Genomic DNA, 214,879 nt, shown 5'->3' with positions numbered 1-214,879 from the left:
TAAAGATTAAAAGTAAACACTGTTTAAATGTCTTTACTGTCAAGTTCATTTTGAATCTGGTGATCCTTTTCTGGAAATATTATCTGCACAAATTTCAATTTGGTAAAGATCAACCCTTTTTAGCAACAAAAAAGTTGTGTCCACTATAAAGTATATGAAGGAGTTAAATTTTTTAGCTGAAGAATGAGTGTTGTCAACATGAATAATTTGTTTAGTTTGTTTTAATTCATCTTGGATGCCCTTGTTGGTATTGTGTTGTTAATCGTTCAGCGCTTCCCAGGCCGCAGGGGCGGGGATAAAAAAGGTGGATTTAGTTTTGGGGTGGGGCTTTACTACTACACCCCACCCATACCCGGGCTTTTTTTTGTGGTGGTTTGTAGTGCTTAGTTCCTGTTTCGTACAGCTCATATCTGGAGAGAAATTGGTGCAGCCCTCGGTTACAGCACACCGCATCTCTCTCGAGGTAAGAATCCGCAGTTTTCTCGTGTAAAAGTCACGCTGAGCTGTGTGTTCGAGGAAGCGGCGTGCTTCCTGTATCTATTATCCAGCGAGGGTTAGCCCGTGCACGCGCCTCTTCCTCCCTGTGGCTGGAGATGCACATGGCTGGAGATGTCTGAGCTGATGCAACACACGCCTGGGGATCACACGCCCTTAGTAGACTCGTTTCATTCATTCATCTTTAAAAATCATTTTTAGCGACTGGATAATAATTAAAATAAGACGATGTGTGTATTTACGCGCTATTCTTTAAGTAGATTACTTAGCTAGAACCTGTCTAAACGTTCAAATACAACAACAGAAATAACTAATCTATGCAGGCAGTTAACGTTACACGTCTAGGATATAAAGCGACAGTAGTCAAAAGGGAAGTTTCTTTTGTCCGCCTGTTTGAGGGCCTGTAAGCCGCACGTGGCGGGATCTCCGACCCGCTCTTTATGTGGGTTTATATTGTAGAGACTCGTCACTTCCTTCCTGGATTGGGGTTAGAGGAGGGCATGGTGTGGGGTCGTTTTGAGGGATAGTGAGACTCCACCCTATTGATTTAGTTACAGGAGGTTCAGGGAGAATCTAAATCTCAATACAAATTAATTATACTCTTAAGAAACTCTTAAGGACAGCACAAGCTGGTTAAGCTGGTTAAACTGGTTAACCATGTGTAGATTTTTACCAGCACAGTTTTTTTATTATTATGAGTTTAATATATTTTCAGATGACCTACTTATCCTGTGTTAATTACAAAATGTTGATTATTTGGATAATTATATTGCTCGGATATTATTATAAGAGTAATAAAATTAAGGGTGCTACAGACTACAGCTGGACATATACATCAATATTATAAAAGTATTGTCAATAAGCATATTGAGGACATTATCAGTATTTAAAGTACACTGTACATTTAATTACAAAGAGTGTATAAAAGCCTGTTTAGTTGAATGCCACTGCTGATGCAATTTGTGTCAATATATAATAAACACTGTGTACCGTGAATATTGTCATAAAATATTTTTTTTTCTCTTAATCGATTATTAGGATAAAAATAAATAAAGAAAACCTATAACTTTTTTAAAGCATACATAGATAAATTTTTTTTTGTTATAACTACTGATCTAAAATTCAGCCAAGGACAAAATTAAATGATGTTAGTAAATGGACATTGTAATGCTGCTTTGTGCTGAGAATAAATGGCAAATGCAATTAATGTATATTTGACCAGATATTGTTTGGATATGACAGATTTTAGAGTGACACTGAGTAAGAAAGAAAAAAAAGAATAGAAAAAAATAACTTTTCACTAATGTTAGCTTTACTAAATCTAGGGTTGTTTTGGATCTGCTGGTTGAGCTGCCATATTTAAAGTGGAATTTAAGTTGGAAGGGAGAACTCTGTGGGAAATTCTAAATGGCTAACTTGTAATTAAAAGTGAGTAAGCAATAAGAGACCTCCACTCTAGCAGGCTCTAGGAACATTAAGTAAGAGAAAAAATAGGATTAACTTACTACGATTGTACTTACCGTGAATCTACTTGCCATGAGTTTGGATAAGCTTACTGTGCCATATTAGGGGCCTACTAGTCGATTATTAAATTTGTTGCCAGATATTTTAATAATCGATTTAGTTTGAATAGATTTGATCAATTAGTTGTTGCAGTTGTAGTTGTTTTACCATTTCATCCAGCTCTATCAGTGCATAATTACATAGACCAGCAGTGGTAGTTTTTTACTGTTCATATTAATATCAGAATTGTATTGTATCGACCAAAATTAAGAAACTTATTGTGATATAGATTTTTCCCGCATCGTCCAGTGCTACAGACCATCTTTGTATAAACACAATCACTTCTTAAGACATTTAGCATTTGTTCCATTTATACTCCCTTCACTGTGTCTGCGTGTATTAACTTGCAGGTTTGTGATACAGTTTATACAGTAGTTTTATTACTCATCTAAATTAAGCATGTGTCCATGGAGGTCCATCCCTTGAGGTTCTAGAATACCCAGTTGAGCATGTTGTCATCAGAGACAAAGAAGGGCTGATACAGGCCAGTTTACGGTGTGTTTTAATGTTTTGCAAGCAAAAACAATATATACGGATATTTTGTAGGTACTATATACACTAGTCTTAATGGAGAAAGTTTGGGAGGTTAGTATTTAAAATATAAATATACTTACGTGATTTGTAATAATAGGAAGTTACATTTCTTTAATTCCGCTCCAATACTGAGAGAGCCAACACAGTTATTTTCTTTTTCTGTTCGGATCGAACACCCCTAATTAGCAAGTAGTTGGGGCTCACACTTTGTCACATTTCAGTGGAATCAGTATTAAAAATACTGTGTAATCTGAAACACTGGCCCAGAAGTTATGACATAAACAGTCTAAGGTGAGCCTGACCTTAACTTTGTTGTCAACAGATTGGAAATGGAACATTTTAATCTGTAATCTTTAACTGAAGGCAAAACAGTGAGGAGAGCAAAACATATTTGTGGATTTTGGTCTGCCTGTCTATCTTCTTAAACAGACACAGCGTCTCCGATGTTCCAAAGCATTGACTTTCTCTCCAAGCAGGCCAAGTCACTCGTCCAGAGATGAGCTAGCTGTAATCATCAATCGACTGCTCTTGGGCTAATATCATGGTGTTTGCTTTTCATGGCATGGGGTTCTGTTGTTTGGGTGTCATGACATTTTTCGCCCATGGCCAGGAGTTCATGTTTGAAAAGGTCAGAACTTTGTCACGTCTAAATAATAGCCACGTTGAGATCAGACTCCTCTCGGGAGCTCCGTATTGGTCCTTTAAGTAAGTCACCTCAGATGACTCTCTGACTCTCTTTCTGGAGACTTTTCATGAAGCTTGAGGCCGCTGGCTTTGTGTCAGTGTGCTTTTTGCATTACATCAGTGGCAAGAACCCTTTATGTTTGACTGAGTGCATGCTCTTAGAGACAGTATGGGCTGGTGTTTTCAGGCTGTTGTAGCAGTTATTGCTGGTCTTGTTGTTCTCACAACCTCACCATTGTTGCACTGTTTTTTTTTTAATTAGATGTTAAATATACTCAGTGTAAGTGGCCGTGTCTGATCATATCTAGATATTTTCATTGCTCTGTTTCACATACAGGGTAAGTCAAAGGTTAGGAGCCACCCACAATCTGTCAGATACAGAATGTTGGGTTGATCTCATAATTACTGTTAGTGTTTTATGTATAGCTATCTGATGCTTTCTTCCATGCTTTTTTTTCTCCAAATAGTCATATAAAACAGAAAAATAAGAAACAGCTGTTGAAAATAGGATCGTAATAAAGCAAGAAAGTTCAGCGTTCAGAAGCTGGGGGACCTCAGACCCATGCCTATATTTGGTCTGAAGAATTTGTCAGATCATTGGTTTCAAATGTAGCTTCACCACAGCATCAGTAATTGGCATAAAGTTGAAGACATCTCAACTTAGTTATTTTGTCGCTCTGTCACTGTGACTCATACTGATACTAAGTATTGGATGGATGCACCCCTGAAACAGATGGTGAACAGAGTTTTTCGTAGTGTTTCGTAAGAATATCCAGTGATTATTTAAGTAAAACTGTGTGATGAGGGTGAATATTAGTGTTTAGAACACTTTTTGCTTACTTAAGTATCTGGTGGTGTTGATTTAAAAACAAATGACTTGCATTTTTCTTATAAAAAACATACTTTTGTTGGCTCAGCATTTCTAAAATGGGTAAAAAACCTACTAGAGAGTGATGGTGTCACTGCAGACCTGTTTACTGCACATGCACACATGTTTAAACTGCAGAGCGACATGGAAGAGCAGAAACGCAATGCATTGAGATTCGGTCATAGGTTGCCAGGTCTGTAAAGAAACCTTAGTGGGGTTGCCAGTTAAATATAGAACCCTAACTGGGGAGATTCTGACAATAGCTCTGAGGTCTGAAGGGACTAATTGGAGATAATATAGGAGAGGAGTTGTTGGTTTTATGGTAAAATTGGCTGCAGTACTTGCATACTGTTCTGTATTTTACTGCATATTATAAATCATACATAATTTGTAATCAGTGAATATTGATTGACATTCATTACAAGTTGATTACTTGAAATATTTATAAATTCACCTGCAGTTTTGCATTTTAAGCTTTAGTCAAATTAAATATTTTCATATAATTGTATATGGAAATGTATTTTCAATAATCATATATATAGTTCAAATCGTGTCTTGCCTTGCTGTTGTGAATATCGTGTCTCATTTTGTGAGATGAATGTCTCTCCACACCCCTAGTATTCTACAATACTTTAATTAAATCAGAGGTACAAAATGACAAGTGGTGTTTTAATGACTGGAAAAGTATTTCTTTCAGTATCGGTAGATTTTTTTTTTTTTTTATAAGGCCAAAAGAATTTAATGATTTATAACTCTATTATTAATTGTTGTTGTTGTCAGATGCTGTTGTACTATTCAGGTGCCGTTCATGTGACTGCCTGCCTGCCTGCCATCCCAAAATTATCTCAAGTTCCTGGTGTGCCCCCACGATTTGATTGGTGGAAAAGAGGGCTGGGTTCAGTCCCTGCCCACGCTTTTAATTTAACTTCTACTGAAAGAGGCATGAGTTACTGTCTGTTGACAGTTCCTCCCTATCGCTATACGTTTGTTATAACAGGCTGTTCTCGTCCTTTATCCTTCAGGCGTGCATGTGCCGAGCGTTCCAGTGTGTTTCACAACTCTCACACTCGCGGCTCCTTTTTTCCCCCTCCTGAACTTTGTTTTCCACTGACGTCCATTTGAAGCCCTGATGAATGTTAAGTTGGTGTTAACATGATCTCTTTACGTATCTGAACTGCTGCCAAAAGCCACGTGTACATGCTTTCTCAGTTTACAACTTTATTAATAATGTTTTTCAAACAACAAATATAGATTTTAATTGGGCAGATACTGGACTAAATGGCTGGAGTGTTGCTGTAAAAGGTTTAATTTAGGCAGATGTGGCTTTTATCATAAAACAAATAGTTTCTGAGATCATTATGGACACGTCTTTATTGCTTGCGTATACTCTCACTTCCGACTCAGCCAGAGAGGGTGTTGCACTCATGCATGGCAGGTTCAGCCTTACTTGGCTTGCTGTTGTAAAAACGCTTGGAGTGGAGTCCTCTGAAAGCACATGTTCCTCACAGCTTGCAAACCAGCATGTCTGTTTTTCTGCATTAGGATGTAGAACACCACAATCCTAGCATTGGATGGAGGCAATCAAATTAAAATGTATTAAAAATTATGTATAAGAGCATAAACTAGGCTTTACACCTCTTAATCGTTTACTTTAGGTTAAATCTATAAAAGCAAAGGCTTTTATGGTTAGTTGACCTCGTCATGCTCTTTGCCCACAAAACCATTTACTTTTACCAAATGTTGATGTTGGATAAGCTCCAAACAGTGACAAAAAATCCAATTTAATCTGGTAATGTCAAACTCAATTTTATACAAGGCCTGTATACCATGTTTGTTGTGTCTAAATTTATCTGTATAATCTTTGTTTAGTTAACAATGAAGCAGCAATATAAAATACTGGATTATGAGCTGCAATCTGTTGTAGCTGATTAAAACTAAACATGCTGGCAGTGACTGCAGAGAATTTGTTATGGTACGGTTATAACAGTTTTAATTTCAGTATGTTGTATGTAAGTTTTTGACCAGAATTGAATTAAGTAATTATTATGCATAACTTGTTTAACAGCAATTATTTATCTTTTTTTTATGTAAACCAAACGGAGAACCTTGTTTACTTTGCTGTTGGTCTTTTCCACCCACCTTTTGTGTTCCCCCACAAACTTTCATGTGTGGGCAGAGCATTTGCCTTTACTGTCCTAAGTACACTAGAAATCTAAACATCACAGTTCAACCACATATATTGGCATACTGAAACTTAATGATATCTAAACTGCAGTAAAATGAATAAAATGTGTAGCTTGATGGGGGCAAATTCAAAACAGCAAACATGACTAAGGCCAATTTGCCTACATGCTACATTACCATCTGTGATAAGCACCAGTGATATTAAAAAGAACTTATTAAACTAACTAAATTAAACTAAATATTTGGCAAAGCATGAAAACAAAGCAACATTTGCAGAGCTTAATTTGTCTGCACCTTATTTTAGAGTCACAACAAGTTTTATATATAGTTTAGATTTATGCCTAGTGTAGCTCATTATTTCCTCATATTCTTCCCTTTTTATTAATGCACTTGTCTGGTTTGTATGACAAGAAAAATAATCTATTATTTTGTCTATAAAAAATTGCTCAAATTCAGCAGGTTTTAGCCATTTGCTTATTTCTGTATGAATTGCATCTTTAAAAAAATTATATAATATAATATAAAATAATATTTCAGTTTCATTGTATCGTTTTATTATTATAATTGAGTATCTCCCAATGTCCATAAAGGCTTGTCACATTGACTAGCTATTTGTTTTGATGAATAAGAGTGTCGCAGAACTAGTTGTGTTATATGCTGCTGTTGGGCAATATTGCGGTCCAATCCATGTGATGCATGTTAATTCGATTGTGATGCAACATAATTCATGTGACAGGCCTATGCCCTGAAGAACGCTTTTTTGTGAATGTCTACAGCTTCTTGTCTTTTATTGATTTAATCTGTCTTTAAATGAGTAGTTTTCTTAAGAACATTACATTGCTAAACTCTTGCTTTGGTGTCATGGAAGTGTATGTGTTTGATTGTGTTTGTTGAGGGGGGGTGGTATTCACAGGCTTGGGAAGCAGATAGTGAAGCTAGGTGACGGACAGACGAGTAGGTGGTGGCCACGGTCACCGCAGCTGCTGGAGTCACCCCGTCACGTGACCCAACACAGTGCTATTTGTGGGCCTCTAGCCTGAAAGGGTTGGTTGCCACAAAGACCTCTGACGTGTGCCTGGATCACTGACCAACACAGACACATGTATAAAAGCCCCTCCATACATGTATTTATGTACAGGAGGGGGAAACCCACTTGAATGGTTTGGTTTAGTGATTATTCATTTTCAGATTGTTAGTTTTAGTGTGTGTTGAGGCACAGTTGTGGTTTTGACTAGGAGTTTTTTCTGAGGAGGTTGTGGGGGTTGCTCTGTGGTCTGTGGTTTTGATTGGAGTTCTGCAAATTGGTAAGTGAAAGTTTTGGTTCATCTTTTGAAGTGCTCTTTTGCTTTAGAAGAGTGTTCCATATCTTAGTTTGATCTCGGCTTGTCAGTAGAAATTTTGCTCAGTGGTGTGGTCCTTCTTAATTTCTTTTAAATGTAGGGATCTAGGGGTCAAAGGAGCTTAAATATTTAATCCGGTGCACTAACATCAGCACTGATGCATTTTTATGCAGTAGTGCTTTACAATAGTTATTAAAACTTCAGTTAACTCTGTGTCTTTTGTTCTAGTATGCAATAGCACATCAGTGTGGCATCATCCGAACCTGATCCTACTTCACCACACTACATTAGCTCAGTGACGCAGGCAGCCTGCCCATGTGTTTCAATGAGCGAGTAGCATTACTATAAAAAGGCCTTACTGTAAAGTGGAGTTGATGCCTCTTAACTTACCCCAGGACCGCTAGCTGGCAGCTTGTACTGCAACACTGAGCTAGCCATAAATCAGTCTACTTTTGGCTAAAGGGCCAGGCTCTAAACTAGCTACACGTGCTAACGTGGTATTTAGCTGCTGTGCTGATGGAATGAGAACACTCATGCTGCAAACACACTCATTGTTTTTAGTGGCTGTGCAGTGAAGTTTCTGTATAATCAGAGAAAGAATCTGGAGGGTGTAAACATTCCTAAAATGTAGGGCCTAACCTTACCTAAAGCATCTAAACAAATGTCAGTCAAATGAAGGTTTAGGCTGAGGTATTGTGCTTAATATCCCACGGTGCATGCTCCAAGAAAAGTTGTTCTTTTAAGATTTTTTAGTAAGGCAGTCGTTCTGTACAAGAATATGACAACTAGGGCTGTACCGATTTGTTGATATAATCAACAATGTTGATTTATTTAAAATTGTCCACTACAAATTTCGTTGTCAACTAATTGTTCATTTGTAAGAGTACCGCATTTACACAAAGTGCTGGGGACAGAAGCGCAATGGGAGATGGGTAAATGGCTCACTTACAAAGTTACACTCAACCTTTGTGTCTCTAAATGTGCCCAAAAACAACATATTAAATATTTACTAAATAAATAATCTCTACCTTTCACATTTAAACGACATGTAGACATTTAAATGCGTTTTACGTCTCATGTTCAGCTGTTTCTGTTGTTTTTAGAGGTGGAGGACATGGCAGAAAAATTCGTTGACTAATCAAAAAAATAATCAGCAGATTAATCGACTACCAAAATAACCATTGGTTTCAGCCCTAATGGAAAAAAAAACATTTTTGACTAAAATGTTCCTTTCCTGGTTAAAGAGTTCTCCAAAACAAGGAAAACTAAATGACTAGAATCTGTCATGCACCAGGTGGTTTTGCCCTTTTCACATGTTGGCCTGTCAAAACAATTACATTAGCGGCATTGTACAATATATGTGTACAAGCTTAATGATTTTTCATATTGAGGAGAAGCCATTAACCTAAACGAGCTGTGTTATTCATTTATGATATTTAAACATTTTTATATTTTATTTCCGTTGTCTGAGGATTAGGAGTGGGTGATATGGCTCTAAAATATTATCACAATATTTTAGGGTTTTTTAGGGTATTTTTGGTGATATGATATAACATTGAATTGAAAAAGAAATGAATATTTCAATTTTATTTGTCGATATTATCAAATACAATATGATATGCACGATATGCACACCACTAACTGGCTTCTTTTACAATCTGATGCAAGTCTCAATGATCCAATATGTCGTGATATACTAATAATTCTCTTCACATATCCAAAAATGAAGTAAAATAAATTATACTGGACAGATATAATATGTCTCTAGTGGATACTTAATGGGAAATGAGGACAGTGTCAATCTTCTGTTCTGTTCTACAAACAGCAAAAATTGTGTAAAAAAAAACAAAAAAAAAAAACAATGATATGTGGTAGGTGAAGACAAAAATGTGCAACTTCCAAACTATGATTATGTAAAAGTCCCGGGTCTTTTTTTTTTTTTTGGCGTGACTGCTTTATTATGCCATTTTTATCATGTCGGGGCCATGAATTGGTCTTAATAGGACAATAATATTGTTTATTGCAGTTATTTCTGTGACAGTATATCACCTGGTTAAAAAAATGGTAAAATTGTAAATGTGAGGGGCCTACCAGTTTTAGAAGTTGTACAGGTGTGTGCGTGTGCGTGTGCGTGCGCGTGCGTCTGATTTAATGAGGCAGAGATAGACTGAAGTGCTAATAAACTGTGTAATACCACAGCTTTAATTGCTGTTGCAGTTAAAGGGGTGCAGCCATCTTGAATTCTAAAGGGCTGAGAAGGCTGTCTGTCTGTCTGTCTCAAAGTGTGTATGTGTATTTTATTAGATTTAGAAAAAATTACAAGAATTACAAAAATGCGTTAGTAATGATATTTAAAATTACATTTCACAGTGGTTTATATCATAAAAATGTGGCAACATCTTTGCATACTTTCATCTCCGCTATTTAAATATATCTTTATTAATACATTTTGTCTGTGTTTGTTTGTTTGTTTCCTCTCCAGGACCCTGAGCCAGCTGTGTGCTTGTGTGGGTGTGTGTCGGAGCTGCTCCTCATCATCATCATGGTCCTAGCCCATCTGAAAGGGTTTGGTGAGCAGCTGCTGAGAGTGAAGGCGGTGGACTGCAGTACGGAGGAGTCCCGGCTGTCTCGCTGTTTGAACACGTTTGATCTGGTGGCTCTGGGCGTGGGCAGCACACTCGGTGCTGGTGTGTATGTGCTTGCTGGAGCAGTGGCGCGGGAAAATGCTGGACCGGCCATCGTCCTCTCTTTCCTCATCGCCGCTCTGGCTTCAGTCATGGCTGGACTGTGTTATGCAGAGTTTGGAGCGCGGGTCCCCAAGACGGGTTCAGCGTACCTGTACAGCTACGTAACTGTGGGAGAACTGTGGGCGTTCATCACCGGCTGGAACCTCATCCTCTCTTACATCATAGGTAAGGAAATGGAATGCCATGTTAAAAGCAATTATTTATATTAAGCACAGTCATAAAAATGTTATATCAGGGTTTTTTTTTTTTTTTGCATCAGAAAAAAGACAAATGTGAGACTTTTATGTTGACATTCGTTATGATTAAACTTTTGTAATTAATCCACAGTTCATGTGCTTCCCAGACCGTGCTGTGTGACAAATTATGTGACCCTTTACATCACTAGTCCTGACTAATAATTAACAAATTAGATTTCATTCATATATATATATATATATTTTTAATGGTGCTTAAATACATGCTTTTACATCATTTTATTGTATAAATAAAAATGCATATGTAAATATATATTTTTTTGTACAAATTTTTGAAAAATTATTTTTATAGTAGTTTATGTATTGTCAAAAATCATAAAAAAATATATATTTCTATGAAATCACAATGTCTAAATTGGTACAATCTTGTTTTATTTGTTCTTTACTTATTTATGATTTAAAATAAGAATACTAGAAAACCAAAAAAAAAGCTTGATCACCCAAATTTTATTTTATTTCATGATGATTATAAATGTCCTGATGTTTTGGAAATTTGTATGTATAGCACAAACATTCTGGTCATGCCTGCTTTTGGATCCTGATCAACTTGGAATAATTAGCTTTTTGGTAATTATTAGTTTGATTGTGGTGTATAATTAATAAACAGAGATTAATACTGTACATTAATAAACAATAACAAACGTTACAGACTTTTTTCAATGTGAGCTTACGACTGTTTCTTTTTTTAGGGACCTCCAGTGTTGCTCGAGCCTGGAGCGCCACATTCGACGAGCTCATAAAGAAGCAAATCGAGCTATTCTGCAGGACACACATGAGAATGAATGCTCCTGGAATTTTAGCTGAATACCCAGACATGTTTGCGGTTCTCATCATCCTCATACTTACTGGTAAGGTCCATGAACAGCTCATGCAAATCACTTTGTGTGCTTAATTCCAATAATGTAATATCCTTAATGCTGTTGTTTTTTTAGGATTGCTGGCATTTGGTGTGAAGGAGTCTGCAATGGTGAACAAGGTGTTCACTTGTGTGAATGTGCTGGTATTGATGTTCGTGGTGGTCTCAGGCCTGATCAAAGGAACCTTCAAGAACTGGAACATCGATCCAGATGATGTCCTTAATGGCACTAGTGTAAAGTGAGTGGAGAATCAGTCTTATTTATTTATTTATTTATTTTTATAACCAGTTATTTGATTATGGTTATAAATAGATTCCAGTAATTTTGCTCTGTCAACTGTTTGATCATATCTTGATGGTTGTTTTTGCAGTGATTCGGGGCCATTGCCTTCAAAAGAGATTCTGGGTGAAGGAGGGTTTATGCCGTTTGGCTTCACTGGAGTGCTGTCAGGCGCTGCTACCTGCTTTTATGCCTTTGTTGGATTTGACTGTATTGCTACTACAGGTGAGCGTTTCAGCTTGGGGAACACTTGTACCCTGACATGACACATTTCCTGATACGGAAACTTCTATCCAGTCCCATGACTTTTGCCATGTACCATGGAAACTAATTAACACTGCACAGGTCTGTGGGATATGATTGTGAGGCCTCTTGCATCAAATGTGGATGTAATTTCTGGCAGAATTACCCACTGCACTGTCCACTGTACGTGGTAATATATCTGGGGCCTGTTCCTGGTACAAACACAATAATTTGCATTAAGAAATAAAAAAAAAATTAAATGAGAGCACTTTCAGCTTTATCTCACTTTAAAACTTTAACTCACTTGAACTCTGATAATTCGCATCATGTTGCCTTGAGCATTATGGCTAGTATTCAGCCTTATTCACAAGATAACACCTCTCAGTTTATACAGGTGTGGGCATTCTCAAAGCATCCCATCCTAAAGAAACACACTATGATCAGTTTGCATAGCTGCCATCCAATGACTTTGGCATGTCAGTGTGTACAGTCATATTTCCATAATTTAGATTTTTGTTACAATCTTCCAGATGTTATTCGGTATTGCTGTTTTGATTCTACACAGCTGGCCAAAATGGTAACCTAACTGCAATCTTTACTCTAGGCGAAGAAGTAAAGAACCCACAGAGGGCCATCCCCATTGGCATAGTGGCCTCCCTCCTCATCTGCTTCGTGGCCTACTTTGGTGTATCGGCAGCTCTCACCATGATGATGCCCTACTACTTGCTGGATCAAAACAGTCCTCTGCCTGCGGCGTTTAAATACGTGGGCTGGGACGGGGCGAAATATGCTGTGGCAGTTGGGTCACTGTGTGCCCTCTCCACCAGGTAGAGCACCTCACTACTGTACTTAAAAATCATATTTAGCTCATGGATGTTAAGATGTTTAGAAGAATACCATTTTTTGGGCCATGTTGCCTCTAAGGACATGTTCACACAGTAGGTAAAGGTGGCCAAAATCTTATTTTCTCACCAAATCTGATGTTTATTTTTAACATAGGATATGATATGACCTATATCCTACAATTAGATGAACAGTTTGCACTGGTACACTGATGTGCAGCAATCATTTACTTGACGTTTTGGTATATTCTTCCCAGCACCATACTATGGCCCAATCCCATTTCACCCCTTGGCCCTACCAACTACACCTACCCTTCTTTTCAAGTGGAAGCTTGGAACAAAGTTTCAAAGGGAAGGAGTGAAATTTCAGTAACCTAGCTGCTTGTTAACTAGTTAACTTGAGGGCATTTTATGTATTGTAATATATATTTTTTTCATTTACACTGCCACAGAAATTTTGAATTTGGGTCAGATTTACCTGCTGTGTGAACATGGCTTAAGAGGAAAGTGTGTTGATTTAACTGTAATGCTATGCTAATGTGTAATTCCAGTGATTGAGTTTGCCATTGCACTAACTCTTACGTCTGGTAGTTTATGATGGAACACCTCTGGTTGATCAGGTTTACCATTCTAGAGTACTAGATAAAGCCACGCTGTAGACTCTGGGCATATGTTCGAATTTTGTAGTGGATTATACAATGCCCATGAATGAGGAATTCTGGGTCTGAGGCATTTTTCTAAATGCCAGTGAATGAATGCAGTAAATGACTTTTGCCACCTCACACTTTTGCTAGTGGTAAAACTGAAATGTTTTGAAGCTGAAAAATTATATGGACTTCTGTACCTCATCCCAAATTCCCCAGCTCATCCTAAAAGTACTGTTATTGGAATAAGCACCGTCATTCCAGAGAACACTGTTTTACTGCTCCACAGTTTAGTTGAGGGGCTTTATATGCCAATAGGATTGTACCTAAAATGAGACGAGAGAAGCTGTATCTGCACATCTATTGTCGTAAATAAAGGTGCAGTTAGACGACTTTAGCCTGATTTTAGCCATAATTTTCAGTTCTTTGATAGAATCTGCAGACTCTGGTTCAGTCAGAGCTGACGGTCGGAGTGAAAGTCGTGTAATGTATGTTGGGCTGCCACGATTAGTCGACTAGTCACGATTATGTCGACTATTAAAATAGTCGACGACTAATTTAATAGTCGATTAGTCGTTTTTTTTTTTTCTTTGTTTTTCTCTCCAAACTGCTGCGACTGCCTTTCTGTCCTGGACGCACATGCGCAGTAGTGGAAACCGGGGTAGGTAGTGGACATCTCAGGACATTATACAGACAGGCTCTGGTTTCATGGCTACCCCGCTACAGAACTCAAAAGTGTGGGACCACCAAGAAAATAAAAGTGAAACGCGTGCAATGCAATATCTGCAATGAAGAACTTGCCTTCCTCGGCAGCACAACCGCGATGCACGAGCACCTGAAAAGGAGGCATGTTGTGGCTGATTAAATGACGAAGAAGCTAAATTGCTATTTAGCTGCTAAAATTAGCGTAAACAGAGCGTTAACTTAGTACTTAACTTACTCATCTTGATAGCTTTAAAACAGAGGTCACTAATAGGCGGACCGCGATCCGGATCCAGACCCAGACGTTGTCACAAATGCCGTCCCAAACCGATAAACTACAGAGAAGGATTTCATTCTGACAGTGGCTTCTGTTTTCAGTGCTTTTCGGTGCAGTAAACTCACAGATCAGTCATGTGTGGTGTAAAATCACCAAACGCTCTCCTCTGCCAATCAGATCTGTGCAGACCGCTGCCCTGGCTAGTGAATTGGGACGCGGACGGGGAAAAACGCCTTTATAAAGAGATAGGGAGCCCAAGAACTGGCAGAAAAACAAGATCGGGCAGAAACTAAAGACACACTGAGTGCGACAGAGAGACGGTAATGTACACAATATCTGGACAGAGAGGCATTTTTTATTAATATACTTTTTTTTCATAATAGTTCAAACAACCTCACAGTTGAGATGTTTCATAAATGCCAGTGCCTTATCCTTATTTTACACAGTTGTTTACACTTTATGCTAAACAGTAAAATAATTGTCTGTTACAACAAGCTGCATATTTCATTAAAGGTTTAATGAACTATGATTTTAATTGTTTTTATTTTTAGTTAGCATATAGCTGAAATCTAATGATGGTTGTATAATAGCAGCTGCATTCTATTGTGATAAACTGTGTTTTATATTCAATTAACGTATGATCCGATTAGTCGACTAATCATAAAAAATAATCGGTGATTAGTCGACTATAAAAATAATCGTTTGTGGCAGCCCTAAATGTATGATGGGCTAAGACTCGATTTTTAGCCTCAAAATTGCATCCGACTTCAGTCACAGAAAATAAAACTTTTTTTCCCCCACTCTATTTTGGGCAGAATCTAATTTTCAGTTCCCTCATATAACTTTTGCACTGTTGCTGCAGCTGGAGTCCACTACTGCTGCATCATTGGTAGCCGTCAAGTGTTTTTGTTTTTCCGTACCCCCCAGCTCTTAATGTAATTTGTACAGAGTACAGAAATCAGTATTTGGTGGAATAACCCTGTTTTTTTTAATCACAGTTTTTAGGCATCTTAGCATGTTCTCCTCCACCAGTTTTGCACACTGTTTTTGGATAACTTTGCCACACCTAGTGCACAAATTCAAGCATTTCAGCCTGATTTGATGGCTTGTCAATCATCAATCTTCCTCTTGATTACATTCCAGAGGTTTTCAATTTGGTGAAATCAAAGAAACTCATTATTTTAAGTGGCCTCTTTTTTTTTTTTGGGAACTGTATATAACATAAGGTAACTCAATTCGTGGAGTGTCCTCAAACATACTAACCTATTGTGTAGGCCATGCAAATTAATTCAAACCCAAAACCGCCTTAGTCCCAGAGTTCCTCATTTAGTCGTGCTGCAAAATACAAAATTAGGCCTGACCTCAGAGGTCTGTTACTTTTGCACCAGCTAACCATGCTGAGTTGTGTTTGAGGAAGTGCTTACTTGGGTGTTGTAACTGTGTCACAGTCTTACTACATTGCATGGCTTTGTTTTTCTTCCTGAACTAGTCTACTAGGTTCCATGTTTCCAATGCCCAGAATTATCTGGGCCATGGCTGAGGATGGGCTGCTCTTCAAGTTTTTGGCCAAAATCAACACTAAATCCAAAACCCCTGTATTGGCCACAATAACATCAGGCATTGTAGCAGGTGAGAATAACCTATATTAATTAAAACCACTAACAGGCTGATTTCCTTCACAGATCTCAATACGATGGTGTGCAGCTGCAGGCAGTGTGAATGTGTGCTTATGTCCTACTCATATTGACTAAACTTCCACACTGGGCCCAGTAAACAGGAATAAACATTCTTAAGAAGTGACCAGGTGTCCTTTTCTCAAGTCTTCTCTGGACCTGGCTTTGTTTTTTAGTTAGTAGGGTGAGGTATGAACATCATTCACCCCCTCCACCCCATTTTCCACACCTTTCTTCTTTGTGTGCCTCAGTCTGCTGGGCTCCATGTTTCCTCTGCCACGCATTATCTTTGCCATGGCACACGACGGCCTGCTCTTCTCCTTCCTGTCCCGCCTCAGTGAACAGAAGACGCCCGTTTTCTCCACCATGGTTGCTGGTTTATTGTCTGGTAAGCTCAGGGAAGGAAGAGAGCAGTAGCATAAGAGATAGTTGTGAGCCCACAGCACAGTGAGCTTGTGGCCAGTGATCCCAGAGTAGAAAGAGTTGCTTACATTGGTTAAGCACGTGCTGGTGTTCTATCTGGGGCTGTATATTGCCAGTCTAGAATCTGGCAATATGATGCACATTACAACACTGCAGATATGATTCAGTATATTGCAATACTGAAAGCAGAACCTTTTTAATTTTGTAATATAAAAGCACACTATTAGGAAAAGTGTTGTTTCTAATCCAATCTGACATATGACATAGTGGTCCTCTTTAAACACAACACTAAATGAAAGATAAAAACTTCAAAAACAAAACAGTTTTTGAGAATTGGTACATTATTAATGAAAAAAAACAATTATCACAATACTTCCATAGATTGATCCTTTTATACACCCCTGTGGGGTGCTAAATCAAATTCTCATGTACAGTACCAGTCAAAAGTTTGGACATATTAAAACATCAAAACTATGAAGTTTAAACTATGAACACATATGTTATTATGTAGTAAACAAAAAATGCTAAATAAGACAATGTTTTATACTTTTAGATATTCAAAGTAGCACCATTTGCTTTGATGCCAACTTTTCCCACTCCTGGCGTTATTCTCTCAGTTGGCTTTAACTGTGTTAAAGGAGTTGTAGAGGTGCTGAGCTCCTGCTAACTGCTTTATCACTTTCACTCTGCACTGTAATCACCCCCTGGTTGGGTTTTTATATCAGGTGTTTGTGAAGGCCAAACACTTAAATATGTAATAATTAGTATTAATATTAATCTAAAATGTAGCAAATAATACAAAGTAACAAACAAAAATGAATGAGAATGTATCCAAACTTGTGACTGGTACTGTAGGTCATGCTGGAAGCTTAATGCTTAAAGAATGTGTTGAATGCCAGTGGGCCTCATTCATAAAACATGAACATGACCATTTTGTACCTAAATCTAAATGCTTTTTTTTATTTTTTTTATGTAGCCCATATTTAAAGTGTTTATGGTGGGGCTGTGGTCATTTGAAAGAATTGTGCATGCATATCAAATATGTGAACTATTAGTGTTGATTACTGTATGTTTACTAAAAAGTCTAGGGTTTAATGCAGCATTTGTGTGTCTGGTGAAATGGTTTAATTTTACTTTGGATTTACTGACAGATTTTAAGTTGGATGTTTTAGGTTAGATTTTTTTAAATGACATGTTTAGCCATGGACAAGGTACTAAAATGTTCTAGCTAGTACAATTTACTGAGAGTCAGAACAGATACTATACGAGTTTTTGAGACTTAAAAATAAAGTATTTTTGCACTGTAAGGCGCACTTAAAATTCTTTAATTTTCCCAAAAATCGTCAGTGTGGATTTGAATTTCAGTGTGCCTTTTGTCTAAATTTTACCAGTCAGGTTGTAAGGATCAGTAAAGCCACGCCGCTGTAGTACAGCCTTATACAGGAGTTTTAGTTTAGTTCCCCAGGCTGGAGCAAAATTAGCATTAGCTGCTAACTGCAGCGCTAGTTCCATCGCCGTTCAAAGGTGAGTATATCACACTATAGTCTGCGTTTTTCTGTGTTAAAACAAGCTACGTGGGACAAACCTCTAGCTGGTATCGCTCTGGCTTAACGGAACACTGAGTTCCTCAGTGTAGCTCTGTCGAGTGACGTTTACTAGAGCTAACCGCAGCTAGCGTGGCTGCTGTCTGCAGCTAGCGCTGCTGCTCACTGCATTGTTGAAAATATTGGGAATCTAAGCTTGCTGTAAATAAACTGCTTAAAGTGCTTTAATTACCAAAAGAAACACTTTTTCTGAGAGAAATTTGTGTAGATTAATATCAAGATTTTTTTTAATTTTTTTTTTATATATTTATATATTTTATTTTAAGAAATACAGTTTAGTTAACAGAATCACACCCTGTCCTGTAATGATGCTCTCAGGATGCTCAGTATATGTCACTTAGGAATTTAGCAACATGGGTTAAAATGAAGGACTGAGTGCTGTAAGGAATTTTACACATCTTTTTAAGGGTCTGTGACTCATCACTATGGGCACTTTCGAGTTAAAGTTAATTTCAGCAAGTCAGCTGCTGGATAGGTTGGTCTTAAAATAGAAAATGAATACTAATCTAGTAATGTATGTTTTTATTTTTTTTATTGAGTTTAGTGTCTTGGTGTGCTTGTTCTTATTTTATTTGAAATGCTGCTAATGCAGAGTGGCAGTCAGTATGTTTATGTTCATAAGGGGAAACATGATTTAAATGTTTTTTACCCCTCTTTGCAGCTGTGATGGCTTTCCTGTTTGACCTGAAAGATTTGGTGGATCTTATGTCGATTGGGACACTGCTGGCATACACCCTAGTGGCGGCCTGCGTCTTGGTTTTAAGGTATTCCTTTACATTTTCCAGGCCCATCTGGTTTAAAAAAAGTATTTATATGGACAAATAAATGAATACAGCAGGTATTTGATTGACTGACTTATTTTAATTTCTTGTCCTCCCTCCTGTGCTCATGCTCAGGTACCAGCCGGAGCAGCCCAGTGTGACTCCGCAGTATCAGAGTGCAAACTGTCAGGAGGATGCTGAGCCAGACTCTGTCAGTGAGGGCAGCTCACGGTATCTGTCTGGACCTCCAGAAACCTGCACCCTCAGCAACCTGCTCTTCCCCAAAAATACTGAACCTTCTCGCCTCTCCGGCTTTACCGTCAACATCTGCACCAGTCTCATAGGTAACAAATCCATGTAAACACTACACACCAGTTTAGAGTGTATTTGACTGATGGAAATAAAATAAAAAAACTATACAGATATGAGATGAAGCTGTAGGTGCAGTCAGGATGGGAATAAACACATCTGGACATTGTATTGTAATTTATATTGACCCCTATTCCTAATGATTGGGTAGGATTGCTGTTGTAATGTCATTGGAGATGCAAGGTTTTTGCATTTAAGTATCAAGAGACTACATGAAAAACTATAAATAGAAAACGTATTTATTTATTTTTATATTTACTAATCTGCATATCTATTAGGTGCACACACAAACACACACTATTTAATCTGTGTACAAAGGTATTTCCTATAGAATTGCATTGTATAGTAGAATAACTGTAGAACTGTGTTTTCTGGAATGATTGCCCTTTTTGGATTAGTGCATGTATTTATAAATACATACCCTCTATCAGTAGATGCTCACTCTGTCTTGTTTTTTCTCTCTGTGTGCAGGTGTGCTGGTGTGTGTTTTCTGCATTGTAGCTGTACAGGGGGGTTTACAGGTGTGGTCCCTCACTGTGCTGAGTATTCTCGGGGGACTGTGTTTCATTATTACTATGATAATCTGGCGGCAGCCTGAGAGCAAGACCAAGCTTTCCTTCAAGGTAAGACACAGGTGGTCAAAACACAACATGTCATTTGTAAGAATTCTAGTTCTGTTATATCGTATTATATTCTGAGTAACAGAGCACTGAGTGATTTGGTGAATGCTTATATGTTTCATTTCAGGTTCCTCTCCTTCCCTTTTTACCTGTGCTCAGCATGTTCATCAATGTCTACCTGATGATGCAGCTGGACAGAGGCACTTGGTGGCGTTTCTTGATCTGGATGATTATTGGTAAGCCATAAAAATCTGTATTCCTTTAGACGCTGCAATCATGCTCACATAGAACTGCATGGGAGTCAAACCACAATCTCACAGAAACAAGAAATGTGGTAGCCCTAAATTCTTCAAGACTGTTTGCCAGAAATAATTTAAGACTAATCTTGGACTACAAAGCTTTTTTTTATGGATTAAAAGCAAAATACAATCTATGACTAGGCTTAATCCCTGTCTGGGAAAGTGCCCTTAAATTGGACTACAGCACTGCCTAGCTTGGCCCAGTACCAGACACTCCTGTACTAATATGTAGTGTGGCTACTGTGGTCAATAATTCTACCTTGTGTTGGACCAAACCACAGGAGCTGGACTGGACAGCTAGTTTAACCAGATTAAAAAGTATGTGTTATGCTCGGTAGATCGCTGGTTTGAATCCCTGTCATGTATATTGCCATCAGTGCCTGAGCCCTGAGAGAGCACAATAGGCCTTGCTGTCTCTGGGTGGGTAGATGGCGCTCTTTCCTCTCATCACTTCTGTGAGCTGATGTATCAAACAAGTCGCTGCGCTTTCTTTCGAGCTCGCTGTGATGCTACTCTGCAGTGCTACATCAGCAGCATTTTAAAAAGAGGCAGTGGCTGACTTCATGTGTCGGAGAAGGCATGTGCTAGTCTTCACCCTTCTTGTGTTGTTGCATCACCTGTAATTGGGGATATACAGCTGAGTAGCAGCTGAATGGGTGAAAAATTGGCCTAGCTAAATTGGGAGAAAACAATGAGGAAAAAACAGAAATAAAATTAAGAAAAAAGTATGTGAAAAATTAGGCTGTGCTGTAGTCTGTATTCCTTGCACTGCTGAGATTTGGGGCTACTCTGCATGCCTCAAGGGCAGAAATGCTACCATGGAAGCCATGTGCCTGGGCTCAGGATGTTCTCTCTAGACATTCACTATTACTCCCGATTGCCTTGATTTTCGCTTTTTAACAATAAACCTGAACCTAATTATCAGCATGTAAAAAAACAGGGGGCCTGAGTGGTCCAGTCAAAGTGCTGCCACTACGATCAGGAGATTGCCGGTTCGAATCCTGTTCATGTAGCTTGCCATTGGCTACCGGAGCCCTGAGAGAGCACAATTAGCCTTGCTTTTTCTGGGTGGCTAGATGGTACTCTCTCCCCTCATTACACCAAAGGGTGATGTCTGCTGTGAGCTGATGTATCGGAACAGAGTCTGCGTTTTCCTCTGAGTGCGCTGTGATGCTACTCGGCAATGCTGTTCGAAAAGACGCGGTGGCTGACTTCACATGTGTCTGAGGAGGCATGTGCTAGTCTTTACCCTTCTGGTGTTGGGGCATCACTAGTGATGGGGGGAGTCCTAATGAGTGGGTTGGGTCATCGGTCTTGTAAATTGGAGAGAAAATAGGGGAAAAATGGAAATAAAATGTATAAAAAAAAGAAAAAAAAAGCATGTAAAAAAACACAGAGTGTGGTTTGTGGAACCTTCATAAACGCATTTGATTTGCCATTGGCTCCTGGGACCATCTCTTTGCATATGGTGTGCATTATTTGTACATTGTTTGTATGCTATTTAATCTCAGTTGATTTAAGTTATTAAAATTATTATTAAAGTTAAGTTATTAAAGTTATTTACATTGAAATAAATCAGGCTAATTACAACCTGTATTGTTTTTACCCTTTCAGGGTTCGTCATCTACTTTGGCTATGGGATCAGAAACAGTGTGGAGTCTGCTTTGGCCAGAAGTAATATTGAAGAGGCACCATCAGACTGCAAGATAAATGGTCTGACCCCCCCGGAGAAACAGGCCTTTCTGAATAACCATGATAATGCTGCTGTAGCTGAGGAAGACAGTGACACCTAAAAGTGTACCCATACCTCCAACACTTAGCTTTGTCTCAATTTGAAAAATCAAAGGGGAACATAGCCTTCTACACTTGATCTGTCCAAACCCCCTGCGACCACGGGTACAGCATTAACAGCTTTAGTGCTATATTCATGTTACTTTTTTATTAATTTGTCTGTTATCACCATCATCAGTGTGGCCATTTAGGCAAGTTCTTGCCGTGTCATCACAAAATACAAAAGGCTGTGGGGATATATCAGTACTCTTGCTTGCAGATGTACTGAGTGCACTATGGCAGACAGCCAGGTACATGTTGCTTTTTAAATGTAATGCCAAAGAGTGTCTTGTTTGAGTTGTGCTATGTGATGTGTGGGGTGTATATGTGTATATACTTGGGATTTCTGAGAGTTGTTTACAGGCACCGTGTATGTGTGTGCACAAGGGTGTGTGTGAGTGTACACAAGTATGAATGTACGCATGTAATATGTATGTATTATAATTGCACTCAGAAAAGCCATTCTGTGATGTGGATTACAGAAGGCTTTGATTTGCTTCAGTACATTTACCATTGGCTATAAATGCTCATTTAACCTCCTTTTAACATACAAAAATGAATGCGACCGATTCAAACATTGTAACCCTCACTGTCCACAAATCTCTGTGGATATGAATATACTGCAGGTAAATCAGAACTGATGAGATAATTGTTCACATAGTAATTTTATAAGTGATCAGATCAGATTTGCATGTTGGGACATCACAAACATATGTGCATGGAAACAAGGTTGGCATCAGAAAATAACTTTTGGTGCCTTTTTTGAACCGCTGCACTGGTTTTGACGAGGTTGTTTTTGCAGAGTTGTGAGTGATGAATATTGAAACTGATTTGAATGTCTAGACAGACGCATTTGATTCTATCCGCATTTCTGCTTTGTTGTCTCTGTAAGGCAGTATTCGTGTTTTGCTTGAACTATTTGCGATTTCCTACGATTTCCAGTCATTCTACTAAATTCTGTTTGTATCTGTAAGGTTTCTGTGAATGTGCACAAATATGGAAGAAATGAAAGCAGAGTACAGTCAGGAGGATCTGTCTAGATCCATATACTTGTTACATTAAGTTAAGTAAGTGAGCCTTTGGAATTAGTGGACATCCTCGTATCTTAATGTGTTCTTGGTGTAACTGATTCACTCAGCCTGCTTCAGAGTACTGTACAAATGTGTGAGCTTGCATTCTCTCCAACGCAGCTATGCAGTCTCGAATGAGGGAATTCCTCAATTTTGTGCAGTGTATTTATTGGCATCTGTAAAAAAAAAAAAAACAATGTATTTATCAAAATTTCAAAAAAGGTTTCTGTGAAGACTCTTGAGTGGTATTGTTCTATGTATATATTTTTAACGGTGGAAATGAATTGCAGTGCCTTTTCTTAGGTCAAATTCTATAATGGTGTGCATGATGTGTTCTGGCAGCATTTTTTGTTTGTTTTTTTGTATTCTGGCAATTTTTTGGGGAACATTTTGTCATTGTTTGTTTTATACATTTTGAGCTGAGCTCAGGTCTGCTTTTGTCTCCCTGATTTGCAGCCTGCTTCATGGTAAATGTTTGCCTGGTGAAACAAACCCAAGCTCTTTCACAAAATAACGACTTGCATTCTTAAATGGTACACGTTTCAAATATTACCCGATATGATATCCACAAATTCATGCAGCTCTGTATGTATTGTAGAATTTATCTTCAGATTTGTACTATGCCACAGACTCCTCAACAACACTAAAGAGAAAAGTAATTGGTTTAAATAATTTAACTGGAAAGTGTAAAATAAATTTGTTAAATGAACAATGAGACGTGTACATTTACCTGTATTTGTATATATTACTGTTTCCTTCAATAAATTATTTTTTTTGTTAAAAAAAATGTGTTGCCTATCTTGTGAAGAGCTACAGGAGATTAAGTGCTGTCTTGTTGGCAAAAGGAGGTTGTACAAAGTACTAACACCAGGGGTGCCAATAATTGTGGTACACATGATTTTCTTTTAAAATATAAATTTCTGGGCGGCGCAGTGGGTAGCACTTCCGCCTCACAGCAAGACGGCCTGGGTTCAATTCCCGGCTGGGGCAACCCGGGTCTTTCTGTGTGGAGTAGAGGTGGGCGATACCGGGAATTTGGTATCGATCCGATACCAAGTAAACGCAGGGCCAGTATTGCTGATACTGATACCGATACTTTTTAATATTTAAGCTTTATAGATCCAAATGATCCAAAAACCTAGGATATAATTTCACCACAATCAACATTTTTGTTTAGAAACAATGGAACAGTAACAAAACAAAGTTTAAATATAAAGTAAAAAAATATTAAAAAATAAAATAAAAATTCTCCCCTCACTAGACATCTTTTCTAGTTCTTTGTTTCTTTGTGTCTTTTTTTTAATAGAATTGTCATTTGGAAAAACAATAAAAAATAAGGAATTGTCTTCCTTTCAGTGCAATTCAAATGCAAGTTTTTCTTAAATAAACAGAGTGTAAAAAATATCACTCAACACTAATCTCCTGAGGTAGAGGCCTGTCGACTCGAGGAGAGCGCTGAGTGGGCGGGGCCAGGCTGAGCCTACCTGCATGGCGGTTTGGCTGGCTTTGCTGAGCCATGTGACGCATGTGCAACAACAAGAGACCAGAGAGTAGACTGTGGTGAATCCTCGTGCGCAGCAGTCAGTGCGTGCGGCAGAGAAAAAAGCTTGAATATCGATATTTTTACACGAGTATTGCTCAATACCAATACCAGCGTTGGTATCGATATTATCGATATTTGGATCGATCCGCCCACCTCTAGTGTGGAGTTTGCACTTTCTCCCTGTTTCCTCCGGGTTCCTCCGGTTTCCTCCCACAGTCCAAAGACGGCACGTTCAGGCTAATTGGAACTTGATTGAAATTGCCCCTTAGGTGTGAATGTGTCTGTTTGTCTGTCTGTGTCCGTCTGCCCTGCGTGAGAATGGGTAGATGCACCGAGCGTGCGGAAGAGTCATATTAACTGGGCGGGTGTGATGCAGTCTCCTTCAGAGCGGATGAATCTGATTCCAGGTTACTTCAGACAGAGAGAGCGCACTTAGAAACTTCACTCCTTCGTTTCTTTGTTTTTACAATGAGTTAATGAGCTGCTGAGGTCTGAGTTAACCCTTCTGAAATCTGCATTGCTCCACCAGCTGCTCGCGCTCAGTTAAACAGAGCTGTATCCTCTTTTAGAAGCTGTACGTGTAACGTAAGTACGTAAGGACGCGTGACGTGGCCAGTGGAAGAAATTTTTAGAATGAATATATTTGCTAGGATGGTCGTTTTAGCACACTGGAACCATTAAACACAGTGTTTTGTCCCTTCTCCACTCAGAAAGGCTTCTGCTTTCAGTTTAGAAATAAAATAATACAGACTGCCAATTTAATGTGTGATATTTTTCCACCAGATAAAGACACTTTAGTTAAAGCTTGCATTTTTCTTTTTTCTTTTTTTTGTTGCATTTTTGTCTTATATTATATATATATATATATATATTAAAGTATTTATTAGAAGCTAAATAACGCATTTAACCAGGGGTGCCAATAATTATGAAGGGCGCTGTATTTATTTGTAATATCAGCCCTGACATTACCTGGCAGTGTAGTCTGTGCCTAACAGCGCTCAGTCCGCCACCAGAGGACGCTGCTAGCACATCTTACGTAAAGTTAAAAACTCCATTAGACTCCAGCGTTCAGCCTCCGTGCTGTGCCATACGTTAGCGTGCCTGCTATCCTCACTCCCCCAATCCCTCCCTTCCTCCCTCCACCTCTCCCTCCATCCCTTCCTCCATCCCTCCCTCCATCTCTGCTCGGTGATGCTGAGGGAGGCAGCGCGCGGCGGCTGTGTGGATTAGTGCTGGTCAGTGTGAGGAGGTAAGAGGTTTTTACACTGGTAAATTTAGAGCGGAGTGTTGCTGTAATACAGAGAGCAGGGCTGTGTTCTGTCAGATTCAGCCTCCTGCAGGATCCTGTACACTGATAAACACGGCTGTTAGCTGCTGCCAGTGTTGCGCTGCTGGATGCTGCTGCTGCTGCTTCACTGCAGTGCTACAGAGGAGCTGCTGTTTATAGAGCTCAGGGGGACATTTCTCACTGGAAGCCTGAACTGGATCAATCTGCTTTAATGAGGTTACATTTGTACAGTGTGTTCTACTATTTTAGTGGATATTTTTGTGTAGTGTATCCTATATCTGTATGCATGTGATATATATATATATATATATATATATATATATATATATATATATATATATATATATATATATATATATATATATATTTATTTATTTATATATTTTTTAACTCTCAAAGAAATGGCTGAAATAACAAAAAAGAATGCAGACCTTTTAGATCTCAAATAATGAAAAGAAAACAAGCTCATATTCATAAAGCTTTAAGAGTTTAGAAATCAATATTATATTTGGTGGAATAACCCTGGTTTTTAATCACAGTTTTCATGCCTGTTAGCATGCTCCTCCATCAGTCTTACACACTGCTTTTGAATAACTTTATGCTACTCCTGGTGCAGAAATTCAAGTAGTTCAGTTTGGTTTGATGGTGTGTGATCATCCATCTTACACTTGTTATATTCCAGATGTTTTCAATTTGGAAAATTCGGTGAGCTGCTTGTGAATCAGAGAAATCCTGGGACCTATGTTCCCAGGTTGCCACTAGGACCAGGTTTGAGAAACACTGCAGTGCATCTGTATTTTATTAACATATCATTATATTTATTGACATTTATGACTTTCTTAATTTGCGCGTATTCATGTTTATTTTTATTTAAACACAACACTATCTAGCGTTTTATACCTATACATAACAGCTGCAAAACCTGGAGAAAGCCCCCCTATCATTACTGCCTAATGCAGTATGGAACTCTGGTGAAGCAGGGAGGACAACAATTACATAATACTGCTCTAAATAGTGTAACACTTTCATTGATGGTTATTTATGTCGCAGCCTGTCCAGAAATGCATGTTTAAAATGTGTCCTTAAATGGTTGCTCAAAAGGGTGTAGGGTGAAATCCAAAGTGCAAGAAATATGAATTGTAACAAAGATGTAATTTTGACGTAGTAATATAGCAAAGTTGGCTACAAATGTTAGATTCACTCTAACCTTTAGAAGCTTTCTGCAATGATGACATGGTTGTAGAATCTTTAGCAAAAAAAAAAAAATGACAGCCACATGTCTGCTTTCCTATTTAATGACAAGCTGTGTTACTTTAGCGATTCTGATTTGACTTTGCATCCATTTAATGGGAGCCAGCATAATTGAACCCAAAATTAATGGACGTGTGCCTGCTCTAACAACCCTGCCACACTGTCCTACACACGCCAAATACCAAATTGAATTCTTATTTTGCAGATGCTTTAATTTGCATACAGCTGCCGTTTTGCTGGCAGCAGGGGCAGTAATTTTTCCACACACAAGCTGAAGTATTTATGATTAAAGTTCTGAGCTTTGGCCTGTGTGTTTTGTTGGTAGCTGTTGGTGTAATAGGGAGAAATACGGTGCTGTTTACCAAAGAGAGCAGCAGAGAGGAAGTAACACTGACAAAAAAAGAACTCTTAAAGGGCCCATATCTGACGTTTCCTTTTTTAAATAAGATATACTTATTATTCACATATATGTTAATTTTTATCTCTAAGTTTGTAGGGTGTTTCACAAAAACAAGTGAATAGAAAAATGTGTTTTGCATGACGTACGTCCTTTACACAGTGCTACACAACTAGACTAGACTGATACTGAACATTTCTTTGGATTTGAAGTTGATGAAAATTGTGCAGGTATCATTTAAGATATTGCCATTTATTATATTTATTATATTTAATTATTTCTATATTGTTATTTCTATTGATTTATTTTATAGTAATTCTGATTGAAGGTTATAATTGTATAGTTTTTATAGCCAAATAATCTTATACAAGCTAGTTTTCTTGTAAACAAAATACAATAAGGTTTAAGTAACATGTTATGTATGACCTACATATAAAAATATGAGACATTTTGAAATCTAATTATTACGGGTTTACTGCATCTGCGTTCTGGCATTGTCATGTAGAAAGGACCTGCTGGATATTATGGCTTCTGAAGCTGTTTTCATGGCGAGGGTTGACTCTAGAGGAATTGGGGGCGACCTGTATTTTCCTGTGTTAATATTTCATGAGAACAGCAGTTCAGAGAGCTGAGTGCACTGGAACATCTCTCACTCTCAGTGCACAAGCTGAGATATTATATACAGACTAGTGATACAAACAGACATTAGTGCTTCTATTAGTCTATAGGTGGTAATGCAGTGCAGTGATTTGGGAATTAAATAACTGATTATGGCCAATAAAAATGTATTGAAGTATTTAAAATATAATATCTTATAATAATCAGCTGCAAAGTGTATAGTCAGATTGTGACCAAACAAAATTGACTACAAAGAATTAATTTACATTATATACAGTATATACATTATATAGAATTTTCTATTCAAAATAAACTTGAATTTAAATTTAAAATTGAATTTAACAATTCTATGGTCTTCTAAATAATGGTAAGCGCAAATAATTTTTGTTAATTTTACCACCTTTTTTTGTCGGTTTTTAAGTTTAATTCTATAGTTTTCTAAGTAATTATCAGTGCATCAAATCAAATCACTGTGATATAACAAATTCAGAAATTTACACTGATTCGATGATGCTGATGTGAATAAAGCGCAGGATTGCAGTGCAGGTAAACATATACAGTACGCCCACTTCACTGTATACTATAGATCAATGCAAATGTGATAGTAAATGAATGTGCAGGTGTATACCTGAATATTCAAACACAGATGTAGCATGACGCTCTTATCCAGGTCTCCTATATGTTATCTGCTGCGAGTAGGGAACAGGTGCATTAGGCACGCTCTGAATATGTGATGGTGGATGAGGTGATTTTTAGCATCTTAATGACTAGAGCAGTAATTCCCTGTTCACACGTCATCCCTCCGGCAGCATTAGCGGCTTTAAGAGTAGTGGGAATGTCCAGCGTTTTAAAGAGAAGTGAAAGAAGCAAAACCAAAGAGGAAGTACCCACATGGACTATGACTGACTGACTCACTGGGTGCAGCTACATATAGAGCATGCTATGAGAAATCTACTAAAAACAACCATACTAGAACTACTGTTTAACTACAGTGAGTGTTTTAGTGATATATATATATATATTCTCTCTCTCTCTCTCTCTCTCTCTCGTTCTTCGTTTTCTCTCTCTCTCTGTCTCTGGTCAGTAGGAGGCTCATATATAAGTGAGACAGGAAGCCACTAAAAGCTCAGAGAGCATGACTGGATGGAATGCACTGAAAGGTAAGTCAGCCATTTGAGCACAGGTTTATTATGAGAGCTGCATGAGATTTCATTAAAAAAAACTATAATTGCTATTGTTATATCCTTTGGGAAATCTGATCTGATCTTAAAGATCTGAGATTAGCCCTTGCTGCTAACCAGATCCAGGCGATTCCTGTAGAAATATGGCAGTTATTCCCTTTTCCATTTGGGCCAAGTCTCAGAATCCCCCATATCCCCCCTCCAGCACACTGAGATTTGGCAAGATTTGTCTGGCTCCTCAAACACTGGGTTAAGGCCTTCAAAACGGAGCCAGTTACAGAACATTACAGTAAACCATAGTTTGTTATTTAACCTTGGGGATTTGATTTTTAAACTATATTGTTGTTGGAAAGCTGACACACTAGATTTGTGTGCTTTGTGTTACAACCGAAATTTGGACTGCTGGCATTTCTTTCATTAAAAACGATTCCACATTTGATTTCTTTAACCATTTATTGTTCTGCACAACCTTTTGATAGAGCAATACATGATTCACTAGATGCTATTTATAAAAATATGTTTAAATTAAACAGTGATTATGCCTGTAACAATTGGCAAAAAATCAACTATAGATCACTGTGTTTCAAAATATGTCTTGTCTTGTTGATTTCATATTTATAAATGATTGCACACATAATTTTTGGTGGAATTGTCAGATTTGTTTTGTATTGGTTAGTTTTGATTTTACCACTGTTGTGTCAAAGCCTTTTTTTTACTATTAGCTACTACATACTACATACTTTGAACGCACAAACTGTCCTCTACACTGTGTCAACATATCTAGATGAATGGACGAATAGAAATGAATGAAATGATAATGAAAGTTCAGAAGTTTTTATTTTTGTCCTGTAAACGTGCTGTTTCGGAGGTACATGTTTTTCACTGGGCAGCGATGCTATGTCAAAAAGGTGATAAAAAAAATCTTATATATTTTTATTATTTATTATTGTCAAAAACAATTTTATGACAAATTGTACACAGTGTACTTTGTTATGACCACAACCCCTGTTTGAGTCCACCCAATTAGGCTCCACATGTAGCATCATTGTATCATTGTAGGCTTGGTCTTGAAAATTGTATTAAAATAAAGTTTAAAAATCCACCTGTCAATAGATTTATAGTGATGTTATAATTCAGCACAATTGTGCTTATATTGTCTGTTTTTTAGCCGATTAGCTGAAAGAATATGGCTGTTGTGAGTGAGACACTCTGTTGTTCCCTATCTGCAAGGGTTCATTTCTTTTTTTGGTCTGAATGCTGTTATTGTTTGGAATTTGAAGCTCCTGTGGTTCTCTCGTTTTAAATGAGGATTCCCCCTGTGGCACACTATGCTAGATCCTCTTGTGTTTTATTGATCTAAATGGATGACTGGAGCTGTTGGTGTTTTCCTGCTGGCTTGAACAAATGTGTGATGGCTTGCAGTACATAATTGTCACTCTAACATTGTCTGTATTTTGGTGGAGTTTGGGCTTTCCGGACTCTAAATTCTGGGAAAGTAGGTCACTGTTGATGTTTTGCTCAAAGGACTAAGACAGCTTAATAAGGCTGACCTTAAAGCAGTTGTCAGCATCATTCCTAAAGGAGTTTAATATACAGCACAGTTTTGATACTGTTCATAAAGATTCAGAATTACTGTAAGTAATGAAGGGATGATTTTATGTAGGTGGCTATTGTCTACTTACTTAAGTCATATTTCAGCATGTCCTCTAATGTTAGGATTGCTTTAAGTGGCAGCGGCAGGTTCACACTCCTTGCTCCTCCTTGCCCTTGACTGCGTGTCTGAGTGCTGCTATGAATAAAGCAGCTGAAGTGTGGGAGAGAGCCAGCAGGGCGAGCCAACAAACGACAGGTTTAAGTTCATTTTTATACTCTACTTGGATAAACAAAATAAAAACAAAGTTCTTAGTACTCACTTATCGGGCTTGATATCTGTTTACTATCTTTTCACAAACTGGCTGTTTTCCAGCTGAAAGATTCGAGCTGTACAGAGCTAGGATTGATAGTAACGTTAGCTGACCTAACTTAGCCTTAGCTTCTGTTTAATGAAAGAGACTGCCTTTCTCTTTGTAAATTCCAGATTAGCTAGCTACTTTGAGTAACACTGCTGAGGTACATTTGTGACTAAAATTGCTCTGCTTAAGTAAAGTTGGCAACAAAAAAAGGGATTAAATGAAATGTAAAAAAAAAAAACACTGCTGGGTAAATATATGTGCAGGCAAATGACGAGATTGAAGGGACAGGACACTGGCAGGCTTGGCTCGCCCTGCTGAGCACTAGGAGCTAAGCAGAATGGGAAAGGGTGGGGGCCATCACTGAGCCAGATTCCTCTTCAGCCCACAAGAGTAAAGCTGTGTCTGAGGGCTAAAGCCTAACAAACGGGCTATTGCTCTAAGGGTCTGTACCTCTGTGCTTTAGCAGAGGCTGTACGGGCCACCACATGCTCAGGCACACTTGAAGCTGTGCCTGGGGGCTCAATCATGGCTGGATCTGAGATCCATCCTTAACCTGCAAGTCCTTTGCGATGATACAACTGCAGCAGAAATCAAAGATGCACATGTGCAGATGCGGTGATGGTGCCTCGCATTCAGGTACCATTCACATGAATCTATAATATCAAATCAGACAAAAAATGAATATTAACACTACTGTTAAATACAGCCAAATCCAGTCAAGCTAAGCATGCAAGTGTACACTCTTGTAAGACCAGGCTCCCCATGCTGTAGAAGTATGATATTAACTAGCTAGTTAGCTAAGCAGGCTACTGTAAAGAGCGCTATGACTTGACTAGCATTACCACCCACTCGTTTTAACATCAAACTGAGAAAATAACCAGTTCAGGGTTAATTAAATCATAGCCGGAGAACCGGGTTTAGCTAGCTTGCTCTCTCTCTCTCTCAGCTAGCTAGGTAGCACAGTAACATACATCTTAAATTCAAATGGCGACCAGGCTCTGTTATAATTTTTTGAATCAATTCAGGGTAAAGTACAGGATCTATGGGGAAACTATGGAAGGTTTGACCTTTATAAAATTTCTTTCTTTTCTTACTTCTGTCCCCCACAGCCTAGTTTTGGTAGACGATAGTGACATAAGTAAATGAAGCATGTTAGATAATTGCATCCCTAAAAAGTTCTCAGTAAGTGCATTTTACTGAAAGCAATACATGTTACACACAGAGATTAACACAGACTGCAGAATCACATTCAGCTTCAAGTGCTTAAAAAATGTTTTGTTGTCGAACGTTTGAGTGGCATGCTTTCAGGGTGCTTAGCAATCGGCTGTGTTTTGTGCTAGACTGTTGTCTAAACTGATCAGACAGTTACATTATTTGAACTGGTATTGAACCTCGCAAGTGAAAGAGAATCACCACAACCAATTTTCAGAATGTAATCAAATTCCTTGTCAGAATCGTGTAGACTATTACTGCAGCAAAAAGGGGAAAAAAACTTTACATTAATTAGGAGGGCAAAATTGGAATTGGACAAATTTTCTCTAAACAAGAAAACAACTGGCAATCAGCCAGTTGAACAGATATGTGTTGTTCAGTTGTACATGTTTTTCATCATTCATGTAACTGTATTAGATGTTATCCTGATGTAAAATTTTGTCATCTGAGATCATGGCTAACATTCAACCTAAAATTAACATCTATTGACGTTGGTAGCAAGCTGGGTTATTAATAGGCTGTTTTTTGTTTAAGAAAAGAACAATATATTATTTTAGTTGGGCATTTGACTTCCGGAAAGTACTAGAAATAGGCTTATGTGTTTCATGTGTGTTCAGTTTATCTAGTCAATACAGCAGATTGAAGAATAATACAGTAAAAACAGCTATGAGCCAATAGGAAGCTAAAAGGAAGCTTCCATAAAAAAGGGTATGTTAGTATCTGCAGATCCGTAAAGTCTTAAAAAGCATTAAATCTGTTTATTCATGTTGAAATGGCGATCTTTCTAGGCTGGATGAATCTCAGTTAAGGCTTTGAGCATTTTACTGTAGGACCACTGAACCTTTGTAGTAAAAGTAGGTCAAGTACAAAGTTGCCCATGTGGATGGGTGTTAGATTGGAAAATTTAGGGCTGGTAAAAATGGTGCAGAACACACACTCCAATTTTTCTTTGTTACATTATGTATCTTAAAAAAAAAACTATGACATTAATGCTTTGTAAAACTGGGGTAAAAAACTTGTTGTAAATTGCAGTCAGTATTTAGTTTTTACACATTTTGCCATATCTTTACATGGAAACAAACAGATGACCAACTCATGGTTCACTGAAGTATAGATGTCTGATCCTGTCCTCCATGTCAAGCAGTATACATAATTCTAAGACATGCTGTGTGGCAGCGCCTCCTTCAAGCCATGTGCTTCTAGATGTCTGCTGCTGACCTGATAATGACAATATCTGACATGTGTGACTGACAGCATAGTTAGTCTTCAGGCAGTTAGTCTTCAAATGCTTGACATTTTATCCTTGATAATCATTTCAGTACAATCATGCCCTTAAACATGACTCCATGACACGAACCACATTATTGAACAGTGACTTATAATAATAATTTATTAATAATTTTCATTGATCATTTTTATTGCATATTTTTTAATATTTCCTTGAGAACATTTATATTTGTCCTGTCACTGCATATATTTAAAGATGCACTACTGTTTGTAGGAATAGCTAAGCTATGAGTGATTTTTGGCACAATCCAAAACCCTTGACCATCTGGTCAGTGCATTCATGAAATTAGTGGCAATATGGATACCACAAGCATGTTGTAGCATTTTAATAAATCTGACAAAAAACAAGCCAGTGACGTACCAGAAAATATCAGTGGTTTAGTTTGATGATTTACTTATTTTAAGGATGCACTAATTATTTGGCAAAAGTATTCAAAAACAAAATTATAGAGCAGAAAATGGCAAAAATAATTTAATTGTTTGGCTCAAAAAGTAAAAAAATATTCTAAAAGAAAAATGACTATTATTTTATTTACATTTCTGACAGCAGGTATAGGTTTTTTATTATGCTCTACTCTCATAAATCAACAGAAATATAAGCACAATGATCAGCATCAATTTTCATGCCTAGTATGAATTAACCATCTCTTTACATACTGTATCTGTGTCTCCTGCTGAAACATAGAGCTGTACAGGACTAGGATAATTACATTAGTCAACACTGAGTCAACTTACCCCTGGCATCTGTTTGTTTACCAAAAAAACTGCCTTTGGTTCCCTTTCTTTGTGTGAATTTCCTTAACTTGTAACTTGAGTAGCATCGCTGATGTAAATGTAGGACTATAATTGCACTGCTTAAGTAAAATTATGATTAGAAAAGCACTACTGGGGTACATTTAGACAACCTAAACTGCTTCTACAGCTGAATAAATTCATGATTATAATAGCACTTCTGAAGTAAATATATTGTGCTTTGTTGGTTTGTCTGCTGGGATGTGAAAATGTCAAGTGTTCAATATGTATTTGTAAATTGTAGTTTTTGTTATAATATTTAAGTTATAAAATTTATTCAGAGGTGAACAAGTGGCAACAATAGTCTTTTCAGGTTTTTGGTTCCAGCCATACATCTTCATTTTGCTGCATCCCCATTTATTTTTCTTGCTTCATTTAGCAGCATGTAATGGTACTGCAGTAATGCTACAGTAATAGCCCCATTGTACTAATGTCTCATAGATAGAGTAGAGTTTATATTTACTGCATGGACAAATACAAGCCCATAATGGCATTTTATATCTGTATAGAGACCTAAATTCAGACATAAAACTGAAGAGAAATTATTGCAACTGCAGTGCCAAATTAGAGTAAAGTAAGTAGGTTAAATGTTATAGAGGGAATAGGCAGATAAAAGTAGAACAAACCTAATTGGAAAACAAAAATAATTTGTAATGCTTTCTGTGGATTTGCTCAAACAATCATTGTTATGGTTTTACCATTAGAACTTGTATATGCATTGTATATGGACAAAGGTATTGAGACACCTCATTCATTCTTTCTTCTAAGATCAAAAGATATTAAAAAAAGTTTATCCTGTGTGTGTGTGTTATCCTCCTTTGTTGGAGCAACCGTATCTATTGTCCAGATAAATGTTTTTACTAGATTGTGAAGCATTGCTGTGAGCATTTGATTGCATTCAATGACAAGAGCATTGGTGAGGCTGAAATATTGTATGATCACCACCCCAACTCATCCCAAAAGTATCAGATGGAGCACCATCATTCCAGAGAACACAATTTTGCTGTTTTGAATTGGCCCATGCATGGTGCTGGGCATAATTTCAATAAGCTCATATTTATATACTTCAGTTTGTACATTTCAATTGGCAGCAGTAGTTAAATGCCTTTGAAGGGGTGTCTACAAACATTTAAACATACAATGGATGTGCTGTGTACAGTATTAATGTACCCAATATTATTTTTATGCAGACTGAACTCTGGTTTTCTTGGTAAATAAAAATATAGAAAAAAAATTGTACATCTTACCTAGACAACTTTAGTGCATTGTCTATCTACTATACGTTGTCTGGACATTTGCTTTCTAAAAATATTGTCTTACCTAGAGCAGAAACTATGAATCAAGTTGGGCTGCACACCTGTTTTTCCCGGAAAGTCTGTACCTACCCAGAACATTTGTGCCTTTACCTCAGGGAACAACCTCCTACTGGTGTGGTACTGGTGCCAGCCTTGTTGCTGGGGAAAATGGGAAGCAAAGCTTCTGTTCTGTGGTTTGTGGACAATGTAACTGATGATTGGACACTTTACAGTATGTCTATTGTTAAACAAGAATGGGACAATTTCTAAAAGATTCAGTAACTAAATAAATAAATAAAATGTTGGAGTCTAACTTGTGCCTATAAGTTAGTTTGCTGGTTGAATATTCCCTTTAGAAAAAATACCATGCCAACGCCTAATGGAAGCTACAGTCTATATTAAGCTCATAACATGTGCTATCTGTATTATTTGTCGCAGACAGAAAGCTGTAGATCACAGCATTGCCAATATTAGGGTATAGCACCTTGAGTGTATAATTGTTAACCAGCACAGAAAAAACGTTTGGTCCATTTAATAGTCTGCTGCTAAAACACAAGACTATAACAGCCGAGGAACATCATTGCATTGTAATTAATACAGAGGTAAATATATACAGAACTATTGATAAAGTTATTAAAAGTAAAGTAACTAAATGATTTATATTGTACTGTATATAGTAAACAGGGCCGCTGCTAAGGTTTTGGAGGCCCTAAGCATAACTTGTCAAAATCTATAGAGCTGTCTGATCCTGCTGTCATACAGACCATTTGGATAGTGCACTGACGGCATTAGTCAATAGGTAGGCTACTCTGTTTATTAATTTTTTGTTAAAGTCACTAAAAATCTTCAAACTACACTACTACTATTTGCAAACGTGCCACGTGCCTTGCAATACCCAGATTAGTTTCTAGTTAAGCGTTTAAAGCTACCAAATCAGCAAAGCCAACGTAACTAGCTCAGGCAACACCACTGAACATGAAGTAATCAAAACTATTTAAACCTTTATCATCGAAGTTACTCACCAGAAAGGGATGCATGGGCCTCATCTTTCTGCTTCTTCTTCTTCTCAGCTCCAGACTCAAACCGTCGCTTCATAGTTGAATTACCATTTAGTAGCAACTTCGCGCGGTGAACTTGTCTCCTGCCAAACTCAAGTAGCGTTGCTACTTTAGTTAGGACTAAGGTTGCCAGATAAGTTACGATTTTTCATCCTATTTGTTTATTTTATTTTAAGTTTTTAACTTACACAAATATTGCACTGGACAAGTTTTTGTATAGAATGGCCACATACACTTTAAAAATGGTTAAACATGCGCAAGATTTAGCGCCTCCATGCATTTTTTGATTATTTATTTGACTGGAAAATGTCACATCTGGCAACAACCAACAGAGCAAACCGAGCCATGCCATTTCAGGCAATAGGGGTGGGGGCATTATATTATGCACAAAAATAATAACGTGCCGCTTTTAAGTAGTAGAGTAGGTGCCCCATGCAATGTTTAAAGACAAAAAAGATGAGCGTATCATAAATAATTCACATTGGGTTTTAAATTTAATAATGTCATAATTTCAACACATTTCATTCTCAGTCAATTTGGCTCCCTGCAACTGCAAAATGGCTGGCTGCGTTGTCTGCGTATGCAGAGCGGCGGCCCTGATAGTAAAAGTACAATAAAACAACTGATGATTTCGGATTTATTTAACAGTAAAGTAAAAGGAAAACATAAGTAAAATTGTATGCCAACTATAGTTTATTTACTAAAAAAAATAGACTATTAAGAAAACTCTTCAACCAACAAAAGTGAATTTATGAGAAATTTTGGTGTTATTGAAAACACTGTTGCATCTTATAATTGTTTCTTTTATTTGGCTAATGGTTATGTACATTTATATGCACGCTTCCCATTGTTAATTTTTTTTGGAGTTGAAAATAGTGAATTAAACTTTTTGAGATTTAATAAACTCGTAATTTATTTGACAGAAGATACTGCTCTATTTGTAGCTGTTAACATCATTGCTAGGTTACTTGTATCATTGAGGTTGTTCACGATAATGTAATTATTGTGACAGGCCTACAGTGGATAAAGTAAGTGTGTCCATATTCCATTTTATCATCATTATTTTTAATTATACGACAGCTTCTATAACCACAATGTCTGACCTGTGGTTGTTGTGTAAGTTAAAGATACTGTTATGCTGCTGAAGCTGTCTTGTCCATGTTTTACTCAGTGGATTGCAACTTTACACCTGGTCACTTCTAATTCATCTTGGATATTAGGATTATATGTGGATAAGGTCAAGCCTATGCCTGTGGCTTAATGTGATTTCCTTCTCTCTCTGGTCAGCAGGTTGGGAATATGAGCCTCTGACGACTTTCTGAGTGCAGCAAGCCCTTCCTCTTCATGAAAGATGCACATATATGTTCCTGGTTTGAGTTGGTAAAGCTGCAAAAGCTATTATCCCAAGAGGAAAATGAAGCTAAATTGGATGCGACAACCATGAAAGCAAAGAGCTACAGAATCCTAATGAAACATGAGCATAAACGACAAGCTTGTTGCACCTCTGGAATCAAACTTTCAGGAAAGCTGTGAGGATCTGACACGAAATAACAACAGGTGTGCTGACGATACCCTGGATGGAGATGCAAATGCCAATCAGATCCAAAACAGAGAAGGTAGAACTTTAGAGGAGGTCGGCACTGAGTCCTCTTTTGTATCTCATGGTGAAGAACAGGACAAAATCATCATCTGGGGCACAGACTCGCAGTATGATGACCTAGAGCTGGCAGAGTTTGAGATGCTTGAATGCCAGGAACTGGAGGCGTACCTTGTGGAATCGGAGGGAAATTATGTTAAAGATGGAAGAGCTGTTCTAGGGACGTGTTCCAGTAACCTTGCTGAGACTGAAGTTGAGCTCCCTAAGGACCCTGGTAAGAGTGATGTTTCTCAATCTGACACAAAAGAGCAAGAAAATGTTTCCCACAGGTCCCTCAGCAAGCATGCTGAGACATGCGGAGCTAGAGCTGAGATTAGCTCTGACAATGATGTATTTGTCTCATGTTACTCCACAATGTCCAGTCTTGGAGGAAGTCTCGCAAGTGCCCAAACAGCTGAATCATGGCCTGTTCAAACTACAGAACCTTACAGAACTCTCTCAGAGGACCTCACAGTTGCCTCACAGTCTTGTTTGACTGTGTCAGACAGGAGCAAAGGTTCTCCACACACTGACAGTACTCACCCTGATCTCAATCGTAACACTACAATCCTTCCTGAGGTAGCTCTTTTAGAAGCACAAGAAATACAACCAGCTCAAAATGTAGTAACACACAAGACGACCTCAGGTCATCTTAAAAATGGCATAAATGAATGTAACCCAAGCATTGAAGCAAATGCTACAAATGAGCACAATGATGTAAGAAGTGCCAGCGAGAATAATGTTGGGCATCATGAAGATCCCATTACAGAACACCAAGCTAATATTAAGGAAGAAACCAAACACACAGATGCAAAAATCATTACAGTCCATCAAAAATCTTCAACAATTCAAACATCTCAGAAGTCAGAAGACACGCAATCTTTTGCAGTGACCAAGAATCCTCATAATTCAAACCACGAACAAAAACATAAGCCATCACAAAGTGAAGAAAACTCAACAAGATTGCTCACTCAAAATGTGATGGCTGAACCCATATTGTACAAAAAACAGCCCTCTTTTGAAAGAACTCGCAGTGCCAGTCCATCCAGCCTAGAAAGGCGAAAGCCATGGTGCAATTCATCAAACCCTGCAGCTCCGCCATCTCCCAAAAATACTGGCTCTCCAAGAAGACAGCCACCGTCTTCACCAGCTAAGACATACAGAGCAAGAGCATCAAACCAAGAACCTCCTGGATCTCCGCAAAGAGGCACCACCAGTGGTTTGAAGCCACCGAATAAAAGCTATCTCTCTACTGGAATCCCAAAACCCATCCCCCCTCAACCTCCAGCTAAAGCAGAATCTCCCCAGAAGTCATCCCCAAAGCCAAAAAATGTCCGTCCAAAAATCATCACCTATGTTCGTAAGAGCCCTCAGGCCAAACCTCATTCTGCAGATGGTCCATACGAAACATCCACTCTGCCCTCGAGGTTTACAGCCTACTCCAGCTCACCATCCGCTAAAGAGCAGAAAGTTGGAGGGCCTAAAGGCTCACCAGTGCTCAGTTCCTGCAATATCCTGTACGATAAGTATCGCCAGGAGCTACAGAAAGCAGGATACTACTCCCCGCCCGGCCTGACGGTGTCTGGGATCAGACCTCCCAGCCACACCGTGCCTCACAAACTGGTGGGAAAGTCAGACAGTTTTCATGGAGAACTACCAGACAGATATGTGCATGAGGTGAGAATTCATGAGCAACAGTCATTAAATAAATAAGTCAATATCAAGATAACTTGCCTTTTGTGTCCACAGCACAGAATAACAATATAGGTTCAAGATTGACTCTGAATTGTAACACATTATTACAAATGTATAGGAATGTTAATCTTTAATTTAAAGTAGGTTAGTTTCTGTACATTTTATACAGTTTTCTTTTAGTAATTTTTTTGCCATGCCCGTAGTGATGCAAGGTGAAGTTGAATAATTCTTTAAAAAATTTAAATAAAAGATACAAAAATACATTTAAAAAAATAAAGCAAGAAAGAAAAATAATCCAGGAACAAAGGCTGCCTAGCAGATCCAAGAGAACCACCTTGCTTACAGGGACAGTTTACAAGTAAAATAGTGAGTTACATCATGTTGCACAGTGCTAATTACTTCAAAGTGCTAGTTTCACCAATAGGAAAGGTTAAGGTCCATTTATCCCAGTATTTTATAAAATCACTCAATCTTAACTGCAACATAAACGGAAGTCAATCTGACATAGACAGAAGAAGTCATGGACAGCATCAATGCTTTGTTATAGTTACTATAGTTTTTACTTGCTATCAACAACATTTTAAGCAAGTATTTGTCGTTCTTTCCTACTAGTTGCAGCAACCTGTAAAGATTCACCCATTAAACATTTTAAATTACGATACCCATCATGATAATTTAGATATATTTTAGAAAATTACAATGTATCTTTGAAACAAAACCTAGTCCTACAGTAGGAAAAGGTGTAAAAGAAGAAAGGTCCTTTTGTCTGTCTATTTGAATCACTATGTTGTTTTCAGGTGGGCAGAGGTGTGCAGCTCAGTGGGCATGAAGTAGCTGGTGTCCATCATTCACCCAGGGCTCTCAGACCTCAGCTGGGCCTTGGGGCTGTAACCAGGCAACCTACAACCAGGACTAGGATGATGATGCCAGGTCAAAGATCAGCTTCACCCCTCAGTCACGCAGCTCCCCCTGGCCAGACCACTTACTGCAGCCCAGATACCACAGGTGAGTTAAAACTTAGGGGTTTTAGTGAATCATGTTGGATAAATGTTTTTTACTTTTCAAGACAAAGTTAAGATATTACTGTATACATTTATATCCACAATAAATGTTATAAAAACATTTATTGACCAGGTTTTCAAACTGAATACCACTTTACAGTAAGGGTCAGAAATAACATTACTTATGGTTTTGGTTAAATAATGTGTTTTGTTTGTGTGCAAGATTTAGGAAACTATAAGATATTAGAGGTTCTGTATAAAACTTACTGAGTTAATATCCAGATATCCATATATATGAAAGAAGCATGTTAATAGTGCATGCTAAGCCACATAGACATACTGTAGAAAGACAATCATTGAATAGATTTTCTGCAGTAGAGTAAAAAAAGACTCTCACGCAGTCTTGCAAGCTTGTTCACTCTTTATTTATACAACCTAAGGAAAAAGACTCCTCTCCAGCTGGGAGGCAAGGCACTCTAATCATTTGCATGAAGCATCTGACACCTCTCTGCCTTTGAAGCCATATTGAGGAGTTCTGAGGTTCTACCTGCTGAATCTGTTTACTAGGCTTTACTACTTCTGTAATCTGCTGCTTTCAATTTTGTTTACACACTGTGAATTACATGCATTATAGATAATAATATTTTATTTACCCTAGCATCGTATTTATGTATTAAAACCAATAAATATATATATTAAAAGATTTATTTAAATCACTATTCATAAGGCCGATCAAGAAGCTGAAAAAAGTGCTTTTATCAATAGTCTCTGATAAGAGACAATATTTAATCATCTGCCCTGAAGAATGAGTGCTTGTGAGGAAGTGAACATTATATTGAGTATAGCTGGATCAGCTATGACATTAATGTGTTACTTGATTTATTATTTTAATACTTAATAGTGTTTATTTTATACTATGTGTGTATTTATGGCATTTCATTCTAATGTTTTCAGCAGGTGATGTAAAGAAACCTCTGTTAGAGGTTGCTCCCAAGTCTCTTCTTCCCAAACCAGGCCAGTCTGGGCTGCGGCCCCCTGGCTTTTCCCACCTGCCTGCAGCCCGCCTCGCTGCTTTTGGCTTCGTCCGCAGTGCCAGCGTGTCCTCCGTGTCCAGTAATCAATCCAACGAGAGCACTCACAGTGACCCCTGCCGATCCAGCAGCCGTGAGTGCTTTTTTTTTCCAATTACTGATATGCCCAGAATAATAAAGGAAGCTGCTGAGCCATTATGGAAGAAATGCTCACTTAAACTGATTGCAATGAGGAATTTAGAGCAGTTCAGTACCTGTGCTGTATTATTTGCAGATTTTGCTCTTTCAGTTTTCTAATAATAGCAATACTATGCTTTACTTTTTACTCCTGCCTGACTGTAGATAATATTATTGCAGTGGAAATATAGCTTGGTAAACAAAACACAAACAACTCCATTAAAGCCAGAAATGAGCTATGCTTCAGAATTCTCATTATAGATAATGAGCCATAACAGTGCAAATTATAGTATTTCTTCATCAGTTCCAAATGGCACATGCAGTGTTGCCAGGGCCAATGTGTTACACAACTGCCTGCTTTTTTATCTGACTGTTAGTGATGGGGGGGGGGGAGTTGAAGCCTCCAGTGTATCCTCATTAGGGAGGATAGAGGGGAGAAGAGATGAAATGGGGAATATGGAGTGATGGGTAGGGAGGAAAGAACACTGACTTATTTAATTGTACATCTGTATTTGTTTTTCTTTATTCATTTGATAGTCAAACTAGAATAGCCAATGTGCAGTTGAATTGAACATATAATTACATGAGAAAATTGTGACAGATATTGTAATGGCTCAATTACCCGGCCCTGCTAAGTGCAAAATGGAGATAAGGTGAATTAGTTACTATATATTGCCCTTGTATGCATGTATTGTGCATTATGTTTTTCCGCATTCAAACACCATAAAACAGAGAGACGTTGACGCAAAATAGATATAAGTGATAATAATCTGTATAATACTATTGCTTTACTACTGCGTTCAGATTGAATGTGGCATTATACATCTCTAATATAGTGAGAAGAGGAAACAGTAATTAATGTCTTAGTGAAATTTTGTGAGTGAGATCTGTGTCTCATATTGAGATTTGGGAATTGATTCCACTTCTCTCTCTTTTTTCTTCTCTATATACAGTAGCTGTTGCTAGGGAAGAATGCTGATCATTAATTTTTAAGTGTGTTATATTTTTCTTGGTGCTTTAACACCACAGGCAAAAGCTGAAGCACTTCAAAGCAGCTTATTCTGTCTGTTCTGATGAATATAGCAGTGGAGAAAGTCCTACTGGAGAACAGATAAGAGGGTTCATTCACACAAACCGAAAGAGCTGCAGGCCATTTCTACACAGGATATGGATCATTCTACATGTAATATATTCAAATAGTATGGTGTATTAGCACAAACTCTTATCTGTAGGTGTAAATCATCATGGTTAACAATGTCTCTATTTATCATTACATTGATTGACATTCATTGGCATATAATGGTGCCTAAAATCTGTTTTGTTTCTCTAAATAACTTTCCATTGTACTGAATTATTCAGAGAATCAATTTTCCCAAAAAGAGACATTGATAACCGTTTTATGTTTTCAGGAACTTGTACATAATGGAATTCCCAGACCAATTACAAACTATTTATGGCTTATCTTTATTATTTGGAATGTAGAAGCCAATACTAGCAGTGTTAGCACAAATGGATGCACTCATACATGAATTTGCAGCATGTTTTGTTGAAGCTGACTCATAATGTGAAACTGTGGAGTAGACTGCATCTATTCAGGTCCACCACCCACTCTAAATGAAGCTGTATTACATGTTTGTTATAAGCTAAGGTTCCAAAAGCTGTCATTAACCTCCTCCTCTTATTATAATAGAAGGCGATCTTATTCTTATCATCATATTCCTGTCACAATAAATATTTTTATTTGGATGATATATTGACACTTGGAAATCTTTCTCAGACTAAAAATAACATTTTGTTTACTGCTGTGATCAAAAATCACATCCAGATTAGCCTTCCTTTTACAAAATATTATACATATATATAATATGTATAATAATGTATAATTTGTTTACAGCTGGTCACTACGTGTATCTTGAGTATCAGGTTTATATCCGAATAAGAAAATGTAAAAATGTAGTGTAAACACACCAAAAGCCCTATCAAAGCGGGATTAGTTTCCCAGGGGGTCCTGGGGTGATTTTCTCTTTTATGGGGGGCCCTATGTGATTTTATTCCCGTCCGGAGCACCATGTATGTGTTTTTCTGAGACGTCTTCTGAAAAAATTACAGGCTGATTTACCTACTGTTTTTCGCAGAACTCCGTGGTCCTCCAGTAATTTTAGTCCCGTCTGAATGGACATCTCTGAGTTTCATCACCTGTTTGTCCACTGCCACGCACCGTAATTACACTTTGGGCGCGTTTCCACGGATATCCATGTAAACACAACAGCGAGTGGAAATGGAGGAGCTACTGAACGCGATGTCATGTGACCGAGAAAGTAAAAAAACATCTCTGGTCCTGGTCCTTGCAGCCTGGATGCAAGAGTTTTATTACCAAATAGAAGTGTGGAATATTTTTCACAGACACCCCCCTGAGAAACTAATCCTATCCGGAAAGGGCTAAAGACACATTTAATACTAAAACCAATACTGCTTCCTCAAACCACTTCATCAATGTATAGTTAAAATAAAAACATTTATTGTGACAGGCCTGCATGAGGTGGTTAAATATTAATATATAATAGAACTTTATGTGAGCTGTCTGCCCAGCCAGAGCGTCTCCTCCTAACCTTCTCTGACTGCATTCACTGCATACATCCACTCCCCACCCTCCCATTCCCTACTGCAGGCCAGTGCTGAGTCAATATCTGCAGTTTCAGAAAACTGCTGACAGTAGCTTCTCTCTCTTTATCTCTGTTGCTCTTGTACTCTCTCTCTCTCTGCCTCCGTCCTTTCTATTTCATTTGTTCTTTCTCTACATATATTCTTTTAATTGCTCTGTTGATAGGAATCACTGCAGTGAGACATTTGTAAATGAAGTTAGGGGTATTGTTACTGATGGTCCTGAGCACTGCATTAGTGTTGTCTGTTTGTTTCGCAGTAGGCGGTTAAGTCTGTGACAGCTTGTACAGCTAAATGAACTGATTTTTTCTATTCACCCAGTGCCAAATGGTATGTTGTATATCATGTTGTCATTTGAAAAGGTTATATGTTTCCTATACATTCTTGGACCATTTTTGACGGTAATGACGTATACCACAGTATTTTCAAACGAGGACGATATTTCATAAATATGATGTGTCTGACAGATTTCTGCTCAGTGTCTTGTTTATACAGGCCAAAAAAGCTCATTCATTCATGTTCGTTCATGCGCATTTAAACTGGCCACTGGATGTGGTGCTCACTGCATTTAACGTGGCTCTCAAGTCTGAAAACGAGTGGGGGAAAACCCTGGCCCACCTTAGTTATACGTTCATGCAAATGAGTCTGCAAAACTCTCCAGACATCATTCACCTGACTGCGTCCGCAGGTGTGAAGCTTTATCTTCTAAAAGAGTGTGATATGAGCCTTTTTTAGCTGAAACATAGCCTGCTAGCTTACGCTATCGGACTGTCCTGTTAGGTTGTTAGCTAACGTTATCAGCCTGTGCTAAGCTATTAGCGGTTAGCCTTTTAGCTAACGTTATCGGTCTGTGGTGGTAGCGGTTAACTTATTAGCTTTTTGCTAACCTTAGCACTCTGTGCTGTTAGTGGTTAGCTTGTTAAATATTGTTACCACATATTAATGTTATTGGTCTGTGCTGTGCTTTTAGCGGTTAGCTTGTTAGCTAATGTTAGGTCTGTGGTGTTAGCGGTTAGCTTATTAGCCTGTTAGCTAAAGTTATCGGGCTGTTTTGTTAGCTTGTTATATAACGTTATCAGCCTGTACCGTGCTATTAGCGATTAGCCTGTTAGCTAACGTTACCGGTCTGTGCTGTTCACAGTTAGTTTGTTATCTAACATTATCTGTCTGTGGTGTTGACGGTTAGCTTGTTAACTATTGTCAACACCTATTAGGTTATGTTTGGTCTGTGCTGTGCTTTTAGCATGTTAGCCTGTTAGCTAATGTTATTGTATGTGTGGTGGTAGCGGTTAATTTCTTAGCTCTCAGCTAATGTTAGTGGTCTGTACTGTTAGCAGTTAGTTTGTTAGCTAAATTATCTGTCTGTGGTGTTAGCGCTTAGCTTGTTAACTATTGTCAACACCTATTATTTAATTGTTACTGGTCTGTGCTGTGCTTTTAGCGTGTTATCCTGTTAGGTAATGTTGTTGGTTTGTGCTTTTAGTGATTATCTATATATTAGGTTAAACATGTGTGCAGTGTTTACTTAGTCTGAGTTCACAAACTGAACTCTGTATTTGATTATTTTTCTGTTAAAAATAACCCAGCAATATGAATCCATTTTTTCATTCCTGGGCATCTTTAATAGTTGAGTTTAATCATGAAAACCCTAATGAAGACTTGGTTACGCATGGTACCTCTGTGAGAATAATATATAATGTCCTGCAAAATTAATCTGTAAAAAAAAAGCGAACACCTGATTTATGTCATAAGACATAAATACATGTTATTAAGCCCTTCATGAGCTGAGTCTGATTTAGAATGTGAAAACTAAGCTGAGCAATGTTGTCAGCCTCCAAGTGTAGAGGAGAATGTCATGTGTCATGAGGAGAAGTTCAAGCTTGTCTGAATCTATAGTAAGGACACATTTGTCTCCTTAACAGCTGAACGGTCAGTAGCGGCACCCTTCCAGCACTTCTGACTTTTACAACCCCCCCGGCATTTCTGCAGCTCGGCTGCTTGTTATTTAGGTGTGTGCCAGTAGCATTTTTCTTAGATGCTGGGGCCAGCAGCCACAAATGGAAGCCTGAAGTAAGAAATAAAGAGCAGCTGTCATCCACACCCGAGTTCATCCATATTTTTACGACCACTTTTACTCTCTGGCACAGACGTGTTTAGAGAGAGACACCGTCTAGTTAGCCTGTTGTGCACTAAAGCTGGTACTAGATTCATCTCGCATGGACCTTGCTGACCCTGCCAACAGTTCATAATTTTTTGTTATAAATACTGCTGTTATTGTGGTTGACAACAATGCTGAGAGTGTATTAGTACGCTGCTTTGAAGAACAGCTCCAAAGTGAATAATGTTCTTTGTTAGAAGAGATCTGAAGCAAGAAAGCACCTTTTCAGTGGAAGAAAGTCAAGTTTGATGCTGAAATGTTCACTTTTTTGGGATACTTTGTTCCTCTTTTTACTTTTGTTTTTCAAAGGGATTCTTCAAAAGAAGACTTGACTCAGTGTAAGTGCGTGTTTTGATTGTCATTGCTACCTGAAAGTACATGGATAACAAGGGCTTACAGATTAACTGATCTCAATTTTTTTTCCTACATTCTACAGCTCAAGCTACACTCTATGGCCAAAGTTATTATGACGCCTGCTTATTCATTGCTTTATCCAAAATTTGGGGATTTTATAGATTTAACCGTGCTTTTGTTGGAGGAACTGTCTCTATGGTCTATACAGGGAAGGCTTTCTGCTAAAATTTGTAGCATTGTTGTGAGGATTTGACTGTTATGAGTGACAAGGATTACTATGGTTTATGATTAAAAAAAGGATGTTGCATGATCATCAGCCCACTTTATCCCCGACTGTGTACTATTCTATTGGCAGCGACAAGATAAGTTGTGTGTACCTTTGCTCATCTGTGTCGGCAATGGGTGCAATTTAAATTAGATGAATGCATTGATTAGAAAGGATGTTCACATGCATTTGGAAGTATATTGTTAGGGTTGTAAGAAAATGTTGATATATTGTAATATTGTGGTATTTTGTTTGCAATACTGCATTGATTTTCAGAAACACATTATTGAATTTTGTTTATTAATGTATATGTAAAGATTGGTGGCAGACGACATGCTTACAGTATCACACTATTTTTTTAATATATTGAATCGTAACACCTAACTAAATAATACCTACAAAGGTATTAAGATAAAGTTTGCTATTAGTAGGATGGTGTTATTAATTATTATCTTGTTAAGAAACACACATGCTCTGTGATTAATTGCCTAGAGAACTTTGAGACAAATTACATAGTTTATTTACATTAAAGGTGGCCCTATTTTAGTGTATTATCACTGTGTCCTGTAAAACAGTGGTTCTTAAACTGTGATACGGTTACTGCTGGTGGTACATTTTAAAGTGGTACACTAGATTACCTCAGCAAAAGAATCTGAAAATGGAAAGTTTCCAACTGTAATTTTTATTACATTTATTTTTGTTTAGCGCTTCACCTGTTAAAATATGTAAAGCCAACACTTCAGTCCTTCACTCTTAGAACTACAGTTTTATAATGATTAATATCAGTTTCATTGGCCCTAGAGTAAAACCCAGTGGAACAAACGGTTCACAACAGTTTCTGCATTAGTAGCTAAATAAGGTAGTAAACATTGTAGTTCACTGCTTGGCCCTCTTGTAATTTTCTTCTGTCTAAATCCTTTTGAGATGTCTGAGTAGAAAAACTTTATTACCCAGAGACAGTAATCAAAAAACTCAACACCCATAATACCAACTTACAGACTCCAAAAGCTGACAAGCTCCACTAAACAGGTGAAGAACAAATGGCAAAAGATATAACGACCTATATGTGTGGATAACACGTCTAGTTTAAGCATGTGTGTGGTACATGGTGTTGGTAGTACTTGGACATTATAGTTTGGTTATTGGTGGAACGTGATCTAAAAAGTTTGAGATCCACTGTTGTAAAACATGATGTAGTCATCATTGTACTTCAGTGATGTGCATTTCATATATGTCTTTTGGTTCATGTGACAGTTCATATTGGCCTATATACCTCTTTGGCTGCATGTCAGGGATCTTTGGGATCCTCAGTCTTCACACCGAGAACCAAAATTTGTTCTTTATGGCATTTTACAAAGAACCCTTTTATTAGTAATAGCAGTACATTCATAGTTCATTGTCCTGAAATTCCACCAGATAATCTAAGCCAATGTTGCTTTTCTGACCTTATCATCCTCTCGGCCTCTCCCCATGGTCAAATTCAAGGCTTTCTATAGAATGCACTGATAAACTGTAGAGTCATGGCTTCTCTCTCCCTCTGTTATTCACATGCTGATAAAAGTGTTTGGCTGCCAGATGTGTGAATAGCATAAGAAGATGAGTCAGGGTTTCTGATCTTGGCACCAATTCACAGAGCAATAAGTCTGTAGCTAGTCTGAGATGATGGGTGTCCTTAGTGGCTCAGAGAGGGCTGCTGGACCACTGCAGTTAAAACACAGTAGTTTTATGATTCTATACAGCACTTATGTGTAAAGAAAAAAATCTAAAACTTATCATGAAATGTACCTTTATGAGACTAATTGGGAATGCCTACACTTTGACATTCTTGCAATTTCTGAGGCTGTGCAGGTATATAACATTCCTCAATCAACAGTATTACATGTACATCATAGAAGGCAATGCCACTCACACTGGACAGTGCAGTGCGTTGTAATGATCATGACTAGCGGCTTATGGTAAGAATTTTCAGTGCACTAAGACAAGCAAATCTGGCAGAAATTACATATGCCTATCCCACATCTCAGTGCAGTGTTCTTTGCTTCCATGGCACATTGCTAAAGTTCCAAGACACAATACTGTTTCTTGTCCAATGATTTTGTCTTGTTAGAGTAAAGTTGCACAATTTCTCCCTTCAAATCTTATTGGCTGTTACACACTACAGACAAGACATGTTGTGACAAGTTTTATTTATTAGTGTTGTGGTTGTACTGTTCAGTTGGTGTTAATAAATAAGTTTGGAGTTATGAATAATTATATCACAGTTATTTACGACCCTGAACTGTGGTATAATCGCAATAATACAATAGAGGTTTGTGCTGTAATGTGTAATATTGGCACTGTTGTTCAGCACAGCAGTGCCAATATAACACGCTATAGCACTCCTTCTTGTGTATTTTTGCTTAAATATACAAAAAAAAATTCAAGTGATGCTGCCAGCTTAATGATGGTAATATTATCAGGAGATTCCTGGGACTGCCACACCCTGTTAGCTAACATAATATATTTAAGTGTGTTCATTGTTTTACTGGCAGTTTAAAAAAAAAAAAAGTCAGCTGGCTTTCTGTGACTCAGTGGAAGAACATATTAGCCTTGATCCTCGTTGAGCTGGTGTCATTGTGTAATAGGGTGACTAAATTAGAAATAAAAAAGACCCACATTATGGAGACAAAGCATGTGTCAAATGGCTTCAGGTACTGTTTTGTCTATTTTTTATGACATTTTCTTACATATAGGATAAGAGCCTGCTTTAAATGACTTCAGCACACTTACTCTAGCATTGTTTAAGGTACATTACATTTGTGATAAGAATAAGACAAATCACCACAAGTTACAGAGCAACATTACGGACTGCATGTTTCTTCTGCACAGGTCCAAGCAGTGGAAGTGAGGAGACCTTCCTGCCTCGTTCTTGCTGTGGCAGCAGCAGTGACAGTGGCGGCAGCAGACCACCCAGCTGCAGCAGTCCCCAACCCTCCAGTGGCAATACCCCCACACGCCGTTCTCTGCTGCCTCCTCCCCACAGCTCTCCTGTGGGTGAGTGTTCACACCAATGCTGTTAATGAAGACCCTCTACTATGTGACTAAATTATTATTAGGATTAGAATAACTGTGTTTGATGACACAACCTAGATGATACAACCTTGTGGATAAGTGAAGTGCCTTCTAAACGTGAGTAAGGAATTGAGTATGTGAACTACAAGCCATTACCTCAAGGTGCTTCACATATATTAAAAAAAATAAAATAAATAATAATAATAATAATAATAATAATAATAAAATTTTACCAATCTCAACTCATGCTCACCTGGAAACACATAGTGCATCCAAAAAGAATGAAAGCATTGTACATCTCTTACACAGCAATACCAGTCAATTCCAGCAGAATGGCCACCTGTGTATGGTAAATTCTTTAAAATGCAACAGTAAAATGGCTTGTTGGTTCAACAAGCATTTTAACTGTTTTGAATCAATGTAGTTTATTATTTTAAAAGAATAAATAATGATTTATGTTTTTTGGTTTCTTTTTATAGTGCAATACATACAGTACATTACCTTTCCTAATAATTGCATTATATCGTCTTAGATCCACAAAAATGTATAGAAACTAAAGCACTTTTTTCCTTTTTCTTACACTATTTCTTTATAGATATTTGTTTCCTTCATTTTAATCTATTGTTTGTTAAAGCAAGTAATGCAATTCTGTGAAAGTGCAGATTCTAAACTTTCAATTCATACCACATTGGACTTTGTAATTATTAGGAAAGATATTTTCTAAGAAATTGATTAAAACTTACTATTGTGTGTACAGTATTAATTGAACACTTTGCCACATTTTTTTTTTATCGTTTACATTTCTTTCAGTACAAACAAAATGTATCAATCAATAATATTCTTCTTCTCATGGAGGAAAGGTCTATACCCAAGTTCTTCTTCCCACAGTAACTTTTGACTATAGAAATGTTTATACTATTTATGGTATGTATGACTTTACAAACTTCTGTAACCAAAGACATGCCATGCCCCAAACATGCCATAGTTTGTTAATATCAAATCCAGAAATCATTGTGGAGGAACTCTTGGCAGTTGCTATAGAATTGTCATGCAGTCAGAAAAACCCAGAAATGGAACCATACAGTATCTCCTGTTTTTTCCTCTTGCTGACAGACTGTAGACTGCTGTATACTGGGTGAGCACATGACTGTGTGGGAGTCTTGTGTCAGATGAAGTTTGATGACAGGAATACGCCACTGTCATTGTCCCTATGTCACCTGGCGTACTGGGTGCTCTGAAATAGCCTTCTGTGTGATGTCTTGGTCATCACTGCTATTTATAACCTAATACCACATCTACAGTATAGTGAACTGCTTTGTAATCATGCTCGTAATATCCAGCACCTTTGTGTAAAAGCATTTGTTTATTCAGTGTATCAGGCAGTAGCTGAAGTACAGGTGTCATGCCTCCAGAGTGTAATGCTACCTAATGTTCTGCAATGCAAAGAATATGGGCTATGCAGACGTATTGACTTTCAGCCACAGTTGCATATGCAAAACACACACTCTCTGCTTGCCTGCGTGTTGTAGTGTTAGATCTTATAGATTAAATCAGCAGTACAGGGAAGAATTTTTTTTTATTGACTTTTGAAACTTCTGAATTTGAATCAGAATTTGAATCAGTTTTGACTTAACTTTGTCTATTATTTATTGTATGAGTTACAAAGAGACCAGAGAGATGTTATCTTATTGACATATACAGCTTTGGGGGAAAAAAAATAAGACTATTTCAAAATTATGAGTTTCTTTGATTATATCAAATTGAAAACCCTTGGAATATAATCTAGAGAAAGATGGATCACCACAAGCCATCAAACCAAACTGAACTGTGATTTTTTTGCACCAGGAGTGGCATAAAGTTATCCAAAAGCAGTGTGTAAGACTGGTGGAGGAGAACATGCACAAGATTCATGATAACTGAGTAAAAAACAGGGTTATTCCACCAAATATTGATTTCTGAACACTTAAAACTATATAATATGAACTTTTCTTTGCATTATTTGAGATCTAAAAAGCTCTGCATCTTGTTATTTTTGCCATTTTTCATTTTCTGCAAATAAATGCTGTAAATGAAAATATTTTTATTTGGAATTTGGGAGAAATGTTGTCTATAGTTATAGAATATAGAATAAAACAGCAATGTTCATTTTACTTAAACATATACCTATAAATAGCAAATGCAAAGAAACTGATTCAGATACTGAAGTGGTCTTATTTCCAAGTCCAAGACTAGGCTCAATCCCTGTCTGGGAAACTGCCCAGTGTTAGTGATAAATGGCAATTTTTGCAGCAGTCTGATGTTCAATAATTGTAAGAGGCAAAAAAATTGTAATAGTAAATTGAAGCATAACATAAAAAGATACTACAATAGGTTGTGTCAGGGATCGGCTTAAGCCTTGAAGGTCACAAGCAGTTCATCAGCATATTTTATTTTATGACATGTCCTTTCTACTCATTACTCTATCAGAACTGTATCTTATTGCACTTCACATTCATTTACAACCTCCTCTCCTTTACATATCAGCCCTCCCCAAAATAGTTAAGCTCTATTGCTCTTTAATATTGCTCCATCAGTATTCTGTGATGACTCAAATGAATCAGTGACATGCTTTGATAACAGACAGCATCTACCTGCTGGCAGAACATGGCCAACTGGGAACAAACTGTTCCACATGGATGGTGAATGAAGGCACAGCCAGTCAGCACTTTCCATTAATGTGACGTAGGGAGATGAAATGTGTTGCGGGTGTCTGCATGGCTGCTTTAACACATCACTGATGCAGTGTGAAGAGCTTTGAGAGCCCTCTGGTGCTGGAAAAGTGGATGACATTTAATGACAGGCCTCCTAGAGTTCTTACCTCATGTTTGCAGATCTCACTGTGGGAAAGGCTGTGTGACTGTTGTGTGGGAGAAGAGCTCCATCTAGTGGACACTCTGATGTGAGAAAATATATTTTTAACGAGTAGTGTGATGGTGAATGTTGGTTAGTGAGAGTGAGCTGTATTTCTGTATGGGTAGCCAAAATAACGCAAAGAAAACAAGTTCATATTATAAAGTTAAGAGTTCAGAAATCAATATTTGGTTGAATAACCCTGTTTTTTATCACAGTTTTCATACACCAGTCTTACATACTGCTTTTGGATAACTATGCCACTCCTGGTGCAAAAATTCAAGTAGTTCAGCTTGGTTTGATGTCTTGTCATCAATCTTTGCCTTGATTATATTCGAGGTTTTTAATTTGGTCAAATCAGTTAAAATAATTTTAAGTGGTCTAATTTTTTCCATAGTGCTGCATCCACTACTAGTCTTGTAGTTCTGTAATCATCAGATTTTCTTTAAATTGCCTACAGTGTTGAAACCTCATACACTATACAAAATTAATGCTAATTTGATGCGTTTTACATAATGTAATTTTACATATAACCCTAAAACCATTTGAAACTCAGTTTCTTAAGTTGATATAATGACTATGTAATTTATATGTATTATTATCTGGTAGCTTAATAATCTGTGTGACTATTTAGTGATTGCAGATAAATCAATATAAACTGGTTTAGTTATTCCTGTTGAGCCCTGATACTGTCAGAATTGAGACACCAAACACCATTCTGTTTTGTGTTATTTTAACGACTACAACAGAATTTATCAGAATAATATAAAATCAACTATTAAGCTGTTATCTTGTAACTCTGATACCCTTACACATTATCATCAGGTTAACCTGTAATGTCTATACTTCCCTGTAATGTTCATGCTTACCTGTGCAATTCTAAAAGAGCACCAGTGGTTTAGCTCTTGGCTTATATGTACCTGGGTGAGTTCATCCTTGGTAGAAGAGGAGGGGTGTATAGAACCTGAAAGAAAGAGGAATATGTGTATTATTAATTGTGGCTATTTTATAATGTTCTAATGAGGTTTCATAGAAGATTTGGAATTTGTTAAATTTTACCTTTGCCCGTAACCATTGTTAATTATATCTCTTTTGTGTTTATTCTGATTATGTAACTTACCTGTTATCAGAAATGGTAAATTCAGGGGAGGGGCTTAGAGTATAAATACGTTCCTAAAGGAGCTGTTGCAGGAGTGCTGTGGAGTAGAAAAGTAGTGTGTGCTTGTCCTTAGAAGGTAGCGGCTGATGCTGACCTTAAATTTATTTTATTTTTTTATTTTTTAATGTGGGAAAGCTTAAGGTTGTTTTTGACTTGATATTTAAGACATTTATAGTTGTATATCTCTGATGAGAGACTTGTTGTGTGTGTGTGTGTGTTTATGTATTCTTGTTTTGCATGCTTGTAAATATTAACACTGCTGGTGAAAAATAAATTTGAACTTAAAAGGATTTCCCTGCCTTTATGCATTTTTCTATTTTTTTCAGTTGTCCATGTTTTTTTTTTTAGATATCTTTCTGGTTGTTTGTGAGGGGCACTTTCACATATCCCTTTATCCTTTGCTTAAGTTTAGCGTTTTTCTAGAAAGCATAAATAAGTGGTTTTCTCATGTGAAGTTTCTGCATGGGCTTGCTTAGACTAATATAACAGCCTTGCCTCCACTCCTCTGTGTGCTGGCTTTATTAACACAATTGCGTTGCAATTCAACCTTTCCAAATCTAAAATACCTCCAAACAAACAAAATTATACTCAATAAGCCTTCTTTGCCTGTTATTCGATATATTAATTATGTCAATATCAGACTGGATATCAATATTGGTTCAGATCGTGTCCTATCTCTAGCCAGTTTAGATTAAGGCTGAAATACAGTTAAAAGAAAAAATAACTTAATATACTAATATGTACCAATCTCCATTCAGAATAGTCTGTATTCCAAGACTAGGCTTAATCCCTATCTGACTTATATTTGGGTCAGGATAATGATCAATAATAGTATGTAAAAGTAAGAGTTACTGTTTTGTACAAAATGACAAAATGTTTCAATAGTTTAAGGATATTGTGTCTTTTTTTATTTCCTGTCATGATTATTGATTATACCATAATGAATCAAATACTGGAAATCATCCATCATAAAAATTGTTATAGAGTGCTGTATAAACATTGAGTGTGGTTGCACCTTTAAAGAAAAGCTTGGGATCAATATACTGTACTGGCTTATGTTTTAGATTGTAATATTAATCTCTTAATGTTCTGTTTGTCTCTTTTTGTTGTAAATCAGCAGCTAGAAAGGAATTCCAGAGAGATGAAGTCCCTCATCCTGTATTCTCCCCAAAGAGGTTTGCAGTGGTCTCTCCCAAACCTCAGTTCCCTGGTGAGTGCTGTATTCCATCTTACACATTTGTGTGTGTTTGTGTGTTTTGCCACTCCAAGACTCATTCTTTCTATCTAATTAAGCAGGGCATGGTTGCCCAGGGTTGCCACAGCAACATCAGCGTAAACATTAGCAGAGAGGCTAGCGTATTAGTCTGTCCACCTTCTAGTGCTGTTCATGGGCACATACAGCAGAATGCGTCTGGGCAGGTTAAGAATGAGTGGTTTTACTTTAGTTTTATTATAATAGTAATAGTAGATATTTTTTAGCTAGCTTGTACTGGCACTCAAGCTACACTTTACGGCCATAGTCTTTACTGGATCGTTTTTTTGCTGCAAGTGGACGTGATCTGCATTAGCTTGCTCACGATTTGGGCAAACAGGGTTCGATTTCTGCTCATTAATGCAAATGCAAATCATTTTCTGCTCTGCATTACTTTGTCTGCTACTTTCAGCACAGATTATCTGACTCATCAGAGCCCATTGGTGTGTTTCAGGGGGTAGTAGCACTTGGTCTGGTCATGTCTGTTTGACTTGAAAAAATAGACCCATGTACAACAATTAAAAAGTATGGATATGTTTGCATTGGCTGTCTTTAGACATTAAATTGTGCTTCTCCAAACTGGTAACTTCTCAGGAAAATGGATAACTAGGGTGTAAGATATAAATTATATTGCACAATATCAACATTGTGTTTCTAAAATACTGTATTGATTCTTAAAAATAGTTTTTGTAGATTTGTAGGTTCATTTTGTGTCATGCTTAAACAAGGACAAACAGACAGCAGTATTTTAGAGATTATATATATAAAAAAAAAAAAACAATCTTTTTCCTGAACATTGTCTTGGTGGCTCAGTGTTGTGCTACGAGTAAAAAACCCAGGTCAACTAAGCAGCCACTGTTTGGCTTTTACAACCCCTGTGACTCCAGCTAAAATATAGTGTATAGATAAATATACACTAGATAAATACACAGCACCAGTCAAAAGTTTGGATACACCTTCTCATTCAATGATTTTATTTATTTTACATTTGTAGATTAACATTAAAGACATGAAAACAAGGACACATATGAAATTACTTAGTAAACAAACAAAAAAAGTTTAGTCTCCACAATCCCTTGACCTAAACCAAACTTCATTCAGTCACAGTGGCTTAGTAACACGTTGAATCCAGCAGTAGCATTTTGTACCAGATAGCCACTATTAGCTGGTGTAAAACAGTACTCAGTCAGTGATTTCATGAGTGAATAATAGAGAGATTAATCATTCATTATTAATCAAACTCATTACCCTGATCCACATTTTACTCAGTCTTTTAAATACTCTCCTTGTTTAGTAGATCATGAGTTTAACATGTTTTCTTACCAAAAAACAGTTCTAAAACACTAGCCTCATAAAAGACTTAAGTATTCTGTCAAATAAAGAAACATAACACACATCAGTAGTTAGATAGTTTAACTTTTATTCAGTTTTAACTTAAAAAACAAACAAAAAAACCCATTGAAACATGTACTTACAGCAGCCGTGTAACACTCACAAACAGAAGTAACTCTACCAATCAGCCCAGTTATAGTGGAGTTTCCCGCCTGTAGGACTGGGACATACCATTTCTTAAGTTGGGGCAGGGGGGTATTATAGTGTAACCGTATGTTTCTGCCATATGTGTGATAGAAACATTTATTTATTTATGCTAGGGTGTTTATCTGAAGCTTTAGTGTTAAACTATTTGGGATTATAGCCTTCATTTGATAATATGTTTGATAATTTAGTTAATTGAAGCTACTTCAGTTGGCTTGGCCTGGAGGGAGGGGATAAGGGTTTATAAAGAGGAGACACAGGGTGAGCAGGTTGAGGGAGTGTTTGCACCTGAGGGAAGCTATGAAGCTATGAAGCTATGAAGCTATGAAGCTATGAAGCTATGAAGCTATGAAGCTATGAAGCTATGAAGCTCTCCATTCAAGTGTTTCAAAAAGATTTGTTTTTGACACTTTCTGTGCACACAAGCCACTCTGCTGATGAAAACCTTTGTCGTTTCTACTATTTGTAATGACCTTGGCTGTTTTAAAACAGTGTCTGCAAAGGAGTAATTACTGCCACCTTGATTTTGTTGTGTGATTTGTTCATACATTCATCTAATCTTATCTGTTTCTGTTTTATGGGTAATGGAAGTAAAGGTCTGTTAATGCCTGAAATCTTGTCAGTGTGATTTCATTCAATTTTAAAATAAATCCAAAAGGACATGAAATGCTTGTGTTAAAACTTTTGCAAAGATGCTAGTACCAGACAAGCTAGTTCTAATGTAATTGCTCACAATTCTGCTATCAACAATATTAAAACTCTAGCTAACCAACTAGCTTGACTAGCTAGCATATAACTCTCATATATAATCTCCTAGATCAAACTTACAGTGTAGGAGTACTATTTAAAAATAACCCTAACAATAATCCATCCCTCCACCCCCAATCCCTAGCTCTGCACCCCCTACTCAAAATACCTTCCTGTGGTTATGGGAAATATGTCCACAGGTATATATATATCCACAGGTATGCAGTAGTATGTCTGTCATAAGCAACACTGTAGAATATGATTTGCAAGCAGTTCTGATAACTAGTTTAGCTCAGTCCAAATAATGCTTGTGTTGTGGCAGCGAGGCACAGACTACATGGGCACAGTCCAGTCTAACAGTTTGATACTGATCTAACAAGGTCTGGGTATGGAAACTTCCACACAAAATACATTTTTATTTAATATCAAAAATAATAATTTGATTGAGGAATAAGGTGAGATTGCTTGCCTTATATGCTTTGGGCAGAAATTAAAAAATAGGGGTCAAAATCAAGCTGTATTTATTCTTGCTATTTATACTGCGTTTTTTTCAGAGACTTAAGACACCCTTAAAATGATTGTAGAGAGCAGTTTTTTTCCATGCTTAGGGTTAGAAAACTTATCACACCACTGTCTCTTCGATTCACCCTTTAAAGTTATAAATCTCTCTGTAAACTGGGTGATTTGAGGTGAGCTGGAGCTTCACAGTGTGAATAAAAAGCAGCAAGAAACTATTCCAGGTGACTCTACCTCATGAAGCCATTGAGAAAATACCAAGAGTGTGCAGATCTATTCTCACATATAAATGTGTTATTTAAAAAAATCTAATATTCTGGTTTTGTTAACAAAAGAGTTCTGCATTGTTCCTGTATAACTTTAATGTCTTCAATATTAAGTTTACAATGTAAAAAAAATTAAAAGAAAGAGAACACATGGAATTGGAAGAGTTTAAAAGTTGGCAGTAAAGGCACAATAATATTAAAGGTAAAGTAGAAAAAATATTGATGAGCTATAAACTGGTGACAGTGTATCTGCCACCCAAAGCTTACTGATGTGCAAGAGTGACTGACAAAGCCCACCTCATCGGATCCAAACAGAGAAAAAAATCAAAGTGCACACTCCACAGAGTTTGGACTGGTGGTTACAGGAGGAATATGCTAAAACAAACCGTGACCAACACACAGGTAGCTGCAGACTGGTCAAAATGTCCATGGGCGTGCATTGTATTAGGTCACGTTTTGGGTCATTCTCAAATACTATAAAAGCTTTCATTATACATATACTGTACATGTGCGCAGTACTTTTTTAAGCCATTTTCATTTGGCTTCACCAAGTTAGTTGATAACTCTTTGCTCTAATAAAGAACTTGAACTGCTAAAAAGTTTTTCTTTTCATGTCTTCTATTAATGTCCATTAGGGGTGGGGGATATTAGAGGTGACCCAAAAATTGTATTACAATATTTTATGGTATTTTTGCAATAACTATACTCTTGGCGATATGACAAAACTGATAAAAAAAAAACACACATATATATATATATATATATATATATATATATATATATATATATATATATATATATATATATATATATATATATATATATATATGTTTTTTTTTTTTTCAAGAATACTGCAACAAATGAAATTTGTTTATGAAATTTAATTATTGCATATGATATGATATGGCACACCCCTAACTGAGATATCTAAAAATAAGAATTTTATCAGATTTGTAGCAGAAGAACAGAAATGTTCTAGAATTTTATGATACTAATAATTCACTTCAAATATACGACATACTCCATATATACAGGATTAAAGTAAAATAAATGTTACTGGACAGATATAATCTGTCTCTAGTAGATATATAATAGAAAATAAGAACCGTGTGAATTTTTATTTTGCTAAACACAACAAAAAAGGTACCCTGTTGTAATAAATAGGGGTGGGTGATATGGCACAATATTTCAGGGTATAATATCGTTCACAATATTTTTAAAGGTTGGCGATATTATGGCGGATGATGCGATATGGCACACCCCTAATGTCCATTGTATCTATGTGTTTTCAGGGCGTCAGAAGTCGTGTGTGGGGCGTCTGGGTGGCCGGGTGGATGGAGTGGACGCTGAGCGGGAGCGTCTGCTGGTGCAGGGTTTGAGAGAACGCTGTGAGATACAGGCCAGACAGATCATCTCCTTGCAGGAGAAACTTCGGAAAACCTCTCTCTGCATGGATATCCTCGCCATCACCACTCAGCACTTCTGTAATACGGTAATACGTCTTTAAAATACATCTAGTGTTTTAAACCTTAGTGTTTATGCTTTAGGCTGCGTGGTGATGGAATTTGAAATGGCATTTGAATTGACAATCTTATACCCCACAAACAGGCTATTTTCATGCCTCTCTACTAGCAGTGACTGAGCTTTCGCATATATCTATGTCTTTAGAGTGGTGGTCTTGAAGTGTGTTCAGGTTATTTCTCACGTATTGCTATCTTGGCAACCAAAAACACAGGTGCTTCACCTACTGAAATGAACCTAGACAACAGCCTACAGTCAATTCATTGTTATCTGAGCAAAGCAGGTGTGCTGCATGCTCAGTGTGTATCAGAGGCGATTGCTCTAAGACTGCAAGGGAAGTCTTAGAGCAAGTCATTGACTAAATATGCGCTACAACGCGCTAAACTTTTGTTCAGATTCAGCTTCTTATCACTGATAACGACGCGACTTTCCTCTCGCTCATTCCTGCAGCTTGACAATGTTTAAAACAGTGTGGATGCTGAGCCATGCCTCTTGATAAAAGCATCTCAGGGAGGGTGGAATTTAATTAATAAATAAATTGGAGAATAAATATTCTGTATAGCCCCTCCTACAAGATGAACGATTGTGGTGAACTACTGTAAATACTGCAATGTTAAAAATACAGGGATTTCCCCAGATATCAGTTATTCGACATGTTGCTATATTAATAATGCACTCAGTTTATCCAATAGACATGGAGTAAATTAAATTATGTTAGTCAGATGATTTGCCTCTGGCAGAAATTTAAAAACATTTCATTTGACATTGCAAAAGACACATTACATGTTCTGGGACATGACTACTGTGGCTGTGCACATTTGGATGATGATTATGGAAACAGTATATTATGCAGCCCTGATTAACACAAAAAGTTACAGAATGAGGAAGAAATATATCAAATATACAGCTCTGGAAAAAAAATAAGAGACTACTTTATTTTCACTTCAGTTTATCTGATTTTGCTGTTTATAGGTAAATATGAACATTGTTGTTTTATTCTATAAACTACGAACACCGTTTCTCCCAAATTAAAAAAATATATATTGCAGATGCAGGATGACTTAAAAATTATATCTTAATATTTCATGGTATTTTTGCAATAACTATACTCTTCGTGATTTGACAAAACACAGATTTAAAAAATATATATATATTTCAAGAATACTGCAATAAAAGAGTTCAGAAATCAATATTTGGTGGAATGACCCTGGTTATTAATCACAGTTTTCATCCATCTTGGCATGTTCTCCTCCACCAGTCTTACACACTGCTTTTGGATAACTTTGTGACTCCTGGTGCAAAAATTCAAGCAGTTCAGCTTGGTTTGATGGTTGTGATCATCCATCTTCCTCTTGTTTATGTTTCAGAGGTTTTTTATTTCGGAAAATTAAAGAAACTCCTAAGTTTTTAAGTGGTCTCTTATTTTCAGAGCTGTACATTACAAGCAATTTTGGAGCATTTCTATTGATCTGTTTATAATGAGATTTTGACTTTATGAAAAGGTCATCAGATTCAAATTCTACCAAAATATAAAAACAGAGAAAGACTAAATAAGGAAAAAAGAGGTGAATTATAAAGCTAGATGCTTAATACTGTTATTTAATAACTATGATTTTCTGTTTTAAGATAATACTGTCACTAGTACTTCTGTTCCAAATGCTTAACGTCTGTATCTCCTGCATCTCCCGGGTTAGAATGGGAAGGGCTGTAAATTAAGGCTGGATTAAGTGTTTGTCTCTGCTGTTTTGTATTGTAAGGCCTGCTTTGACGTTCTTCAGCTGTGTGTAATTGGGTGGGTTGCATGTGTCTCAGTTCCCTGTAGACCCTGTTGAATCAGGCGGAGCGTTCCGCTAATCCAGCCCTTTATCGATCGCATCATCATTCTCCATCCCACCCCTTTATTCCCCCACTTCCGCTCTTCAGTCTTCAGTTGTTGGCGGATGAGACCTCATGTATGTCTGTAGATGAAAGACAGAGAGAAGGCAGGAGTGAGGGAGGGAGGGAGGGAGAGAGAGAGACCCGAGGTGGAGAAAGAGAGTGAGAGTGAGCGAGAGGACAGGAGGAATAAAGGGAGGAGGAAAGAGGAATATTGGGGGTGTTTGCAGAAGCGGATGCTGCAGCTATAGTGCTGTGATGCTTCATTTGGCAGGGATGAGGTAAGGCACTTTAAAGGTGGGGAGGGGGTTGTCTGTTTCTTGCAAGCTGTCCCCATCCCCCACCCTCTCTCTAAATGTCTCTCTCTCTCTCTCTCTCTCTCTCTCTCTCAGTCTCTCTCTCTCTCTAAAATTATGGTATTCCCCAGGCATACTGTGTCCAGCACTAGCATGGGCCAGCTCTGCTGCTCACGCTCTCTCTCTCCTCTGTCTCTCCACCCTTTCTGCTGCCAGGATGCTCACTGGATACGGGTAAAGGAGGCGCAGCCTCAGCTGCACTCTCAGGGAGGGTGTGTGTAATGATATGTAGTGTGTATGTGTGTGTGTAAAGTGATTGACAGCGACTATGATCTTTTGCTGTTGCTTTTAGAGTTGTCAGCTGAATCTGGAACTGAAATCCATTGAAATCTATAAGTATATTGTGAAATTATGTCAGTATAGACTTTTGTCATTCTGTCTTTAGTATTTTATGTGTGATAAAAAAAAGCTTAGACTGAATTGAGGAGTGTGTAGCTACATGTGTAAGGAGTGTGTGTGTGTAAATGTGTGTGGCTCCAGGACATGTGTCTTCTGCTAGATAACACACGCCATATTAACCCTCAAAACACTGATATTAGAAAGATACTTTTCAATGTGCTAATCGTTTGTTATCAGTTATTAGAGATGCTGTATGCATGCATATATGCATTAATGCACATCATTAGTAGTCTTGATTTCTAAATTTACTGAATGCTTATATCATAACCTTTTCTTTTTGTTTAGGCACTGTACTTTTGGCCCTTTGACCTAAAAAAGTGCCAGGCTTTCAATAGAAGCAATGCACAATAGTCAACTGCAGGATGTCAAATTGCATTTTTAATTTTTTTTATTTTTTTTTTACTGTTTAGCACAAGAGGAAAGTTCTACAGGCAAATCTAAGTTTTCATGACATATCTAAAAGTGGCACATACATTCTGATTAATACCTTGCTTATTTTGCATATATTAGTCCTACATCAGATGCACAGATATACAGGTCATATTAATTGTATGGCATGTTGGATAACTGACTTCAAATAAAATCTGTTAAAAAATTCTCTATTTGTCAATATACAACTCTGGTGAAAAAGAGACCACTTAAAAATCATGAGTTTCTTTGATTTTACCAAATTGAAAACCTCTGCAATATAATCAAGAGGAAGATGGGTGCCAAGCCATCAAACTAAGCTGAACTGCTTACATTTTTGCACCAGGGGTGGCATAAAGTTATCCAAAAGCAGTGTGCAAGACTGGTGAGGAGAACATGCCGATATTTTTTTTGTTATTTTAGGCATGCTTTTTTTTTGGCAAATAAATGCTCTAAATGAAAATATTTTTATTTGGAATTTGGGAGAAATGTTGTCCGTAGTTTATAGAATAAAACAACAATGTTCATTTTACTCAAACACATATCTATAAATAGCAAAAAAAAAAAAAAGCAGCAACTGAAGAGGTCTCTTATTTATTTCCAGAGCTGTATATCACAGAAAAGATTATTGTTTTCCCTCTAATTTGAAACTGTAAATCAGAGAGACTACATTATAATTATATATTACATTCTATATTTCTTTCTGCAATGTGAAGATAGTTGGCAGGGAATGTGTGGGGGTCTAGTCCAGTTAAAGAAGTAGATTTATGGGCCTATTCAGTGCTAGGTGGGGACAGTGCCCTTGAGACCACCCTTCCCATGACAAATACAGATTTTCTCCTGTAGCAAATGAAACTAGATTAGGTTGCCTTGGTGAGGAAGAAGGTGAACTGAGATTTATATTCACAAAAAGGCTCTCCTGAGACCTCACCAGCCTCAGTGTGAGGGTGAGAGACCTCACCTCCCAGATGTGTTGCTGTCTTAATTTGGCTTGGGTATGTTTACTAGGACCATCAGAGTAAAAGGTTAAAACTAAAGAGATTTGTTTTTTTATGGAATGTTTACCACAAGTATGCCCTGTATTAGTGAATTCCCTTATTTAGTAAGTGCTGGCTCAATGGTGGGGCAGTGGTGAGTCTGCGATTATAGCTCTGGGTTATTGATTATAGGGTTGTGGGTTCTATACCAAGCTTAAGCCTTCCGGGTGAACGGCTGATCCTGCAGGTAATTAAGTTGCTGACTGAATTAGAGTGGAAGGCAGTGGGTTACAGAAATGCTGACTCATAATATACAGCTACACTATGATGACACACAGCGCCAGTATTGAATATATACATGAGTGATAAAGCTGAGTCACTGATTATTCAGATCTAATCGTTTAAGTGATTTTTAAAGTTTAAAAAAAAAAGAAGAACTTATTTAAACTAACCACAAATGCCAAGTAATAATTAATCGATTTATTCAAATAATTAGCTTTATCTGACAGCCTAAGATACATTAATATTCAATGTATTAATACTTTCAAATATATTAATAATTTCAAATATACACTCTATAGACAAAAGTATTGGGACACCTGTTAGTGCATCTTTAATTAATGCATTCTTCTGAAATCAAACTAAGAACTAAGATTTTTCAAATTGATGTTTAATGTCATGATGTCTCTTAATATTAAACTCCTTAATTACGGCAACTTTTAGACTCTTTTTACCCCGTTTTTCTGCGCTAGAAATGCGCACCCTCTCCGCTTTTAGACTCTTTGGCCCATTTCTGACACCTAGCGTTCAAACTTTGAATCTCACATTATAAAATGACCTCAAATAATGCAAAGAAAACAAGATCATATTCATAAAGTTTTAGGAGTTCAGAAATAAATATTTAGTGGAATAACCCTGTTTTTTTATCAGTTTTTATGCATATTGGCATGTTTCCCTGCACCAGTCTTACACACTGTGTTTGGATAACTTAATATCACTCCTGGTGCAAATATTCAAGCAGTTCAGCTTGGTTTGATGGCTTGTGATCATCCATCTTCCTCTTGATTATATTCCAGAGGTTTTCAATTTGGTAAAATCAAAGAAACTCATAATTTTTAAGTGGTCTCTTGTTTTTTTCAGAGCTATATATATATATGAATGTATATATCACTATTCTCAGTACAGCAACTGGAACTGCTATCATTTGTCCTCCCTGTTTTCTCAGTATGTCAGTGATTAGTTACATGGCTATTGTGCGGCTAGACATGAACTATGAGGACAGAAATGAGAAAATCAATAGTGTTAGATCATGGCGTGTTACTGGCTGTTGCTTTGAGTATTTGTGTTCAGAGTGTAGTGGGGATCTCGCTAAATAGGATCCCCTGAGTGTCCTATTGAAATCCCACTCAGTGAGTTCGATCAGCCCTGAATGTATGGGCTCAGTTATCACATTGATTGTAGATGACATCCCCATCAGGCTTCTTCGATGTGGTGTGATACTGTAACTGATTTTAGTCCTGCTGTTTTGTGTGTCTGTTGTGTGCAGAGTGAGAATGCGGAGGTGAAGGAGAGGGAGCTGTCCCTGGAGCTTGCTCGGATCAGGGATGAAGTGGGTAAGTGGCACTAAGGCTGCTCTGATTTACCCTGGACACACCCACATGAGGTGAGGTGGCGCACTGGAAATGGTAGCATGATGTCATGATGTATGCTGACCACCTTTATGAAAAATGCAAACTTCCAGTCTTTCAGACCTTCACGCTGGCCACCTTCCCCTGTGTTCACTTGAAACATACACCTCTGAAAAGATTAAGAGACCACTTCAGTTTCTGAATAGGTTTCTCTGATTTTGCTATTTATATGTATATGTTAAAGTAAAATGACCTTGGTTGTTTTATTCTATAAACTATGGACAACATTTCTCCCAAATAAAAAAAAAATATATATTGTCATTTAGAGCATTTATTTGCAGAAAATGAGAAATGGCTGAAATAACAAAAAAGATGCGGAGATTTCAGACCTCAAATAATGCAAAGAAAAAAAGTTCATAATGTTTTAAGGGTTCAGAAATCAATACTTATTGGTATAACCCTGGTTTTTTATCACAGTTTTCATGCATCTTAGTATGTTCTCCTCCACCAGTCTTACACACTGCTTTTGGATCACTTTATGTCACTCCTGGTGCAAAAATTCCAGAGGTTTTTAATCAAAGAAACACAGACCACTGTCTAAGTAATGTCAAGTTACCAGTAATATAAAGTACAGTTCACATCATTTACTTAACAAGGGCATTGTTTGAGTTAATTTATGATTTTACAGTGTAACTATATATATCTCCCCCTCTTTGTGTTCAGTGGTCAGTGTGGGCAGGTGGGAGCGCTTGCAGGGGGAGAAGGCTGAGCTGGAGCGCAGTTTCGAGCAGGAGCTGAGAGAGCTGAAGGAGGAGCAGAAGAAGGAGCAGCAGGCTCTGCAGGAGAGGCTCAGAGAAGAGCAGCAGAGAGAGAAGGAGCTTCTGCAGAAACAGCAGAACAGCCAGCTACAGCAGCTCCGCTCCCAGCACCAGCAGCAGGTGACAGACATACTTACCTGCATTTCATGGGTTTTCATCATAGTCAAGGCCTTTGCATTATTGAATTTGTTCAAAATTGTTTGGATGATAAGGAGGTGTGGAAAAATTCTGTTATAAAGGTAAAACCCTTTAAATTATGAAACATTTAATATTATATTTAACTGTCAATCTCTTTTTTTTTTTTACAAAACTAGGCTAGATCCTGTCAGAATGGACCAGAACAGGTCCAGCCTTACCGGACCTTTGGTTTATTGTGCATGGTCTGTGTGCTTTATTAGGTGGAGGAGATGAGTGAGAGCCATGAGACGAACCTGCAGGAGATGGAGACGTCCCATAATGCCACTCTGGCCACCTTACAGGAAGAACACGCCAGGACAATCAAGAGTGAGTTCTTTTCTAAACCCACCCGCACAATTTTGGTATTAAATAATAATAATGGATCAATGCTGTTATGCTAAGTTATGCTAATTGTATCACAGTACCACACAGTATTGTGTGTGTTCTTGTGGATGGGCTTACAGTATTTTTGTGTTTCAATCAAAATATCTAATCATATTTCCTGTAATTCTTGTTAAAAGGTACTATATAGTTAAAACATTCTTTTTATTATATACTTTTTTTTTATTATATTGTTTGTTCTGGCAGATCTAAAGATGGCACATGAACAGCAGAAGAAGTCCCTGGAGGAAGAGTTTGAGAAACTCAGATTGTCACTGCAGGTAGAACATCATTTTAGTGATCAGTGTACACATACAGCATCTTTCCTGGATGTCCAGTATAACAGGAGATGTGTGTTGTGTTCAGGATCAGGTGGACACACTGACGTTTCAGAACCGCAGTCTGAGAGACAGAGCGAAGCGATTTGAGGAAGCACTGCGCAGGAGCACTGATGAGCAGATTGTGGTACTGCACTTAACCTTAATCACATTATAGTGCTTAAGTGACTATTTCTGACTGTATCTCTTTATAACTGAACGTACTGACTTAAATTTAACCTCACAGAGATTCATTGTTTTCAGCCCAAGTTAGATTCATTGGCATTTGCAGTATAATATTGTTCAGAAGTCAGAGATCACCCCATTTATTTAATGTAATTTATTTAATTTAATCTTTTCATTTTTTTGGTATACTCTGCAAGGTTTTTCCACAAAAGTTTTACAAGTCTTACAAGTATTTTTTTGTTCTCACTATTCTGGTCACCACAAACACATTCAAAGATGTTGAGCCCTGGTCTCTGGGTGATCCTCTTTCTTACAACATCTGAGAACTTGCTTGCTTGATTTTGTTGTTTTACTTTTCTTACTCAGAACACATTCTTTCAGATGCACTTTTGAGTCATATTCTTACAGTCTAGGGATGCTCTTTTTCTATTTTTTTGTTTTGCCTCTCCTGTTCATAACAAAGAATTATCTTATATCTGTGTCATGGTGGTCAAACACATGACAGACACACGCGGATACCAAACGCACTGTTTTATTAAGTAAAAGGCTAAACTAATAGCAATGGTCAGGGACAGGCAAGGTCAGTAACAAAAGGGCATCAGAGACAAGCAACTTACCATAGTGAGCAGGCAAGGAGGTCATACACAGGATACCCAATAAAAAGTAGCAATAATAACAAAAATAAGTCGGCAACTAGAAAACTAACAAACAACAAAGGCCTAAGCAAAAGAGTGGTCAGAAATACAGGAATGGGTCGGTAAACAAAGAAGCACAAAACACAAGAAACGAAGGGTAGAAGAGCTATAAAAATAGATTAAATACCGGGCTGTTTATAATAGGACAGGTGGGAAGGATTAGAAGGCTGGCGAGTTAGAAAGCCAAAGCATCATGTTATCCGGCATGTCCGGGAGGTTGGGTGCAGGTGAATTCTGGAAAGTGGAGTCTTTGGTTTACGAACTAGAGCCCGTGGCAGGCAGGCAGACAGACAGACAGCGACAAGATTGACAATCTGATTTCCTGAGAAATTACTTCTGAAAATGAGCAACTTGTACTAAATAGCTTTTTTGCTGCATGTAAACTAAAATAATTAAGAGTAATTGTGTGTGCAGTATTGCATATTTAGTACATATTGCTTGTAAAATATAATATAAAATAGAAAAAATAAATAATAAAGTAGCATACACCTAAGTGAAGTCTAAAATAGAAAGATTAAATAGACATTTTATTTAGTAATTTACAGATATTTTTGTCTGTGTATCAACATTTATTTTTACTTGTGTAAATGATGAGTAGCATTGTACATTCTCACCTGCTCTGTGTGTATGTGCCTATGTGTGTGTGTGTTTGTACCAAGGATGCTTTGGCACCATACCAGCACATAGAGGAGGACCTAAAGAGTCTGAAGCAGGTTCTGGAGATGAAGAACCAGCAGATTCACCAACAAGAACTCAAAATATCTGAGCTGGAGAAACTGGTGGGTGCCAATACTGAACAAGAATAAAAAAAAGAAATGTGTTTATGTTGCTTGTTTGCAGAATATACTTGTTGATAACAGGTTTAATAAAATGGCTTATCTTTTTATAGAAAATACTGAGGCCAAACTCAAGCTTTTACACACACAAAAAATGGTGGATCTAATTATGCAGTTAATGTATCCTTATTCCACTAATCCATAACCCTAATTGAAACTTTGAGTGAAACTCTGATTGACTGGTCAGTTCTAATTAGCATCCTTGTGCACTGACAACAGTAAAAATGGGCCTTTGGCTGAAATGTTATCCATTAAGGCGAGTACTAAATTTACGGCACTATGGTAACATCCCAAAAATGCCCCTGAACCTTGTAATTACCTAAACCTTAGACACTCAATGACTGATGCACCTAATGAACTAACTGTGGTGAAATAAGGGACATTAGGAAAATTTGTGATAGATTGCCTTCTTTAAAAATGTAGATGAGTCCTTTGCTCTAACACAGTTTACACTCACACACTGGATGAAATGAAATATGTCTGTGTGTTGTGTATTTAAACAGGCCCAGAAGAATGTGCTTTTGGAGGAGCGTGTTCAGGTTCTACAGCAGCAGAATGAGGACCTGAAAGCAAGAATAGACCTCAACGTCGCTGCATCCAGGTCTCTATACTTCAGTTTTGTCATTGACAGATCATGCACGTGCTTGAGAAAACCTTATTTCAGCTAAGGGCTCTATATTAAAGGGGGGTTTCACACCTAACATGTTTGGTCCAAACCAAAACAGAAGGTGTTAAAGTGGCCATAAACCAAAATTTGGTCTGCCAAAAAAGCTGTTTTTCCACCCAAATCAACGTTTGCAGTGTGAAAGCACTTTTTAGATGGCTCAGACTTTCAGTCTAATTGCAGGAATTGAGGCAGGCTTTTATCACCTTTAAACAGCAGAATAAGAAAAAAAAAACGATGTTGTACTGAAATCCGACCCCCTTTCACATGCACGCACCTCATGCTGCAAAACAGCTGTAAATGCTTATGCCTGCATCTTCTGTATCTACTGTAACTGTAGATTATTCCTTATTTATAATCAGAAATAAAAGGAATCTGAGGTGGGGGGTATCGCCCCTGATTTCCTAGTTCGATTTGATTCAGATTCTTAAGGTCCCAATTCGATTCAAAAGGCGCTGTCACTCGTGCTTCAGCTATGCGTAACTGATCACCTCAGCCAGAGGGCGGTGCTCAAAAAGAGGATGGTCTAGCTAAAATGCAAGATGTTAAAACTGTACGCATATACGGGGAAAAGTTTTTGTATTAGTGTTTTGGATAAAGTATGTTTAAACACTTATCTCTCTTATTCTCAGACAACTGTCGGAGGAGAATGCTAACCTGCAGGAGTACGTGGAGAAAGAGAGTAATGAGAAGAAGCGACTGAGTCGCACCAATGAGGAGTTGCTGTGGCGTTTGCAAACGGGAGAGTTGAGCCCACGAATGTCCCCCAACCAGTCACCCCTCCACCGGCCCGCTTCAGGACCTGCCTCACCCTCACATCCTCCATTTCCCAGATAAGCTCTCTTTCTTTCTCTTCCTTTCTCTCTCTCTATCCATCTCTCTCTCTTTCTTTCTTTCTTACACACAACTGCACCCTATTTCCCCTCTAAATCTATGCCCCTCCCTGCAGGCAGACACAGTATTCTGTATCGTCACAGACTGTATCAGTTTGGACTGAGCTGAGTGTGTGTGTGTATCAGTTTGTATTATACTAAGGTGCTGATATTCCAGGATTTCAGTGGCTCAGGAGGAGTGTGTGTCTGAATACATCACCTAAGCCCTAATGTAAATGTGTATCTTATACATTTGAACAAATGAAGGAAATCCTTCAGTTTAACAGAAGAGTATTTATTTCCAGTAAGAATGTACAGATAAATCTTTTGATTTTGTTTTATTTCATTGAGTCTCATGCCTACCACGAAGTTGACATTAATGCTCTGCAAGAAGCTTTGAAACAATTTAAACAATAAATGTAAGACATTTATGCCCTGCGTAATGTATTTATATGTCATAACGTATATGATATATGTACAGATTGTCTTGCCTATATTTACCTATGTATGTCCTTCAGATCTCATGGTGCCTGTTATACAACCTTTTACTTCGAATAGCATTTACAACTTTCCCAGGATAACAGGACAACAGGATAATGGATTACACAATGCAGAAACATGTATATAAGAATTAATCTCCATTCAAAGTCTTCAAAGGATGCACATCCACCAGCAGCCTGTTCTCTATGCCTGGACTTTACTGTATTATACCCACATATTCTGTAATATGGGCACATCTCTGTCTGTCTTCAAATGAGGTAAACAGGCCCTTTCAAATAAGCCCTGTTTAGACATTTCAGGACATTATTTATGAACTCACGTGCAATCGAATGAGGATATACTGTACTGACATGTATGTATGTATTTTTGTTGGTTTTGACAATGGAAATGAAAAAAAAAAAAACATCATGGATAACACTGAAAAAGTAACTGTCACTACACGACCAAAGTGTTTCTTCATATTGCCATGCATGGGGAATTTCAAGAGCTTTTACTTTGTAATCATTTCAGGCAATCCAGGCATTGTGCAAGTGGATGTTGAGCATAGGTTGGACATGGATGTTGCCTACAAAAAGGATATCCATCATCGTGTGACCTTATTTTGGTGTTTTCTGTACCAGGATGTCCTCAAGACTCCTGCCATTGGCATGACTAGTTGGCTTCGGCCTGTCTCACAAAGCATTTTGTAAGGCTGGGTTCCTTACTACAACAATTCTAACAAAACACCTTGTCTGGTGTAATTAAAGGACCAATAATGATTATATTTTCAGTTGTAAATGATGTATGAAATATTTGGACTGTGCAGTCCGACACAGGTATCTGTGTTTGTTTTGGCCTCTGACTGTTGAAAATGTTTTGCAGTAATATAAAATTGTCTTAATAGTTAACTGAAATGCAGACAGTCGAGTGTGAGGTCATTCCCAACTCTGACATCCAACTTCTGTCTGGAGACAGCAAAAATAAACAAAGAAGATAATATTTCAAAAAAATATACAAACAAAGAACAGCCAGTAAAAAGATCTTGTTTTTGTTTGTTCGGGCCATGTAAAAGAATTTACTATGCTGTTAATTAATACAAAAAATCCAGGATTAAAACAGTTTGAGTTCAAATTTAGCTGGCTAAAAAAGGAACACTGCTTGGTGAGACAGGCCCCCAGTAGGCAAAGTTTACACTCCATATTTTTCAGTGAAAATTGTGAAAGCAGCCCTTGGGGATTTTTGTTTTTGTTTGTCCTGGGTTAACATTATTCATATGCTGATTTTCTCCTGCTACCAAAAGTCTTCCAGTTTTTCATTCTGTTTACCACTTTGTGGCACAGTTGGAAAGTAATTGCCATAGACCTGAAGGACAAAGGCTTGGTTTTGTTTTACACTCATTAAAAAATTGTTGCACCCGGAAGGAAGTGTGGGATTGCAATGCTAAACAATTACAGTCATATGAAAAAGTTTGGGCACCCCTATTAATCTTAATCATTTTAGTTGTAAATATTTGGGTGTTTGCAACAGCCATTTCAGTTTGATATATTTAATAACTGATGGACACAGTAATATTTCAGGATTGAAATGAGGTTTATTGTACTAACAGAAAATTTGCAATATGCATTAAACCAAAATTTGACCAGTGCAAAAGTATGGGCACCCTTATCATTTTATTGATTTTAATACTCCTAACTACTTTTTACTGACTTACTTAAGCACAAAATTGGTTTGGTGACCTCATTGAGCTTTGAACTTCATAGCCAGGTGTATCCAATCATGAGAAAAGGTATTTAAGGTGGCCAATTGCAAGTTGTTCTCCTATTTAAATCTCCTCTGAAGAGTGGCATCATGGGCTCATCAAAACAACTCTCAAATGATCTAAAAAAAAAGATTGTTCAACATAGTTGTTCAGGGGAAGGATACAAAAAGTTGTCTCAGAGATTTAAACTGTCAGTTTCCACTGTGAGGAACATAGTAAGGAAATATTTCAATCCTGAAATATTACTGTGTCCATCAGTTATTAGATATATCAAACTGAAATGGCTGTTGCAAACACCCAAATATTTAGAACTAAACATTATTAAGATTAATAGGGGTGCCCAAACTTTTTCATATAACTGTAAATAAATGATTGCATTTACACCTGTGTGGAGGCATCTTGGTCAGCAGGTTAGTTGTTACATGTCCACAAGTCCTGGAGACATGGTGTGTTGTACAATTTAAAACGATGCAAGATTAGCTTTGGTCTTCATTACAGGCACCTTGACAGCCCACTGTTGCGTTAATAAGGCCCTGCAACCATTTGAGGATGCTGTTTAATGAACTATTGCATGGGTTATCGCAGGAAGCTTGCAATTACATGCTACTTCTGTATGTGTACCTCTTATTTATTTATTTTATTTTATCATTTATTGTTCCTAGTAACCATTTACTTCCTTAAGAATAGCATTGCAATCCCTTTCTTCAATCTCTGTGTAACTTAACTAGATTGTTGATCATGAGTGTACTATGTTGCACAACAGTGCTGTCTTATCTCAGTCAAAGACATGTACATTACTAATGTCAACAAATTCAGTCCTGCCAGTGGCACAAAATAATTGTATGTGGTGTAACATTACATTTTAATATAAAATTACAATAATTCAGGACCTTTTCTCAGCATGGCAGGTTTTGGTGTAGATTAGCACTGGATTACCTCACTAGTTAAAATGGATTTGCAAAAATAAGCCTTTTCGGATCACCTACAACTTTCAGGGTCTGTAACAAAGCCATGCGAAAACATACATTTTTATACAAGGGAAGTCTGCTCGTTATTGGGATTTCTAATAGATGACCGTAGATTTTACAAAGACAAAGGTTTCCATTTCCAAACAACTGCACATTTTTTGTTTTCCTTGCTCTAACACCTAAAGTTAGATGTGTTGCATTAGATAGAATTCAAAAAATATATATGACAAGATTCTTTATGACTGAGACTGGAAACCTCTGCAATAAGAACAGAGTGAGTTACAAAGAAATAAAAACATCACAGACTCCACAGCTCCAGTGAAATAATTACTGAAATGATTGAAATGAGTGACTGGTCCACAATTAGGTGCCAGGATAAGTTTCTAACTGATGCACTGACACGATAACAAAAGAGACAATGAGAAGGTAAAATCATTATTCTTGTGAATGTTTTTTCAATATGTAATTTTGTTTCAGTCGTGGATTGTATACTTGATTTTCTTTTTTTGCGGGTATTTGTTTACAGTAAGTGTACTTATTTGTTGCAGCTATAATTTAGACTGAAGAACAGTGTGATATGGTACCGTTTATCCTATAGGCAATACCTCTTGTCTATGTTTACTCATTTTTCTCAGTCTTGCAAACTTCCTCAGCAGAATCAACGTTAATGCCTACGTTAGTGTTACAATATTTTGTTTGCGTTCATTTAGATACCATTACCTCCCGTCTCAGTCAGAGATCTATCTCAGGTTCTGAAGGTACTTGTGACGGATCATAAGAGGTCAGGAAGTTTACAGGGGTTGAAGTCATTGTTCTTGAATTCCAGATTTTTTTTTATGTATAAATAAATCACTTTTTTTTCAGAGCCTGAAGAATGTTTTGGAAAAAATGTCAGTTTTCAAAACGTGTGCATTTATTAGTTGTAAAATTACCAACAACCCAGCTATCGGAGGACATTATAAGAATGTTTAACAATGAAGTAATTTTCCAGGAACGTTCTGAAAATGTTTGACGTAATAATAGTTTGCCTCACAATGTTATTCGAACGTTTCTCACATTACATTCCCAGCTAATCAAATGCTAACATTATGGAAACATTAAAAGCATCATTTCCAAAACTAAAAATTAAAACATTGACACTGTAAGTGACATTGCAGCAACGTTATCAGAACGTTTAAAATGTTAAATAAAAATGTTGTAAGAACATCCAGAAAGCTTTACAGATTGAACATTTTAAGAATGTTAACTGTAACATTCAGAAAATTTTCTTGTACCAACGGTTCTTAATAAGGAAGTTCTTTTTAAACCCACTTTCATTGTTTTCAAGATGATTCTAACATTCATCAATGTTTTCTTACTTAGGCTGTTTTTAATTTATAAGGATGATGAATTGATTATTATTATTAGAGCAGAGCTGTGAACAATTCATAGCTTATAACAGAATGAGCTTTAATGAACCAACCTTATGAATACACAAATACAGAAGTCTCACATTATGTTCATTTATTGTTTTTCCTTTTGTGCATTTAAATGTAAGTATTGTATGACATTTGAAATGTTAATATCACTTTTGAAAACCCTTATTGGGTTCAGATTTACAAAAGCACTCTAATAATAAGATTCTTAAGGAATTTTAGAAAACAAGTGATTTAAAAAAAGATTGAGTGGTTGTTTATCTTTAGAGTGTGTTTACAGGCACTTAATAATCTGATTACAACCAGAATTTTGGTATTATACTTTTTACTACATCAGATTTAGGCCTAAAATCCAAAGAAGAAAAAACATAAGAATAAGGCAAAACCAGTGAGGACAAATGCATATTAAAGGAGAACTCTGGTGTGAAATTGACTTTTTGTGTAGTAAAACATGATAAAGAGTACTAACCTTTGTTGAGCTACTTTGAGCCTGGATAACAGTGTAAAATGCAATGTATCTGCAGGGGCAAAATATGCCCCATTTAAACTTATTCTGGCCTGTTTGGACAAACTGCACAAAAATGCTGGATCTCGGAAAGCTGCAGGAGAGCAAAGGTGCTATTTAACAAAGGTTAGTGCTCTTTATCATGTTTTACTACACCCAACGTCAATTTAACACCAGAGTTTTCCTTTAACAAAGATTCTTGTCTCCATTTTTGTAGCTTATATCATATAGAGAAAGTTGTAAGAGGCCACTGTTATATAGTATTAGTAATCATCAATAATCAAGATGCATAATTGCCAGTAAAAATGATCCATATTTACGAAGCTTAACGTTTACGTCACTTAGGTCTATGAGATTTACCCAAGTAACATAAATCAGATTGCTTCCAAAATTCGGATCGTTAAGTCGGAATGTTAAGCAAACACACTCGGTGAGGCTTCTAAGTTTTCTTCTCTCTATTTCTGGTTGCGTGTGTGTGTGTGTGTCCCATGGACATAAATATGGAATGAATAATGTATTATTTATTGTTTTCTTTTAATGCGACTTATGAATGGAGTTTAAAGGGGTTGAGGATAACTTCAGTCGACTGTGTATTACTCCTTTTCTGTCATTGTAATCTAAATTCTACTGTACAATCCATTCAATGCTTTATCTGTAAGCGTATGTTAAGAAAGCATGTCTAAAAGCTGTAATTTTATGATTTCACTGTATTACAGTATGTTAGTCTAGACTACAGTAGATGAGTTTGCAGTCACACCTGTCTGTACATGTTGCACTTTGGAATTAAATGTAAAAAAAAAAAATAAGGATCCAAATGTCTCACTTTTTAAACACTTTTAATAAAGCTTAACAAAATTCTGCACAGTGAAATCAGCATGCTGATTAACCTGTCCAGAAGGTGCATCAACATCTTTGATGTGATCAGATGAATCAGTAAAACACAACACTTTTCCGAAATTTGACATTATGTACTTTGGACCAAAGACAAATAATTTATTTGGTAAAAAAACACTTAATGCAATAGAGGTCTGACACCCTGAGCTCATTGCTGATATTTAGAGTCGCTAACAGACTCAAGAACAGACTGTTCACTTGCTGCCTAAAATATCCATCCCTTCACACTGTAGATGAAGATAATCAGAGTTTTTACTCTACCTTTTAGTGATGTTAATCTTATGACTGATTGGTGTAAATTAACAGAATAGGTACTCTGTTTGCCCTGAAGATGGCAGCATTGTGACTTAAAGCAGCACAAAATCAAATCACAAATAGGTTTCTTCCAGAAATAGGTAACTTTTGTCATATCATTTGTATTTGTATTTGTGTATTAATATTAATTGTGAAATAGATTAATTGATGCTGGCATTAGATGCTATGAATTATTTTAATTCCATGGCACGTTTTGTGACTGGCCTAAATCTTTCTCAGACATATTTGTGTCTACTGGCAATCAGGTTCCCTTTCCGTTTCCTTTTGCAACAATATTCAATGTGTTGAGATTTCATGAAGCAATAGTTCAGTTTATGTTGTAATAGCTGAGTGTATTACTGCTTCTTACTTTTATTAAAAGTGAGTTATACATTTTTATGTCGCTCATAATAAGATAGAAAAGGAAAGTCAAAACCAAAAGGAAAAATCTAAAAGACATTAGGTCCCAGTGAACAAAACCATCAAAGCATGAAAATATATAAAAATCTACAGCTGCACTCAAAATTATTTAACACCCATTATGTTTATAAGCAAAAAAAAAAAAACTTTTGCAGTAAGAATTTTCAAAATTCAACACACAATGCTACTTTTAACCACTACTGCAGTTTCTGGTCAAGCATTTTTATCAGCTTCTTCTGGAGCTTTGAAATAAAACTGAAAATGTTTGGGGAGGAATGAAGCATAAACTAAAAAGAACACTCTGCCTAGTTTGCATCGCAGTGAATCAGTGATTCTCTGGGGCAGACATTATCAAGACATCCGATAAGAAAAAATCATGTCTTCTGTTAGGAAACTGAAGCTTGGTCATCATTGGGCCTAGGTTTGGTTTCAGAAGAAGTCCTGGAAGATTCTTGAGTGGCTGTTACAGCCCTCAGACTTAAACTTTAGCGGAAAACTTTGATGGGATTTGAAGATTGTGTAATAATAATGCTGTATTAAATAGTGTTAATAAATTGCAATGTGTTTTGTATCATTTTGAGGGCAAAAGCAATTGACAAGAAATGCAAAATGCAATATACAATTCATAGAGAAATATAACAATCTTCAATTTTAACAGGAAAAATAAATAATATTTTGAAGTAAAAAAAGATCTTTACAGTTTTCTTGTATGGAGGTATACAACATCTCTGGTAATTTAATTCCTGAAGGTTTACAAAGGTTGCCTTGTAGTTCTATTGCTATAGAATGATGCAAATTTCTGACACCAATAAATTTGATTCTTCACTGAATCATTCTTCTAACAGAAAAAAACTGAATGTCTATAGCATTATATTTTAAACTTTATCAAAACAAAGCAACACTGACAACTTGCGGACTTCTAAAATCATTTTCTGGTCAAGAAGGGCTGTAGCATGTCCATGGGTAGAGGGAAGATGATGGTGGAGTTCTTTTCAGAAGCGATGGTGTTGAGTGTTTGGAGGTAGCGGAGCTGCAGGGCTGAAGGTGACTCAGCAATCACCATAGACGCCTCCTTTAGAGCCCGAGAGGCATTCATCTCCCCCTCTGCTGCAATCACCTACAGAACACACACATCACACATGATCTAAAACTGCTTTTTCTCACTGTGTTAAAGGATTTGTTTGCAGAAAACATGGTTATTTACTGTTGTCTCATATACAAGTTCTCCTGCTGAAGACTAGCACATGCCTCCTCCGATACATGTGAAGTCAGCCATCACCTCTTTTCGAACTGCTGCTGATGCAGCATTGCCAAAAAGCATCACAGCGTGCTCTGAGAAAAGGGCAGCGACTCAGTTATACATCAGCTCACAGATGCCTTGTGCTGATCGACATCACCCTTTGGAGTGATGTGGAGGGAGAGCAACATCTACCCACCCAGAGAAAGCAAGGCCAATTGTGTTCTCTCTGGGCTCCCGCAGCTGATGGAAAAAGCAGCTAATTATTTCTTATAAGTTTACTGATGGCTGCTTCCTGGAAGACAAAAATGCAATGATTACACATCTACAGTGTTGCGTAACGGTAACCTGTCTCTTGGTAGTGGTGTAATGTTAAGCCTTACAAAACATGCTGCATTATTCATGCGTAGTCATCAGGAGAATAGTATACAGACACATGGCAACACTGAGTCACTGCCCTCATCCCTCATCCCACCCCCCAGGGCACCGCCCTTAATACTACCGGGCTATTTAGTGTGTTATTTACATATTTCACCTTTTTTTCTGCTCCTCTGATCATGAGACCCACCAGAACTAGGTTTAGGAATAGACTTTGTAGAATGTGTTACATAGAGTTCAGTTACATACAGAAATAGAATGGTTTCCTATCAATAGGATGTTTTAACTATTAGCTTTATGATGCTAACTGTCCTTTCAGAGTTATTGTTATATAATTCTGAGGGAGCCAACCTTTGCACGGGCCTCTCTAGAGGCTTCTGCCTCTGCCGCCATGGCTCTCTGGAGCTGCTGAGGGAGTTTGACGTCCTTAATCTCCACACGCTCCACCTTGATGCCCCATGGATGTGTGGCCTCGTCCAGAGAAATCTGCAGGTAGAATCACAGAGATATTTTTTGGATACAAATGACTCAAGGATTTTTGGTTTGTTTGTACACTGACGTTCCAAAGGTCATGAGATGTACATTAGGTACAGGGTATTGATAATAAAGTGTTACTACATGGGGTAGCTTATGAAAAGCCCACATCTGTATAAGTTGTGAGGTGTTTTCTTGTAAGTGAGGTTAAACACTGGCCAAGTGATATAAAGGCATTCATTGAAGGCATTACCACTCAGAGTAGACAGCACAGTGGGTGGTAATTATCATGACTGTCAGCGTATGCTTAGCATTGTCTATTCCAGTCCATTTATGGACATTTAATTGAGGAGGCCCCACACATACTGTATATCCTGCAGGTCAATGCAAGATTATTAGTTAGTTAGGTAGGTAGTTAGTTAGTTAGTTGGTTAGGTAAGTACTTCAGTAGGTAGGTTGTTCGGTAAGTAGTTCAGTAGGTAGTTTGGTAGGTAGTTCGGTAGGTACTTCGGTAGGTAGGTGGTTCGGTAAGTAGTTCAGTAGGTAGGTAGTTCGGTAGGTAGTTCAGTAGGTAGGTAGTTCGATAGGTAGTGTGGTAGGTAGGTATTTCGATAGGTAGTTCAGTAGGTAGGTAGTTCTGTAAGTAGGTAGGTACTTCGGTATGTAGGTAGGTAGTTCTGTAGTTAGGTAGTTTGGTAGGTAGTTCTGTAGGTAGGGTAGTTCGGTAGGTAGGTAGGTTGATAGGTAGGTAGTTTGGTAGGTAGGTACTTCAGTATGTACTTTGGTATGTAGGTAGGTAGGTATGTAGGTAGTTCTGTAGGTAGGTAGTTTGGTAGGTATTTATGTAGGTATGTAGGGTAGTTCGGTAGGTAGTGTGATAGGTAGGTACTTCGGTAGGTACTTCGGTATGTAGGTAGGTAGTTCAGTAGGCAGGTCGTTCTGTAGGTAGGTAGGTACTTCGGCAGGTAGTTCAGTAGGTAGGTAGATTGGTAGATAGTTAGGTAGGTAGGTTGATAGATAGGTAGGTAAGTAGGTAGGTATGTATATAGTTAATTAGGTAGGTAAGTAGGTAGATAGGTGATCCGAAAGGGAATTTCTGGACGTTCTTCAGTAAATGTCATGGGGCACTATGGTATAATAATCCCTCTCCAGTGACTTTTGGCATGTCAGTGTACTAAAGGAGTTCCTCTTACATGTTCTACAAACCTGCATGTTGTGGGAGATGCTCTCTCTATCAGACAGGACTTCAGCCAGGCTTTTAGTACCCAGGACGTTCCTCAGGGTGGTCTGGGCCAGCAGGCGAGTGGACATGTCTGCATTCACCACATTAGCCACAGACATGATGGGATCACTGACTCGGAAGTAAACCACACCATCCACGCACACTGTCACTGAGTCCTTTGTCAGAATCTGCTCTCAGAGGAGAGATAAATAAGCATGGTTTCAGCATTAAGAAGCTCAATGCTCTTTGCTTATATAGAAGAGAAATTGTTCTTTGATTGCACTCTTCAACCGTTTTATTAGTATAGTATACATACAAATTGCACCATATAGAGTATAGTACATTGAAAAAACATTATTTTTTATAGCAGTAGAAGTATGGAGGGATTTAAAATGAGCAAATCTCCAGTATAGAGTTTTACCTCTTGAGGTGGAATGTCAAATGACTTTGCTCTCAAGTCCACCTTTGTCATAGTATCAGTGCAGGGCAGCAAGAAAAACATCCCTATGCAAAAAAGCAATGGAAATTGGTTTATTGGTTAATTGGTTGACTAATGTCAATCACACAGGAGTTAAAATTGATTAAGACTGTTTGTCACTGTATAGGAACACATTATCTGAGGATTAGTTTCTCAGGGGGTCCTGGGGTAATTTACTCTTTTATGGGGGGTCTTCTGTTATTTTATTCCTGTCCGGAACAACCATGTATGTGTTTTTCTCAGACGTCCTCTGAGAAAATTACAGGCAATGACCTACTGTTTTTCTCCGTGGTCCTCCAGTAATTTTAGTACCGTCCAGACACACATCTAGCATTTCATAAAATAGCTATTTGTCTACTGCCATGCACCGTAATTACACTTTGGGCTAGCGTTTCTACGGAGATCCACGTAAACACAACAGCGAGAGGAAATGGGGGAGCTTTAAGCCCTACCCGGACGGGATTAGTTTCTCAGGGGGACATCTGTGAAAAATATTTCACACTTTTACTCAGTGATAAAATTCTTACATCTCAACTGCAATCGAAAAAACAGGAGGACCAGTGACTTTTTTTTTTTTGCTTTCTTGGTCACATGACATCACGTTCAGTAGCTCCACCATTTCCACCTGCTGTTGTGTCTACATGGATCTCAGTGAAAATGCATGCCCAAAAAGTAATTACAGTGCGTAGCAGTGACTACGGGAACTAAGCGGAACGATCGATGTGGACGGGAATAAAATCACAGAGGATCCGCCATAAAAGAGAAATTTAATCCTGTCCGGATATGTCTCTAGCGAGTCAAATTATCTAATTTCAATGAAATAAATCTTATTTTTTTGTCTTACTAAGCATTGTAAGTTTAAGATTATTTTGCTTATTTTAGAAATAATGATCTTAATCAGTCTTCAGAATTTCCACCTTAGTTCATGTCATTTGACACAAAATAAGCACAAAATGTCAACAGTTAAGTTATTCTGAGACTGTGCGATTGCTAGTTTAAATAAATCTTACTAAGGTAAATGTGCCTACCCCTTTGGCATATTTTGCTTAATATAATAAGCATATACTACATCTCAATTTACATACCAGTATATTTTGTCTAGTTTTTACCAGTGGATTTTTTTTTGCAGTGAAGATTTGAACTTTAATAATTACTGAAATGAGTTAGGCTACTACCTCAAACTTCCTCAACAAAAACAAAGTGTGGCGGCACTGAGTAGGTACTGGGTTAAGAGCTCATGAAAAAGCTCCCAGCATGCTCTGTGACTGCAGAGTTGCTGCACATGTTATTTTACTATTTTTATACATCCAGGCAAATACATCTTAGTGTTATATGAAACTTCCAACTTCAATGCTAATTTGTCTTAGACCAGGATAAAGACCAGCACCTTCCAATACATTTCAACACCACACACAACTACATCACACACCAAAAAACTCAAAAAAAAAAAAAAAAAGTTTAAACATTTACTAATTGATTACATATTATTGATTATAGGTCATACAATTGAAATAAAAGGTTTTGTTATACCTGGCCCTTTTGGTTTTCTGTCCAGGATGCGACCCAAGCGAAAGATCACAGCTCTCTCATATTCCTGCACAATCTGAATAAGGGAATAAGGAGTCTCAATGATCATTTAGTTCACTACTGCTGTGTTAAAGGTGGACATACTGTATGACAGTCTGTGATATCTTTCATGCTTGTAATATTTTTACCTTGATGCACATAAATATGGTGATAGGAAGCAATGAGATGGTGAAAATGATGGAGATGATAATGAACAACCAGCCACAGAAACCCAAAGAGCGAGGTTCCTCATCTGGGAAGGTAAGACAATAACAGATATAAAATCACTTTAAAAGTTTCTTAAACTGTCATACATACAGTATTTACTCTCATACAGTATTTTATCTCTTATAGTAACATACCATATACCATCTTTATTTCTTTATTAAATTTTATTTTATGTTCATATTAAAAAATGTAAAACAATTAACCCTTGTGTGGTGTTCGGCTCATTTTTTTGTGAAAAACATATATCAAAACACATTTTCGATAAACACACACTTTACACCCCCCAACCATTTATATTACATACAGTATGTTTGGCCAAGGGCTAATAAACATTGCTTCATTTGTAAATTTGAAACTAAACAAATTTTCTACTCATATCTTGAGTTAAATTCAAATATTAACCATGTAAGCTGTTTATATTGCTTGCAATTTAGGTGAAGCAAGCATGTGTAAAGCATTTGAATGTAAAATTGCTTATTTTGCTGAATTAAATACAAATAACAAAGTAAACGAGTAACAGAAATATGAACACCACACAAGGGTTAAGGTAAGCATATGGAATTGCATAAAAACTAAACTTAAAAAGTGTTTGTCCTCCACAATCGCCTGACCAACCCATGGTGATTTGGGATGAGCTGGAGCTTCACAGCATGAAGGAAAAGCAGCAACTATTATTCAGCACCTCCAGGAACTCATTCAAGACACTGATAAAACTATTCCAGGTGACTCTTCCTCATGAAGGCACTGAGATTAAAATACCAAGAGTGTGCAGCTCTGTCCTCAAAGCTAAATGTGCTACTTAGAAGAATCTAAAGTATAAAACATATTCTGCTTTAACATTTTTTTAAACAGAATAATTCCAAACATGTTCCTGAATAGCAGCTTTAATGTCTTCAATACTAAATTTACAATGTGAAAAAACATAAAAAGAAAGAAAACATATTTAACTGTTTTGGCTGGTACTGTATGTATAGTTTTTCTTTTGTGTGTGAGTACAGAATTCATGACATTCTCAATCATAGCAAATCACCCAGGCTCTGAAGTAGCAACGCATCTGCCACACTACCACCACCATGTTTGACTGCTACTATATTTTTATGCTTTTTTAGCTTTATTCCAGATGTAACAAGACTGTCCTTCTAAAAGTTTCACATTTAAGTTCTCAGTCCACAGAACATTATTCCAAAAGGCTTCAACAATATCATACACGGATGTTTCTAAAGGTGTCAAAAGCTTCTAAAGTCATGAAAGCAAACTTTATCTGAGGCTAGCAAGGGATGAGTTGGAAAATTTCTCTGACTTCTTTCGTGACATATTAAAAGTGTTGTTGCATTTCTGGGAGTTTTGTTAAGTTGGCCACATTTGGGAAGGTTGATTGCCTTTGTAAAATGTTTCAAATTTGTGTTAATTAAAAGTATACTTTTAAATATAATGTTCTTACAGGACTATTATGTACTAACCTCACTTATTAAAGAATTTTTGGTGTTATATTAATGTATCACCATTCCAGGTATGCCCAAATATCTAATGGATATTGTACATCTGAACTAAAACTTGTGAAACAATGGTTGTCAGGATGCTCATTGTTACTGTACATAGTTACTCACAGAAACCTGAGAAGCTTTGGTGGTTCTGGCCTTATTTAGCAACAAACTTTTTTCCAGAATCCCTGTGTACCAAGTGATTCATATTAAACAGGCATGTGTATACGAATGAATTTGCCAGATACAGATTTTATTTTAAACTTATGTATCTTATTATAGAGCAGAATTAATGGTTGATGCCTGGTTCTGTCAATCAGGGCAAGTCACCCAGGCCTAAGAGCAGCAAAGCATTTCCGAGTCTTCACACTACCGCCATCATGTTTGACAGTCAGTATAATGTAATGACAATAGAGCCCATTTGAAAGTTTTGTTTCGGTCCACAGGAATATCATCCCAAACGTCTTTAGCAATTTCACATGAGACTTTATCTTCGCTATATGGTATTCAGACTGCAGGGGAAATGGATTTGCTTCCCAAATCAGATCTGTAGTGATAACAGTTTTAACTCGTATTTGCATGTCTATTTGAATGGGTTGCTGTGGTCCTTCGTTTAGGAACAGTCTTCAGTAATGTTGCGGCCGATAAATGCAGCTCACCTCGGCTGCAGCCTAGGCTTTGTTGATTTGATGTGGTCTTTGTTTGTTGAGTTGTATGTGATGCAAAAACACTTTAGATCCGATTTGATTTTTCTTACATAATTGCATTTTAAACCAAATGGAAATTAGAAAAAATGTAAAAAAAAATAATTTATGAGCTGGCAATCTGAACAGAGTCCTACAGACACAGTTGTGATACACAATGAAAACAGTATCATCTCTTTTCTTTAGTGAGCTGTGAATAATAAATGTTTAGCTCATTAAGAAAGTCCTTTTATCATGGTTTTCTAGTTGCATGAAACTACTGATTTTAATAAAACCATCCAAATATATAAACTCAAAACCCTGAATAAAAGTTTTAAAATAACTTTTAGAGAATAGCTACTTCAAAGTGGCAGTCTGTGAGTTTTGTTGAATGAGTAATCTTAGCTCAGAATTAGTTTTAGCAGAACGTTATCTAAATGTTACAGTTAACATTCTTAGAATTTTAAATTTATCAAGTTTTCTGGATGTTCTTTTTTTTTTTTTTTTACATTTTTTTAATATTAAATATTTTTAAACTTCTCTGCAACATCACTTGTAATTTTTAGTTACTTTTAACATTTCCATAATGCTAGTATTCACCTAGCTATTAATATTATGTGAGAAAAGTTCTAATAATATTGTGATGCAAACCATTATTATATCACACACTTTCAGAACGTTCCTGGAACCTTATCAATACGTTGCTAAATGTTCTTTTAACCAGAGATGAATAGTAACAAAGTAGAACTGCTTCACTACTGTACTCAAGTACTGAAATGCCATATTTATACTTTACTGGAGTATTATTTTTTCTCCTACTTCCATTTTACTTCACTACATACTGTATTTTCCAGTTTTAATACTATTACTCTGATAATTTTTTTGCGTGTATCTGTCATGGATATTGGCTTGGTTTTCCAAAATAAAGGGCCATATTAAAGCTAATGTATAAGAATAAGGTTAAAAAAGATGTAAAATAATGTTATTTCATTGCTCAGTGTGAGCAGATGCACTAAAAAAGTCATATTAAGTTTTAAGTAGCTTTTTAATTTTAGCTATTTAAATGAGACCAGATAACAAAGCTTCAGGAGGTATTTTTATAGAAATATGTAAAAAATGTCTTATCTCCTTATCTACTATAAAAGATGATGAAAAAAGTAGCACACCTGTCCCCTGTACATAATATTTTGTGTGTCTGATTTGAATCTAAATGATCATATTTCTTCTGATATGACACCCCCCTCTGGCACATCTCAAATTCATTTACAGTTCATGTTTTTTGCCTGCTAAAACGTACATTTAAAACATGAGTTGAGGTACTTCAGAGTGAATGAATCTGTCAATTTAGTAAGAATACTGTTGTGTTAGCCAGGTTTCTTCAGCTGTAATTCAGCATTTCTTTGGTTTAATGATGTATGAATGAACAGTTAAAGACTGCATGCATTTGCATTTCTGATATCTCTATATTCACAGTAGCTCTTGTATTAGGACCATTATCAGCACCATGTTTGCTCAGGTAACCAGCAAAAGCTGTTATAGCCAAAAAAGGTCCAGGGACCTACAATACACACTATATATAGGCATATATTAAGTAAAATAAACATTGTTGTTTATTGCTATAAACTACGATTAACGTTTCTCCTAAATTCCAAATATAAATATTGTGGAGTGGAAGAGGAAGGAAAACCCGTGAGACACATGCTGAATGCTCAACAGCTCCTTTATTGAACAGGCTTGCCACTCACTTATAGTCTTTAACAAGACTAAGAGAGCTGAAACCATCCCCACAGAGCTAAAATAGCCCAAAGGCCACCAACCCAGCTGTGTGTCTCCCAGATGGCAGATCCAGAGTGGTGCCCACCCTCTCTGCATAACCCCTCCCAAGGGAGATGCCCCACCCCTGTCATCCTCGCACACAGGAGAACAGAAACATACCTGCAGGCAGCCACACACACAACCCAGAGCCGCCACAATATTGTCATTTAGAGCATTTTTTTGCAGAAAATTAGAAATGTCTAAAATAACAAGTTTCATGAGTTCAAAAATACATTTTTGGTGGAATAACCCTGGTTTTTAAACACAGTTTGTAATGCATCATGGCATGATCTCCACCAGTCTTACACACTGCTTTTGGATAACTTTATGCCACTCCTGGTGCAACCATTCAAGCAGTTCAGCTTGGTTTGAAGGCTTGTGATCTTCCATCATTCTCTTGATTATATTCCAGAGGTTTTTAATTTGGTAAAAATCAAAGAAACTCACCAATTTAAAGTTGTCTCTTATTTTTTCCAGAGCTGTATATGTGGCTTTGCAGGAATGGTGGAAAAGAAGCACATTAATGCCATTTTATTGTAATATTTTGTCCTCTTCTTACTGAGGAACACTATTTTTTCAATTTATCAGCAAAACTTTAATGCTGCTGCTTTAAATGTTCATAACACATAACTGTACAACTATACACCACTTTAAACCTGAGCAGGAAGTGCTGTGGCATTTTTCATTCATGAGTAAATATAGAATTTCACTAGCGATAACAGTGAATAAGTGAATTCAAGTCTTGCTTGTTTTACACATACCATGTAAGATTGGTTGGATGCTCCCAGATGGTGATTGTCTGTTCATTGTCTGTCTGTCGATCTTGCTGTTGCTCATCATATCCACTGTTGTCATCTCTATAGGTCTGTGGAGCAGTTGCCTTGGGGTGTGAGAGATCATGTAACAGGAGAGCTTTAAATATGCCTGCTGTCTCAGGGGGGGCGTGGCCTCTCCTCTACAGGCTACAGGTGTGAAGGTAAGCATAAAGAGATACTATCAGCTGGCTTTGAGCTGTAAACAACTAAATAATACATACAGTTGGCCTTAGCTGGCGTTTCATGGATAAGTATTTTTCGCAAAAAATTGCACTTAAAATCCTTACATTTTCCCAAAAATTGCCAGTGTGGTTTAGCTAATATTACCCTGCTTACTTGAACACTCAGGGTTTCTCAGCGTAGCACTGTCGAACGCCATTTACTAGCGCTATTTGTGGCTAGCACTTAGCCGCTAATGCTAATGCTGCTGCACCCTTAGTGTAAATCTGGAAATCTAAGCTTAACGTAAATAAACTGAAGCACTTTATTCACCCAAATAAACAGTTTTCAGGAGAGAAATCTGTGTAGATTAACATCTGGTGCTTAAAGTTTTTTTTTTTTTTCAAGAATTACTGTTTTGTTTACTAACCTCAGTTACCCCCCACCACCACTTAGCAGCGAGACTCTGAATTAAAAGGAAAACATGGCAACACCCCTGTCTAGTGTCACATAATATGCCTTATAATCCAGTGAGCCTTATGTATGAAAATCATTGATAGTCTGTTTTATAATCCAGTACGCTTTTTTACATTTAAAAATACTATGTCCCATATGTCCATGTGATTTCTGCCAGGGTAGCTTAACTATACACATGGATTTTTAATCAGACACTGCCTGTCATGATCCTTTTCACTCACTGCAATGTGCAAAAGTTTGGACACACCTTCACATACTTAAAAGTTCTTGAAAAATAAGCTAAGTGGGACAGCATTTACTAGCACTAATTATGGCTAGCGCTAGCCGCTAATGCTGCTACTACCAGCTACAGTGGAAATCTGGAAATCTAAGCTTACTGTAAATAAACGAAAGCGCTTTACTCACCCAAATAAACCGTTTTCAGGAGAGAAATCTGTGTAGATTATTGTTAATTATACTGTCTTTATAGCCAGTCATCCACTTGAAGGAACACATAATGAATTATGTAGTAAACTTAAAAGTCTTAAACAAATCAAAATACTTTGTCAAAATAAGTGGCTCTTATCTGGGGTGCTGTTAACTTGCGTTTTCTGACAGCCAGTTTCAACATTAAGTTTTTAATGGTCTTTGCAATTGCACTTAAGGATACTTTCAAAGTTCTTGAAATTAAAAGTATTTTTTTATCTTTCCTTAGTTGAGTAGTTCTTGCCATAATATCATTAGAACATTACTCAAACAGGACTGTTCACTGTATACCAAGTTACTCTACTTATAGTATAGACTGCATGAGTTTAGTTGTAATCTATACAATGCATATATAATAATTTCAAATAGTGAAAAAACACTAAATTGAAAGTGTCCAAACTGGGACTGGGACTGTATATATGGTAAAATATTATGTCATGATGTTCAAAGACAAAATGCGTCACCAGTGGCAGACTCTTAAAAATGGTAAAATGTTCATTTATTTCTGCGCATAATCCAGTTAATCAGGACTCATTACAATCTTTGATAATAAAATATTTCCGTACTGTCCATCTGTACTTTATTATCATCTCACTTCTATTTCATTGTGTTCTATTTATTTGATACTGTCAAATTACACATTTCTCAGTTGTTTATCCATACACTCCTTAACTATTTTAGAATGCTGTTTTGGGTCCTGTACTGGTTTTTCCAGAGTTGCAGCCATGCGAGTGTGAGCTGGTTCACACTTTCCACTGTTGCCCCATCAACACTGACTACAGTGTGACTCCCCTGGTGCTACCTGAAGCTAAATTGCGTGTTGTTGATTTTAAAGGCCAGTTAGCTGGTGTGGTGCCACTTTGGCAAACACAAATATTACTGCACATATTTTACATGTCAGTATTCATATATAGTACCATTGGTTAGTATGATTTTGCCTATTGTCTAATAAAAGATTGGCTCATTTATGATCACGTGATACACCAGAAATAATAACTTGTATAGCTGGATTATGGTTACAATTTTTTTTTTTATCAAACAGCAAAATATTTACTCCTGTATGCTATCCTATATGCACACACACCGAGATAAGGCAGATACTAAACTTTCTCTCTGTATTTATATATATATATATATATATATATATATATATATATATATATAATTCTTTTTCATAGCTGTTTTGCTTTCTCTTTATTGTTGTTCTTTAATTTATGTCTCTTTTTGCTGTTTTATGTGATGAAAGAATGAGGTCAGCAGGCTTCCTGAATATACTGAGCACAGACCAGGTTATTCCATCAATGGATTTTTTCTTCCCTGATGGCACAGTCATATTCCAAGATGACAAAGCCAGGATTCATGGGGCTGGAGTTGTGAAAGAGTGATTCAGGGAGCATAAGATCATCATTTTCACACATGGATTGTTCACCACAGAGTCCAGCCCCTAACCTCATTGAGCCATTATTAACCTCAACCTTCTACCATCATCAATGCAAGATCTTGGGGAAAAATTAATTATTTTAAATTACATTAAATTAATTAAAGTTAAAGGTGGTCAGACGAAAATTAGAGTGTAATTCTTTGGTTTTATATATATATATATATTATTTTGGTGGTGAATTTTTTTTTGGCCAGCCAGTGTATTATATATATTGTCTTCTCATTATATGCACAGTGACCACATATACTAGAACTCTGCATTAACACTAATAAAGCCTAATTGGTCCTCCGAAGACCTGTTTTTGGTGATCGGGTCAAGTACAGATTTCACAAATAAAGTCGTATCTCATCTGTTCATGCTGGGGATGCATTTTAGTTGGCAACAAAATGTAAACAAAATCTAGTCAAAGTATATTCATATGCTATCCGGATACAAAAACGCATTTTAATGCTGGGTGTAAACAGGCCCTTAGTTTGGTATGATCCTGATTTTTGAAGGTAGTGCTATCACCATGACTAGATCCAAAAAACCCTGATGCCTTCACAAAGAAGATTTAAGATAAATACATTCACTACATTTCACAATTACATTTCACATGACTGCACACATGAAAACTAACACAAATTCAGTGGAAGTTGGTTGATCAAAAATAATACACTTCCAATATATTATTTTTATACAAATGAGAAATAATTAATCTGAAATGATAAACAATGTTTTTATTATCACCAGTCATAACAGCAGTTTCTCAATTGTTAAAACAAACAAAACATAAAATAGTGAAAAAATGCATATTATCACAATAACTGACGTTCAAATAATAATTGTCACTACATATTTGTGGTTCAGAGTGTTTTACATGTTCTATCAGAGTGCACTAAAGCTCTGTGTGTCCCTCAGGAGCTGCTCAGTGGGCTGCATATCTGATGTCCGCCGCCTCCACTGCTGCTAGTTTGGCCGCCTCCGTGCTGCTCACCATAGAGACAGACCCTGCTGGAGCTTGAAACATTATGGAAATATAGGCTGACTTTCCCTTGTTCATCTACAGCAGTGGTATCATATCAGCAGTGTGGCACAAACACTTACAGTAAAACATGGAATTTTCCGTGGCACAACATTAAATGCACATTAGCACTTCATACTCAGCTCCTTGCTTCTATATATATATTTTAGAATTTGCAGTGGTTTGTTTTCATAAGGTGGTCTCTGATTACAGTATCTAGACAAATCTTTTTTTTTTCTTTTTACAGGGTTGTCTAACAAAAACACAGACCTGAAAATATCTGCTCTGGTAAAGCAGGTAACATTAGTCTTTATCTCTGAACACTGAAACTGAAAAACATTTGTTTTTTTAGGCCATTCATTTTAGGCCAATACAGGAGTCAGTTTAATAGAACTTGAAGCGAATGACAAAACTGAGTGAGGAAAATGCTTGCTCTGAGCATAGAGATGTTACAGTTTGCCCAGTTAGATTACAGTGTAAAGACATGAAAACAGTGGCAATCATACTCTCACAACAAGATGTGAGATTTTTAACTTTTTTAATCGAGGTAATAAAATATATTTATGTAAAAATTATAAATACAGTATATATATTTATATCTATATATTTTCTATATTCTATAATAAACTATCATGTTCTACTTTTCAACTACAATAAAACTTAAAAATTCTTTTATTTTGATATTTTTCATATTATCACAGTTAGTCAGAAACCTTGTACCGTATTTTTCGGACTATAAGGCGCACCGTATTATAAGACGCACTATCAAAGAACGCCTATTTTCTGCTATTTTTCCATACATAGGGCGCATCGCATTATAAGGCGCGTTAAGTGACACTAGAAAGGGTGCCTATATCAAAGTGAACAGGGGTGGCGCCATGTTTCCCTTCCCCCACCGGGGGTGGTCGCTTGCCGGTGGAGCGTCTCAGTATACAAATCTAACGTTAGCTCTTTCAAGGTCAAACGAGTGCTGGATATTAATCTACACAGATTCCTCTCCTGAAAACTGTTTATTTGGGTGAGTAACGTGCTTCAGTTTATTTACAGTAAGCTTAGATTTCCAGATGTCCACTAAGGCTTGCTGCACCAGCGTTAGCATAGCTATCTGCTAGCACGCTAGCTAGTCACCTAAACTAGTAAAGTTAACCCAAACTTAAACGACAGCGTTACACTGAGTAATCCTGCGTGTTCTGGTAAAACAGTGAGATATTAGCTAGCGATTCGTCCCCCATAGCTTGTTTTAACACGGTAAACAAGCAGATTACAGGCTGATAAAACACACCTCTGAGAAAGTTAGCGCTTAGCATCTAGCTAATGCTAGCCAGGCAAAGCAGCACAGACTTACAGGCCGATAACTCACCTCTGAACGGTGAACGTTTAGCGATTAGCATCTAACTCTAATAATACTGCTCCAGCAGTATTAAAAGTGCTAAATTTAGAAAATACTGATCTCTGAACAGTGAAAAAGCTAGCTAGCTAAGCGGTTAGCATCTAGCTAATGCTATTGCTGCTCTGCACGGAGTGTGTGTTTACTGCTCCTTACACCTGACGGGTAAAATTTAGATAATACTGATCTCTGAACAGTGAATAAGCTAGCTAATGCTATTTGCTGCTCCAGCCTCGGAGCTGCACGGCTCTGGACTCTGTATAGCACTGAAACTCTGTATAACGCTGCACGGAGTGTGTGTTTACTGCTCCTTACAACCTGACGAGTAAAATTTAGATAATACTGATCTCTGAACAGTGAATAAGCTAGCTAGCTTAGCGGTTAGCATCTAGCTAATGCTATTGCCGCTCCAGCCTAGGAGCTGCACGGCTCTGGACTCTGTATAGCACTGAAACTCTCTATAACGCTGCACGGAGTGTGTGTTTACTGCTCCTTACAACCTGACGAGTAAAATCCATACAAAAGGCGCACCGTATTATAAGACGCACTGTCAATTTTTGTGAAAATTAAAAGTTTTTAAGTGCGCCTTATAGTACGAAAAATACGGTATATAGGTTTTGCTTTTTACTAATGTTATGATAAATGGACCAGTAGAAATGCTTAAAAACAACCAGGAATCAAATCTTTTAAACTGTATTCACTTTTTAAGTTGATTCTCAATTCAAGTTGAGAATGGTTTTGCCTGACAGCAACAAAATATATATGTACATTTTGACTTTGTTAGATGTGTACATGAAACCAGGAGCTACAATAATAGCACCGAATAAATACACATATGGAGAAAGTTATACTGATATATTAATGCAGTTGATGGCCAAAGTCCTAAAGTCTGAGCAACAATACATTTTAAGTTTAGTGAGCAAGAGAATATTAGGGAAATGTGGTACCAATTGCGAAAGATATTTTCTTTTACAGTGTAGTTGTCATTATCACATTACACATCAAAAGCTTTAATAACCAGCAGCAGATAAACTGTATGATTTTTATGCCCGTTTAACTCTTTGATTTGTTTAAAACCAGCATGTCTAGTGTTTACAGTTAAACCACTGTACTGACTTTCTGTAATACTGCAGCAAAATTTAGGCAGTGTTTAGTATTTGGAAGCACCTTTTAAAAAAGAAATAATATTATTTCTTCTGTATATATTACTATATAAACTTTTCTGTTATGCTGGAGATCAAGAAACAGTTCAAGTGAAATTATGAAAGTTAAAGTCACTGATCAAACTGTTTCATCATCATCTTGCGACTGAGTTCATAGGCCAGAAAGAGAGCACCGTTTGCAGGAAATGTCCGGATCAAAGTTGGGGTCAAACCTGAGTAAAGAGGCCGCACTCCTGGAAAGGAGAAAAAACAAAAGTTAATGCTGCTGTTCTAGTTATTCATTTCTTGTTAAGGTTTTCTCAGAATATGTGCATTCCCGGGTTTATACATTACCATATTTTTTGCGCTATAAGGCTCACCAGATTATAAGGCGCACTGCTCGTTACAATTATATAAATATAGGAATCATTCCAAACCCACATTATCTTTAAAGCCAGAGCGGCAGATGCTCTGCACTGTCACCGGTTTTGATAAAGCTGATCTAATGCCTTGGCCTTTGACAGCTTTAGTTCATTTTACAAGAGTGATAGACCAACTAGTGACCTTTAATGCTGAATTTGTTTAAATATCCTATCAGCTTGTTTAGCCTCTCTTTTGGGTAAATTAATTTAAGACTTTATTTCAATGTACTCTATCCTGTACATTCCTGTTCTTGTACTGTTGATACAGCCAAAACAATTGTGAGTTCCCTCTAAACTAAACATTTGAAATAATAAAAACGTTTGTTCTGTAATAACTACACAACACAATACTTGTACTTCTACTTTCAGTACTTGATTAGAAAAGTTTAGAATAAACTACTTGTAATACTTAAGTACAAAAAATGTTGAATACTTTAGTACTTCTACTTAAATGTGGTGCTTAACCCCTTAACAGACCTTGGCCTGTATACGGGCTACAGGTGAATGTGAAAACCCCTTTTCTCTGCAGTAGAATAAGTTATTTACATTCAGAAACTTTAAGGGTTTTAGAGATTATTCTACTGGAAAGTTGGAGAAGCTGCCTGTTCACTCTGTACTTTTAATACACCTATAATAATATCAGATTAGTTTTAAGAGAAATCAATCCCAAATTTTGCATAGGTGAAAATAGACATAAAAACTAGACAACTGTAACAAAACGAAAAGTTTGGAGGAAAATTACATGATTAATTTGTATTTAGGAATATATTGATTTTAACCTATTAAAAGTTCAAGAAAGTGTCAATTTTATAATTTTTTTCATTACATTTTGACAGTTGTAGATTTACATTATTTTTAAGTATTTTCTATTATAATTACAGTTAAGATTTTTTATAATGCTAAAACATGTACTACTTTGTAAAACAATAACATTGACTTCATTCATACACAATGAATGAATAATCACAAAATATTTTGCGCTGTGTCCCATCAAACATCTAGATCCACAGTTAGCAGAACTGGCATGAAGCCAACACAAATCTTGTCAAAGTTTAGCACTGCATTTAAATGGAGTGAACTGACAGTAAACCGACGGTTACCTTCATTTCGCACAATGCCCATAAAAGTCTTGAGAAAGCCGTCCTGTCGCCCAGCCAGAGACAACACTTGAATGCGGGACTTTACACAGTCTATTGGATAAACCACTATCCAGAGACAGGCCCCTCCAAACCCACCACTGAACATCAAGGGAACAACACCTGGCAAACAAAGGGAGACGGACATCTGTTAGAACCTCTATTTAGAACAGAATCTAATTCAATCCTTTAACATTTACTCAGCATATTTGAATTTTTACCTAAAATAAAAGAAAAAATTCTTATTATTTCTATAAAGTATTTTTATTTATAAAGTATTTACATTTTCATTCAACAATACTATAATATATACAAATACAAATGTATAGAAATTATACATTTATTCCATACACATATCAACTACAGCTCTGGAAAAAAGTAAGAGACCACTTCAGTTTCTGAATCAGTTTCTCTGATTTTGCTGTTTATAGGTTTATGTTTGAGTAAAATTTTGATTGTTGTTTTATTCTATAAACTACGGACAATATTTCTCCCAAATTCCAAATAAATATTTAGAGCCATTTAAAGCATGTATTGCAGAAAATGAGAAATGTCTCAAATAACAAAAATGTGCAAAGCTTTCAGACCTCAAATAATGCAAAGAAAAGAACGTTCATATTCATTAAGTTTTAAGGGTACAGAAATCAATATTTGGTGGAATAACCCTGGTTAATCACAGTTTTCATGTATCTTGGCATGTTCTCTTCCACCAGTCTTACACACTGCTTTGGATAACATTATGCCACTCCTGGTACAAAAATTCAAGCAGTTCAATTTGGTTTAATGGTTTGTGTTCATCCATCTTCCTCTTAATTATATTCCAGAGGTTTTCAATTTGGTAGAATCAAAGAAACTCATCATTATAAGTGGTCTCTTATTTTTTTCAAGAGCTGTATGTTCTGTTTTTTTGTCTGTACAATCTATTTTATTTTAGAGGACAAAGGGCAAACATTAGCATATTATTACTAATACCAGTACTAATAGTGCAATAGTCAGATTACCTATGTCCTCCTTGCTCCTTCCCATGGCACGAGCAAAAAGAGATCGGCTCAGTTCATAGCCTCCAAAAAAGCAGAAGTAGCCTGGAATCTCACGTACTATTGTAGTGGTCAGGCCCTGATAGAAACCCAGAGGACCATTTGTCTTTAAGACATTTCTGACCACAGACCACACTGTGCTGAGAAAGAGAGAGAGAAAGAGAGAGACTGAGATAAAGGCCTTCATTCAAGCTAATAAGTTACAAAAAAATAAATGCACCTAGAAGGAAATGTAAGACTGCAAGGCTGAATTAATAAATAATAAAAAAGAAGCTGTTGAGACAACAGCATAGTGTGGAAAAACATTGTCTTGTTTGAATTTTGCAGCATGTTTTCAGAAAAGGTTACCTTATTAACATAATGCCTCCTGACACAGATTCATTGGTTGTCTACACCAAGACAAAAAGCATCCCTCTTCAAGGATAAGTCCAGCTTTTGTTTTATTTTTTATGTTTGTGTTATGGGTGCAACTGTTTTTTATTCCAGACTTACCAAAATCATTAAGCTAAAAAGCATTTTTAAATATTACTGAATGTTACCTTTTCTGTCCACTAGCGATCTTGCCTGATGCCTCCATTTCATGCATGGCCTGCAGGCGACACTTCACTAGTTCGGTGGGACACAAAGCCAGAGAGGAAAAGATGGAGGCCACAGAGCCAGAGCAAGCTTTCTGAATGTCACTGAAACACCACACACCTTTCATTAACCACCCCAAGCCTTCATTACCCCTCACACAGCATCAGAGATTACAGCAGTTTTTCACACATTTGCAACAATTTGTAATTACTGCCAATGGGACCCAATTCTTGTAACACTTTCATCATGCCTGCATAATAACTGCTAATTACTAAAACATATGTTGCTCAACTCTTTCAGATCCCTCATGGTTTATATTCTTCAAATGCTTTTATTTCCACTCTGTTTAATCATTTCTCACTTGGAACTTAATGAAAGGAGGTAAGAAATTCATTGAAACATCTAAAAATTAAGTTAATTTAGTTGCAGTTCAGAAATGTTGTTCATTGAAACTACATTCTATTATATACTGATATACCAAAAGTCATGGGACAAGAACAATTTCATGGTTCATGGGACAATTTGTGGGTACACAAATTGTACGTAAATAAGGTTATTCATCATTACACAGTTCTTGCGCCAATGTTACATAGCATACTTAGCTGAGTCTGGACCATTAACAACATAAGTGTTTTTTTTTTCCCATTACACATCCGTGGACTTACCACAATGATTTTGAATGTATTTTAAAGTAAAACATTCTACATATTGTTGCTCTTTATATGGATGAACCACCAGCTACACTGTGGCAGGTTATACCAGCAAGTAAACATTATCCCTGTCTCCAGGAATGTTCACTCTAGACACACATGTAGTTTACTTTATTGTAAAACATATAAAGTAAACTACATGTGTGTCAAGTGTAAAAAATTTTATATTGTATTATTATAATATTTACAGCTAAGCCGCCAGTAACTTTAAATTTACTCAGGAAACCAAATATCTTCTAAAGGCTCATTACACTATTAGATATAATAATAATAAAAAAAAAAATCACCTGAGCTCAGTTCCTCTCTCCAGCCCAATCGTAAAGCGCACCACATCCTGGCAGAAGCCGTAACTCATGAACAGCACAGCGTTCTCTGCGATGTTGGCCAGCAGAGCCGGGGTGGTGCCCTGGTACAAGCCTCGCAGACCCAGTTGTTTGGAGATGGACACGAAGCAGTGAACAAACCCTCTGTACATATTGGGGAAAGTCTGCATCTTGACCTTGGCGGTGTCAAATGGCTGGCCACAGAGCACACATGCTATACCACCTGCAACACAAATAAGGGTGGAAATGTTAAAACTGTGATTCTCATGTAACATACAGGTTCACCATATCGTAGGGGTTGGTTTACATAAACAACTATATAATGTGTACAGATAACAGATAAATCAAAAACTATTTTACCGTTTTCTATCTATAGAGTTACATAATTTCCAATTATTTAACTATTTATTTCAAATAAATGTGTTACCTGACACTCAAATAATACCTTTTATATTTAGTATGAATTTATTTTCATATTTGCTGTTTAGAAGTTAAACAACCCCAAGGTTTGTTTTCAGTTTATTAAACACACAGACAGTGTGCTAATTACACAATCTATGTCGAGATATGCTGCATTCTTCTGGTCTTACACAACAAGTGTTAAACAGTAGTGATAACACAGCTGATACCTGCTAGCTGCTAATTAACAGACTGTCTTTGAAACTATATGTCCATGTAACAGTATCAATGTAGAGCAGGGGTGTCCAAACTTTTTTTGTTGGGGGCCAGAAGGAGAAATATATTTAATGTCCCAGGCCACACTCTGTACTAAAACAAATATTGAAATATACCACTTTAAATAATACTTTTTTCCTGATTATTTCATTTACACACCATTTTACTTGACTTACTATCTTTATCTTTGACAGTGTTGTGTAAACTAAGATTTTTCAAATTTCATGATGTCTCGTAATATTAAACTCCTTAATTACTGCAACTTTTAGACATATTGTCCCGTTTTTCTGCGCTAGAAATGCGCACCCTCTCCTCTTTGGCCCGTTTTTCTGCACTAGAAATGCGCACTCTCTCCGCTTTTAGACTCTTTGGTCCATTTTTCTGCGCTAGAAATGCGCACCCTCTCCGCTTTTAGACTCTTTGGCCCGATTTTCTGCGCTAGAAATGCGCACCCTCTCCGCTTTTAGACTCTTTTGCCCCGTTTTTCTGCGCTAGAAATGCGCACCCTCTCTGCTTTTAGACTCTTTGGCCCGTTTCTGACACCTAGCGTTCAAACTTTGAATCTCACATTATAAAAACCTGCTTAACAGCAGGCCAACTTTCATTCTATTTCTAAAATACCTCCAAAAAAGGAAACGGGCCGCAAATGGCCCGCGGGCCGTAGTTTGGACACCCCTGATGTAGAGGAAGTGTGAGACATTATAAGAAGTTGAAATACTCTACCACATGCTCCAGCTGACAAGTCTATGATGGCCTGAATGACAGGATTCGGTGCCATGATAATAAAACCGCCTTTGTATAACAAGCTGTCAAAAACACAAAACAATTTCTCAGGATATTCATTTAATTTGATTACACAGATTTCACAAAGTAATGGTTTAACAAGGATACATACAGTTGTCGTACCATAAATCCTTATACAAAATTCTTATCATTTTGTAAGCCAACATTTGAAGTTTCTGCAATACAACTTTTATATTGTCCACCATTAGTCTTAATCTAAACAGTAAACTACTGTAAACATACCAAATTCTATTGTAAGATCTTCTACTCTAACTATGGACTTGATATAACACAGTGTACCAACACCAGCATATGACATGGCTCTCCAAACAACCACTGATTGTGAAAACTTCACACTAGACCTCAAGCAATTTGGACTGTGTGTCTCTCCACTCTTCCTCCAGACACTGCTCCCTTGATTTACAAATGTAATTTAAAATTTACTGATGATCAGTGATGGTTTGGAGAGACATGTCATCTGCTGGTGTTGCTCCACTGTGTTATTTTAATTCCAAAGTCAGTGCAGTGTTTTCCCTGAAAATCTTACAGCACTACATGTTTGCCTCTGCTGACAACTTTTATAGAGAAGCGGATTTCATTTTCCAGCAGGACTTGGCACACTGCCCACACTGCCAAAAGTACCAATTGGTCTTATATAATATTCAAAATGTCTGAGATAGTGATAGTGATTTTTTTTTTTTAAATTAACTGTAAGCCATGTAAGTATGTAATATATATATATATATATATATATATATATATATATATATATATATATATATATATATATATATATATATATATATATTAGTTTGACATTTTGAACTGATTTATTGAATTGAAGTTAGTTTTAAGGTAAACCTGTACTTGTATTTACTGCTATTTGTCTGCTATCTATTGTGCTCATTTTCCCATGCTCACTGTGTCTTGTCTTGCACTATGTCTGTCTTTGTACTGATTAATGTCCTTCTGCACTGGAGAACTAGCCTAACAGAATTTCATTGTACTGCACAACCCAGTATCAGTATAATGACAATAAAGCTGAATTGAATTGAATTCAGTTGAAGCTGGGAAACCGGCATAACCAGCTTGACTAGCTTTTTATTTTATTTTTAGCAGATTTTGTCTCTTATCTACAATAAAGTGGCAGAGTTGCATCAGCTTTAGATAATATCATGTGCACAGCTTAGTATTCTCTCTCTCTCTATATATATATATCTTTCTCGTTCTTATAATACTATATTAATTAAACATACTTATTCCTTATATCAGCCTTTGTATATCCTTATATCATTGAGTTTCTGAGTTTTGCGTAAAATGGGACAGATACTAGTCTTACCAGCTGGTACAGCTTCAGAGTGTATGAGCTTTAAGTCCTTGAGCAGTTTCCTTATTATTACGCTCAACATAACTCCTTATATACACAGGCTGAACCCAGAACAGCCGAGTCCTGACCTTTAGCTGTGTCTGTAGCTGATTTGTATTAAATAGCATGTATTGAACAGCCTTTAATAGCTGTGTTCCCCTTAATAAGCTTAATATTGGAGTGTAGGAATAAAGAGGCTCATACTCACAGCAGCTTCTCGACTCCTCTCTTCCTGTGTTCAGGTGTTAGCACGCCTCAGTGCTGATCTCAGGCCAGTTTAAGTGTCTCTACCTAAGACTACAGTCTTCCGCGGGCATTATTAACGCGGCTCCTTCCAGCCCTCTCTGTCTCTGAGTGTGCGGGTTTTCCGGTCACATGGAGTAACAGTGTATCTTGCCGTATTCTGAAGGTATGTAGCTTTAGCTAAAGGGTGTGCCGCGCCTCCTTGAGTATGGCGACTTCCTCACACAGTGAGGAGACAGGTAAGGCTGTGGTTAAGACCGAAAACACTGTTTTTTGCTGGTATATTATCGTGGAAATTCGACAGTTGCTCGACCGCGTTCATTATAGGCTGTACACTTGAGCCGGATTGACCTAAGCCTTAAGGGGTCTACTGTAAACCGCATGCAGCGCCTAAACTGACCACTAGGGGTCGCCAAAGTTCTGTGAGACGGTTTTTAATTAAGCGCAATAAGGTTTTATAAGAGTTCTTCAGCTCTATGATTACTGCCGGCCAAAAGTTTTAGAACACCCCCCTTTTTCCCTTTATTTTTTGTTTTAATTAAAGTACTTCAATAACTAAAAACTGAAAAAAAAAAAAACAGTTTTACAGATGCATCCTTAAAAAATAATATCATTGAAAAGTTACTTCATTTCAGTATTTTAGTTCAAAATGTGAAACTCATATTATATATAGATGTTTTACACACAGAATGATCTCTTTTAAACATTTATTTATTTTATTGTTGATAGAATAATCTCAGTAAATTAGATTATTATTTAAGACCAACTGGTACTTTTGGCAGTGTGGCACTGTAACAAATTACATCAATGTCGAAAATACCAGGCGGAAAAAATAACGTATTTTACACACATTTTGTGTGTGTAAATTAACTTCTTGTAATCGCAAATGTGAAGCTTGGGGGTCCCTTTGTTAAAATGACATCACAACTCAATTAGATTTTGTCTATTTATGACAGTAAATAAATGACAAACGTTGTCTTTTTTACAGACAAACATATAAGTACATCCTCTACAGAGAACAGAGAGCTTCATACTGTAATGTACAATTACTGTTTATTTGTGGAATTTATACAATTTTATAAAATGTAATCATGAACAGTTTCTTTAGTTTTTTTTTCTCAAATATATCAATATAAAATGTGTTCAGAAATATGTTGAATATGCTGGCATTTGTGTTTATATGTTTATATATTCCTTGTAGATGTAATGTTTATCTTATGGACTATATGTTGAGATTCGTGCACTGAAATACTGGGGGTAATGCTCTGAAGTGAGTAGCACTAATATACTGTACATAAATAAATATACTAGATAAACTGAAAATATATTAAATATACACAAATATGCAGAAACAGTAAGGTCCTATGACATTAAGTACCTCATATCTACTAAGATAATTGAACAGAGAAAAACAATATAAATACAAATATTTGAATACAATATGCTTACTTACTGTGTAGATACAACATTGTCAACAGGTGGTGCTGTTTTCATTGTTTCAAGAAATTTCTCAGAATGTTGTCACAACCTCATCATTAAGGAACATTGCCATATGCAAGTCTATTCAGATTAGATTGCTTTCAATTGGGTCCTGGGGTAATTCTCTTCATCCCAGGAGCACCACACCTTTTCAGATTGTCACTATGATTGTTATATTATATTACCAGAAGTAGCCACTCGCTTGTCTTGCGTTTGGTGATGTGAGGCTTGAATAAAACTCTCTTCACTTGAGCCAATCTGAAGACCACATGAAGTTTGGAGAGATTGTCTGTAGAGATTGATTCTGCAATAAGTTGGCAACATCTGTGCACTATGGACCTCAGCATCTGCTGACCTTGCTCTGTCATTTTACACTGCCTGAGTGAGTTGCTTTCATCCCAGTCGCTTCCACTTTGTTATAGTATATGGACTTGTTGCACAGGTGACATCGAATCATTGTACCACTTCGAAATTGATGGAGCCCCAAAGAGATGTTAAAACAATGTCAATTGTCTTCAGGAAAGATTGTCTTCAGCACAGATCAGAGATCTGTGCAATACTAATTTTTGCTGTTGTTGCTGCATTTAACAATAGGTTACCATGCACTGTTTCAAAGGTTATCATGCACTGTTTCATCCTTGTACAGGATTTGTTACTGTTGCTTATTTTCTGTGACAAAGGGTTTTAACAACAGTGAGGCCACCATATCAACAGAGGTGTTAAGTAGTGAAGTACAAATTTGTTACCTTACTAAAGTAGAAATTTTGGTTATCTATACTTTAATGGAGTAATACTTTTTCAGATTACTTTTAACTCTACTCCTATTTTATTTCAGCTTGTTTTCATTCCTATCCAGATAAATATCTCTATCCAGATAGAGTAATCTGATTTTGGTTAGATGTAGAGAAGTATAAACATATACCATTCTGACACCCTATTGGTTTATATGTGATCCATCACACCTGCACTCACACTCCAGCAAGAACATAGCAGATGTTTGTAGTCTAGTATGAAGATGATCTGTGGCAGAGGCTTAATCAAGAGAACTTGAGTGAAATGTTCCAACTAAGTGCTTTAATATATTTGCATTGTGCTAACTTAAATTTCTGAATCAGTTTCTCTGATTTTGCTATTTAGAGGTATATGTTTAAGTAAGATGAACATTGTTGTTTTATTCCATAAACAACGGACAACGGAATTTCTCTAAAATTCCAAATAAAAATATTGTCATTCAGAGCATTTAATTGCAACGATAAAAACAAGAAATGGCTCAAATAACAAAAAAGATGCAGAGCTTTCAGACCTCAAATAATGAAAAGAAAGTAAGTTCATATTCATAAAGTTTTAAGAGTTCCGAAATCAATATTTGGTGCAATAACTCTGGTTTTTAATCACAGTTTTCATGCATGCCTCTTGGCATCTCCACTAGTCTTACACACTGCTTTTGGATAAATCTATGCCACTCCTGTTGGTTTTCAATTTGTTGGTCTCTTATTTAGATGGTGCATCTCAAAGTTTTATACGTTAACATTTTAGTCTAACATTTAAAAAAATGTGTTGTGGGGAGGGGAGGGGTAGGGGTAGTGCATTATAGGCTCATATAGCACGGCCTAAGCTTTTGTTTTTAATGGCATTTTTCCCCATCTTAAATAATGTTTTACTTTTATGCTTTAAGTAGTTTTGAAAGCAGTACTTTTACACTTTTACTTCAGTAAAAAGTATGAGTTAATACTTCAACGTCTACAGAAGTATTTTAAACCCTTATAATTCTACCTACAGAGTAGGCATGTGAATACTTTTGACACCTTTGCTTAAAGTCCTTACTAACTCTATCAGCTGTCTAAGTGTGTAAACTATACTTTAGTCCAGTACTATCAGTTCTCTGTTATGTAATTACGCAATAATTACACAGCTATGAGAGCTATTCATAGACGTGCTGGGCTCGAGCACTCCGAGCACTCTTTCCACGCGTGTGTATTTATGGTGGTATACAATAATATATGATGTGAAACGTGTTTTGAATGTGTTTCTGAAGTGCTTAAAAACAGGGAAACGCGCTGTCGTGCGTTCCGTGTTTACCGGCAGCGCGCTGAGAGGAAACTTCGCTTTAAGAGAGCTTGTTTACAGTCGCTTAGGGGAAGCCTCGCCGCTGTTTCGCTTTAGAAAGCTCGAGTTTCATTGGCGTGTGCGAGCTGTCAATCAGTGGGGAGTGGGCGGAGCCTGCGGCCATATGAGAGGTAGTTCCACTATAACACGACTTTTGGCGCACACACACTCTGCGTACAGGCGAAGATAGACAGAGATACATACATATACACACACCAGCTATAACACAGTCATATACACTCACACATATACACACACAGGGCTCAGACAGAGAGACCTTAGTGACAGGAGCGAGACGGAGGGAGATTAAAATTAGATCAAGTACTTTTATTTAGTTTTATAATAACTTCCAGAAGGAATACAGGACAGAGTACAGAAATCGCTTTTTCTTTTACATTCCTTTCGTTTTATTCACTTTTATTTTAACATTTCTTCAGCTTTTTTTACTTTTTTTCTGAACTGTCTCAGATGTAGCTACAGCCGAGTTAGTAGTGTTAGTAGTCCATTTCGCCTATTTCAGGTGAGAAAAGGAAACTAATTTCTTTCTTTTCACTTTTGTTTTTGTTTTAAGTTAACCAGCTTTATTCACCTCACTTTTTCACTTTTTAACTTTTTCGCTGTCACTGTTTTTAACTCCCTCTCCGTCGCCCGCCGCTCCTATGTGCTCAGCGCCATGGCTGAAGCGGCACCGCGACACACGGTAGAGATCGACCCGGACTTCGCGCCTCTCTCCCGGCCGCGCTCCTGCACATGGCCGCTGCCCCGTCCGGAGCTCACCAACCCCGCGGACTCAGGCACGTGCTCGCCGGCGTCCTCCGGCCAGCGAGACGCGGCGGCTCCAGCGGGTCACGCAGACCTGGTCAGCGGCTTAGGCTTGCTGGAAGAGAATGAGGACTATGAGGAGCAGAAGGGGCTCGACTTTGACTGCGTCCACCAGCAACAGCAACAGCCGCAACAGCATCAGCAGGTCTCCAGCCCACAGCTGGCTCAGCAGCAGCAGCAGCATGTGCCGCTGCTGTCCTCCGTGTCTGGCCAGAGGAAGAGCAGCTCCTCCCGGCGCAACGCGTGGGGCAACATGTCGTACGCGGACCTGATCACCAAGGCCATCGAGAGTTCCCCGGAAAAGCGGCTCACGCTCTCCCAGATCTACGACTGGATGGTGAAGAGCGTTCCTTACTTCAAGGACAAGGGGGACAGCAACAGCTCCGCCGGCTGGAAGGTACACCCTCTACCACCCCTCTCCATCCATCCCAGTGCACCCATATAGGCTACCAATGTGTCCACAGTAGGGCTAAAACTAATTCAACTCAGCCAGTGAGTTGAATTTGATGTGTTTGAGCAGGTAAATAAAAAAAACAGTGGAAATCCAGCTCATGAGGACCAAATTTGCCCACCCCTGGCATTTTTTAGTGTTATTCCTGCTTCCAAAACACACCTGATCTAACTAATCAGCTGATTAACAGCCAGAGTTAAAGTTTGTAGATCTGTATTGGGAGGAGGAAAAGCACTAAAATGTGCAGGGCAGGGTGGCCCAGGACCAGGGTTGAGAAACGCTGGTTTAGAGACAGCTGAGTGCTCATGACAATGTTTACCAGTCCAGTCAGCAACTTTTTAAATACATAACTGTAGACATTTGTGCTTTAAACTTGCACACTGTAAAATATGAGGGGATAACCAGGTAAATAAACACACTTTCCATGTGTTTATGTACTTTTCAACGATAAGTAGACATAACAGATATTAATTTGCAACCGCACCAAAATACACAAAGTTCCCACACTGTTTCGAATAGTCGTTTTTAATAGTTTGTTGACTTATTGGAAAAACAATAGCCAGGTGAATTGACTACCAAAATAATAATTAGTTGCAACTCTTAGTTCAGAGGTGTTTTTTAAAATCCTGGTCCTGGAACCCTCCTGCCCTACCCTTTACTTTTATTTTTTGTAGAGTTTTCTCTACTCCCAAAACACACATTATCCAACTATTTAGCTGATTATAACAGTCAATTAGCAGGAGAAAATGTGCAGAATAGGGGTAGAATCCAAACTACAAAAAGTTCCCACACTGTTTGTATAGTTTTAAATACTTTGTCCAGAGCATAGGTTTTATTTTTATCCTGGTCCTGGAACCCCCTTGCCCTGCTCTTTTACCTTTTTTAGAGTTTCCTCTACTCCCAAAAACACACATGATCCAACTATCCAGCTGATTAACAGTAAAATGTGCAGTACAGGGGTCTTCATGACGAGGACTGTGAAACACTAGTCTAAAGCAGTGTTTATCAAACCTGGTCCTGGAAGCCCAATACCCTGCACTTGTTATTGTTTTCCTGCTCCCAAAAACCCACATGATCCAGCTAATCAGCTGATTAACAGCCTATTAATATTAGTTGAAGTGTGTGTGTTGGGAGAAGGAAAGCACTAAAATGTGCATGGAAGAGGAGTCTTCATGAGCAGGGTTGACAAACACTGATCTAAAGCAGAGGGGAGCAACAGGGGCCAGAGTCCATCACAACTGATTCCCCTACTCTAACAAGGACCACTAAACCTGGCAATTAGCCAGCAAGGGAGTTTAATTAGCAGAAAACTGTGGAAATCCAGCCACCAGGACCAGAGTTGCCCATCCCTGGCACTTTTTAGTGTTTTTGTTTTATCTGCTTCCAAAACACATCTGATCCAGCTAATCAGCTGAATAACAGGCAGGGTGGCACAGGACCAGGGTTGAGGAACACTGGTTTAGAGACAGCTGAGTGTTCATGACATTGTTTACCAGTCCATTCATCCACTTTTCCAATACATAACTGAGGACATTGATGCTTCATACTTGCACACTGTAAAATTTGAGGGAATGACCAGGCTAATGTACACCCTTTCCACATGTTTATGTACTTTCCATGTGTTTTCACATCATTTTTCTTTCATTTCTGCTATGTGTGCCAGTACATTATAGTCTTATGCTGATTTAGTCATATTTAGCTTCACACTGGGCTCCTAATTTCTTCTTGTTGTCAGTTTTAATATCATTTTCATGAGCCAGTTCAGTCAGTTTACTCTAGACAGAAAAGAACCTATAAAGAGCAAAATAGCACCCAAAAAACTCACTTCAGATGCTGTAAGCAATGCTGATAGATGGTGGATGAGCTTACAAATTGTTCTGTCATGATGATAACAAATGTCCAACCGATATAGTATCCCAAAAAGAATTGCAATTATTCATATTGTTTTCACTTTTAGACAATTTCATGTAATTAATATAGTAAGCATACAAAAACATACTCATGCATTTTACATTGCTTTTAAACACTTGAATTGTTATAAATATAGGTACATCTTGGTTCAAACTAAGCTAGATGAGAAGTTGGAATACTGGAAAATTCCTGACGTCCTTCTTATGACCTGTGCTGGAAAACACTGCCTTAAGGTTCAATAGTTTTCAGCCTCTATAAGGGAATCATACTAAACATGTGGCTCATTGTGAGTGCTTTAGGTTTTTGTTTGTCATGGGATACTCAGTATATTTCACCATTCACTGACTTGTATAAGGGCATTGGGCTCTGGTTATATGCGGCACATGGGTGAATTTGAGTGGAGACAACAGGTCACTTGCCTGCCGTGACCATGGGCAGTCATATGACTGGTCCCGAGTAATGTTTGATATGAGGTGTCTGCTGACAAGGAGTTTTTGTGGCTCTTGCCACATTTACAACAGTTACTATGTGGTTAAGTGTATACTCTCTGTGTGTGGGTTTGTATGAGCCATTATTGAAATACTGTGCCTGTTGGCTCTCAATACATTTAAACAAATGACTTAAGAATTTGGATTTGTTTGCCTAATTCTATTTATCATATTTATAAGACTTCAGGCAACACAGAAATCATATTTTCCTAGCTGATGATTGCCTAGCTCTGTTTTAAAGATACATTTTTGTTTGCTAAAATTAATTTAATTACCATGATATTTTAGCATGACAGTGTGGACAGTTTAAACTTTACCGTAGCAAAGTATGGCAATAATATAGGAAATATTAAGAAATCAATATACAGCTCTGGACAAAATTTAAAAGACCACTTCAATTTCTGAATCAGTTTCTCTGATTTTGCTATTTATAGGTATAATGTTTGAGTAAAATGAACATTGTTGTTTTATTCTATAAACTACGGACAACATTTCTCCTAAATTACAAATAAAATATCGTCATTTGGAGCATTTATTTGCAGAAAATGAGAAATGACTGAAATAACAAAAGAGATGCGGAGCTTTCAGATCTCAAATAATGCAATAAAACAAGTTCATATTCATAAAGTTTTAGGAGTTCAGAAATCAATATTTGATGGTTTTTATGCATCTTGGTGTTCTCTTCCACCAGTCTTACACACTGCTTTTGGATAAGTTTATGCCACTCCTGGTGCAAAAATTCAAGCAGTTTAGCTTGGTTTGATGGTTGTGATCATCCATCTTCCTCTAGATTATATTCCAGAGGTTTTCAAATAGGTAAAATCAAGGAAACTCATTTTTAAGTGGTCTCTTTTTTCCAGAGTTGTAGTTATTGCTGAACACGCAGCAAAGTGTCTGCAGTCTCTTACCTACATACTTTTTTTGTGTTATTCAACCTCTCAAACAAATCATTCAGCTTAACCAGGTAGCACTGTGGACATGGCAAAACATCCCATCTAATAAAAAAAACACTGTATAAAATATACTTAAAAGTGAAGTTTAACATTACTCTATATTTGAAATTGTGTATTAATTTAGAAAAATCTTATGTGTTTTTGTGGGCACAAAATGCATGTTATATTGGTATTGACCCATATGTGTACACATACAGTATGTGTGTCTGTCTTGGGGGTGTGTGTTATTAAGTGAATTCCATCTAAACAATTAGGATGGTACAGAGACACCAGCATGCTTTGTAGTGCTGCATGCACACCCTGAAGCCACCTGACAACCAGAGAAACAAGAAAACAGTCCTGTAGAAATCCATGGAAACTACCTCGTGAGGTTGAAGCAAAGTTACGTTGTTAGGTGTAGCGCTTCGTCACAACCCAAGGCTTGTGTGAGTGTCCCTGCGGTGCTTGCCAAATATGTAGTGCATGAAAGACATACTACGCATGCAGGTAAATCTCTGTTTCCACCCACCGACGCAGGGGTGCGTTCACTCCACATTCCACAGGCTTTGTGCTTTTGTGAGTTTGCCGTGCAAGCCCAAAGTCCTGTGACCTCCTTTACTATGGAGCATGAGTAATGCTGTGAGAGCTCTCCATTGTGAGGAGACTTTGCTTTTCACCCGAATTCTATGACACATACTGCGTGATAGTACAGGCACTGTTTCAGCTCCAGTTCAGTTCAGTTTTCCTGCGGCTATCAGAGGAAAATCTGCGCACTGATATAGGCTACGCAGTGTTGGGTCACATCTACTGCTAGTGTTGTAGACATAGAAGCCGTGCAAGCTACTATAAATAATTTAATCTCTAAAAAACAATGAATAATGATTAGATTATCCAACATATCTGACTCCCAAACGTGAAAAAGGATGCAGCCTATAAAGCTCAAGGTCTGTTGGGGGCCGTTACATGATCTTTCTGGTTGTATAAAGTTGTACAGAGTGAGCAGCGGGTAATGATCGGTTTAACAGTCCCACAGAGACCTAACATGCACTTAACCGTGACCTTATATCACCTCTCGTGTTGTAAGGAGGCGGAGGTCTTCAGGAATGTCGGCTTAAATACACTGTGTGGAAACGGTTTTCCTAAACCAGGCAAATCTCTGTTTTGGGGATTGTAATATAGCACAGTTTTGTAGTATGCAAACAAAACACAGAGAGACTAGTCGGGGTTAAAGTACAATACATCATCCACATGGTGTTGTTAGTTGTAAAAAAGTTACACAGTAAATGTAAAGACATGTAAAGTGATGGGTATTGACATTTTTTAACAGAAACTTTTTATGTGTTTTATAAATAAGTTTTAGCTTGCTAATAGGCTAATTTAGCTCAAACAACATAAAGGTGCTTTGCATTAATTGAGATTTTGCCAGTTTAGCAACTGTTTAGCAATTAGCTCGTCCATCAGTTACATGTGCTAAGTAACATTTGTAACATTTAAACAGTTATAAAAAGCCTATAAACAATCAAAATTCAATACCTTCCAAATTACTTACAAATACATACTGAACATACTGTCTTTTAAAACTACATTTAAGTGCTGAAGAAGCCAATCACGGCCAATAAGCATGCTAGTTTTAAAATGTAGACTGCTTATTGGTTGCTGATACCCAGCACTTCTCAAAAGTAGCGAATTGGATGCTAGTTAGCTGTTTATGTCATGTTTTTTTAAATAATTTATTTTTTGCCCCTTTCTTTCTTATATAGGTGATTAGTGAAAACATACCATACATTTCAGCTGCATTTTAACAGTTTTTTTTTTGTGGCACTTAGTTCTGGACAATATGGGAAAAATGTATATTGTGATATACTGCTGCCAATATAATTGTGATATCGATATGAACAGAATAAAAGTCACCAATTGTAATGCATGTCATCACACTTTGACATTGTTGACAAGAGTTGTTGTAGTCAAGACCGCCAGAGCCGAGTCGGAATCAAGATCAACTTTCGAATTTTAGAATTTAAGTCTGGGTCAAGGCTGAAGTTTTTATTAGTCAAGACCAAGTCATGACCAAGAGTAGGAGTGGGTGAGACAGAGACTGGGTTAAGCTATTATTTATTTAGTTTTTTTGTACTTTACTGTGGTCCTCTGTTACATATAAAGCTTAGAACAGCTTTATATTACACTTAAGATGCACTTAAAATCCTTTAAAAAATAATAAGAGTGTCTTTTAATATGTTGTGCCTTATGTATAAATTGTACTAGTCAGGTTGTAAGGAGCAGTAAAGCCACAGTAGTTTCACTTTAGTGCTCCAGCAGCCTTAGCATTAGCTGCTAACCACACAAAGCGCTAGCTCTGTGCAGTGCTGGAGCAGCATTAGCTGCTAAACACATGAACAGCTAGCTCTTTTGCTGTTCAGAGGTGAGTGTATCAGACTGTAGTCTGCACGTTTACCATGTTAAAATAAAGGCCCTGTCCCACTGCGATTACGTCTAAATATCCACTAAAGTACGTCCAAATTTATCAGAAAACACTGCGTCCACTGAGTGAACGCGCTGCGTCCAAAATATAGACGCACTGCGTTCAAATGACGTCCATATTCCGTCCAAATTGAAGTTGGACGCCGACTTCCAAATTTGTACGTCGACTTCCACTCTTTGGATGTCGACTTCCACTTTTTGGAAGTCGACGTCCACTTTTTGGACGTCGACTTCCAACTATATATGGTTGTTTTTTCTAGCGAATCATCATTTCTTCTTGAGCTACAAGAGAGAGCACATCTATTCTCTTCTACACAACCATGGACCACAGATTCCTTGCAGTGATGGTGCAGCAGCAGAACATACTCCTCCATGTGCTGGACAAGACCGAGAGGAGGAGGAGGCGGCAGCAGGAGAGGACTGTATGGGTCAGGCCTTGGATTGTACGCCGGGTGGAGTTTGGACTGTATGACCGGCTGATGGTAAAGCGATGGACGCCAGAAAAATATTTTTATGGACGTCGACGTCCACCTGTACGTGCCGTCCAAATATCCACTAAATTACGTCCATATTAGTCGCCGTCTATTCCGAAAAGTTTGGGAGGTACCAAAACCACTTTTGCGTCTAAAGTGGACGGCAACGTCTAAACTACGTCCACTTGGACGGTGCCGTCCAAATATCCACTAAACTACGTCCAGATTGCGTCTAATATCCACTAAATATCCACTAAACTGCGTCCACTGAAATTTGGACGTACTTTAGTGGATATTTAGACGCAATCGCAGTGGGACAGGGCCTTAAGCTAAATGGGACGAAGCACTAGCTAATATTGCCCTGGCTTACCGGAACACTCAGGGGTTCCTCAGTGTAACACTGTCGTGTGACATTAACCACTAACTGCTAGCGATTAGCTGCTAATGCTCCAGCTTTAGTTGAAATATATAAATCTAAGCTTACTGTAATTAAACAGGAGTGTTTTACTCACCCAAATAAACAGTTTTCAGAAAAAAAATCTGTGTAGATTAACATCCAACACTCATTTCACTTGTCTGACTCGTCTGAAATGTTTTCCTTTTTTAGAATGACAGTTTTGTTTACTTAACGTTGCTTAGCTCACCCAGTAGTGAGACCTGCTGAATTTAGAAGGAAAATATGGTGACACCCCTGTTTCTACTGCTAGTTACTAGTGTTGCATAAACTGCGCCTTATAATCCGATATGCCTTATGTATGAAAATAACCAGAAAATAGACGTTTATTGATGGCGTGCCTTATAATCAGATACGCCTTATAGTGCGAAAAATACGGTATTACAAAATGTTTTTAAATATCATGAAGTTATATTTTTGCCCACCCACTGCTGGTTGATTAATATCTACCTTCAAGGGAGCAGCTGGGTCTTTACTTAGAGTTTATGAGCACAATGACCCAGACACGCTAACACTGTGCTGTCACTGACTTTGTAATGCAGGCATGCCTGAGTGACAGAAGGAGTGATGTGGTGTGTGTGGCCAGGGTAGGTGAGAGTGTGGGAAAGCGACATGCCATTCACCACACATCTCTTGTTTATTCTTAGATGTCCTACTGAACTCAGGAGGAGCTTTTCAGGGGGTTAGAAAAAAGGCAGCAAGGAAGAGGACACAAGCACTTAGCTGATTTCCCTCATCTGTTCTTCATGAATAGTAGGCATCCTTTTCAGAAAGAGAGAAAAAGAGAGAGGGGGGGGGATTGATCCAGAGCTGCTGGCTCCTTCCTGTTCTTCCCGTTCAAGGCAAGAGAAGGCTCTTTGACAGATGTATGTTTTTTATCCTCCTCCACCACCACTCAAGCTCTCCTGCTGATTCATTGAGCTAAATTGTTGATTCGTCGAGCGGAGAGGAACTCTGAACTGGCTCCAGTTGGACCGAAGTCCACAGTGTAAACTCATTCTTTTTACAAAGTAACTTTGCGCTGCTTTAATGTCATACCTCCCAAGGCGAGACTTAACTCTCGTTGCCACATTTGCTCTGTTGAAAATTTGTTCACCTTATCATAGTTGTAGAACACCCAGGACTTATGTGTTAAAAAATTTAAATAGCAATGTTCTGATAAAAATCTGAGTTTTGTTTCCATCCGGTGCCGTCAAGGCACCATTAAAAGACATGAGTGTTCAGTGGACTGCACAGAGGAAAGTTCTCAGAAGTTAGGGTCCAAGGGTTCAAGAGTTTAGTTAGGGTCTGCAGTATTATATAGTTAATTATATAGTTTACGTCTTTTCCACTTTTGTTTATCTTTAATAATCATTGTGGGTTTTTTAATATACTGTTGGCTATGCCAATGTGTTAATTATATTCCTCCGTCATAATTGTACATTCAGAGATGTTTACAACCTATTCTTTTAAAAGTATCTTGAAATGTCCTGCACTTGTTGTAATGTAAAAACTATGAATGCACTTAATTTTCGACAGCTGAAATTCTTGGTTGAAAGACTGAATAATTTATACTTGAAAATTACGTATTTGGTGAAAATTGCAGGCAGTGAGGAGTAATGTGCTCTTTGTTAGGTAATGTTGGCTGTTTGGAAGAATTTTAAAGTGTCAAAGAATGAACAAACAATAATATACTTGGGTTTTACTCATTTATTACATTTTGGTAGTGTGTTAATATATTTAGTTAAAAACATATGCTATTTAATTTATACAAAATTTGTGTCAAAAGCTAAAGAACGCATTTGATATTTAACTTTTTGCCAAAGGTTTACATTTTGTTTAGTTTTGATCTCAGACAAAACTTTCAAATTCTGTGCATCACTAGATAGAATCTAATAGAAAGTGAATGGCTCTAATGGTTATGGAAGTCTTTCAGTCAGCTGTCTCCATACAGCAGAAGGTGAGTCATATACTTATTTTATTCTTTTCTATAGAAGCCTTTTCAGCCTCGTTCAGTGTTGTGCACTACAGTATGTGGCATAGGCACTCATGAAGTACTGGAGAACTTCTTAAAAGAAGAGCACCTGAAGAGCTGGCTCATGAAGTGTTGACTCAAAAAGTGGCCAATATGAAGCACATTTTTCCTTACTGGTGCAGATTCACTCTTTTGCACTCGCACTCTCTTGCTTTTGCAAATTAAACTACAGGCCGATGTTAAAATTAACCAACATGAAAAAATTAGATAAAGTGTGAGCAGCATCTATATTCTGTGTGCACTATTTTTGACATCAAGGTTGAGTTTTTTTTTAAGTTCATCAGTGTATTTGTGTCGGCTGAGTGTTCAGCGTAAGCCTCTGTGGTGTGCTTTGGTTGGGTTTAGAAGTCAAAGGGTTACACGTGACCACGCACAGCGGAGTATTTCCACACAAACACACCTAGCCAGATGTCTTCGCTTCAAACACAGTCAAGCCTGTGTCTGCTCTTCCTGTTACTTTTATACAATACGGACGTCACTCCACTAGTGCAAATATTTAACACAGCACATGGCCCCCAATCACCTGTGCTGGCTTTTTTGCCCTCAATCGATTTTGTACGTCAGGTTTTACTCTCATCACACTGCTGCCCCTGCCGATCACCTGACACTTTATGGAAACAGCAAAACTGTTTTCAAAACAAACTCTGTGTTCCAGCGTCCCATAGAAGGTTATCATATTTCATTAAAATCCTACTTGGCTACTTTTGTGTAGCTCTTGGAAGACCAGAGCTGCTTCATGGAAGGTGTACGGATTGACAGTAATTAGTTACAATATTAAGAGTTATTAAAGGTATAATGCATGACTGCCATATTGGAGCATTTCTGTTGGTCCAATTATAAATACATTTGCACACAATGTAAAAAAACAAATGTTAGATTCACATTAAATAAAAACAGTAAACCACAGCAAAAATTGTCATATAATAATTCCTGCAATATACAGCTCTGAAAAAAGAAAACCACTTAAAAATGATGAGTTTATTTGATTTAACCAAATTGAAAGCCTCTGGATAGTGCTGGACGATATGGCCAAAATTTATATCACGATATATTCCTTAAATTTCGGTCGATACGATATAATTTCGATATCGATAAATACTTTGAAGGCCTCAGAAAAAGAATCCCTGCAATCTCTGCAGCTTGCACTGCAAATTTAAATTATTATTTAACTGTGTATTTGCACTTTTTGTATCAATCTATCTAATGGAAATCTGTACCTACTACTGTATGAAAATGTTTTTTAAGTCTTTGAAACCTCCTTTCACAAAAACTTTAATACTTTAGAAATAAAAGTAGTCAAAATAAATCAATGCTCAATTTTATTTGCATATAGCAAAATAATAACATGACATCCCTGTCAAACATAAGCCTATATAACTATTACAAATAAAAATAACTTTAAATGACAACAGAGGCAGAGCTTCTTATTCATTGTAAACAAATTTAACAGATTAAAACAAAAGTGTTTTAACTAGGATATATAATACAAGAAGCCTTTATATACATAAAAGCAACAAGATTTTCCCGTCAAATAAACAAACCTATAGGATTTTTCAACTATAAATAACTTAGTGACAACATAATCTATTAAAGTGCTTCAGCCAGAATACAAGAGGTATTCAACATGATATCAATGGCAAATAAACAAACCTAAAGGATTCATAAACTTTAAATAACTTAGTTTCAACATAATCTATTAAAGTGCTTCAGTCAGTATAAGGAAAATATTGTATGTAGTGAAGATGCTTGAGGTGGTGGAACAGATTAGATGTATTAACGTTACGCTGCTTGTCGGCTCCACTCACCGGCACAATTTGCAGCAAAGCGGCAAGCGAGCGGACCCGCGGCTGGGCGAGCGGACCCGCGGCTGGGCGAGCGGACCCGCGGCTGGGCGAGCGGAGCCGCGGATGAGCGAGCGGAGGCGCGGATGAGCGAGCGGACCCGCGGCTGGGCGAGCGGAGCCGCGGATGAGCGAGCGGAGGCGCGGATGAGCGAGCGGACCCGCGGCTGGGCGAGCGGAGCCGCGGATGAGCGAGCGGAGGCGCGGATGAGCGAGCGGACCCGCGGCTGGGCGAGCGGAGCCGCGGATGAGCGAGCGGAGGCGCGGATGAGCGAGCGGACCCGCGGCTGGGCCAGCGGAGCTGCGGATGAGCGAGCGGACGAGCGAGCGGAGCCGCGGATGAGCGAGCGGACGCGCGAATGGGCGAGCGAAACAGCGGCTGACCGAACCGAGTCTACCCTAGCCTTGGATCCGCTCGTCCCGGCTCCGTTTCGAGACATTTTAGATGCGTAGCGGAGCGGACCTGAACCTAACCTAGCCTAGCCTAGCCTAGCCTAGCCTAGCCATTTTAACCTAGCCTAGCCTAGCCTGGCTACGTGCCTGTGTGATTGCGTCATCACGCACTGAGGTAGCACAGCTATGGGGGCTGAATGTGTTTGGCTCTGCGGCGAGCTGACGCCAGTAAAAAACGCCTGTCCGTGACAGATTCTGTACATAATACATATCGATATACCACAAAACTGATATCACCGTTATTGAAACATTTCTTATCGCGATAAATACCGATATCGAATTATTGTCCAGGCCTACCTCTGGAATATAATCAAGAGGAAGATGGATGATCACAAGCCATCAAACCAAACTGAACTTCTTGAATTTTTGCACCATGAGTGGCATAAAGTTATCCAAAATCAGTGTGTAAGACTAGTGGAGGAGAACATGCCAAGATGCATAAAAACTGTGGTTAAAAACAAGGGTTATTCCACCAAAAATTGATTTCTGAACTTTTAAAATGTTATGAACATGAACTTGAAATATCAAAATCAAAGAAACTGATTTGGAAACTGAAGTGGTCTCTTTTTTTTCCAGAGCTGTATATTGTGATAGACTTAAAAATGAATGGAAGTTTTTACCAGATTTTACGAGATGGTTAAAGAAATCCATCATCTAATATGTCATGCTATATACATGCTATATACTATATACTAACTATATATTCATGCATCCAAAATTAGAGTATAATGAATACAATATGATACACAGTAGATATTAGGGCTGTGTGTTGGCATAATTTAGAAAAAAAAACTGTCACAGTATAAAAAATACATATTCAGAAATTCTGCGTAAAAGAAAAGTAATTTAAAGTTTTATGCGGTTATAAAAGTTGGTTTTAATAGCAGAGCATAACACAACTCTCAACTCTCAAGCTTTTTGTAATACATGTTATCAGACCCCCATGACCTCTGCTTTTAAGAACCTCTCATGGCCTTTTAACACCCTGTTCCTATTTGAATTAAAATAAAATGTCCTTTGGCTAAGCCACCGATACTCTGCTTCTGCATGCACTAATAATATCTGCAATTCGGAGAGCGAGATGACATCAGGGTAAAGCATCTATGCCTCGAACATGAATCTCCCATTGGGAGCGCTCTAGGACATGAAGGATAGTTGTGTTTTCCAAAATGCCCGCCCCTCTGCAGTTCCTCCCACCTTTGCCTGCCCTTACATCCTGACAGTAACTACTCTTCCACTGCTCGTCCGGCCAGCAGCACAGGACGCAGCACTCTTTCAGACATGACTTGGCATCAGATGTGGTGGATTTTAGCTGCCACAGCTGCCCAGGGTGCTTCTCTCTCTCTCACTCCCCCCATCAAAGTCTGGTGCATCTGGTTAGTGAACGGAACTGTTACATTGTAACTTTGCCATTAAGACAACAATTTGATTCAAACGTCAGACAAGACAAGAACAATATAAATTGTTCAACACAACTAATATACTGTAAGAAATGGTTTCACCAAATTTAACACAAAACACCACTTTAAATTACTTTAATGACTGCAGTTTTAGAATAATTCAACCACATCAGGACAGTCTTCTTTAGTACTGCACGTGATGCAAAGTCAGAAAAAATCTTGGCCTCCAGTTCACTAATAGACTAATATTATTGGGTTCGTGTTCTGCAGTTGTCTTCTTCGAAACGTATTCCAAGTTAAATCATCTTCTAAAGCCAAACCTTCTTGAAATGGTGCTATCGCATAGGATTTTCTGGTACTTGATTGAATCCATTTTGGCCCGCACCCAGGTTTTCAGAAAAATCAAATTAGCTACAGAACAGCTACCTGAGCCATTTGCGAGCTTTACTTTAGAACCAGTGTTCTTTTAAACACATGCTTCATTCTTACTCCTCCAGATACACCGCTGATCCAAACAATGCAAAACAATGCAAAGTAATGCAATGCAAAGCAATGCAAGGCGAAACAATGAAACAAAACTGAAAGTTTTTGGAAAGAGATCTCCAAAGCCATAACTTGATGCAGTTTAAAGGTTTTCCACACTTTGCCACAAACATATTTCTTCATGGAACCAAAATGCTCAAAAAAACATTTGTAGTGCTTTTTTTAAAGTCTAATTACTGAATAATAAACTCCAGGATTTAATAATAAGCATTGGAATTTAAGGAGTTTAATAAAAGTCTAAAAAGGATAGGAAACCACCCAATCTGGCAACCCTAACAGGCAAACAGACAGAGCGAGTGGTAACATTGCAGACATACTAGTCACATCCCAAGTGACCCCCTCTTCTTTTTCCCCCCTTCCCACCCACATTGTCGTGTCTGCTGGGGCTGGCCTATCATCTTTCATTTAATTTGTGTTTTATTTTTTTCAGTCCGTCTGTCTACTCGACACTCTGTTTTGGTGAATGTTTGATGTGCTGAATCACTATTCCTGGCACGTGAAAGATGGCGGTCGTAAAAAGCAGATGTGTGTGAAAAATAGATACTACTATGACGGAGTGTGTTATGAACTTGTACACAGCTCCTGATTCCTTTTAATCAGAGCAAACAAAGATGAAAAAAGGCAGGCAATGATCTGATTGGTCTGAACATGCTGTTTAAGCATGCTAACTGGTAAATATGCAGAGAGATGTTCTGACCAGACTTGCCAGTTGTCAGTTATAAAAGTTGTTACTGTGTTTATGTACCTTTCTGGCCTACCTTAACCAGAGAGGGAGAGGATGAGGGAGGGAGAAAGAGTAATAGAGGGAGAGGGAATTTCTTTGTGCCCCTTCTCCAGACTAAACAGAAGGAGAAAAAAAGGAAAGAAAGAAAAATGAGCAGTATGTAGCATTCAAAGTGTGCAGGAGACCTCCAGGAACTATAATAGTGAGTAGGGGTGGACAATACCTAAATATCTAAAATATTATCACAATATTTCCTGCGATAATCATATTATTGGCTAGATATAAAAAAAAAACTAATAACATTGTAATTAATTTCAGAATATAATGCTAAAACATAATAAATATTAAAGTGTTTCATTTGCATCTTCTTTTCGATTGGCTTTTAGTTCCATCTCTTTGCATACTTTGTGTGTCCCCCAGTTTCTGACACTCACCTTAGATAAACTTGTAGATAATATATTATCAATAACAACCTGGTTTTGATATTGCTGGCTGCGTGTTAGTGTTCACACTGTAATATTTTCTCTTTTCCATCTAGTTTTCTAAGATAAAAGGGCTGTTTCCAAAACTCCTTTACCACCCACTGTAACAACCTGATTTAATCCTGTTTCAGAAGCTAGCACAGGGCGTCACTTGGTCCGATCCGAATGATTTGAACTCAGAGGTCACTGACTCTTGTTCTGGTCTTGTTTATCAAACAAGAGAGCGTGTTTACCCATCCAGCCAATCAGGTAAGACCGTGTGTTTCCAGCAGCATTACATAGTGGCCCGTGTCCCGGAGCTGGAAAGTGTTCCACACAGGTTCCAAGTAGGACAGGATGGGCAGCAGAGTGGGGCTTAAAAAGCATGGCGCAACACAGTGCCAGTCAGGGGGTGGGGGAATGGGGTTGGTGGGGATTAAGAGAGTAATAGCAGAGTAGGGCTGGTATGCTGTCTGTCTGCTCTGTGTACTCCAGTGCCCATCCATGTACCCGGTTAGGGTGGCGTAAGAGAGGCCCCCAGCTCAAGCCACAGCACACACACCACTATTTCAGCACGCTGCTGGCCAAAGTCCAGGGACAGAACATCACAACCTCATGATTCAGTTTAGCAGTGCGGGAGATTGTGTGTGTGTTTGCATGTGTGAAAGAAAGAGAGAGAGCGAGAGAGCTAGAGCAATTGAACAGTATGTGCAGTATGTTGCTAAAGCTGCTGTTTCATTGGTTAGGCATTAAGCATATAATATGGGGAGAGAGTGGAAAGGAGCTTTCTTTCTTTCTCATCTGTCCAAACAGAATTATAAACCGACATTGTAAACCTTAACCTCTTAATCTTAAGAAATTATTAATTATTCAGTGGAAACTGAACATTATACAGTAATTGCTGTTGAACTAATATAGAAAATAAGTTGTGATAAGTTTGAACAATTTTTTTAACAAAGTTTTGGCCCCTTCTATAAATCCTTTAATCCATTAAAACTTTTAAATTCTGTAAGCAAGTGCACACTTATCTACTTTCAAATTAAAATCAGAATAATTGACCCTAAAATAGAACCCTGGGGGAGGCTACAAAATCGATTTAAGCTGATGTCTGTAAGTTTTGAGATTTGGAGGATTTAGGGTCCTCTCTGGTGAGAATTGGTAATTGCAACAAGCATGTGGAAGAATCATTTTAAACTGGGCGGGTGTGATGCAATCTCCTTTCAGAGCAGATGAATCCGATTCCAGGTTATGTTCAGCCAGAGAGAGAGAGAGAGAGCGTTTAGTGAGACTCGAAGCTTGCTTCACTCCTTTGTTTCTTTGATTTTATTATGGGTGAATAGGCTCGTCTGAAGTCTCCATTGCACCACCAGCTGCTCGCGTTCAGTAAAACTCAGCCGGATCCTCTTTTAGAGGCTGTACATGAGACGCAAGTACATAAAGACGCGTAGAATAGAAGAACTATCCCGATAAAACCCTCCCAACACCCCAGGTTTTAGAATAAATATATTAGGCTTAGCAGGGATGGTGGTTCCATCACACTGGTACCATTAAACACAATATTTTATCCTTTCTCCACTCAGAAATGCTTCTGCTTTCAGTTTAGAAACAAAATAATACGGACTGCCACTTTAAGCTAAATGGATATACAGTATGTTTTCACCTAATGTTTACCTACATTTAATTGGTTTATAAAGATGCAACAAAGAGTATTTTTTGCCCTTAAATCACTTATTCCTGCAAACATTACATTTTTAATTCAATCTCTCTTTCCCTTCCCTCATCCATCCATCCTTCCATCCATCTATCTTTTTTGCTTCTAGTGAAAAGTCCAGGGCCAGGACCTACTTATCTGTTTCATTATTAGAACATCTGACACTTAAGGCAGCTTGATGCTACTTTACATGGTATAGAAACATATTAGCATGCAGAAAACTCCAGTTGCGCAATGAAAATCAATGTAAAAGCATTTTATGACAAGTCATCGTGAAGCCTTTGTTCTGGTCCTTTAAATTTTGACACAATGTAAACTACCAGAATCAGATCATTTTGCTTTTGCAGGACAGCAACAATATTCACACCACATGACCTATTTTACTATAACCAATGTGGAATACACGCAGTTGCACGGGACTTTCTCAAAGGTCACAGACAGTACTTTGGGTAAAATGGGGTTATGGTGTTAACCAAAATATCACTCTTTAAAAAAGGGAACACCAGTGTCGTCACACCAAGGAGAAAATTACAGATGATTACATTCTCTCAGCTTGTTAACAAGATTTAAAACCAACACAATCTTATTAAATTAACAATCTCGCTCCACCACTAACCTCAGAATTGTCAGTTAAGGAGTGAATATGAGTGTGTATGTGTGTGTGAGCAAGACAGTGAGTGGGTGACATGATGTCTGTGGATCCCCTAAAGTCTAGATCTCTGAAAATAATAAGCTTGTTTAGGTCATGGGATGAGTATCCTGCCAAATTCTGTCAGTCGGTGCTCTGCCTAAGGATGTAAACACTCATCTGAATCCAGTTTTCCTTCAGAATGTTTCCCAACTTGTCCAAGATGTTCAGCCTCAGAGTGCAGGTTGCATATCTTCGTTTGGTACACACTAAACGGGCCACAGACAGTGTATTCAAACAGAACCAACCCCAGCTCCACATGGAGCCTGATTTATTCCAGGGCACTAGCACAAACCAGTTTCTCCGCCTTGTTTTTCTCTTTCTGCTCCGTTTAGGAAAGTGTCTGATGGTGAGGATAGACATATTGGACCATTTAAAAAGCAAGTAGTCATGGCGCGTGAGTCAGAGTGAGTCACAGAGCTGTTTTGGAGCTGGACGGCGGCGGGAGGAGAGGAGACGCGTGCGAAGAGAAAAAGAGTGTGGAGTTCTGTCCCGCTGCCCCAGCTCTCAGCTCCACCCCCAAATCCAGCCCTCACACGCTTCAGCTGCTTCACTTACCAAGTATAAACACACCCATGCATTTTTGGTGTGCTTTTGGAAGCATGCAATAATATTAACTCCTTAAACTATAGGTTTCGCATTTAGTTATTTAAATTTAGAAGTTATAAGTTATAAGTTTAAAATCTTTTTAAAAATGTGCTACAAAGTAGGGCTGGACAATAATTCTATATCAAAATATATCGTGATTTAAAACGTTTAAGTAACAGTGGTCTAATTTATCTGATATTTCAGTATACAGCAACTTTTATTACATATTTATCACGTACAGAAACTGTCACTGACTGACTTTCATTACAGGCCGATTAATGAAGCGACATTTTCATTTTTGAAAAGTCTGTCAGTATCATTCATGTATGATTTTCCAGGGATGTTGTGTGCATCATCTGTACTTACCAGGACACTGAAATAGAGATGCAGGGGTTCATCAAAAAGTAGGTATTGCAATATATTGCAAATGCACTGTGACAATCTCTTGTGAGGCATTAACATTATATTAATTACAACATTGTGTTCTCTAGGATTGTTTTCTGCATTTTTTATCACATGATATTGGCTCTAGCAGTCTGTAGCAATCTGGCAACCCTGGTATCAAAGCGCTGGTTCACATTCATTAAATAAATAAAATAAAGCATTACGCTTAATCACTTATCAAGCTTTATCAATGTAACAGTTTACTCAGGTCTCCAGATGAAAGACTCCAGCTGTACAGAGCTAGAATAATAACATTAGCTGAGATAACTTAGCCCTAGCATTTGTGTGTTTTTACCAAAAACTGTGTGCCTTTTTCTGAGGAAATTTTACTCACATGTGACCTACTATGGCTTATGTGGCTTCTCTGCTCTTTATATGGTTTTAATGTAATGTTGTACTGTCAAAATGCTGCATGGGTCATTGTGTCGCAATTATAAATCTAAACAGTGCCCAGAGTTTCAATTGTCTCAGAAATAATTGTGATATTGTAGTAATTTGAAGACCATGTAATGTTATTGATATGTTATTACAATTAGCAATACTAAGCTCATCAAAAATAATTGAGGTAATACCTGAATATTAATTATTAATACTTTGTTGTTTGTAATTGTTATGTCAGATCTAACTCATCCCTACCCATAACACGTTATCCTGGCTTGAAAACAGAATGTAAAATGTTACGCAACAATGTGAACAATGTGCATGAGTACTAAATCATTACTCATGACCAAAGTGCTCTATATGGGTCCTGGCTGTACTGTGTGACGTACTGCGTTTTAGTACTGGCTGTACGTTTCTGCCTACTCTGTTTGAACAGTTCTAGTGGTCCAAGTGGCTACATTATTGGGTTTACGGGAAACACATGTTTCCCTTGGTGTTTTTAGGATTTACTGTGATTTATTTGCCAGACTCTGATAATGCTGATCCAGTCTGACCGCAAAGGCTGGAAGACGAGCTGGACTCAATCTGAGTCCAGTTCTAGGTCCAGCTCCTTGCTTCTTAATGCTTTCATTGCATGACTGTATGTGTCTATATGAGAGAGATATAGACAGAGAGAGAGAGAGAGAGTGTGAGATATAAATAATATGTGCGTGTTGATCCCAGTGTCACTGCTCACGATTCTAGCAGTCATTTTTTATGAGCCCATTTGCCGCCAAGGGCCAAAACCACAGGCATTAGCCTCTCCACATTGTTGTGCAACTCCTGCCCTAAAGCGATTATAAGTGGTGCCTGTCAGGCTGGCCCACCATTATGACACACACGCGCACACACACACACTGGCCAGCTTGCATCACGCTCACACACACACACATACAAATGGAAACACGCACAGATACTGTAACTTTGTACTCATACCGTCTGCATGAATGCTTGACATTTGTGTATAAATTGTACAAATTTATCTGAAAAAAGAACATAGAAAAACTCATTTAGCCACACTGTTCCAGAAGTCTTAGGCTACATTCACATTACCAGGCTGAGATTTTTTGCTCAATGTGGCTCTAATCTGATTTTTTCATGGCTGTGTGAACGTGCAAAATCCGATTTTTTCAAATCAGATTGGAGTCACTTTCTTATTGCATCAAATTGCATACGTATCCAATCCATGGATATGCGTTATGTTATTTATTTTAATTATGTTATTGTGAACAGTCAAATCGAAATTCATGTGTCTATTTGCTTTTATGCCTATGCTACGTGCTTCTCTCTCGTACCCACACATCTCTTGGTGCAGCTGTGCAGCTATAGATGCAAAAAACAGCAAAAGCAAACCGCCTGGCCTTTATTCACCTCGTCGACCTGAGCATGTACTTCAGACCAGCTGTTTACTCTCCACTCCAGCAAAAGATGCTCCACATTTGAGCTGCTAACACATTTATTTCCCTTTATAAAGCTACGAGTCGTCTCTCAAATATGACGTTTTTTTCTGTTGGTAAAGAAGGTGACGTTTATACAGGTATCAATGTGTGCATGTAAGACAATTCAGGGACAGATTCATTCACATTACACACAGATACAGATTACTTACATTTGTGAATGTGAAGCATCAAGATAGCCAAATCTGATTTGAGCAAAAAAAATCGCATTTGAGCAATGTGGCTTGTAATGTAAACGTAGCCTTAGTCTGTCTTAGGTGTTCTCTGGTAAAAATTTCTAATGGCAGATGTGTGAACTTTGACATTTACTGTGGTGAGTGGAACCTCTAGATCCCGCAATCAGAGGTTGGGATTGTTGGACACTTTCTTATGGCTCTTACAATCTGCTCTTGGGCTGAACTTGCTAGGACAGTTTGACCTGGCCATGTTGGCCGTGTTGGCCATACTCTTATGCATCTACAACATACTAAAGGCCCCAGAGAGTTTTTTGGATCTAGCCATGGTGATCCACTCGCTTTATAAATAAGACAGGCTCCTCCAAAATCTTGAGAACACAGACCACTGTACTCATGGAAAGTACGGGGTTAAGAATGAGTGGGTGCCAGATGGATGAAATGGACAATCCAAATGGATTTCCGAAGCTGTGCATGGGCATTTAACATTCCTCCGACCACAGTGTCACGAGTGAATACATAGGAATACATCATAGGAGACATTACATTACCACCCACTAGTGGTGTGCGATATGGCTCTAAAATAATATCACGATATTTCAGGGTATTTTTGCGATAACGATATACTTGGCGATATAGGAAAGCTAAAATAATTTATTAATTTCAGGAATAAAGTATAATAGTATAACAGTATAATCATAATGTGGCAAAAAAATAATAAAGCATAAAATAATATAAAGCAGCAAATAATATTGCAGAATATTTAGTGCATGCATATAAACAGCAAACTAAAACAATTATACAATAAATACACCTAAAGCTTCAGAGTATTTAATAGATTACTTTTAAGACAGAACAGCCCTATTATCACGATATGGATTTTTAATATCATGATATTTCTGTGTCACGATATATTGTATACGATATAATATTGCCCACCCCTACCACCCACGGTGGAAAGTGAAGCGAGTGATAATGATTGTGACCGGCAGCTTCCGGCTAAAATTGTCCATGTGAGACAGACAGATGTGACCATGACAGAAATAACATTCATATTCAATGCATGAGGCCATACGTGCATAATACGCAGATCAGTCCAGTATATTTATCTTCTATGGGATATGTCAAAAGTCATGGGGCTCAGTACTTGTTCTCTGTCACTCATCTCATCTCTCATAGTTATATAGGTGTCCTAATTTTTGCATGCCCACTCAAACTCTACTGCTAGCTTTGCCTGGTGATTTCTCATGAATTCTCCTCTTGCTGGTTTAGTAGTAGGTTCTACAAAATCAGTGCTCTGCTGTCCAGTGCAGATGAATGTGCTCCTCCGCTGGGCTTATCTGGCACACACTGTGGGAATTCCTTTCACATCGTTTTACGTATCTGTCTACTTTGGCATCTGTTTTCATTACTCTCTCTCTCACTCTCTCAGTCTCTCTGTTTCTCTCTTTCTCTCTGTCTCACTCTCAGTCTCTCTCCCTCCCTTGTGCTCTTTCTCTTTCTTTCTTTTTCTCTTGTCTCATTGCCAAAACAAAGCAACAACTATTTCGTTTATAGAGCATAGAGGTACATATTCAGGAAAACAAACAAAATAGTATTTCTTGCTTTGTATTTAGTCCTTTTCCTGTTTCCGTCTTTTCCTTTTTGTGCTTTAATGGGGCATAATTGAAGGTCAGCGCTAATAAAAGTGATTTGAATGGAACCTGTTTGTACTGACATTTCTGTGGTGTGTGAAGGGGGGTGGAGAGGGGCATGTGTGTATGTGTGTGTGTGTGTGTGTGTGTGAGTGTAAGGGGGGGTTGTTTTGGAGATGGTAAATTCCTGAACTGACGCCGGGCCAGTCAGGCAGATTAACCGTGTGCCCACATGTGCTCTCATTTTTGTCTCAATGAATCATTGATGTTGTGTTGGAGCGGAGTGAGCGGAGGAAACTAAACAGACAGGAGTTTTGAACTGCAGCAACCCACTTTGTGCTTCCGATGTTTTTACGAAATGGGATTTCTGTGTGAAATTGTTTCCCTGTCGCAGGTTCTAACCTGTACTTGACCTCGCAATCATCAAAAATAACAGAAGCGGGCTGTAAACGTAGCCACAGCTCTGCTTGTGGAAGTGTTTATTTACCTTATATTAAATCGCTGCTGCTGCGCTAAGTCCGCTAAGCGTCAGTTGTTCATTTGCCATTGGAGTGTTACCCTCAAAGTTCAGGCTGTAATATTTTTAGTTGGCAGGTATAATTATACTACATTTTGTGATTGTATATTACAAAGTTGTTTTTTATTGATATAGAAGCATTTAACAGTATAAGTTAACATATAATTATGCTGTATGCTAGCTAGCATAGCTAGTTAGCTTGGCGCTACTATTATTATTTTGAGGTTGGAGCATTAGATCAGGAAACCACATAGCACAGTTTTTTTTCGAGGATGCATAAATAAAAAATAAATAAAAAAACAGAAAAAATGTTTTTTAAAGAAACCAAACAAAATGAAACATTTAGCTGAAGACCACATACTAAACAAAATACTGAACAAAAGTTTGAATTAATTTGGTCATTTTTGTTACACTGTATAAATTAAATAGCCTAGATATATATTTGTCTTTCTTCTCAAGCAAATAATGTAGGAAAACATATTTTTTCTATATAAATGATTAGGTATTTTTGATTATTTATTAAAAAATCTAAAAATAATTTTGGTTGCCGAACAAAAAGTGCATTTCTTGTACTTATTTATTGTTTAATGTCATATATTATTGCAAAACATTATTTATTTATAGAAATGCATATTATTTATTTATTTTGAGCCACTTCTGACTGAAAACTTATTAAATCAAATGAGCAAATGAGTTATGAAATCAAATTTAAAACACACAAATGTAGAAAACTCATTCAAACTACATTTTTAGTATTAGTGTTTGCATTTTTACAGTTTGTACGTCAGGAACATAATATTAGCTGTGCCGTATCCACTGTTTCTGACTGTGTGTACAGGCCACTGCCCCATGTTGGATTCAGTGTGGAGACACCAAGTACTGTTCTCAGTATCATCACTTACTCTGAAAACAAATATGTGCCCTAACATGTCCCTTTTAAGTGCAAAAAACACTAGTACTGTACAAAGCGGTGGCGGTATTTGAAGTGGTAAATATTAGCTTGAACCCAAAGCTCCAATGTAACCTGAGTGCAACCCGTTTGTGGCCAGGTTGTGATTGCAGTTCACTGAGTGAGTAAACAGTCCTCTTTACGGCTGAACATTTGGGAATGCCTGTTTTTTTTTTTTTTGTCTTAAAAATCTTGCTTTTTCTTGCTTTCTGTTTGCACGTTAAGGCATCATGTAAAGCTTAAGAGTCTAGAAGACTGTTATTGTGTTAATTTTTACATTATTACATTAATTAATTGACTGCGTCTGATGGAGCCGACACTTCCCATTGAAAATGAATGGGATTCATCGATGTGTGCTGAATGTGAGCGTTACAGTTGTCAGAAAGTCTCATTTCATCATTTTTAAACACATTTTGTGGTGGTCTGTAGTAGGAATTAATTAATTTTGGCTCTTATTCATGAATAATTATGCAAACGTCTCATCTCTGATTGGCTATCAGCACTGTGATGCTCCCTTAACGGCTCTGCAGTGGGTCGCTTTTTAAGTCCTTGTTGTCAGTTAACCAATGCAAATCCAGCCTCTTGCTGACGTCCTAATGATGTCTGAATATATATTCCCCAAAGTACAAAAAAGTTACTGTGCAGACAAATAGTAAAAAAAAAAGGTTGAAGAAAATGATAGAACAGGTCTATCAGAGCAATTAAAGGCTGCAGGCCTCAGGCGAGGCCTTTAGACTGTAGAGCTTTAGGTTACCTTGGACAAATATCACTTTAAGGTCCAGCTCATCATGTACCCTGAACTTGGTCACACTGGCACCGAGTTATATAAGTTCCAGACACGGCATTGCATGTCTCTACCTCCCTCTCTCACGACTGTCCCATCGATTCAAATTGCCCTCAGCGCTGATAGGAAGTTGATGCTTTGAAGAAGGCAGCAGGGTACACATCAGTTCAGCGATAATGATGTCAGCATCGGGGGCGGAGCTCCGACTCTGACGCCAGTCGAATGGCCTCTTCCTGCTCTATTTCCTCTCTCCCCTGTACCTTTCATCCTTCCTACCCTCATCCTCTTCCCTCTCAGCCAGTCCCTGTCCACCACAAAGCTCGACAGGAATGTTACAGCAGCAGCCGTGGAATTTGCATGTTGGGTTTTTTGGTTGACTGCAAACCAAGAGGGATTGCAGGCAGTCTTTCATAAAACATGCCCTGAACCAGAGACTCATCAGCTTGGAAATGTGTTCAGCAGCAGCAGCAGCTCAGACTCTGCTTATTTAGACTCATAAATAATAATAAACTCATGAATGCTATATCAAGAGAAGTCCTTGGGCAACGCTGCTGATGATATAACTGCCTAACGCTGCCCTGGATAACAGTATCTGCTAAGTATGCAAATGTAAGTGTAACTGAAGGCTAATCCGTGTATCTGAGGCTGCAACTGTAAACGTTGTAGCAGGCTTATGAGCATAGATGTTTTATCAGTATTAATGAATATGAGTTTCAGGTTGGTATCAGCAGATGCTACACTGAATAACACTGAATAAGGAAAAATGTTGAGAATAGACGTGGCATTCTACTTATACATTCTACTTATAGAGTCATTGTACCTTCCAAATGGTGTTTAGGGTACAATTCTTACAAAATGCTGCTTTAACCTTTTGAACCCTTAATTGTTATTTAATTGTTATGTAACACAATGCAACAACTAGTTCAAATTATTTGGTAGTTCTTTGTTTTATTGCATCTTTAGTCTCATATGTTTCTATATCAGGGTCTAAGAAATTGATGATAATTATGACTACTACATAGTTTGGGTTAAAAACTTCAAACTCAAACATATTTAAATATACAGTATTTAATAATTATTATTTAAAATTCTCCCAAGTTTAAAATTAGTATCAGAATAAAAAGTGTTGTTATGCCATCTTTAATTATTTATTAGAATTCGCTAAAAGTCTTTGAGCCTCAGCATTATTTAGTTGAATTGATTTTACTTTGTCAAGGTACAAACTGTGTTGTCATTTGCTAATGACTCTTCCTCTTACATAACTGCAACCAGAAGTCATTGAAAAAAAAGACCTAATGTGCGTCAATTGTGGTTTTAAATCTGAAATCCTTGCAGGTACCACCAAAATACATAGAGCTATGTTCACTGCTATAGGACAGAGACATTATTGTTTTTTTCTTTCTTTCTTTCTTTCTTTCTTTCTTTCTTTCTTTCTTTCTTTCTTTCTTTCTTTCTTTCTTTCTCCACTGTAAACCCACAGCTGTAAGCCTTGTATTCTGATTTGAGCTCCTGTATTGTTGTCACCTTAGAATACCCGGTTTGCATTCTTAGTTCATAATTCACTTTAATGCACACGTCTGGCCATTGGTCTGGGTGTGGAACATTACCTGACTCAGACTCCTGCCCACAGTTAACACACACACACTGTACTCCAGGGACACAGTATAATTACACATTACACACATAACCTGCTCAGCATGAACTGTGCTAACACAATGAGGGCATATGCAGCCTGACCTGTGTCTGTCTGGTGACGTCTGTAGTTCGGTGTACATTTGTGGTCGATGAATGTAATGCCAAATGACTGTTCAGTTCACTGTCTTTACTGAGAAGGGCAAACTTGGGATTATTATTACTATTATGCAGTTATGGAAGAGATCGGAACAGTTTAGCATTTATATTTAATACAAAATTATTTAGCTTAGATTTTGTGCAACTGTGCGTTTGCTTAGCTAAGTCTAGTTTAGCCTGTGTTTCAGTTGACAGTTAGAAGGCGTGCTCATAGATCACATACTGTTATACTAATGATTCCTGTTTATGCATTTCTGCACTTGCATTGTAACTAACACTGATACGTAAAGTAAATAGCATACATACTAGTATGAGTACTATTTTAAAAGAACTATGTACATACACAGCTTCTCTTTAATCTAGTGGAGAAGAATTGTCAATACAGTAGGACTCTCTGGAATAGATAAACATGTTGGCACCGTGTCTAATGCCAGGTGTGGGCAAGAGATTATATAGGGGGTATATGGACCAACAAAAGCAGGATAAAAATTTTGTTCTACCTTTATTTTGGTAGAAACAGTAAACAAGCAGATGTCCGAATATTTTGTCTATATATTGTACCTTACATCCCTATTAAAGTAACAGAAGCAGTCTCATTAATGAATTCTGAGCATTACTAGAATATTTTTATAATAAACCTTATAAATGGCTCTCAAGAAAAAGTCTGTTTAAATAATAAAATAAAAAAGACAGCCTCCTTTTAAAACCTCTCAGGCTAACTACCCACACCTTAGCAGTCAAGTTTGCGTGACCGTTAGCCTCACTTAATGTCCACAGGTCTTAAAGCAGGTCTCCTGTGGCCAGGCTGGGACAACACCCCAGGGGCAGAAGTCTGCAAGGCTACACTCAGGCACTGTACCATAGTCTGCCTGTAGCTAACGCGCTGACTGTAAACCAACCCACCAATGAAGCCCCGCCTCACCAATACTGACATGAGCTAGTGTGTCACTCTTACACTGGGTCTTTATACCAGTACAACACAGGCACTCTACCCCCAGGACACAGACACACACGCACACACACTCTAAAATATCGCTTCCACCACCCTGACCGCCACAAACATGACTCTGTCCATTCATGGGGTCAGAGAAGACAGCAGCAGCACAGATGCTTGTGTGATCGTGAGTGAGGTTCAGAATTGGAATGGGTGCAAGATGAGGGAGCTATATTTCACAGTTCTTAATTATTATTTTTTATCATACTCAGATTTGTCTGAATAAAATTGGCGTGAATAAGCTTATATTCCGTAATGACAATAATATTGTTTAACTCAATTATGTGTGGGGCAATATATTCCAAAACTTACACAGTACAATAAAATTATCAGAAAACTAGGGTCAAAGCACAGGATAAGCACTTCTACAACAACCCTGGTGCCAATGGAGTTAATGGTCTTTTACAAAGGCTCAAAGGCTCAAGGCTGGCAACTTAGCAGACCTAGATATAGAACCCGCAACCCTGTGGTGACCAACCCAATGCTCTAACCACTGGACCACTAACCCAATAGTATAGAACTTTCTGGAGCAGATAAACAACAACCTATTAGCACCATGCCTACTGCCAAGCATGGGCTAGCGAAGTATAAAACTCCACAGCATTGAGATGTGAATGTGAATGATGGCGCTCCATTTAAGTCTATTGAGATGAGTTGGGGATTTGTGGATAAGGTGAGGTGGTAATTGTCCAACATGCTGACCTCACTAAAGCTGTTACTACTGAATACAATCAGATCTTTACAAATTTCCATAGACTAGTAGACATTCTTCCTTGGACAGTAGAGACAGTCACTTCAAAAACAAAAAAAAACATAATAAACCTTTTTTTAATTCCCTTGATTTCATATGAAACAATAAATAACCAGTTGTTCCATAACTTTTGACCCATCTAGTTTGTTACTATATTATATACTGTCAGATATCAAAACAAGCCACAGCAAATTGACTACATCGGCAAAAAAAAGGCTTTGTCTTGTAGCTGATTTAATTTTTGCACTGGTCAGCACCACTGCTCTCCAGAGGACTGTTTGAGCAGCAGAGAGAAGTGAAGATTGGTGGGAAACAATTGTGACATGCGCACGATTACAGGAATTTAATGAAAATTATTATGTAAATGTAAACATATACAGCTCTGGAAAAAAATAAGAGACCACTTAAAAATGATGAGTTTCTTTAATTTTAGCAAATTGAAAACATGTGAAATATAATCAAGAGCAAGATGGATGATCACAAGCCATCAAACCAAGCTCAACTGCTTGTACACCAGGAGTGGCATAAATGTATCCAAAAGCAGTGTGTAAAACTGGTGGAGGAGAACATGCCAAGATGCATGAAAACTGTGATTAAAAACCAGGGTTATTCCACCAAATATTGATTTCTGAACTCCACCATATATAACTCCACCATATATTTTATGTTTATGTGATCTGATCTTTATCAGATCAAAATGCATTGTGGTTCATGGGTGAATTTATTACACCTGCTTCACACCCAGATATCAATTTTCTCACCAGTCAACAGGAAAAAAGTCTACTGCTGATCTGAGGTCAGTTTCTTTCACACAAATCTATAATTAACCTACTAATTCTAAGATACTGATATGAGTGGTGCATACAGGAGTAGTCGAAGTATTGTACAAGTACAATAGAGGATGATTTTTTTTTTTCACCAGAATTTATATGTACTATAATATCTTCACCGCAGTAGTCCAGTATGTAATTTAAAGCTTTCACCAGAAGATTTTTGAGGCAGTTAATGTAGATTAAATAAGAGGGGACGCAAGAAATGTGAAGATGTAAGAATGAGTAGGTGTCTACAAACTTTTGTACATCTTGTGTATTATTAAGCTATGTTTAGCTAACAGTGAACCAACAACTAATGAGGGAATACAGTTAATTGACCACTACTGAACACATTTAGGTTTGTTAGCAGGATACATTTACTATATGGACAAAAGTATTAGGACACGGCTTATTTTTGTTCCTTCCAAAATCAAAGAAATTAAAAAAGTTTAAAAGAGTTTATCCTGCTTTATATAACTGTCTCTACTGTCAACAGGAATAATTTTTACTAGATTTAAGTAGAACACATTGCTTTGAGGATTTGATTGCATTCAGCAACAAGAGTTCAGAATGTAATTGGATGGTTACCACCACACTACATACCCAATCTCCCAACCCCAGATTTATTGGGTGTCACATTATCATTTACATCTTCACAGCTCTCCATAATTCTCCGCTAGCCCACACTAGCCCACATTAGGCATGGTGCCAATAGGTTAATGTTTATCTGCTCTAGAGAGTCCTTTTTGATTGGCAGTGCTTCTCTAAAGAGACTAGACAAGCTGTGAGTCTCTAGGTGCAACATAACATAGCTTAATGCTTTAAATGATTCATAGAATGCTCATCAGGAAATGTGTTTTATTTAAAAAATGTTTTAATCCATCATATCAGATGCACTCTAAGAGCTGTGTAAAAGTGCCTGATCCACTGCCCTGCTGCTCTAGACTGCCCGCATAAAGGTACAGAGGTATTTCCTGTCAGTGGGGGAACATGGTGGATCTGTAGAGTCTGTGAGAAACCATGCGTGAGAGGTGCTATCTCTCCGTTTCCTCCAGAATCGCTTACCCAAGCCGTCAGCAGCGCTCTCAGTTTGATTCATCACCTACTTTCGTGCTGACGTCACGATGTTCGTTAGTCATTCTCTGGCTCATCGCTGTGTGGCGAAACCCGCACGCCGCCGCCTGGAGGAACTTGCTTCGTTCGCATGTTCAGAATTAGCCTCGTTGACCTTGTTGAAGTGTGTGTTTCTTTTTCTTATTAGTTATGACATGATTGAGAACTTTATCCTGGTTTTTGTGAGAAAAGTAGCGTTAGTGCCAAGAGGAAATGGCTTTAAGAGAGTGCTTTTATTTTGTTAAGTAGTGACTTCAGTGTGGAAGTGCTGCCTGTCTAGGCCTTTAGGAAGCGTAGCAGCTGCAGATGGAGGAAAACCTGTAGAAGCTTTCCTATTTTCCTCCTTTTCCTCTTGTTTTGCTCTATCAGAGTGGCACGTTTTGATTAGGAAACATTAGCTCTTGAGCATGTCCTCTTCAGATAGCTCGCAGCTCTTGCCCTCGCTCGGCGGACGGTGACTCCACTGTTTGTGCACACGGTGCAGAGACATTAGCGGGATCGGTATCAGCGCTAGCCAGCACTTCCTGTGCGGATACAATGGAGGAGGAAGTCTGCTAATAGCAGCGCACTCGGCTGCTTTGCTTTACGCTCTCGCTCTTTGCCCCTTAACCCACACCCACCGCCGATTGGTTCCCGCCTGAATACCACAGAGGGGCCCTCAAAATGTCACTGAGTGCACCAGGCTAATAAACTGCACACACATAACAGGCTGTGTTACACAGCATGCTGTGATCACACATCACAGAATAAGGCCTATTATTCATTATTACTTTCTTGGCACCGCACAACACGGCCCTGACTAACCACGTAAAATACAGTCATGTTTTTCAGCGTTTTTAACCATTCAGCTCAGCTCTTTGTCGCATATCAGATCTGGCCCAAGTTTTACATACACCCCAGTCACTCGCTCAGGCAGGACTTGCCCTCTGTTTTCCTCTACACTTTCCCTGTAGCCTTTGTGACAAAAACTGTCAGCCTTGTAATGCTTAGCATCCTGTAAGCAGCAAACGGCATCAAGCTACACTCAATCAACAAGTTATATTTAGATCAAAGCATTCTCCACTTCTAGAATTAGCAAACAGACTCTGGCTTATGTGAAACAAGTGTGAATCTCATTTATGATAAGCTAAATATTTCTTGTGACTTTCTTGTAACAATTGAATTGCTTTCCTAATTCCTTCTCTTTGAGGGCAAACATTCTGTAAAATTAATTAATTATTGCCCACTACATGTGCATAAACTTCTGATATAATATGCAGCATTGTGCAAAATGTTTGGCAGCTTTGTTTTTTTTTGTTACTGATTAGTAGTAAACCACCTCTGTGGTCATTTTAGGTTGCTCCATTGCTGACACTGATGTGCAAATACACACAAAAAAAAACACATCTTGTCTAGTCCCTGTCGAGAAGCACTGCCAATAGTATAGAGCTCTCTGGAGCAGGTAAACATTAATCTATTAATCTATTGGCACCATTCCACCATTCCCCCAGCGTTGAGCTCCAACACTTAGAATGAGTGGTTAAGGTTAGGTGGCTTTTACAGTATTGCACTTATTGATGAATGCAATCAAATCCTCACAGCAATGCTCCAAAATCAGGTAGATTACAACTCCAACCAGCAAAAGCACGCCATTCATTCCATTCCCAATGCATAATACATCCAGCCCCATGCTTCACAGTTGGCATGATGTTCTATTAATGAAATACTAATTCCAAAATGTATTTCTCCAAATGTATTTGTTCCCAAAACCCATATGGCTTGTATAGATGTACTTTAGAATAATAAGGTTTGAAATAAGGTTACAAGTAAGGTGAAGATCATGCTTACACAAGTAACATGGCACAGTGGAACGGTGAACCACCTTTTTTATTTAGGTTTTTTGCAGTCATATGGGGATTTTGGTTTGCCTGTCTTACTGGCAATCAAGCAATAACTCATCCTCCATGAATTGCCTCATTTTCCTTAAACAGCCATTTCTTAGGAACCTTACTCACTGTAGAAACAACAAACTGATAACATATGACCACTATATTCCCATTTTGGCCTTCTACTGCTTTTTGGGCATTGATTACTTTCATTTGTTAAAATATCATTGGACAGTTATTTAGAGGAGCCCATGTTTGGTGAGTGTTGCTACAAGAATTTTAAGAAAATGTGTTTCAGCTGACTATTCATACATTGTATTTTACATTATGAAAGGCAGTTTGCTGGAAATGGAGTTACCCAACAAGCACTGAACTGAGACCTCTAGTAATCACTGGCCAACTTTTATCAATAATGCTTAATGATAGCATGAGTTACACTGGCAGCAGGACAAGTTATATTATGTCATGTTTATGTGGAAGGACATTGTTTTTAAATCTGCTCAAGTGCAGATTCACCAGCATTTAAAATTCACTAGAAGTCACTGGAGGAAGGGGTTCTCCTTTTTTTTGCAGGCATACTGTGTATGCACAAAATTGGTCCATTAGCACAAGAGCTTCTCATTACCCTCTAACTCTCAGCAAGTTGAGCAGTTTAAGGTCAGAGGGGTGACATGAGCACTTTTTCCTGGAATCTTAGAGCAGCATGGAGAGAGAGCAAATTGGATTGAGGATCTCCACACTGAGCACTCTGTCTAGCAGGCCTCTCCTCACCCGTAATTCAATTAGCTCAGGCTGACGTAACCGCGTGACTCAAGGACTCTTTTGTGACCACCGGCCACGGCCACACGAGCGCATGATCAGCTGGGTCGTGTGTGCGTGAGTGGCGTGTTCGTAGGAGGAGGAACCAGTAAGGGGCAAGGGAATGCGAAGGCCTCTGGTGTTCATCGCTTCCTGAGTTTTAATGGAATATCGTTTTTTTAAGACACAGAATATCGTGATTTTTGCTCCGATTTTAGCCCCGATTCTGAATCTAGCTGAGTGTGTGCTAGTTGTCTGTGTCTGTGTCGACAGTTTTTGAGAATTGCAGTGCGTGAGGAGAGAAGACTTCATTTTTGTCCTCCTACTCACAGTTCAGACCAGTCTGAGCAAAAATCAAAAATGTTTGCAGTTTTTAGGCAATTGCAGTTGCTAGTACACTAGTGTCCCATACTGCAACGTCATTTAAGGTGGAATAGAAATTCGTACAACATACCCACTTTGTTTATAATCCACTACAATTAAACATCATGTAGTGAGCCAGATGGTTTAGATAAGAGTTTAGAGTTTAGGAGTAACACAATTAACAGTAAGAAAGTTCAAAATAGTTTAAAATAGCATTTATCTTTTAGTTTTTAGATTTTGCCTCTTTGGGATTTCCTACTGACCTGCCTCTTTTTCCTACAACTACGATAACCTGGCAACGTGTCGATGGTTGCCAGGTACTTTGGAACTGCAATCACAATTGTCTACTGGAACCTTTTATAATGAAAGGTGCCATGTAAATATGACTGGACGCCAGAGGCATCATCGCTCTCCATTCGCCTCTCTTCCACCAGACGTACGCAAGCTCCCCTGTATTGACTTTTCAAAAGTAGGTCAGCGCGCATCACCGTGATTGTCCCCCATTGGCCGAGATAACCTATCAAAGTGCAAACACAGGAAATCAACACCAGGCTGAGGAGTCGCCATTGTCCTGTGAGCCTCCCAGTTTTATGGTTATTAGACTTTTCTTCCATTGCAACCCTTCCTTGATAAGTCCGTCTGATTGTTGCTCTTGAATTGCTCATGCTTGGCTTGGGCCATCAAGCACGTGTTGTGGTTACTTACATGGTTAGGGACTTTTTTACACGTGAGAGGACTGTGTGGCTCTTTCTGGAAAAGGCTGAAATTTTAGAGAGTACAGACAGTGACCTATGCAGGCAAGGGGATTTCTGACCCTAATTATATTAATAAACTGGTCTTCTTAGAAAGATATAAGAAGTTCCACCCATTTAGTGTAATCATTAGCTGGTCATGAATTGGAATAGATGTCCATCAGTTAGTGTGTGGTCTGTCAGTTAATGTGCCAAAGATGGAATCTATCTAGTCCCACTTTCTTCTATAAACAGTTCATGCTAGAGTGCTTCATGATGAGGCCCTTGTGTGCATCACTTTAGGTCTGGTGTACTTGCTATGGGATTTTTGCCAGGGTTACTTATCTGCTTGCATGGACACTTCTAGCCAGACACAGCCAATCATAATCATTACCAGCCTCTGTTCTAGTGCTGTCCACTGTGGTCCAATTTTCGGTTTTGAAAACCTGGACAGTGCAACATCTGACAAAACTAAAGCCACCAAATCTGTGGATTGCAGGGTCAATCTCTAAAGCCTCTGCTGGCAGGATGCAATATAAAGTGTAGCTCTACCTCCCTTCTAATCTGATTTTCCCTCTTCAGTGTCTAATTCCATAATTTTTGGGGTTCCACGTTTAAAAATGAAGTGATGGAAACCATGCTATTTTATTGGAACTGTGATTTTATTGTTAAAACATTACTGGACAAACTGGGTATCCAGTGGCAGAAATATGTTTTTCATCAGCACTGTAAACTGAAGGTGGTCTAAAAGAAAAGGGTTGGGTCTACCACATGCGTGGGCGAGTCTGGCTCCACCTCTTGTCTCTACTGCAAAGACTCTGGTTCCTTTGCAGAAACCACAGCATCCATGTTTTAACAATTTTTTTATACTAAATATACTCTGTACTGATTGCTCTACCATGTATAATACTTGTAAGGTGCCTTTACTGCACTCTATCTCTTCTTTCTGCTACTTCAAGTCATAGATTTTGTAAAACACAAAAAAGTACAAAGTGTGGTTTTGATCTCAGAACATCTCTCTCAGCTCTTCTGTAAACCCTCCCAGGACATCTTTGTAACCTGCACACTCGCAGAGGTCAAAAGGAACAGGAAGTGCATGGCAGGAAGTGGTGAAGCACAGTGCATCTGCATATGCGGTGCAAATATAGGAGCAGATGTTGATGATGCAGATGCAGGTCACACACTGACTTACATTTTGATTGAAGTCATCCAGATTAGCAGAGATTTGTGTCTATCAAATGATCGCAAAAAAAACACAAAGGAGCCTGATTTATTAAAGCATGATAACCTTTGTTATTCTGCATGTGATTGCAGAATAGTTTGTGTCAACATCAGAGATTGGACTTTATTACTCACACAGAGCGAGAGAGAGAGAGACACGCACACAGATACACTATATTTTAATTAATTCTGTTTGCCTTATCATACAATAACACAATCATTAACCTGTATTACTTTACACGAGGACATCATCTATCTATTTTTTTGCTTTTAGGTGTAGCAAGTAGGATCTTGGGATTGAAAAGGATGGTTTTAATGGTTTATACTTCTTAGTTACAAGTCAGGGGATTCACAATGTCTGATTGGCTCCTCTGTGTATTAATAAAGTATTTAAAGGTGCAGTAACATAATTTGACTTAGTTTTGCTCAGTGGTTTGATACATTGGCCAATTAAGGGCTTTGCTTCATTTAAGAATGCAGGTGTCATTTAGGGGTTTTTATGTGTTTTGCATGTTGATTCTACTTCCTTGCTTTTATTTTTTTTAAAGGCTATAAAGCATCTTTTACCTACTCAAAGAGTCCAGGAACATACACTCTAGATCTGATGATATGGATTTAAAGGGATGGGATATACATACAGCTCTGATTTTGTTATTTATAGGTTTATGTTTGAGTAAAATGAGCATTGCTGTTTTATTCTACAAACTACAAACATTACAACATTTCTCCCAAATTCCAAAGAGAAATATTGTCATTTAGAGCATTTATTTGCAGAAAATGAGAAATGGCTGAAATAACAAAAAAGACGCAGAGCTTTCAGGCCTAAAATAATGCGAAGAAAACAAGTTAATATTCCTAAAGTTTTAAGAGTTCAGAAATCAATATTTGTTGGAATAACCCTGGTTTTTAATCACAGTTTTCATGCATCTTGGCATGTTCTCCTCCACCAGTCTTACACACTGCTTTTGGATTACTTAATGTCACTCTTGGTGCAAGAATTCAAGCAGTTCAGTTTGGTTTGATGGCTTGTGATCATCGATCTTCCTCTTGATTATATTCCAGACGTTTTCAATTTGGTCAAATCAAGGAAAACCTTGATTTTTTTCCAGAGCTGTATTAGGCATCAAGTCAGCAGCCAGTTTTTGTGGCTGGTGTGTTATAATAAATAAAAATGGTCACGCTTATGAATGTATGTGACTTTGACTACTGACAAGAGTCAAATATTAATGGCTAAATGATTGGGAGTGTGGGACTTCAGGCAGGTCAATACCTACCAAAAGTTGTTTAAGATTAGACAACCAGTGTTCCAGTAAAAGGATCATGGGCATCTAAATGCTCATTGATGTGATCCATGGAGGTCCCACCTCAACTTACAGGATTTAAGGGATCTGCTGCTAACACCTCTGTGGCCAGGTACCACAGGACACCCACAAAAGACTTGTAAAGTACATGCCTCAAATCTTTGGGAACCCACTCAGCATTAGGCAGGTGGTCTTAATCGTATGACTGATCAGTGTATTTTTCTAGCCTAGACTAGCCTCGGACAAAAAAAGTGTCAAGTTCAAAGGTTTAAACATGGTAAATCAGTCCCAGATGTGAACATCAATTATCTGCAAGAATAACTGTGAAAGCTGACCTGTTTATGTTATATTTCCATCTGAAATACACTACACTAACACCCAGACAACCGTAGTGCCATGTTGTCATCAAGCTAATGCATGTGTCATAACAAGAAGTCACATGTACTACATTAGTGGTCATGAGGAGCCATGACACCTCAGAAAAGTTGCAGTCTAATCTTACATAATGACAACCCTTTCCATTTCAAACTGAAAGAAAAAATTCTTTGCTGGCGCCCGAGCCAACATTCAAGTCTGAAGCAACATCAAACAGAAAGTGCTGTGCAGCATTACCAGCAAATTCATTCAGTTTTTTTTTCTTAATGATATGAAAATGATAAGAGAAAGTTTATTCCATATTTGTCCTTCCATGGTATCGCATTGTTGTTTCTTTTAGCAGTATGTCTTATAAAACCGAGCTATATTCAGGACCATACGATTTCTATACTGCAGAATTAAGCCATACAAAATGGATTTAAGACATATAGATGGAAAAGCTCAAACTTAGAATTAAAAATATAGTGTATTATTAAAAACTTTTAACACCTGAGTTTATTAGACATTCTGACATGCTTCTGACTTTGTATACATACAAAGTTTGTAAAACAAAGTATTAGTACCTCCTTACTTGACACCTACTGGTGTTGCGTAGGAATAATATTAAACAGACCAGCTTGAGATAAGATGGAGTGGCCATGTAGCACTAAAAAAATTTGAATCAAAATTCTTTTCTATAAAATGTTCAACATACTATAGACAAGATAAAAAATACAAGCTGTAAAACAAAGAGCCGCACTGCCACGAACATTTTGTTGTTGTGGCTTTTAACTTGTGCTCATTCCTTGTGGGTGTATTCCACTCATTTGCAAATAATGCGCAGCAAAGCTATGAGTGCTGTTTGAATCAGAATTCTTTTCTATAAAATGTTCAACATACTATAGACAAGATAAAATAGACAAGCTGTAAAACAAAGAGCCGCACTGCCACGAACATTTGGTTGTTGTGGCTTTTAACTTGCGCTCATTCCTTGTGGGTAGGGCTGTGAATCTTTGGGAATCCCAAAATTTAATTCAGAATTCTTGGGGTCATGATTAGTTTTTTTCCAGATTCTTTCAAATCCAAACGATTCGATTCAAAAACGATTATTTTCAGATTCAAAAACGATTTTACTCCAACCTAGTCAAAGAGCTCCGCAAGACAGTAGCTGAGCTCTACGGTACAGGTAAAAAGCTCTGCGCTACAGTTAAAAAGCTCAGCAAGACAGTTAAAAAGCTCAGAGAGAGAGTTAAAGAGCTCTGCAGTACAGTTAAAAAGCTCAGAGAGAGAGTTAAAGAGCTCTGCAGTACAGTTAAAAAGCTCAGAGAGAGAGAGTTAAAGAGCTCTGCAGTACAGTTAAAAAGCTCAGAGAGAGAGTTAAAGAGCTCCGCGAGACAGTTAAGAAGCTCCTGCTCCTGCCATTTTGCTGGAGCCTATATCATTGTAGTTGGTGAAGCACATTTCCTTGGGGTAAAAAACCTAAACAACTTAAGCAACAGGAAATAAAGAATGGTAGAAAAATAAAATGGAAATTTTGGGATTTCACATGGCCCTATTAATGTTCCTATTTTAACATCTCAGTGATAAGTCCTTTGTCCTTTTTCAAGTTAGGCCTGAAAGACCTACAATGCTACACTTTTTTTTCCTTCTTTTGTTTTCTTACCTGACTTTACCTTCTCTAAGAGCTGCAAGCTATACTTAGAGTGTTGTGCTGCGAGAAACCTGCTGCGCTAGTGATGGGGTAATGACAGGTCTGGGCTCTCTCTCAGTCTCCTGCTAACCACAATCGCACACACACACACTCATGCTCACACTTAGAACTGTCAACAGATGGCTCTTCAACCAGACATGACCCAACACGAGCCCACAGACTACGTGTACGGGGCCTAACGTCAGGTACCCTGCGTCTACCTGAAGGAAGCTGAAGAACTTGAGAGGGACCTTGTTTGACCTGCACATGCGTCTCTCCGCCGCCTCACGGGTTGACTGTTACCTCCCTTGTGAGGGCGTAAAAATGGCTTTGAAGTCTTCTCCAATAATTGCATACTTTCTTCTTTTTTTTCTCAGTCTATCCTGACGCCTAAACATCAAGTGCTAGTCGCCCCCCCTTGCTTTCATCTAATTCTGTCCCTCCACAGAGAAGCTCTTATGTGGCCTCGGCTGACTCAAACCAGTCCCTGCTCTTCTTCATGATCTTTCTGGGGAGAGTTTTTTTTTTTTTTTTTTTACTTTCCAAAGAGAGTGATGTGGCATTTGAGATCTTCCGAAGAAGTCAGTGATTTTGCTCAGCCAAGTCTAGTCTGGAGACTTCTGTAGACCCCAGAGAGAGAATGAGAGAGAGAGAGAGAGAGAGAGAGGGAGAGAGAGAGAGAGAGAGAGAGAGAGAGAGAGAGAGAGAACAGTATGGCCTTTCAGGCTCCTTGGAGAGAAGGAGGGACTCTAGGAAAGCAAGTCGAGTGAGAGAGAAACGGCACACTATGTCCTTGGCTGTGGACTGCCCCTAACACATGACCCCCAGCTGCTTATGGGGCTTACAGGCACGCTCACACACACACTGTTAAAGCACAAAAGCCCACAAAGTGCTTGGATCTATGCATGTTAACAATCATGGCAACTAATAAATCTATTAAAACACTTTATCAAGCACTTTACTAGGAACTAGAATGAAAATAAAGACTATATTAATATTCAGTAGGGCCTCTTTTTGCTTTAAGAACTAGCCAGCATAAATTCAGCAATATATTAGAAACATCCCTCTGTAATTATGGAACAACATCAAGCAATTCCTGCAAATTATTGCCAACACTGCTGAACAAATCCTACTGTTATAGGAAATGATGCCGCATGACTTTAACCAAATAAATCAATGATCCGTATACATTTATATCTTAACAACCCATTTCAACTAATTGTTTTGTTTGCTAAATATTCAGTGTATCTCTAAAACTATAGTACTGCAAAGGGCACTGAGGAAAACTGAATTCATGACTTGCTGTGGGAAGTGGTTACCATAATAGAGGCAGCCATTGGGTTTTCACAAAAATCTAATTTGTAGTAGTTTTGATGTTTGTTGTGATGCTTAATCCAAATAGAGAACAAGCTTTTAAGTGCTCCAAAGTGCCCAGGATTGTAAATACCTATCCCATTTCATTCAACTTTGCATCAACAGCTGGACTCTGAGAGAGCAGAATTGGCAATGTTCTCCCTGTGTGGGAACTCCCATTGGGATGCTGGCTGGCACAGGCTCTATTTGGCTGATGAATCAGAGCTGGGAAGCTGGTGCTTTCCTCTGAGCAAAAAGATAATTAAAACTAGGGGTGGGCGATATGGCATTCATGATATTTTTACGATAATACTCTAGACGATATGACAAAACACTAAATTAAAAAAATATATTTCAAGAATACAATACTGCAACTAAATGAAATTTGTATTTTATTATTGCATACAATATAATATGGCGCACCCCAACTGAGATATTAAAAAGTACAAGAATTTTATCAGATTTGTAACAGAAGTCAATGATCCAGAATGTCATGATATTAATAATGCACTCCAAATATCTCCATATATCCAGTAATTAAAGTAAAATAAATGATACTGAACAGATATAATCTGTCTCTATAATCCGTAGATATATCATGGGAAATGAGAACAGTGTGAATTTTTCTTTTGCTAAAAACAGCAAAAAAAAATAGTAAACTGATGTGATAATTGGGGCGGGTGATATGGCACGATATTTCAGGGTAATATATCGTTTACAATATTCAAAAATGTTGGAGATATTATTGCGTACGATACGATATGGCACACCTCTAAATAAAACCATTTCAGCTTCTTCCCAGAACATGTACCATCAGATTTATTAAATTATTTTTTGGTGTGACGCTGTGGTTTATGAGTCACTAACAGCGCATGAAGGACAAAAATAGTATTGCCAGACTTCACTGAGAACTGTGATAAAGTTCGCTTTTAATGTCAAGGTAAATCTGCCCATGTCCTTTTACAAATCGGGCCTTGAAGGTTGTGTTCCAATAGTGATATGTCATGTTATCAATGTTTTAAAAATAATCTAAGGGAAAAAGATTTCTTAGGAAATGTAATTTTGGAGAAATAGAAGATTTTAATCTACAATTATTTGGTGTAACATACTTGATATCTGTTTTTCTGTGATGAAACTACATACAGTACTTTTCGCACTGTAAGGCACACTTAAAATCCTTTGATTTTGCCAGAAATTATCAGTGTGCCTTTTAATCCGCTTCACCTTATGTATGAATTTTAACAGTCAGGTTGTAAGGAGCAGTAAATCCACTTCTTTGAAGTAAGGTGTTATACAGGAGTTTCAGTGTAGTTCTCCAGCACCGGGGCTCAAGAAGCATTTCCCCACATGCTATTTGCCCATTCAAAAGTGAGTATTATCGGCCTGTACCCTGCTGCTAACCCCGGCTAGCACGGCTGGACCAGCATTAGCATTATTCGCTAAACACTCTTTTGCCGGTCAGAGGTGAGTATATCAGACTGTAGCCTGCATGTTTACCATGTTAAAGCAAGCTATGTGGGATGGTCCGGAAAACTCAGGGTTACTCAGTGTAACGCTGTCGGTTAGCTGCTAATGCTCCTGCCTTTGTGCTGGAGAAATTCGAAAATCTAAGCTTACTGTAAATAAGAAGAAGAGCTTTACTCACCCAAATGAACATTTTTGAGAAGATAAATCTGTGTAGATTGACATCCAGCACTCATTTAATTTAAAAGAAATTATTTTTTAACTTAACTTAGCTTTACTTAACCTGGTTAGCTATCTTACCTAAATTGTAATCAGATTAGCATTTTTCACATTTTTTTCACAGTTTTAGAAAGCCATGAAGACTTGTGATGTGTAAAGATCTGCATAACATAACAACATGTCTAGGAGATGCAGTGGTACTCTGTGTTGTTGTCATCCATGCTGCATTTGTTTACTTTAGTCTTGTCTTGTATTCTTGCTTCACTGTGTGTAACCACCGCTGGCACTGAAGCCAAAACAGAAGGCTGGAAGGGTGGGGGTGTAGCTGACAGCCCCCCTGTATACCCTCCCTAATCTGGGACTTGGCTCTAGTCGCTGTGGGCTGGCATTCCAGTCCTTTCTACTCACACACATCCACACTCTGACCTGCAACCGCTGTTTCCTGAAAGACAGGAAGTGAGGCTGGCTTCCTGTGACAGTCCTCTTTCATGTGGTCACTTCCTGGTGTTTGGCCATTGCTGTTGACTTCGTTCGGAGAGTTAGTGCGATTCTGAGCTGTGTGAGGTTTTCAGACGACCTTTAGAACTGGCGTTTTCTTTGGTATCATGGTTAAAAGTGTTGGCATAAATTAACATTAGAAGATAAGGAGCGTCTCCATGTCTATAAGGGGCCAGTTTGCTGGCTTTTGACAGAATATTTGCTACCTACAGACTGTAATAATCTCTAAATATACAAAATATCCAAAGTTCCAACACTGTTCCAGCTGTCATGTCCAAAACAATAGTAGGAAATAAATACACTGTACATTTAAACTCAAGCCCACTACAGTGTTTTTGTAGTAATACTTTGCTGATTGAGAAAAAACATAATCATCCCAACATGAGGAGCGAGGGAAACATACCACATGCAGCGTGCTGATAAGAATGTCAGTTTATTTCACAGATACAGATAAGCCTGCTTTATCTCTGCAGAACTGACACAATGTATTCTAAGCAGACTATAACAGACTGTTGAAATAGCTCCATTTGGGTTGTGTCATTGTATTGTTGTGGTATTTATGGAATGGTGGGATTGTTGCAAACCCGAGATTAGAGTGTCTCCACAGCAGAGGGACGGTCGCTGGGTTTGGTAACCTTCCTCAGGAATGTGGATTGGGACAGTGTAGGATCCCACGTTCTTCATTTCCTAAGAGATTGCACCCTAGCGGGTTAGCCGTGATTGTGTTTGAACTTTGAACACAGTGATTAGCTGGAACGCTTTGAGGTTCCTGTGTTCTTTCACAGCTAATAAATAAACTATTATCAAAACAGAAAGAGGCATTCCACCTAAATGTGTCAAAAATGGTGCAAGATTGGGTCATCTTCATTGCAGACATTACAGATGATGATGATGGCTATTGTTGTTATTAAAGTTATCATTTTTGACACATCAAAACCTTGCAATTGCTGCTCTTTACATTCTGTGATTACACAAATAATGGACAAATTAGATCAGTCACTACAACTATTTTTTATACAAAATATATTCAATTCAATAAATGTTGTAATGTCTATAAGAACTCTATGAACACATTCATAACACAGTATAATACATTAGGAAGGTATTATAAATATGGATGTGATCATTTATAAATATGTAGCCATGTTTATTATTATGCATTGTGAATTACGATCCATTTTTTCTCACAATAGTATTCTTATACTAAACACAATAGGTAATAATAAAGTCAGACACAATTACCGTATTTTTCGCAGGGGCACTTAAAACCCTTAAATTTTCCCAAAAAGTGGCAGTGCACCTTTTAATCCAGTGCTCCTTATGTATGAATTTTACCAGTCAGGTTGTATGGAGCAGTAAAGCCACTCCATTGAAGCACAGCGTTATAAAGGCACTGAAGCTGGATCAGTATTAGCATTAGCTGCTAACCACAGCGCTAGCTCTTTTGCTGTTCAGAGGTGAGTATATCAGACTGTAGTCTAAGTGTTTACCATGTTAAAACAAGCTATATGGGACAAACTGCTAGCTGATAGCACCGTGGCTTAACAGAACACTCAGGGTTCCTCAGTGTAGTGCTGTCTGCCGGCATATACTAGCGCTAAGTTCTGCTAACCACGGCTAACACTGCTGCTAACCAGAAAATCTACTGGAAATCTAAGCTTACTGTAAGTAAACGGAAGCGTTTTACTCACCCAAATAAACAGTTTTCAGAAAAGGAATCTGTGTAGATTAACATCCTGCACTCGTTTGATTTTTTTTATTTCTTAAGAATTACAGTTTTGTTTACTTAGGCTCCCCCGGCAGTGAGACCTGCTTGAATTAGAAGGGAAACTTGACAACATCCCTTGTTTCTTACTCTGTTGTCGCCTAAAATGCACCTTATATTTTGGTGCACCTTTTATATTAACATAGACCAGAAAATAGATGTTAATTGATAGTGGGTCTTATAATATGGTGCGCCTTATAGTCAAATACAGTATAGAAGTTTGTCCCTATATTGTGCAATAAGACAGTATCCCAATTAATAACTGTAGTAGAAATTTAAATATCGATTTGACCTTTTCTGGCATACAGTAAATACTTCAGCAAGTATTGTTTTGACCTATTAGCCAAAAAAAAAGCTGTTATCTGCCGATATCAATATAATTTCAATATCACTATGCATCCCTAATCACAATTACTGTGACAGGTCTAGGACCAATATAAATATAGTGTTTTCTTCTTTATTTTACACAGAAAAAGCTTGTTACAACGAAAATGTCCCCCTTGCTTCCTCAAATTATTCTATCTTTCTGCTCTAATTATTCCTCTTGCCTTAGTTCAGGTTGGGCTGTAAAAAAACATTCATAAACATCACAGTGCAGCGTTCAGTTTAGACAGACACACACAGCGTGCCTCTCTCTCCAGTCTTAGGTAATGGCAGAGTGAGGACCTGGTGTTCCATTAGTTCACGCTTAGTTCACAAGAGCCTACACATACATTCCCACCCACTTGCTCACGAACACACACACACACACACACACACACACAGTCACATGTGACTGAGAGCGGGAAACTAGGCTTCTCTGAGACTGGCCACATCCAGACACTCTCGGTTGCCAGAGTCTTCTCTCACAGCACGCACAGTTCTGCCATGGTATTCCCCCCCCCAGTGTCTCCTCCCCCTGTGCTACAGGCCTTCCGCAGACTCCTCCTCCTGCGTAGCCACGCCCCGCCACACAGGTCCACCCCCAGACCAGCACTCAACAACACTGGCAGACAGAGCTTAGGAACACCAACCTCCCGCCCCCCTCTATCACCCCCCCCCCCTTCCAGATATCATGATCCAGATGTTTTGAACAGTGTGGAGATGATGATTCAGCAGTAGATTTAGTTGAAGTAAACGTGATTTAGCTGTAAATGTGTCCCGAGTTGATACAGTCAGTAAAATCACTGCTTACAGGAATGTATCAGGTTCAAATCTTGAATCTGAGAATCTGAGAACAGGTTAAAAAAAAGCAGGGATTTTTCCCGCCTAGTCATGTGACATTCCAGTCAGCCAGGTATTTATTTATCACATTGTAGGTGTGTCAGACTCAGGTCACAGTGCAGTCATTTGTAATGCATTCATGCTGTAGATATAAATGGTTAGTTTTACTTTTTGCATGAAAAACTTATTTGTGTACTTTTTGCAAAAAAGTGACTTTTGCCATGCCCAGTGGAAGCAAAAGAACACATCACTGATCTGCAGGATATGCATGTAGGGCCTCCTGCATTTAATGTTTGCATGGACAATACTTGCCAGAAGCTACCGGTCATGATCATTACCACAAAAAAATATTTTCCTTATCGTGATATTACAATATTCTACAATTAATATACAACAATATAACAATGTTGTTGCAAAAACAACACTCACTTACAAGATAAAACCTCACAACGTACACAGGTGTGTTCATTCCCATCCATCCCTGAAGGTATCAGTTAATCACATGACCAGGTTACATACTGCTGACTCCCATGACTTTTGGCATCTCAGCATGTAAGAAAGTTAGAATATATGAATGATCCCTGGCTTCCTATTGGTGATATATGTCTTCCAATTTTAAGACGAGTAAAAAAAAAAAGACAGTATATTAATAACACAACTAAAACTGCTGTGTTTATTAACCACGAAAAGGCCAGCAGCCAGCTGTGTGTGTATGTGTGTATTTTAAAAGTGTATGTGTGTTAAAAGTGTGTGTGTGTGTGTGTGTGTGGCGACAGAGAATGATTGCGATGTCAGGACAGACGCCGGAGCGTCCAGTGAGCGTCATATATCAGCAAAGCTGCAGGAAAAGAGAAGCCTTGACACTCCAAAGTCTATCCAGTGCGAGCACAACACATATTACCTAACACCTTACAACACACACACACACACACACACACACACACACACAACCACAGTATTATTCAGCTACCACAACCAGTGTTTCACCACTAACAGACTGGTTTTTAGCCCAGTGCAACACAGAACTATGCAGCTCTGTTTAAAGCTGGTTAAATAACACCCTAATCTTAATTATAATCATTATCGTCCGAGAAAGGCCAAAGGAGAGGCTGTGTGCTCATGTGTTCAGTTCATAAAGCTTTTATTTATGCGTGTATCATTTTTAGTTTATGTATTTTAAAGCAGGTTAAGGTTTGAGGCAGCCTCCTCGTTCTGTTAGATTCCTTGGAAGGACGTGTCTGTTGAGATATTCTTGCTGGTTATGATTTGGAAAGTAATATAGAAAGTAGAAGGATACAGAAAGTGATATTAAATACTTTTACTTTAACTCATACAGCCTACAGGCATGTTTGTGGGCCACACACACTTCAGTTCACAATCAATACACAGCCTATAATACATATAGTACATTCACTATATGAACAAAAGTATAAAGTTATCCAAAAGCAGTGTGTTGGACTGGTGGAGGAGAACATGCCAAGATGCATGAATAATGTGATTATTCCACCAAATATTGATTTCTGAACTCTTAAACCTTTATGAATATGAACTTGTTTTCTTTGCATTATTTGAGGTCTGAAATCTCTGCATATTTTTGTTATTTCAGCCATTTCTCATTTTTTGCAAATAAATGCTCTAAATTACAATATTTTTATTTGGAATTTGGGAGAATATTATGTCATCATGAATCAACCAATAGAAATGCCTCGTAATGGCTTGGAATTAAATCTTTGTATTATGACTTCTATAGAAAGTAAGAATAGATTTTTTTCTTCTATATATTTTTGTCATTTTTGATGTACTTTCAAAGTTCTTACGAGACAGCAACAGTACATATAAAACAACTTACAAGCATGTATGTTATATTATATTCACAAGCAGCTAATCCATAATAGTTACTAAAAGTTAAGCTTTAAGATAAATAGCTGAATATCTATTAGGCCTATAATAGTTTATTTTACACAATATTACAGACATTATAGACACCTTTCTCAAACAGAAGCACTCTATCTTTCTCTCGCTTTCTCTCTCTCTCTCCATCTTTCTTTCTCTCTTTTTCTCTCGAATATGGAGCTTTTTAGTCCACAAACAACCATCACATCCTGCACCCATCCATTAACAACTCTAAATTAGACACACAGCCCATTAGGCCAGTGCCTCAAAAATGCCCAGTTTTGTTCGACTCTATGAGAAATAGCCCTAATGGTGAAGATCACTATGACAACTTGAGTAGTATGTCTCCAACCTGAATGTTTACCTGTACTGTGTGCCGGCTCTGTGTTTCCCTGGGATCCTGCTATTATGGGATGGACAGCACTGCGGACAGAGGGAGTTTTATGCTTTCTATAAGAAAGGCCATATCCCTGACACGTGACAAGTTGCAGCACTCTTTTGGTTAGTTCTATTTTCTGATGCACTGCTGAAGACCCTGTACGCAGGGTCACGGTTTTCACACACAGCTTGGGCTGCTGTTGATGTTGATGTATTCTGTTGCCATGCTGAAACACGTCCATTTGTCGAATACAAATACCTTTTCTTCTTAATGCTATTGTACGCCACTGGTGAACTGGACGGGGGAAAAATGATTCCACTCTTTCACTTGGCAACAGTATGTGAACCAATATTTGTACGGCCAAATCGCCTTCATTCTTTCTGTAAGCTCAGTCAGCTTTGTACAAGAAGACTTGCTTTGTTATTATAATAGGCCTGTCACAAAACTTATATTACCGACTTTTTGAACAATATATGGACATAATCTGTATTGTTTTTGCTGATCTTGATATCGTTAATTGTCTTTCTTTGTTTTGTTCACAATAAAATAAATATCGCCACACCAGTGCATCAATAGCAATGCCTTTTAACATACAGAGTGTAACGCAACATGCCGCTGTGTTTAGAAGCATCTGCCCAGCCATGTTTACTGCTTACCTTGTGTTTACGCCCCTCATCCACCCCTCCTTCTCAGGCAGCAGCAGCCTGTCTTTTACACAGAGACAGCACTTTTCTCAACATGATGTGTTTAATTTAATTGCCTTACTTAAAGAGATTCATTCCTATTGGTTGGTTGATTCTGGATGATGAGTGTATTTTTTTTTTCTTATTTTTGTGTTATGGTGACACATTAGATCATTTTCTAAACTGTGGTTAAAGTTTTAGCAGATCATTTGACCAGTAAATGCTGGGAGATCAAAGAATCACTCACGTACACCCTGTACCTTTAAATATCACTCGGCACATGAGAGAGAACATGCAGAGTTTGCATATGCAGTGTGTATCTCCATGGCTTTCCATGTGATCGAAGGTAGTCTCTTCTTGTTTATTAATAAACAGCTCACTATAAGGCATCCCTCATCATCCATCCCTTGTCATCCATCCCTAAATATAACATTTGTGGACATTCTACATTTTTTTAATAACTTGTAGTAAAATGTAAAATACCACAGAGATCCCTTGATGGTATAACCTTTTGCCTACTCATGTTGGTATTTGCATGCAGACGTGTGAGTTCACGTTGTAATATTTGTTTATGGAAATTGGTTGACTATGATGCATTAAGGGTAAAGCCTATAGCTTTTATGCTTGGTAGACTCTCAATGAACGGTCAGTGGAGTGTTCAGTTAAAACCTGGGGCAGATATGAAAGGAAAGGTCAAGAAAAGAGAAAGAGCTGAATAGAAAACAGCTGCGATGAGGATTTGCACTGTGGTGAATTACCGTCAGAGCACAATTTACTGGAAAAAGGGCAAACGCTGGTCATAACACTCTCCCTCCCTCTGTCTCTCTCTGTCTCTCTCAGAACTCAATCCGGCACAACCTCTCTCTGCACAGCCGCTTTGTGCGGGTGCAGAACGAGGGGACAGGGAAAAGCTCATGGTGGATGCTCAACCCTGAGGGCGGCAAGAGTGGAAAGTCGCCCCGCCGTCGAGCTGCCTCCATGGACAACACCGGCAAGTTCGCCAAGAGCAGAGGGCGTGCAGCCAAGAAAAAGGTACACTGCCAAAGTCTGTCCTCATCCGCCTCCTTGCATCCTGGCCAGCTATTATTCATACAGTAATCCTGTGAGGTCAACACATTGGAGACATATTTAGTAATTCTGGAACTGAGAAAGCCTTTAGATGTTGTCAACTTTAAATGTTTACAGCAACAAAGCACAGATTCATAAGGATTTATAAGCATTCGTAAAAAGCTCAATATATCTTTGTAATATATCTGAAGTAAAAAAACACATTCATAAGCTAACATTTGTCAACTCATAAAGCTCTTCGGTGAAACATCTCAGATCTCCACCTTTTATAATGAATGTGCAGTTTTATAGACCCTAAAATTAAACCATGTGGGCTTAGCTGTTGCCACATAAATTACCATAGTTTCTGGAACAATAACAAGATTAATAGCAAAATAAAAAAGCCTAAGGTTGAAACATTAATGTTAGTCCAATCATTATGAAATACTCCTTTAAAAGTAAACGAATTTAAAAGAATAACAAAAAAAAAAGTATTTCAAGTGTTGCTTAGCAGTAGATACACTTGATAATGGCAGGTGTTCTGTATGTAGCTAACTCCTCTTCTGTACACTGCAGCTGGCACTTCAAGGTGGTCCTGAAGGTGGTGCAGACAGCCCAGGCTCCCAGTACAGCAAGTGGCCTGGCAGCCCCAACTCCCACAGCAACGATGACTTTGACGCCTGGACGGCTTTCCGCCCTCGCACCAGCTCCAACGCCAGCACGATCAGCGGCCGCCTCTCGCCTTTCATGCCAGAGCAGGACGACCTGGGCGACTCAGACATGCACATGGTCTACCCGGGACCTGGATCCGGCACCAAGATGACCTCCACCCTCCCGAGCCTTTCGGAGATGGCTGGCTCCTTGGGCCACAGCAGCTCGGAGAACGTGATGGAGAATCTCTTGGACAATCTCAACTTGCTCTCACCCAAGAATCCGGGCGTGGGGTCTGCAGGAGGTCCAGGAACAGGCTCTAACCAGTCCTCGCCCTCATCCCTCCTGCAGAGCAGCCCTGGATACCCCCCGTACAGCTCCCCCGGCCTGGCCACCGTCAACCAGCAACCGCAGCAAGACTACCGCAAGTGCCTGTACGGTCAGGCCAGCATGGGCAGTCTGTCACCCATGTCCATGCAGCCTCTGCCAGAGACTAAACCTAGTTTTGGAGGAGGCCCTGGAAGCATGACCCAGTACAACTGCCCAGCAGGGCTCCTGAAGGAGCTTCTCACCTCAGATGCTGAGCCACATGGTGCAGACCTGATGCCCTCTGTCGATACGGTGGTGGTGTCCCAGTCTGCCAACTCTGCAGCACGCATGCTGCCTCCCTACACCAGCAGCCGAGGTGAACTCATGGGAGGCGGAGCCTCTCACAGCCACACCCTTTCTCACCCCCACACCATGCACACTCAGGCTCCGCCCACCTCGGCAGCCATGAACGGACGCACGCTGCACCCTCTGACCAGCATGAGCCACCAGGCTGTGAGCGCACGCCTCGGCTCGGTAAAATCAGCCATGCAGATGCAGTATGGAACCTCCAGTCACATGGGCGGAGGAGGAGGAGGAGGACTTTCCTTCTGCAGCCTCAACGGCAACGGATACAGCCGCGGCCCAGGCCTGCCCCCTGAGCAGCACCAGCATCACCTGGAGAAGCTGCCCAGCGATCTGGATGGCATGCCTGTGGAACGTTTCGAGTGTGACATGGAGTCCATTCTGCATGATACTCTCATGGACGGAGACTCACTGGACTTCAACTTTGACCCCATGATGAGCCAGCAGGGGTTCCCCCCACACGGTGTCAAGACCACCACTCACAGCTGGGTGTCAGGGTAAGTTAAAACTGCTGTGATTTGGGCAAATTTAAAATATACACAAATTTACACACCTTCTTTAGATTGGCACTCATATAGCTCTCTTCGGATGGGATTCATTTTACTTGAAGTGGTGGGATTCTCACAGGATAAAAAAAATCTCACCATGAATGACAGAGATAGGGGGGGGCTACTTGATTTACGCACTTCCATCAACCTTGGTCCTGGAGGCACCATGTCCAGCACATTTTATTGATTTCCATGTTTTTCTCACAGTATATGATGGAGTAATCACATCTATGTGAATTTGTATAGAATTTAAATAACGAGGCATTTTGTACGGCTAAAAATGTAAAAGGTACCAGAAGCATGCATTATCCTGCCTCCCAATGCAAATAGGGCTTGTAACATGTGTAATAAAAGATAATTATAAGTTTACTAGGTTTTTATCCACTTTTTGTCCACTTTTTTGTCCTTTTTAGCCATGATAAGAGATCAGACTAGCAATTTAGACCATAGCCTAGCCAATATATAAATCCAGACACATCATAACAGATATACATATAAACAAAACAGAATTTGAAAACATCATTTTACTGTTTTATAATGTTCTTGCCACTAACTTAGTAATGTGCTATGTTTTTTAAAAAGAAGAACCATATCTAGATATTATTAACATTTACGTTGATTGTTTTATACAGTTTTGCTAAGTTTTTCCTGTCTAAAAACGGAAAGAAAAAATGTATACAGTAAAATCATTAATACACATGTTACACATAATAAAACATGTGTCTTCAAATCTGATCCCTTAATCTAGTTTTCAGTCCTTGACTTTCAGTCCTGTAATCCTTGGTAGGTGTAACACTGAGTGGCCATTCGGTTACATTTACTGTTTCTTCAACTTTCAGTAAGAACAAATATAGGACCATAAACTGGATTTAAGATCCAGATTTGAAGAAGTGGCTAATGAAGGAAGCATAATTAAAGCTCAGCCATTACAAAAACAGTTTGATCCAGTTTTTAAAACTGTCTGGTACTTTACTCATGCTTGTCTCATTATTTTCCAAAACCTGCTAACTTTGCGATTCATTAAGGTCCTTCTCTTTTTTCACAGGTAGAGCTTTTCAGCCTCTCGCACTGAAGAGCAACAGCCCAAAGAGGCCACCCTCGCCCATTCAAGCAATGTTCTCTTCTCCTGCTTCTCATCAAGAACGTTCCCCTGTTGTCCCTCTGCTCAGCTATGGCTGTGATATGACCGCACACTGCCAAGGACGTTAGCCTGCAGCTCTTTTGCTGTAACGCACCTTCGAACCAAGTGCCAAACCAGGTGCCTGTACTACTCCTTAGCCAAATCACGCGTGCTTTACATTGCTGCCTTCTTCTCGCTATGGAGAACCAGTGGTCAAATCAGGGCAAAAATCAGGGCATGGTCTAGCGCCATGGCCCAAATATCAGCCACAACACATACATACACATGTATATAGACACACACCCATGCACATACATGCTTATACATATGCAAATATGCATCACGTGCATCAATTATCATTATGATTATTAGTACAATCAGATTCTAAACCTTCTATTGAACTCAAAAGCTTTGATTGAGTTTCCTAGCTTTATAATCAGACCCAGGTCTTTTATCCTCAACAGCCCTTTAAGTTGACCATTGTGTGATAACATCTCCTCTTTTCTCTACTTATTATACGCTAATAGAGCTTAAACGTCGTCTGCCCGTGGCTTTCCATCGGGCCTTCTTATGTCTGTATGCAGCTCTTTATTATATGCCCTGGTTTCACAGTTGGCCTTACTGGGAATGAGAACTGGATCTGGAACTGAGGATGAGTGTGTATATAGTCGTATCTGGACATGGTCCTCCATCCACGGCAGGACCTGGAAGAAGTTTAGGGAAAACTATCGGCCTACCCGGACTATGTTACTTTAAATAAAATAAAACCAACTCTTTCTGTTCTCTCCTCGCCGTTTTCAGAATCAGAGCAGATGTACTACATTTTTAACAGAGTATATTGCGATCATTGTCATTGTACAGAGCGTTTACACAAAGAATTCAGCAATCAGGGCAGCAGATTTAACGTGTTTTTTAGAACTGAAAGAAACTGGATCTGACACTTGACATTTCTGGGCTCATCCTTACTTTTAAGGGTGCTTCTCATTCAGACTGTGTACACGGTTCCACACTTTTGGCTTTGTAAATACATGGTAAATATATATATGTGAGAAAGCATAAAGTTGATATAATATTTGAGATTTCTTTTTTGTTTCGAGATTTTGTTATATGTATTGGTATTGTTAATGTGTATGGTTGGCTTTAGCTGAGATTAGGTTAAGCTGTGTATAATGCATGCACGTTTCAGCAGTGTTTTGGGTTCCTTAAAGGAGAAGTCCACCCAATTTTCTTTTCTTTTTTTCTTTTTTTTAGTTTTTCAAAATTTCTTAGTGTTCTTACCCTGAAAGCTCACTTCTTAGATGAAATCTGTACAGTTTAGGCCTCTCAGTTGTCCTTAAGGATTATTAAGGATTGTTATCTTACATCATTAAGGATTGTTATCTTAAGAGGCCACATTTTTAGTGACTTTATGATTTTTCAGAGCTCACATATGACAAAAGACTCTCACGGTAAGAAAAAGCATAGAAGTTTTGACTAACTAATGGACATGTCCTTTAATATTTCTCACAGAGGTCCTCAATTCAAGAGTCTTGCAATTGTGGCTTATTTTGTAGTTTAGAAACTACATGTACAGTGCGGGGCTCCCTCTGTTTTTTCAGAAAAGCTACAGTCCTCTGCCTTTAAGAAAGTGTAGGGAGTTTTATTTACTTTTCTTTATTTATTAGAGTGAAGGAGCAGAGATGTGATTGAATCACGTCGAAGATTATCACAAATGTCTTGTATTTGTGTTCTTTTCTCTCTTTCTGGAATAATGCAGGCACTGTGATGTACATGTCGAAATGTTTGTGATGTTCTGAGTTCTGTGTTGCCTTTAAATTGAATGAAATCAGAAAAAAAAGAGATGCCTTACTGAAGATCTGACAGAATAGCCCCACTCACTGCCTTCTGTCTATCTATCTATATTCTATCATTTTTCTGTTCCATTTTCTAATCACTGATGCTTGAGCAGAAGTCCTCTCTGTTCCAGTGAGGACGATTTTAAATATTAAACATTACTGACACTCTCACAATCCTCGTACCACCGTTATGAAACATGTGAGCTTTTCATTTGTTTTATTTCATATGACACCTCTAGCATTTATGCACATTTCTTTAGCCTGAGGGCAGTTCTTAAAATTCTTTTTAAACTGTTGGATCAAACCTCAGAAGACCCCAGTTGAGAGAAGAGTAAAAACATCTTGGGGAATGGAGACTAGACTTCAAAGCTGATAGCTGTCTTTTATGATAATGCATTTATGTATTCCAATTCTGCTACAACTGCTAACATGTCATGTTCTAATTTATCTTGGAATTTGATACAAACACAGTTTGGTTTGTTTAAAACAGATGGCACACATTTTGGGGCCAAATAAATTTGGAATGCATGTTCTTAACTGTGAGTTAAGCTGCTTAATACAAAGAAAACAACTCTCTCTAAACCTCACTGACACTGAATTATAAGCACAGGCAAGCAGAAAATATAACTCAGCTACAGAACCAGAACCATCAGAATCTTCATTTTGTCTGGATGTTAGAGGGCAGACATTCAAATTTGGAGGCAGAAGCAATTAAAAGGACAACAAAGTCAGACTCAGCAGAAGAACCAGTCAAACTCTCACTTTTGAAGAATCAGGTGACTTTTCCCAAATAGTGAACCAGTGTGAATTCTTTTTCTGCAAAAACTGCCTCACCTCAATAACCTAATATTATGCACTTAGGCACAGATTCATGCTGTGTGAAATTTACTAAATGTTAATCACAGCATTTGCTGCTACTTATCGAAGATTGGATTAAAAGAGCTCTTCAGTTACAGGACTGTGTGAATTTACAGGGTGAAAATAAATACGTAGGCCCAAACCCATTTCTCTTTTGTACCACTACCCCTTGTTTTCAAGTGAAGGGGTGAAATCCTCCCTCTAACAATTGGGGCAAACTTTTCAAACTCCCGATACAAAGTATAGCAACCTAGCTGCTGGTTAACTAGTTAAGTTTAGAGCATTGTATGTCTTTAGAAAGGAAGGTGGTGCAGCAATTAATTATTATTGTCTGTTCCTTAATTCCTCTGTAATTTTTTTATTTTATTTTTATGTTCCACCTTAAATTGTGCAGCTTCTGCCATCTGTTGCACCATTTAGTGTGGAACAGGGAGAGTTAGCTAGCTATCTAGCTACCAAGGCGTACTACTAGCGATTTTCATAGTTCTCTGTTTTGGAGTGCGCCTCTGACAAATCTCTGTTTAAAGGGCCATGTAGCCCTAAAATCTCCCTCTACCTCTACATCCTAATAAGATTTAGAAAAACCCTTCCCCAAGAAGTGAACACTCAAAACAGAAGTGTAGGGCTAATTTGTAGGGCCAAATGGTGAAATGGGATTGGGCCTTACACTGGGATATTTTATTATGTTATAGATGAGACTGTGGCCCAGTTGTCATTTTTGGTCAATTAGTCTTTCAGCCATTGTTCTATTTGCACACTTTATCCAAAATGTATTGGAACCTAATGATGTAAAATAAAGTAGTAGACACAGTGTCGGCTTACACCTTACTGTGTATAAAGATTTTTTTAACATTTAAAAAAATATATATACATGTAACTCTTCTACAGCACTGTTGTGAAAACGTACAAAGAAAGAGTGCAGATTAAAACAGTTGAGTAAAACAAAATGAAAGTTTGGTATTTTCAATGGTTGTACGAGGACATCTCTCATCTCTATTCACATTTCAGCACTTTTTTTTTTACTTTTTACTTTTTTACTATAAGAAATGCAAAACTTGGCCCTATCGTAGAAGCCTTGAGGTAATAGTGAAGCAGGCTGAATAAGCAACGTTAAAATGATTAAGCGCAGTACAAAATTGTAAGACTTGAATCTGTTCTGCAGGCTGAACTATTAGACTTCTTGAATACTGACTTATGTAAGAGGCACACACTTTGGAGCAATTTAACATTATGTGAAATCGTCTGCAGTTTGAAGTGCTGTGCAGCGGCTGCTCTTTAAATGTCAAAAATGTTAAAAGTGTTGGAGTTGTCGCTGAAACGCTCTCTCTTTAAGAAATGGCATTTTTTATTTCTTTACATGAGGTTAGTGTGGGACACACACACACACACACACACGTGTACACATTGACATACACACACACATATATATATATATATATATATATATATATATATATATATATATATATATATATATATATATATATATATATATATACATATACATATACATAGGCAGTGGCTGAAAATCTGCTGCAATCCTCCTACTACAGAAAATTATTAATAAACCTATGAATTATACTTCTTGTGCAGGCCACTCATTGTAAAGCAGAAACAGACTATATATTTACTATATTATATGATGGAGACAGAAATCGTCTGTTAATATTAATCTATAGATATTATTTCACACATGGACAAAAGCTGATCTGTATTGTATATGCTTTGTTAATTCAGCAAGTGCTCACACCTATGCATTCTTGTTGTTCATTTATTATTTTTGTTACCGTTGGTTTGTTTTTACTGATAACAATATATATATATATATATATATTTCATTTCATGTACTTTGGAGTCGTGTGGAGAAGTTCTGATGATGTTATGGTTATGATGAAAAACAGAATATGAAGTATTTAGAGCGTAGATTACCTTTTACATGTAAAGCTTCTTTTGTAAACTGACTCTGTTATTCTTGTATCTTGCAGCAGTTTTTAAATTAAATATGGATAAATGTAGAAAAATATAAAAAAGGCAAAAAATGTGTAATCTAACAAAAAATCTAATTTGAAAAAAAAAATCTGTTTATTAAGATTAAGGGGTTTGGACCAATTTTTTTTATATAAAAAAGAATCTATAAATTAAGACATTGCACTTTCATAGAGGGACAAGACAGTGAAGATGTGACCTATTTTGAAACTAACTGTTACATTTCTTAACTTATGTATAGAAATGATTTGATTCACAATCAGAAATTCTATATATATAAATAAATATAAATATACTGTATATGTATGTATGTATCTTTGCAATCAGCTTATGTAGAAAGTAATAAATGAATAAAGAGAGAGATAAAGATATTGTTTGGAGATTGTCATTGTTATGTTGACACGCCCTTAATGATCCAGTGCATCTTTCTGTTATACTTTCAGCTTATTGGCGGTAAGCGAGTGTCGTAGCCAGTCTGTATAATGTGAGGCCATAGCTCTCTGATTTAGTTCTTGACGCAGTTGCCTGATGTGCTTGTATTCCCCATACAACAACCAGACTATGTTGCTGCTGTATGAAGCCATATGTGTACATAAATGATCTTACATAAAGAAGATTACTGTGTGCCTCTCTTTCTTTTGCCTTGTGTCGTCTGTGTGTGTGTGTGTTTTTAAAGCTAACTCTGAAAGTTATGGGGTGGTATTTTAAATAACTAATGACAGAGGAGTCTTGTTTAATCACTGACGTTCTGGACGTGTGGCATTCCTTCATGTTGCCTCCAGTTAATGACATTGTCAGGAATAGCCGCCGCTCTATTTCTGCTTTAAACGAAGCCCGAGGTTCTTTAAGGTCATGAGTTTTCGCTGCACGCGGCTGAGAAAGCTCAAAGGAGACACTTCTGTGAAGACTAGCAGTTACACTGTGTTCTGCCCAACTGATGCTGGCTTACAAAGACAGCTTTATATAAGCCTTATATCCTTTAAACAGAATAAGGGGCTTGATCTTTGAGCTTTGAGCATTTTTGCTTTTTCACTGTGATAAACTCTTGATAAACAAATAAACTAAACACAAATACAAATTTATCCTATGTTGATTAGAAGAATACAGTTTATGTTCAGACTTCTGAAGGTTCACCTAATTTACACCAATTTTCCACAACTACCATATTTTTCGCACTGTAAGGCACACTTAAAATCCTTTCATTTTCTCAAAAACCATCAGTATGCCTTTTAATCCAGTGCTCCTTATGTATGAATTTTGCCAGTCAGGATGTAAAGAGCAGTAAAGCCACTCCACTGAAGTACAGTGATATACAGGAGTTTCAGTTTAGCCGTTCAGAGGTGAGTATTATCGGCCTGTAGCCTGCTGCTAACCCCGGCTAGCACAGAGCAGCATTAGCCGCTAACCGTGCTAGCTTTGTTGTCATTCAGAGGATAGTATATGTGACTTTAGCCTGCGTGTTCATTGTGTTAAAACAATTAATCTACTTGGGATGAACTGCTAGCTAATATCACCCTGGCTTACCAGACCTCTCAGGGTTCTATAGTGTAGTGCTGTCGGGCAGCACTAGCTGATAACTGTTAGCGGTTAGCCACTAATGCTAATGCTCCTGCCTTAGTACTGGAGAAACTCTGCAATCTAAGCTTACTGTAAATAAACAAAAGCGCTTTACTCACACAAATAAACAGTATCACACAGTATCAATAGCTCATATAACTTTAAAAAGAAAGTCATTTTTATTACAGTTTTGTTTACTTAGCTTAGCTTTACTTAACTTAGGTACCCCCCACCATCCAGCGGCAAGATCTGCTGAATTAAAAGGTTCTTTATAGTGTCTGTTAAAATGTGCCTTATGTATGAAAACAGACCAGAAAATAGACATTCTTTGATAGTGAACCTTATAATATGGTGCGCCTTATAAAGTGAAAAATTCTGTACTGTTTTGATACACTTGCATGCCAAAAATCATGAGAAGAGTTTTCTCGTGAGTGACACTGAACACTGGCCAGTGTGCATGGAAATGCATGGAAAGTAAATGTGTGCTATTTAACATTCCTAAATTCAACAGTGTAACTGGTGTACCAGGAACAGGTCATAAAAGACATTACCACTGTCCATGCATATAGACAAGTGACTCTGACAGAAATCACATGATGCATACCCTGCAGGCCAGTGTGGTTCCAGCTAACATTTTTTTTTTTGCTGCAAACACTCACTTGTGTCAGTGTTTTAATTTGTAGTATTTGGAATGTTGCTTTAAATGTCTTTATGTGAGAAACGTTTTAATAATTAACAACGTCACGCTGGACTAACAACGTCACGCTGGACTCAGTACTCCCTGCTAACAACGTCACGCTGGACTCAGTACTCCCTGCTTTTCACCAGTATGTGAACTGTCCCACCAGGAAGAACAGAACTATTGATCTCCTTTACTCCAACGTAAAGGATGCATACACTGCCACACCTCTGCCCCCTCTGGGAAAATCGGATCACAACCTGATCTACCTGCAACCCCAGTACAAGCCCCAGGTCCGTAGACAACCTGCATCTACACGCTCCTTCAGGAAATGGTCTCCTGGTGCTGAAGCAGCTCTCAGGGACTGTTTTGAGTCCACTGAATGGAGTGTATTGCAGGAGCCATATGGGGATGACATTGAGGGGACTACACATTGCATGACGGACTACATGAACTTTTGCATGGACATTGTTGTTCCTGTGAAAACTGTGCGTTGCTTTGCTAACAACAAGCCCTGGATAACCAGCAACGTTAAAGGCCTTCTAAACAAGAAGAAGAGGGCCTTTAAAGATAACAACCAGGAGGAGCTTAGGAGCGTACAGAGGGAGCTCAAAGTCCATTTGCGAGAGGCCAAGGAGTCCTACAGGAAGAAGGTGGAGCAGAAGCTGAGGGAAAATGACATGAGGGAGGTATGGAATGGAATGAAGACAATCACTGGCTGTAAGCAGAGGATGGACAGTGCCGCAGATGGTGAAGTAGAGAGAGCCGGTTTGACTGCCCTGTTCAAGACCCTACAGCTCTGGCAGACACCTCCTCCACACCCCCCCTCATCTCATCAAGCAACTCAGCCCCCGCTCCCCCCTCCTCCCCCCTCCTCCTCCCCACACTCAGCTGTCCTGACCACCAGCACCACTGTAGTCCCCCCTCCTCCTCCCCCTCTGCACACCTTCACTGCTGACCAGGTTAGAGGTGAACTAAGGAGACTCCACCCAAGAAAGGCAGCTGGGCCGGACAAAGTGTGTCCCAGACTACTAAAGTCCTGTGCAGCTGAGCTGGGGGCTCCCCTGCAGCACATCTTCAACCTGAGTCTGCGTTTGGGGAGGGTCCCCACGCTGTGGAAGACATCATGCCTGGTTCCAGTACCCAAGAAGACGCACCCCAGTGAACTCAAAGACTTCAGGCCTGTCGCCCTTACATCACATATCATGAAGACCCTGGAACGTCTGCTTCTACACCACCTCAGACCCCAGGTTCAACATGCAATGGACCCCTTGCAATTTGCCTACAGAGAGAAAGTGGGAGTGGATGATGCCATACTGTACTTTCTCCACCGGACCCACTCTCATCTGGACAGAGGAGGCAGCTCTGTGAGAGTCATGTTCTTTGATTTTTCCAGTGCTTTCAACACCATTCAGCCTCTCCTACTGAAAGACAAGCTGGTGGGGATGCAGGTGGATTCATATTTGGTCTCCTGGATCACAGACTACCTCACTGACAGACCTCAGTATGTCAGATTGAAGGACTGTACATCAGAGACTGTGGTCTGCAGCACAGGAGCACCACAGGGGACTGTGCTCTCCCCGTTCCTGTTCACACTCTACACCTCAGACTTCCAGTACAACTCTGAGACGTGCCACATGCAGAAGTTTTCAGACGACACTGCCATTGTGGCCTGTATACGGGGAGGAAAGGAGGAGGAGTACAGACACCTGGTGAAAGACTTTGTGGCGTGGTGCAATAGAAACAACCTGCTGTTGAACACCTCCAAGACCAAGGAGATGGTGGTGGACTTCCGCAGGGCCAGGCCACCCATACAATCCATTGTGGGAGTTGATGTGGAGATGGTGAAGACCTACAGGTATCTCGGACTGCATCTGGATGATAAGCTGGACTGGTCAGCCAACACAGACATCCTGTACAAGAAGGGGCAGAGCCGGCTCTACTTCCTGAGGAGGCTGGGGTCTTTTAACATCTGTTGGAAGCTCCTGCTGATGTTTTATCAGACTGTGGTGTCCAGCTGTCTTTTCTATGCTGTGGTGTGCTGGGGAGGAAGCATGAAGAAGAGGGACGAGATGCGTCTGGACAAGCTGGTCAGGCGGGCGGGGTCCGTGGTTGGTGTGGAGCTAGACTCTGTGGTAACGGTGGCAGAGAGGAGGACACTGCAAAAACTACTCTCCATCATGGATGATGATGGTCACCCACTGCATTTCATCATCATGGATCAGAGGAGCAGTTTCAGTGGCAGGCTCTTGTCACAGAGCTGCTCTACGGACAGACTGAGAAGATCGTTCGTTCCGAGAGCCATCAGACTCTTCAACTCCTCCCAGTGGAGCCGGAAGAGAGAGGACAGATGAGGAACGAGTCTCAATATGTGCTTTCTTAATCAGCCTTTTTTTTTTATCTGTACTGGAAAGCACCCTACACATCTACACCCTGGAACTCTTTTGCCTTTTTACTGTATATACTGTTCATTTGCATCCCTGGACACTTGGCACTTTAGTGTACACTCTGTACCTTTTCACTCCTGGACACTTTACTGTACATCTTGTACATTTGCACCCCTGGACACTTTGTCACTTTACTGTACATCCTGTACTTTTGCACTCCTGGACACTACACTACGCACCTTACTTAAATACAATACTTGCACAGGTTTATGTTTAATATTGTCATATCTGCTGATACCTTCTATACTTAAATTATTATTTTACTGCACTACCTCATATCTATGACTGATTACTTTCACACTTTGTATAGTTTTTTTTGTATTTATATATTTATGTATATATTTTTAAGTCTCAGTTTATAATTTTATAGTTTAGAGTCTTATATTCCTCACTGTGCTCTTTTATTTTATTTTATAATACTTATTGTTTGTTTCTACTGTGTACTGTTTGTTTCGACTGTGTTGTGTAACTGCTACTGGCTGCTAAATTTCCTTCGGGATCAATAAAGTATCTATCTATCTATCTATCTATCTATCTATCTATCTATCTATCTATCTATCTATCTATCTATCTATCTATCTATCTAATGTTCGGATTCAAACCATTGTTATGTTACACATTTTCAGAACGTTGCTGGCTAACCTACCTGGAACCTTCTCAAAACGCTGATAAATATTCTTATTACATTTTTCTGTTAGCTGAAGTGTTCTTTAGCTTCCATATGATATTGCAAAAGTCATGGGATGGGATTCATGTTTCCATAACTTCCATGACCTGTGCATGTTAGTGTGTATACAACCTAATAAAGCTTAAATAAAACTGAAGAGAATACAACTGTAACAGTTCTTTCTTTTTGTATTTAGAACCATTGTGTTTACTAAAGGAAGAAACAACAAAGAAGGCCATTTTTATGCACGCAAAGTTCTGCATGTTAAATGTTAATGTACTTTGACTCAAATATTGTATTTTTATGATTTAAAAGTGTTTAAAAAAGTTGTTTCCACTATACAGAAAAAAAACATTTAGACAGGCAGCTAACCATTGATGTATTCAAATGTTATTTTACTTAAGAGAAGCATTTCATTCACTCAATAACTCTTGAAGAGCCCTCTTATTTAAGAGTATTATGACATTCTGAGCCTGGGCATTCTGAGAAATTGCACAAGAGAAGAGGAATCAGAAGAAGAACTGATCAGTTCATTGTTTCAAGGAACTGATACAAGTGAAGTCAATTCATCAGAAGTATCTACTCGTGAAGAACCCATTCACCCCAGCACAGACTGGGTGTCCTTTTGAACTTCTTTCAGGCTCTTTCTTTTTCTCTCTCTCTCTTTTTCTCCTGATGCTGAGATACAATCAGCCTCGGGCTTCAAAGCCAGATGGCACTGGAGAGAGCAGGCCGTGAGAAAAGCTGTGGGGATCTGAGAGCCCTCACTTTTGATAGTATAGAAAGCCAGCAGGGAGAAAATATGTGCAGGTCTGGCACTTTCTCCTCTGTGCGCTCTCCTCCAGGTCTGGGTGTAGAGTTTCTGTTATGGCTCTGGCTTCCAGCTGAGGCCTCATGGCTGGAACGGTCCCAGGCTGGAACCCGCCGCCTTCCTGCCTCTCCGACTTGCGAGCCAGGAGTTCTCGGCCCACCGGCGAGCTACCAAATACCTCCTCATCCCTTAAGATCCTTCAGATGAAGTTGAAGTCGAGCCCGAAAGTGAGCTCCAACCTCAAAGCGGTTCACGCGAGGTCTTCGTCTACAGCTGGGAAAGGGCAGGTGGAAAAGCTCAGCTCACCCCGAGAGCTGGCATTAACTTCTCCTCCACACTGTTCTCCTGAGCTTTACTCTTCTTTTCTTTCTCTTTTTTTCCTCCTTTTGTGCAACGGTGTGGTCTGATGTTCCTTTTAAACAGTGTGTGTTGACAGAGGGGAGAGCGCAGGGAAGAGGAAAAGAAAGAAAGAGAGAGAAATAGAGAGAGAGAGAGAGAGAAAGAGGGAGTGAGGGAGGAGACAGATCCCCTGGAGGCTGCTTATGAGCAGACTCCTGTGGAATTCACTATGTGTGTGTGTGTGTGTGTGGATGAGAGGGGGGTGAGTATGGACAGCAGCCAACAGCATATGCAGTCCATGCATTCTCCCGTGGGCAACTCAAGTCAGGCGGGTAAAAAGCTACATCAGGACACACACTTAACGGCTTTCAAGCCAAGAACCTTTCATTTTCACCAGCAGCTTTATAATTTTCCTCTTAGTCTTTTCATTTGTTAAAGCAGTCCAAGCTGTGCTGCCTCTGTATGGAGGTGTTTAACTGTTTAAAAGGCCCGAAACTGCCTCTGACCACAAGTAAACACCGTGAGTATGAAGTGACTCATTTTCTTGTTTAAAATGTTCTCTTTTAAATACAGGTTTCTAACCAGTTCTTGATTCGGATTGAACAGTTCTATAAGAACATATGTTAATACCATATAAACTTTTACTTTGTTTTTCATACAAACTTTCATACTTGCATTATCATTTCTCATAAAGATAAAAAAAAAACAATCCAAACTTTCTGTTTCTTATGTTTTAAAATTAGCCTTGTTACTCCTATTTCATTTTAGCCTATTTCTTTAATTCCGGCTTCTCATCATTTAAATAAATAACCCTATTCAAATTAGTGTCTTCACCCAGATAGAGTGAATCTGATTATGATTGGATGAGAAATACAGCTCTGTAAAAAATAAGAGAACACCAAGCTGAACTGCTTGAATTTTTGCATTTTTGTGGAATAAAGTTATCCAAAATCAGTGTGTAAAACTGGTGGAGGAGAACATGCCAAGATACATGAAAACTGTGATTAAAAACCAGGGTTATTCCAAAATTTTATTTCTGAACTCTTTTCTTTTCTGCAAATAAATGCTCTAAATGAGGCTCTCATCAGGACCACCCCAAAAAAAGAAGTTAAAGATTTCCCTCTTTTGCATAGGATAAGTTCATCAGAGTTCATCAGAGTCAGTCTCAGAAACTTTAAGTTAACAGGACTTTTAAGTTTATTACATGATAAAAAAAAACTGGTACTGTATATATAGCTTAAATAAAAAAGGAGTTTTGCTTGTAGTTGGTTTCACAAGTTTTGCTTGTAGTTGCTGGTTGATCAGCTTGGTGATGCTGCTCATGCTGACCGAGGTTGTTGACCATCATGACCATGCTGTTCAACAAGTTTGGTCATGGTGGTCAACCAGTATAATCAGGCTTGGTCATACTAAGGTTGATGATGCATTTATACCAGCTAAACCATCAACAGCATCAAAATATATAACTTTACCTGCTTAATTCATCAGATTGAGGTGATCATACTGTATTTTCGGTCATTACAGTGTCTTAAAAAATTGTATGTTTTTTTAAATTGTAGCATCAAAGTGTGGCATGCATTTGTATTCACCCCCCTGAGTCAATACTTTGTAGGACCACCTTTCACTGCAATTACAGCTACAAGTCTCTACCAGCTTTGCACGTCTAGAGGCTGAATTTTTTGCCCATTCTTGTTTGCAGAATAGCTCTTTGTCTCTTTGTCTCAAGATCTTTCTCTCTCTCTCTCTCTCTCCCTCTCTCTCTCTCTATCTCGTTCTCTGAGGATAAGATTCTGTCTCTCTATACTCATCACACTACCAAATCCTCTGTCCTTCAGGCTCCTCAGAGGCCAATGCAGGAGTAAATAAGGCCCAATGGGACACAGCAGAGGGACCAACAGTTCATGCTACCTGCTGCCAGGAGATGATCTAGAGAGAATATTGGATAGGAACAGCTACGAAGCTACAACAATGAAGGAGCTTTTTCTCTTCCACATGATGATGTGTGGGCTACAGCTCGACAGTTTGAGATTAGAACAAAAATGTAAATCAACTGTCGTAGAATTTAGTAGTAAAAATACAAAATACAGCAAAAATTCCTTACAAAAATGGTTAACTTGGGTTGAATAATCATTTTTATGTAATTTTAGACGTAATTTTGTGACATATCAAGTTTAAACCAACTCACTGCTTATGCCAGAGCTGCGTGATTCTAATTTTCTAACTTGTGCTACTTTTTTGTTTTACTTTTTGTTACTTTGCTATATTGTGATTATTATGCATAGCTTTACAGTGGTATGAAAAAGTAATTTTCGTGATTTTCCTTTATAAATCATTGGTTGTTCGGATCAGCAATTTCAGTTGAATACATCATATAGCAGATGAACACAGTGATATTTGAGAAGTGAAATTAATTTTATAGGATTTACAGAAAGTGTGTAATAATTTTTCAACATAATTAGGCAGGTATGTACATTTGGGCCCCCCAACAGAAAATTACATTAATATTTAGTAGATCTTCCTTTTTCAAAAATACTAGCCTCTAAACACTTCATACAGCTTCCAATGAGAGTCTGACTGGTTGAGGGTATTTTGGATCATTCTTCTTTACAAAACATCTCCAGTTCAGTCAGGTTTGAAGGTTTCTGATAATGAACAGTCCGCTTTAAATCACACCACAGATTTTCTATAATATTCAGGTCTGGGGACTGAGATGATCATTCCAGAACATTGTATTTGTTCCTCTGCATGAATGCTTTAGTAGATGTTGAGCAGTGTTTAGTGTTTAGGTCGTTGTCTTGTTGAAGTATCCAGCCCTGGCGCTTTAACTTTCTCATTGATTCTTGAACATTGTTCTCAAGAATCTGCTGATATTGACTGAAATCCATGCAACCCTCACCTTTAACAAGATTCCCAGTACCTGCACTCATCACACAGCCCTACAGCCTGTCTTGGAATGCTGTGTTCTTTTTTCTCCATGCGTACCACCCTGCAAATAACCACATTTTAGTTTCATCAGTCCACAGCACCTCATTTTAAAATGAAGCTGGCGCTTCCAAATGTGCTTTAGCATACCTCAAGCGACTCTGTTTGTGGCGTGTGCTCAGAAAAGCCTCTTCTTTTGCATTACTCTCCCATACAGCCTCTCCTTGTGCAAAGTGCGCTGAATAGTTCAAATTGCTGATCTGAACGAACTGTGATTTATAAAGGAAAATCATGAAAATCAGGGGTGCTAAAACATTTTCATACCACTGTACATAAAATAAAAAAGGCACAAAAAAGTGTAGGCCTACGTCACAGAACCTTTTCTTGAGCCCAAAAGAGACAGGGGGTGAGTAAAATGGTGGGAAATCTCGACCTGACATGGCCCGAGTTTGGACTCTATTAAAGAGGCCTTAGAACTGTATAATACTAATGCTAGTTGGAGTAAGTTAATAAAACCTTCATGTAGCTTTATGTCAGTTGTAATGAAAGTATTATGTGGATGTCTGCAGTTCATTAAAGTTTACTAATGTTGCTGAGAAACTTTGAACTGCTCACAAATGCAGTTTTTCCTATATATCAATGATTAAATTAAAAGAAAGAGTAGAAAATAAGATGGAATAACGAATCGTATTGCTAGCTTATGAGATTTGACAGGACTGGAGGCTGCAGGGGAGTAATGGAGTGCTCCGCCATTTGGGGGCATTTAAGGACTCTTACGTAGCAGTCTGGCCCCAAATCACTGAAGCTGCACACAAAGTGAACATGACCGAATAATACATCAACCCATATACAGAGAGAAAGAGGGAGAGAGGGAGAGAGAGAGAGAGAGAGAGAGACGTGGAAAAGCAGAAGCAGATGCAGTTAGAGTATGTTGGAGGGAGCTGGTGTGTTCAGACTGGCGGAGACACGGCTGTCCTCAGATGACTTTTCAGTGGAGATGAGAGCAGCAGAGCTGTGGAAAGCGGTCCAGCTCCAGAGTACAGACCAAACCAATAAGCTCAGCTCTTTACACAAAGAAAATCATTGATAAAAAGTACGAATGTACCATTGGTTATCCCTAATGTACGAACTGTCAGCGTGCATTATGGGAAATCAAATGTAAATATTTCAGATATTTCAGGAAAGGTAGAAACAGGCTGCCAGAACGTTTGTCCGGTTCTGAATCCTGAACGCAGCAAAACACTTTAAGTGTTAAATTCACACCATGGGCCAGTTTTCCACACAGGGATTAAGCTTAATCCTAGACTATAATATCATTTTAATGGGTTTACTAGGAATCTGCCCCAAAGAGCCTTATAATGTAATACTTACATTATTAAATGTAAATAATAGAGTTGATCTAAAACTGGCAAATTTACTATATATATTTTTCTGTGTATTCTGATTATTAAAAAAGTGAACACTATGATAAATTTGAAGAAAGTAGCAAGTAGAAATAAAATCTGGTGTTATTACACGTACGATCCTGACTGACAGGAATTTGAATTTGGGATTTTGTGGCCTCCCTTTTCCCCACGAATGGGATTCATTAGCATAGTCTTATATCATACTGCAAAGCATGAAGTATCCCAGATTACAAAGATTTTTGAGAAAGCAGGCCTCTTATAGAACTCTTATCATTCAGATTCTAAACATCAAAAACATCATAAAATCAGTGCTAAATAAAGCTACACAACACTGAAGCACAATGCAGGAGAGAAATATACTTAATTATGCTTAAAAACATTTTGAGAAATGTCTAAGATTTATGTACTTACTTAAAATATATTAAAAGTACATTAATATTATGCTTTCATCAAATGTTTGAAAGTAAACTTTGATCATACTTTTTAAAAACATACTTTTTTTGTACATTATATGTACAAAAAAACACAGAAGTACACTTTTACTTATTTCCAAATATACTTTTGTACATTTTTAGTGTGATCAGTGTGTTAAAAATAACTGTTACAGTAGTTCACTTAAAGTACAATGTATCATGAAACTTTTTGGAAAGTAAATTAAATTACTACTTCTTATTAAAAAACAAATTTAAGTAAATTTGTAATTATCATCACTCACTCATCGTCAACCGCTTCATCCATTAAGGGTCGCGGGGGTGGCTGCAACCTATCCCTGCCTGCATCGGGCGGAAGGCAGTATACACCCGGACAGGCCCCCAATCCATTGCAGACCAAGAATTATAGTACAGCATATTAAAATACATATTTTATACCCAACGAAATATACTATAAGTGTGCTATTTACAAAAGACTGGGACAAGAAGCATATTTGTATATATTTAACATTAATTCTTAGTACTTTTAATATACCTGGTGTATAATAGTGATACAGTTGTAATACTCATTAAATGTATTATAATTTTACTGTAAGCATATTAAAAATATGAGATTACATACATAAAGATGTATGTTTAAATGTTACTTAAGTATATTTAAACTAGTTCCATTTTAGTACAGTTAAGTACACTTAGCACAATTTAAGTAAGACTTTTGTACTGTTTTTATACAATTAAAGTTTAATAAGTACAAAAAAATTGCTCCATTTTAGCACTTTTTAAATATACTGATTAATAGTGTGGCTACAAGTACACTTTAGTGCACTATAGAATAATAATGCGTATTATATTTTAATCTACTTTTTTTCACTAGGGCATACATATCACAGCTATTGGACACAAAAATCACCCAGAATGGCATTTCTGCTATTACAACTCCTGAAGCAAACATGTTAGTTGAAATATTTAATGTTGAACAAAAATACATGTATATTATAAGGAAGTTAAATAGAAACAATCTTTTCTAGATAAAGTCTTTGGCGTAGTTCCCATCGTCAGCCCAGGTCTGGATACATCTGGACTCTGCAGATCCTGTCGTACATGGAAGACAGGGAGGAGTCAAACCCCTGGGCATCCGAACGGGACCAATCTGGAGGCGGTGGGGAAGGAGGAGGTGGGGAGAACGAGCCATCAGCATCTGAAAAGCAGCAAAGGTAATGAATGAGAGTTCATTATTTAAAGGCAGAAGAGAGCAGCTGATTGGACAGGTAATTAGGGGACGTAGCATTGGAATCTATAGCAAAACCTATGCTAGGCTTTCATTCTTACACTCTTACATTCATTGGAACTAAATTTAAAAATATTTTATTATTTTTGGAGCTTTTCTATTGGTTCACTTATTGTGAATGTAAAAGAAATAATTGACAGTTATATATTAAATATATATAGTTATGTATTAAGTTCTATATTACGATACATGATAGCTACAAATGAGCATGACAGCAAAGATTTACAGTAATCACTGAAGTACTTTTTAAAAAAAGATAACAAAACATGAAGAAATTAACATGCAGAATCCCAAACCATGAACAGTTGTGTCAAATAATCAATAAAATGTAAATATTTTGTAGAAAAGGAACATGTGTAAAAGTCTTTGAAGGCTAATGTATATATATATATATTTTTTTACAGTTTTTTTATTATCCACATACTACTAGTCACAGTCTTTACTGATCACTGCTGTGCCCGCTGTGATTGGTAATTAATGCCTTTGTATTCCTGGTACAAATGTGGCACTGTGGATCAAGGAATGTTTAATGCTCGCACAACTTCAGGAATTAAATGGGTTAATGGTTATAAAACTCTAGCATTGAGAAGTGAAACTGTGTTCTGCGTTCTCTGGAATGATAGTGCTCTCTCACGTACAGCTTTGGAAAAAAATAAGAGACTACTTAAAAATTATGGGTTTCTTTGATTTTATCAAATTGAAAACCTCTGGAATATAATCAAGAGGAAGATGGATGATCACAAGCCATCAAACCAAACTGAACTGCTTGATTTTTTGCACCAGGAGTGGCATAAAGTTATCCAAAAAGCAGTGTGTAAGACTGGTGGAGGATAACATGTCAAGATGATTCAGAAACTGAACTGGTCTCTTTGGAATTAGGGCCGAGGAGAGGTGGTAATCATCATCCAACATGCAACCAAATCCTCACAGCAATGTTCAAAAATCTAGTAGAAAGCCTTTCCTGGACAATAGAGACAGTTACTTAAGAGGGATCAAACAGAAGATGCAAAAGGACTTCTGGCATTGATAAGCTAATATTTAAAAAAACATTGAACACATGCCAACTCAATGAGGCTTAGTAATTGTAAGAAAAAACTGTTATGTAAAGAATCATCCTACATGATGACGCATTTACTATACCCCACACAGTGAAGTGGACAGGTCAACAGACAAGAATGTCTGCCTGGATCACAGCTGGAGAATGTGCAGATGTGATTTTTTTTCTTTCTTAGGGTCACCAAGTTTCCAAAACTATGACCACACACACCTCCTTCATGTAAACAAGCCATTGGCAAGACAGAAACATAAGAGGAAAAAAACATTGGATTTAGGATGGAATTACGATGGAGTAAAGCTCTATGCTGGGACCAACCTTTAGAGTTCTTTCATTTGAAACTGTGAAGGATCTCCTTAAGCTGCTGTGTGGAACCTTCAAGAAAAACGTTTTTAGAAGAAAATATTCTAAGTACCTTAAGCTTTCTTAAAGGTTCATCAAAGCACATTATGGGGTTTCCTCGACACTGAAAAAAACTATAAAGGTTTGTCAATACTTTTACATTTTAACTGCTACTTGAAGAACATTTAGTGGTTCTTCAGTTTAAAAAAGGGGAGGAACCAAGGGTGATTCTAGGATCAGAAGTTTAGGAATGAATCCAGGTCAGTTTGGATTTTTTAGGGCATCTGCTCATGCTGAAAATGAAATCCCATAATTTATTTCCACTTTATTTTTTCACCTGAATCTTTTCTTTACTCTGGAAAAACAATTCAATATCTATGGCTGATTTGCTGATCTGCAAGTTTTCCTTACTAACTTACTAAAAGCACTAAATAGCATAAATAGTTCAGTTTTTTTATTTAATTTTTTTTGCCCATTTTCTCCCCAATTTCCCCATTTCCTGCGCCAATTACTCAACCAAATCATTAGGACTCCCCCTATCACTAGTGATGCCCTTAACACCAGGAGGGTGAAGACTAACACATGCCTCTTTTGACACGTGTGAAGTCAGCCAAACCCCTTTTTTTGCTCTAATTGCTGCTGATGTAGCATTGCTGAGTAGTATCGCAGCATGCTCAGAGGAAAGCGCAGGCGACTCGGTTCCGATACATCAGCTCACAGACGCCTTGTGCTGATTGACATCACCCCCTTTGGAGTGACTTTGGGAGACAGCACCATCTAAGGTGTTTCAGAAAACATGTTTTATCTAAAAATTAAAGTTTTTGGAAGGTACCTCAAAGCACCTGAAATTGTTCCCTCACAGTTTTAAATTAAAGAACATCTAATTAATATTTTTACCTTTTTTTTTGCTAATTATACTTTTAATAATAAAAATAATGGAATCTAATCAGCATTAAGTCGGCTGTGCTTCTAAAGGGAACTTGTTGGGACACATGGTAACATGGGGAAAAAACATCACAAACAACAACAAAAGCTGACTGCTCTGCCAGGAAGCTAAACTGGGTCATTTATTTTTCAGATTTTTTTCCAGCAGAAGAGTCATCCGTGGCTTTGCTCCAGATTCACACAAAAATAGTTCCCAGGCCTCATAATTAAGCTTTTGTAGTGACCAGCCCAGTTTCCTGACCTAAGCCTTGATTGAGGTGAAGATGAGCTTCCACAAGAGATTCAGCAGAGATAAAGTTTCTGAGGTTTCACACTGTGAATTCTAAGACAAGATCAACAAGTTGGTGAGGAGAATTCAGTGTTATTATCTTTGTGAAGGAACACAAAATGGAGTTATGCAATAACTGAAAAGAAAAGTGGGAGAAAAAAGTTATAAATCTCCTCTTTCCAAAATAAATAAACTCCCAACTAACCCTGTCCACACTGCAAAAAAGATCTCACTGAAATTCCCTTAAATATAGTCTAAAGATCTACTTTTATTGAATGAATCTCATAAGAATTATTAACATATTTAAAACAGATATAATTGTCAGTGGAATGAGATACATAAAATTACTTAAAATAATAAAAAAAAACTTCAACTATGAATAATTTATATCTTATAATATTTAACAGTCTAAATGTTATACACATGAGATAGCTCCAAATGTTTTATATTAAAATGTTGCATATGGTAAAATACAAAATACACAAATATTTTTTTTATCATTTTTTAATATTGTTCTGAAAAAAACTTCAACTATGAATAATTTATATCTTATAATATTTAACAGTCAGTTATGCACATGAGATATTTAGGATTATTTTATGTTGTTGCTTTGTACACAATAGTCCTGGATCTTCAGCAATGGATTTTAGCACAAAGCTGAAACTTCTAGAAGCCGAATACTTTTAATTAACAGCTCTAACGGGGTTTTGCCACTGATTGTAACAGTCTTTTTGACATTGCTTTTGTGAAGATGAACTTTGAATTTAGGGATGTTATTCAGTTGCTGTAGAATTATCTGAACAAAGTTCTATAATGTAAAGAGAAGGTTAAAAAAAAACTAAAACATCTAAAAGTTTCAGCTCATGGCACTTTAAAGTTTGCTGTATTTTTTAAATCTGAGGGGGGGGAGGGGGGGGGGGAGCTCCTTTACATTTCATAGTTATTCGTTTGGACCCCCCACATTTAACATAAAATATTAGCCCTGCTGAATTTCCCTGTTATTTAAAAAAAAGTTTTACAAGAAAGTCTAAATAAATGAAATTTTATTTTGTACAGTAGTTTATTTGTGCTCACACATTTTAAATCACTAATTTCTGTTGAGCACTAGATATTAGACTACCAGTTATCCTAAAATTGTAATTCTTGGATTAGAACAATTTATTGTCACATTTAAATCACATTACATTTAAAATGCCAGTTCAGTTTATATAAAGGAATGACAATAAAGACCACCTGACTTGATGTAAGATGTGTTGGAACAGGAACACCATGCCCACTCTGGATACTGACCCTCCAGATCTGGAACTGAAGAATCCGGATGTTTGGCCTCTGGCACCACAATCTTATGCAGAGAGACTTACAATTTAAATCATGTTAAACAGGTCGGAAAATGTAGTGTTAGCAGAAAAAAGAAAGAGTCACCAACCACAGCTATGCTATAAAAGGTGATTTTCCCAGAGAGAGATTAGGCCTAGTTCTGCAGCATATCCTGCATTTTAATGGAAATATTCCAATGACAGGAAAACATATGCAGAAGTATATTGCTAGGCTCAATCCCTGTATATTAAACTGGCCCTTTATTGTGTGCTGGCAAGGTCAGCGAGCTGAACCTGAGTCTGCCACATGAATTGCAATGACCCAATATTATAATAATGCTTTATTTACTGATCAGTGTCAGGTCCACTGTTGCTCAGTACATGCGATGCTTCCTGTACATATGCATAAGTAATTATCAAAAATGTACAAGGAAAATTTGACCACTGACTAAGCGAAAATGCAGAGCTTTACTGATTCATCTCCTGCGTTATTATTATGATTTCCCAATAAAGGCAAGCCAGATTTATCACCGTTTCATAACATCAGACATCACATTATTTTTATTCCTTAGGAAAACGTCAACATTGTGACTTCCTGAAGAGGCTTGTGGCGGAGCACGCGCAGCATGATGTTTCTCTGCGGGCAGGAGGATGATGAGGAAGCCGTAGCGTGTCTCGTGCTGAATCACGGTGTGTTATTTTGATTTATTTCACTGCCACTATCACAGACAGCTTCCTCTTTTCTTTCAGAGGTAGAGAAGAACTGCCACCATTTGTTCAATTTTGTGTGCGTCATAAAAATATTTGGTTTTATTTGTACATTTTGGACTATTTTCATACACTTTAATCATACATTAACTTTAATCTGCATTCAGTTATCGGATATCAGAATTTCCAAGTTTCAGCTGGAATGCCCACAAAAGATACATCCTCACCAGCCCTGAGTTCAGAGTCCAAGATGACGTAATATTGTGAACAATATTATTGCCTGAAATATTGTGCCATATCACCCAAAATTATCAAATCAGGGTACTACTTTTTTGCTGTTTTTAGCAAAATAATCCCATTAGATCGTTTATTTTACTTTAATCCTGGATATATGGAGATATCTGGAGTTCATTATTAGTATCATGATGCTCTGGATCATTGACTTTTGTTACAAGTCTGATAAAATTCTTGTAAATTTTTAAATCTCAGTTCGTGGTGTGCCATATCATCTTCTATGCAATAATAACATTTAATTTTCATTTTGTTGCCGTAGAGTATTCTTGAAATTATTTTTTAAATTCAGTGTTTTGTCATATCCCCAAGAGTATTGTCATCGTGAAAAAAACATGAAATATCATGATATTATTTTAGGGCCATATCTCCCACCTCTAACATGGATTTCTCGGAAAGTTATTTTCTCATATTTCTCAACACCTTTTTTAGAAAGCTTTGCAGACATGCTAGACACAGGATATGACTGTGTCGCGTGTGTTTTTAGTGTATAGTCATCTCTTTGCAATCAGAAAGGCAGTTCTCAGCTATGCATTTGCTTCAGATGTTGCTTCAGAGAAATAGGTCATGGAGTTTACATAGGGGAAGTGAAAGTTCCCATCTATTCCAAACTCCAGTTATGCAGTACAGGCCCAATATCATATGACAGCACCATCTGGATGCACGTTTAGGAGGGAGAACAGTGTTTTTCTGAGTTTTTTTTTCCCACAGCGTGGCATGATGTACCAGCAGTTCCACAGTCTACATACTTGAGTACTTAGTGTACATGTGTGTAATAATTGAATAATCCAACCAGTCTTCTGCACACGCACAGTTTCAGCACACCACAATTTATCCAAAAGCATGTGGACACAGTTTCTAGATTTAATACCTTCGCTAGATTACCATCGACCCTCCCACATATATGGAACAGTAAGGGCAATCTCTGTATTTCTGCTGTAGCCTGAAAACCTTTGGGTTTGATCTTTATACAATGATAGTAATAATGCAAAAGATTAACATTTCAGCCTTTGTTTTCAGGTGTTTACATTTGGCTCTGATACATAGAACCCATTCATTTTTATTGTGAGCAAAAGTATTGAAAAATGTTTAATTTAAAACAGTGAATATGTCTTACTATTTTTAGTTGCATATTTGCTTACAATAACTGAATCAAATCTGTGACAAACTGACATCACTGAACTTCATCACTGCATTCTTCTTTTGTAATGCGTTTCCAGGCTTTCTCTGCAGTTTCTTTCTGTTGTTTTGGGGGGTTACTCCCTGCAGTCTCCTCTTTAGCAGATAATTTAGGGTTCTCTATAGGGTTTAAGGTTAATTTTAAGTAACTTCTTACCCCTGATGATCTCCTTTTATACTTTTGGCAGTGTGTTTTGTGTCATTATAAATGCATAATAAAGCTCTGGAAAAATATTAAGAGAACACTTCAGTTTCCAAATCAGTTTTTCTGATTTTGCTATTTATATGTATATGTTTGAGTAAAATGAACATTGTTGTTTTATTCTATAAACTACAGAAAACATTTCTCACAAATCCCCCACCAAAAAATATTGTCATTTAGAGCATTTATTAGCAGAAAATGAGAAATGGCTAGTTTCATGTTTTACACACGCTGCTTTTGGATAACTTTATGCCACTACTGGTACAAAAATTCAAGCAGTTCAGCTTGGTTTGATGGCTTGTGATGATCCATCTTCCTCTTGATTATATTCCAGAGGTTTTCAATTTATTAAAATCAAAGAAACTTATCATTTTAAATGCTCTCTTAAATGCTGTATATGATCTTTCAATTAGTTTGGTTGCATTTTGTCAAACTGACATTTGAAATGTTGTAGTCAGAAATCTGTAGATGTCTTAAGGGGTGTTTTTTTCTGACAAAAGGTGCTATTTTCTGAACAGTGTATCAGATCCAGCTGTAAATACCATTTGTCTCATGTTCATCTTTAATTCATCTTTAATGTCAAACCCAAATGTTTTTAGTTTATAACAAAAATAAAGGGATTGGCCTCACTGTTCCAATACCATTGGAGGTGACTGTAGACAAATCTGAAAAAGTACAAATCTGAACATACAATAGGATTCATAAGGAATCAACATTCTGTGACCAAAACATTCCTATAGAAATTACCTTTAATTATTTAAAACTTTTAATATCTAACCACCTTCAGGTGTACCTGTTTTACTTAATGTTATTTATTCTCAATTTTTATTTCTAATTTTAGTTCCTCTCTTAGTTCAGTTCCTTATTTCCTTATTTATTTATTTCAATATTTATTCTGTTTATATTTTTAATAGTTTTGTATTATTGTTTTTTTTACTTATTTTGACTAGTTTGTTTTATTCTTATTTTTATTCTTATTTTTTGTATGTATCTATTTTATTGTTATTATATATTGTACTATGTAAAAGTACAAATCTTCTTTTAACTTAATTTCTTATCAATTAAAACAAGTTTTATCATTCTTTTTTTATTTTGATCTTTTATTTACTGTTATTTAAAATGATTAAATATAGTTATTATTTTCTTTGTCATGTCAATCCATGTTTTTGTAAATGCTTGGCTACACTGAAAATGATGGTTGACCTGAATGTACTTCTGAGTCAAAATAAAGGTTGATTGACTGACTGAAATACATCTGGAATTTTTTATCTATTTTATCTCCTCTACAGATCACAGTTTTTAAACTATAACCAGCAAATACAGCCAGACATAATTGTAGAACTTATAGTATAGCTATATATATATATATATATATATATATATATATATATATACATACATATATATATATACTCATAAAATATATATAAAATACACATAAAATATCTAGCTATTTAAATGTGTTTAAATATTCCCTGTTCATGTCATCCTGGGATAAACAACCCTTAAAAATAACCTTAATATTATTAATTAATATTAATTTCACATATTTCTAAAATTGTCTTTAAAACTAAAAAATCTTAAAATTGTATCTGATAAAGAACTAGTAGAGCTTTGTGATTTTCTGCTTCTTGAACTGAGCGTTTTTCGCAAAATCGCCATAATGTATTCTCTTAAGGATGAATGTTGGAATATTCATAAATAATTTTAAACTATCTAGCTTAATGTTTTTGTATTTTGTGTGTGTCTGAGTGTGAGTGATTAGGACAGACCCCCCACATGTACACACGAATGCACTGCATACAAGTCTGAACAAACAAAGAAAAACAGCAATTTCTAACTTGCATGTCAGCGCTCCTCTTTTTCCTCTAAAGCTCCAGCAGTAATTGTCACTTCAGGATAAGGTTTTAACATGAGCCTGACAGCAATCTGCACGCAATTAGGAGGCTGAGGAGGAAGTGTGTTCTGCATGAGTGGCGATGACTGATCAGCGGGCTATGATGATTATATGTGCGGGCGTGGGGGATTGGGCAAAGCAACACTCGTGCTCATGGGTGGTGCCATGCTGGTGCCCAGCACGAGTCCTGTGAATGTGCTCTCCTCTATTTTTGAGCACAATGCTCTGGCACCGCACCGTTTCTTTAGATATAGAGAGGTGAACTTTGCATTCCTTTAACACTGTTAGATGTTAAAGAATTTATATTATGCGAAACCAAAGTTTTAAAGCTGGAACGAGTGGATCAGACACAGCAGTGCTGCTGAAGTTCTTAAACACTGAGTCCACTCACTGTCCACTCTATTAGTGTCAGTCCTGTCACTGCTTGTCTGTTTGCCACTGACTCTAATACTCTAGAACCAAACTCCCTTTTCCCATTTCCCATAATACTCCTGCTCTCACTCTCCAGATATACTGAATCACATGACTCAACGGCGTTCCTGTTCACCATCCTACTGATTGTACACACCTGGACTCCACCTTGTAGATCTAACTCATGTCAGAGGCAGAAGCTCATCTGTTGCTGGGTCTTGTGTTGGTCATTATTTATTCCTTCATCAGTGGCCACAGGACGCTGCCCACAGGACGCTTCCCACAGGACCCTGCTCACAGGACGCTTCCCACAGGACGCTGCTCACAGGATGCTGCCCACAGAATGCTGCCCACAAGACGCTTCCCACAGAAAGCTGCCCACAAGACATTGCCCACAGGACGCTGCTCACAGGACGCTTCCCACAGGACGCTGCTCACAGGATGCTGCCCACAGAATGCTGCCCACTAGACGCTTCCCACAGGAAGCTTCCGACAAGACGCTGCCCACAGGAAGCTTCCGACAAGACGCTGCCCACAGGACACCGTTGGTAGACTTTTCTCAGTCCAGCGGTGACACCATGGTTGAACAATGACAGGATGGTGTAGCTGCTGCAGCTTTTCATCCTAGTTTTGATGGAAAAATAAAATAAAATAGAAAAGTTTGCTTCCTGAAGGAAACACAAAATGATTGCACTGCTAAAATAGTTTCTACTGGTGTAAAATATGTGAAATTAATGATGGAAATATATCAAACACATAGTCTCTAAAAGTGTCCTGTAGGAGATTTCAAAGCCCTCAACGTTTTCAGAATGTAAATAACCTATTTTACTGCAGAGAAAAAAGGTTTTGTATCATCTACACTTGTAGCCCGTTTACGTTCCAAGGCCTGTAAAGAGGTTAAACTGTAAACTTACAGACCACAGGAAAAAAGCTCTAGGTGTTCTAGGAATATTCTGACCTGAACAAATAGGTGTCTGTTTTTAAAAACACTTTTTAAACTAGCATGAACTCCATTTCCACAGTTTAGGAACTATTTAAGAAAGTGAGAAGAGTGTTTGTGTTGAGTCATGCTGGCACTCCACCAGCACAGGAGAATGATTGGAGCAAGATCAAACAAATCAGTACAGGAGAGTAACAGGATGAGAGCAAAAACAGAAGCCATGATTTTCAGTCAGAGACAGAGAGGTCAGATAGCTCATACAGGAGTCACCACTGTGTACACCTGTCACACTTTACTGTACTGAAAGAGCCTGGTTGGACATAACTGGGTTATTGGTTATGTCCTTTAATTATTGTGTAATTAAGAATTGTATTATGGTTATGAAAGAGTGATAATATTATTATTTACATCAGAAGTAGTAGTAATAGTAGTAGAAGTAGTAATAGTAGTAGTAGTTGTAATAGTAGTAGTAGTAGTAGTAATAGTAGTAGTAGTAATAGTAGTAGTAGTTGTAATAGTAGTAGTAGTTGTAATAGTAGTAGTAGTAGTAGTAATAGTAGTAGTATAGCTATCATTTTGCAGGGATCACTGAATCACTTAAAACTTTTCATTTCTAATCACCATCAGAAAGCTTGTGATTGTTTTAATAGTTTGTTTAAAAGGTTTATCTTTTTTTATTCATTAAAATTTTGTTTTAATTATTTTTGTTTATTTATTTATTACTATTTTTTTTTATTGAAATGCTTTTACTATTATTATCTTTTTCTTATTTACTTATTTACTTTTTTATGTATCAATTTGTTTGCATGATCTCTTTTTTAGAATTTTCTATAGTTTTTTTTTCTTTTTACATGTATATTTCATTTATCTATATTAAATGTTGATTTAAAATGAGTATTTCTTTTACTTAATATTTATTTTACTATTTTGTTCCTTATTATTTATAATTTCTTATTAAATGTTTTCAATCCCTTTTATACTGTAAATGCTCTGCAACATTGTAAATGAGGGTCACCCTCAATGTATTCCAGAGTGAAAATAAATGTTGATTGATTGATTAATTGATTGATTGCATTGCAAAGCACTAGAAACTCCCTATCAACCACCTAGCAGCACCCTAGCCCCCACTCAATGCAACACCATAGCATTGACTTTGCACATGTCATTTGACAAAAGCCACCTAGCAACAACATGGGAAACACCTAGCAACCATTTTACAACTCCACCTCAAACACCTTGCAGGATCATATCAACCACCTGGAATACCATGGTAACCACATGGTAACACCCAATGGGCATCTTTACAGTGATACAGCACCCTGCAGTCAATGCAAAATGCTTCATTTATGTGATTTAAAAGTATTTATACCAGTTGGAAACTGAAAGATCTGTTTAAAAAAGGCTTGCCAAATCTCTAACAAGTCTTAAAGCTTAAGTCCAATTACAAGTTCAGTTCAGGAAAGGTAAATCAACATTCATCAAATGTTATGATAAAAGTGGCTTTTCAGCTTATCAGGTCTCCACCCCAGGAAAGGAAGACCAAGTCACATTGTATACCATAGCAACTACCGTGCAACCACCTGTGATTTGATAAAAAACACCAAACAACACCATAGCAACCATCTAGCAAAAACGGTTTCATTTTTTTTGACCACATAACAACATAAAATCAGCTACCTCGATGTGGAAACACAATAAACTGCATAATCATTAAGAAAATAAATCCAAAAACAAGTGTAAGACTGGTGGAGGAGAACATGCCAAGATGCATGAAAACTGTGATTAAAAACCAGAGTTATTTCACCAAATATTGAATTCTAAACTTTTAAAACTTTATGAATATGAACTTGTTTTCTTTGCATTGTTTGAGGTCTGAAAGCTCTGCATCGTTTTTGTTGTTTCAGCCATTTCTCACTTTCTGCAAAAAAACATGCTCTAAATGACAATATTTTTATTTAGAATTTGGGAGCAATGTTGTCTGTAGTTTAGTTTAGAATAAAACCACAATGTTTACTATAAATAGCAAAATCAGAGAAACTGATTCAGAAACTGAAGTGGTCTCTTAATTTTTTCCAGAGCTTTACATAAGATTCGTATAGTCTTAATGGATCCCGTAAAAGTCCATGCAGGTATTAATGAGTGTATTAGATGCTGTTCCCATCACGCCGCTGCAGTGTTTTGTATTAATCAGGAACACATGGCGGTTACCTGAAACCAGGCCACAAACTTCTCGGCGCCACGTGGGTGGCAGAGGATAGTGAACAACACGTCGTAGCTCTGCAAAACAACAGTACAGCGTGCCGGTTGGCGTGAGTGTGTGTGCGCGTGTGTTTGGGCCAGTGTTTCCTTCCTCAGGCTTGTTGCCCTACACTGCTTTCCTCCATTCAGAACGGCAGCAGCAGCTTCTGGACCTGCAATAACAACAGTGTCCTGCAAATCCTGCAGCAGAGAACAACAGCCATATCAGCTGCACTGTAAAGGATACAACTTTCACCACACACAAAGTCACAAACATGTTTTTTGATTCTGTTTGTTTCTGCTAAAAGGTTCATCAAGTTTATGAACTCTATAGCACTTCTTAAAGAACTATAATTCTGTAATTTTCCCTTTACTCCAAATGTCTAGTTTAGGAACTTTAGCTTCCCTTGCTAATTCCAGATATCCAGCTTTGGGTCTTTAGCTTCCCACTTTTACCACAAATGTCCAGCTTTGGGTCGTCAGCTTCCCACTTTTACCCCAAATGTCCAGCTTGGGGTCTTCAGCTTCCCACTTTTACCCCAAATATCCAGCTTTGGGTCTTCAGCTTCCCACTTTTACCCCAAATGTCCAGCTTTGGGTTGTCAGCTTCCCACTTTTACCCCAAATGTCCAGCTTTGGGTTGTCAGCTTCCCACTTTTACACCAAATATCCAGCTTTGGCTCTTCAACTTCCATTTTTACAACAAAAGTCCAGCTTTGGGTCTTTAGCTTTTTCTTTTACCCCAAATGTCCAGTTTTGGAACCTTGGCTAACCTCATTAACCCCAAATTTCCAGCTTTGGGTCTTCACCTTCCCACTTTTACAACAAAGGACATACTTTGGGTTTTCATCTTCCCTCTTTTACCACAAATGTCCAGTTTTGGGTCTTTAGCTTCCCATTTTTACCCCAATTGTCTTTGGTGTGTCCCCTTACCACAAATGACCAGCTTTGGGTCTTCTGTCTTCCATTTTCCCAAATATCCAGCTCTTTTTTAAGGTCCAACCTTAATCTAAATACACAGCTATGGTTCTTTAGGTCCTCACCTCACCCCAAAAGCCTAGCTCTAGTTCTTTAACACAAATATCCAGCATTGGGTATTCACCTACACCCTTACCCCGAAATGCCTAGCTTTAGCCTCCTCTTATTCCAAATTTCCCAATGTGGTTCTTTAAATCCCCACCTTACCCTAAAATGCTTATGGTTCTTTACACGCTTTAAAATGATATAATACATTTAGTTCAAAGCAAGATGTTTTATATGGTCTAAGCTAGTCTTAAATGTCCTGATAAGCTTGAAAAACTAGTCATCCTGACAAAAAACATAAAATATACTGATAAACAGATCTTAACCAACATATAATGTTACATTTGAATTTGGTCATGCTTGATCATACTTGGTCATGTTGGTAATGGCTGGTCATGATGGTCAACCAGTTTGGTGATTTTGCTCATGTAGGTTGACCAGTGTGGTTATTTTGGTCAACCAACATGGCTAAGCTTGTTCATACTGGCTGATTCTATTTGTAGACCAGTTAAATCATCAAACTCTACAATAAACCCTGTACTCAAGAGCTAAGATGGTCAACCAGCCTAACCTGCTGGACAAGCTTGTTTTTTTAAGCAGGACAGTGGTTCTGTATAGCAGTATAGAGATATTGTGGGATTTAAAGATTAGCTAAATTTATTAAAACTGTAAAAATTCATACACTGAATATGAGGCATTTATAGAGGCAAACATGATGTAAAATGAAAGCATGTTCCCAGAAATTTTACACAATTTAGAATTTCTGGCAGGGTTTTATTAGATCCTTAAAAAAAGGTATGGAGAGAAGTCTGGGGAAAGAGGACATCTGGTCAGCCTATATACACTAAATTAGGTATCTTTTGACATCATTCCAATAATCCAGCAGACCTTTCCGCCTGCCTGTAGCTCAGATCCTACTTTTTATAAAACATTACAAACATGGGTGGGATGTACCATTCAAATCTTGTTCTATTTAAACTGTATGCAAAATAAAACATTTGAAGAGAAATCTGGTTTTCCTTTTTCAAATTGAAAAATAGCAACAGCATGGCTCTGCTAGACATGATACTATGTTGCTTTTAGGAAAAAGTAAAGAGTAAAAATTCTAAACCTAAATGCTTACAGATGATTACAGTCTTAGCAAAAAAAAGAGTGAGATAAGCTCAATGACCTGTAACGACAGCAGCACTCTTGTAAAGCATGAATCAGTTTTTAAAGCGTTCTATAAAGAAGTATTTACAGCAGATTTTCCATCATAGAAAACAACTGCTTAACAAAGCTGAGAACATTTTACGGGTCTATATAACATGATTATATATATTTACTGCCTGTATATACAATATATTTATTGTCTTTACTTCAGAACCCTGGATGGCTGTGCTGGATCCAGGTCTGTTCATTTGCTGGCTGGGTGCACAGAAATCCCAGCACACAGGTTATAAAGTGTACTTTCTCATAATGAAGAGATTTTTCGCATCTGAAATATCACATACAGGAAAAATAAGCATGTATGGAATAAATGCGAAGTAAGTAAGGAAAGAAAAAAAGCTGCCGCTACAGAATAAAGGTCTACCTGACAGTCTCTGATGTGCTAAAGGCTTTGTTCTGTCTCTGTGGACAGCAACAGTGAGATAAGCTCTCTGAGGATCATCACTAAGCTGAGATCTCACTCTACCCTCTTGGAGATTCAGCTTAGAAAGACAGGAATAATCTTTTTCCCTTGTGAAAGATCGGAGCAAGATTCTTTACTCTATTACTAATCATTATATTATAATTATAAATTGTATGTTAAATAGCTCTTTCACTGGTAAAACATGTCTACTTGTCTAGTAGAGCCGTATAGCAAAACCAGTCAAATAGGAATTTGAGGCACTATATACAGCTCTGAAAAAAAAGAGACCACTTCAGTTTCTGAATCAGTTTCTCTGATTTTGCTATTTAAAGGTATATGTTTAAGTAAAATTGAAAAAATAAAAAGCTACAGACATTTCTCCCAAATTCCAAATAAAAATATTGTCCTTTACAGCATTTATTTGCAGAAAATGAGAAATGGCTGAAATAACAAAAAAGATGCAGATCTTCCAGACCTCAAATAACGCAAAGAAAACTAGTTCATATTCATAAAGTTTTAGAGTTCAGAAATCAATATTTGGTGGAATAACCTTGGTTTTTAGAGTATTCATGCATCTTGGCGTGTTCTCCTCCACCAGTCTTACACACTGCTTTTGGATACATTTATGCCACTCCTGGTGCAAAAATTCAAGCAGTTCAGTTTGGTTTGATGGCTTGTGATCATCCATCTTCTTCTTGATTATATTCCAATTTTTTTTTATTTAGTAAAATCAAAGAAACTCACTAAGACCCAAATGTTAAAGTAGTTTATTATTTTAAAACATTTCTTAACATTTCTTTTTGTTCTATAACAAAAATATACAAAACGTTTTAATACATTTTTATTATTTTGGTCCATAAAAGTGTAAGCCGTACTAATTGAAATAATTCAAGTTCAACTGGATTTAAAGAAGAAACGCTGCAGGCACAGTACAAATTAAAGTGAATACCATAAAGTTATTAGAAGAATGAAAACTTTTTTCTCATTTTTTATTATTTTATTATTGTACGTAAGCATTAATTAAGGAACCGTATTGTGAAGTGTTACCATTTTTTCTAAAACAAAAAGGCTTGATTTTATAGTTGAGACAAATTAGAAAGCAAACCAAAAGAACAAAAATGGAAATATGTTCACTGTTAAAAAAAATAAATCCAACCAGAATAAAAGGATTTTTTTTTGTAAAAATTAATTAAACAAAACGTTTAAAGAAAAGGCTGAGCAACATTAAGTTTTAAGATGAGTCAGCAAGAAAACATTCGGGGAAATGTGGTTCCAAGTTTTTTGTTGCGCAATGTACATTTATTTTTACAGTGTACACAGTCCACATGATTTATACATGGTCAGGAAAATCCAAATCAATGTAATTTATTCTAAATACAAACTTAATTATGAAAGGGTTGGCACAGTATTGAAAATGCTTACAGAAACAGTGTTTTGTGCATTTACCTTGACTTTTATATATTTCATGTTTGGTCTGATCAGTTTTATCTCATTTATTAATATTTATCCATTTCTGTATTTTAGGCCTTCAAAAACATTCCTAAAAAATTGAAGGGGTGCAGTTTAGGACTAGTTATGAAAACAGTGATGTGATTTTAAACAGAAATTTTAAGCAGAAATTGTTATTTATATATGTAAAAATCTGTTTTATTTATTACAAATCTGTTTTATTTATTGCTATGATTTGTCCAAGATCTTTGAGAATTTGCATTTTTTACTCAAGTAAAAGTGTAAGTACTGGTATAAAAACTGGCACTACCTTCCCTCTCCTCCCCAATACACATTTTTCTAAAAGCCATAATGACTGTTAAGTTAAAATGATAGTGTGCCGCATATAAGCCCATTGAAAATGAATGCATTTTAGCTATTTGAATGCAAATATATTATAGAAGATTAGTTGAGACATTTTAATTGAGTTCTCTTGAGTCTCTGCACAGATCATCTTCATACTAGACTACATATGTGTGCCATATTCTTTTGTTGGAGTGTGATATGATGTGTGCAGGTGTGATGGATTGCGTATAACCAATAGGGTGTCGGAATGGTAAATGTTTATACTTCTCTACATCCAACCACAATCAGATTCACTCTATCCGGATGGAGAGATTTAACTGGATAGGTTTTTTTTTTCAATTATGATGAGCTGGAATGCCAACAAGGTTAAAATAGTAGTGACAGGGCTGTTTTTAAAATGTAAGTAGTAGAAAGTTCAGATAATTGTGTGAAAAGTCGACTGAAGAATAATTGGAGCAGTACTGCTGCTCTAAAGAAACACTGCTGTAAATGTTGTCAAATCCAGATACTGTAATAATTCCATTCCCTAAATCAGTAACCACTTCATCAGTCTATTTAAATTAAAGATAAGGTTTGTAATGGCTAATCAAAACTGGTGCTGTTGAGATCTGGTACAGCTCTGTAATGACAAACACAGAACAAGATATGAATAATGACAATAAATGGTGTTCTAACAATGGGCCTTCCACTGATGCATGTGATTGTGGGTGGTGGACCACTCCAGATTCAGACGTGTCATTTCTGAATGTGAAAATCCCAGAACTCGAGCAGTGCTGCAGCTATTCACACTCTCAAAGCAGCACGCCTGGCATCCATTATCATTCCCCTTTCAAAGGCAGTTTAGTGTTTTTTTTTTTGTTCTTGCCTCATGCTTTCCTTCATATTCACAATCCACGTCTTAGCTGCTTTAAGAACTGGATGTCCTGAAGTCACCCAGCCTAATAGCTGATTTAGATGTGGGTGACAGGGGCGACGTGGGCACCCACCCAGAGCGGCATATTGCTGTGGAAAGCTTGGCTGCCAACACAAAAATAGCACAAAATAAATTCTGTAGATAGAGTTTGCAAGTCTGTTATAGTTCTTTATACAAGAGAATATATACATGCACTCATCATCAAATAAATAAAAGTTACAGAAATACACTTTCTGGCCAAAAAAAAGTTGCTGTCAAAAACGGTTTCGATAAGCTCCTGAAATATCACAAGATTTATTTTTCAATTAAATTTTATTTATATAGCACTTTTTACAACAAAAGTTGTCACAAAGCAGCTTTATAATGAAAAACAGGTCCACGCCTCTTATGAGCAGCACCACAGAGATGCCAATTATTTCACAGTGGCAAGAAAAAACGTACTTACATTAAGAGGACGAAACCAAGACTCAATTAGAGGAACCCATCCCCCTCAGGTCGATCAGCTCAGTACAAAAAAAAAACAACAAATAACAGAACAAAACAACAGTACAGAGAGATAATGTGGAGCTATAGCTAATGTAATAGTACAGAGAGATAATGTGGAGCTATAGCTAATGTAATAGTACAGAGAGATAATGTGGAGCTATAGCTAATGTAATAGTACAGAGAGATAATGTGGAGCTATAGCTAATGTAACAGTACAGAGATATAATGTGGAGCTATAGCTAATGTAAGAGTACAGAGAGATAATGTGGAACTATAGCTAATGTAACAGTACAGAGAGATAATGTGGAGCTATAGCTAATGTAACAGTACAGAGAGATAATGTGGAGCTATAGCTAATGTAACAGTACAGAGAGATAATGTGGAGCTATAGTTAATGTAATAGTACAGAGAGATAATGTGGAGCTATAGCTAATGTAAGGGGAACTAATTTATGACACAGCGGGCAGTGGAGAGCCAGGCTGGGCAACATCTGTAACAGGGCATCTCGATACATGTAAAGGAGATAAAGAACACAGAAAGGCAGAGAGATGGATTTAGTTTTGTCTGGATTCATGTAAAACAGAGAATATAAAACAATATCAGAGTGTGGCTACTGACTCCGGCCGATTTGAATAAAACAGCCTAACTAAAGGAAGAGAGCCAGAAGGTAACATAGACACGGAGGCATCCTGAAACACTGGCATCCACCCACTCCACCATCCACAAACCTGAGTGACTGCATGCAGTGGGCAAACAACAGCACCAGCATCTCAGTTTATTTCAATCCAGTGTTGGACTCATTTTTCACCAAGATCTTGCAGCATTGATGTTGGTCGAGTCTGACCGCTGCACAAAGCCTTCTCCAGCACATCCCAAAGATTATCAATAAGGTTAAGATCTGGACTCAATCCATGTGTGAAAATGATTCTCTCATGCTCCCTGAATTACTCTTTCACAATTCCAGCCACATGACATTGTCATCTTGGAATATGCCTGTGCCATCAGGGAAGAAAAAATCAATTGATGGAACAACCTGATCTATATTCAGTATATCAGGTATTCAGCTGACCTCATTCTTTCATCACATACTGTTGCTGAACCTAGAGCTGACCAACTGCAGCAACCCCACATCATGTACTTAGTTAAATGTTAAATCCAGGTGGCATTGTCCTGTTGGAATAGCGCACCGAAGTGTGCATTCAGAAAAGGTATGGCCACCAGTTGCAGGACCTTCTAAACCTAACCATCCACACCGTAGTGTCACTTATGATTCAATACAATATAACACAAATACCAATGCTTACCAAAACTAAAAAAGGCCAGATCCCAAAGACTTCCAGGTACTTACAACACAGTGAGTTGAGCCAGGCAGTTTAGGAAGGGGTCATGGGGTTCAGGTAAGTCTGTGTATGTGTGTACAGTATAGTCTATGCTTATAAACTGCAGCTCTGTATGTCTGCCGACGGCTGCATGTGTGTACAGCCTTCTAAATATGTGTATGTTAGCTGACAGTATAATACCAAGAAAATACCTGAAAATATTTGCTCATATAATGGAGGGGGGCTCGTGGAGTTACAGTAGCCCCAAGGTCTTGTGTGGTCTCAATATGGGTCTGTGAAAAACACTTAGACTGCTTAGACTGTGCTGACATACAGACACACAGTGTTTAGAAACCATATGCTAGTCTATTTGATATTAAACTGCGTAACAACTCACTGTGGTCTGCGGTGTCTGTGTGTGATTTGACACTTATACTCTTTAAAAATAAAGGTGTTACAAAAGTAAACGGTTTCTGACCAAGCCTTCAAAAAGATTTCTTTCAGGCATTTCCAATGCAACCTTTTAAGTACCTTTTTTTTTTTTTTACCTTTTTGGACCAACCTAAGTAAATTTTTTCCAAATGATCTGCAAAACCTTAATTTTTTCTGTCAATGTTTCCGGCTAAACCTTTTAAATAGTTTTGGGAGCATTGCCAGCACAACTAAAAAAATAAATAAATAAATTTTCTGACACAACCTTACTATTATGTATATGCAATTTGCTAGTATTGACCCACGCCCTTGACTGGGCAGAGAAGAAGAAAAGAGGGGGAGCTTCGCTGTAAAGCGTGAAACCCAAAAAGTTAAATCAGAACTTTCTTGTACGAAAAGGGAAGGGTATAACTTTAATAAAGTAAAACAAGGAAACAAGACTGGGATAACTAAAATAATAAAGATGAGCTCAAAGAATAAACAAAACTAAGAAAACAAGAACTGAATAACTGAAAATATTACTGGGCCCAAAACCATACCTGACAATGATACATAACATAATAGAACACAAAAGACTCCACAAGAACCAATGAAACAAAGGGACTTTTATACACAAGGAACACCTGGGACCGATAATGAGGGGGCGTGGTTACAAACAAGACACAAGGTGACAACACTAATGGCTAGGGCAGGGCTAGGGTGGAGACAGGGCAGAGCACATGGGGTAGGAAAACAAATCAAAGTCATGTGCTAGAAGCACAATGTAAGGAAAACAGCAACAAACAGAAGAGCAAGACAGGAACAGAAAAATACAAGACATAAAGGGCTAACATGAAAGACATGTTTTAAAGGCATTTTTAAAGCCAGTGTGTAATAAATCCTGTTTAACTGCATTTCTAAAGCTTTTTAACACACTGTTCAACTTCACTTTATAGGACAAATCTGTAATAAATTTGAGTGTGTGAAACGGCAATAGGAGTCCAAATTCCAAACACTGGATTGAGTTTTCTGCCCCAGACAGTTGCTAGATTGACACACATTGGTGACACAAGCAACGACAAGTCTTACGCTGTATCTGATCAGTAAATGTATATGACTCTGTCTACTATGCTAGTGATGATAATAAATTTTAAATAAACCAGCTATGGTGGTTAGCAACCTCTCTGAAGCTCAGTGATTACCTGTTTAGCAGAAAAAACAGCCACCTCTCTTGATTTCATGTCTGCAGCACACTGTTAGCATGCTATTGTCTATTCCTGGTAAACTTGGGGGTAGTGGTGAGCAGATTGCGAGGCTACAACCCACACATATTTCTGTGATGTACCACTTAGTGTAGTTCAAATAAGAAACTGGCTGAAGCTCTGTGCTTTAGTACTTGAACTCAGCATATTTCCTTAATATCTGATTATCTAATTCATCCTGATTATGTTATGAGTTACTAAACAATATATATATATAATCGTTAATGATCCTCTAAATCAAATCAACCAAAGCTCAACAAAGCTTAGCTGCTTAAAATATTAAAATGAGTTCGTTTGTTCATACTGTATAGAAAACTGTATCTAAACCAATGTCACATCACAGAAATGTAAATACTGTATCTATCCGTTAATAACCTCAACTATATTACATTACGTCCCATTATTCCCTCAGCTCAATAGAATAAATCATTCACAAATGCCTCTGAATGGCCATTAATGCCGCTGATAGCCATTCCACCTTTTAAAATCAATGATCTTTTATAAGCTCTGCCGAGTGGAGTGCTGCTCTACAGCCTGTTTCATTGACTGTGGGCTGTGTGAATGGGCAGGTCATGAAGTCAGGCTGTGCAGAAGGAGGCTCTGGGCTGTAATTCGTGGTGCAGACAGAGGCCTGGTGCCAGGGAATTAAGGAGCCTGACGGCTGGAGATACTCTTAATTTGCGCTGCCATGTGCAAAGGCATGCACCTCTCTCAGCCTGCTTCTCTGATTAGTTGGCTCAGCTTGGTTTTTGCAGCAGCAGACGAGACCAAGATAGCCTGCAGAGGGAGGATTTGGATCAACAGGGCAACCTGGGGAGATATAAGTAGCAGTAAAGTGGCCCATGTATAGATAATTAGCCAAGATTATTGAGGATTTTGTGTAAACTGGATTATACATTATCTAACAGTAACACATTATACTTAAATAGCTTTAAATGTTTTATTTCGGCTTGAACAGTTCTTGGAACAATCTTTAATTGGAATAAAACCTTTATATATAGCCTTATAAGGTCTTGAACCCCTGTCAGCTAGTTTAGGCTTGTGTTTCTCTTTTTAAAAATAAAATAGGGTTTAGAATGGAAGGGTTTAGAATTTGGAAAATCTGGGCTGAAAATGGGACCCACATTTTAGCTTATAATTTTGTTTTCTATTAACAATTTCAGTTAACATTTGTGAATAATTTCAGGATGTTTTTTTTCTGCACTCTTATATTAGGAACAATCAGTAATAAATGCAAACTAGTTTGTGAAATGGCTACAGGAGTCCAATTTCCAAACCTTGGATGGTTGCCAGAATGATAAACAGTAGCAAGCGATAACAAGTGAACACATATGTTTGCCGAAATGTGTCGAAAAATGCCTGCCTCTACTATGCTAGTGGTGATGGTAAATTACATAGCTAGAGTAAGCAACCTTACTGAAGATCAGTGATTACCTGTTCAGCCAAAAAATAACCAACAGCTAAAACAGCCAGTGGCTGCAGTACACTATTTGCATGCTATTGTCTACAGCAACCCCTGAGTGAGGAATTGGGACTGGGGGAATATTGGTGGGCAGATTCGGAGGCCACAACACACACTGTTTACTGTGATGTACTAAACAGTTAAATTTTAAAAATGAATAACAATACTGGCTGAAGCTCTGCTGATACCAGCTGTCTGTGCTTTAACTCAGCATGCTTCCTTATTATCTAATGATATGGTGAAAGAAATAATTATTTGATCCCTTGCTGATTTTATAGGTTTTCCCACTGACAAAAACATAAACAGAAAATCACATTGTTTAAATGATAAAATTTTTTTTGCATTTTGCAGAAAGAATTTTTTTTTTTTTTTGACAAACAAGACTTAATACTTGGTGGCAAAACCCTTGTTGGCAAGCACAGCCATCAGACATTTTTTCTAGTTAATGACAGTGTTCTTTGGGTCATAGTCAGCATTTCTCTTCCTCCAAACACGGCGAGTTGAGTTAGTGCCAAAGAGCTTATTTTTTGTCTCATCTGACCACAGCACCTTCTCCCAGTCATTTTTGGAATCATCTCTGAATTCATTCTTCAGACGGGTCTGCACATGTGCCTTCTTGAGCAGGGGGACCTTGAGGGCACTGCAGGATTTTAATCCATTACGACGTAAGGTGATAGCAATGGTTTGCTTGGTGACTGTGGTCCCAGCTGCCACAAGTTCCCCACCGTGTAGTTTTAGGATGATCTCTCACCTTCCTTATGATCAAGGATTCACCATGAGATGAGATTTTTCATGGAGCCCCAGATCAATGTTGATTGACAGTTATTTTGTATTTCTTCTATTTTCTTACTATTGCACCAACAGTTGTCTCCTTCTCACTCAGCATCTTACTTATGGGTTTGTAGCCCATTCCATTCCAGCCTTGTTCAGGTCTATGATCTTGTTTCTGACATCCTTAGAAAGCTATTTGGTCTTGCCCATGTTGTAGAGGTTAGAGTCTGACATTTAAGACAGCTGTCTTTAATGCAGGTAATGAGTTGATTAGGAGTGTCTAACTGGTCTAAGAGCCAGAACTCTTAATGGTTGGTAGGGGATCAAATACGTATTTCTCTCTGCAAAATGCAAATAAATTTATAAAATTTGTGCAATGTGATTTTCTGGATTTGTTTTTGATACTCTATCTCTCACTGTTAAAATGAACTTACCCTTAAAATTATATACTCTTCCTGCCTGTCAGTCGGCAAACTTAAAAAAATCAGCAAGGGAATAAATAATTATTTCCTTCACTGTACATCCTGATCATGTTATGAGTTACTACAGAAAACATAATCCTTAATAGTCTTGGTTCCTTTATGGCATTAATCCAACAGAACTGTTTTTGTTTTTTAAGCGTCTACTGTACATGTTTTTTAACTCTAGGCATAACTAATAACTAATAACATTGTTATGAGCTGAAACTAACATTTGGCAATTCCTGCAGCCTAACAACAGGATACAGTAGATCATATGTGTTTGCAGTCCAAATATCCATTCACACTCCTTTATGATTCCCTGTTTATATTTGTGAATGGGGTGACTAGGTTTCTAGGCTTTATACATACAGAACACTAGAAGTCCCTTCTCTTTCAATAACAGCCAATAATCAGCCCCAGCTGTGTCTTTTCTATTGTGGCAGCATAAGAAAAGGGAAGTTGATTTAGTTGGCGTGCAAGGAAATAGAGCAAAACAGTTGAGAACAGGAAATGAGTTCAGAACAATCAAGGCAATTAATCATGGAGTTGTGGCCATATTGAATTATATTTTAGTTGTTGATCTGTTTTATAAAAAAAAACAAGAGGACAGTGTGTGGAGAAGCAGCCAGTTAGGAGCTTATTAAACATGACTAATCTGTAGCATATGTTGGACGTAGATGAAATATGTTTCATGAAATTAAACTAAATTGTGTAAATATGAAAGAACAGTAAAAAGTCTGGTACAATGTAAAAAAAAATTTTTTTAAAAATGCTGTTTTCTGGCAGCATCAGTGGCAGAAAATGTCTGAAAAAATGGAAACTTTCTGGCAGCAGGGATGAACAAAAAATGTCTGTAAAAAATTTATTTGTGTTTACTTCTGTGTTTTCAGGCAGCAAATTTCACATAATTTCACAGAAAATGTTTGCAAAAAACAAAAAATGAAATCCTCTTGCAGCAGAGGTGATAGAATATGTCTGCTAAAACCAGTAACATATGGCAGCAGAGGTAAGAAATATTATTTGTGGTAGCAGGGATGACAGAATATGTCTGTAAAAATGGTGAGTTCACGGTAGCAAGCGTGCCCAAAATGTCTGTAAAAATCTAAAAATATCTGTAAAAACGGTACCTTTTCAGGGGCCAGTATGCCAACATTGACACAAGGTCTGTCAAAATCTGAAAATATCAGTAAATACCTATTATTTCTGGCAGCAGGGTAGACAGAAAATGTCTGTAAAAAAACTGTATTTTATTGGCAGCATATTTGAAAGAAATGTATGTAAAAGCGTAAACTTTCTAGCAGCAGGGATGACAGAAAAAAACTGTAACTTTCTGGCAACAGGGGAGACAAAAATGTCTGTAAAAACAGTCAAGCTGCCAGAAAATTACTGTAAAAAATAACATTTTGTCAGGAGGACTAATAGAAAATGTGGGTAAAAAAAAGTAACTTTCTGACAACCAAGGTGACAGAAAATTATTAGAAAATTAAAAATAATTGGCAGTAGGGATGACAAAAAATGCCTGTCATTTTTTTTGCAGAAGTACTTGTAGAGATTGTGTGTAAAGTAACAGTAACTTTCTGGAAGCCAAGATGACAGAAATTGTAAAAATTTTTATTTTCTAATGCAGTTATTCACTGTTATGATTTGCATAAGTAACAATCCACGAGTGTTTTATTTTGGTGAAACTAGTGTTTCTTCACAAAAGCTGTTAAAAACCCAGATGAGGGGAAATGCCTTGAAATAAAAATGACAGTGTATGAAGATTAAGCAATGGTTCAGTCACACTGTGGTGGTTGGGAATAAAGCCATATTGCTAGGGTGACAGATTCCCTTGAAAGTGAACGTGTGGAGCTCAGCAGTTGGAGGTCTATGGAGAACAGCGTTCGGCTGGGAACACACTCCAGTATTCAGACCACTGATGCCTGAGAGTCTACAAACCACAAGCACAGACTATTACTGTTACTGTTAACTAAAAATATCTGAATCTTTTCATCTCCTTCAACTTATTAAACTCATAATATGTAAGCTATTTAGCACCTGATATAAATTACAGTGAAAGCTAAATGTAAGTTGTCTCTGAAGTCTACTGAAGTTATTTTACTATTTTATTCCTCAGTGGGGAAATTGTGGCCTTTGCTTTTGTGCATATATTAAAGTGAATCTAGCAAAAGCCATTTTTAATTCAAAACATTTGCCACTTTCATTTGCAAGTATGTTAGTGCTGGACGGTATGACAAAAAATGTATATCACAGTATTTTTTTTAGATCCTGACAGTTTCACTGTACATCATGATATTTTGTTTTATTTTATTTTATTTTTTTATTTTTCCATGACTAAGCTATACTCTAGTGTTAGGAGTACATATATGAAACATTAAGGCTTTAAATTGAGGCTTTGATTAGGATTGTGTTTACTTTGTCTCACAAAATGACACAATATATGAAGAAATCAGACTTCATTAGCAGAAAAACAGCTAAAGAATGCAAACAATAGACTATAAAAAGAGATACGCCAACAACTTTAATACGGCTTCCTTTTTAAATAGTTCCATAAACATTCTAAATGGACCTAAAATACTCAATGTTTAAGTATTTAAAAGAGATATTTCTTAAAAGCACTATTGCACAAGTTCAATTTGTATGCAGTTGTAAATTTTACAATGTTTTTCTGAAGCAATTAGAGGCATTACAGTATTAAACTCAGCTAGAATTCTCCAGTTAACAAATACATTAAGTTCAGTGTGCATTAATATGATCCTTCATGCTACAGTATTAATATATTTAAACAGGGCTATAGTTACTTCCTCATATCCAGAGTTTTAGAGAGTTTTATCTTGTGCTGAATAAATTACTCCGCACTCAGGATCGATTCGGAGCTCGGCTGGGGTATGAGAGGAACGTTTGCAGTCAGTATTCATGTCTATGCTCCAGTCACTCCAGTGTGTTAGCTTGTGATGCTAACTGCCTAGCAGTATCTAGCGAGCTGTGTGCTTCTTCAGCGGTGCTGTTCTACACGGCACTCTGCAGCGCCTCTACTGGTATGGCGGTATGGGACAAATGCATACCGGTTCTGATTTCCCACCCCGCACTACAGTATGTGCAATCCATAGACTGTGTATAGCTGGACAGAGCATCGTCTCTTAAAAGTGAAGCCACCACAGGTCGGGCGCCCCCTGCTGTTCGGCTGCAGAAAGCTGTGTAACTCCACCCATCCCCATAGGTTTCAATGGCAAAACAGACAACTTTCAATCACGTTTTTTTCTAATATACTGTAATTCTACCTCCATTATTTAAATGCAACAGCTAATGTAACCTCTGCTTATATTGTCAAAATTTTATATCCCCACAGAATTCGTTTTTTAAAACTTTATTCGGCTCTATTCAAAAAAGGTGTGGTTATGGTAAAAGGGCTGCTTATGGGCGGGACCAATAACAGACCGTCAGCTCCGCTCCGCCCCGCTCTGCAGTCTGTGACCGCGAGGCAGCCCTCAGGGGCGGGGTTATTCAAATGAGTAGGCGGTCTCTCCACAGCCTTTCTCCCTCCTCTGGTCTCTACTGCGCAGACTCTGGTCTCTGAATCGCCAAAATGGCGGAAGATTTTGGCTTCATTTTCATTGAATGAATGGGAAACGCGACACGACGTCCATCTCTATATACAGTCTATGGTGCAATCTATATAGAAAGTAGGCTGCAAAACTAGCTTATTTTAAATGTACTGTATTTGTTTGTAAAATACTTTTTTAATTTTATCAAATATATTTTTCTTCATTTTGGAGCACTTCTGTTGGTTCATACATCAAAAAACTGACAGATTCTAAAATTAATACAACCAAACCCAAACCAAAGTAATACAACCTTTTTAAACACAGCACAATCCCAGCTATTAGAGAATGTTATGGGAACATTTAGCAATGTTTTGGAATGGTTCAATAAAGGTTAGCCTGTAAACCTGTGACATAGAAACGTGTGACATGGCTTGCGTCACAACGTTATTAGAACCTTTCTCACATAACTTTCCTAGCTAGATGATTACTGTTAAATAGTAGCAATCCCAACACTAAAAATAGCAGCACTACCAGAATGTGTAAAAGCACTAAATAAAAACTTTCTTAGAACATTCAGAAAAAACGTCCTTAAACATTCTAAAAGCAAAAACTGTAAGATTTTAAAAAATATTCTACTAACTAAAAATTGAAAGCTGGGATCCAGGACAGCCAATCAAAGCACACATCATTTACATAATGCAAATTGGCCTTAATTTGTCAAGCACATCATTTCAACAGAAATTTTTCTCTTAAAGTTTCTTTCATGATAGAATTATGGAAATACTCCAAATTGACTTACTTTAACTGTCATTAAAAGTTTGCCCTTCTCCTGTAATAGTCCAGAGAATTATGGAAACTCTTTAGTCTTCTAAAAAAGGATCTCTGTATGTCCCCCATGGAGTAAGAGGCCTATAAACTGTGATAAAATTGGACTATACAATCTAGTAATTGAAAGGAAAATAAAATAGGTAAAAAAAATTAACATTCTGAGTTTCGTAAGAAATGGGCAGTTTAATAAAATTGATGGGAAGACGCTGATTTTTAAAAGTTTCCTCATGCTTTGGTGATCTCCACACTGTCTTGTCTGTGGTGACAGAAAAGAGACATGGCAGCCGCTGGGTATTCCCGAGCCAAAGTTTCCATGGTGAGAGCTCTCCACAGTCAGGCCCACGCGAGAGGAGGAGAGGAGAGGGAAAGACCTGCTGTCCTAATTAGCAAACGAGGGAGAGGCATGCCTGGAGGAGAACCAGCGCCAAATAGGCACGCAGGCAAGAACACCAGCAAAGAAGAAAGCAAAAATCACATTACCACGAAGAGAAGAGAACTAAAGTGATTAAGATGCACTATAATCAAGAGGAAGATGAATGATCACAAGCCATCAAACCAAGCTGAACTGCTTAAATGTTTGCAGCAGGAGTGGCATAAAGTTATCCAAAAGCAGTGTGTAAGACTGGTGGAGGAGAACATGCCAAGATGCATGAAAACTGTGATTGAAAAAACAGGTTTGTTTCACCAAATATTGATTTCTGAACTCTTACAACTTTATGAATATGAACTTTTTTTCTTTGCATTATTGCTGTAATGCTGTAAATGACAATATTTTTATTTGGAATTTGGGAAAAAATGTTGTACGTAGTTCATAGAAAAAAAAAAAGTTTTTTATTTAATTTTACTCAAACATATACCTATAAACAACAAACCTGCTATTTTTGTTCAGAGGACTGTTGCCAGAGATGCCAACTTATAACTTACGCAAGAAAGTACTTACAATATCTATACATATATGTATACATCCATAATGTATAAAAAAGAATAAAACACAGTGGGGGACAGGGATGGCAGGGCTATAAATGTCTAATTCACATACAGTACCTGACTAATCAAGACAAGAATAGCTGTAGTTCTCAGTAGGACTTCATGTTGCTTTTTCAAAGCGTTTCAAAGCACTTAAACCCATTACAGTTAAATATTAATTCTAGAGTAGCTTAGACTGGCAGGACCTGACACTTACTTATAATACAAAAAAGAGCTGCTTAAAATGCTTCAGAGAGCTTTAGCACTATTATTATTTCCAGCACTGAAGAGATTATCTCTGCACTTATAGCAAACACTCGCTAAAGGTAAGCTATGACTAAGACAGCAGTTTATCACTGGCATATTCTAGAAATACACTGTATTTAACCTCTTAGTGCAATTTTACACATGTAGTTCATTTCTCTGGTCTGAATAAGTTGAAGAGTTCTGTATTTACCCCTAGGTTTGTTTTTTTTTCACACAAACCATGCATTTTAAACCATGCAAGTAAAATGTTTTCACAGTAAACTTGCAGATGCTTGCTTGCAGAGTTAAGCGGATCTGAGCAGCGAGCTCTACATATACAGCGTTCAGTGTGAAACAGATGGAGCAGCAGCAGAGCTGGCGTTGTTTAGTAAATGTAGTTATTATCTGTGTAATAAAACAGGTTTAACTGCACCTGAACAGCAGCTCAAACATGAGGACTATATTTGATAGTCGGGTCAGATTAAGTTTAGATCACATTCTCAGAGAGTTCGATTAGAACTGGACCAAGAACAGCTTCTCTCGCAGGTCTCAGTATGTTTTGGGCCTCACCCAGGTGTGTTTACTTTGAACAAACAAACCTCAAATGTATTGTACTAAAGTTATGCTTGGAATTATTCTCTGAAATTGTCGATTAGTTGCATTTTACAATTCTTCTAGAGACTGGACTAACCATGATTCTTTCGCCAATTTACTTTTTGTCCTTCTTTAAACAATTTTTGATACCTGCTGACCGCTTCAAACCACACACCCGACAAAGACCTGCCTGATGAAGAGCACCCAGTCATCTGTAGCTGTCAGAATTTGGCTCAAAATTAAATTGGCTCTGAATTTTACATTTGTCAATTTTCTGCTTTAAAAATCACCTTCAAAATATTAGCTTTCAGACTGATGTGTTAATCCAACACGTTGACCTCAAAATCTGATATGTTAAGAAGCGCTCTAACCGGGCTGCTATCTGTGGACGCTTTGTTAAGTAACGACATATCATCGCTGTCCAATGAAAAACAGCAACTTTACAGGAGAGAGAAAAAACCTTGTAAAATTTCAATGGAAGTCAATGTAAAAAGAGTTTATTTCAGGTCATTTTAAAGAGTTTCTATTGGTCCGTTCATCAAGAAATTTTGGCACAGTGTAAGGGACAGTTTGTCTGTTCAAATTATGTAGTAAACCAAAAATCGACAAAAATGGAGATAAGTGTTTATCATAGGACAGCGACGATATGTACACAAAGCATATTTGTTCTGTATCTGTGCTTGTCCAGACATTCTATACTTACTAATAATCAGTTAATTTTATTAATTTTGTCATTTTTCTTGTATCTTATTTTATATTTCAATCTAACGGTTGTGGTGTGATTTTAAATAAAACATATGCATATTTTAGCCTTCTGTACTGACCGGGAATTTTTAGTACATGTTAACTACTTTTTGGCAGAGTGCATTGTCAGTATTAAAGCATATTCAGTATGAATTTCATGGGTTCTTTTATTTCTTTTCTTTATTTTTAAAACACTTAAGCTTGGGAGCTGTAATGAATGTTTTATTTAAAATTTCACTTTTTTGAAGACCAATTACCTTATAAAATTGCTCATTTTACCACAAACACTGAAGACTCGCATTGCTTCTTCTCTATGCAGCCAACATGTTTGGTGAAAAGTGTCGCATCACACTAGAAGTGTTGTTTGGAGGAAATGCCACAAACTCACCTCTGAGAGAGATAATTGTGCTGTCCTGGTCTCCAGCTGGACTCTACTGAACCACCTTTGGACCACTCAAAACCCAACGGTGCTTTTTTAAATGAGTTAATTAAGCTATTCACTTTTTATAATGTCAATTCACATATCATCACTGTCCAATGAAAAACAAGTATCTCCATTTTTGTGGATTTTTAGTTTACTACAAAATTTGAACACACAAACTGTCATTTACCAAAATTACCAAAATTACTTGATAAACAGATCAATAAAAATACTTAAAAATACCTGAAATAAACTCTTTTTACATTGTATTGAGATTTGAGAGTATTGAGATACTAGTTTTTTATTGGTCAGGGACAATATGTAGTTTTAATGTTGTGGATGATTGGTGTCTATTTTGGGTATTTTTAAGGGCCAGAGGCAAAGTCTTATATATTATAATAGTACTGTATAATCCCTTAGAAATAAAACAATATTCCGCTTATCAGAAATGAAAGATTTTCTGCAGGCTTTTTTAATTACCCTCTCCAGCTGTAAAAAGGTTCTTTTCTTTCATTCTCAGCGTCCTCTCAGTCTGAACTGTAGGTCTTTTTTTTGTTCCTTTATGGGGAATGATCACATTAGGAAAGAATGACACCAGTTTTCATGACCAGAAATGACAAGATCTCAGCATAGCTCTGTGGATGTGGTTTAGGCCACATGAGGCGTATTCGGTTACCCCCTAATGTAAATTAAGCATAATCACATACCACATACTGCCCCCCCCCTCCTCTCTCTCTCTCGCTTGCTCTCTCTCTTTCTGTCTCTCTCTCTTTCTCACTGAAACAGAGCACGCTAAATAAGGTGAACATTGCGAGCCTAATTTGATGAGTGTGTTAAGAGAATGACAGTAAGATAGAGTGGGTGCAGAGGGAGAAGCAGATAGAGAGAGCTCAGCTCTCAGCTCTGCTAATGACTCCATTCCCCCGAGTCTAATCAAAGATTTGTACATCTAATTGCTGTCAAGTCGGCGCTTGCCACCTGCCACGCCGTGCCGCACATGTGCTCTCCCCCTCCAGCCACCAGCCATTCCAGACCCATCCATCATCACTGAGACATCACAACCTGCCAGGCAACCTCCAGCCTCCATACTGCTCAGCCACACACAGCATGCACACACACACACACACATACACTCTTGTTTTTGTACAATGTCAGGACATGAGGCCTATTGCTGACACAGTTGTGCAAACACACATAACTTGTTTAGTCCCTGCGTGTAGAAACGTTAATAGAATATTGATTATAGAATATTTCTCTCTGGAGCAGATTAACACTAACCTGTTTGCATCATGCATGCATAATGTTAGTCAGGTGTGGGCTAGAGGGTTAGTGATTATCCAACATCCTGACATTTCCCAGAATTTAAAAGAAAGTCTTATTTGGACAGAAGAGGCAGTTGTGTTCCAACAAAAACAAGATAAAACCTTTTTATTAACCTTAATTAAAGAATAGGTGTCCCAATATTTTTGTCCATTTCCAAGTATACAGGTGCATCTAAAAAAATAGAATATTATTGAAAAGTTACTTTATTTTAGTAATTCAGTTCAAATTGTAAAACTCCTATATTATAGAGATCTATTTTAAGCTTTTATTTATTTTAATGTTGATGATTATGGCTTACAGCCAATAAAAACCCAGGAGGAAATTAGAATACTATGTAAGACCAATTGGTACTTTTGGCAGTGTGCCAAGTCCTGCTGGAAAATGAAATCCGCATCTCCATAAAAGTTGTCAGCAGAGGGAAACATGAAGTGCTGTAAGATTTTCCAGGAAAACACTGCACTGACTTTAGACTTGATAAAACACAAACCATCACTGATTGTGGAAACTTCACACTAGACCTGAAGCAACTTGGACTGTGTGTCTCTCCACTCTTCCTCCAGACTCTGGTTCCTTGATTTCCAAATGAAATGTAAAACTTACTGATGATCAGTGACTGTTTGGAGAGCCATCAGCAGCAGCAACAGCAGTGCACCTGATTTGACTTAATGACGCACTAATTAGTAAAACTGGGTATTGGATTTTAGGTGTGGGCTGGGTATGAATTTACTATATTTTATGGATGTTGTTTATATGTAATAAATTATGTTATTTTCTCTTTATTTTTTGCTTTGCACATGTTAGTACTGTAGTGAGAAAAACATAACCTGGGTAAAGATAAGAGAAATGGGCTCCTCCTTTAGTTTAACATATTGAATTGGTTTATAACAGCTCTGTGTTTTTATTATAAACACAGGGTATTTTTGTTCTGAAATGAACAAAAACAAGCACACACATTAGCAAGCAGCAGCATAACCTGACGTAACGTTACTTCACCACAAGATTATGTAACATGATTCTGCCTTTTACCAGCACAGCAGCATACCTAACAACCCACCATCCACTTATCACAGCAGCCCAAACTGACTGCACTCAGAGCTCAGACTGATAACTGAAGCTTCTACTTCCAGCCTTTTTCCCCCAGAGAGAGAGAGACTGAGAGAAAGAGACAGAGAGAGACTGAAAGAAAGAGGCATAAAGACTGAAAGAAATATACAGAGAGAGAGAGACTGAAAGAAAGAGGCAGAAAGACTGAGAGAAAAACTGAGATATAGACTAAGAGAAAAATACTAAGAGAAAGACTGAGAAAAAGAGATGGAGAAAAGAGATGGATAGAGACAGACTGCGAGAAATAGGCTGAGAAATAGACTGAGAGAAAAATTGAGAGAAAGAATGAGAGAGAGAAAAAGAGGGAGAGCTCTGAGAGAAAGAAACTGAGAGAGGAAAAACTGAGAGAAAAGACAGAGAGAGAGACAGAGGTAGAGCTCTGAGAGAAAAAGACTGAGAGTGAAAGGCAGAGAAAGAGGGGGAGCTCTGAGAGAAAGACAGAGAGAGAGATTTAGAGAGTGAGAGAGCGACTGAGGGAAAGATTGAGAGAGAAAGACTGAGAAAAAGAGACTGAGAGAGACAGAAGGAGAGCTCTGAGAGAAAAAGACAAACAGAAAGTGGGAGAACTCTGATAGAAAGAGACTGAGAGAGAGTGAGAGAAAACTGAGTGATAGATTGAGAGAAATAGATGTAGAGAGAGAGAGAAAGACAGAGAGACAGAGATGGAGAGAAAGAGACTGAGAGAAATAGACACAGAGAAAGAGACACAGAGCGAGAGACTGAGAAAGAGAGGCGGAGAGAGACAGAGGGAGAGCTCTGAGAGAAAGAGACAGAGAGAGAACCTGAGAGAAAAAGACTGAGAGAACGAGGGAGAGCTATGAGAGAGAGAGAGAGAGAGAGAGAGAGAGAGAGGCAGTAAGAGTTCAGTAATACTTCATCTTGCTGAGTTTAAATTACGGTAAGAGGGACATGGCAAGGTCAGGTCTCGAGAGCTTTCTGCTCCACAGCAGGATAACTCTAAAATACTAACCCCTCATTACATTCCCAATAGAAAACTACTCAGCAGAGCTTATGTTCTACCTTATGTTTCCCCTGTCTCTCAGAAGAAACCTAAAAGAGCCTATTTACACTGACCAAAAAAAATATATATAAGTATAATACAAAAAGTTCATTTAATTTTAAAAAGGTCATGTAAAAATGCAATAATAGTAGTATTATTAATACGTGTACTAGTAATTATGCTGGAAAAAATTATTAAATCAGTTTAACACTTAATTGACCATTTTACCTTTGTAACAATAAATGAATGAACAGATACAGCATTTTTCTTTGGTGCAAGCTGCTGTTCAGTTACTCTGCTGGCTTTATGTTTCAGCTTGGTTAAATCTCTCCATGATGTCTCCATGTTGAACACTGGACAGTGAGGACACTTTAACTCAAAAGAGCCCATGTATCACAGACCCCATAAAGGATGTGTAAATTTCCTTACTGCATTTTCAGAATATAGGAGTGCGTGAGATATCAAATAGCTCCTTTATTTTATATTTTTGCTTGTACAGCTCTGTTCTAACCAGTTCAACTATTAAAACATTTCAATTAAATATTTTGCCTCCCATATAATTAGTTATGATACAATTTCTAGAACAAAATGTTAAAATACTAGTTATGAACTTGTTGTTGTGACATCAGAATCTTAACCTTAAAATATTAAAAGTCATGTTCCTACTACAAGAAAAAACATAATAAGCTGCTCACTGTATTTATCTGATTTCTAAATCAATATTCAGAAACAGATATTTGCTTTTTGGCTTTTTTTTTGGTGTAAAGATATTTTCCACATTAAGGATGTCAAGCGATGAAGTGTATAAGGTGGTATTTTGTCCCATTTATCCTGCAAACATGTGAAACAGTATAGGATTGTCTTTGCATCATATAGTTTTGCATTGCCTTGTTAAAAAATGCATTAACATTCCTGTAAAAAACAAACAAACATCTTAAAGGCAGCATTTGAAGCTATAAGATTTCAGTGTATTTTCTGCATTAATTCTGAATCACAGAAGCATACTGACACAACCCCATAGCATAACAGACCCTGGATTTTGGACTTGTTGCTGATAACAGTCTGGATCCCCTTTTTATCTTTGTTCTGGAGAAAATGTGTCCATTTCTTCCAAAAAGATCTTGAATACTAATTTGTCTGACAACAGTACACGCATTTACGATGTGATGGTGTTTTCCAAAAGCATAGTTAACCTAGGACTTTTTATTTTATTTTTGCCAAGTAAAGTTTAAGGTGGCAATGTAATTTTAAATGTAACTCTGCATTGTAGTTCTTGACAAAGGTTTGTTTAATTAATTAAATTCAGGAACGGATGTACATTATTTTAACAAATTAAAACATTTCCAGACAAAAGGTTAAATATCTTGGGTTCATACTGTCTGCAACAAAGTATATGTCAAAAAGGAACAGAGGAAAAGGAAAAGACATGATGTCATTTTTTTAAACAGCATTTTCCATACTGTCCCAGCATTTTATGATTATGATTATGATTATTAACTAGTAATATTATGTGTAACATAATGTGTCATTACATGCTTTAATCTGTTATGGAAAGGCCTAAAAAAATCAGGAAAAGCATCAGGAAAATAATATCTGTTTTTAATCCAAATCCAGTCTCATCAAACATAACATTTAACGATTTTTGACATATTTTTGTCAGTCTTACTGTAATGTGCCGTTGCTGACGCTCATTAACAACAGTCACTCTACTGTAATGACACAGGGATGTCATCCCTAATCAGTCTAAAATTAAATTGATGTGGAAGGCGTTTAAAAGCAGTGGACCCTTTTTGGGTAATTATTGCACAGCCCTTTTTTAATATCAGAGCAGAATCATCTTCAGTCATCAGCACCAGATTAGCAGCAATTGCAGTGCTGATTATCATCATGTCAGCGCTGCTACGTAGCAAGTTTAAATTAGTCACTGCACGCCTTATTTTTTAATTTAATATACATATACTGTATACAGAGACATGCAAAACTTATTTCATGGGCACTCATTTCAAATCATTAAAAAAAAAATCCTAAAGTTCCGTAATCTTTGGTACTTAGTATCACACTTTAAACACTTTTTGTGGTTACACTTTATTTGGTCCTTTTTAAATTAAATGCAATCAAACTCTCAATAACTTACCATGCAACATAGTGGTGACACAGCATCTTCAACATTCAATAGATCATCAATAGAGTTTTACTGAAGACTAAAACTAAATTTAGTTGTCCATCTCAAGATCTGTAGATTTTAACCACAGTAAACCAACACCAGCAGATGACATGGCTCTACAAACCATCACTGATTGTAGAAACTTCACACTAGACCTCAAGCAGTTTGGACTGTGTGTCTCTCCACTCTTCCTCCAGACTCTGCTCCCTTGATTTTCAAATGAAATGCAAAATTTGCTGATGATCAGTGATGGTTTGGAGAGACATGTCATCTGCTGGTGTTGATCCACTGTTTTATATCAAGTCAAAATCAGCGCAGTGTTTGCCCGGAAAATCGAAAATCGAACTTTACGTTTGCGTCTGCTGACAACTTTTATGGAGATGCGGATTTCATTTTCCAGCAGGACTTGGCACACTGCCCACATTGCCAATTAGTTTTATATAATATTTAAATTTGCTGAGACACTGATTTTTGGGTTTTCATAATCATCAACAATAAAAGAAATAAATGTTTAAAATAGATCATTCTGTGTGTAATACATCTATATAATATATGAGTTTCACATTTTGAATTGAAAATTACTGAAATAAAGTAACTTTATTAAAGTTAATCAATTCTTTCTCTACAAGTGAAATGTTTATTTTTCCATTGGCTCTAACACAAGGCCAAAGCTTGATTAATCCACCCCCATGCTTCACAGTTCTACACCAGAATTCTACACCATTTTTTCCCTATCAAAATATCCTTGCTTGTTCTCCATTTTAACATAATTAGTCCACATATTTAGTCCTGGAAAAGTTTTTTTTCTGATCCATAAAGGTCATATTTGCGCAGATGTCGTTGCACAGTAGAATAGTGTGTTATGACTGCAAAGTCTGGTAAATATTCTTGAAGGTCTGGATCCATCAAACTCACATGGACCTCAAAAACTTCTCATCGCAGTGAGTCAGACATCTCCACCGAACTAGCTGTAATAAGGGAACCTCCAGCAGACCTGAACAATAATGAGCTAATCAGCGAATGATACCACAGATGTTACATTATCCACACCTTACCCTCGCTGTAGAAGTTGAATTCAGGCGAGCTCTGCTAATTACCTCGTTTGAGATTCCTGTTGAAGCTGTTCTGGATAAAAACAGGCCTGACTGGTACCAGTGGGAGCTGGGCTGACTGTACAATGACAAGTCTGAGCACGACCCAGGGTTTCAGTTGGGATTTGGAGGGAATGAGATGATTGAGGGTAGACCTCCACCTGGGTTCACCTGGTTAGAGAAACAGGTTGGTGACTCACAGGATGTTATCATACGTCGTTAGAGCCGGGTTTCTTCCTCCCTTTTGTTTGATTAAGTGGATAAATTAGGTGGGATTATTTTTTTATGCTTTATTATGCATTATTAAGGGTTTCTGAACACAACCTGAATTGGAGTTGCGGAAAGGATTACTTAGAAAACAATGGCAGAAGCAAGAGCCGTAATCATCTGAGCACAGCAAGTCCTTGATCCAAGCCTTGATAATGACTACACCAACTACACCTACAAGAAATGGGCCAAGCATTGCTTTCATTCCTGACAGACTGAGAGTTTCTGAGAGTTACTTTAAAGTACTTCATCTAGGCCTAATTTAATTTATTTTATACTACTTGTTTTAGATAGGCCTCTATCGTATAGATTCAGTGGTTGGCTGAATAAGTAAAAAATATTTTATACTGAATAATTACTCCTTGATTTTAACATGTTGTGTTTGATAATAACATGCGGATATTCTGAGGTTTATAGTTTACGATCAGAACAAGATACATGCATCATACACATCGAATCAAACAGAAGAAAACTTGTCCCAGCACAGTACCATTGACTTGTCATTATCTACCTGCAAGTACTCCAGCTCAGAGATGGGTAATTACTGCTATTCTAGGCTTCACTCTATATGACCTGTTGTCAAGTGCCAGCAAGTAGTCCAGCTCAGAATGCATCCAGCCACTGAGTGCATGTCATTTCAGAGTCAATTTAAAGCCTGTTCAGATTCTACTCATTTAGTTTTGCATACTGCAAATTTACACATTTATCAGTCCACAAAACTTGTGTCATAATCCTGTCAGGCCTGTTTAGGTGTTCTTTCAAAATGTCTGATGTTGAAGATTGAGGTGAGAGTGCCAGAAAAAAAGATTTTCTTCTAATGACTCTTTTAATTAATGTTGAATTAATAAGAGTTGCTGCACAGTAGAATAGTTTACCATGACTGCAAAGTCTGCTAAAGATCTGAAGATCTGGTTCCATCAAACAGATTTGCATTTATAAAAATTCTACATGCAGTCCACTCTGATAGATTTCTTATGCCGGCCTTATATCAAATGAATTTAAGTCATATTGTGCTTTGTTGGTTTGCCTGCTAGGTTAATATGTCCAGTGTTTAATTAATATTTTTAAATAATAGTATATTAACCTGTAAAAAATGAGTTTGGTATTCTGCCTAAGCCAATGTAAATTATTTTTGTGCATCACTACTATGGATGGTTAAAATGAGAAGGGGAAGTATCCAATTGTTGTCCTGGGGGTCTAAAGGCCTGATGAGCTTAATTTGGACACACATGGCTCTAAGACCCAGATCCAGATACCCCTGAAGGTCTTCATTATCTGGTCCAGGTGTGTTAGATTAGGGATGAAGCTAAACTCTGCAGGGTGGAAGATTTCTGGGACCAAGGCCATACAACCGTAAACTAAAATCTACTGCCAAACAACAGTATATTTTACACATTACATTGTTAAATTTAATAGTGACCTGATCTTGCACTCTTCAAAAGATGCAGTACTTCTATGCTTAAATGGGTTCTTCAGACTGAAGGAAATCCTTGTATAGATAGTTTTATATAGAATTTGAAATATAAAGGTCTGGAAAAAATAAGAGGCCACTTAAAAATGATGAGTTTCTTCAATTTGACCAATTTGAAAACCTCTGAAATATAATCAAGAGGAAGGTCGATGATGACAGGCCATCAAACCAAGCTGAACTGCTTGAATAAAGTTATCCAAAAGCAGTATGTAAGACTGGTGGAGGAGAACATGAAACCAAGATGCATGAAAAATGTGTTTAAAAAAAAGGGTTATTCATCAAATATTGATTTCTGAACTCTTAAAACTTTATGAATATGAACTTGTTTTCTTTGCATTATTTGAGGTATGAAAGCTCTGCATCTTTTTTTGTTATTTCAGCCATTTCTCATTTTCTGCAAATAAATGCTCTAATTACAATGATTTTATTTGGAATTTGGAAAAATGTTGTCTGTAGTTTATAGAATAAAACAACAATGTTCATTTTACTCCAACATATATCTATAAATGGTAAAATCAGAGAGAGTGGTCTCTTATTTTTTTCCAGAGCTGTATATTTAGTGGTGTACCAGTGTAAAATCTAAAGAGTACAACTGAAATAAGACTTTTACCTTGACGTTTCTATATGTCTTTATTTTCTGAAAAATTATTGTCAAGATGCAACCCAGCAAAGAGACTTTTTTCCTATGCAGCTATCTGGTTTGCATAGGCATGAGTCGTGATGCGGATTATGTAACCAGTCCTTAATATCCTCACATATCGTGACAGCAGATGAGATCTCAGAAGTCTAATTGGATGAGTCATATATTTGGCTAATCAACAGTTTCAACAGTAACCATCAGATCATCAGTTTCTATAACGACCAGAAAAAGGCCTTCTCTGTTTCGCTCTCTCTGCCATTAACCACTTTGATAT

General features: G+C 37.7%; 5 protein-coding genes across 11 annotated transcripts; 3 read left to right on the top strand and 2 right to left on the bottom strand.

The window, feature by feature from the left end:
• Positions 1-337: 337 nt before the first annotated feature.
• slc7a1b (solute carrier family 7 member 1b) lies at positions 338-22,908 on the top strand. Of its 2 annotated transcripts, none has more exons than XM_007236706.4 (12): positions 338-463; positions 10,151-10,580; positions 11,359-11,517; positions 11,602-11,764; positions 11,897-12,030; positions 12,653-12,875; positions 16,003-16,142; positions 18,875-18,977; positions 19,110-19,318; positions 19,815-19,966; positions 20,091-20,199; positions 21,877-22,908. In XM_007236706.4, the coding sequence occupies exons 2-12, from the start codon at positions 10,211-10,213 to the stop codon at positions 22,053-22,055; spliced, it is 1,941 nt and encodes a 646-aa protein (XP_007236768.3). In that variant the 5' UTR covers positions 338-463; positions 10,151-10,210; the 3' UTR covers positions 22,056-22,908. The 2 variants fall into 2 exon arrangements, with proteins under 2 accessions (XP_007236768.3, XP_049323281.1); XM_049467324.1 differs by lacking the exon at positions 338-463 and adding an exon at positions 7,440-7,632.
• Positions 22,909-25,774: 2,866 nt separating this feature from the next.
• mtus2b (microtubule associated tumor suppressor candidate 2b) lies at positions 25,775-75,612 on the top strand. Of its 5 annotated transcripts, none has more exons than XM_022679425.2 (16): positions 25,775-25,954; positions 29,347-29,419; positions 38,327-40,349; positions 41,165-41,372; positions 42,323-42,532; positions 50,883-51,047; positions 56,231-56,323; positions 60,723-60,922; positions 66,513-66,579; positions 67,318-67,532; positions 67,811-67,916; positions 68,178-68,251; positions 68,337-68,435; positions 69,828-69,947; positions 70,508-70,605; positions 71,301-75,612. In XM_022679425.2, exons 3-16 carry the CDS (start codon positions 38,511-38,513, stop codon positions 71,503-71,505), a joined length of 3,699 nt encoding a protein of 1,232 aa, XP_022535146.2. In that variant the 5' UTR covers positions 25,775-25,954; positions 29,347-29,419; positions 38,327-38,510; the 3' UTR covers positions 71,506-75,612. The 5 variants fall into 5 exon arrangements, with proteins under 5 accessions (XP_022535146.2, XP_022535161.2, XP_022535169.2 ...); XM_022679440.2 differs by having other exon boundaries at positions 29,344-29,419; positions 42,326-42,532; XM_022679448.2 differs by having other exon boundaries at positions 29,344-29,419; positions 56,234-56,323.
• Positions 75,613-77,486: 1,874 nt separating this feature from the next.
• On the bottom strand, positions 77,487-88,749 carry stoml3a (stomatin (EPB72)-like 3a). Its single transcript, XM_007236707.4, has 7 exons — positions 88,599-88,749; positions 83,780-83,883; positions 83,595-83,667; positions 82,008-82,090; positions 81,571-81,774; positions 80,242-80,376; positions 77,487-79,392 (listed from the first exon to the last, which is right to left on the bottom strand). Exons 1-7 carry the CDS (start codon positions 88,735-88,737, stop codon positions 79,201-79,203), a joined length of 930 nt encoding a protein of 309 aa, XP_007236769.2. The 5' UTR covers positions 88,738-88,749; the 3' UTR covers positions 77,487-79,200.
• Positions 88,750-94,190: 5,441 nt separating this feature from the next.
• On the bottom strand, positions 94,191-102,368 carry slc25a15a (solute carrier family 25 member 15a). Its single transcript, XM_022679404.2, has 7 exons — positions 101,963-102,368; positions 100,329-100,411; positions 98,895-99,153; positions 97,861-98,001; positions 97,286-97,461; positions 96,249-96,407; positions 94,191-94,980 (listed from the first exon to the last, which is right to left on the bottom strand). Exons 2-7 carry the CDS (start codon positions 100,381-100,383, stop codon positions 94,859-94,861), a joined length of 912 nt encoding a protein of 303 aa, XP_022535125.2. The 5' UTR covers positions 100,384-100,411; positions 101,963-102,368; the 3' UTR covers positions 94,191-94,858.
• Positions 102,369-105,729: 3,361 nt separating this feature from the next.
• Positions 105,730-162,965, top strand: foxo1a (forkhead box O1 a). Of its 2 annotated transcripts, XM_007236710.4 has the most exons (5): positions 105,730-106,102; positions 106,252-106,801; positions 154,473-154,664; positions 155,256-156,499; positions 157,596-162,965. In XM_007236710.4, exons 2-5 carry the CDS (start codon positions 106,256-106,258, stop codon positions 157,597-157,599), a joined length of 1,986 nt encoding a protein of 661 aa, XP_007236772.2. In that variant the 5' UTR covers positions 105,730-106,102; positions 106,252-106,255; the 3' UTR covers positions 157,600-162,965. The 2 variants fall into 2 exon arrangements, with proteins under 2 accessions (XP_007236772.2, XP_007236771.2); XM_007236709.4 differs by having other exon boundaries at positions 105,730-106,801.
• Positions 162,966-214,879: the final 51,914 nt, after the last annotated feature.

This window comes from Astyanax mexicanus, chromosome 18 (assembly GCF_023375975.1).
Source record: "Astyanax mexicanus isolate ESR-SI-001 chromosome 18, AstMex3_surface, whole genome shotgun sequence".
NCBI lineage: Eukaryota > Metazoa > Chordata > Actinopteri > Characiformes > Acestrorhamphidae > Astyanax > Astyanax mexicanus.
Note: the sequence above shows the minus strand (reverse complement) of the source record. Positions and strands in the feature narration are given on the sequence as shown.

What these genes read in the sequence shown, in the direction of transcription:
- mtus2b (XM_022679433.2), top strand. Translation starts at nt 38,511, where the DNA reads ATGAGCATAAACGACAAGCTTGTTGCACCTCTGGAATCAAACTTTCAG. An exon ending in CCCCTGCCGATCCAGCAGCC is followed by an intron (nt 42,533 to 50,882) that starts GTGAGTGCTTTT and finishes TCTTCTGCACAG; the next exon opens with GTCCAAGCAGTGGAAGTGAG. An exon ending in TCCCCACAGCTCTCCTGTGG is followed by an intron (nt 51,048 to 56,230) that starts GTGAGTGTTCAC and finishes GTTGTAAATCAG; the next exon opens with CAGCTAGAAAGGAATTCCAG.
- slc7a1b (XM_007236706.4), top strand. Translation starts at nt 10,211, where the DNA reads ATGGTCCTAGCCCATCTGAAAGGGTTTGGTGAGCAGCTGCTGAGAGTG. An exon ending in CTTAATGGCACTAGTGTAAA is followed by an intron (nt 11,765 to 11,896) that starts GTGAGTGGAGAA and finishes TTGTTTTTGCAG; the next exon opens with TGATTCGGGGCCATTGCCTT. An exon ending in TGACTGTATTGCTACTACAG is followed by an intron (nt 12,031 to 12,652) that starts GTGAGCGTTTCA and finishes TCTTTACTCTAG; the next exon opens with GCGAAGAAGTAAAGAACCCA.
- foxo1a (XM_007236710.4), top strand. Translation starts at nt 106,256, where the DNA reads ATGGCTGAAGCGGCACCGCGACACACGGTAGAGATCGACCCGGACTTC. An exon ending in ACAGCTCCGCCGGCTGGAAG is followed by an intron (nt 106,802 to 154,472) that starts GTACACCCTCTA and finishes TGTCTCTCTCAG; the next exon opens with AACTCAATCCGGCACAACCT. An exon ending in GGCGTGCAGCCAAGAAAAAG is followed by an intron (nt 154,665 to 155,255) that starts GTACACTGCCAA and finishes TGTACACTGCAG; the next exon opens with CTGGCACTTCAAGGTGGTCC.
- slc25a15a (XM_022679404.2), bottom strand. Translation starts at nt 100,383, where the DNA reads ATGGCACCGAATCCTGTCATTCAGGCCATCATAGACTTGTCAGCTGGA. An exon ending in ATCGCTAGTGGACAGAAAAG is followed by an intron (nt 97,462 to 97,860) that starts GTAACATTCAGT and finishes TCTCTTTCTCAG; the next exon opens with CACAGTGTGGTCTGTGGTCA. An exon ending in GGGCATTGTGCGAAATGAAG is followed by an intron (nt 94,981 to 96,248) that starts GTAACCGTCGGT and finishes TCTCCTTTCCAG; the next exon opens with GAGTGCGGCCTCTTTACTCA.
- stoml3a (XM_007236707.4), bottom strand. Translation starts at nt 88,737, where the DNA reads ATGATCTCTCACACCCCAAGGCAACTGCTCCACAGACCTATAGAGATG. An exon ending in CAGAAAACCAAAAGGGCCAG is followed by an intron (nt 82,091 to 83,594) that starts GTATAACAAAAC and finishes TTTTTTGCATAG; the next exon opens with GGATGTTTTTCTTGCTGCCC. An exon ending in GCATCTCCCACAACATGCAG is followed by an intron (nt 80,377 to 81,570) that starts GTTTGTAGAACA and finishes TTCTACCTGCAG; the next exon opens with ATTTCTCTGGACGAGGCCAC.